At 39.4% G+C, this 288,358-nt stretch overlaps 3 protein-coding genes across 9 annotated transcripts; 1 reads left to right on the plus strand and 2 right to left on the minus strand.

The window, feature by feature from the left end:
- Positions 1-5,410: 5,410 nt before the first annotated feature.
- PLPPR4 (phospholipid phosphatase related 4) lies at positions 5,411-40,680 on the minus strand. Of its 2 annotated transcripts, XM_009563519.2 has the most exons (7): positions 40,518-40,679; positions 25,685-25,870; positions 21,229-21,358; positions 19,297-19,492; positions 13,974-14,031; positions 12,533-12,706; positions 5,412-10,177 (listed from the first exon to the last, which is right to left on the minus strand). In XM_009563519.2, exons 1-7 carry the CDS (start codon positions 40,593-40,595, stop codon positions 8,840-8,842), a joined length of 2,160 nt encoding a protein of 719 aa, XP_009561814.1. In that variant the 5' UTR covers positions 40,596-40,679; the 3' UTR covers positions 5,412-8,839. The 2 variants fall into 2 exon arrangements, with proteins under 2 accessions (XP_053929359.1, XP_009561814.1); XM_054073384.1 differs by lacking the exon at positions 12,533-12,706 and having other exon boundaries at positions 5,411-10,177; positions 40,518-40,680.
- Positions 40,681-83,630: 42,950 nt separating this feature from the next.
- PLPPR5 (phospholipid phosphatase related 5) lies at positions 83,631-193,848 on the plus strand. Of its 5 annotated transcripts, XM_054072376.1 has the most exons (8): positions 83,631-83,669; positions 84,691-84,765; positions 105,892-106,080; positions 129,580-129,712; positions 131,960-132,210; positions 140,982-141,158; positions 142,731-142,850; positions 151,346-151,967. In XM_054072376.1, exons 1-8 carry the CDS (start codon positions 83,646-83,648, stop codon positions 151,376-151,378), a joined length of 1,002 nt encoding a protein of 333 aa, XP_053928351.1. In that variant the 5' UTR covers positions 83,631-83,645; the 3' UTR covers positions 151,379-151,967. The 5 variants fall into 5 exon arrangements, with proteins under 5 accessions (XP_053928351.1, XP_053928353.1, XP_053928354.1 ...); XM_054072378.1 differs by lacking the exons at positions 83,631-83,669; positions 84,691-84,765 and adding an exon at positions 105,516-105,742; XM_054072379.1 differs by lacking the exons at positions 83,631-83,669; positions 84,691-84,765; positions 151,346-151,967 and adding an exon at positions 190,633-193,848 and having other exon boundaries at positions 105,792-106,080.
- Positions 185,184-214,459, minus strand: SNX7 (sorting nexin 7). Of its 2 annotated transcripts, XM_054072374.1 has the most exons (9): positions 214,139-214,318; positions 208,448-208,630; positions 207,256-207,366; positions 206,681-206,845; positions 205,537-205,738; positions 203,456-203,655; positions 199,963-200,049; positions 193,864-194,016; positions 185,191-185,603 (listed from the first exon to the last, which is right to left on the minus strand). In XM_054072374.1, the coding sequence occupies exons 1-9, from the start codon at positions 214,259-214,261 to the stop codon at positions 185,523-185,525; spliced, it is 1,305 nt and encodes a 434-aa protein (XP_053928349.1). In that variant the 5' UTR covers positions 214,262-214,318; the 3' UTR covers positions 185,191-185,522. The 2 variants fall into 2 exon arrangements, with proteins under 2 accessions (XP_053928350.1, XP_053928349.1); XM_054072375.1 differs by lacking the exon at positions 193,864-194,016 and having other exon boundaries at positions 185,184-185,603; positions 214,139-214,459.
- Between the last annotated feature and the right edge of the window lie 73,899 nt (positions 214,460-288,358).

Below are 288,358 nucleotides of genomic sequence, written 5' to 3' on the forward strand. Positions count from 1 at the left end.
TACATTTTACAACCGCTATCTTTCTCACTGTGTAATGACAAACACAGGAAGAACTTGTGCTTCCCAGAACATGTGCAGTATAAGGAAAAAGAAATGATATGGTAAAAGGAAGAAATGGGTAAACACAACCAATTGCATGGAGACAGCAAAGGTTTCCAGACCTTGTTATCTTTCCCTCTTGTCCTTGTTTTGTCAGCAGTTCCCATGCTGGTTAATCACTGACCGCTGTTACTACTACTCCAGGTTTGTAATTTCGTAGACTCCTATTGCTAACAATTATTTAAGCCCAAAGCCTCACACAAACTACTTATGCAGGGACAGGGAGAGCTAGAGCTGCACAGAGCCTCTGTGAATCCACGTGTTTTACACAGTCTTACTAAAGAGTGTACCTGGTTTCTTAGTCATGGTTGTCAAATAATTCCAGTCATTTCAAGGAAATGTTTCTTTTTCTTTTTTAATCTTTTAGAAATTAATTTAATCATGTATGTGTCCATGCATATGCCATACTTTGACATTATGTCATGTCAGGATTCCTTACCTGGGCCTAGCTGTAAGTGGTAGTAGCAGCTAGAAGATTCCCTATTAGGTTTCAACATATGAGGTATTTAATCTTCAGTTGAAATAACAATATACGTTTCCGCCAGATTTATCTGCTTCCAGTCAATGCAGTGGAATCCATATCCTGAAAACACTGAGGGATTCTGTTAGCTAAAATACAGAGTTGCAGAAATTTTTAACACTCACTGTGATAGTTAAAGGATCTTGTTCATTATAACTGTCCCAAGAGTCACAACATCCTTTATTTTTTTTAATGTGATGCAGATGACAGTTTGTAAAATACCAACACACATTACACAAACCTTCCATCCTTTTGTCTCACCTCCTTTATCAGCACTCATTAATCTGGTATATACCAAGCACTCTTAAGAAGTGAAAACAAGGCCAACCCAAATGGAACAGTTTTCTTCCTTAGGATTCCTTTCAGGCACTTACGAGCAGAAGACTCATAGATTTGAACTTTGTTTTCAGTAGAGAGACAATACAGTCAACAGAGATGTAGCATCATACATTCCCAGAGATCAAAAATGCTTAGCCAAAAAACAGTCCTTTTCTCAGCAAGATGAAGAGTCATTGGAATCAACTGGATGCTCAGCAAAATGTCTGAAAATGTGCGTTGTTTCCATATTTGCAAAGTACATATCTTCTTAAAAAGACATAGATTGAAAGTACTTTCAGTGCTTTTATATTTAACATGATCCAGAAGCTTCTGCTTGCATAGATTGTCCTATGGTATTGGTGCCAGAAACGTGTAATCACTGCAAATATCTGAACCTCTGGATTGACAGCTTCTTAATTCAATTGAATTTCTTGTTCAAGAAAGAGGAAAGATCTTTTCATTAATGGAGGAAACAATGCTTGCAGTTAATATAAGGTCGAAGCATGCTTTTTAATACAAAGCAGCATTACTGTGTAAGCTGTATAAGAAATGAAGTATCAGGCACTACAGCTTCTTTTCCTCATTTTTCTGAGAATGCAAAGCACTCTGGACTCTAAATTAAAGCTTCTGAACAATGTTTAATCATTTATTTTTTAGAGTTTTTCATCTCAGGTTTTCCACTAGTTAATAAGTCCTGTTAGAAAGTCTATGCAGCTATGTTGTATTCTCTCAATAATTGTTCATCATGTATCTGTTTCAGATTTTAAATTCTTATTGAATAAAACAAATTAGATGCAGTTCGTGGTATTCTGCTGTTCCATGGTTTGTCCTCAGTGTAGCAATTATGCAGGGTATCTAGCAGCTACATTTGTTTCTATGGCATCAGATCTCTTGCCATATCTCTCTATGGGCTTATCTTTATAACAACTGACCATTTATACAGTCTAACTCTGCTTAGTGGCACAAAACTGCTACTGCCCAACTCATCGTCCTTGCTAAAAATCCAGTCGGTGAGCTTGACCTGAAAGTATGCTCCTCCCATGAGTTCTCAAGGATGTCAGCTGTGCTAGTTCCATGTCCAGTGTCGAATCAGCTACTTTTCTTATTGTTGTCATTTCACAGATTAAAATATGCTCTTATCAGTTCCTTTGTTTCCTCTCCTGCCTCCTCCCAATGACAAGAGGTCTGGGGGCTTTGTAAACTAGGCACATTTTATATCTTCACTATGGAAAAAATAAGTTGTTTTACAGTGACCCAGCCTTCAATTATTATTAATTATTTAATGAATAATTGAAGGGGGATTAAGAAAGCACTGATTGTCCTGTCTGCCTACTCTGCTTGATAAACATTACGAACAAATTCACAAATGATTTTAAGTGCTGCTTTAATCTTCCATTTTGGAAAGCACCTTAAGCTTTCTCCTGACTCATTTTCTTTTCTTGGGCAAGTTATAAGATTTTTTTGCTAAGTTGTATCTAAATTCTTCTCCTTGCATCATAAAAAGGGTTAGTGAAAGGAGGACTCTTCCATAAATCTCACTAAAATGAAAGCGTTTTAAGAAACCTCCTCCAGTGGTCTGCCTTGGTTTAGCATATTAGAGTAGTCTGCAATCTTTTAGGTATACAGACCTCACAGTACTTTTGTTCTGTACTACCAAGCCGAATGTGATATATAAAGTCTTAGATGTCCTGATCATTTAAACCACGTGCTTCTCTTCCATTGTTCTGCTCATTATACGAAAGAACACTGAAAGAATACATATTGAAGACTTTGATAACATAGGTTGTACTAATTGTGGTAATATTATAGCTATCTCTAGGGAAATTCCAAATATACAAAGCATTGATTATTTTGACACCTACTGCATGATGTTATTCTCTCAGCAGTTTTCAGGCCCCAGTACAGTACAGGAAAAGACATTGAAATCAGCAAGCTTGGTTTGAAGCAGGAACAGAAGTAGGAAAAGAATCAAATTCTGTTGATCACATCGCACCCAGCTATGCTCCAGTCTCCTCTGAAGGATTTGGTGAGAGAGCAGAGCTTTCCTTATGCATCATTTAACAGCTGCAGAGACTTGACAGATCCACAAATCATTTCTATCTGAGCATCACTAGAAAAGTAGTACAGTCGGAAAAAAACTGAATGACAGTTGGCCTTTGAAAAAGGAGGGATTATTTCACAGAAAACTAGAAAAAAAAGATAAAAAAAGTTTGGGTTTTTTTCTTCCTTTTTTTTTTTTTCAGACATAAGAGGTTCTTTCTAGGTCTGAACAGACTTGCTTGAGTTCTGGATGACTTCTCATCTTAGCAATTTTTTTTCAGCCATGGAATGTGCAAGTTTCCTGTTCTGCTTTATGGAAAACCACTCAAGGAACAGATTTCTTCTATGGGAGGTATAATCAAATGATGTCTTTAAGCATATTTGGAATGCCTGAAGAGATTACTGCAGACAAAGCAGAAAAAAATTATAGAGAGCATTTGCAGCCTTGCCACAATTTGTTTCTCAATTTAAATTATCTGTTTAGCTTTCTCTTTCTAAAGCCTGGCTTGAACACTCTAGCTTTGTGCTATGTGTGCGTGTGTACGCACACGTATGCAGCTGGAGTTCCCTTACATTTTGAATGTGCAGTACGGAGACAATTGTTAGTTTTGTCTGATGCTTGATTCATTCTGTGCTATAAGATTTGTGAAGAGATTTTATTCACAATTTTATGAACTGGAATTGTAATGCCTTTAAAATGTCCCTGTCAAATTAGCTGTACACTGATCTGTCATATAAAAGGTCTTCATAAATCCATACAAAACTGATTATGGTACAATCTTGTCTTACATGGCTTCTTATATCAAGATCTCTGAAGCTCTTTTAAAATCCAGCACAAAATAGATTTATGTTTCAGTTTAACTGCTCATAACTTTGAAAAGTCCTTTGCATAATTAGATACAGTCATCAATCTGGTTCACAGTGAGCTCTCCTAATTTAGTGATACTGTTGCAGTAGCCAGAATAGTTTAGGAGAATAAGACAAGGTTTGTCAGCAGAGGTAATTTCTCATCTTAGATCAAGTTTTATAATAGCCTCTACATCAAACGTACCCTTCGGAGAGGGACTTCATTTTTAGTCTGACTTTAGATGTTTAAAATGTGCCTTTTAAAATGTTTGAATGAATTGTCTAGGCCCCTTTGTAGTCCATGGAAGGGGTCATTCTCAGAGGAGAACTCATCAGATTTGTTTTAGATGTCAGCTTTCAGCAGTCAAGCTCGAGCATGATGTGTTTTACTCTCTTGCAGTCCTTCCCAAGGTCTCTCTGACCCATACTTGGGCCATCGTTGCCTGTAGCTCTCCCAAGCTACCAGTGCATGCCCTAGAGGGTGGGACACTAATCTTGCTCTCCAGCCCTTGTGCTTCGCACAGCCTCATTCAAGGCAGTCTTCTGCTCCGGCAGATAACCTGCTGCCACATCAGCATCTGCTGCTGGTCAAAGGAGAGGCCTCTCCTGAAACTGGCTGCTCATGCAGTGGGCTCAAGACGCTCTCCAAGCCCAGATCTGCATCACATCTTGGGGTGACACTAGTCAGCCCCAGCACGGTTTCACTGGGAGCACGGCACATATCTGATGATGTTGTAGCACTCAGCAGTCCAGTGCCTGGCTGGAGCCAGCACGGCCATCAGCTGCCCTGTCCCACCACCACCCCAGCTGAGGGAGGTCACCTGCTAGAAGCACATGCTATTACAGAGTGGCAGCCTGCACAAAGGGCCAGGCATACATTGAAAAGCTTCCCAGAGTCAGTTTGCTTTGCTGCACTGTATTGCTGGGCTTCCATTAGTCCCCGTGGTCCTTTTCATGCCATTGGCAATGTCTGTGGATGCCTCAGCTAAAGACAGTGTTTTCCATCCCAGGCACTGCTGTTGCCCTGTTTCAGGGCGTTTCAAGACAGGGTTGGAGACACTGTTTGCTGTTCTTGTGTGGCTTCTAGATAAGACAGTGTTTCTGACAGCATGCTTCTATGCGTAATGTTTGCTGCTGTTGGCAGCAAAGGGTGTGTGTCACCTAATGACTCCTGCATCCTCTGCATCCTAACTTCTCTGGACGAGAACCTTTCCTCTCAGGTTTGCTCCTGACATCTGCCCTGTTCTCATTCACCATCCAAGGTGGACCTCACTGCGTCCAGCAGCTCTACCCAAGACTAGCAAGGTAGTTTAGAGGCTTAGCAATGCAGCTGGTTCTGCAGAGTGATCTACCAGACATGTCTTCATATGGCCTAAATTTCAAACTCACTTCCTTTCTTTTGTAAAATGTTTTTTTTTGGACAGAGACAAGCTTGTTTGGACTCTGTTCTTTTTAACTTCTTACAACTTTTGAGGTTTCCCACTGATGACCAATATTTTGTCTCATGAGATACCTAATATTGAATAATAATGGTGTGGAGAATGAGACTTTGCTTCACCAGACATCACTGAACATCAATGAGGAATTTTATCTTTATTTTCATGATGTTAGCACAATAAACTCACACGGTAGCATTGATCTGTACTTAACAAAATACATTTATAGCAATTTACAAATACTTTTCCATTTGAAAACATTGCATAACATTTTATTAAACACAATACTTTATATAGAGAATTCTCATTTAAAAACATATTTTATTTTTCAGTATTTTCTTTTCTCAGTAAAGCACAGCCTAACAAAGAAATTCGTGCCTGTTAGCAAGTAAGAAAATCAGAACACTAAGATGTCACCTGTCAATTTATTTGATTAATTTTAAATTAAGGTATCAGTGGAATGTAAACAAAGAGTAATTTTACAAAAGGCTCCTTATCAAATATACATGCAGAGGTCTGAGTTCCAGTGTATATATTATTACATTTTTCTGCTCTCTAACGTAATATAATTTGATAAGCCATTATTAAAAACAGTAGCCTTTGGCACTTTGAGTAAAAAAGAATATATCAATATTTATGTAAAGAACACAATTTCAATGATTACACAAGAGCTTTAAAATCTTTTGTTAAGAAATAGGAAACCTTAGGAAAAATATCACACTGCACTTGAAATAGTGCAGCAAGTTTTAGAGTAATAAAAGCAACACATATGCCAATATATATCTGACTAAAACCAAGGAATAAAGAACAAACACTCCCACCAGGAATCCTGCTGTTTCCAAAACAGCTAAATTGCCAGCGGGAACATTTTCTGATCTTTGCTTTATTGCCATTATTCTCCATTTCAATTTTCCATTATTTCCAGGTTCATCTGCTTATGTTCTTTTCCCCTGCACTTACAAACTAACAAGTGATTGCATCTTATCTCCCTGCATTGATAGGCCAACAGTGATTGTGTCTCACCCATTCCCTTAAAGCTAATCCTTCCTGCTTTATCATGTACCTAGACTAAATTAAATCCAAAGGGTTTTGTTCATGACAATCCAAGTGTCTGTAATTCCTAGGAACCTTGTACAAAATTTGATATTAAATACCAAGGACTAAAGAGTCATCCTTTTAAAAAGAAAAAAACAAACCTTGACTTGTAAATACTAAAGTCTGAGAATATATTTCTAAAAAATTACTCTCTTTCCCACCCTCCCCGCCCCAGCATCTATGATTATTTTTCCCAGCTAATGTGCCTTAAAGTGTGTCTTCGACATACTGTGCCTTTAACATACATCATATGCTGCAACCCTAGCGGTTAGCTTCTTACACTAACCTGCAAAATACTTCCTCCAAACCATCAAATGTATGATGTGGTCTTTTTCTATTACTAGCAGGAAAAGTGCGGTCATTTCCTTAAGGACAAACACTCTTCGACAGCACTGGGTGATGGGAAGGTGAGGGAAGCATTGCTTGACAGGGTTGCCTGATAGCACTCGGCAAAGCTTGGAGCACCTTTACAACTGGGAAGGTATATAAAGCTTTCCATTGACTCTGAATCTCTTCTTCTATACAGATTAGCAAACACTATCCTCTTACTTCTGAAATTACTTATGATTGGGGTGGGGTTTGCGATTTTTATTTTGGTTTTGAGTTTTTGGTTGGTTTTTTTTTTTGGTCTGTGTGTGTTGTGCTATTTATCTTCTTGGGATGGGATGGCTCTTCCTTCTGCCTCCTACTTGGCTGGGATACGGTGGGCTTTTCCTCAGCGTTCTGTGGGGTAAGATCTGCAGGCAGGTTCTGACTACGTAGTATGCATCTGATCCTTTGATACACTAAATCAGAGGAGGATTCAGAGCAAAACACTCATCTCAAGAAGCCAGAGAATAGACCTGATCTGCTACTAGTTATTCAGTGAGGGAACTGCTGAGCCACTCCATCTCCCTCCTAACAGGGGAGCTGGGAGGTGCCTGGTATTAATTCTCTTTCAGGTGGAAATAATCTAGGAGAGAAGATGGAGCTGCACTGGTGAGCACAGCCCTTGGCTTCCTTCATGGTTTAAGTTATTTAAGTCAGAGCCAAATGTAATGAGACATTTCTCCTAACACATCCAGGACATGCTATGCTTATTCCTTTCAGAGCTTATCCTTTCAACAATTTTTGGCAATGGAGATATTTAGCAGGCAAGTTTTCATTGTATTCAAAGCTCAATTTGCTAAAATAGTCCATGTTCTCTGAGGTGCGGAGACTCTCCATATTCTGAAGTGGCAGTGGTGGGAAAGAATATAATTCTTAAGAAGGCTCTGGAGGGTGTCTCAAGGGAGTGAACAGTAGTAGTGGCACAATGCAACACTCATTCAGTGGTTCTGCAATACCAAGTCATTCATTTTTTAAAGTGAAGCATAAATCCCTTCAATGATAGTGACTGAGGTGAAACTTGTGATTGTTCTTGTGGCATACTAAGCAAGGAAGGTGAGTGACTGCTTCTAAGTGTGAGCTATCAATTAGTCTCCTTGGAAGCTGATGAGGAAAGTCACCGTTTATTTAGTCCTGGCTCACCTTTCACATCTGCACATTTGGCAGTTATTGGTGCCCTGCACTACATGGTTAAAAATGAATAGAAAAATGGAAGGGTTGCTGAAGGACAGATTAAGAGTTTTAAAAATGTAAAATCTGAATTACTTGTAGTACTTTAAAAGACCCCTTAAAAAACATATTTTAAAACAATTCTACAAGTTAGCTCACTAAGAAGCAGCCTCTTCATTAGTAGCACCCGTTCTTAAACAAAAGTTGAGCAGTAGCAGCAAAACTATTCAAAATAGTTATTCCATTCTAATGGAATGTCACCCACACATTTTTTTTTGTTGCAGTAGACATCTTAAAGAACTACACAAAACCTCTGCAATCTTTGAATGTGACAAATCCACTATAACAAAGCTGTAAATATTTCCTACGCTAAATGAATGCAGCCAGCATCATCATAGTATTAGCAATATTACTTTTAAAGTAACTGCACATCAATATGTCATGTGTTTGTAGAGTCTAATGAGGATGCAATTTTCAAAACATGTAAAGTTATTATCAGCACCATCCCGTATTAAAGATTTGGTGCAAATTCTGCAAAGGTGAATATATACCACTAATACACCCTTTGCTGTGAAAAATTCTGTCAATTTTGGACACAAATATAAACAAAATAAAAACTTGGCACATTCAGGAAATAAAGTGTCTGCATTCAAGAGCATTGTTTTGATTGACATCATCACCCTCAGACAAATGTTTTGAGTCTGAAGGAGGAAGTTTGTGTGAAAATGTTTCACATTAGTTAGGTTCTGGCATTGTGCTTTCCCCCCCCCCCCCACATGCTTTCCACAGGCTCATGCACATTGCACATCAGCAGCGCTTAACAACAGTTGGGCTGCTGATCAAGAATTTGGCACATCAAAGGTAAATATCAGCTCAAAACAAAAAGAGCAGAACCTGTGTCAAGATGTGTTTACTTTGTGGTGGTACAGACCAGCTGATACGTTTCTTCTCATTCCTTGTATGCTCGTGTGGGGGATGTGCCTTTATAGAAGATGTTCCTGGTGTTCTCTGGACTGCTCCCTCTCTCAGGGATTAAAATTATGTTGCCTTTTCTTCGAAGTGTTGAGTCCCGGCTAGAAGAAATGGACAAAGTCTCTGAGCCAATCTCACTTCCCTCCACTGGTGTGACTCTTATTGTAGTGATTCCATGATGGTGATGCTCGCTGTTGTCTATGTTGCTTCTTTTTCTGTCACCTGACCCATAACTGTCTTTTAAGGAGTCACAGCTCTCAGAGTCTCTGTTGAGATCATTTAGCTCATATGTCTGACGTAGGGTGATTTTTTCAGGACCTTTCCATTTCCATGATCCACTTCCTTCACCTTCTGATGGCATCTGAATTACAGGTCTGTTGTTTTCTGGATGGGCCTCAACTCTGACTATGCTACTTGGCTCGTGGTCTGTCAAGGTTTTATACCTGATGGCTCCCGTACAGGTGACTGTGCTTCCTTCTGAACTCTTTGGACTGCCCTGAAGCACTCCTTGCTGCTTAGACATGGCTATTACTTGCATGATTCTTGGCTGGCTGTTGCTTCTACACGCAACACTCTTCTCAGCAGCTTTCAGCCATTTAGCTCTAGCTGAACTACTTTTGGGTGATGTGTTCACATTCTCCTGTGTCTCTTCAGGAATATGTACTAGCTGGGATGAGCCAGGACGTGACTGAATAGAGACCCTTGGCCCACCAGAAAGACCTGAGTTGTTACAACCTGGTACACTGCCAGGTTGAATTTTCAGATATTGGCTAGTTGGGCCATGATGATCACCATTTACACCTACTCTGGAGGGTTCTGAGCTTGATCTCATTTCTATAGCCCTTGGTGGTGACTGGCCAGATTCAGTTTCTATCACTTGCAGTGACAACTTTCTACTTTCATTCTTGTTCTTCCACTGGGAAAGCAGCTGTTTGGAACGGGCAGAATCCATGGATGCATGTATTGTTGCGTTTCGTCTTGCTGGATCTTCCAAAGATGGTGTGTTGACTCTTGGCAAAGTGTTGCTGAAAGTAACCATATTCTCCTTTCCCATTGGGCTTCGTGGTGTTATTATTTCTACATCAGCATTTGCTCTCTTGAGATTGGTCAGAGACCCTGAATCTCTGTGGTTTCTATTCAGGATGCTTTCTGTACGGTGAGAGACAATGCCGTCACTGCTGCTACTGTTTTTACCTGGCAGGATTCTGTTGGCATCTTGACTGAGGTCTGTCAAAGACCTTAGAGGTTCTCGGTGAAAATTTGGGTGAAAGACATTCTCATCACTTGGTAAGAAGTTCCCCACAGCATACAGGCCCTGATATTTGAACAGAAGCATCAACAATCAGTCATGGAAAATAGAGACATTTTAAGGTGCATATTCTTTTGCCTTTAAATAAATATTTAGTGTTAGAATTAGTCCAGAATTAACTGACAGAGTATGCTCAGTTTCCTTTCCTCACCAGCATATCTTTACTTTAGATTCTGTCCTATATCTAGTACATGTATGAAGTAGTCTCAGTACGATGACTAAAGCACATAGTTCATGGTAGTATATAGTTGCAGAAAAGCCTTCTTCAGGTTCCTTCATTTTATAAAGCAAGAGATACAGCTGAAGGATGTTTTGTTTTGAAAATAACAAAATACATGTTTGCAGTCTTCCGGAGAAAGCTATTTTACAGCTCCACCACTGTCTGCTCTGATTTACTCAATCTTGTAACAGCATGAGTTGTTCCCTGCGCTGTGATTCTGCCCTTTCTGCTACATAATAACTGTGTAATACAATATCTACATGATAGAACAATTTATCAAGTTTAAATCAATTGTTTTCCAAGCTGCGCAGAACTGTAACAAGATTTAGTTACACAACATTTTCTTATTTGGCAGACTCACTGTAAAATGCTATCATTTTAAAAAGACTCCATTGAGAGAGACTACTCCATAGAAGGGTCAAATGCCTTACTCAATCACTTAGGTTACTTGTTCTTTACACTTCTTTCAGAGTCATTTGTAGTTTCACAGTATTTCTCCTCCTCTTCATCTTATTGGTTTGTAGCTTTTCAGGGCAGATTTAGTGACTACTGAGAATCCAGGACAATGCGCTCTCTGATGTGTGTTGTCATGCAACAGTATATGGAGAAGAGCTAACAAAGAGCATATTTGTTTGTGGATTTCAAACATGGGAACAACAGCTCCATTTATGAGGTCTACCACCACTTAATCATTTGAAATAATATTCTCAACAGAGTGCCTTTCTGCTCATAGAAACTGGCTTTAGTAGCTCGTGGGGTTTCTATTATCTACTTTGCTGGTAGATTGCTCTTCCTTCTGCCACTGTGAAAGCCATTTTATCTCTGATCACATTTGTAGACCATCTACATGTAACGTAGAGTGTATTAGCACAGAAAAAAAGGAAGTTAGGATGTGAACTTATTTTAGTATTATACTGAAATTCATCATTGACTTCTTGGGCGTCAAAACCATCCCACTTGCTGGTCAGGCTCTTCTGTTCACTTGCCCGCACTATAGCAAAAATGTTGGGAGTCAGTAGAGTCCCTGATTGTTCACAGGCACCTGGGCTGATGCTGTGCTGAACAGCTGGGGCACCAACAGTCATGTTAGAGACATACTGAGAGCAGCAAGCAAGAGCAAATGCTTGATGAGCTTTCTACGGACTGATATAACCAGACCTATCCAACAATACCGCCTCACAGGACCTTTCCAAGGTGCTCCATCTGTTTCAACTCAGTACAGAGGAAAAGCATACAGAATCACAGAATCACCAGGTTGGAAAGGACCCACTCGATCATCGAGTCCAACCATTCCTAACACTCCCTAAACCATGTCCCTAAGCACTTCATCCACCCTTTCCTTAAACACCTCCAGGGAAGGCAACTCGACCACCTCCCTGGGCAGCCTCTGCCAGTGCCCAATGACTCTTTCTGTGAAGAATTTTTTTCTGATATCCAACCTGAACCTCCCCTGGCGGAGCTTCAGGCCATTCCCCCTTGTCCTGTCCTCAGTCACTTGGGAGAAGAGGCCAGCTCCCTCCTCTCCACAACCTCCTTTTAGGTAGTTGTAGAGAGTAATAAAGTCTCCCCTCAGCCTCCTCTTCTCCAGGCTAAAGCATAGAAATGACCTGTTTTGGGCACCCTATTTCACCTGCATAATTTCTCCAAGAGCTCTGAAGAATCACGAGGGTGTAATACGGCCTTTCATTTCTTTCAGGTTCAGCAATTTACTCAGCTGAGTTGCTGCATATTAATTCAAACAGGTTTTTTTCAGATCATAAAGCTAATGTTGGCAGTATAAACTCAGGATGGCAACAACTACCAATTAATCAAATATTTTCCTTGTGTTGTGCTTTTAAGTGTGGAGTAGAAAAGATGACTACCTTCCAGCATTTACAGAAGGGCATAATGTTAGAACCGTTTCTGTATAAAATGCCAGATGATTATGTACCATTTTGTGCACTGTTACGGCACTTGAAATAAATATTTGCTTTTTACTGGTTATTTCTAAAGTGACTACCCCTAACATCTTAATCCTCAACATTTTTTACTATATTTTTAATTATGGCATGTGACCATGTTGAAAGGTTTTCATAAGAAGTCTTACTACAGACTTATTGGTTTTACTTGCTAAAACTTAACTACATGAATATTATATTTACCAAATAGAGAGCAATTCCTCCTCCTATGAGAAAGCCACAGTAAACATCAACTGGATGATTCTTATACTGGGTGATACGAGTCAGACCACATATAATTCCACAGATGATAAAAGCAAAGACCAAGAGTGGTTTCAGAAGTTTTGAGGAGTCTGTTAATGTAGAATTGAAGTACATCTTGAAAAAAAGAAAGAAAAGAGGCAGTTGAAGAAACTTAAATTTACCGAAGGGGATATGAATTTCTCAGATTCAGTGTTTCTTTTACACATAGATCACTATTACACAGTAATATTGCAAATAATCAGTGTAATTATAGTTCATAGCACTGTTCAAATTTGCACACTTACTGCAGGAATTTCTGAAATCACAGAAAAGATTTCCAAAATCACAGGCAGCATTGCTTACTGGCATCAAACAGGATAAGGATTTTATGCGTAAATACTGTTCACAGTTAGAGCCTAGATGTTCTGTAAATGTGACGAAGGAGCAACTGCTTCTAAAATACAGGAGCCAGATGCCATGCCAGATGAAAGCAATAACGTGTTTTAATAAAAGCTACCACCAGATGCTGTAGAGAACCATTTCTCAACTGGGAGCCACGATGTCAGGGAGGTCAGAAAAATTAAGTTGAGGTGGCTTATCAGTATTATTCCAAATTTAGGCCTTTTCCTGGACTGAATAAATACTGTCAAGCTCCCAGTACATTCATAATGCCATTATCTAATTTTCTTAACTGGTTATTGTTTTCTTCCTCTGATTTTTATAACATGAGTGATAGAAATTTTTTCAGAAAAACAGACTTCAGATAAGTGGTCACTCATACAAACATTGTAGCCCATGCTGAAGAAAAGTCCTTGGTCAGATAAAGAAAATCAGCTGTGATCACTGCAGCATGTCCTACAATTCCCTGCTTGTTACTGGTGGTTTTTCTTCACTGGTTTTGCAGTAGCACCTTGGAGGCCTCTGGGAACGACTGAGCCAGTTCATCCATGCTGCATTTCTATGGAGGTCAAATGAAACTACATAACAGAAATGTTTGTTCCTCAATGCCCCGAATTTAAAGGCAGTGAGTCAAGTGAAGACAGCAATAGAGAAAGGGCAGAACACGTAAAGGTTAACTTGAATTGTAGGTTAAAATACCACCTTGTAAGACAGATAAGCACTGGATTTTATATGTGAATAATACAAGGCATCAAATGTACTTTAACATTACAATTTTTGTTTCTTCTTAATAAAGGATATGAAGTAGTTGAATCTTTTCTGTATTCTTAATGTAGCTGGTTTTATTTTCACTGTTAACAGTTTTATTTTGCTTTCAAACTGGCAGAACAAAAACTTCCATCCATCCATGATATGCAGGGAACCTATCACTTTAGAATGCACAGCAAATGACTTTCTGACTTTTGTCTTCTACAAATGAAAATGAGCAGAGTTGGTTACTCACCGAAATGTACACTGCCGCAAAGGCTGCCAGGGTTGCATGTTGAGAAGGGAATGACTTTCTGCCAAAGAAGGAAACTCAAATTATGCTTCTCAGTAAAAATACACTGTGCTAGTGTTCACTTGAATAAAACACTGGGTGGCACAGCAATTTTCAGCTTATGCTTCCTAAGCAATATATGATGGATCAGTAACATTTAATTTCTAAATTTCTTTTCTAAATTTCTTTTCTATAATCTGGACCAATGTTAATGAAATGCCTTTGTTTTGAAGTAAATACTTAGCATGAAATTCAAAGCGTGTACTAAAAGAACAGTAGGAATGAGCTAAAGACTGAATGCTTTATTGAGAGAAATATCTATACATTATGTCTATAAATAAATTTGCATACCTTTTCAGTGACTACCTAATTATACAACTTATTTAATGCATGAACCTTGATCTCATTATTATTCTCACTGGCTTCACTTGGACTCTTTTCAAAGTAATGACTCATACACTTTGAGAATCGGGCCCTAACTTCAGCAACTGAATCAATCCTCTTTGTGCCCCTGCCTTGTTGCTCAAATAATGGGGGAATGTCAGGGTGATATTCTCAGACAGGCAAACTATATCTTGATTTGCTATGTCTTCAGGTTTATTTTTTAAATTTCAGCATTCTTTGTAACATGACAGGAGTGAATGAAGCACAAGAGCATAGAGAGGACATTTTAAGAGTTCCCAGACCCCTTCTTTAAGCCCAGAATAAGAGGGTAAATGAAAATATGTTGAAACTGTGTGAGACAGCAGGCAAAATCAGGTCTGTTCTTGAAAAAGCTGAGGGCCTCCTGCTCCCACTGAAGACCTAAGGGACTTGAATGATGTGAACTTAATCTTGAGTCAGAAAGTACAGATATGAAAATTAAAAACTGACAGCTTAGTTTCTACTTCTCTGACCAAGAAAAAGAGGCTTTGTGTAAGTAGCAGCTACACAGAACCATCACAAGGCCCTCTTATAAAATGATACCTCTTATGAACCCATTTCAATCCTCTAAAAACAACAAAAGAAAAATTGCGGAAACATGGAGAGATTTTTACACAGCAGAGGGTAAAAATTAGGTGGTGGGGATTCAGTAATGCCTATTCTATGGCAGACATCCAGTTTATAGCTTATAGAAGCCCTAATAAACTTTCATAACCTTGGAGCTCTAGAAGTGAGTAAGATGCAGTGAAGAAGTACAGCAGTTTATATCTATACCTGCATGTCCTTAAAATGCCATAGATGTGTACTGTAATTGTAGAATCATAGAATCAATTAGGTTGGAAAAGACCTCTAAGATCACCTAGTCCAACTGTCAGCCCAACACCACCACACCTACTAAGTAAGCCATGTCACCAACTGTCACATGTATGAATGTAATGTGCTAGCTGTCTTGGTGGAGAAGGGTTTATCTACCTTGCAGCTACAGCAGCCACTTTCACCTGAGAAAGCCCAGCTTGGAATAAATACTTGACCAATCACTCAGCTTCACAGATGGTTTTGCCGCCCTAACTGGGCTCCACATTGTAGCCATTTTCCTAGCGGCACCTGAGTTAGCTAGTTTAAAACAGCAAAGACTGAAACATCGTCCTCTGCCTTTAGACAGATGCTTTTCTGCAAAGCAGCAGACTCTACCTTCTAGATTTATTTCCTATGCACTTTGCCTTGTCTGTTTTAAATAATTCACTGGCAATTAAATGTGTGCATGTTGTTCAGTGTCAGTGCTGCACTGCTGACCTGAATTTGAGCCCATGGCTCCAGCAGGTTCATGACTGGCCAAGATGATTCCTTTTTAATTTCTAAAGACAGAACTAATTAATTCTTCTTTTTTTCTCCTTTTTATTTTTTTTCCTTCCCTCCCATCCTGACAAATTTTTTCACAAATAGCATCCCTTGAGAACAAGTGCAGGGTTGAGGACAGAAGATATGAAAGAAATGGAAATGTTTATCATGGCTAATCAACTCCACTACCCTGTGCAGGTTTTAGTGGAAACAAAAATCTGCTTACAGTCTCTGTGGAGCTAATATGTCAATTTGATTCTATGAACTTTAGTACCACACAGAACTCAACCTTAATCTTATGGCATTTTTATACTTTATATGATGTGTCACTATGCTATGGTCAATTTCGTCTTTATTCTATTTTCTATTCATACGCTTTCAGTGCAAGCACAGCATGTTACAGATTAAATGCACTCTGTGTACTCTCCAGCAGTGACACTGCTTTTGTTCCTCTATTTGTATCTTTTAATTGAAAATGAAAATAATTCAAGCTAAAACTATGTAGCCTTTTGCATGGCTCTGTATGGAAAAGGTGATCAAAGGTCTCAAAGAAAACATGTCCTGAATTCAGAGGACAGTGTATCACTCTAAATGCCCATGCATGAGGATGCGCAGAGGGGGAACAATGAAGAGAAAGAGTCATACTGGGAGAGTCAAAGTGAGTCAGAATATCAGAAACGATAGAGGATAAAGAACTCAGTGGAGATCTGAATAGAAAATGACTGAAAAGGCTCTTTGAAGATAAACAGAGGGGAAAAAAGGACAAAGGAAACCATTGGATATTTGGGGATCTTGCAGAAAATTATTTCATATAAGCTGGATAATTATGTGTTCTTCTTCATGCTTTTCATGGCATAGTCTAGCGGAAAATTTCTGGAACCAAAGTTTCTGGGAAGTACAAGTGATAAATGAAGGCCATTAGCAATCTCATAAGAACAAGTCCCTTACAAGCTGAAATTACTGAAGTCAAATTAACCTTCTGGGCAGGAGAAGTAATAGCATAACTCCTATAGTAGATGACTGAAGTAAGTACTGAACTGGTAGCAAGTGCTGATCATTTTGGTAAAGTTGAGACATGCATAAGGAAGCAAAAATTTAATAAGGAGAAAAAGCAATAAGTTGAATTAAGGAGAAACTGAGGATAGTGCCAGAATCATAGAATAACAAGATTGTTTACACAGGAAAAGACCTTGAAGATCATTGAGTCCAACTGTAAACCTAACACTGCCAAGTCCACCACTAAACCACGTTCCTAAGAGCCACATCTACATATCTTTTAAATATCTCCAGGGATGGTGGCTCCACTGCTTCCCTGGGCAGCTGTTTCAATGCTGGCCAACCCTTTTGGTGAAGAAATGTTTCCTAATATCTGGTTTAAACTTCCCCTGGCACAACCTGAGGCCATTTTCTCTTGTCCTACCACTTGTTACTTGGGAGAAGAGACAGAAACACACATTGCTACAAGCTCCTTTCAGATACTATTGATCAACAAAAGTATCCTCTATGATGGGAAAAAAATTGAGATAAAAACACATCTTGTCATCTTCCTAAAGAAACAGAAACAAAAAACCTGATTGTTTAGTCTTAACATGTTACAACTTATTTCACTGTTTTTTGGAAGTGATGATATTTAAACTTAGGAGTGATCAGTGTTTTTGAAATGGCTACAGGCAGTCAATTCAGACCAGTAGGCATCGTATTTGAGATGATAATGAAATGAATGATAATTAATTATGAAAGTTGTTTGCCCACTCACAGGTAAAGCTACACTGATTTCCCTGGGACACCACTGCTTGCAAGCATCAGGTTTCGACGGCAGTGTCCCAGTGACAGCAACCAGTTGTGGGGAAAAAAGACAGTGTGAAGGCCAATATAGCAATTCTGGTTATGCCTTTCACCAAAATTATTTTCACCAAATTATTTGGGCCAAATAGAGCCACAGTCCTTCATTCCAGCTCTGGATCATGCAATTATTGAAAAGATACAGCAAATTATCAATGCTAATTATGAGTCTTAGCCTAAAACGCATGTTTAAGAACAGACACATCAAATAATTAAGGATCTTTAAACATTAACGAAACTGCTTTGTCCCAGTGAAAGGAGACAGATGAAGAGATTTGCTGGAAGATACTTAAAAAGTGAATGATTTCATGATTCCCAAGTGTGCTGACCACTGAAATAAATGGAAAAGCAAACAAACGAGGGGAGATACATTAACTGCCTAAGTATATAGACAAAACATTTTAATAATACCCACATGACAAAAACGTAATGCCATGAGGCATAAAATTAAAACAGAAGCTAGCACCTAGGGCTGCATACAGAACAAGAAAGGAGCGCAAAGCTTTAGTGAAGTGGGTGTGAAAGAACAACTTCATGTCTCAGGTACACAGAAATTATGCAGCTCAGTCAGTGACTGAAATTGTAGTCATTTCAAGTATTCTATAATTTTGATGTAACTTTTTTGAAAAGCAGGAGATTTGGAAAAGCACCAAAATTTTGAAGGAGTACAAAACATTCAATCATTCAGTGACTAACAGGCAAGAAAAGTTAATCCCATGTTTGGAAGATATGGATGACTACTATTGTATTCAGTGAAGAGCTTCATGATTTCAGTAGTGTGGTGCATGTATTTAGAACACTTCATACTAATCAAGTCCTTGTTAACTAACAAGTAGCAGATATATTGGAACTGTACAACTACTGACCTACACCTTCAGATTCCTTGTTGAAATCTAGACCGGTCATCAGTAACTGAATTATCAGTATTTTATCACATTGAGCTTGTTTAAAATAAGATCTATAGTTTGGGTTATATATCGACTGATATGCATATCCAAACCCACCAATTATAAAAAATATTAGTATATCCCCTGGCTATCTAAATAGGGAGGCTAAAGACTATATGATCAAGGAGGATAAACCACCAGTAAGAAATACCTTGAAAGAACAGGCATGTGTTTCAGAACACACAGATCTGTACTGTTGTGGTTTTTCCTTAATAAAGAATTTTTTTTCAATGCTGTCAATATAAAAAAACTGAATCAGCTAGAGGAACAGAAGATAAATAAACTCCCCCAACAAATCCAAAACCAAGCCTCACAAACTAAGACTGAAATTCCAGGACAGAAATATGTGGTATACAGAGGTCTCAGATAAAACACTTGGGTGACTTCTTCCCCTGCCTGTTATGGGGAACTTACCCAAATCCCACTGGGAAAAGCAGTGGAAGCTATTCATATTAATAATTGTGTGGGAAATTGCCTCCTTCGAAGGAAGGAAAATAACTAGCTACCAAAGACTGTGCTTCAGAATCTGACAAAGCCTTCCAAAGCCCACTGTTGGCCTGATAACTTTATAGAGAAAACCGATCACTAAAAAGACACTTATGCTCTAAACTTTGTTAAAAAAAAACCTGCCAAAACTCATTCAGACTTTAATTAGAAAATGAATTTTGAAACTGGGACAGAAAAAAAATAAATAAAACAAATAATTAAAAATGTACGCAATGAAGAACAAAACCAACCTTCCAGCATTGATAATACTGAGATCAGCTCCTGAGCAAATATCTTCCACAACATATGAATTCTCTGAGCAGGACACATTTAATGACGTATAGTTAGGCTTGCAAACAGTCAGGAAATATGGTGCCTGATATCCTGTTGATAGCTGTATAATGTCAGTAACAAGAGCAGTAGAACAAAGACCAAACACATGAACACCTAGGAAAGAAATCAATAGAGCTTGTTAACTTTATTATGTAAGTTATACAAATTCATCATGACAAAATACATTCAACAGAATTCTGGTAGCTTGTGTCATCGGACTTGAAAGAATTTAGACTGAAGATGTATTTTTCTTATGAAAGTTTATTGCAAAGTTGAACTCTTTAATATATATATATAAAAAGATTATTTATGTTTGTTCTTTCCCCATTGAAACTTAACATTTCATTTTGATGGCCTGATGTCCTTCAATTTCTTTTTATAAAAGTGAATTACACTGGAGTTGCTTCAATTTGGAAAGCAGTTTTCTGAATTGAATAAAGGATGGCCATACTATTTAAGGAAAGCATATGTTCTCATCTAGTCTAGTGGACTTGTCCACTATGATACTGGTTTTAAATAACATGGACCGCTGCCCATTAGATCACTGCTCTGAGGACCTGTCCTCTTTTTACCACTAGGGACTCATCAGCTGGCAATAACCTTTGCTACCTTCACACCTTTGGTATTTCTTGAGTACCAAGCTCTTGCCGCAAGTCCGAACTTTTAAGTCTTTTTGGTAATTGATAGATTATTTCTCTCTGGTTAATAATGTCAAATTCATAAGGCAGTTAAATAAATGCTAATGTTTTACTGCACATTTTCAACTACTTCTCCCCTAAAGATTTACCACCAAATCCCTACTTGTATTCACATAAAGAAATTTATTTTTCATCTTAAAATTGAAAGAAAGCTAAACTCATTAAAATACGAAAGAAACTGTGAATTCAGGGTATGAATCAAGAACGAAATTCACGCATCTTTGAGCTTGTCCATTTTGGTGACAGAATGGGATGCCATACAGGAGAAGATGTAGAGACTATGGGTTATCTTTACAGTCCTTCTTGCTGATGTAACCTACCACGCCCTCTGTTCCTTCCTCACTGCTGCTCTTAAGAGGATGCTTTACTGGTGATAAGAGTGTGTAAACTCTCCTGTCATTACCTCCCTGCTTGCCAGAGTAAAGAAATCTAGTGCATAGTCCTCCTATCAGGTTTTCAGCCTGCTGTCCTGCAGGTTGTATTTGCCAAGGCTGCCCTCTCTAGTGAAAGATTTTTTAAACAGAAAAACCTTTCCTTTAGCCACTCACTGACAGAGGAAATTAACTGTGAGGAGGGGACCAAAGTCCAGTTGCCTTTTCAAGTTCAGTTTTCATACATAACAATTAAAACAAATTAAAATAAAATTATTCACCACATTCCTCTCTATCATTAGGGTGCCAGAATCTAGCCCTTTTTCAAGACGTAGATAAACACATCCCAGAAAAAAAAATGTCAAATCTACTGACAGCTACTGACAAGTTTTTACTGTCATGCTAAACACTGTGTCAGCTGGGTTGAACCCTTATGATGCACTAAAGACAGGCAGGGGAAACTATACACTGAAACCATTAAAAGGAAGCCAGCTCAACGTGGGCAGAGAAGGAAAAATAAATATTCCTTTAGAAACACTGACAATAGTATAGGAAAGGAAAGGGAAAACTAAGAGTGTAGATGCTGCACTACTGAGTACAAGGCTGCTCTCTATCTCCAATTGACAGCTTCTTCTTGCATTTTCTGGCAGAAGAAGATCTATGCCAGTGACATAGATAGCCCTGCACTATTCTGAAAGGCTGCTTCAGAGAAGGAAGCCTGTGTGGTGAAAAATGAATGTGCGTGGAAAGCCCCACTTCGTGACTGACAATTGAAACCCACCAACAAATCTGACAGCTCTTCTAAGAAAAGAATTGAAGTTGCATCCTCCTGCATTAATATTGGCCTCTGTTCCAATTCCATTTCTTCTTTTGGACAGGCAACAGTAGAGAATTCCTTCTCCTATCATTATCTGCAATGACAAAGGAGGCATTAAGTTAAATGTAGCAGTTACTCAGAAGACACTGTTTGAATTTAAAGGTCTGAAATATAACTATACCATAACTGATGTCATCCTCTGACACGTACTCACCTTGAAAAGCTTTTGATCAATATGTAAACATTCAGTAATGTAACTTAGCTGGAGTAAGGGTAGGCAAGAAGTTGCCACTGAAATTAAATGCAAATGGCATACATATATACAGTCTTGATCCACAGCTTTAACTTGATGCTTCTACAATAAAAAAATTAATCAGAAAAATCTCGCCTCTAAAATAATCCAGATCCACTACAATATCTTAGTGCTCCTGAGGTGGTTTTAGCATTCGGTCTTGGCCGCAAGCCTAGCAATCCCTAGCAGCTTCTAATTACGTGGCAGCCCGCTTTTCTGTATTTGTTTAATTTGGCTTGAGTTTTAACCAGATCCACAGCAGCAGAAAAAGTTCTGTCCTTATGGTCCCTCCGAACACATCAAGCAAAACAGATTACGACTGAAGCCTTAGACAAGAGTTTAGAACAGAAATAAAGAGAAGACTATAAATGAAAAATGGTGCTACTTGCTGGAAAATCCAGGTCCATTTATCCATTTGCAATCTCAGGTTTGATTGTATTCCCTATTTAATAGTGCAACAACTTGGAAATCTGTGTAGGGCTTGTACGGAGTTTAGAACAAGGGCTGGGTTGCAATATTGAAATTAATGAGGCAGTTCTCACCACTAAGAGGGGATTCAGCCTGTCTATCCACAGATGCATTGAAAACTAATATAGGCAATGTACAAAGCTTGCAATGAGATGAGAGGCTAAAGCATTCGAACTATGCTGAATCTGCTGTAATTACCAGTGGAGCATGCTAAGACCCTCCACCCTAGGAGGAAGGAGATACAATGAAGAAAGCTTAGTCTAACTCTATTTTAGCTGAAGGTTTAATAAATTGCTTTCATTTCTTTGCCAGAAAAGTTGATGTAATGAAGATTGTCTCATTACATGGAAAACTGAGTGGTAAGGGTTATTTAAGGAATTTTAATTAGATGAGAACTGTAGTCACTATTATCTGTCTCCATTTGATCAATTTACAGCTAAAACTTTTCGTGGACAAATCGGTAGTATTTCCAACTTAAAATCCAGAGAAATTCTAACAATAGCTTTAGAATAGCTTTAGAATAGCTTTTTAACCAGGCTCTAGGGAACGTCTGGCACAGGGAAAACCACCAGAGGAATGGATTAGTTTGCATGACAGAGGAGGAAACCGGGAAACAGCAATTCCTATATCAAGGAAAACTCATAGGCTGATATTTCCAAGGAAACAAACTCCCACCATAGAGGAGGCAGTAGGAGTGAAACTGCCAGCAGTGAATTTCTTTCCTTGCAAACTGATTTTCCAAATCAATGTGATCTCATTTCCTTGTGATATCTGTTAGAAAGGACACCGTTGCCTTTAAGCAGGTATTTAGTCAGTGGCTGTAAGGGTTTGAACCTACACTGATGTGATTAAATAAGTGGTCACAACGTTTTTGAATTAATAACTAGAGAGAAAATATGTCACAGAATCAGATTCAGAGTTCTTTAAAGAAATGGAAGTCAAGTTGCAATTCAGATATATCTGCGTCCCAGACATTAAATATCCATGCTGCTAATTTCATCCAAGTCCATTTGTTCCACACGGAAGTCCTCAGTGCTTTACGAATACATATAGGAAATTTCACAGATGCCACAAGTCCTAAGACATATGTCAATAATACAAGGAGTAATTTTCTGTAGCACTTCAGAGCTACAGAACAGACCTGGTTAAAAGCAGTTGCTGCTCATTAATAATGAGCAAGAAAATCCAAAGAAAATAAAACATAAAGAAACAAATCCACACAGATCCTTCTCTAATAATGACTTAGGAAAATAAATTACAAAATGCTACATTTGTTGTAAAAAAATCTACTCTAAAGTGAATAGATTTAAGATCTTCTCCAGTCTTGGGAGAAATAAAGTATGCCAACAAAAATAATGTAGAAAAAAATTAAGTCCTATTCTAATATTTATAGAAGGCTTTAAAGGCTCTAAGGAGAGATTGACACCGGAATTTGCTTGTCTTCTCCCCACTCCACTCCCCTTTTTTTTCATTTTTTCTTATCTATATTCTTTGGTAATATTTAAAATGTGGCTTAATCACACCTGTATTTTACTAAGTCTTTATGATCTGTCTCATACCACAGTAAGTACCTAAACTGCAGGAAGAGGCCAGCACATGCTATGTTACTGGAAATCCTCAATTCCTCAAATAGCTCATGCCTTCTTTTCTATATTTTATAGTGTGTAATTCATTGGAATTAATGAAATCTGAATTATAAAAGGCTGAACTTCAAAAGATAAAAATGGCACAAGTGTAATCTTTTTGCATTGAACATCATTGGTCCAATTTTTCCCAAGAAAAAGGGAAGAATTGGGCAAAAAAAAAAAACAACCCTAGTTTTCAACTTCAGAAGTGGTATTGAATAATAAAAAGCTGATGCTCTACACCATCTTCAGTGGCTTTTACTAAAGGATGTTGTGCATTTTGCACTATCAGAGCCCATTCTCCAACTAATGCAAGTGTCACATTCATGCTCATGCTAATACAAACAAACTACACCTTCCTAAGGCTTGCAGCTTTTAAGCAGCTATACTTTGAAGCTTCAGGATTTACTTTCTTTACTGATGTTACGTTTGATAGGCATGCTTAAGTGTGGGTTTGTGGTCCTCATATTGGCATGGTTTTGGTTAGTTGTCTGTACTGCTGGTAGGAGAATGATTTAAGCAAGAATAATAATGCAAAATTTCATCTAACACCAAAATAATGTAGCTGTAATCAAAGACCTTAATAAGCACTCTGTAATGAAATGGGCACCTTTCATGTCCATTGAAGGTGTTTGATATTGCCTAGGCTTGAAATAAACTCTCTAAAGCAAAAATCAGCTTCTGCCCTTCTACAGTGACCCAAATTCCTTCTATGGTTGCCTAAGGAAAGCACACTTTGTTGTTATCAGAAACACTGCCTAAACTTAAGACACTCAGCCAAACTGCAATACCAGTACGTTTTGTTTTCATCACAGTATTTGTGTTTGCTGCAAGTGCCTGCACGAGGAACACTGAGACTTACAGCTTCTGCTTCCTAAATGAGTACAATTTTTAGCCTGATAGTTGTGCGAAATCCTTCAAAAATGGTTTCTAAAGCAATCAAAATCAAACACAGTAAGAAGAGTACAGTTTGAAAAAAGACAAGCAAAATGCATCCTCAAAAGCAAAGAGAAAACAGCACTTGATTTTGCCATCGCAAATTCACTAGTGTTATAAAAGGAATGAACTGGTTGAATTTAAGGGAATTCAGTGGAGCTGACAGCAGAGGTGCATTTATAGCTGACCTTAGAAAGGTGTCTAACTGAGATGCGCATTCATTGCTGTGAGGGGAGAGAGGAGACCCTTTCAGAAGGTTGATCAGCTTTTTAGGTGCGTAGAATTGCCCACTCTAGAGGAACTTCTCCCTCCATTTGTTGTGAGAATAAAGCTCCTACCTGAGCTGCCTGAAATCAGACGCAATGAATTCCCTCTAGTGTATATATATATATATATAAAAGTAAACACTTTAGATTTCATTTTAATTTGACACAGCAATTCCAGCAGGGACAATACTCACATGTATCAGATGATTTTATATTTTATTTCTCTAAAATAGGGTCCAAACTGCTAATATTCTGACAGTACATTTCTGCTCTGTTGAAATCATCTTCTCCCTTTGGATGAATGATTAAGCCAGCCTCCCTTTGCCCACTCTTAATGACTAACTCACAATTTAGAGAAGTCCCAGAGCTATGAAATTGTAATTGATTTCATTGACATGCTTGATATACCTTCTCAATGAATAAAGCTAGTTCTAACAAAAGTGGCATGTTCAGTGCTATAAATGAAAGGCTTCCATTTCCAACAAAATTTTGGAATTTTGGTGTATCTCAAGAGTACGGAGACGTCCTGTCTGTAAATGCTCAAGTATTTGTACAGCAGAACAGTGTGATTCAAACTACTCACAGCTGCAGATGCTGTTTCATCACGTTAATGCCCACAATCATGATAGAATGAGTAGATGATGTGCTACAGAAAATGTTTTAATGTTAATAATGCTGTTAGAAAAAAATAAAAGATGAATTCAAAATCTTGAGGTAATTAGCCTGGACTACGCTCTGCAGACTAGCTAAAACCAGCAGAGCTATTTTAATTATGAACTGACTGAAAGTCTATTCAAAATCTTTAATAAGTGACAGTGGCAACTCAAACTTACTGTAATTGATGGTCCAGCAAAAACCAGACTAAGCAACATCAAGAAGGGAACAGACTCTTGTGTAGGTTCAATGTACGGCATACTCAGACTCTTGTCATAGCAATTAAATCCAGCATGAACTGGCTTGAAGACATCAGTAAGTTCAAGGAAATAGAGGCTCACAACAGAAGATGCCAATATGGGCAACTAGAAGAAAAGAAAGCAACAAATTACAGTTTAGAAATCGAATAGCAATGCTTCTGCAAAGACAACATAGACTGTTAATAAATCTCTGTGATGTTTGCCATTTACATCTGACTGCTCCTTGTCATATCCATTTTACCATCTTTAAATAATTAGTTCTCTAGAGATACGACACGATTCAGTTGATATCAAATAACCCTGTTGTCTACTAAGCTAGTCAAAACACCCAATTCGGTCTTCAATCCACACAATTCAGCCTTTCCATCTGTGAATCATAAATAGACAAACTTTGATTTTACTTTTTTAAAGAAAGTACCAGGACTGCATCCTCCCATGTGGGGCCTCAGCATTCTGCTGTTCAGCATCACTCTTTTGGTCCTTCAGCAAGTCTCTGTCCTATATATGACAGTGTTTATATCAAAGCCATTTGATATATAAGCCATGTCTGCATTAATCTTCAAAATAACAGTTAACAAAAAGCAGTATGTAGTGTTTTCCGAGACTCTAAACATGTGATAATATGGCCTTCGCATATTCATTTTGTAATTCTATCAAAAAAAGCAATTAACTTTGGCAAGACTCAGTCTGCGTAGAATAATGATGACTACAGTTCATGTTCTTTCATCTGCTAGCTATTTTACCCTTTGCAATTACTTCTAGAGCAAAGCTGGCCCCTCTGTGAACAAATTCACCCCAGCTTGCCACCAGCTTCTGAAAGCATGGATTCAACCAGTAATCCTCCATGGATGGAGGTCGATCGAGAGAAGAAATAGCAAAAAGGAATTTTGAAGCCATCATTTTTTAAGTCAGCAGAGAGGGCAGCCCTGCCCTCAGGGTGGGCATCAGGGAATTCAGAGGTGACCACAAGCATGTGGTTATTTTCAATATCTGCAGCAAATGGTCAGAAATCTTTTTTCGTTTGTTATTTCCCAGAGTCACCACTGAACAAGGCAACATTAGAGTAACTGCTTGCTCCTCCACTGAGATGCAATGACTTCCTCCTTGTGTCTCTGCTGTAATGAAGGTACTTATGGATAATATCATGTAAACTGCCTATTTGCTCACGCTTTTTTTGTTTTGGTTTGTTTTTTTTTCTATGATAAGAATTGCATTAACTTTTCCTTATTGTTAGCTACAGCTGAATAGAAAAAGCTTCCAAGTACTAAACAGATTCATTTAGACAGATAAAATCACAAAAATCTGATAAGGCTGTATCACATCTCTTGAGGAAAAAATCCTCCTCTTGTACACCCAGCACCTCACATTATAAGAAATAGGAATCATCCTAACATAATCTTGGGAATACTTAGATTATATTATTCTTGTAATCTTCAGTACACACCAATATAATTGATTGGCTAAAATCAATGTCATTCATTCTGTTCTACAAAGGAATTAAAAAGCAGAGGTAAAACTGGACATACATATATACTGGAAAAATGATAAATAAAACCTGCTATATATGGCAGAGGGACAATGGTTTCTTGCACTAAATGGTTATTTTCCTATTTTTAAACACTGGGCTTTTAAAATGCACATTTTTTGAACATAAAATGTGACTGTGGGTGGTTAAGAAAGGACGGTTCTAGCTAAACTTCACTGAAACTTTTTTTTTGTTTTTGTTGAAAAGAACAGATTGATGTGCTGAAGGACACATTGGCAGAAGGTGAGTTGTATCTTCAGAGAGTTCTAAGCAAAATCTGCAGAAGATGGAGAATGGAAAACTTTTGCCTGCCTAGTTATCTGTGTCCAAGAGGATTGCACTGTAATGTTGCATAGTATAGAGGCTGTGATTGTGTAGAAAGGGAGGGAATGGGTACTGGCATCCCTAAGTGCTACAAGCATTACAAAAATAACTCCAGGCATCCACTAAGTTTGCTTCAGTAGGTAGTGTGCTGTTTGTGTCTGTATATATAACAAACTGTAGGTATATTTGCATTCATATACTATATTACACATACATATTATATACAGCATATAATACACAAAATATATAATCCATATGTGAACACACAATATATAACTATTATATAATCTGACATATAATTTGTAGGGAAAAATTACACAGAATGCTACTAAATTGAGCCCTGCCTCCTGCCCATCATGTAAGTCTAATTCTTTAGCTGGATACATTATATAATACTACTTCTCCCTTGGTACAAAATGGACAAAATAGCCAAAGTGCTTATTCCCCTTCATTTCAGAGATTATGCCCTTTTATCTAGATATCCCCAAAGGTTCATTTGCCAGAATGTAGACACAGAGCAAGCAGACTCATGGAACACCGTGCACTTAAAGAGTTTCCTGCTCTATGTGTATTTTTTCATTTCTTCAATGCCAAGTAAAGGAAAGCCTCTCCTTGAACAACAGGCCCTGCATTACCCACAAGTCCACTTCTACTTTGATTACAGTATTCTTAGGCAGGAAACATTTTTAACTAGCAATACTGCACTACCATGTAATATATGAAGTGACATTTTGTTGTGTGACATTAAAATAAAAGATGGGATAACTTTTTTAAAAAAAAACACTGTATGTAAGCTATAGTTTTATTGTTAATTACCCAATCAAGGAATCATAAGAATCACATTTTACTGTCTAATGACTTCACTCCAGGAGTCCCATATTATCTGACTGTAATTACCCATTCAGCTAAAAAAAAAAAAGAAATAATTCTAAAGGACTGTGAATCTCCAACATAACTGCTTACAATACTAACAAATAGGATTATAGTCAATTTGATATACACAGTATGTCAGACCCCACAGGACATTTTCTTCCTTTCTTTTTTAAATATACAAACACAAAACCTATTGTAGACCTAAATGTTAGACCTAAAAGTCTAACATTTCTGAAAGAAAAAAAAAAAAAAGCAAACATTTCCAAAATCTTCTAAACAGTACAACTGGCTATTTAATATATGAATATTTATGCAGTGTTCCGCTTAAGGCAGCAGTAGTTCTGTAATTATAGACTTCAGCTCCCAACACCTTGAAAATGTCAAATATAATTAGATGGTAGAATGTGTATTGTTTTAATTACAAAATGGAATAAGAATTTTCCTGTTCCTAATTAGAATAATAAACCCCTCAACCTCAGTTCATGTATTTGACTAATAACTCTTCACACTTTTACTTTCTTGGTTGGGTAATGAAGAAATAACCCTGCTTAGCATTAATTTAGAGCTGTAAATATACATTTTGACCCAAGTGGTCAAACTCCTTTGGCTTGAGTGTTAAAGTTAGGACCATAATCAGCATAGCTGCTGAGAAGGTTTCATTCAGGTTTATTTATGTTTTTTTAAAAAGATTTTCTTCTTTTTCCTCCTTTAATTTTCTTGAACTGTAAACTAAGAGCTTTTATGAAGTCACAGGACTTTTCTATTAAAAATAAATAAAAAGATTTTTCTGTATTGAACTAGGAGTTGTCCAAGCACAAGAAAAAAATATTTCTATTCCCAAGAGCTCAATAAAGATGTAAATACCTGGCGACCTTGCAAGGAGAAAAATAAAAGGTGAAAACCTCCTGTTAGTACCTAGCGCGGAATGAATGAAAGAGCATTCAGCAGAACAATAACTTCTCCGAACTGATGGGATATGCAACAATCTTCCTTCTGGCCAAGAGCCACAAAACACGTGTCAGATTTTGCAGAGAACTGAAAGAAGAGATGGCTGTGAAAGGAGTTCAGAGGTGGATATTAGCAGTTCTTCACATTGCCCATCACTCTTCTGTGGGACGTGCTGTCATTACTCTTAGAGCCTTTCTGGGGTGCTCCTGGTTTATTCATGAGGATTAAGATTAGCAAGGACCCACAGTGCCAGCACAAGTATTTACTGGTCATATTACTTACCCCATGCATGGAAACCACACCGGTTCTTCCCAAAACTCATAAGCTGGCTACCTCTTAACCACCAGGCGCAAACTTGCTGAAGCACACCCGGTAGTTGGACATACTTCTGTGAAATTTTCCCCTTATTAGATATCCATGGGTCCAAACGCATGAAAAGAGGAACCTGTAGAACTGTAGCCCACTAAGTACAGTATTGCCATCACTACTAAAATGGATTTTGCATTGGGTTTGCAAAGACTCAGGACTGGGGTTTATCAAACATGCTTTGCATGTGTCTTTATCTTCCTGGATCTCTGCTTTTATTTGGTTGAAATGTAAGAGTAGTTTTTCTAATGACCTTAGGCTATGCCTAATTTGTTTTACTTTCACATAGCTTTGTATGGTGCAACTCTGCATGATATTTATATCTGTATCTGGTAGTAACAAGTAGCTATTCTGCCTAAAATCATCTATTTAGCTGGTGCAGCATGTCCCTCATCCTTTGTCAGGAGCAATATGATATTGATGCTGATTCTTCTTCTCTCTAGTAACCACCTTGGTTCATTTTTACATTTGCTAATGTGCTTTTACACTTTGCTCTTTCTCTTTTGTTCTGTCTTCATGTTACATCCCAAGTCATTATATGTGGCATGGCTTACATAGTTTGGATGCTTGTTGTTTGTACTCTTTCTTACCCCTAAAATCAGTTTCGCCAGCTACAATTCTGCATTTCTTTATCTGACCATTGGGTGAGTTGTTTCTAGCCCTGACGTCTCCAGTACGAGCATACGCCCCATTCCTTATCCTACATCCGTAACTCCTCTGCGTTGCACCCTTGGTAATGCAGGAATGTAGGTCTGGGACAACAGCAGAGGCCTTGCAAATGGGACAGTGCAAGGTCAATTCTCATTAGGAAAATCATATTGGAGTGGATGGAACCCTAAAGAGCACAAGGCTGTCCTTTGGATAGTTCAGCATCTGGGGCACTGACTTTTGTCTCTGGCCTTCCATCAGGCAAACATCCTGTTGTTCTGAAGGAAACACTGGTGCTCTTGAGTCAAAATGTCGGACCTTTAACTTGCTGTTCTTCAGGGTGTCTTCGGATCCACACATTTCTAATTTAAGAACTCCCTTCCCTTGGAGAATTTTCAAAACAATCAAAGCTCCACTAAAACAACATTCCCTCTGCAAGTGCTATAGGCAAGTGAGTAGCAATCAGATACTGATGTTTTTTGAAATGATGCCATGGAGACAGTGACGCTCAAACCAAAAGAAGAGCAACAAATAAGCACTCCCCCAACTCTGTTTCTCTCTTACCTTGAAAGACTATGCAATATGATAAATACATAATTCAAAACTCTCTGGGAATGAGTAGCTTCTACAATCTGCCTTTCTTTGAAACTGTATACTGGTAGTTATATATTACATTTGGCGGTGCTTAACTAAGTAAAGAGCCCATATTAATCTTCAGGAGAATAACATCTTAAAATCCATGGGCTTTGTGAGAGTGAAACCATGGAGTGTCACACACCCAAATGTCTGCACCTGTTTTGTAGGTTGCAGGTTTGTGAGAAAGATCTCTCGTGTTACTGCATATATTACATATTACTACAGGCACCATTCTTAGTGTAAACTCAGATCCAGATCCGGTAGTGGTGATTTACTGGGCTGTGTTGGTGGCTACCAGCAGACACTCTTTAAATATGAGTTACAAAAGTGATTAGCCTGGGCTATATTTCAGTCAGCCTAAGTGAAAATGAAATGCCTCTCTTGTAATTATAGTTCAATATTGAAGTCACTGCTCAGTGTGCTGGCTGGAATGACATGAGTGATTTTCCTTGAGACTGGATGCAAAAAGGCTGTGGAATTGATTAGTTTTACCCACCTGTATAAAAGATAGGCAGAAAATGGAGAAGCAGTATGCACGTAGCTATCAGAGGAAGTTAAGACATGATTAACCAGATGCAGAATAAAGATAATACGACCAGCCCTCCTGTCAAAAAGGGTTAAGAGATGCCTCATATGCTATTTGGATCTTTTACATTCTGTAAATATTTTTTAGACTTGGATGGCCAAGAAATTCATAGATCCTTAAGTCATTCTGCAACCCTTCCACAGCAAGCAAGGTCCCTGAACACAGGAGCTGCCTCCTGATGTTTCTCTTGTTTTCTGAGAACCACGTAATCTTTGTAAGCAAAGAAGTAAATAAACAGGATTTCCTCAAAGATCTAGCTAATGAATAGTATCAGTCTCTCCTCATGGAAAAAAATACCAGCCAAGTGCCTGGGAAGGATGGTGTGTTTAATAACCTTGTTGTGTTAGCACTGCAAGGCTCTGACACTGAGGAAGATTCTCTTAAAATGTATTATAAATGTAAATCTTTGTGCCAAAGAATTCATGGTCTAAATAACAAGGCACAACAGATGGATGAGACAAAAAAGAGGGCTGTGGTGCGTTGGAGGAGACAAGGTATTCCTATTCTTAGCCAACTACTAACAGCAATTGCAGCTTTCAACCACCCCGGAAGTTATCCTGTTGTACTTGGCTGTGAGATTTGCAAAAGATAGGAGGAGGGAATGGAAGGACAGGTTTCTTTTATCCTGACAGGAATAAACAGTGAAGTCACGATTATGATTGGATACCTTCCAGAAATAGCCCAAATTCTGACATTTTCTCTTGTTTTTGAGAACCAGTGGGTCCTGCTTAGCTACATTAGTGCCGTACCTTTGCCCCCAGTGGGACTGCAGTGCAAGCCTGGGATCAAGATCAAGTACAAGCTCAACTGCATTGCAAACTGGGCTGTCATGAGGTCTTTTGAGAGATACTACTAAACATCGGATGCCTGTAGAGCAGGGGACTTGCTTGACACAGAAGCCAGGTTTTTGAAGTATTTCTTATGTTCTAAACTTAGTTCTTAAACGCCTCAGGCTTATAACAGAAGGCATTTAGGCCTTTTAGAAGTCTAAAATTTTCATCTGTATAAAACCTTTTTGCTTTTCTCTCTGAATTCCAGTTTTTGCTGCTTCTTGTTCCCTTTTTTTTGGATGCAGATTTCATTTGGTCCAAACCTGCAAGGAACTGGTCCTTCCTCTAAAGGACTTTTAGCTCATCATTGTCTAAGATTTGTGGAAACTAATGACAGAGACATGATGATCTTTCTCTCAGACTTAACACAATTGGATTTAATTTCAACCCACAGCTTGATTTCAAGCCCGAGGTGTCACTGAAATCTGTTATCATTATCATTTGGGAAAACTGAGCTATCCTTATTTTCAGCATCGATTTTAGAGTTTAATTGAATTTTTCAGTGATTGCCAATTAGAGACTAACTTTAGAAACACAACAGATTTCTTCATGTAACTCCTCAAACCTCTTGATCTTTTGCCAAACCTTAATACAAAACCTCTCAGTATGTATAAGACAGAAAATAGAAGTAAAACATCACTGATAAAATTCCTATTTCAGAAATCTCAAAGTCATACTGAATGCACGATAATCCTAAAAGTGCTTATTTCTTTTTTTTCTTGACAAATGTGTGAAGCAGGAATTGCACAGGGAGAAACCAAAAGATTGTTAACAAAATTATTCTCAGACAGAAGTAATCTAAAATACTCTTCAAATATTTGAGTTTAACCAAGTATATGTGCTTAAGTAGAAAGCAAATCCTTAGGCAGAAATTTTACAGGCCAAAACCCCCACAATTAATGCATTCCTTTTCAGTGTGACTTCAAATGTAATTGATGAGTCACTATATTAATTATGACTACAGTTAATGATGATTATTGACTAATTAAACCCATGATTACTTATAATCAATGAATAACCACAAACAATGAGATTTAGGATATTGCACATATTGTTGATTAGGAAACTTTTGTGCTGCTGCTGCAAGGTCACAGGAAATCAAGACAACAACTCTTCAAGAAAAGATGGCTGTTGTCAGGTCAGAGTGTTATCAAACTTCAGCTAGAAGTTTCCTCAAAAATCTTATCTCTAAGGGACAAAGCTGCCAATCCCTACACAGTACTACAAGTTATTCTACTCTCTAAAACACACTGGTTTCCACACATATAAAAAAAAAGTATGTACAGTGGGCGCCAGCAGTTCTACACCGGCTGAGTCCTCTGCTGCTTTCCCACTTTCGAATTTCATTCCTACAAACTGAACTCCTAAATCACAAGATCATCAGTTAAGAGACAATGTTTGTAACAGTTCGGCTCCTGTGTGCATAAGGTTCCACAACAGAAACCTTGCTTTTTATTTATTTATTGGTTTTATTAATCTTGGCTGTTGAGTAACAGATTTTTAGCAATTATAGAAGAAAATAAGAGAGAAGGGTATAATTAGTTCCTGGTTTTGGAAGATGTAATTATTTGGAAAAAAGAATCTCCCCTAATTTCTAATATATTTAGGCCTTTTACTACTGAGGTATTAGGTGAGGGGGATGGTGCAGGACTGAAAAGGGAGCAGAGCCTTCTTTCACTATGAACTGCTCAAACTCTACACTCATCAAGGAAACAGCCAAACAAAGTGGAGATCTAACATGTGGCATTTGCATTTTTTTCCTCCCAGGACAGCTTTGGCAAGAGCGCGACACCTCCCTTTTTGTTTCCCTTTCCTGCTCCTCTTCTGCTAAAAGCTGGTATGATGCAGGCTGTACGACTCCTCTATAAGCACAGAAGTGAAGTGAAGGATGTAGCCTTGATGACTTGGCCAATGAATTATATAGCTGCTTTGAATAGCTATAGCAGCCTCCTCAGGCCTCAGACAAGCTCTTAATATTTTGAGGATGCTGGTCTCTAATGCACTGTTATAAACAAATCTGACATCTGTCCTCTCTGAATCAGCCACATGACAAGGTCAGCTCAATGAGCAGGATGTTATGTGTATTTCTCCTTCTTCCTCTCCCCTCACACATGGTTGACTCTTTTGAGAAGAAAAGCAATGTATTTGGAAACTATTATGCTACTTCTACAGTATGGGGATAATTTAATCTTCTACAGCTGGGGTTTTTTGTTGGTTTGTTCCCCACCTCCTCAAGGCTAATTAAAGCACAACAGAAAACCTATCTAGACAGAAATGTAACTACAGTGTGCCTCCACAACACAATGGTGTAGTTTAACTCTTAGAATAGATCCAATCAGCCTGTTTTTAAGAAGAAAGATTTAGCCCTATAGCCTACTCTCCCTTTGTTCTTATTCTGATCACTACACTGCACTGTTTTTTGTGTCTCTTGCAGTTACACCTATATGTGACTTGCAGGTTACAAAGGGCATGATTTAAACGTGGTGGGTCATGCATGGCTGAATAGCTGAAAAAAGTTCCAGATGTGACTGAGAAGTGGCACTGAGCTACCAAGTGTTGTGTACAAATAGCTGACATTTCAAACCTAGCTCTGCCAATGTATGTAAGAAACAAAAGGAAATAAAGCATCTGGTGCTGAGACACAGTGAATATCCTCTATGTGTGTGGAGAATTGGGCCTGTGTGAACGTCATGAGGTTCAATAAGGCCAAGGGCAAGGTCCTACACCTGGATCGGGGCAATCTGCTGTTTCAATACAGGATGGAGAACGACGTGATTGACACCAGCCCTGTGGAGAAAGACTTCGGGGTGCTGAATGATGAGAAGCTCAACATGAGCTGGCAATGTGCGCTCGCAGCCCAGAAAGCCAACCTTATCAAGGGCTACATCAGAAGAAGTGTGGCCAGCAGGTCAAGAGGGGCAATTCTGCCCCTCTGCTCTGCTCTTGTGAGACCTCACTTGCAGTGCTGTGTCCAGTTATGGAATCCTCAACATAGGAAGGATATTGAACTGTTGGAACAGGTCCACAAGAGGGCTACGAAGATGATCAGGGGGCTGGAGCAGAGAACAGGCTATGAGGACAGGCGGAGAGAATTGGGGTTGTTGAGCCAGGAGAGGAGAAGGCTCCGAGGAGACCTTATAGCGACGTTCCAGTACCTGAAGGGGCTACAAGAAAGCTGGGGGGGACTTTTTACAATGGCATATTGTGATAGGACAAGGGGGAATGGCTTTAAGTGGGAAGAGGGAAGATTTAGATTAGACATTAGGAAGAAATTCTTCACGATGAGGGTGGTGAAACAGTGGAATAGGTGGCTGAGGGAGGTTGTGTATGTCCCCTCTCTGGAAGTGTTCAAGGCCAAGCTGGATGGCGCCTTGAGCAGCCTGGTCTGGCAGGAGGTGTTTCTACCCATGGCAGTGGGTTGGAACTGGATGATCTTTAAGGTTCCTTCCAACCCAAACCATTCTATGATTCTATGATTTCAATGGAAGCTGATGACTACCTGCATTTTGCAGCCAGGAGTCCTACAATGATAAAAGATATTTGTGATTTCTGCTAGTAATAGTTTTCCAGTACTGAAAGAAGCATTTCCAAACAATCCTCGTGTGATTAACTCCTGGCGTGCTCTGAAAATGTAGAAAAAGAAGCTACCTGCATCTGTATGCATGCATCATACAAAAGAGTCTAAGAGACAATGTAAGGAAAAACTTAACTGTACAAGGAACATTGTCTGAAATGCACCAGATGTTACTCCATGGAAGTTAAGCAACCAACAGCTGAAGACTGTGCCACTGGAACACAATTTAGCTGGAGAATACATGCATCAAGTCACTCCAACTGACAACACACTGGCCTTTTACATTCCCACATGTGGGGCACATGATGAAGCATTAGTGCCACTGAAGTCAAAGGCAAAATTTATAGTGACTTCCATGAAATCACAATTTAAACCAGGAGTTTTTGAAGTAGGATAGTATGGGTGAAGATAATCTTTTTCCTTCGTCAAGAAGAAATGTGTCTGTCAGTCCTGCCTACGAAGCGTGACCATTCTGTCAGGCACAGAAACTACATAGCTCTGGAAGATTTCCAGACTTGTATTAAAATGAGAGGCATCCATATTTCTTCTGTAAGCATATATACTCATGATACACTCTGAATATGCTGAAAAGAAAGTCAGTTAACAAAACCAAAACTTATTCCAGGAATGCTAATTTTCAGTATCTCCCAGAGTCATGTAGACTTTCCACCATGAAAATGAATTCCCACTAGGGCAAAAGGACGATGAATTTTCTCTTTCTCAGGTATGCAAATGAAGCTCAGATAGCTCATGTAGTCTATAGAACCCTAAAACGCCACAGGCATAAACATGAATATAACAGGCCAAACTGCCTGGCAGTGCTGGTTACCATGTGCTCTAGGCGAGCATGATGCACAAGGCAATCTAAAGCTATTCAGCTCTCAGAAGCTTCAGATCAGAAGGTCTCCTAAGCAGAAATATTACCAGTGTTTTAAAATACCCTCTAAACCATTCTTATGATACATCCATAAATCATCAAGTTATTTTATTTTATGAATCACAAAACTTGAAAATACGTAACTGAAAAATGGCTTAAGATTTATTTCATAATGCCCATTTGTTTGCCTCTGATGATTTTAGGGTATGACCTATCCACATTTTTCAGAAATTTCTTCTCTTACTTTTATTTCCTTTCCATTTCTGTGTCTTCCAATGCTGCAGTCTGATTGTCCTTTAGCTTTTCCTGAGTAAATGAAGAATAGCTCTAGTAATAGCAATGATCTTAAGAGGGGCACATTTGTTTTATGTTTTAACTGTTGGTAAAACACCTTAGTTTGAATTATTCTTAAATTAGACTGAAACCAAAGTGAGGCCTAAGTATTTCTTTTTAAGTTAGCCATAAGTTGGCCTGCATACTTTCTACACAAATATATTTTATCCAACCCTGTATGTTGCTGCTGCCGAACACATCTGTTTACAGGAGTTAGTCTCATTCATAACACAGTCTTAAGGATGTTAATAGCAGAAAAGCTCAGTTTAGACCTGTATTTGTTTGCTGCTATTTCTAAATATAAGGTCCTTCTGACGCACAGAATCTGCCTTTACTTGCCTGAGTTATATTAGTTATTATAGATATTTTTTCACTCTAGCTGTATAACATATTTCATTCCCTACTGCTTTGGAATTTTTACTTGACACAATGCCCTTTGTCTGTGTCTTTCCTTTTGTCTAGTGTATGAGAGAAAAACCAACATTTTATTTTAATGTATTTTCTAAACAATCTGCTTTTCCTTTGGCCTAGACCTCCTAGGTCTTGATGCAAAGTGGATGACAGCATACCCTAATTTTCTTGCTTGAGGGTGAAAACTTAATATGCTACTTTTTTTTTTGTTGCAGTTCAAGTTGGGGAGGGACTGTCTGCTGTGAATGGTACAGGAAAAATTAAAGTGAGTGAGTGGCAGAAGGAAAGAACCATGAAAGAATTAACAGCGTGCCGAGGAGAGTGGTTGAAAGACTGTTTTCCATCATTCATTCAATCGCCATTCAAGAAATTAAAAGCTTTAAAAAACAGAGAGCCTTAATTAAATTGAGTAGGTTTGGGTTTTAGGTAGTTGGCTGTTCTTGGATTGCGTTAGGAGCTTGCCTCCTGCTCACAAAAGAAATTCATACTACATAGTAATACCAGTCAACCACAGTCGGTGATTCCTCTATCCCTTACACTTGCAAGCTTCTTGTAATTAAATTATCTTTGATTAAATGCCTCTTTATGAGGTACAACTCAATCTTTGGTTCTCTTGAGTCAATCATAATGGAAGAACCTAAGCCACCACGCCCTTTTGCTGTTGAAGTATTGGCATCTGTCTGCACTACAAAGCTCTAGAAAGGCATTCCTATTAGTCTGACTAGAATTAGCGCACGTGTGGGTAAATGCAGGGTAGGTGTACAGAAGTAAAACAAGGTAAGCATTTCTTTCTAAATAGCATACAAACTGTTGTTACCCTTTCAATCAAGTGATTTGAATACTCAACTAAAACGTGGGAAATGCTTTCAAATCTTCCTGTGGTGTAATGGGAGAGGGCTGATAACTCGCCAAAGAGCTTCCTAATCAATGCTTAAGCTCAGGTGTATTGCAGTCAGTTTTTTCTCAATGTTGAATGTGTACATGTTCATCAGTTCAAGAACAGCCATGAGTCTGCAGTTCAATAATGAGAATTTGCTCCTGAGGTAGAAGGGTTCATGCAGGCTCTAGACTGTGTTCCTGTGACTGAATAACATAGAAGTCCTCTTAAGTGAGGACTCTGACTCCTTCTAAGAGCAGCTGAGTGATGAAGACATCTTCACCTCTTTTGAGATCCAGGTGTGAAGGACTTTCTGAAGGTCTTAAAAGTCCACACCAGAGTGGAGCACTTGCCTGCTTCATGTGGGAGCTGCACACAGAGCTCAGTCTAAGTTCTTCACTGCTTGCAGAATCCTTTGCCTTATTTCTTCTAAGAGCTACAAGGACCTTCTGGGGGAACTGTAAGTATGCAATTAGCAGGTTTTGTGCTGCTGCTCCATAATTCATGCCATCTTGCTGCAGGCCAAAGCACAGCCCACCAAACAGCACAGTTTTGTTGTGCCTTGCAGGATGTCTACATCACCTCCTACATCAGAGTTATGCCAAAGCTGAGGTCCAGCAATCTCCTTTCCTGTTTGGATTCCCAAAGCAACAAAGACAGCACAGAGAGTGAGGAAGCCCCCCCTTTTTTAAGGCCTTCTCCAAGCTTGACCTCTCCCTCCTATGCCAACGGTAATGTAAGCTACATGGCATGGTTAAGCACCTTCCATCAAAGGGCTTTCCTTGAGCAGGCCTAGTGACGTAGATAGGATGTGTCTGATGCTTCCATATAACCAGACTCTGCAGAGCTTTCCAGTTGGTGCAGTTTACTTTGGGTTAGCTCCTGACCACGTCCAAGTGCTTAGGGACACAAGGGGCAGAGACATCCCACTGTTACCTAAGAACCCTTCTCAACTGGACCCCCTTTACCTCCCAGAGAACCTGCAAAGCCTTTCAAGTGCACCTGAAAAAAAATCATTTTTGCTTTATATTTGAGAAAATGTTTATATTTTAGTATTTTATAAATTATTGTATAAATTTGTATGCTTTCATTTAGCGTACCAGTTGTAGTTAACTTACACCCTATTTCACCACTGAGTTCTTCACATTATTTTCACAATCCCTCTGAGATGAGTAACACGGATGGTGCCTCAAAGCCCCTCAGTGACTTCCCTGTGAGCCGGGTCACCTGAAACATTTCCCTCAACCCATAAAACATTTTCACCTTCCTCTTACTGCTGTGCCATTAAACAGAACAATATCACATTGATTTCCTGAAGCCTAAGCTGTATCTACTCATGATCTTCTAGAAGCAGATAACCGTCAGTGCTTTCCAGGGAGCTGGGCGCCTCCGAGCGCCGCACAGAGCAGCGAGAGCCCCTGCAGCTCCACCTGCTACCGGCAGAGCAGCCATAGCAGGTTCTGCTCCTTAAGATGCGCAGAGAACCATTTCCAAACCAGACATTTTTATATGCGCTGCTAGAGGAATCATAGAATCATCGAATCACTAGGTTGGAAAAGACCTCCTAAATCACCGAGTCCAGCCATACCTACTCATAAGCCAGGGGTCATTAAGAACACACAGCTGGTTGTCATTTTACGAACATGTCTTTTCCTAAGCAGTCCCTGTTGAGCGTGATTTTTGTCCCCCAAAGCGATGTGGCAGCCAGCTCTTCTTGAAACACGCCTTCTCCGAGAGGTCCCCGTGCCCATCCAGCATCCAGCCGAGCGACGCTTTCCTTTTCCGAGTAATTCTCGGGAATAATCCCCTCCCGAAAAGACCGCAGACAAGAGGTTCATTTACGCGTCCTCCCGTACCGGGATGCTCATCTCGGCAAGGCGAGCCGGCACGTAGGGATCTCCCATCCCACCGACCGACGCCGCGGGGATGCGGCCCCTCACTTACCTCCACGAAGTAGAAACAAGGCAGGAGGGTGACGCTGTCCTTTGTCACTTTCCCCTTGTGCCGCTCGGCGCCGGACATGCTTCTGCCGGGGCTGCGGGCGGCGGCCCCGCGCTCCCTCCCCTGCCGCTCGCCGCGCCGCGGCCCCTGCGCGAGTGCGGGACTGACGTCAGGGGCGGCGCGGAGGGGGCGGCCTTCACGCCTTCGGGGCGGGGCTGCGCGGGGTCTGAGCAGCCGGGGGCTCGGGGGGTAGACCCGGGGTGCGGGGGAGCCTGGCGCTCTGCGGAGTCAGCGCAGACGGGAGTGCAGGGGGAGCTCAGGGCTCTGCTGCCTTAGAGAAGCCGGGGTGCAGGGGAGCCCGGGGCTCCTCTGCGCTAGAGGAGCAGGGGTGCGGGGGGAACCCGTGGCTCCGCGGTGTCCGAGCTGCCGGGGATGCGGAGGAGCCCAGGGGTCCGGGAGGAGCCCGGGGCTCCGCTGCCTTAGAGGAGCTGGGGTGCAGGGGGAGCCCGGGTCTCCACCACCTTAGAGGAGCTGGAGTGCAGGGGGAGCCCGGGACTCTGCTGCCTTAGAGGAGCTGGGGTGCAGGGGGAGCCCGGGGCTCCGCGGTGTCCGAGCAGCTGGGGGTGTGGGGGAGCCCCGGGCGCTGCGCTCAGAGCGAGGGGAGCTTTGGCTGCAGTGAGCGGTTTGCGAGTGTGCAGGGACAGGCCTGAGATGCCACAACAGGGTCCCTGCAGGAGTGAGGGTCTGCGGGGCAGTGTGTGGGGAGATCAGGGTTTCTATCGTGTCCCTGGGAAATCCATCTCTGAAGCAGAGCAGTAGAATGGCCCTGGGAATCCCATTCCTATCTGGCCCGTGTTCTCTTGCAGGTATCCTCTTCTTGAGTCAGATTGCTGCTGGCAGCTCACCCCAACCTCAGCCCAATCAGCGGCTGAGGGAACTGGGGTTGTTTGGCCTGGAGAAGAGGAGGCTGAGGGGAGACCTTATCGCTCCCTACAACTCCATGAAAGGAGGTTGTGGAGAGGAGGGTTCTGGCCTCTTCTCCCAAGTGACAGGGGACAGGACAAGGGGAATGGCCTAACACTGCATGAGGAGAGGTTCAGACTGGATATGAGGAAAAAATTTTTCACAGAAAGGGTCATCGGGCACTGGCAGAGGCTGCCCAGGGAGGGGGTGGAGTCACCAACCCTGGAGGTATTTAAAAGACAGGTAGAGGAGCTGCTCAGGGACATGGTTTAGTGGCAGATAGAAATGGTTGGACACGATGATCCAAGAGGTCTTTTCCAACCTGGTGATTCTATGATTCTATGACTGTGACTGAATAAAACCAAACTCTTCCACCCCATGCACGGTACTGAGGCATGCGGTTTCTCCAATCTTTCACAGATCTGGTGCAGTTCCTGCTACATTCTTAAAAAAACCCAGAATTAACCTGAAAAATTGTTTCCATGGTGAGGTGTGTTATTTTGAGTCCTTATTTATGGATCGAAGTCTGAAGCCTTCTCTCAGGCAAGCTCCTGTTGATGTCAATGTGAGGTATCTTGGATAAGGCCTGCAGGAGTTCTCTGTGTGGTATAGCACTTTAATTCTTTTGTAGCACATTAATAATGTCTGCAAAGGTTTTCTTGTAAACTTATTCTTGCATTGTGTTGTTTAGCTTGAATGTTCAAGGAGAGAACTGTGACTCAAGCAGTCATGGTTTATTTCCTGTTCCTCCTTTTTTTGGAGGGAACATGGGAAATAACCTGCTGTTCTTCTTTAGATGGTCACTGGTACTTTGGCAGCTGTAGTGAGTATGCTATGGCAATTGAAGATTCTCACTAGCCCATTTTCCAGCTATGCTTTCACACACAGAGGTATCTTCTGCCAGCCCATGCTCTGCACTGAGCAGACAAGCAAAGACGTTTCATCAGAGGGTAAAAGCAGAAAGATACTCTGTCTCTGCAGGCAAATCTGTAGTTTGACTTCAAATCGCTGAAAAATACTTCTCAGAGCTGCAGCAGGCTGCAAGTGTTGCCATACCAACACAGTCTTGTCCTAATCCTGTTAGGAAATATTTCCAGAGTTCCTGCTGATTCAGGAACTTAGTAGTACCCATGTGAAAGGGATGTTGGGGGAGTCCCGGCTGTAGAAGTGTCAAGGAGAGTTTCTGGGAGTAGATGAGCTGTGAGCTGAGTAGGTTTGTGCCTGACTGTCAGCACCAAATTCCAGGAAGTTATTTTCGGTGATGTTGCAGTATGTGGTAGTGGTTCCTTCCGATCAGTGATCTAGCCTTTAAGTAAAAAAATTACCTTGTAGTTAGCCTTGCTGCTGGATTATTCCAAGTAAAATGGTGAGAGTTGAGGAGCTGCAGCAAGACTTTGCTACTGCCAAATATGTAACTATTACTATAATTGGGGGAATGGTTAATGAGCAATGGCCACTTAAGAGTTACATTTATTCTGTCACCCCATTGTTCTGAAATCATGAGCCTGTCTTGAAAAGCCATTAGCAGACACCATTAAAAAATTACTTGAGTGTTTTGTTTGCCTCCGTTTTACACTTCAACTCTGGAAGATCACAGAAGTTAGGGTGCTTCTCTGGTCAAACCAAGAAACCCACATTCTGATGTGACTTCAGCAACTAGCAAAGCTCCTGCTATCATTTGTATTTTGGTATTGTACTGCCTAAAGGCCAATTAAAAGTGCAGCTGCGATAGGTACAGTAGAACATAGAGCACTTACCAGTCCCTATGCTACAAATTCTCATTAGAAATATGAGTCTGGTGGGAAGGATGCAATGCAAGCTTTGTAATTGCTGTAAGAATGGATAGAGTTGTGTTATTTCTCTGATTTTGTTTCTCACTATTTTGTGAATGTACCCGTAGAGGGAGTTAGGAGAGGAGTTACACATGATTTAGGCGAAGTGAAGCAATTATTTTTTGTCATCGACAAACCTTGACAAGAACTTCTGCCCCTTATCTAGTCAAGCAGAGGGAGGGAAAATGAACAGCAATGCTCCAGACAGTGGCAAACCTGCCTCGCACCAGTCTAAAGGTGATACTGATAGGCAAGTATGGACATGGTTATGGCACATTTCCTACCCTTCTCTCTGGCTTTCACTTATTTTCTGTTGAAACTCAGCTATAGCAACCACATTCTCAAGAGTAAGGAACCAGGGTACAGCTAAGGCGCCACTTCATCATTTCACTCTTGCTGTGCTGGCAGTAATGCGTTCCCAGCTTCTGCCTTGCCTGCCTGAGCTCCAGAGTACAGCACTGGGTGAACTCTGTGCAGAGGCTCTGTATCTCACTTCATCTTGCAGTATCCGGAGGGGGCTGCAGCAATTTGGGCATTGTGTCCTGAACTAGCACTAGGAAGTAAAAATTTTTCTTCTCTTTCCTCTCAACTTCTCAAGACTGATACTTAGGTTCCTGTGTGTCCTCTTTCAAGCATATGAATATTGATGGAAAAAGGGAAAAATCCCTTGCTGGGTGTAATGATATGGCTTTTGAACTAAAGATTCATCTATATGTTAAGACTAGGAAACACATAAGTCCCCCCAGTGATGTTGCATTCAGCTCTTTTGACATTTAGTTATTAAAAATTATGGAATTGATTCTTCTGTTTACATAAAAGCCCACTGGATTGCTCTAGAAGTTTGAGCTGCCTTCAAATGGGTATAACATACAGTTCTAATTATATATTTATATATTATAATCTATATATTTATAATTTATACACTCATTATATATCCTTATTAAATTCCCTTAACATTGATAGAACAGTGCGAAATGGCTTTGTTTGTAAATTAGTCTTTCATCTAGGTGGTCTCTTAAAGGAAAATATGTTGTTGGTAAAAAATTCAGAAAACACCTTCTGCCCCTTTCAATCAAGATTTTCTTAGAAGAATGTGTGGTGATGCACGGCTTATGAATACCTATTATCCGTGTGCAGGATAGTCATATGTACAGGATCTGTACTAACACTGACAGTTTTTTTACCCACTTTTAAGCAATCTCTGTAACAGGAAATGGTCATGGAAACATGGTAACGTAAAGCAGAAAACTGTTTATGCTTTGCTTCAGCAAAACCAATTTTGTTCATGGAACAATTTAAAGAAGTTGGGGAACTAAAAGATAAAATTCATAGATCTGGAGCATAGGCCTCTTCTGACTCATCTGGAATAGGATTTTAAGAAGAGAGATATAGTCTTCCTTCAACAAAAAGAAAACTCGTCCATCAGTGAGTGCCACTGGTGATTCCAGGCTGTTTTTTAAGAGTTCAGCTTGACACAAAACCTTGTCCCACTCTAAAGAAATATTATCAGTGGAGCTTCTTTGGGTAAAGAATGCACCTTTCATTCCACGTGTCAGGAAAACAACAGCTGGTACAGTTATTAGAAACATTATTCAACATTATTTCCCAGCAGAGGTGAGTGTTGGCAAAGCATAAAATGGGACTACAGGTCATCATCTTCTATCCAGGTGTTTTCTTCCCCCTGCAGCAAATGTTTTTATTCCTAGGCCTCGGTATGTGCTGGACACAGGCAATGGTGTGGTTTCACTGCTTCCATGGGAACAGAAAGCACAGGGCGTAAGCAAGCACCTATGCTACGTCACTGAAACTTCTTGCAAAGCAGGATGAAATAATTTGGGAAAGAATTAGAATTAGCTGAGAGCTGGTGGGTCTGTGGCTGTACAGATCCACTAGTCAGACAATGGCACTGGAGGGGTTGTAGCAAGCAGGAGTTTGGCCAGAGGCTGCTGCAGCAGCTACAGTTGCAGTTACTGTTGCATAGTAACCTAAGAAAACTTACTTTCCCCTGGTTGCCACACAATTTCTTGGCACAAGGTTGATTTCTGGGACTATGTGCATGGATCAGGGTTAATTCTTTCATTTTACATAGATTTTTTTGTTTTGTTTTGTTTTGCCCACTGAGCATGGAATAGATGATGCGAACTCAGCATATTAAAAAAGTAATCCTCTTCTGGGGAAAGAGTGGCATATGGGAACTGGGCTCTGCTGTGTGGAACTGACAGATGACTTTTATTCTGCTTTGCTTGCCTTATCACAATGCAGCAGTGTGTGTGTGTGTGTATTCTCCCCCTACCCCCCTCCAGTCCCTCAGGAAAATGTCTGTTTGGGGGAATTTGCTGTGTGTATTGAATTCACGTATTATTCCATCAGTAAATCTACCCTGAACAAGTGAGAGGACATTGATTGTTTTATAGTCATCCATTTAAAAGATTTGTGATCATAAGACACATAAGGTTTTACAAATGTTTCATGAACAGGCTTTCTAATCTTTGGTGCATCTACTTTAATACAGGCTCTTACTTGGAGAAAAGAAAATGGTGTATCACAGGGCAAAGTCCATGTCAAGGAATAAGGCAATATCTTTTCAAGCAGTCCAAGAAGATACCCTGTATATAAACCTGGTGGATGTGATGAAAAGGAAATACGATAGAATATAGCAAAATTGGATAGCTGAATGGTATCAAGAGCATCTCCTTAATTATTAACATTTACATTAGCTTTTCACATGTGCAAGACTGGTTTTTTACTTACTTTTCCATGTTAGGGCAAAATTTTCCTCTGTGAACCATCTGTAGCTCCCCTGTGAGCAGCACGTAGTGCTTTTGGTTAGATGGCATGTGACAGCAGTGGGAGATTCACAGTGGAACAAGTTCAATATGTACAAAAGAGATCCACAGTGCAGATGGGAGAGTTAAATTCTCTGTTGAAGTTGTAATTGCACCAAGCAATTATTTTCTCCACCGTGTTTAATAATCTCTTGTGGCTGTAAAGCTCTGTCTCCTAATGGCTTTTCTTTGGCTACTAGATATAGGTCACAGCTTTAAATTCGCAGATGATTCTGAATGATTCCTTGCTTTGCTGCTGCCTTTTACACTGCAGTGTTTAGTCTAGAAAATCAATTTCTCATGTTTTGCATGAATCAGCTAGGTTCATTCTTCTGAATCTAAGGCTTTAAATGCCTATGAACACATCTACATAGTATTTTGCAAGCATATGCATCTGTGCTTTCTGGCCATAGGTGAGTTTGGGGTTGTGAGCTATATAGCTGTGGAAGCATACTGCCAGTATCTGCAGTGTCTGAACTTAGTTTTGCCATTTCCAAGACTCTAATGTTATGCCTTTCTGACCTAAATAACCTCCTTCTCAAAAATATTTTTTTCTGAAAGTAGTATGCATAAACAATATAATTCAATAAATTTTAATGAAAAGTGTATGCTTCAAATTCTGTGAACAAGACAAAACTCTGTGCATGGTTTTGAGAAGGAGGTTTAGCAAGTGAATGGTAAAAACACAAGATGATGACTTATTCATAGGAGGTGATAGGAGAAGTGTCTAAAATACTAAACCATATATTTTTTAGAGTGTTCTTAAATGCTCCAAATTCACAAAAGCAAAAAATATCTTATTTTTTAAGTCCAACATTAACTTCCCTATGAAAACATTAATTATTTTGGATGTCTGTAATTATAGTGCTGCTGGTTATCAAGGGCACAAAATAGATGGCCTGAAGACTGACAAAAGCTCTTGTTCCCTATCATTAAATGCTCATTTCACTGTTAGTTATTAAACAGTGTACATATACACAGAAATATATTTTTATTTACTGATGAGGTCTTAGAGCTTACATGCAATGTGGCAATTGAATGAAAGCATGCCAGTTAAAAATTACTGCAGTTCCACAATAGCACTCAATATATATCAGCATTAACTATTTATACTGTGTAGTAGCAAGGAATTCTACCACTGAACTGAAATAAAGGTGACAACCATGAAATGCGTCTTATTATTTGCACAATATTTTCCTTGAAAAAAATCCACACCATCAGGCAGCAGAGAAAAAACATAATCAAGAAATGTTATACAGAAATAGCACAGCACAAGAATCAGTCTGTCACCTTATTAAGACTAATAAATTTTTCAGTGGAAAAACTGATCTGTGAAGAAGTTGAATAGAAATGGCTTGATTGTAAAAATTGATTGAATATGCATGGAGAGAATGTTCTTCTTGAAATTAACACTTGGGGAAAAACATAAGCTACTGTACAATCATTTTGTATCGTAATTATGTGATGTGAGGCTGAAGAGCTGTCAGATGGCATTCAGCCCCATTACTATCCTGCTTGGAAAGCTGTTATCGAATTCAATCATTGTAAAATAAAATCAGAAAAGTTTGTTAACAGTGGCTGTGCAGATACAGTCAACAGGTGTTCAACTCAGGAAGGAAACAGTAACTGGGTACTTGATTCTTGATGTAGATAAAGATGTAACTGTACAGTCTGCATTATCATTAGTGAAAATAGTTGAGGATTTAGTACTTGATGTTAAAAAATTATGCCTAGCAGAAGTGCCTGCACAGCAGAGGTGTGCCAAATAGGCATGCTTCTTAGACATGACCTGGTGCTCTGGATAGTTTATAGGACAGGACGCAAGATCATAGAATTATTAAGGTTGGAAATGAATATTTAGCTCTCCAGATAGTTAAAGCTATAGTGGTCAGTCTTACAATTACATGAGAAGTTGCAAATTGCGGTCCTTCTCTTTTCATATGCTGGAATCTTCTGTACATACATTTTACTATCTGTCTGCAGATGTCCAATAGCTGCAGTGCTTTCTAGGAGTGGGGATTTACCACGTACACATGGACATCAGTAATTGCCCATCTGCAGTGGATGTAGTCTTATGGACCATAGTTGTGCACACAGTTAACTGCGTGCGCTCCAACTTCTATACATTCCCAATGAATAAAGACCTATGCAGCCAGTTAAATATTATCTTTATTGTGTACCAAATACTTTGTTTCTATGTGACAAGTTCATTTTTTTGTAGAAACTTGTGGGCTTCTGTCTGACAGAAGTCTATTGCTGAAGTTCAAAGTGCAGATCCTGGGCAGAGGTGTTACATCCATCCATCTGTTTTTTCAAACAGTGCAAGCCCATGTTTTCCACAGCTTTGATTTTCCTATTTTCCTAATACAGATACTCTTGCCTCTGAAACTGAAGGGAATGTTTTTTTAAAGATGTTGTTATGTGTGACTGTGTTATCATTGATTGCTGATATTTTGGTTCCTGAAATAATTGTACCTTTTCCTTCTTTTTATGTATTATTCAAATTATCTATCATTCTGTTATTTCAAATATTTCGGGGAAAAGCAACAAATGAGGCTTTACATAAAAAGGGAGCTCCATATAGTTAGCAAATTATCACTGGGCAGTTAGGAACGAGTTTCCATTAGTGTTCGAATAACACGTTAATACTATGTGTATGTAGAGGACAGAAAGTGGGGTGCTTGATAGGCATTCAAAATTATGCACATCAAATGCAGTGGTTCTCAACCAATTCACTGTATGACATTGTTATAGTCAAACAGGTTCTAGAGGAACTTATCTGGCTTCATGAGTTTGGCTTTGGGATTTCCTTAAAGTGAGTGAAAATGTCCTTTTGTTGATCTGAACGTTCCCCAGGGTGGGCAGGCCAATATCAAACTTTGCTCTGTTCCCATGTAGAAATTTGCACTTGTAGAATTATGCTTCTGCAGAAAAGCACATGAGTTCATAACGCACATATACAGTTTGGTTATTCTTACCTAAAATGTGGCTTCGGTGGAAATACTACATTGCTTATAATAATCATACTAAAGTCAACTGGAAGTGAAAGGCTTTTGTGACAAGTACACCGGGCTTCTTTTCAGTCTGGGTAAGCAGACAACTCTGGTATTTTATGTTCAGTATTGGGGTTATTATGATTATTCATCTAAAATACTGACTTAGCTTATCCTAGTAGGTCACCACCTCCTAATTTAACATATTTATCTTTAAAGTATCCCTATTTTGTAACTGAGGAAATGAAATATGAAGGACAAAGATCTTAACAAGACAGTAGCTTTGTTGAAATAGGTCTTTGATTAGATATACCTGGTACACTTAGGTTAGTAAGAGCTCAGTATGGATTCAGTGATATTGACAGAAAAATTCTCTTTATGACTTTTCACTTGGAGAACAGGAATACATTATCCTAGTTATGAGACTTACTTTGTTACAGTATAAAATAAAACTAAGGCTCCTGAAGTAAAAAAGTGACACTTTCCTCAACGTAGTTACACAATCACATTTTATAAGCTGTGCTGTGGCAATTTGCCTGAAGTGAAGCTGAGAGCTGAATTAGTATGTTCTGAGTCTTGCCAGTGCCTTAAATCACTGAACCAAATATCCATTTCTTCCTATGCCAAAATCTAAGGGCAAAGAATAATAAAACAAAGACTGAATGAATTAGCTTAATAACAGAAAGAAAATTATCTTAAGTAATGGTGACAGTAATAATCAGGAGATATCCATCATGTAAGGGGGTGATTGCCTTAGTACAATTCTTCACTTCCCCTGACTGGAATATCTTAAATGCATTCAAACCATTATGACTTTTTACTGAGTGTTGGGTATTGTCACTATTAGTTGTACCTTGCAGAAAAAATGGATATGCTTGTTTGTAACTTCAGTGATGTGAGCCATATTCTGCTTAGAGGCGTGCCTGTACAGTATGTGCCCTGAGAGTTAAATGGGTGGCATTTTCTGTCATTGTACTCATTCAATAACTTGGTTTTTTTTAAAAAAAAAATGTCCAATTACTGATATTTCCTTTAAGTAAATGGACTGCTTTAACGAACAGATATTTCTACATGTTTGGGAGCATATGCATATTAGGATATATAATTTCCAAGTTGTCAACTCTACATCTAAATGCAGTCCGTCTTCTAGTACATACCTACAAAAATCTGCAGATTTTTCAGATGGCATTTGGGAGTAGGCAGTTATTGCTGATAGTCCCAGATGCAGTTCCCAGATATCTGTCCAGTAACAGCTTGTTATGTTTGCAGAACATGTAGAAAATATAACATTATTCTGCAATAGGACAAGCATAAGTAGGGGCTGCATCTCTGCTTGGGCTGTGTGCAGCTCACTGCATAGTGTGGCAGTGAGTTCTTGTTCTGTGTAGCTGCTCCAGTAAACACCAATAGTAGGATAAAATGAAATGAGGAAGAGCAGGGAATTAGACATATCTGGTGACTTGTTGAATGCTTTTAGTTTCATGTTCTTCCATTTAACTCCTGTCTTTCCCTAAGTCGTTGACACACGTTGACACTGAAGTTGACACAGACTAGAAAGGAAACAGCTACATATAAAATCTGGGGAGATTAGGGCTCAAAGCGTTACCTAAGATAAACTGAAGTAGCTTAAGCGTACCTCAACTTTGTTGCCTGGAGCAATGCCCTGTGGAAGCATTCAGGAATGCTCCAGTAACCATACTTCTGCAGGCCTCTGCCTCATGAGCTGGGGGAGATTTCTCCTGCTGGCCTTCTGTCTCTGCAGTGAGTCCCCTCATCCTACGTGCACGTCTTCATAGGGAGATCTGACATCTTTATGGCTTCTGTGTAAACAGAGAAAGCCCCAAATGAGCGACAAAGGCTTTGCTCAAATAACTTGAGAGGAGTTAGTCTTTGATTTTGTAGAGGTATATTCTGAATATAACACCTGCATTCGTTATATGGGGCCAGCATCATTTCATGGAGTTGTAAACTTGGCCTAAGTGGAAGGGTTGGGGCAGATTCTGTTGATGTTATGATCTATTCTTTCTGTAATAAGATTCTGTTGATGTTATGATCTATTCTTTCTGTAATAACAGTAAACAGTTTGATTTTTATGGAAAGCAAATACTATATGACTGCAGACATAATTCCAGATACATACTGCCAGAAGATTTGCTGTACTATGTATTCGCATGAAAAAAAAAACATAAACAGAGGCCAAAGTCATCACCTTTCACATCCCATATCTGAGCTGTAAGAGAATGAAATATACCTGATGCATAATTAATGCATTATAAGGCATCTACTGCCTCACTTGCCTTCTTGCAGTGTGGTACATGCATAGTTTTAAATAATTATGTGAAATAGGTAATACAAACCTACATTTGTTTGTTTAGTGTTTCTGCAGCAAAAATGTTGCACGTTGGCTTCTGCCTGTAGCCGGACTGGATACATGGTTTTTCTGGCAGGATATTTCTCTTGTTTAATTGAGAGAAGGAGCTGTGAAGACAAAGATGAAAGCAGGTTTCTTACTCTGAACTTAGAAATCTAGTTTTTTCTAGGCCAACTCAAGTCTTTCAATAGTTTTAAATAATTCAGCTTCAATAAATTTAATAGTGCTGTAAAAAATCCATTTGTGCTTTAATAATTCAGTAACATAAAGTGTGATGTTTTCCACATTTTTCCAAGATCCTGATCTGTGTGTATTATATCCCTTTTAATTAGTGTTTTATTCATGAATTCTTCAATGACTTAGTCATTGAGATTGGATTGAAATTTATACCTTGTTTGTTTCATGGCTGAAGTTTAGCAGCTTAGATATTTTGATACCCCAGTAACTGAATAAATCAACTTTTCCAAGTTCTCGGTCGTCTAACAATTACAAAATAGCTCAATGCTAAATTAAATCACTTTGACTTACTTTTTCTTCACCTATTAGAATAGGTCAAAATGTCTTTACAACCTCAAAATCTCAGAGAAAAAGGCTTTTTCTTGGTTTCTTAATTCCAAATTAATCCAAGTATACAATACTGTAATTTTCTTCATCTTTCCCAAGAGTTCATTTTTGCTGATTGAGGGATTTATTTGTGTGGGATTTAAAAGGCTTAATAATAGAACATCAATATCAGCATTTATTTGGTAAATTACAGAATGTAATTTTCATGTGCTTGCCTTCCTGCCTTGGCAGAATGATTTCCATATAGAAATTTAAATGATAAATAAGGAACTGTGACCAATGACAAATTACGAGGAAAATTATATGAAGGAGATGATATTTTTGTTACTGTTTAATACTTACTGTTCTTTGAGTGAGCTTAACTGTCTCTTTAATGGCAATAATTTATTTCTAATATTTGCCTGCATCTAATACACCACTTTGGCAACAGAAAAGTTTACCATTTTGATGTAAAATTCTACCTTTGTTTAATAATAATTAAGGAGTAGTGTGAGAATGTTTCCTTTCATTCACATTGGAATTATGTTCAGATAGTCTGACCTGCTGTTATGACCTAATGGTTATAAATTTCACTGTAGTAGGAGAAGCAGGGCAAGCAGTCAGCAAAACTTTCTTATTTACGTGCATGCCACTTGATGAATATGCAGATGAACCACATCACCACCTTAGACACCAAATGGAAATAGTTTATAACTTTTAGATATGATCAGTTTATTTACGGTGCAAAAACAAAATTAAAAGCAATTACTATACCTATAATCTTAATTAAGCAGGTTAAAATGCTACATTTATAATCTCTGTGATGTCAAGATTATGACCACTGTTAAGAGGATAGAAAATATTAACATCTACCAAGGACTTAAAGTGTGTTCATTAATCTATTAATGAATTGGTGGCTAAACCAGTGAATATTGATTTGTCTTGGAATATAGATGTAAGGTTGAAGATTGGAGGAAGGATGTGATGCTGCAGAAGGAGATATTACTGCTCATAATGTGGGCTACACGTTTCTGTATGTTCTTGCTACACATTTTTGTGTGTTCTCCATTTATTTTATGCTCTCCGGATGCTTATGCATTTCCCTGCGATGGGCAGGGACATCTTCCACTAGATCAGGCTGCCCAAAGGCCCATCCAACTTGGCCTTCAACACTTCCAGGGATGGGGTATCCATAACTCTCCTGGGCAACCTGTGCCAGTGCCTCAACGTCCTCATTGTGAAGAATTTCCTCCTTATGTCTAGTCTAAATCTGCCTCTCTCCAATTTATAGCCATTCCCCCTTGCCCTGTCACTACATACCTTTGCAAAAAGTCTCTCCCCAGCTTTCTCGTATGCCTCCTTCAGGTACTGGAAGGTTGCTATAAGGTCTCCTTAGCACCCTTGTTCTCCAGGCTGAACTACCCCCACTCTCTCAGGCTGTTCTCATAGCAGAGGTGCTCCAGCCCTCTGATCATCTTCCTGACCCTCTTCTGAACCCATTCCAACAGTTCCATATCCTCCTTATGTTGAGGATTCCATAACTGGAACTCAATACTCCAAGTAGGGTCTCACTAGAGAGGCAGAATCACCTCCCTCAACCTGAATTTCACACTCACAGTTCTTTCACTCGGTTTTCTACATCAATTTTCTTTCTTTTCTTCTATCTTCATTTCTTGTTCACTCTCTTCTACATAGTTTCTTACTTTTCTTACCTCTTTTCCCATCCTGCCTTTCTTATCCTTTTCTCTCATCCAGCTCTTTCAGTCTTCCATTTTAACCTCCTCACCCTCTTTTGTTTATCTTTGCCACGTCTGCTTGCAAACTCCCTATCCCTTTCTCCACACTGCTCTACTTCTTTGCTTTTCCCTGTCATGCTTTTCCCTGGGTGTTGCCAGCCAACAAGCCTTGCTTAGGGCAATTAGTTAATTGAGGCAGTAAGCAGAAACCAGGTGACTAAGCCCTGAAGTGAGGAGAAATATGACACCCTTCTCTTTACTTGTGTCTGCGCCCTGGGCTTACCTAATCCCTCTAAATATACCAAGGTCATTGCTGCCAGTGCGTCACCGTCCCAATTCTGTCGGCAGAAGTGACATCGAGGAGCTGTCCAAGGTATGTCTGGCAGTTCCGTCTGTTCTGTCCTGTCCTGTCCACTCCCATCCTGTCCTGTCCTGTCCTCTCCCATCCTGTCCCATCCCATCCTGTCCTGTCCTGTCCTGTACTGTCCTGTCTCATCCTGTCCTGTCCTTCTGTCTCTTTCCCCTTCAGTATTTTAGCACTGAGCTTTTCAGGAAAGTGGCTGCAGGCATAGCCAGGAAGCCTCTCTTTCTTCTCTTAGTAACTTCACTGCAGTCTATGAGGAAGTACGTTGATCTGTGCCTGGCTAAGAGAATCCAGGATAGCAATCTCCAGGTGCTAGAGTTAGTAAGAACACAGTGGAAAACAATCTCTCTTGTTCTAAAGTTTGGCAGAAAGAACATGTAGTTTCTACATGGAGATGGAATTACAGGCAGATCACCAGTGTCCTGCTCTGCTAATCACTTGTCTAGCTGAAGTTCTCAGAGGTGCAGATTTGTTGGAGTTTTTTTCAATATCCAGCTCATACCATCCAATTTGATTGCTTTCAATTGTTTGGGAAAATGCATTTAAAACTGTGCATTGCTATTAATATTATGAACTGATACCTAGGTACACTTTTCTGAACTGTTGACTCAACCTTTAATCTACAATATCTGTAATGGATATCTGGTGTATCAAAGATGCAGTGACAGACATTGGCAGGTACAAAGGGTCAACCTTTACCTGTCTTTTTTCCAAACAATACTGTTTTCATGAGCATTCTCTGCTAAGTAATTTCTTATCTAGAATGTTTTCATCATCTGTTTTAGGAAGTAACATCACCTCACAGAGTATTAGAAATAGTCTGCTTTTTAGTTTGCTTAATTTGAACGTCTGAGAATTCTTTGTATGTTGGTAATTTGTTTCTCTGGTGACTCAGTTTTCACACTTATTTATGTGACTCTTTCCAAGAGTGACTGAAGAGGGACTATTCCTGAAACACAAAAAAATAGGATTATAAAATCACCCTTCAGAAAGTATGAGGGTGGCATTGGCACGGTGCATAAGACTTTTGGGTTTTTTTTTCATTAACTTTGTTCCATATTTTTTTTGGATCTCTTATAAGCTCAAGGGAAAAGAATTAATTAATTATGGAGAAAAATATGTTATCCTACATTGTGACTTATCATTATTTATTTCCTTTTAGGTGGCCAGGATTGTTCCAATGACCCAACTTTCCCAGTCTTTGGGAAAAAAAAACCAACCCATATGCAAATTGCTTTGGTAGGAAAAATTCTTCATACCTAAAATGATATTATTATTATTATCACTCTAATACATATTTAGCTAAGACAACAATATTGAAAAGCTTCAAAAGTGCTGAAGTCTAGTCTTTTAAATGTAGTAGATAGAAGAGGGATGTGCTTAAGCTTATGCTTTTGTAAAATGAAGATGATGTCCTTTTCAGTCTCAGGAGGGGATACAATGCTTATGTAAACCATAATTAAATTCAGTACCATGAGATCATTAGAAGAAAGTCTCTTCTTGTTATTTTAATCTTTAAAGATACTCAGTTGGGTACAATTTCTAACAATGTTGATTGGAGTTAGAATTTTTCAGGAACTTCTAATGATGCTGGAGACCTAGAATGAACACTATGATCCTTGCCTCTCTGTATATGTGTATTACAAATTGAATCCTCTTCCCAGAGAAGCTATGGGGATCCTCTACTGTCTCTAGAATTTTTAGAATCAGGCGTGATAACAAAAGGTTGGCTCTACTCCATCTAACCTCTTCCAATCATGCTGTCAGAAAATCGCAATGCAGCAGTTGTAAGTTACTTCTCCATCTCCAGAAGAATACTCATATAAAGTTCCTCTAGGAGACAGTGAACCTGAGCTTGTGCCTTCAAATGGGTATTTTCCATGGCTAGTATTCTTTTTAATGCAATGACACTTGAACAACAAAAAGGGATGAATTTTTATGTAGAAATTTCACAGAAAGCAAGAAATATGGGTTGTTATTATTAGTACTGTCCTATGAATTATATCTCACAGGTTTTCCTTTTAACACATAAGACTATTATATAAATGTAATAATTTATCATCTTTTACTATACTTGAATTCTTAAGTACTTTTTTCCTCAATCTTTTCTGGGTCTCCAAGGAGTATTTTAAAGTGTAAAACAGGAAAGAAAAGAAATAAGGGATGGCAAAGCATTTCTGAGATTTTTTCAAATGCAGAAGCTATTTTTTCTATTTGTTTCCATCATGGAAATATGGTGAAACAATAGTGCTAGCAGTGTAATGATGAAATATCATGGGAGTCAGTTCTGAGTAAGATCAGCTTTTGTATTTTGGAAAACTGTATTGAATATGGGAAAATGGAAGCTGGTTCTTATGCAGTTTTTTAAAAAAAAATAAAATCACTTGTGATTTATAAAAAGTATGTCTAAAAACATACCTCTGGCATGTGCAGGTGGGTGTAAAAGAAGCACAGATATTTTAAAAGAAGTCTGCCAGGTTAAGTGTAGTATTCCTCTGTGGGTTTTGCAATGAGGTACAGAGCAGAGAGGTGTAGATTACATCTAATATAATTTGATATGCATTAATTTTGCATTAAATGCAAAAATTAAAATTAAGTATTCATAGCTGTTCCTCACCTCTGCCCTCTCCCACCTCCTTCAAAGAACCTGCTCTACCTTCTGGAAGCAAAACACTACTATAAATGCCACTTTTATCTGGAATAGATTTTACAGTGATCAGCATAGCAGGACAACATAATTCCCTTCAATAGTTTCCTGTAAGAAGTGTTGAAAACCAGCAGCAATCGTTTGTCTTCACTTCCAGCCTTGACAGCTTAACCTTGGATGGGAGAATCACGCTGAGTCCTTTCCTTCACTGAATCCTCACCTGCAACTAAAGTGCTGCAGATCATATTAGTTACTCACTTGTACCTGGTAACATCATACTGAGCTGACCCCTGGGCTGTGCTGTTTTCCTTCTGCTGGTTTGTGCGGGAGTTATTGATGAGAGTTAGCTCCAAGTAACTTGCTTAGTACAAGGTCCCTGCTGGCTATATGTGGAAACTCTCATTGTGCTCAGCTGTGACCTCCGCTGACTCCGGCTTGGCTTGACTCCTTGCTGGTCCTACTCAACTGGGTTACAACTACCATGGCTAAATGGCTCCAGGAAAGCAAAGATGAAGCTTATGTACCTGTGTGTTCTGGCCTTGCTCCTTTGAGCAGATGCATAAAAATTGTCTTTATTGAGATTGCAGAGGTTTTGCTGAGATGCCAGAGGGAAACCTTCCCATCTTCAGTCAATGACCCTGGCCCCAAATTTTTAGGTGATTATTCTATGTTTAGGACTTGGGGACACTAATGGTATTTAGCAAAACAGCCACAATTCCTTTGAAAATGTGTTATTTAGTAAGTGATTGTGCCAATCCAAACAAAAAAATAAGGGTGCTTAGTTCCTTCATGTTTTCTTAGGACTTAAAAAGAAATAAAGGAAATAGTTTTGTGACCATGGTAACAGAAGTTACCCAATGTTTCAATAGAGCTGATCTGCCATGTAAAAACTGACTATTTTAACATGATCACTTCTCAGATTAGTATTACACTTAAGAGGGGAAAGTCCAGGCCTAATTGAAGTTAATTACCTGAATCAAACTATAATTTGAATATTTCATGAGGACCTGCACTCCTTTGCCTCTCCAAGAAAATAGCTTTCTGAAATGAATCTATGTTCTTTTTTTTTTTTTAAGCTGAAAAAGGATACAAGGGAGGGAAAAAGTTGAATCTTGCACCCATAAAACTCACATTTATTTGCTATACATAAGGGCAGTTTTGCATAGAGTCGCCTGAGATTTTTTAAGATATCTTCTAAGTGTTCTTTCTGAAATCTTTATTCATTTTTCAAAGTATCAAACATTGTTATTATAATATTGATATTTCCTGTCTTGCCTTACATTGTTTCAGTACCATACAATGTCAGATCATTACTATAAAGCATATCTTCATGAGCAGAATGAGAAAGAAAAACTCAGGAGTGGCCCAGCCAGGAGAAAATTATTCTATCTCTCTGCAGAAATGGAGGGAAATGTCATCATGGAAAATGTATGTATTTTGTCCTCCCATTTTCTCTCAGTCAAGTCTGATTATGAGGGGAAACTAAAAAAATTATGGACAACTGGAAATTGCTAGAATATGTTGCTATGGAATTCTTTGAGTATTATTAAATGAATTAGTTATGCCATCAGGGGGAGAACAGCTGTGTTCTGAGCCAGAGAATAGCCCTATTTTAATTTTAAGCCAGTGAAACTAGCATATGAGAAAGTCAATGGATCTAATGAACCTTTCAAAATACCTTCCTGGTAGGAACTACTCAGAACATAATCAACCTGTGTGCAAAACCCCAATATTGCTTCCAGGTGTTTCAGAGTAGCTCCTTTCATTTTCAGTAGGATTTTGGAACATAATTTAGTGGTTTGTTTTTTTGTCTCTCCGAACTATGTAGGACAGAAAGAAAAGGTTATCAATTCAGCAAATCCGTAGAGCTCCACTGAGTAAAGGAACTGACTTAGTATAGCTGTAATAGAGGAAGTCCATTTGGAACACTTTGCGGGAACAAAATGTGTATTTTAGACATTTCTATACTGTATATTTTAGATCAAGTTGTCTCATATTAATTTTAAAATCTAAAGTAGACCCAGGGCCCTGTAAGGCTATATTTGTCTTAATTCCCTGTGTGTTTGTCCCAAACTTGAGATCAGGGAAATCTAGGACAGTCAGTCTGAAGATGCATCACCAAAAGGAATATGTACTTTGAAATATGTATAGTTGTCTTGACCCTCCTCTGCCAGGGTTTTCCTCCTCATACTTGGAAAGGAAAGGCTATCTTGGAGCCTATGGCAAAAAGAATATTGTAGTTCTTAGAAATATGTGCTGTGGTGAAAATGCACAAGTCATGGAGAATAGCTGCATTTTATCATTTATATAAAGTCCGTTAATGCTGGAAAGAAAAATTGTCATTACGGAGTGGTTTATGGCTAACTGATAATTTTTTATGCTATCAGCCCAGCAATGCAGTGATCTGTGTTTAACGAAAATAATTGTATAAGGTAAAAAGGACTCATAGTAAAACTGCATTAATCGTATTCACGGAAGAAGAGGGGGTAATTTTGCTGCCTCCCCAGCAAGCTGGGTAGTGTATAAGTTGCATTTTTCTTTGTTGCCTTATGGGGTCTGTGATCTGTCTGTTCTATCATTCTTTGTACGACAATATTTGCCCTTAGAGTTGTATTCTTCCACATCACATCAAGGCCACATACATCTAGGCCAGATGTCCGGGCACGGATTAATTCTGCCCAAGTTTAGGTTTTGCATAAACTCAACTGATAGAGTGAGCATGTTTTGTGAGAGAAACACATCTCCAGAAGATTATTTGGGGTTTCGGAGAACCAGATACACTCCCTGGTGTTCTGCTGACTTTTGGTATAGTTGGAAGCTCCTAACTGAGGTTCTTCATCTATAAATAACTAAATTTGGAGGATTTCAGGCCTTACTATATATGATATTTTACCACCCAGGCTATGCCAGGGAAAATCCAACTCTTAGAGTGTCAGGATTAATTCGAAAAGAATGCATCTTGCATAGCTAGCATTAAACTAGGACCTTCTAGGAGTTGCAGCCTTTAGAATCTATCTTCAGTTAGTGTCATGCCAAATTATGTTTGTGGTGGAAGTACACATATATGAAATTTCATTGGAAATATGTAATCACAACCTCATCTTTCACAAAGCAGGATCCTCCTTGTTATAGCAGTTCATGTTTATACAAGGGTGTATCTGCCCTCCAATTGCAAAAGCACACTGGGCAGGACTGATTTCATGGCTCAGCTGTCTTTGCTCCCCTATGGTAACTGGTAAGTTCAGCTCAATGCAGAGACAACCTTCTTCCTTTCTCCGAAATGGAGGATTTTGTTCCCCATAGACTTCACTGAGATAAAAGATATGGAAAACCTGCAGGGGCTAGACTTCCTGTCCTTTCTCAGTAAAAGCTGATTATTTTAACTGCACTGTAACATTAAACTCTCAGATACTAAATCCTGCATTCTATGATGCGAGGTTTCAAGCAGAGCTACCTTTGCTCTGAAATATCTAATAAATTCTTTCACAGTAATACGATAATGGACCCCTTGAAAATTACTAACTTGGTCCTAATAGTTTTCTATTATTTAAAAAGAAGAAAAATTTTACTCCCATTATCACTGAAACAAAGCAAACCAAGGAGGAAAATCTGCATGATGTGACACTGTGTGTTTTTTTAGCACCTCTTGTTCTTGGCTCTAAAATGAACTTTAAAATGCACATTTTCTGTTTCAAATTGCTAGTGGTGTAATCAAATTAGATGTTTTTACTGAGATTATGTACTCTTTTTACAGTACTAAGGTACTTCAGCATACAAAATTCCTGAATGTACTACCTTGTAAAAAACTGTTATGACTATATTCTCTTAAAATCTCATTAGTGCATGCATAAATCACTGCATACCCTTTTCCTGGCCTACTCCAGATCTCCCTTTGTTCTTAATAAAAGTCAGTCAGAGAAGGATAGGGGTGTACATTTTAAGAACGGTGTGTTTCAAATGTTCCTGGTTTAATTTAAATGTATTTCTTGAAATAGCTGGAACTTTCAGGCAAAAGAGTGAAGAATCCCGACTTATACTAGGTTAGAAATATACAAGAATTGTAGCATCCCCTTAACTTCACCCCTACTGCAATGCTGCCTTTTCCCCTTTCTCGATTTTCTTCTTTCTGATCTTACCATAGTGAAATAAATAAACAATTGTCTTGTACCTGTAGTCTAAAAGGAAAAAGATGATAATAATGCCAGGCATTGCATGGATACATACATGAGTGGCTGTCATGAGAAAGTCTGCTATTGATGGCCTGTTATGAATTGCAGTTTGCCTAAGTTATGGTTGTGAGATCAGGGCATCTTCTGTCCATGTGTTCATGCTTTACAGCACCAACAATACAGTGGTGCATCATCTTACATGAGGCATTAGAGCAGTTCTCTTCATTTTCAATGTTTTTACCTAATGAACAAATGAGTTTACCACGTGTCACTGAAGATCACGTGGAGTAAAATCTCGATGTTTTGGACAACATCTTTACCAGAGAAAAATTTCATGTCTAGGGCACTTGTAATAAACCGAGAGTTTCTCAGTGTGATTTCAGCCTCGCTAGAACTTCTGTTGAGTGAGGAGTTGTTTTTCTACCATAAATACTGAAGAACAAACATCTTATTGATAATGTAAGATATCCCATGCACAAAATTCCCTACATTTGGATGAAGCTGACAGCTTTTATTTATCAAGTGGACAATCTTGTAGAGAAATGGCATAAAAAATCTTACAGAAATGAAACGCAAAATTCTTGTGAAATTCAGTAGGAATACCATTGCTGTCCTATGGTAAATACTACAAAACAGTACAAAATGTGTAAATTTATATTAAATTCAATTAGATTTTCTCATTGGGTATCAACATATCATCAGAATCCCTGGTATCTTCTTTAGGGCTATAGCTACAGACAGCTTTCAGTTCACATAATGTCTGATGTCTGCATCCGTATGTGCTGTAACTCAGTTGTGTGTACTGTGTGTGAAGGTTGCCCGTTGCACATGGATACTGCACTGGGTAGCTCTAGGCCCATTTTTTTCAACCAAGCACACCCCTTTGTACTTTTGCCCTGTTTCACATGTGTTGAGTGATGTGCACATTCGTGCACTCACAATTCTTCTGCTTCTTGGAGACCTGTGAATAAAAATATTAGTGTATGGGGGGAAGGAAAGGACAGACTGTACAATTGTACATTTGTCCTATATTGTACCATTTTCCTCAACTGTATAATTAAGGACCAAAAAAGTAATCAATAGATGTACCACAAACTGAGTAAATATGCAGTGCTAAGCACAAAGAAACCCTGCTCTTTTGTCCTTTATTAGACATCTACATATGCTTGCAATAAAAAGAAGTAATAATTGTATAACCCTCTAGACGATGTATATTGCAAAGCACTACATAAAGGATGAGGTACAGACACTGAACGGTCTTGTGAAGGGTATTTAATTTAGAATAAGAGCTGGTCTACTTGCAGTGGGCCACTTCAGGAGTAATCCCAGCACATGCTCAAAATCAGGCCAGTCAGATTGCTTCTGTGTTTTTCTGGTAGGCTCAATTAAATAGCTATTTCAAATGTTTGCATACTGTAGTGGTGTAATATTATCAACACCTGGAAAGAGAGTACTGCTCTTCTGTACTAGGGCTCAGTTTTTTTCTATATTTGACTCCTTCAATGTTTCTTCTATTGCCTAGAGAGCAGTCAATAAAGGAGAAGATGGGAACAGAGACTGACATCAGAGCATGGTTTTAAGAACATCTTTAATGAGAGAGAGAATGAGTAGTTCACTCTGTTCACTTGAGCAGCACAAGTTACAGTAGGTCACTAATACAGAGTGCATGGGCACATGAACCCAGGCATGCCTCCTGCTCTGCTGTCTGCTTTTTTCTGTGTCGTGGATGTTTCACAGAAACTAAAAGAACACAAGCCATTTTATTTCAGCCCCTGCAGCTCCTCAGTGAAAGAACATCATAGCTTTTTTTCCTGCTAGGAACAGTGAAGATCTACAGACAACGGTGTGAATGGAAAACATCAAGCTCTCTTCTTCTCCTTTCAAGTCAGCAAATATCTTAACTGTAATTTTAAGACAGAGGTTTGTATTTCCTGTAATTGGACAAACTGCAATTTCCCCTATGTGCGTGGGTTGCCTGCAGCACCCCTGGCACAGGCAGCAGTGAGCAGGTGCCTGTGTGCAGGGCTGGAGCCCTCTGCCGAGTGCTGAGCTCTTGCAAACAGAATGGAGACACTGGTCTCTTCTCTGTATTCATCTGAGCATTTTTTGTCATTTCGAGCTCTGCTCCTTTTCTCTTCGTTTATTTTCATGATGTGAGAATGTGTTGTTAGTATTTTTACCCAGCTCCTTATCTGTCTGTCTGTGGCATCCATGTTCAGGGTGAGCGGGCAGAGGGCAGAGGCCAGGGACTGCCCCAGCTCTGCGGGTTGGGCTGTGGCAAAGAGCGGTGGGCTCAGGACGGGGCCACGGGGGGTGAGTGCAGGTGGTGGCATCAGCAGCTGGGGCACAGCAAGAGTGACAAGGGTCATAAACACATCTAGCCCTAGTGTCCCAACAAGAATTCTGTTATAGGGGACAGAAATACGTTGGGTTTTGAGAGTAATTGATCTGTAAAAATCAACCTGCAGTGATTGCTTTGCTTCTTCCTTAGATACAAAGAACTCTTAGTCATGTGTGCATAATCCCGTTTCAGATGGCACCTGCAATCCCTGTCTGGATTTTCCACAGCATCAACACCGTGCATTTTGAAATTTAGAAGTGAATATGTGTCAAACCTGCTCAGTAAAAAATAATCCCAAACATCTGAGCTTCCCCCCCCTCAGTGAGTCCATGTAATCTGGAAGCAGTCACATGCTGTTAGAGCTTTTCATTGTCATCCCATTAGTTCTCTGGCTCCTTGCAGCAGCCGTAGGCAGCCAACCACTCTCAGCAGCCTTTCTGTGTGCTCGGAGCCCCCCTGTGGGAAAGTGTGTGCTGCCAGCTGCCCCGGCGACTGCTGCGCTCTGCCCTGGCTCTTCCTTTAATTGCCTTTAAAAATAATTTTGACACTATATTTTTCCTCCATAGAAACATTTAATTTCAGTAAAAGCATGTAAGGTAGTTTGTTTACAGAAATACCTAATGCATAGGGAAACTTCTTAAAGACTCTTGTTATTTTACCCCTGTTATTGTTAGTTTTACAGGCGTAGACAGTAACTAATGTTGCTAAAAAGGATAGTAATACTTTTTAATATTTTTTATTACCTAAGATTATCTATCCTTTGGAAGAAATGAACCAAAGAGGTTGATATATGCAGTGAAATGCTCTTTAATGCATTGAGGAATTGAATTATTGTGAGAACTTACCTAGATGAAATGATGATTAGTATTTAGGAAGACTAATTGTAGTTAAAGATTTCACTCCTGAGCGTAGGCTTATATGCAACCTTGCTGTGTCTTCGGAAATTTTTAGAGCATAAGACATAAAACAGACTTCACCTTTTTCAAAATCTGATACATGCGTATTTGTATGGCTTACAAAATGCTTTTTGTATGCAGTGAGTGATGGATTGGTATGTAAATAAAGAGACAAAGCATCACACAGCTGTAGCAAAACGGGATACGGCTCCCCTGGAAAAATGGAATCTGATTTCTAGGGGCATTCATCTAACAGGATGAATCTGTGCAGAGCTTGCAGGATGTAAACAGTAATGCTTTTGCTGATGTCAAGGGCTTAATGAGTGGAGAATAAAGTGTACTGGAAGGCAATATATGGTATTTAAAAATAAAATAGTCTGTTTGCATATTTTTTCCAATAAGGTGTTCTTCTACTGTACAATTCCAAACTCACAAATGATTTGTGGATATTGACAGAAGATATTTTCTGCAGTAGAGCTGTTCAATTCAATTTATGATGGATATAATGCTTTTCCATATTCAACTTTGTGTACATTTGCTCGCTGCAGCACCAAGAATGTTTAAGCTTTGGGGCATAAAATGATCAGCTACTCAGAATGGAAAAAATTCATCCTTGTATCAAACTGTGCATTACTAGAGTTGAATGTTTTCTGGACCAGTAGCGGTTATTAGGAAAAGGTATAACACTAGATGGATCTTTGATCTTTTCCTGTATAGTGCTTCTAATGTTCCTAAATTGCTACAGACAGCTAAATTAGAAAGAAACGTGGCAAATGTTGGTCCACACAAAATTTACTTCCTTTACACAACATGTTCCATGGAAGGCAGTTGGCTAAATCTCCAGAGCTGTAGAATCTGGTGCAGAACATAATTTTTTATAAAAATAGAAAATATTAAATAGGTGTTTAGTAATATTTATCAGAAAAAAAATGATAAAGCATATTTCATTCTCCAGCCACCAAAACAGCCTTGCACAAAACCTTTTCCTCTGAAAACAGAAAAGAAATAGCAGTTCCATTAAATTCACCACTGACTGGTGTGTTTCTGCTGAGGTTCCTGATTTGTATTCTTATGGTAACAGAGAGCTGTATTGCCCTTCTACCTAATTTAGTCCCTCGCTCCAAGCTAGACACCCAGACTGGGACCTAATAAGACAGATTAAAGAAGAGCCTAAACTGGTTACTGAAGTATTTTTTTCTTACTGAAATAAATAAAGTAGCCAACAATAGGCCAAGTGGATATATTCCTTGTGGTCAAGATGGAGAACAATTAGTTTCCTAGAAATAATGAGTTGTACATCCAACACCAGATGCACAGGTACTATAGTACTAGAATGAACAGATTCTAACACTTTCCAGATTGTGACAGCAGGAAGGGGAGGATTTTGTTTGTCTTGGATGAATGTTAAAATGACTACTTTCCTAACATTTATTACTGAAATTTTCATTAGAAACTGAACTAAAAGGTCATAGCAGAAGTGATTTCCACTAAATAGATGTGTCACGTATCACTTAAATTTTTCTCTAAGCTGCATACACATACAGTACCATTCTTGTCAAACAAAATGCGTATCTGCCCACTATTTACCCATCCTCCTACCCCACTCAAAGATACTATACTGATTTTTACCAGATTCATCCAGTATAATCTTGCTTGGAATGTTCTTCCTATAGGATGGCGCCAAGCTAGGAAAAGGCATGCATATTTGTTTGAAATACGTCTCTGAGCAGCCTATTAGCCATGGCACAATATCATAAGCTTGATGGCTGTACTCCTGGTGGAAAATTAGCCTGTGGCTTTTGGCCTCTGGCATGGAAAGACATAACAGTTTGTATGCCCACAGCTGAGACCTCTGAGAAACAGAGGTACCTTTGTCATGGTCTGCATATAGAAAGAAATAAAAGATATCTGGGAATATTAAAAGGTGAGGGTATAGGTAACAGCAATAGGTGGAATTACAAAAGACACAGGTACTATCTTTTCCAATTTACAGGTATGTAGCTGTAGAAAAAAGATCTTGAAACTTTTCTGAAGTCTTTCTTGATCCTCATCCATTATCCTTGATTTCCTGGGGAAGGATTTTCAATCAAGAAACTAAAGGGTTCTAAGAATATGTGAAATGCATGTAGATGGGGTAGTAAAACAGGTATTGTTCCTTACAGTAATGCCTACTTGAAAAGTATGGCTGTAAAATTTTATAGGATTTGTTTTCAACTCCCTTCTGCTCAGCTTCTCCCACAAGATAAGTCTACACTCCATGGTATAATATGTTGGGAAGGAAAAAACCTTGACAATTTATTTTATTTTCTAGTGGTTACCATGTAATCTTTTTTTTTTTTTTTTTTGAGTAGAGGTGTATCCTAATATGTGTCATTGGTAGTGTTTTTTTTCTGACCGTGTTTGTATACCATTTATAAAAATCAAGCACAAATGGGTCTTCCTATAAGAATTATAACCTTCAGCTTCCTATTGTTTTTCTACTATGGATCTACTCTGAGGTTTCTTTTGCGTGTATTAGAAATATTAAGAAAAGCTTATTATTCTTGGAAATAGCCAAGTACATATTTATGTATATTTGTATAATTTGAAGCAAGTAATTATACAAAATAAAATGGGGAGACATGTTAGTAGAGATTAAATGTGGGAAGGTAGTGGCATGATAAGTGACCGGTCAGTGTAAGGTCACGCAGAGAGATGCTCTACCTGGTGGACCAGTGGTGTCAGCAGTAGTTATCCCTACATAAATAGATTTCATTTCCTTTCATCTGTCTTCTTTTAGTCCTATGGGTTGTTCAAAATAAGAAGTTAAGTGACAGCAGACCTCATGGCACTTTAAGTAGGTACACCAGAAAATTTTTGCAGAGTCTGTAGCAGGTAGGAATGGGCATAATGGACTACAGTTTTTCATAATGGTACTTATATATGTTCATAAAGGTGCACCTAAATTAATGAATTTTTGAAACACATTCCTGACATTGAGTGCTGTAATCAAACAGACCAGCTCTCTGTCTAACCTACCAGTAATGTCATCCAGTAAGAATAAGACACAGGCAAATTTTCAGTACAAAGAAGGTTAAGAGTGCTCATAAATTCATATCACACTGAGTAGTGATGGTAGGCTTTGTGCCACGGTTCTGCAGGCAGAGTAATGGCTTGGTCAATTTGGTTACACCCTCCTCTCCACTTCACAGTTTTTCTTAAACTTATACCTATGCTGTACATACAAATTCATCTCAGATTTACAGGCTTTCAAAGATCTACTTGCATATTAATTTTTATGTGCTATCCAATAAATGGATTTGGTGATTCTGTAGTGTTGCTGTTTTAAACCTGACATCATTTACAGGTTAGATGTCTGACGATTTTTAAATTATATGACAGAAAATGCAATGATTTTGTGTTCTGATTTTTGGAATGCTTTGTAAGGGCATTCAAAGAGATACAGTAACATGGCTTACATTGTTTCAAAACTCAAAAACATCCCGTGCAAATTAGTATTGCCTTTACCTGCACAGTTCTTGTCTGTTTTCTTTTCTCTCTTATATTGCCATCATCACTGAAACACCTGAAGGCCTCTCAGGAGATTAGCAGACCATGTTCTCATTTTTTTTCAGAATCTGTGACATCAGTTCCTTCTTTTTCCTTCATGTGTATGAGATAGATATTTCATAAGGAAAGCAGGGAACCTACACATGCTTGCGCTTCCCAACAGTTATCCTGGACCTCGCAGTCCTCTGGCTGGTGATTGATGAGCGTTCTTGTAGTAGTTCTTTCATCGCCTTCAACTTGACAGGAGATGAGTTCTAGTACCTTCAATGAAAATCTGTAGATGGTAGAAAAGTACATTGTGTCTCTGTCTTAATCCCCAGATTTACAGCTGACTTTCACTGCTTTCACCAATGTGTTTAACAGTTTGAGGATGAAAGCTGAGACTCAAAATGTGACTTGGTGCATTTGGTGAGACAGCAGGAAACTTTGAAGTTTTGCAGTGGAGAAGAGCAGGAGTCTGATGTACTTGCTTTAGTCCATGTTGTCTCCACAAAATTAGAGCTGTAAAGAATGAGAGCTTCATTGCATGAAAATGATATGTAGAAGTCTAAGAGGATGAGAATATCTACCCTCTGAAATAACAGAGACAGATATGCAGGTAGAGCAATATAGTCTTGCAAGAGTCAATTCTTTCTCCTGTTATCTTGCAAACAAACTTTAAAATTCACTATTTATATAAATAACAAGCAGGCATTCAGAACACCTTAAACTAGCACTTCACTAACTAGTAAGTCTGGATGACACCAGTGTTAGCCGAATCAAGGCCATTTTCTAGAAGTATAAATTGCATACCAAGAAATTTTATCACCAAGTATTTGAAACTATGCACAAAAGTATTTAATGTGATATCTCCAAAGTAAAGGCACAAACCTATTCAGAAAATAGCAGAATGTTGAGATCTGTTTTTCTGCACTTAAAGGCCAAAAGCCCAGTTAATTTAATGAGAAAAAGGAAGGATCTTTATTCTTTTATTTATATATTACTATTTTTTTTAACTTTTGAACTTGGAAAGAACTGGGAATAGCAAAAATAAACTCTTATTAGGAACCATTAAATTCTTTTCCAGAGCCTTTCAAATGTCTCAGTTCAAGTTATCCTTCAAATGTCAGTGTCAGTTTTCAGTGTCAGGTAGACACCGCCTGTTCTATTATTACTACTGCTTCCTAACTTGAAAAAAGTTTATTCATAATCCATTCTTTTCAAAGACCTGCAGCAAGATGTTAATCTGTCTTTCCGTCTACCTCTCCTACTGGTTTTATTGCAATGGCATCTGGGCCTCAGGAAGAGACACTATATTAATGCTAGTTAAAAGTAAAACCTAGGAAAAAAAAAAGGTGACTGAGACAGCAGGATCCATTTGCACCCTTTTTTACTAAGTAGTGTTTAACATTTATGCATTTCTTTTGGGGAAGTTAGCCAGAAGCCTAGTAAAAATATAAATCATATCTGTAGCTAAACTGAAGATAGATCATGGATACATCGATAGTTAAAAAATTTTTAAAAGGTCAGTTTTCAATACAATGTGCAGTAAATTCTGAACCATGTGCTTAATTGTGCAGAAGTCATTTTAGGTCACATCCCTCTTTGCACACACAGTTGCTCCTCCAGGATATGCTAAAGCTTTCAGTGGTTTGTTCAAATGAATGTAGGTCATTTCACGTTTACAAATAGTGCCATTGTCCCAGTAGGCTTTGTTAGCTAACGGAAATCTTAAAACAATTCTTCAGCTAAATATTTTAGCTTGTATGTGTGGGCAGTATGGTAATCTGAATCTAGCCTTTTGTTTTTCCCTTATTTATTGTTACTGATTTTAAATTACAGGCCACTTGCAGCAGTGACTATCTTTCCCTGTTGGCCTGGATAGCGGCTAATACATTTGGAGTACTACTAAAATTTTAATGAATGTTACTAATTATGCTTCTTCTTTACAGGCTTCAACAGTGCCACATGACACTGCAACATTCATTATTGCAACGAAACTCACATAGTACATAAGACACTTGCAAGATGCCTTCTTGGCATCAAGGTCTCAATCAGTTGAAACATGTTTGACCTAAGTGCTTGAAAGTCTGTTGACTGTGGAGGAAAAATGCAGAGTTCCTCAAGAAGAAAAAAAGAACTGTTTTAATAACATTAAGATGTTCTAATAGCAATGCTTTAACTTCTTTTTGATCTATCTTAGATTATTTGACCATAGAGGTAGGCAAAAGAACCTCTTTTTGATAGCAGGAGAACCTTTGTTCCTTGTATGTGCAGTATAAGCTTCCTCTAGGAAAGGATTGTTTTGTGTAGTAAACTGTACAGCAATCTTCTTATGAACGGAGAGTGACACACTATTGGTGAAATAAAATGTTAATGCCTTTAAATGTTAGTGTTTTTCTCACCATGCCTTTTATGGAAAAAGAAAGACATCCAGCTTAAATAGCAGGTTAGCATTTGTTTTTTCCACTGCACATGAACTTTGTTTTTCAATCACTTTTATGAATTATACATATATTCTATGATATCCCTTTAGACTGCACTGTCACTTCATGCAGTGATGTCCTGGAGGTATCCAAGGATCAGACTGTAACTTCCAGACAGCTTCCCAGCTCTAAAGTCTTCTCTTTTTAACTCTGAGAATGCACAGTTGGTCTTCTAACAGTATTAGACTAAGCCCTGTGGCTCTTTGTCTGCAAAAGCCTTATGGAATGAAGGCTCATGGATCACTGTGTCCCCAACCATGCTCAACAGCATAAAGAAATCAGGCAATCAGTAATGGATGTAAATGTTCTTATTCCCTCTTGTTCTATTGCAAAGATATATTTCAGTTTCAAACTCCAAGCACAGACATTCTGAGGTTGAATGGAGGAGGGTCATCTAGCCCATCTCCTCTTATTGGCTGTAGTCATTGAAAGATGCTTAAGGAACAAGTAGAAGAAACAGAGAGTATACCTTAATGATCCTTTCCCTGAAAAGACATCCTAGATTTAGTGATTTATAATCTGGAAGTTCATCTGGATTATCATGTTTAAACACTGATCATGTCCTCAATGAATGAGTCTAAACTCTTTTGGGAGTCTTTAACAGCTTTAACTTGCACAAGAATATAAAAATTCCTAAAGCTTTTCTGAAACAATACATTTTTCTTAGTGATTCATTTCTTAACACTATAATAGCAAGATAAAGAAAGTCCAGACTCCGCTTCTTAGGCTGAAAGCTACGGTGGAGCTAAGCTGTAATTGAAGAACAGGTAACTTATTTTCTAGAAAGTGCCTCTAAGTAAGAACACTTACATGGACATTTTCTGCAAATGATCTAATAACAAAGATCCAATGAGGCAACTGTGGTGATCACACACTTTTAGCACTACTCAGTAGGACTACTTTTGCACAACAATTTTGCCCACCTAGGTTCTGCTTCATCCACAGTAGCCCTTCATATTTCTGTACAACCTGTCACATCTTTACTGTGAAATGACCCCATTTCCTGGCCAGCAAGTTCTTTTTGATGCTTATATCCTCATCATAACTGCTATTTCAATATGTTTTCTCTCTATAAGTTCTTTTCCTTTTTGCACATACATTTCACGTGTTGCTTACTGTCATTTTTATTTAAGTACTTTATTTTAAAAAAACAAGCTAGATTTCTGAGTCTATGTCACTGCCTCGCCTGATGTTTTCTTACTGTCCCTCCTTTAAAAAGCAGCTAATAGAGACATCTTTGATCCTGTTCTTGGTGGAATTTTGCAGTGACTTTTTTCAGCATTAAATAGGACTACTGTATTCTTCCATTCTCACATGATGTCTTTTTGTAGTCTAGGACAATGCATATTCTTGCCTCTGCCACACTACATATCTTCCTTTCCTCCAGATCAGCTCTGGTGACTTGCTCTTTGACATTATGATGAAAATTCCATCATCCGTGCATACATGTTTTTTGTCTTGTAAATGTGCATCTTCCTTTATCCCTCATCTGTTAATTCTTTGTCCATTATTTTTGTCCTTTTTTGATCTAGGTCATGATCTTCTCTATAATGCAATTTATTGTTCTTATGATTCAGTCCCCGCTTATTTTCTTTGCCCCTTTGTCTCACCTTACACAGCTAGCTGTGCCTCTTTCCCTCTTGGTGTGGTCTGCCATTTCCTGCTCTTTATTTCCCTACCTTGATATGTCTTTTCTCTTACCTTGACTTCATGGTGTGAATAGCTACTTTTCTTTTTTGCATCTCTATGTTTCAGATCCTGATTTTCTTCAGGGGAATATAGTTCTTGAATATTCCATGCTGTCTTTTCTTTTCTCCTCTGTCATGTCGTCCTCAAATGCCCTTAAAAATCTTGATTCTATGTACCCATGGCAACAGTTGCTTCAGATTCTGTGACCAAAGCAAGCACTGAATTAGTCCTGCAGTACTTTTCTTGTTTACCATGTCACATAAAAATGGGAGAGATGAATTTTCTTACCTGATGACTTGTAAATCTCTACTGGAGCTGATATTTGAGCCCTATTTCTTTGAGCCCCTTTCCTCAGAGCTGAGTGAACAAACCCTAAGGAACAACTCATTTAGTAAAAGTAACTCTCCTCTCCCCCCAGTTATTATATAGCAGAATTGGATTCTTACAAAGAGTAAATATTGAATGGTTGGTTAGGATGTGCTGAGCTTTGGAATATTCTTACCAAAACCTTTAGAGAAAAAAGCCAGCCATGGGCAACATGCACCTGGGATGGCAAGGGAGGAAACAGGATAAACCAGCTTTGCTAGCAGCCATCTGTTACTCCCACAGATACTGCTGCCTTGTGCATGAGTGGCTAAAACACGAAGCTTTGCAGTAGGTTTTTTTCTGAGGGGATGGTTTTGCAAACCCTTGGCAAATGCTCCTGAGAAGCGCACCTCAGTCAATAAGAACAGCTACCAAGAAGCTCATTACAATGTAGGCTTGAATGCTACATAGATTCAGAGCACCAGCCAACATGTTAGGGAAACTACACTGGTGTTACGTATGTGACATGCGTCCCATCAACTACAAAATTAGGAGTGAAATGCACAAATGTCTTAATCATAGACATAGCTATATACAGGGCTGACTGATCTTACAAGATAAGGTGCTGGTGTGTTTTCTCATGTCAGTAATGCCAGAAAGAAGCTGCTTATCTGATTTTACAGATTGTGGAAAGGACTAGTTCTTTTAGCAGAAGACTCTCCTACAAATAAGATACATCTTGGCCATCTGTTGCCAGTGGAAGTGTTCTACTTCTGAATCACCGGCTACAAGACCATATTTAGAAAATGAATCTTTCATGGATAGATCCACAGCACAAACTGTTTGTGATGAACCTCGCATACGCATGCTGAGGTTATGTTTTCTGTTTACTTGCCCTTAAGTTATAGTATGGCTATATACTCCTGTGAACATATTGTTATTTAGTAGATAGCAAATCCTGCAGTTCCCACCCACCCTTTGAGAGGTATCACAGTTGCCTGAATCAGAAGTACATAATTTATCATTGCAAAAACCAAACACAACATAAAGGCTTTACTTCACTTTTATTTTGAATTCTGCGGATTTATTTGAGGACTCCGTAGGATTCAGCATATGAACCTAGGTGGCCAGTGCAGGCTATGCTTTGGTACTCAGGCAGGCACAGAACAGAGCCAGTTGACTCACGTGCCTTCACTTACAGGTCTGTACTTGGGTTTCCCCCGTGAAAAAAAAATCACATTTTTTCTTTCTTTTTTTTCTTTAAGATATTTATGGTGATTTTTCTTTTTTTTTAGCAAATAGAGATTAAGAAGAAGGAAAAAATATACATAAGCTAACTGGGAACTTACAATTATGCAGTAAAATTTGAAGTCATTACTGTTTTAACAAAGTGTAAAGATTATTATCATGCTTAAATTCTTTGAAGTTTAATTGTGGCTTTTTGCAGATATTATTATGCACAAATTAGGTCTTATGCAGAAGCTGAGAGTTGTCAGTGAATTTTTTCTCAGCAGAAATAATGCCAGGTTTTAGTCTTACATAAGCTGAAATGAGCTGGATTTATTGGACAGAAGGAAATAAAACAATTAAGTGGAAATTGAAGATACAGCATATAGAGATTTACATACAGCAGTCTCAGTCAAATTTGTCTAAATGAGAAATAATGGATCAACAGATTGTTGCAGTGTCATAGAGACTCTCACACAAGTGATGTGGTGCACCTTGTAGATTTTGAAAAAGAACCGTAACCGATCCCCGAGTCATATGAGGAAGGTACTTAATGCACCTGAAGATAGAGTTTGAAAAAAAGCAACAGCTTAAGTCTGGGAAGGAAACTGTTACAGCGTGTTTTGTCCAGCTTCCCAAAATTCACCATCAGGAATTCTGAGTTCAGCAGTTCGAGATGCAGCTATCATTAAACACAATTTACTTTTGATGTACACTGACTCCTGCTTATTCTTTGTGTATACTTTTGGTGACCATTAGAGAACTTGATTTTTTTCTGGCAAAAGCATATCAAAATAGCAAATTTCGTAGCTTGGCATGTGAGCTAACTTTTAATTAATACAGACTGGAATTGATCTTTGTAACAGAAACAATAATGCGTGATATTTACATCTGTTTAAAACTAATCAGCGTATCTAAAAATTTGGATATTAGGCAATAATGACAATTAAAATATCAATGTATAAAAATATCAATACTGAATAAATTTGAGGAAATCACTAGATGACCTCACTCTGTTATTATTTTGATTTAATAATGCTGTTAATGAGCCACACAGAAAGTACGGACGGATACGTTTCATTGGCAGCTGTTTCACATCTGATTACAGATATGGCTATATGACAGGTCAATGCCCATCCTTTATGGTGAGCTGACTCCACTTCTATTGTTCGTAATGCCTGTGGTTGACCTGTCCCAGAGTTGAAATAAAAAATGCATAAATATCTCCGCAGATCCTATATGGCAAACCAGGAAGTGAATAGAAAATGTAGCTGCCCATAGAGTACTTCAGGGACCCTAAATACTCAAATGAGCATTGAATGAGGCAACGAATTGTGAGACAGAAGATGCTCATCATACGCAGGCACAATCATGGATGCAATAAGCAAGCCTGACTAACCCACCACCTCCACAGCTCTACCTGCCTTGACCGTGAGGGACTCTCAGCAGCAGTAATTCTAGCACTGTGAGGCAGCAACTGAAAAAAAAGTTTTATTTGTGAATTATTTGTTTAGAACTTTTAGGACTAGAGTCTTGTTTACATTGGGTTTAAAACAGACCAAATATTGCTACCCCATTGCATGGCCTATGTCATTCATTGCTCACTGGCTGTTGGTGATACACAGAGAGCTGCATCTGATTTTGCCTTGCCTGATAAATCCATTCCTGACTGAAGAGCAACCTGCAGACTAAGACTCGCTGTTTAAAACAGGGAATTATTCCAGGCAGTTACACTACACTATTTTAGTGAGTATATCTGCAGAGATTCCCACTATCACCCGCCTGACTGTGAGAAGGCTTCTTTGTATGAAATGTCTGAGTAGCAAAGACCTCTTGTTATTATGGTAGAGGGTTATTGTCCCATCCATGTTGGATGGGATTTCAAGTCAGCATCAGGATTTTGCGTCTTTACTCTAGTGAGATTTTTTTTTAAGTACAACGATATAGGATTAAGATTTGCCTTGATTTTGCAAATGCAGTAATTTTATGAAATTCTTTTATTGGTTAATCCCATATTAATTTGCCTGCTTGCAAAACAAGTGTATTCTTCTGTCATCTTCTTAACATAAAAATTACCTTGTTATTTCTGATAATGCAGCTTGTTGGGCAAAATTTAATCCTGTCACTTCAAACATAATCCAGTGAATCCTCTTCTTGCTGATAACACTTTTTACTATTTGAACTGCTCTGGGAGCTTTTGATTTGGTGTTTGACAGACTTCCAGGTCCTTCTAATGTTAATCTTTAGATAACGAGTAATCTAAGAAAGAGGGAGATATAGTTTCTCTGGTTCCTAGCTTTTATCTTTCGTGGTAATAATATTGTGTCTCAAATGTATTTTATTTAATTTCAAGTCAGGAGAGCACAATTTAGCTTTCAGTATCATGACAAATACACACCGATCAGAAGGCCAGCAAAGAATAAAAAACAAGACAGTTGTGCAACTCATGAGGAAAATAATGCGATAGTACATATTATGCTGCCTCAGATCTGCTGATAACATTTTCCTCCACATTTTATTTACTCTTGGCTTAGATGTTGCTATCTGTTGGCGATTGCTGATGGCCTGGCAGATGTTACAGTGAACTGGTTGGCTATGTACACTTGTGAGGTGGAAGGTTATTTGGAGGAAGTGGCAAAGGGACTAACTGTCCTGGGCTTCATTACTAGGATTCACCAATTAGTGGCACTCATGAATTTCCAAGTAGCAGAAACACCCAATAATGCCTTTTCCCGCTGTCATCAGGGTGATTTGTAATTGTTCTTCTCTTATATGGCTCTCAGCTGATAGCAATCTATTCTTGTACAGTTCAGATTTCATTGGCATCACACTTTGCTGGTGCATATACATGAAAATGTTGACTTTGATCTGTATGCTCTGTGTCCAAGTTATCTTCAATAGTAATTTTTCCCCCCAGCATCTTTGCCATCGGTTTGAGTTATGTTACTTCTGTTTCTTTTTCCTGTTATGCATGTAGGAGATACGTTCTCTCTCCTGCTGGGAGAATTGGCTCTCTCATATATTTCTTTTCTTTCTCTGGAAAACACACAGTATTTTTATAGACATTTATAAAAATGTCACGTATTTGGCTAAGAAGAAACTACCTAGTAATGGTAAAAACTCTTGAAAAAGGTATAGGCATTAGTGTACAAAATTCTCCGTTTTATCACTCTGATCTGAAGATGAGTTCTTTAATATTCTGAGTTTGGTTTGACATTCAGGTTACACTAGATACCAGGCTTATCTCTATTCTGTCAGTTATTCAAAGTGGCCATTTGCTGTTCAAAGAGTTAGAGTTAGCTTCCATTGCTTTGCCTGTCCACTCTTCTAACGCTCCAAGATCAACACTAACATCAGCGTCAGGGAAAGTAGACTTCTAATTACTGCAGCACCAAAGCTTAAAATGTGAGAGAAATCATCTTGGAAGAAGAGGAAGAATAGCGTGAAGATGTGGAAAACTTAATGAACTATGTTCTTCTAAAGATTATTCTGAATACACATTTTGGTATTTCCTCCATGAATATGGTTCAGGTAATTATGAGTCAGAATAAAAGACCTGGGCAACAAAAGGAACCTTGTGATTGGTGTATACTACAGGCCAACTGATCAAGAAGAGCCTACCGATGAAGCCTTCTTCCTCCAGCTGCAGGAAGCTTCATGCTCGCAAGCTCTCATCCTACTGGGGAACTTCAACTACCCTGACGTGCTGGAAAAGTAGAACAGCAAGCTGTAGGCAATCCAAGAGACTCCTAGAGTGCATCAAAGATAATTTCTTAGCCAAGGTAATAGACATCCCTACCCAAGAGGATGCAATACTAGACCTGATGGTTACCAATGCAAGTGAGCTCATCAGAGACGTCGAGATCAGAGGCAGCCTGGGATGCAGTGATCATGCACTGGTGGAGTTCAAGGTCCTGAAGGATATGGGACAGGTGAGGAGTATAGTCAGAACCCTAAATTTCAGGAAAGTGAATTTCCGGCTCTTCAAGGAGTCAGTCAGTAGGACCCCCTGGGACATGGTCCTTAGGGACAAGGAAGCAGAACAGAGCTGGCAGATATTTAAGGATGCTTTCCATAAAGCACAAGAGCACTCAGTCCCCAGATGCAGGAAATCAGGCAGGGAAGGGAAAGCAACCTGTGTGGCTGAGTCAAGACCTGCTGGTCAAACTGAAGACCAAGACAGAACTGCACAGGCGGTGCAAGCAGGGACAGAGAACCTGGGACGTGTAAAGAGATGCTGCCCGTTCTGTAGGGATGGGGTCAGGAAGGCTGAGGTGCAGCTGGAGCTGCATTTGGAGAGGGAAATGGAGGCTAACAAGAAGGGCTTCTACAGGTACGTCAATCAGAAAAGAAAGGTTGAAGAAAACGTACCTCAGCTGATGAATGAATGAAAATGGTGACCTTGTATCAACAGATGAGGAAAAGGCTGAGATACTCAACAACTTCTTTGCCTCAGTCTTCACTAGAAACTGCTCTCCTCAGCCCTCCTGGGCCAATGGACAACAAGAAGAGGACTAAGGGGGTACAGCCCTTCCCACTGTAAGGGTGGACCAGGTTCGTGACCACCTGAGGAACCTGAACATATATAAGTCTATGGGACCTGATTAGATGCATCCCAGAGTCCTGAGGAAATTGGCTGATGTGGTGCCCAAGCCACTCTCTATGATATCTGAAAAGTTATGGTAGTCAGGAGAAGTCCCTGGTGACTGGAAGAAGGGTAACATTGCGCCCATTTTCAGAAAGGGCAGAAAAGATGACCCTAGGAACTACAGACCTGTCAGCCTCATCTCTGTGCCTGGGAAGATCATAGAACAGATCCTCCTAGAAGCTATGCTAAAGGACATGGAGAGCAGGGAGGTGATTAGAGGCAGCCAGCATGGCTTCACCAAGGGAAAGTCCTGCCTGACCAACCTAGGGGCTTTCTATGATGGGGTAACCATTTCAGTGGACATGGGAAAAGCAATGGATGTAACCTATTTGGACTTCTGTAAAGCCTTTCACATGGTCCCCCACAATATCCTTCTCTCTAAATTGGAGAGATATGGATTTGATGGGTGGACAGTTCGGTGGATAAGGACATGGTTGGATGGCTACATTCAGAGAGTAGTGGCCAACAGCTCAATGTCCAGATGGAGATTCATGACAAGTGGTGTCCCTCAGGGGTCCACACTGGGACCACTGCTGTTTAATATCTTCCTCAATGATAAAGGCAGTGAGTTCAAGTGCACCCTCAACAAGTTTGCAGATGACACCAAGCAGGCTGGTGCAGTTGTCACACCGGAAGGCCAGGATGTCATCCAGAGGGACCTGGACAAGCTGGAGAAGTGGGTGTTAGAGAACCTCATGAGGTTCAGCAAGGCCAAGTGCAAGGTCCTACACCTGGGTTGGAGCAATCCATCGTTTCAATACAGGATGGGGGATCACATGATTAAGAGCTGCCCTGTAGCGAAGGAGTTGGGGATGCTCATTGATGAGAAGCTTGACATGAACCGACAATGTGCACTCGCAGCCCAGAAGGCCAACTGTATCCTGGACTGCATCAGAAGAAGCGTGGCCAGCAGCTCAAGGGAGGTGATTCTGCCCCTCTACTCCACTCTGCTCTCATGAGACCCCACTTGGAGTATTGCGTCTAGTTCTGAATCCTCAACACAAGAAGAATATGGAACTGTTGGAACGGGTCCAGGAGAGGGCTACAGAGATGATCAGAGGGCTGGAGCACCTCCCATATGAGAACAGGCTGAGACAGTTGGGGTTGTTCAGTTTGGAGAAGAGAAGACTCGAAGGAGACCTTAGAGCAGCTTCCAGTGCCTGAAGGGGGTGTAAAAAAAAGCTGGGGAGAGACTTTTTACAATGCCATGTAGTGACAGGACTTGGGGGAACGGCTTTAAATGGGAAGGTGGAAGATTTAGGCTGGATATTAGGAAGAAATTCTTCACCATGAGAGTGGTGAGGCACTGTCACAGGTTTTCCAGGGAAGCTGTGGCTGTCCCATCCCTGGAGGTGTTCAAGGCCAGGTTGGATGGGCCTTGGGCAGCCTGGTCTGTGGGAGGTGTCCCTGCCCATGACAGGAAGGTTAAAACTGGATGATCTTTAAGATCTCTTCCAACCCAAATTATTCTATGATTCTATGATTCTATGGTTCTATGATTCTATGAATTACAGTATTTTTCTCTGACAATTTTTTTTCACCTTTAAGAAGTAAAGATATTAACTAAAGCTGATTTTTGCCAGCTTTAGATCATGCAAGAATTCTTTCTGATATAAGAACAGAGACTTCGTTATCTGTGAAAGCCTGAATAGAGTTTGAAAAAGCAGCTGACTCTGTGTGCACAAATGGGAGAAGGAGCTAACAGGAACTCAGGTGAAAATAAGAAGAGAAATCTTCAGTAACAGTATTTTCCATGAGTGGAATATCAACTAAAAGTTAGCTTTAAGTAAACATTAACTTTAAAAAGTGTTTGGTTTTTTTCCCAATGAAATTCAGCTGTGACAAGAGATATGAAATGTAAGTTGTAATTCTGAAACTCCTCAATTTGCACTGTAACTATAATGCTTGTGTAGCTGGATATCGGGGCTGTGCCTTTGTGCTCATCAAGGTGAGTCCAGTGGGTTGTGCAGGAACTCCCAGTCTGGCCACCTGCAGAGACAGGATAATGGACAATTTGAAACAATGGACAAACTTGAGAAAAAGTGGATGCTTGAATTCTTAGCCACCTTTGGCCAAGTGTTTGACTATTTGGTACAGGAACTATCTAGATGGGAATTTTGGATCGTCCTGCAGGCTTCGCAAGGCAGTTCCTGCCATGCCCAGTCCAATTTATGCATTTCAGCATGTCGATTATCAATGTGGGCATAAAATCTGGACCTTCCAGGGACTCTATAGCTGTTTTATTTTGGAAAATTGTTCAAGATCTCATGCTTTACATTCATAGAGCACATTAACCCTCTTTATGAATAGATATTGATGATAAATAGGTACAAATGATGCAAATGATAGATATAAATGTCAGCATCTCAGAGGAAACTATCTTTATTGGTTTTCTTCCTCTTTTTCTTCATTAAATGTCATCATCTTCTCCATTCTCCATTGCCTCTGTGAAGACTATATAGATTTGGCACATAAAAATGGTTTCCTATCAGGTAGATTTGTTTTCTTCATAGCAAACTGACCTTATTTTCCTGCTTTCTTGACAAATTCAACATTCCTCAGACACATTCTCTGCTTACCTTCTGGCAAGCCACTATATTTTTACCAGACTGGGGATATGAACGCTACAAATAGTTCCAGCTTTATTTGCTTTTGAGTAGATTTTTAGTTCAGAGTATATCTTTACATCTGAATTACTGGTGAATACTTTTTCCTTGGTGTAGGGGAACTTTGCCCATAAATGGAAAGCGACAAATGAAATAGAATATGCCATCTGTATTTCTAGCTGAATCCTAAGATACAAGGGAACCTTTGATGGCACAGACATCTTGTAATGATGATCCAGAAGTGACTTAGATCTGCTTGGCACTTGTATAACAAGCTATGGAAGATGGGCAGCAGCAGGCTCTCAGATTGCCTTCTCTCTGTCTTTCAGAAGTAACAATATCTGAATTCACCTTGTGGCTCTGGTAGAAATGTGGCATCAAGTAAATCACTTGAAGTCATATTCAACCTATGAACCCAATTGTTTCCTCTTCTGTTTCCAAGTAAACCTGGAAGTGCTTAAACTCTGGGCATCTTAATTTTTTTACATTGAAAGTTGTTTAGAGTTTCCCAGAGCTCATCGCTTATTTCACATGCAAAGAGGAAGTCTCCTTGTGAACCTAAGGTACCTGAGCCACTAGGCATGCATAGAACTCAACTACAGAATTGATTTCCAGGCAAAATACGGGGCAGTGATTGCTTTTTATGAAAACATTTTGCTGTTCTGGCCATGGTCTCACTGACAAACTCCTACTCCCTTTACACAGTAGCTAAAAGTTTAAAAAAATACCCTAGAAACATGAATGCAATTCTTTTGTGTTGAGGAGACGTGCTGAGGCTTTTTATAAATTGAATGGAGCTTGATCCAAATGGGATCAGAAACACTGAGAACGTGTTTGCAGCGACTGGATAAATTTGGGATGTTCAACCTACAGCTGACAAGTGTGACGTTTACCTGTGGCTCCTAACCACGCAGAGCTGCAGGACGTGCGGCTGCTCCGTCAAATGCTGTTGTCCAGAGCTCCTCCTGGAGGTATATGCTTGCAGTCTTTCTTCTGAAACCACAGCGGGCACAGATGTAAACATGGTACCACTGTGTAGCAGTGAGGCAGATTGGTGATGACATGTGGCAGGGGTAGGCTTGGCTTTCTGGAGAGTGATCCTGTGTGCTGTTGTTAGCCATACGCCCAGAGCAGCAGCTGGAGGGAGGCAGACTGCCTGATGTATACAGCGTAGTACTGCTAGGGAAACTTTCATAGGCTGCATAGTAACTAGTTACATGAAAAGATTTCATATTACTGAAACAGAATTTGTTCTTTACCAAGAGCTATTTATAGAGGTGCTTGTAGCGTTTCAGCCTTTCCCTTGCAGATGACTTCTTGATGCCGCATTCAGGCTCAGTCATCTTCCTCCAGACTCGTAACAGCAACCTCTGGAAAGGCGATTTTACATATGGTATGTTTTTAGTGTGTGTAAAGGTTATTCCAGGCTCCAACCACTGTCTGTCTCCATGTTATTGAAAAGGAAATTCTGGGACACAAGTCAAGCTCTGCAGTTCATCCCCATTTTGGTACACTGAGGGCTTTAGGCACTGGCAGACACTCATCTGCAGTCCTTAGGCAACATTAACAAGAACATGTCTCTCTTTTGATGAGAGGCTGGAGAAGAGGAATCTTAAGCCCTTTTTGTTCTTGAGGCAACATCTGAAGAGTGGCCGCATATTAGTCCTTAATGCTCAGAGCTTGTTCTCTTTTCTCTGAGATACTGTTAGCACTCAATAAATAATAAATAATAAATAACTGCTATGTTGGTGTCTCTTTAATGAGCTGGGCCTGTAGTCCCAGTGTGCAGTAGCTGTGCCTGCACATCTTTGTGTGCAATATTAATGATTATGTTATGTAACCATAGAACGGAGTGTTAAGGAGTCCCTGGGACTCTTGTCTCAGTGACGATTTGAATGGAATATGAACAACAGAGTTTAGCCTTGGATGCATACAAGCAAACTGATTAGCAGCAAAGCCACCATTTTCCATTTGCTTGATAAGTTCAGCCTTAAAGAAGTCTGAGAGAGATTTTAAGAACATGTGCCATACTGCTTGCCCATGAAGCATTTTCTTCATTCCTTTGGATAAACACAAGCTGAATGCAGATAACCACTGCTGTGCTTGATAGCACCTAAGACTGAGCTAAAAATGCCCAGAGTGACAGGGTCCCAGCTGAAAAGCTGACAGCTCCCAGGGAGACCCCAGCTGATGCATGCACAAGTCTCACTGAGCAGAGCAACAGCCCTGTTCCCGCATTTCTACTGACTGACTCTGAAGGGGAGGGAAGCGCAATATCAGACTCCCCCAGTTGCCTTCACGAGAGGAGGAGGAGAGCATCAAAGATGCTCAGTGCATTGCTGGGAGCCAGGCCAAGTGCAGATATAGCAGGGCGTGTTTTTTCTGATATTGCTTAGAAGCATCTTCTTTCCCTTCCCTTCCCTTCCCTTCCCTTCCCTTCCCTTCCCTTCCCTTCCCTTCCCTTCCCTTCCCTTCCCTTCCCTTCCCTTCCCTTCCCTTCCCTTCCCTTCCCTTCCCTTCCCTTCCCTTCCCTTCCCTTCCCTTCCCTTCCCTTCCCTTCCCTTCCCTTCCCTTCCCTTCCCTTCCCTTCCCTTCCCTTCCCTTCCCTTCCCTTCCCTTCCCTTCCCTTCCCTTCCCTTCCCTTCCCTTCCCTTCCCTTCCCTTCCCTTCCCTTCCCTTCCCTTCCCTTCCCTTCCCTTCCCGTAAACATGCACATGGACAGGCAGGGCACGGGCGGGATAAACAGTAGAGTCCGTAGCAGCCTGCTAAAGGGAAGAAAGAGAATCAAAGACGGATTGAGAGGCCATGGAAGAGAGAGAGAGAGGAGGAGATGCAAGATGTTGGAATGTGTGCAGAGTGAAAGAAGCTGAATGAGGGAAATGAGTATGAGAAAAGGATAAAGAAAAACTGGAGGGTTACACAGGGAGGCCAGAAGGAGAGAACATAAGAAAACAGGAGTGAATGGTGAGACAGAGACGAAGGACAGTAAGTGGCACATTTGAGAAAAGCAGAAAAGGGCTAAAAGACTATTTCAGCACCTTTTAGGAAGAGCGTAGAGAGAAGCTTTTAAAACTAATTTTAAAAATTAAATGATCAAAACAATATTTTTGATTTTTTTTTCTTTTTTTGTTTTGACTTGGGGTTTTAATTATTTATTTATTTATGAATAAGAGAACAGTCTAGAGGGGCTGTCCAGCATTCAGAAGTTTTCTAATTCTTCAAAATGCTAACTCCTCTGGAGATTTTAGTCAATTTACTATTCCAGTCATGGGCTGACTCCCAGGATCATTTCATCCACAGTCTTATGCTTTCTGATTGTCTTTTCCTATGGCAGAGATCAGTAGTGCAGGTTTTTCTTCCAGGAGGTTATTGCTTTTTTTGATTTGTTTCATTTTTAACAACAGATCTTACTTTTCTTTCAAAGAACTAGGAAATTTTTTTGAGACGGTGTTGTTTAGAATAAATATACTGTAGATCCTTCAAAACTAGAAATCTACTGCACTGTGATTGCAAGACAGGACTTCACAGCTCGATAGTTCCTCCTGGTCCTGTCTTCCCATCCTTCTGTAGAAGCCTGGGAGATTAAAAATTTTATTTTTGAAAGATTTTAAGCCATTTTAAGCCCCTTCAACAAAGCCCTCTAGCATATACTTTAAGAACATACTTAAATTTCTTTGAAGATCAAGCAGTTGTTTTGTTGAAGTATGTGGGGATATAATTAAAACAATTTTAATTACAAATCTTTGTGTTGATACTGTTATTTGGAACAAAAATGGCTGCAATCAATTTAACAAAATAGTAAAATCTAAATTAACTTGAAGTTCTTTCATACTGAAATAAAGGAACGCACACGAATGGTACTCCTCCCTATTGTAATTCTTACCATTCCGTATTTTGGTACAAATCTGTGTTTTAAGCAAGCCTTTTATAGTTTGCTGTGGGCACTTTATTCCAAACAATGTCAGCTTCTTACAGATGGACACAACATATATTGTTTCCTTCACAGGTGAACATGATTTCAAACAACAGGCATCAGTCTCAGAGAAGCTACATGACATCACCGTGCTTCATGTTATCTGAGGTAAGAAAACACCACAGATACATTGCTAAGTTCTTGGGTGCATTTTTTAAGAAAATGCACTCAGCAGCAACAGATTTATATTTTGCCAATATATATATGTTTATCTCAACATGGACTGCTATCTTCTAGTTGGCAATCACTTATGGCAGCTGTGAATAAAATTTTTGTCCCAGAATGCATTTTTTTCCCCTAATTCTTTCAAGAGAGGGAATGAAGGCAGGTCCCTATGTCTGTAATTTCACTTTAAGTGGATTTGCTGTTCTGAAGTGCCAGAATCCAGGACAGTGAAGTGGCTCTGAGCTTGACCCATACAGATATTGGTGCTTAAATCTTGATAATGACATTCCATCAGTCTAGAATTCTTTTTTTTCATCAGTCTTAAACCACTTTACATTTGAGAGCAAATATCATTAGTTTAATTTTAAAGATAGGGAGCAGGGGGACAGAAAGTTACATTAGTTTTTCAAGGTCATTCAATCTGTCAGGAACAGGAGAGATTTTGTAATTATGCATATTGAGTAACTTAACCACCATCTAAACCAGTTTTATTTCTTTTGCTTTTATTTTTTGAGACTGTTCTTACTGAGGCATTATGAACAACTGCTTTTCTTTACTCTAATGCTTGCAGATCACGCTAACAGCAGAACTGTACCCAGTTTTATCTGCCCTGCAGCGGAGCTGGAGCTGCAGCATGGCGTAAATCTATTTGGCTCTATTTGATCTGACTTTGAGGTGTCTCACTTCATCTCCTCCATGAACTCAGCAGAACTTAACACCTGCAGGGACTTTGGAGTGCCTGGCTGCTGTGGCTGTGTCTCTACTCTTAACCTAATAATGCTGAAGCTAGTTTATCCAGGGTTAGATCCAGAGTTGTATGGATAAGGATGCTGCACAGCCATAGTGTTGTGTGTAGCCAGGGGCACACTCATTGCACGCAAGCACATGAGGGTGACAGGTACAGTCCCTTAGTCCCTCAGGTAAGTCTTGGGTTAGCATTTAGGTGTAAGTGCACTACATCATAGTCACGCAAGGTCTGTGGTACAGAAATGTCCCATTTCCAGCTAGGTGCAAGCTCACTTCTAGAGAATTGACCAAACTGCGTTCTAAAACATATATTATTATATAACAATACATATCTTGTGGAACCCGAAAAAAAGTATTGGTGTGAAGGAGAATGTAACTTCTTCATAGGGCAGATTTTACACTGGTAACTCAGTTTAGGGTAGTTTTGTCCATTTCTATCCACAAAGTTTTTGTCCCTGTTTCTCTTAAGGCATTTCTATACCCGAAGCATTTGGATGATGGATTTCAGGCATCATTTTAACTAGCTTTTAATGCATGCTAATTATAATGAAAAATCCTGACGGTTCTTCCAGGGTCGCCAGCTGATTTGGTATGAGGGGGCCTGAGGGAGATGATAAGCTGTATTTTGAGCACAATTTTTCCTGATTTACTTGTGCACACTGGTATCATTGGATTCTGTGGACTGCAGATCAAAGTAGAACATCTTCAGATAAACTTTGGTCAGGCTGAGGGAGTGTGTGGGATTTGCGTTCAATTTTCTGGTCAGACAGAGACTTCCTGAGCTGGGTGGAAGTGTCGATCTGCTGGAGGGTAGGGAGGCTCTGCAAAGGGATCTGAACAGGCTGGACCGCTGGGCTGAGACCAATGGCATGAGGTTTAACAAGGCCAGATGCCGGGTCCTGCATTTGGGGCACAACAACCCTATGCAGTGCTACAGACTGGGGGAAGAGTGGCTGGAGAGCTGCACAGAGAAGAAGGACCTGGGGTGTTGGTTGACAGCAACTGAACATGAGCCAGCAGTGTGCCCAGGTGGCCAAGAAGGCCAATGGCATCTTGGCTTGTATCAGAAATGGCATGACCAGCAGGTCCAGGGAGGTGATTCTGCCCCTGTACTTGGCACTGGTGAGACTGCACCTCGAATACTGTGTTCAGTTCTGGGCCCCTCACCACAAGAAGGATGTTGAGGCTCTGGAGGGTGTCCAGAGAAGAGCAACGAAGCTGGTGAGGGGGCTGGAGAACAAGTCTTACGAGGAGCGGCTGAGAGAGCTGGGGTTGTTTAGCCTGGAGAAGAGGAGGCTGAGGGGAGACCTTATTGCTCTCTACAACTACCTGAAGGGAGGTTGTGGAGAGGAGGGAGCTGGCCTCTTCTCCCAAATGACAGGGGACAGGACAAGAGGGAATGGCCTGAAGCTCCGCGAGGGGAGGTTCAGGCTGGATATCAGGAAAAAGTTTTTCATGGAAAGAGTCATCGGGCACTGGAACAGGCTGCCCAGGGATGTAGTTGAGTCGCCTTCCCTGGGCGTGTTTAAGGAACAGGTACATTAAGTGCTTAGGGACATGGTTTAAGGGAATGTTAGGAATGGTCGGACTCAATGACCCAGTGGGTCCTTTCCAACCTGGTTATTCTATGATTCTACTGAACACGCTGTTTGAGCCTTACTGAAGAGGCAGGTGGGCATTGTTATGCCTAGATTTTAGGTAATATGATTGGTAGCAGTTGTTCTGGGGTTTTCAGTGGTGTGTAATATTGGACTTCAGAAATTAAAGTTGAGGAGCATTAATATTCCTTTGTGGATCAAGATCCTAGACTCTCTGTGTCTCGGTACCTATCTCCCTATCTCATGCTGGTACTGGAAAATCCATGCTTTGGTTGCTCTAGGATGTATAAATCCTTCTGTGATACATTTAAAGACATCTGTTAAATGGAGAGCGGGGGGATGTCATAAATTGAGGGAGAATATAACAACATGCCAAGGAAAGGTTTTTATGGTGTAGACATTATGACTTAAGTGACCTTTTCTGAAGAATTTTTCATCCCCCATGGAGCCTTCCTTCTTTGCCTTTTAAATTACAGTTGTTTTTTTTAATCAGCACATTTTGAAAGTTGCTTCCATAGGGACAGAAAATTGTTTCATTTTCTGGTACTATTTCTGCCACATCTTTTCAGCTAGTTTTGTGACTTGGCAATTTATGTTCAATGTTTTCAAGTAAAGTTTGTGATCCACTGTGACACAAATCACTGGAGATCCACTGGCTTTTCTTGCGTGTACTATGTCACATTGAGACAGCATCAAGATGTGTGACTTCTGTATCATCAAATTTAACAGCATAAAATCCTGATGGTGTCATGATACTATTATGTAAGTTTATGGCTTGCAAGAAATTAGAAAGATGGTACAGAGCAGCTAGAGCTGTAGATAGGGATCAGGAGGTATGATTTATATTCCTTAATCACTTAGCCTTATTCAATTTCTGTCTTCCTATTTGTAAAATCACAGAAGCACGGAATGGCCAGGGTTGGAAGGGACCTCTGGAGATCATCTAGCCCAACCACTGTGTTAAAGCAGGTTCATCTAGAGCAGGCTGCCCAGGAACACGTCCAGGCAGGTCTTGAATATCTCTAGAGGAGACTCCACAGCCTCTCTGGGCAGTCTGTTGCAGTGTTCTGTCACCTTCAAAGTAAAGTAGTTTTTCCTCACATTCAGATGGAAGTTCCTGTGCTCCAGTTTGTGCCCAGTATCCCTTGTCCTGTTGCTGAACCCCACTGAAAAGAGTCTGGCCCCATCCTCTTGACATCAGCCCTTTAAATATTTATAAGCATTGATGATATCCCCTCTCAGTCTTCTCTTCTCCAGGCAAAATAGACCCAGCCTTTCCTCATATGCTCCAGTCCCCTGATCATCTTTGTGGCCCTCCACTGTACTCTCTCCAGTAGTTCCTTGTCTTTTTGAGCTGGGGAGCCCAGAACTGGACACAGCACTCCAGAAGGGGCTTCCCTATGGCAGAGTAGACGGGGAAGATAACCTCTTTTGACCTGCTGGCCACTCTTCTCAGTACACGCCAGGATCTCATTGGCCTTCTTGGCCATGAGGGCACATTGCTGGCTCATGGTTAGCTTGTTGTTCACCAGAACTCTCAGGTCCTTCTCTGCAGAGCTGCTTTCCAGCAGGTCAACCCCTAAACTGTACTGGTGCATGTGTTTGTTCCTTCCAAGGTGCAGAACTCTGCACTTGCCTTTGTTGAACTTCATTAGGTTCCTCTCCACCCAGCTGTCCAAACTGTCCAGGTCTTGCTAAGTGGCAGCAGATCCTTCTGGTGTATCAATCACCCCTCTCAGTTTTGCGTCATCAGCAAACTTGCTGAGGGTACACTCCATCCCTCTACCCAGGTCATCGGTGAATAGGTTGAACAAGACTGGACCCAGTACTGACCCCTGGAGAACACCACTAGCTACACGCTTCCAATCAGACTCCTCATCTCCCCAGTCAGTTATGTCATCACAAAAGGCTATCAGATTGGTCAAGCATACTTTCCCTTTGATCAATCCATGTTGACCATTCCCAATTAGCTTCCTTTCCTTCAGATGCTTGGACATGATATCCAGGCTGAGCTGTTCAATCACCTTTCCAGGGACGGAGGTGAGAGTGACTGGCCTGTAGTTTCCTGGGTTTTCCTTGCCCTTTTTGAAGACTGGAGTGACATTCACTCTTCTCTAGTCCTCAGGCACCACTCCTGTTCTCTATGAGCTTTCAAAGATGATGGAGAGTGGCTTAGCAATAGTGTCTGCCAGCTACCCGTGCACTCATTGGTGCAATCTCATCAGGACCCATAGATTTGTGGTCTAGTTTGCCTGAGTGAGCTCTACCCTGATCCTCCTTGACCAAGGGAAAGTATTCCTGAAAATCTGAACAATACCACACCCACATTTGATAAGATGCATAGATGAGAGACAAGAGGTATGTTGTAGCAGTACTGTACTCTATAATCAGTTCTTATCATCATTGTTCTGCAGGTACAAAAGGTGACTCAAATATTGTAACAGTGGTAATTCTTTTTTCTAAAGCAATTGTATAAGAGAATTATGCAATATTTGAGTACCTGGGTTTAGGTGTTTGTGTGGTGAAAAGCTCTGTTAGATTTCTCAGCCTTCCTTTGAAAGCCTCATTTTATGTTCCTCACTTCTCTAGCAGAAGAAATTAGTCCACTCAATACATAAAAGCCATGAAAGCACAATTGTTGCTTACACTTAGGCTGCACCTGGAGAGCAATAGAAGGTATCAGGTAAGGGTTCAAATATCTACAGCCACCAAAATGAGTCCTCTATTCTCTCAAAAGGGAACAGAAGTCGTGGAGTGCCAGTAGTGATGACTGTCAATTAGTGGTGTTTGACTGTAGAGAGCTGACGTGTCTGCAGAGTTTAGACAACTGGGCTATCTGTCAGAGAAACTACTTATTTGCAGAGGCATAGTAGTAGCTAAGTAGCTGTGTGTGCCCTTGCCAGCCTGTATTTCAAGAGTTTATTTTGCATGGGGGACAGGAAAAAACCCACATTCCTTGAAATCTGTCAGAGTTTATTGACTTGAGTATTAGACCATTTGAGCAGATGTAAATGAGATACAGGCCACGACACAAGACTGTAAGCAAGTCCTTCTTGGAGAAGCAAGCACCAGTGTCCTGGCAGCGCTTAATCCTGAGCTCCACAGCATTGGGGAAACAGGGGCTTAACCCTCATCCAGGGCTCAGCCTGGCAATCCTGGCTGTCAGGAAAGCAGGAGCGGCAGAGCATGGGGCAGCACCAACAAAACTAGCTGAAGGTCAGTAAGCGCCTTAGCCCTAGAAGGAGATGTATAGGGTGTTTGTTGGAAGTTACAGCAGGGAATAGTTACATAGGTGTTAGTCACTTTCTATTTCACTCTCTTCAGAAAAACTTGACATTGTTGCGAGTAGCCTGGAGGTGAGGAGTAAAAGAAAAGGTGGAAATCAGAGTGATTTGCACTAGGGAAATGCTAAGAGTAGTTCCTCTGTTGCAACAAGGCAGCATGAGGTTTTCTGCACTTCTTGGAGTTTGCTCCCAAGCATAGGCTCAACTCTGCTAAGCAATGACATTACACTTATTTAGTAGATCTGGTCTCTGTGCTCTTGGCCTTTCTAGTAATATTTAGTGCAATTTTTTTTTATAACTTTTTATGACTTTGGGAGATAAATTATCTAAACAGATAAGATGTACAGGAATTTTTAGTACTAAGAAACCCATCATCTCCATAGACTTCATTTTTCTTGTGATACTAAGGTCTACACCTTTCAAAATGTCAGCTTTTCTCTACAGAACAGTCTTGTAAACTGCTACTGTCAATATTTCTAAAAACCTCTGTCCTCTTTCAATTCACAAATGATAGAAAAGAGACACCTGGGTATTTTGTCATCTGTTTCAGATCCTTTCATTGGTCTAATTCAAAGACATGAGCCTGTTTCTATCTGTTGATCTTAGTGTATGGAACTAGGAGTTTGTATCTGACTATTCAAGCTGGATAAGACTTTAAAAGCTCAGACTCTGAATCTGCATGACAGAACTTGAGCTGTGCAAACATCAATTATATGCTGTTGCTGTCAAGAGCTTCTGCTAGTTGAAGGCATCATTTATGCAGTCTCTTTGGTACTTGGCTTTCTGTATCAGACATTGAATTCTTATGGTGTGTTGTTGCACCTGTTTATTTATTGTTTTCCTGCTAGAACCTTTTCCATTAAGGAAGTTAATGTAAGCATCAGATTTTGAGATTGATCTCCTCAAAGCCATGCAGTTCAAGAAGTTAGTTTCTCCAACAGTACCAGCTCATGCAGCTGTTATGACAGTCCATACATTTAGATACCAATGGCCAATTATTGTTCAAGAGTATTGTTCAGCTTTCCGTTGTCCTGATCAGCTTTCCGTTGTCCTGATCTTCCCTACCTTGTCCATTCTCACACAAAATCTAGTTTATTTCTACTCTCTCAGAGATGTTTGAATTCATTTGTTGTTTAGTGAAATATCTTTTGCTAACACATATGCTGAAAAATGCTGTCCAGGTAACAGCTGTAAGGTAATCTTAGCTATAATATCTCGCTTTAATGGAGATACTTTAGACCTGGCAATTAGCTGTCAAAAATGCTGGACTCAGTCTTAACTACCCTAAATCTAACTGTACTAATCTTTGTAACTACTTAGTATCACCAGGTGCAAACTTTTGTCAACCTTGCACACTTTTGCAATTTTAGGCTTAGGCATTCTGCTACTAAAAACATGAATTGATGCTAGTTAAACAATCTATTTTATGTGGTTTTTTCTGATTTTCTTTTTTCCATTTATGCATATAAATATACGCACTGGAATCTCTATAGGAGGCATAATTCTTTCACCTGGTAACTTCTAGATATTACTGAGTTTACCTTTTTTTGGAATGCAGAAATTAGACTGTTACTAACTCTGGCAGCAGGCAGATCCTTGAACATATGTACCTATGAGAATATTGACTTCTATGTACTTCAGATACTTCAGAGTTACATTCACAAACTACCTATCTAAATTTTGTGAAAAATTTACCATAAGATGCAAGGGACTTCTGACTTCTTAGCATACAGCTCCGAACTGTACTTAACTATGCTGATAGACTGTCCTTTTTTAGTTTTTGTTGAGGATATGTTTTGTAGAAATACAGCAGTTGCTTTTCTTTTATGCTTCTCAGGAGATCCCAGCTGACATTTATCTCTGCCTTGGTTATGCACTCTGCAGAGCTCTTGATGCAATTTATTCTCCATTGAATCATAAGATTTCTGGTAGATGAGAACCAAGATGACTGAGACAATTTACAGCTGATTCAACAGTATGAGGTCAGTCTCGGTTTCTCCTTTACCCTTTGGGTTCTGAGGATTTATTTTCTTCCTAAGGAGGACATTATTTATAATCTCTCTCTTGTGCAGTTTTCTTAGCCTACCATTTTCTTCTCTTTTTTTTTTCTATTCCCAGTATCTAATTAGGTTTCTAACAGTCTTAAATCTGAGCAGTAAGGCATTTAGCATAGGATGCAAAATCTAGTTGCATATGAATGAATGATTGTACTAGAGTTGTATGAATTTGTGGTGATACTGGACAGTCAACAAGGAAGTAAGTAAAAGGTATGTCACATTTCACATCGAAATACCCAGCCTTCAAAATCACAACTCATCAAGCAATCTTTATTTTAAATTATAACTCTCAAAATATATTTCTTCTTTAAATCTAGAATTTTTAAGATTTTTTAAATGTGTCTTAAATATATTGCACTGAACTGAAACACCAGACATGCACTGGAATTTTTTGTTAGATGAGCAGGGTTAGAGTGTGGTTTCTGCTTCTACCAAGTATATTTGTTGGTGTTAATTTATTTGTGCATTTATTCCTATTCCAAGACTTTTAAACCCCTTTAGGTATGGAGCAACTTTTTTCGTCAATGAAAGCACATGAACAAGAAAGTGCAATATTAAAGCATCATGCAGATTTGTTTCGAATAATACTGTTATGTGTTGTTGATCTCTTCTCCATGATTTAGCTCGTAAGGTTCTGCAAAGCCACTTGAATGAAAAATGTAGGTTCTGAAAGGAATTACAGAAAGTATAAAGATTATGATAGCAGTGCTACCATAATAATGACAACAAACCCAACAATAATTTAACAATATATTCAGCGGTCTTTTTAATTAAGTTGCAAGAAAATGAAAACTCTTCTAAAGCAATACAGTGATTTGAATGCCATAGATAAATGCAAAATACCAGGATAGGATCAATACACAGGGTGTTGATGGAATTGAAGTTACAGAGATTTAATAGGAAAAAAATTAATCAATAAATTGTGGCTGAAAACCCTGCTCTGTAGCTTCCAGTGACTTTGGCTGTCCTTGTCTTGCTTCTTGGTGAAAAGATGTTCCTTCAAAAAAACAAGGAGCCCTTTGACTCATTTTAAGTTAGGGAAAATATATTTTTGCACTCCTGCATATTTCTCGGAGCATAGGAATTGGTGGAGATGACTGTTTTTTTCTAAGCTTGCATCCCACCAACTACCCCAACTATGACTTCAGATACAAATACAATCCTAAGAAGTGGTACAAAGAAGTTGCTTTAGGAAAATACACACGCTTTTAAATAGGAAGTTAATTGCTTAGGCAATCTTGGCCACTAAATTTGTCCAGGATGCTACAGAGTTCATTTTACACAGCAATTGTCATGACTGACTGTCCTCTAATCCCATTCCAAAAACAAGAAAAAAAATAATTGATCCTTTTAAAATCTTGCTGAATTTGATATATTGATCATTTTGCAAAGAGCATGGAGAGCAATACTTCTCTAGAGACTGTTTGAGTTTCCTGTTCCTATGGATTCTTCTCTTCCTTTGTGAAAACAGAAGAGTTTACCTGCTCAGAGTCTGAACCTTGTGGATGTTATTGCCATTTATTGATTAGCCTACATTTATTGCACTGTTCATTTAAATAGCTTTTGGATAGAAATTACCAACATGGAAGTAATTCTTTCACAGCTCTTTTCAGTTGCTGATTTCTGTAATTCATTTTAGTAATGCTTTACAATGAAAAATACATGTGCCATAAAACATATCCGTTTCATTATTGCTAGACAGGAATAGTCTAGGAATAGTTAGAAACAGTACCCATGGGGGCTCTGGCTAAACATGTAGTATTTTACTTTCAAAAGGATCAACATGTTTTATTTGACAATACCTTGAAAAATTAAACTTCCAACCATGTCTAACAGGATGACAAATATTCAAAGAAAAGAGGATTTCAACACTAATCGTTCACTGAGAGCAATGCAACTGAGAAAGAACTGATGCTGATGAAAGCACTAATTGTGCCAATGAAACTTATTAATGTCTTCCACTGACAAGGAAAACACTGGAAAGTGGACGCATCTTTAAAATGGATAAAGCATAGTAATTCAATACATGTTTTTTATTTGCAATGTAATCTTCCCAAGCAATTTCTGAGCTTAGCTCTCATAAACCCATAACATCCCACTAAGAAATTTCAGTGCAGCAAATATTGTTTAAGGACTTGCATATCAGAGAACCAGATGCAAGTAAACGTCCTACATGTGAGGCTGCATCAGTCACTCCAGGCAACGCAGAAATAAGCCACCTTCCCCTCTGTCCATCTTCACCTGCTGGTACTGAACACGATTGTAGTAGACAATAACATAAAGCATGTACTGTTTCGCCTGCTTTTCATAATGCGTATTTTACTTGCAAGTAATGGATCAAAACACAAGAAAGCAGGAAGTGAAGATGTCAAGGACAGCAGGATCCAAGGGAGCTGTATTCTGAGGGAAACTAATCCAGGAATGTTTTTTTTTTTTTTCTGGAATTGTACTGAAGTCTGAAGGGGTTTCTAGAATTTTTGCTTTTCACTCTGATGCGAAGACTTTTCCAGCCCTGACCCTGAGAAATACAGAGAGAAAAAAATTCCTGATATCCAGGGGTTTATCTCTTCTGCTGGCTAGCCTTGTGAGTTCTGTATCTATCGGATATAAACAAGGAGTTGAACTTGCCTTTCTCTGTGGGATATTTTTAGTACGCTTAGTTAAATTTTTAGGCAGTGTAAGTCTTTCTTTCTAAGGACGGGTATAGCATAACTATCCCAATTAGTTTATAAGTTTATTACTCTGTATTTCTTTAAAACACCCACACTGGTGATATTTTTCTTGAAAACTGAGATGAAAAGATTATGTAGAAGTATCTATTCATTACATAAAACTAGTAAGATACAGCTACTGGTGCACTATTAAATTGCTGTATATGAACAGCAATGAAAATTTCTCCTTTCTGTCTTTGAGGATATTATACAACAAAAGCTGGTCTGCATCCCCATTTGCATTACGCTTGTTTCTGGAGTTGCTAGTTGCAACTATTGTAAGACAGTTGAGATATTACATAGAGAGTACATGATTAAAACCTGTGTGGATGATATGCATTTTTTAGAGTCATATATAGTATGCTATACATGTTTTTCCTAAATGTATTGTTGACTTTGCCTGTGCAACTAATGCAAATGTCAGCAGGGACAAATCTGATATTGTTCCCATTTCTGTGGCATGACATCCTTTTATTTTTTTTTTTTTTGTTAACTGAATTTTTAAATGTTCCTAATGGAATTAAACATTGGACATTAGGATGCCTAATAAGCTAAATAATTTGCTTAACTCCAATTTGGATACTGTCCGAGTTACTGTAGAAAGAGTATTCAGCATGTTGGATATTGATATTGCTCTATGAAGGACAGGTTAATGCCGTAAAAATTGTGTGTCCTAAGATGGTTGTATCTTTTTAGCAACTGCCCACTACATTTCCCAAAGGTTAATTTTTGTGCAAGCTTAGTAAGAATCTGATTCTGCAGCCCTTATGTTGTGTACCCAGATATCCTACTGATTGCAGTTTCTCTAAATCAACATTTTTCTGGGGAGAAAAGATCAAACACTAATAATATTTTAATGTGTCTATGTTTCTGAGGTAGTTGTACTTCATATTTGCAGCTTTACCACACAGCGGGCACTTCAAAGTAAATGAGCCTTACATCCTTCTAGGAATGGTAGTTTCTGGTAATGTGAAGAGTATCAAAACTGCTTGATGCTTTAAGGCCGTAAGAATAAAGTCTCTAGGAGGTCATAACAGAAGAGAGATATTGATCTTAGTTCTGGCAGGTATCAATTAATCCTCTTCTGAAATGAATCCTAAAGATATTTTATATTCCTTGATTCTATCACAATGATAATGTCCTTATTCCTCTGCCACCTGCCAGCCCTACAAAGAGCCAGGCTGCCTGCGCCTATCCCAGCTCTCTTCATATTGTCCTGCTGTCACCCCAGTGTACTGGCTGCCTGTGTGAGCTGTCGAGCTGTTACCTTTTAATCCTTTTGCTTTGGCAGGAGCCTACAGAATCCCCCACTTACTGCATTTTCCCACAAGAAACCTGTAATTTCAGCTTCTGATGTTCTTGCCAACTTAGTAAATATACCCTTGCACAAATCCCTCACTCCCCACTTTTTCTTTCTTAATCATTTTTTCCCACATGAACACTTGCCACTTCTTTCTTTCAGTATAGTCAGTTGTCTGGAGTTAAGCTGGTTGACTGGATGCATAAGGCATCAAATGAGTAAGGATTTCTAAAAGCAGTGATGAAAGTAGAGTTGTATATTAACCAAACAAGCATATATTTTGTTACACAATAATTTGACAGTGTCCCCTATCATTTCAGTAATATTGATATTCTAATCTGATAAATTTCTTACCCTTTGGCCTAACAATTTGTTAAGCCAAATTTGTTAATATTTTCAAATAAAAAGCACTCTCACAGAAGTTAATTTAGCAAGATTTTGAAAGCTTTGGTTATTAATAATTCATGGTACCAATGATAGCAAGCTACCACAAATGATTTTCAAAAACTGATTTATTTATGATTGTGCTGTTACTCCGGTACTGTTACCTTTCCAGCTGCTCCTTGTAGTCCAGGATTCACTTCTCCTGCACAGCAGCAAAGGCTGTTACCATGTCTCTCAAAAGTGACTTTCCAACTGTTTATCTCCTTCCTTGCTGCCTTTCTGAGATTCCTGCTAATGCTTGACAGTATACTTTTTGTCTGAAAAGTAATTATGATGGGAAATTATGAGAAATGGTGACCAAGTCAAAGGGGTGGCCTTTCAGATTATTTTTTAAGGACCAATCCTGTGCCAGGTCTTTTGTAGCACCTTAATGGAGCGTGTAGGTGTACGTGTAGGTGTAGGTGTAGGTGTAGGTGTAGGTGTAGGTACAGGTACAGGTACAGGTACAGGTACAGGTATAGGACAGTCCCTTTAGGAAGGGGAAATCAAAGGATGTCTTTGTTGCTACCATGTAGGTAAGCAGATGGGCAGTTTCACTTTGTACCAATTCACCAATTTAGAGGAAACACAATTTTATTTTTAGATCTGAATTACAATAATCAAGTGAGTTAAAACAATTGCAGTAAATCAGCATTAGAATGGATTGTAATCATTAAGACTAAAGGTTGCAAATCTATGAGTTAGAGTAAATCAGAAGTAATTCACAGAATCACAATAAAATTTATGTTTGAGGGGCTCTCGGCTGTCCTGTAATCCACCTGTGTTCAAAGCAAGGCTGACTTCAATTTTAGGTCAGGTTCCTCAGACCCTTGTCAGTGAAATTTTGAATATCCTCAAGGATGGAGATACCTTGATAGGAGGAAAGTATCTGAATAGTGATGGATGGAAATGTATAATTCCTGCATTAATTGTTTTGTAGCAATCCTGTCATTCAGAGAAATGCGCTTACTAACAGCAGTATGAGCAGGATTGTCTTTTTCGCTTTTCTCTGGCCTTTGCCTTGTAGCCAAAGGGGTAGTGTGGAAGTGGCATTCTGCAGAAGGTGGAGGCTTCTCAAAAATGCAGAGGCATCTGTCCTGCAGCGGGCATGAACAACGTGGCTTTGTGAAACAAACCAATGTCAGAAATTCCTATGAGGTGTGTCCTCCCTGGCCTGACGACAGTATCATTCAAAGCAGTATCCCAGGGCTGTATGAATGCTTTGTATCTTTGTACTTTGTCTGTTTTGTCAGTAGACTTTAATGTTTTCCTCTCTTGAGTTTTCTGTCTTCACTGCATGCTTGTGAACAAGCTACAAGAGAAAGGGCATTTTTCAGAGAAAGAATGTTTGTGAAAACACGAGTGTAATGTGAATGTCTTGGTGTTGAATGGAAAATTGTGATACTTGTATTTCTTGTAGCTCTGTGGATCATGAATGCTGAGAGCTACAGCAGGGAACAGATGACCTGAGTTCTGGGGGCTATTATGAATTGGATTTTAAATATTTTTAATATATTAAAAGTAATCTTAAGTAATCTAAGAAAAGCATCAATTCTTTTTCTCACTTTCTTGAACAGTTACTTACTAGTAATGAATAGTGTCTGTAATTCTATGGGCTTCTTTTTTTTACCTTTTTATCCATTGAACTACTGGCTAAAGGTATCCCGGACTTGCTCTTTCCATGCTTTTCATCTTAATTTTATGAAGTAATGGATAATATTCAACTTGGGAATGGGATTTCAGGTGTAACGCTAATGAGAAATGTCTGGTATAATTTGTAAGAACATAAGTAGTTCTACCGCACAACCGTGTGTGAGCTTATCCAGCAGAAACTGTTAGCGGTTGTATTGGACTCCTGCCAGGATAAGCTGCATATATTAAATGATAACCAGAGCTGGAAGTATGCAGTGGTTATGGTGCATAATTTATGATATTAGCATATTTGTCTTTGCCTTTTCAGAGAATGTTAGTAAGTCGGTTAAATTAATCTTATGTACAGACTTGTGCTTGAAAGTATCTTTAGAGTCTTGTAAAACTTACCTGCTCATGACACAATTGCTAAGGGCCAAGACTGGTTATGGGAAGAGAGAACTCTGCAAGTTTTTCTATGCAGCTGTCCCTGAATTGCAAAATCCTCAGTCTTGGAAGGAAAACCATACAGTTCTATGAAGAGTCCTGTGCCAACCCGACAGTTTAATTTCTTTTGCACACTTTGAGATGGTTTTACCTCTCCTCTCCACAGTACCTCAGAATATTTTATTACCCAGTCATGGAATTAGCAAAAGATAATGATGGTAAGTGTGCAGAGCTAAAAATTAGTCACACTTCTGTTTAAGTGTGGAATTAAAAAATGAGAGGGTGGATTCATACAGGTAGAGACCAGGCTATAAAACATCAATGCTGCAAGCAGACAGGTGTGATTTTTTCACAAAAGTTTTCCTGCAAATGAATAAGGTCTCTTTCAGTTAAAACAGGAGGTTATCTCATCTCTGATAACTTCAGAGATGTTACTCACAGATCTTTCAAACAGTGTGCTTACGGCATGTATAAAACAACTGTGCACTGCCAGGTTCCAGTTCCTACAGGCAGTGAAGCTTTGGGTGAGACCGTAAGTAACTGCAGAAAGGTGGCTGAATGGGCTGGCCGTTTTCTTCTTTCATGCTTGTGTTTTCAGATTGATGAAAGTTTTATACTGACAATGCAGAATCTTGAGGAGTGGGCCAACATTTATTTGCATCTGCTTAAAGGCTGTACAGAATATTTAGCTGATGAGTTATATTAATTAGTCTCACTATTTTTAATAAAAATGGCGCAAAAGAGAAGGCAAATTACAGCACAGAAAACTGCCATATTCAAATTAGTGAAATTAATTCAGTAATGTATAAAGGGAGTTTTGGGGTTGGTCTGTAAAACCTTCAGGCACTGTACAAATGTCTGAACTAATTTTGGATTATGCACAAACTCTGGCTGTACAGAGCAGGTCTATGGGCTTATTTTTTTTTTCCACTTGACTACTGCACGATGAACAGGCTAGTGCTCTGCTTATGTCAGTTGCCGTTCAGTAATCTGCTGCATCGATATTCCAAGGTAACACTAATTACCTTGGAAAGTGATTTTCTTTCAAGAAAAGAAATTATAAGGATGATGATAATATTCTGGGTGAACGAGATGAGGATGTTTATTCCAAAATCCTGATGTTACTCATATGTTTTTTATTGAACCATTTATGCCAAAAATTGACAAGTTTATAGTCAGTTTGTAGAACATTACGTTTACCGAAAGTGCGTCTACCAATGAAGATAACTTCATAGCTGTGGTTATGATTTTCTGAGTGGTAGGCTTCTTCCTAGGTCTATCTTAGGTCAGATTAAATAATCATTATTTGTATTTCAAACATTGCTGTTTCATTTCACATTGACAAAACTGTGTTCTGTACTTTTTTACTTTGACAGTATAGTGCAGGCTTTAGCTCTCAAGATGTACAGTCCTTAGGTATATGGTGTCCCTCTGACATCCCAAATCCCTCTGACAAATCCAAAAGAACTTGTGTGCAATAATAGTTCTCCTTAATTTGAAGACAGCAAGCAGTTTTAAGACGATTAATTATCTTATTGATGTAAACACTGACTAGGCAACTAATGTGCTGTGACTGCTACTCATTATATCAAAATCAATCATTTCATTGTTGCCTTCTCCTCATCATCATTTGATTCCTTTCCATCTGTTCACTCTTATATATGTGCACAGCATTGTATGAAGTGCCCAAGCTTACTGGGGCAAAACGTTGTCCTCTACGGGAACAGGATCTAGCTCTACATACTAATGCAATACAAATGCAATGTTAATGCTTTGGCAGCTACTAATTTGACTTTTTTTTCTCCCTATGTGTCTCTTAAAAAGTAAAATTCCTGTTTCGGAGCTAGTTTAGCTATGTGCAATTGAAAGTTAAGAGTAAAATTGATCACATCTCACTAGAACATTTAAAGGAAGGGTGCTAGCGTAAGCACCAAAACTTGTTTCATTATTGTTGCAAGTGCTGTCATCGGAAGCTGGTATTTCTTAGCATGGAATGAATGACGCTTTCAGAGGATGGTTCATACTGCACTGATGTAGTAAAGCTTAGACAATTTCTGCAATTGTCATTCTCTGTGAACTACATACTAAGACCACATGAAAAGCTTAGATTTGATGTGTAATTGAATCGTACTGCAAGTGTTCTCGGCGAGCCCCTATTTCTGATTCTATGCTGTGGTCTGACTGCTAGAAAATTATTTTCTCTTGCATTATGAGGGTCCTACAACCATAAATTTTAGCAGTAAATGCCCCAGGCTTTAGTACTCTAAATCACTGCTGGATGGAGCATATCATTAAACATTTCAATTAAACAATTAATATGCCCTTTTCATTATCTCTTAACAATATCTGTCATTAAATGCAGAGGAAGAGACCACAGTATTTCGGTAAAGTAAAGCTTGCATCAAATAACTAAGTATTATACAATGTTCTTCTAAAGTTTGTATGCACGTAAATCCCTCTTCTGCTGTTTGCCAAATTAAGGGGCTTTTCCTAATTTTCTTCCTGAGTAAAGCTAGGAAGTTTCTAAAGATTTTAGTTCATTCTGTCTCTTTCCTGCTGCTGAGCCAATGACACCAAAGCAATATTCTTTTCAGAAAGTTCTGGTTTAGTGTAGTGGCGCGGAGCTCTAACAGGGAAACAGCCTCAGGGTTGTCAGCTGCTGTGACTCTGATAAAGCATGAAAGAGGGAAACAGAAAGGTGGGTTGCTTTATTTCTTTACTGCCTTTGCCATAGCAATGTTTTATAACTAGAAAATACTATAAAAAGTGGTGATGTAAGCACATGAAAGTGAATTGCATTTGGAATAGGAAATACTTTCCTGTAATGAAGGACATGATTTCAAAACAGTGCAGCTCAAGTTTCTCTTCTTCTGCTCTGCTCTACATTGTATCTCTTGAGCTGGTATTTTACTTGAAATTAGGAAGCAAATGAAAAGAACAAGATAAGTCTAACAGGACTATCGGGGGAACTCCTGCTCTTAGATCAGTGGCACTATTCCCAAGATAGTTAGTTTCAAAAACAGTCCATCTGTCATCTGAGTTTCAACTGTCAATTTTACCAATAGCCTTCTGTAACAAAAATTGTTGGTTCTGGGTTTTTTCCTGCCATTCCACTGTCATTGCATATCAATGATATAAATCGGCAGGGAACACTGTGATTGCAGAACACATTTAGCTGGCTGCATTAGTCACTGGGGATTGAGTTCTTGTGCTTCTATTTGTTTGATTTAATGCATTTGCATATTCAACTGTGCAGCCAATAAACATCATGTCCATTGTAATAAAAAGTGTAGCTCTGGTTTTGCTTCATCAGCTAATTGCATATTCATGAAGGCAAGCCGCTGGTGTGCAGGCCATGCCTATAAAATACATCTGCAAGAAAGGGAATTTGTTTAGGACTATTAAAATTAAGCAATATTTGGAATTATTGTCTTTTTGCTTTTGTATGTCTATGAATCTTTTGAAGCTTGGATGTGTCTTTCAAAGGGAAAAAAACTTACATTTTTATATACTTTCATCTTTAAAGTTTTTGCTTTAAAGTTTTTTCATCTGCTCTGTAGTTGAGCCCCTTGCCATTGAAAAACATGACCTGACTACTTCTATCACCTAATGATCTTTAAAAAATGGATTCGCAGAAAGGGAATAATTAATTTTTTTAATTCCTCAGTGAATCATCAAGCTGACAATCAATAAATTTGCCTATACAGCATCATTTTGCAAAAATGAAAACCAGATGCTGATATTTTCACGTCTTAGTTTTTTTTGTCAGTGACCTGAGTTGACTTAGATCACTCTGAGTTGACTAACAATGAAGCTGACGTTAAAACTCTTTGACTTAAGCCCTGTATTCTCTGGTTTGTAACTCTAGTAAATGGCAAGTCATCCTGTAGTACTTAAAGCGTGGACTCTAGATTGGCCAAAAAATACTAGTGAATATTCTATCAAATATATCTATTCCAGCCTGTTGCACACCATGTTTTTAAATGACTGGAAGCCACGTAGTAGAGCTTAAATAGTGTCACTGTTGTAGAGTAAAAGAAAGGCATTGTTGTAGAGTAAAAGAAAGACAAACTCTCTTAATTGTAATGCCTCTTAATAATTTCTCTAAAATCTTATGTGTAATTTAATGACAGCCAATATATACTTCTTAGCATCTGTGTATCAGAAGAAAAGACCAAGCTCTCAGGATACAGATGTATTCTTCTACCACCAGAAATGTTATGCAGTTTAGACTTAACAAGAAAAAGCCAAGGGCATTTCCTACTATTGTTTACGTCTACCTCGTGGTGGGATGCAGAGAAAGAGGAGTCAGATTCTTCACTCCAGGTTCCCAGAGACAGGAGAAGAGGCAGCAGGCCCAGGACAGAACACAGAAAATTCTGGCTTTATATCTTATGTTTTAAATGTCAGTGGTTGGAAACTGGCACAGGTTGTTGAGAGCAGTTGTGGGATCTCCATCCTTAGAGATACTTGGCATTTGACTGGACTGAGCAATGTGATCTAATGAGACCTGTCTTGAGCAGGTGGTTGGACTATGTGGCCTATGGAGAGTCTTTCCAAAATCTACAATCCAAAGTCCTTCAGAGATTTTGATAGAAGCTTCAGAAAAGTTCTGTAAAACCAGGACTTTTAATGTGCTCTGACTCCTATATGCAATAACTCCATTGGTATATCTATAAATAGGAGTTGTGTTGCAGTAGCAAAATGCAGGAACATTTTATTAGCCAGGTACTGGAAAAAGGTTGACCTCCTCCAGTGCCAATTTTTGAAATAAAAAAAAAAAATAAAATATGTGACATCAATGTTTCTCTGGGGCATGCACTCAAACAGAGCTGAAGAGCTGAGTCAGGCTAGTGCTCATTGTAGTCCTGCTATTGACTTTGGTCTTTAGATCGAGGTCTTCTACTCTAACAATCGGGCTATTTGTGTGCAGTTCCCGGGATTAAAGTAAGATTTTTATGTGTATGGTAATCGATGTTGGGCTGTGTCAAAGAAACGGGGAAAATAAACTCTGTGCTAGGCAGAATTCACCACAAGATGTCTCATGTCTCACTACACATTTTCCACAGAGGTAGGGTGCTATCCAGCTAAGCCTGGTGAGCACGATGCAAATGGCATGGCTTAGACTCTTCTCAGGAGGATGTTAGGAACACATAAAAATAGACTGGATGTGGAATCCAGGCATGAAGAGTGTGTGCTTCAAGGGATGATTAAAAATATATGCACAGAGACTAACGTCAGAGAATATGAAGAAAATTCTGCAGAAATGGGAGGGAAACAAGCAGTTAAAGCCAAAGTACAACACTAGGAGAATGATTACACACTATAAAACAGGGTGACCAGATCTCATTTGTTATTTCTAACAGCATGTAACAAGTAAGCCCAGTGGAATCTCTGAGGCTAAGGAGCCCCTCTAAAGACTGTTTCTCAGCCATATAACATTTTGGGGCACAGAGGGAGTACCTATAAATTAGTTTTTATCTGTTGGCTTTGGGAATCCAGACCAGAGCCCACACATGGATGAATCTGTCCAAGCACTGGGCACAGCCTGCTCGTCTCAGTGAATGTGTATGTGCTATAAATGTAGCTTTAGGTGGAACGCTTCTGTGTTCGACCTGGGTCAGGGCAATCTGCGGTTTCAATACAGGATGGGGGGTTATATGACTGAGAGCAGCCCTGCAGAGAAGGACTTGGGGGTGCTGGTCAATGAGAAGGTCGACGTGAGCCGGCAATGTGCACTCACAGCCCAGAAGGCCAACCGTGTCCTGGGCTGCTTCAGAAGAAGCGTGGCCAGCAGGGCGAGGGAGGTGATTCTGCCCCTCTGTTCCTCTCTTATGAAACCTCATCTGGAATACTGTGTCCAGTTCTGGAATCCTCAAGATAAGAAGGATATGTAGCTGTTGGAACAGGTCCAGAGGAGGCTGCAAGGATGATCAGAGGGCTGGAGCACCTCCCTTATGAGGACAGGCTGAGAGAGTTGGGGTTGTTAAGGCTGGTGAAGGCTCCAAGGAGACCTTATAGTGACCTTCCAGTACCTGATGGGGGTACAAGTAAGCTGAGGAGGGACTGTTTACAAAGGCCTGTAGTGATAGGACTAGGGGTGATGGCTATAAACTGCAGAGGGGCAGATTTAGACTAGATGTGAGGGGGAATTTCTTCACCATGAGAGTGCTGAGGCACTGGCATGGGTTGCCCTGGGAAGCTGTAGCTGCCCCATCCCTGGAGGTGTTCAAGGCCAGGTTGGATGGGCCTTAGGGCAGCCTGGTCTGTGGGAGGTGTCCATGCTTGTGGCAGGGGAGTTGGAACTGGACGGGCTTTCAGGTCCCTTCCAACCCAAACTATTCTATGATTCTATGATTCCATGATCCTATCAGTGACGTCTCCCTGCACCGGATCCGGCTCTCCTCTTGCTCTGGGATGTCACTTTTGGCGAGGACAGCATCATGCCCAGCCACCCATTTTCTTCTCAGCTGTTGACCGAAAGCTTTAACCGCCGGTTCCCCCGCCATCTCCCCCTGCACAGCCCAGCGCATCTCGCCCCCCAAGCCCGGCAACCGGCAGCGTGTGCCGCTGCGGAGGGCCAGACCCGCGGGCTACCCCGCTCCCCCGCCGCCCCGGGAGCCTCGGGCCGGGCCGGGGCCGCCGCTCCCCGGGCGGGGCGGAGCGGACCCGCCCCCGCCGCGCGCTCCGCCCGCTGCCCGAGCCGGCGCCCGCGCTGGAGCCGGTGCGGAGTGGCGGGCCGGGCCCCCCCTTCCCCCCCCCTCCCCCCTTCCCGCCCGCGGTGGATGCCGCCGGGGAGCGGGGCTGCCGCGGCCGCCGCAGCCCGCCTGCATGCGAGTGCCCTCGCCGCTCACCAGCATGCTTTACTTCCAGATGGTGATCATGGCAGGGACCGTGATGCTGGCTTACTATTTCGAGTACACGGACACCTTCGCGGTCAACGTGCAAGGCTTCTTCTGCTACGAGGGCGCGTACCGAAAGCCCTACCCGGGCCCGGAGGAGCGCAGCGCCGTGCCCCCGGTGCTGCTCTACTCGCTCACCGCGGGCGTGCCCGTGCTGGTGGTAAGCGGCGGCCGGGATGCTGGACGGGGAGCGCCGGGATGCGAGACGGGGTGCTCCCGGGATGGGGAGCGTCGGGATGCGGGACGGGATGCCCTACGGGGCTGGGGGAGCCCCGGGATGCGCCGCCAGGATGCTCCGTGAGGCCGGGGAGCGCCGCGATGCCCGCGGGGCTGGAGGCGGCGGGGATGCGCCCCGGGGAGCGCCGGGATGCCCGCGGGGCTGGAGGCGGCGGGGATGCGCCCCGGGATGCGCCGCGGGATACGCCGCGGGAGCCCGGCGGAGCGGAGCCGCCGCCCCCGGGCTGTCCCCGGCGGGCGGGGATGCCGCCGTGCCCCGCGGGCAGCGCTGCCGGCCCCGGCCCCACGCCTCTGAAGTTTATTTATAGCAGCTCTTTATGTAACTGCCGGTGCCCGTGTCGGCAGCCCCGCTCCGCTCCCGCTGGGCGGATAATCGGTGCTGTTGGGGGACGTGTGTCGGCGGCAGGCGCTGGGCTGCCCGCTTGTTTGTAAGCACTTACTTATATTTCACGGAAGTAATTAGAAAGCCCCTGTCAGGTCATCGTTTTTGGAAGTAAACCCATCTGAGCAAGGAACAGGGAGCAGTTCTGCATGATGGAGTTCTTTCCATTACTGATGGGTTTGCAAACTGAACCTGGGTCTAATTGACTGTGGTCTGCTGTCTGTCACGTTTAAACAAGTGTAGCTAAAATGAGACTTGTTTCATTGATCTTTGGGCTTTTATTTGTTGTCTCTTGTTTGTTTGTTTGTTTGTTTTAAAACAGCGAAGAGGGAAAAGCAGTGACATCTTCCCTTCAAGTTATTGACTGTAGGGTTTGTGCTGTCAGATGACGAGGGTATTAGCGTCATTTAATAATTCCTGACCGTGCTGTGGAGCAAAGACCAAGAGGGAGTGAAATGGGAGTATTTAACCACAGGGCATGGATTACATACAGACTCGCCAGGTGCATGCACAGTTACACATGCAGAAATTCCTTGTAAAGAGTTTATTTCAATTAGCTGTAAGCATTAGAATTAAAAAAATACAGTGAGAGGAGGACTCTTAAGATAATAATTATTAATTTCAGAGATTAATTCCTTTTTAGGGAAACATAAAAAATATGAGAAGAGAAAGCTTCATCAAAGTGATACTGTGGTAATCCCGACACAATTCTCTGTGCCATGAGGTCTCTGATCGTGTTGAACATAAAACCTCATGGTCAGGGTCAGCCTTAGTATTTGAGACTTTGTTCTTTTTTTCTTTGGGATTGAACTACATCATTTGGTAAAATGTGTTACGTAGCCTGTTGGTTTCATTTTCCTCATTATTTTAACATTAATTAGCTGACCTATTTTATTTCCTTGTTTGTTTGCTCTTTTAACCCCCCAATGCTGCTGAGATTTTAAAGGCTTTTTTTTTTCCTTGACGATGTTTTTCTGTTGTTTTCATGTGATGTTTGATTTGCTTTTAATTCTGTTTATTTTGTTGGGCTCAGGAAATCATAAAGATTAAGTCGGATATTCACAATGACCATCTCTTTTTCCTAATATGTGTCAGCAAAATGGATTGGTAGTTTCCATTCACTTCCTGGGTGCTATATGATTACGTCAGAGAAATCACCATGACATTTTGGGTTGGCAGTCTTGTCATTAGCCTTGATAAAAAGCTAATAATGGAATGTAATGATATTTAACTGTGCTTCCTCTCCCAGTAACCAGTTTCTTGAGCAAATGACATGTATTGGAAAGTCAGGGCATGGAAGACCACATTGCAGTGCCTGTGCTGTACTATTTTTTTTTAAATTTTATTTTATTAAATGGAGGATTCAGCCTTTGGGAATCTCATGACTTCAACAGCATTTTATCTAATCATTAACATTATTAAATAAAGGAAACATTTTCAGGCTTCAGAGAGAATTCTCTTCTGAGTCTCCTTGACCAGTCCTCCTGGATTTAGTGTTTAGATGGGATCGCTCTTGCTCAGTTGTGCAGGATATGGACGTTGCCTTTGCTTGTTCTTTTCATCAAAAGAAGTGGTGAATATAATATTTCTTCACAACAGCTTTTAGCAGTAGTTGAACTTCCTTCCCGAGATTTCAGAGATGAATTAGATTCTCTTCTATTTCATTTGTTTCTTGTCTGTGACAGTTCAAACGTAGATGTTCTGTGTAATTTTGGTTTTTTTCTATAAATGTAATACAAAAAATAATCATGCAACAAAGCCATATTTCTGCCTGTAAAGATACAAATGAGGACCAGTGAAGGAAATAGATTTCTATGAATGAAATTGTACTTTTTTTTTTTCCAAAATCACTGTTGCCATGGAAGTAGTTAATTAAATACTATGATGTGTGAGAGTTTTAAAAAAATCTTCCCCTCCCCTCCCCCCACCTCCCCTTTTTCCTTTTTGTTCTTTTAATGTGTGGGGTAAATGCTGTTTCTGGAATTTTGAGATAGAACAACAAAGAGTGTTTACCTTGATGCTCAGGATAATTGGTATTTTTGAGGGGTTGGAGCTTATTGAATTGGAATCGTGGAGTGTTTAAAGGTAATTCAGGTTCACTTAATGTGACTCAATCAATGACTCCATTGCATTGAGTTTTAGTGAAGTTGCTCTAAAATCATAGAATAAATGAGGTTTTCCAGGGAGTTCCTTCTTTCCATGTGCCTGCTATTAAAAAACTGAAAAAGTAAAGTATCAGTCCTAAAGCTGCTGTCCCACAGCTGCTCATCCAAAACTCCCATATCAGAGCTGTAGCAGCAGACCTGAGTGTCAAGCCATGTGGTAGAGCTGAGTGTCTGGTCAGCAATGTGCATGTGCTGACATGCAAGTAATGCATCTGGATCCTTTGACAGGGGTGTGCGTACCTGTGAGCACTACGTTGATCTGGGAAGCTTCCCGGTTAGTCTTTAGAATCACGCTGCATCAAAAGAAGTGTGGCAAGGAGGTTGAATGAAGTGATTCTGCCCCTCTGTTTCTCTCTTGTGAGACCTCATATGGAATACTGTGTCCAGTTCTGGAATCCTCAATGTAAGAAGAATATGGAGCTGTTTGAATGGGTCCAGAGAAGGGCTACAAAGATGATCGGAGGCCTGGAGCACCTCCCATACAAGGACAGGCTGAGAGAGTTGGGCTTGTTCAACCTGGAGAAGAGAAGGCTCAGAGATCTTATAGTGACCTTCCAGTACCTGAAGGGGCTACAGGAAAGCTGGAGAGGGGCTAGTTGTAAAGGCTTGTGGTGATGGGACAAGGGGGAGTGGGTATAAAAGAGATGGGCAGATTTAGACTAGATATTAGGAAGAATTTCTTCCCCATGAGAGTGGTGAGACACTGGCACAGGTTGCCCAGGGAAGTTGTGGCTGCCCCATCCCTGGAGGTGTTTAGTGCCAGGTTGGATGGGCCTTGGGCAGCCTGGTCTAGTGGGATGTCCCTGCCCATGGCAGGGGAGTTGGAACTAGATGACCTTTAAGGTCCCTTCCAACCCTAACTATTCTATGATTCTAGTCTATGAAAATACAGCTCTAGTGCAGCATTGCTGCCACATTTCCATTCCTGATTCCTTTTGCTTCTTCATCCGATCTGCCCCCATGCCATCCTAGGACAGATGCAGCTGGCAGTCTGGTCTCAGGTCCTCAGGAGTCTGATCTGGGAAATGGAGTCCTGGGGCAGAAGTGGAGACTGCTTGTGCTCCTGTAATGCTTGACTTGCAGATGCCCTGGCATGGGAAAGGTAAACTGGCTGAAGACAGGGAACGATTGTACTCGCCAGGTGAGACTTACTGGGTTTGTGTAGCCACAGTCTTCTGTCAAGTATTTACAAAGTATTAAACAACTATTTAGTCAGCCCTGAAACAGTCAGGCAGTTGGACCAGGTGATCATTAGGTCCCTTCCAACTGAACTATAGTATTCTACAACATCTCTTTGGTCATGTAGGAGCTAGTAGGAAGTCAAATTGTTGTGCTGTTCACTTCAACAGTAGTTAGCTTGTTGTCCACTAATAGACATATCTGCTTGAAGTCCCTGCAACTTCAGAGAAGTTGTGGATGCTTCCTCCCTGGACATTGTTCAAGGCCAGGTTGGATGTGGATTTGGGCAACCAGATGTAGTGGCAAGTGTCCCTGTCCATGGCATGGGGGGTTGAAATTAGATGGTATTTAAGGTCCCTTCCAGCCCAAACCATTCTATGGTTCATAGGTATAGCAGCAATTGTAGGAAACCTGTAGAGGAATCCAGCAGCCATTCCACAGGATGAGAAGAGCTTCTTCCTTTCCCTTTTTCCAGTTGGTTTCCCAGTTTTTTTACAGGTTCCATGAAATTAAGCAGCATGCATTAGAGCATTGATTTTCTGTGTCCTATGGATTACCTCTAAAGGATGTATGCAGTGTGCCTTATTTGTTAAATCTGTAGTTTCCAGTGAAGAATTTTGAGGGTCTGAATATTCGTGTTTGATTGTTTTGTTTTTATAAAAAGGCTGAATACAACTGCAGCTTAACATAAAATATGTGTTCCATTCTGATATTAATCTTTATTTGGGGAAGGTCTCCTAAGTCATACCTTTAGGTACAGGTAAAGCAGTGCCTTGAGTGAGTAAATGTGTTTGCATAATGAGCACTAGGCAGACTAACAGTAAAACGTTCTACAAAATGTAGATGAGGTTGAAATTGCAATCTGGAGATTCTGTGATAGAAGAATGAGGCTCTCTCGGGGGCAGTGCCCCTGTGGGCTTCCTCCCTTGCATTTGTCTTTGTGGCTCGGGGTTGAAAGAGTACTGTTTGTTCTGCACTCCTGTCCTTTTACTGTCTGTAGCACTGATATCCAGAGATCTCTGGTATGCTGAGGAATTCTCAATATACCCTTTTTTTTTTTCCAAATTTATCTTGAAGTCAAATGTGAAGGTGACAAATAGACTCTTGATTTGAGTCTCTTCAAATATGCAGTAAGCATAGAAGTGCTAGTTGAAAGCTCAATGCTATTTAAGCCATTTCCCAAAGTGCCAGTTCTTGCTCAGTGGGCTGGTTGCCTTTTTAGACTTGTTATGACAGATGTAGCTTCGGAAATATACATCAGTCTAATCCTTTAGCTTCTGGTAGAAATGATTTGTAGAACTGTAAGGCTACTTTCTCATGTTTTCAGTATCTGTGGAGTGATCAGTTCTGCATTAGATCTTAATAATTTTGACCTCTCTAAAATACTACTAACTGCACTCAAGGATTCTTCTAACGAGTCCATACAATAATATGGGTTATTTAAAATGTCAAAACTGTTTCAGCAATGATTGGTGTAAAACTCCATATATTGGACCTAAGACGTATACTGGCTGTCGTATAAAACCCAGGAGGATAACAACACACTTCTATTAAGATTTGTAAACAGTTCTATTATGCAAATAATATTTGGTTTTATTTCCAACTAACAAGCAGGTGATTACAGCACTTATTCATAAAATATACACTGTTCTATTTGCTTAGATGAGTTCCTAGCATATTCATATTTTCTCTGTAAACCAATTAAAGACTAATTTGTTTTAGGATAATCCTCTTAATGTCATCATTGAAAAAATATCTGCCATTCAGATATGAAGGATTATATTCTATTTTTTTTTTAGTAGAATGGATGAATCTTTAAATAGGCACATCCCAAACAAGGAATGGATGGGGCATTCTGCTTTCAGCCTAGCTTTAATCAGTAACTTTTGCCTTTCTGGTCATTTCAGGAAGGAATTTTGAACCCTGGCAAAAAAAAAGACTGTAAAGTGAGAGATACAGTGTCATTGTTTGTGTATTGAATTTATTGTACCCTGATGCTTTAAGAAAAGCCATGATCATTCGATGAATAACGAGCAAGAGAAGCTACATTTTGAAGAATCAGCACAGATTTCACAGGCTCTGTCTTTTTCAGTGTCTCTGCTGTTCTCTCATAGTTCCAGGTCTGAGCAGCTCAAGAGTAGTTGAAGGATATGCAAAGACCTGAAGGAGATGCACCACTTGTTTCCAGCACAGAGATCTAGCTGATGTGATTGAGCATGCTCCTATCTCACTCTTCCTTTTTGAACCTGCTAGTCCCTATTTTCCTTCTGGCACCTGTGATTGTGTGCGCTGTGGCATCAGGGAGTGATCAGATTTTATCAGACTGAGTTTTCAAAATGCTTTTGTCAGAGTAGCTTTCAGCTAACCTGAAGTTTACTGAAGCTACGCGTATTCTACTCTGATACGACTTAGTGCTGTACATGAAAAAGGGTGCTGGTTTGTGATCTATTTTTGGGACATCAAAATAGTCTCTTACCTGTTTGTTATAACCTGAGGAAAAACACAGTTCAATTTAAGTTCTGAAAGAGAATTATTTCTGGAAATGTTCTCAGTGAATTTGCGGTGCCAGGAATCTGTACATTTGCCTCATACCCGAGAACTCTAGATGCATTTCATTCCTGACCTCAGTCAGAAAAAAGCTCTATCTTCACAAATGTTTCTTCCATCTGGTTTAGGCTGATTATTTTTCGACTTCATGGCTGGTACCCAGTCACTTGAGCTTCTATAGACACTTTGATACTATTGGAAAAAAATAAAGCGCAGGGACAGAATGAAACAGATTTTTCTCCTGCTTTGCTACTAGAAGTGGCCTCCCTGCATCCTGAAGGAGACTAAGATGTTTTGACACTTCTGCCAGAAAGAAATCAAGGAAACTTGATAAATAATGTAAGGATGCACAGTTGCCAGCAGCACTGTGTTACAGGGCAAAAAAATTCTAAGAATATGTAGTGAGGTATTCAAGTGTTCATTTTTATGCACATCTTCTAGAACAAGTTAGAGGAATTGCCCAGCAAAGTGTTTGGTCTGTCCTGATGCTCTTATTTTGGGGAGCAGTAAGCTTTTTTCCTAGTTAGGTAGCTGCAATATTTGAGCATCTCCCATTGCAGTTTTTTGAAATTACAATGGTAATGCAACAGAAGATTAGAATTGTATATCCAGACTTGTATGAATTGGGTTGACTAAACTTTGCCTCTGAAATCAAATGGAATGGTTTTACTTATGTGAGACACTCTAGCTTCTTGATATGTGACCTATTTCAATAATCCTGGAATATCTTTGATTAGCTAAAACTTATTTATGTGTCCTTTTGTTGGCGTGTTTGACAGCTGCTGAGACTATGTGAAGAAGGAATTGTCAGAATACTTTTACTTTGTGATCATGTTATTCTCGAAGGGCCCACTTGGCCTTTGTCTTCACAGTTCTGTTTCAACCTGTGTGCACAGCTGAAATTCTTTTCCTTGATAGTTTTCCTCTTTCATTCTCACATGAGGAGGGAAGAGAAAAAAGACATAAAACTAGCTGCTGTTTTTTGGCTTTTTTTATGCGCAAGTGCAGGGCACTTCAGAAAGCAACTCTTTTTGGAATGGGGGAATGCCAGCATGGCATGTTGAAGTTAAGGGACAATTTATGTTATGCTCTTCCTTTGTGAGGGGAGGCATTGCAACTTTACTTAAGAAGGAAAAATAAATCACACTGTTAAGATCTGCAGTAACTTCGTGTACCAGATGTCAGTATTGGTCTGTTGGGACACATAGCAAGACAAATACATGGTTTGATAGTCTGATGCTGTTTTTATCCCAGCATAAAACCACTAAACCAACAGAGCTGTAACCAGGAGAAACAGCAAAGGATTCAGAACTGTTGTGGGTTTCTTTGGGAAGTGTTCTTTATCTGTTTGTCTTCCTCTTGTGCTGTGATGGCTTATATGAGCAGTGCCTGCAGAGGTTATGTTTGTACTTCTGGTTGAATGTATAATTTCTGCTGTGCTTGCTATACAAGCTATTTACAAACACTCACAATATCGAGGCCATATGCTTCATCCCTTGATGGGCTTTCTGGAAATAAAGTGGCAAGCAGATGTGAACAAAGTGGACAGGGTTCTGTTTGCAACAGCTGAATGCCTACTTGTCCATTAAGCGATGCACTTATGTTTAAGTGAGAAATTGTTAATCCAGCTAATCCTTCATGATTAGGGAATTTGTATGCATTGTTTGTAATCTAAAATATAGGCTTAAAGTAATAATCAGTTTTGCAAACAAATAGTTCTTGCTCTTAGTACATCATACAAGATTGAGGAGATGGATGTGCATGTGATACATAGGAAATGACAGCCAAAGTAAAGTTGTAAATAGCTTTAGCTGTGTTTTTCAGCTGTAACAGCAGTGTGATGTTTAAGAAGCTTTACAATGCCCTTGCAGGATCTCTCGGATACATCCAAGTAAGTGATGTCCTGGCTTTAACCACAAATGTTTCTTATTTAGCTGAGGTGTGGTACCTCATATGTGGTTGCAATTAGAAAGCCTAGCTGAGGTGGATGTATCGCTTCTCCAGCACTAAGAAAACATTTACATGTAACATGCTGTTTTAATGAGGAATATCTATTGTAAACATACTATTCCTTAATATTCACACATAATACAGTGAACGTGGTATTGGAGAGGGACTAGGAAAGCAAAAATTATAGCACTTGCTATCAGTGATCAGCAACTTGGCTTTGCAAAGATCACTTCTGTTCACCTGCACATGGGAATATATTTATTTTCAGTGTAAAGTCCTAAGAAATCTGCTGTAGAAAAACTACCGTGTATTAACTTTTATTTTTCTATCTACTCTTGAACTAATAAATTGCTCAATACCGCTTCAAAATTGTCTCTTAATCCTGAATGCCATTTCCTAGGGTATGAGATACCATAGAGAAAAACCCCTCTGATTATACTGAGTGAAAACTCAGTTGGCTGTGGATTCCACTTCTGCTTACCATTCTGGACAACACACACTGTTACCTGTAATTTTGCTTGTATTGTATAAATGTATCTTAATAATCCATTGTATAATTATCATACATTATGTATTTGTATGAAAATTTCATTAGCCTTCTATAGTTACTAATGTACCACCAATTTTAAATGTGATATAGCTATGTTTTAAGGGCCCTCTTCTTTGCAAACAATATTTTTCCTTCTCTGTAGATATTACTTCTTGTCTTTCACTCATGCGGTATTCAGGAGTATGTATGAAAGCATTCATTCCTAAACCAGAGGGTTTTTTTTCTAAATAATAATAATTTTTTAAAAGCTATCAAGAACAGAAGTCAGCTCAACAGTATCCTGCTGTTCTCATTCTTTTTCCTTTCTCTACATAACACTTTGAAACACCCATTGTTTTATGTAGGTTTCATGCTGTCTGTAAAAGGCGTGAGTCATCCTTTTTTTTGTCATTCAAACTCTAAATAATATTATGAGGACTTTCTTCCGTCAGTTTGTGGTTTGCCTCTTTGTAAATCAAGTATTAAATATTAGAATCAGTAAGTGGAACTCAGCTTCCTGGTATAGTTATTTTGGGTAGTAACAGGGATTTCTGTGACCTGTCCATCGTAATTTAGGGCTCAGACATGACTGAATTAATTCCGCTTAATGATTTGTTAATCACGGGTCAGCTGAGCTGCAGTGACCAACCATGTGAAACTTGCAGCCTGTGGGAGCACGAGGTGAAGCACCTGCTTTAATTAAGACTTAGGCCAGTACATGTTACCTTTTTGGATTTTCCAGATTGTGTGCACAGACTGTCCATAACACGGCTCTGCTGATGAACAGTCACACTGCTCCTGGCTGATGTCTGAAGTCCGAGCCCCCATTTGCAGAAGCACATGGTTCTGTGCATAAGTTCGTCTCTGCAGAACAGTGTGTGAATATGCTCAAGTTTCAGCGCGTACTTAATCGTAGTTTGATCATACATACATAGCTTGAACTTGGTATCCCGAGCCACTCCACTGACCAGTTTCTATCTCTTCTGTTCCTGTGGGTGATGTCCTTGGACCTGTTGGGATGTGTCTGGGCTCTGTCAGGAGGCCAGGCTTGAGGCTGCTGCCATTGTGCTTTCAGACTGCACAGACCCAAGAAGCCTGAGGGAAGAATGAGGGGCTTGTGCTGTGTTGTACTGTAGGCCACAAGCATGCTTGTATGGATGGTGGTGAGGACAGTCCATCTATTACAGTGGTCCTCTTTGCCCTCTTTGCCCAGTGCTCACGCTTGACTGAAGTCAGCACTTTAGTCAGTCACGGGAACTCTATCCAGAGCATTTAGCAACAGCACATGAGATTTGTAGGCAGACTGACCTTGGGGTATGTAGGAGTTCATGAACATCTGCAACTGGGAGAATGAATGTACAGAGCTGAGTTGTGAGCTCTATCAGGCTTTGCCTTAGCATAGGGCTCTGGCCACCCAAGCAGGATGTACATTTAGCCTTTACTGCTTAGCTGTCCTCTAGTTAACTGTGAAACTAGGCTTCACTGTAAAGCACCAGGAGATTTGTGCATGAAAATAATTATACAAGAGCTAGGTATGTACTAATTGTTAATTAATTATCTTGGTCGTACTGGGATTCACACCCTCTTGTGCTACTTGAAATACCAAGGCTTTCATGAGATGGAATAGTGTATGTGAATGAGTGTGGTGCTGGTAGAATTTTTTTATGCAACCACATTAATTTTAAGCATCGGCATTGCAGTATTAGTATTGCTTTTGTTTGTGAGTTGATTGTGATTTGTTGTGTGATAAGAAGTAGAGGAAAATGATAAAGCAGAGACTGTTTCTTTAAAAAACTCCATATGTTTACAAATGGGTGTATGTACAGTGTGCTGCCGGAAAATAGTCATATTTACATGGTTGGTTTGTACCCATAGTTTAGTTCACATTGATTTTCACCTTGAATGTCAATGGCAAAAAAATAATGCCTGAAATAATTGGTTCACCACATGAGAATACCTGAAAAGGTTATCGTATCACCAAACATGTGAAAGCACTTTTCAACACAGCATACTTGGACTTCTCTTTGTAAAAATAATTTAAGTTACCGAAATAATGACAGATTACATCCAGCACTAATTAACAACACAATATATCTTCATACATTTACATAACAATTATGTATTTATCTGATAAGCCTTTGTTATCTTCACAGAGAAGACCAAATGCCAGCTCTAATACAGTCTGCCTTTTGAAGATAGCCAGTGTCAAAGCTTCACAAGATCGAAATTTTTTAAATAGGCTCATTCATCCTTAAAGCACTTGTTCTCCCCACTTGAGCTTTTTTGAAGATATTTGATAAAACCAGCAACATGTTTACTATTATTTTACAGTTCTGTGTAAAGGAGGTGGTCCTTGTTAAGGTAAACCATTAGTCCCTGTTTCACCAGCGGAAAGAATTACAGTCACATATTGAAGAAGAGTAGCTGGCCTTACTTTGGCCTATTGACTTTGCAATTAGTTTTCAGAATACCATTGCATGCCCAAGAGAGCCGTTTTTATGCTCTGCTGTCTTCACAGCAAAGTATACAATCTCCCCTCTGTCTTGTAGGCATTTCCTGTACTAGGAATTTTTTTGCTGAAATTTCCCACTCCTACTGCTCCTTTTTCAGCTCATTGGATGCTGTGCTAATGAGGGTACTTCGGACTTCCTCTTAATTCAAGCACTGCATTGTGTAAACTCCTAAACAGGGTCAGACAACATAGTGTTGCCAGCTGCACATCTGCAGCCATCTGGATTTGTGGCAGGAGCAGTAAAATAGACATTATGTAGTAGAGTTGAAAGAGTGACAGGAGGGGTGTGAATCATATTTGCAAAAAACCGTAAAGTAAATGCCCCATATTTGATCAACAGGATATACAGGGTCAGTATTGAACTGATCTTTCTACATTTGTACATATCAAATAAAGACAAATAGGATATGCTACTGCTATGTAATGTTCTGTGAAAAGGCTTGCTGGCTAAATTCATTGTTAAGAAATGAGGTAAGTAATTACTGAAGCTTCTGATGCTCATGAAAGGTTCTTTGCTCCCACTTCTGTGCCTTTATTAAGATTCTGTTTCTAATAAACATCACTTCAGTGTATTAATTTATTATAATAACATTCTTAAGGAGAAAAAATTGCACACTGAAATTACAGCTTTCCAGTCTGAGAAAAGACGTGCAGGTGAATGGTCAGAGATTGTTTTGTGTGTGGGCTGACTAGTTGTTTGTGGAATATCTGGAAGAGGGACATCTGATCTCCTGTTATTTCTGATCTTTTCTTACTGTCCAGCATCTCTAGTGACCATTTTGGTAGTAACATCATGGGTCTACCTCAAATCAGTGAAGCTTCAGAAGTTATTGGTCGAGCTATGGTTTTAATTCCCTGTAGCTGTGTTACTGAAGTGTGAATACAAGTTGAAGTTTCTGCTTCTCCTTTGAAAGCTTTTATTTGGTCATTTTTTTCCTGGCTTTCACAGGCACTAGAAATGGGAATTAAAACTGTCAGGGTTTTTTACTCGGCAGTTCTACTGCTGGTTTTATGCTGAATGTACGTGTTGCACACAAGTAACCCCAATGCGAGGCAGCTCCAAATAAAGTCATAGCTCTAGAGTGGATGCTTACCATGCAGTGGCTCTTAAAGTGCTTTTAACTCTTTTTTTTTTTTTTTTAATGGCACCTAAAGCCTTTGCAGTAGTGCTCACAATGTGAAGACTGAGAAGTATTACATAAGAGGAATGACTTTAAGGTAATATGTTTAGGAGTGGACATTACAACTTTGGACTTCTATTTCTGATTTATCTGACCTGTTAAATGTCTTTCCCAAATATTTAGTACTATTTCCCTGTAGAGTTGATGTGGCTTCCTAGTTTTGTGTTATTTTCTTCTTGGGATGGCATTCATAGCTTTGGATAAAGCTTTGCTCTTAGTCTAGAGTGCCATAGGTTCTCAAGACTAATCCAGCTCCTGTTGAATCTAGTGGAGAATCTCTGATTTCATTTGGAAAAAATAGTTTGTATTTGGTGGGTTGGCAATGTATTCTGCAGCCTAAGAATTGTGAAGGTAGAGATGCTTATACTGAGGCCATTATAATATGAGTGGAGCTAGTTATGTGCTTTCAAAGAAGGCCATTTTATTGTGAAGATGATTTTTAATGAAGAAATGTAGATTTTTTTAAGTGAGCTGCCTACTTAAATTTATCTTTGTGAATCAAATACTAATTGACAGTAACAAATGTAAGTGAAAAACATTTATGTGTGTATGTTTTGCAAACACACATATTTTGTGTCTTGCTACAAAAATCCAGAAAACAATTTTCTGTGGAATCTTGCAGGTATTAATCATACGTGCAGCCTGCTTTTCTCATAGTTGTATTAAAATACAGAGTAGTTACACTGCCACATTGTTTGGTCCTTCAATTTCAGTTGATGATGGTATTTCAGTGAAAGTAGCTTTCCTTGAACTGATCCCAGGAATAATGTAATGTGAAATGTGGCTGGCCTTGAGTAGAAGGGAGATAGAAGGCAATGTGAAAATCAGGAAATTCACATATTCTCCTTCCTCTGAGCCTCTGAGAACAGTTGGCTCCAGTCATATGCTGACTGTAAAACCACTACTTTGTGACCAGAATCTTTAAGAGGTGCCTTTTATGTGATCAGTTTTTATTCAAACAGGGATGAAAGACTGTTTATGTTGAATTTTGCAATTGAATCTTCATCCTGGGTAGAAAACTGCAGTTGCGTAGATCACCTAAGGTTTACAGCGTAAAGTAACATAGCAGTGGGAAATGATCGTTGAATCGAGTATCATAAGCATTGGTATTGTGCTTATCAAGGGATAATGTTTTCAACACGTGCAGAAGGGCTGAGAAACCAATATCCCCCAACAGACAGAACAAAGTACTGTTTTCTTGGACAGGCGAGAAACAAAGGAGTTTACCAAGGCCAGGCCATAAGGAACCACAGATTTTTTTCACATGTATCACTTGAAGTCCAATAGAAGACTTCCTTGATACAGCTGTGTGCAGAGCTGAACGTGCTGTATGGAATTCATCTTCCAATGGGGAAGATATATTATAGGGCTTTGAACATTTTGGTTTTCTTTTGCAAATATTGTGCTGTTTCAAAGGTTGAAGCTAAGCACCTGAAAAAAGAGAAATTTTGATGTAAAGTTCCCTTTCAGAGTTCCCAATGAAATAACTATGTGACAACAACCTTTTCCACGTATCTCTTGGAGATCAGGAGACTCAGGTTAGTTGATCTCTGGTCATATTACAATTCATCTGCCTAACAAGGTGCGTTTGTGGAGTGAAGTGTGGAGCTTAGAAACGGCATAATGGCGTTCTTGATTTTGTAAAAACAAAATGACAACAACTTCAAACCTGTATGAATTCCCTATTATTAGAACTTTGTCAGAAATATTCCAGCCTGAAGCAACTTTTACCTTCTGAAATATGAACTGATGCTTTTAGAAGGCAGATTTGAATTCTTTTCTCTTTCCCTTCATCATTTTCCAATCAAAATTACTACCTTTTTTAGATGTTGTTTTACCAAAAATAGGGGGCTTTTAGGAAAAATCACCATGAAGGGCCAAACTCTATGAAATAAAGGAGCTCTTAGAAAAATAAACTATCATAAAAGCCCCAAACTCTCAAATACTCAGGAGCCTCTAGCAAAAATCATCATAAAGGCCTGGATTCTCAGATACTCGGGAGACTTTAGCAAAAATCATCATAAAGGCCCAGGTTCTGTGAAGTCAAGTTTTACTCAAGTTATTACAGTGAGAAAGAAGACAAACAAATAACAGTGATCAATCACAAGTTAACAGTAACAGCCTGTAAAAGCAATGTGTTTAGTCGTTACTGTAAGAGAGTAAGTACAGTGATTAAGAGAAATAGGTCACCAATTGCTTTAATATCATCCAGATCCACAATCACTGGTGGTGGTGGTGGGGCTTTCTTTTTCTCCAGCGAGGATGTGGAGAAAGGCAATTGGGAAACTACGCAGTTCATCCACCCATGGCTGAGGTTTCCCCACCCTTTGCTGTGAGGGGCTTAGCCGTTATACCATTGAACAAAAAAAAGTTACATCACCCCAAGAATGGGAGTCTGCCTCCAGCTGCTTATTGCCCTTTCTCCTAGAATGTGGCCAGGGTCCCAGGAGAGGTGGAAGCAGCTGGATAGTTCCTATCTTTAAGCTAAGGAGCTGTAGAAACACAACTTTCCCGTCCAGCTCCTCTCTCTTTCACACAGCACAGTTCTAGTGATAATGAAACACTTTTTCACACTCTTAATGTATTAGAAATAGCATAGTACAGCTCTGTTGATGATAGTGATGTGGAAAGCTACAGACTGAACAATACACATAGCAATGGAATACAAATCATCCGTGGGTCATACATATAATTTTAGGCCCGTCGATCATGCCCTGTTATTTCAGATGTTGAGAGTTTTCTCCAGATTAATATTTTTCCTAGCTTTTAGGGGTTATTTTTTAAAGTTGGGAAGGCTTGGTGCCTGGGCAAGAGTTTTCACTGACATCTGTTCTCTACTGCCTCCTGGAATGTGTTCACCAAGAATACTTGTCTCAGTAGTGTGAAACTGTGCCAGCAGTTAGATGATTTCGGAGCCAGATGCTAGACACTTACTTGGCCCCCAGACTGCCATGTTAGCATTACCGAATTTGTTTTCCTAGTGTCCTGGCTATTTCTAATCCCCTGGAGAACTGCAGTGCAGGGCAGCTGGATAATCTTCATCTCACAGCGATGTAAAAGGTTTAGTAGATATGAGTAGGGGATGTAATGCCAAGCACAGTGGGTAAAACAGGCTGAATGCAAAGGAAACGTTCCTGTCAAGACTTGTTCACCCCTTTGCTTCTGTTGCAGAGCATCAAATACGGGGCCCATGGCAGGGGGATTGGAACAACATGATCTTTAAGGTCCCTTCCGACCCAAACTATTCTATGATTCTATTCTAAATGCAACACTTGCTGCCACGTACCAAGACTTGTGCTCTTGCATGCTGTGGTGATGGCACAAGGGCCTTTTCTTAGTTACTGTCAGAATAGCAAGGTCCTCATAACTGTTTCTTAAAATCACCTTTTACGTAACCAAACTCTAGAACTGTGTGCTTCCAGCCCTGGTGAGAGTGCTGCTGTGCAGAGGCTTTGCGTGTTGAGTAGCGCAGGTGTGCTCTAAAGGAGACACCATTTACATGCACAACCAATCACTCAGTTAGGGGGGAAAAAAAGAAAAATAAGGAGGGGATGGGGGAAGGAAACTTTTAGAGATACTGTACTTAAAAATATTTCATTTTTCCTGTCATATGGTAAAGTTATGAATTAAGATAATACAGTGAATGATGAAGTTGTCTACATCTCCCGGGTTTGCTTGAAACTCCCTGTTTTTAAATGCTTGGTGATTACAGTGCCTCTTGCTTTCAAATAGCAATGAAGTCTTCATGAAGTGGGCAACCTTTACCATTGTTACATACTGACTATTTGTACAATGTATTAGAAAGAGCAGTAAAGAACATTTATCCCTCTGAGAAATAATGCTGGTGTTAAGTAGCGTATAGCCATACTCTGCACTACAGAGAAATAAGTGAAGCAGATTATATACCTAATAGTCAAATATTGTCTTATATTACCTTGCTTTTGTTATTTTGTTGTTGCTTGGCTGTGACCAAGTATATACCAAGAACTCCATTAAAATGTTGATATTTTTCTCTAAAAATTGAGAATATATATTTTTAGAACAGAATTTACTGGGGAAAAAAAAAGGCTGAGTATTTTTTTTTCCACATCTTTCTCTGGAAAGTAAATTTTCTTTTCACATCTTTTCTCTAGAGCCTCAGAAGCTGCTATGCAGTATAGGCCTATATGTCCATGCTGTGAACACAAGGGGGAATATTTTGTTTTTAATCAATAGCAGACAGATTTATCTAGAATTTATTTTTTCATTTTCCTTGAAAGTACTGGTCATTTTTTACTATAGAAAATGTACTTCTGTAAAAATCAGCTGATGCATTTGCTGTCAGTTTAAGCAAGCAGGAAGCAATGACTATGAGAAAAAGACCAAGAAAATGGCCTCAAGGGAAAGCTCTGTATAATGAATTTGAAATTGCTGCTGTTGGAAATACTGTGGCTGCTTTTCCTGCCAGGGCTTTCACCTCACACAGAAATTTATCTATGGAGTTTATCTACAGCATCACTAAAGTCTGAGGTTTATGCTACTAGATTTTTCAAACTCTAGATAGAGACCACTGTGCTCTGTGGTATATTGATGGCATTTTTAGAGGGGAAATAGGGCAGAAATAGAACATGGTCTTGCTAAGAGTTAAGATAATGAGATAAAACCAGGATCAACAGAGTCTTTGGAAGCCATATTTTCAAAAGGAATCTACTCCACACTTTTGAAGTGGGAGTAAAGTAAATGAATGGGGAAGCCATGCAATTTAAATGATAACAATTAGCCTTGAGATACAGAGATCATCCCCAAGACTTTTAGCTTCAGTTCCTAGCTTCCCTTTCTGCCTGTTAAGAAAATATGAGGAAGCTCATTCTAGAGAGAAAAGCAGAGCTGTGGACTGCCTGGGATGCTCATTCCCCAAAGGGACAATCGCTCGCTACGTTATTTCTTGCAGATGGTCTCACAGAAATGTTGGTTAAGGTTCTAGTCATGCCTAAATTAGACTAATACCATGAATGAAAAGAAGTCAGAAGAGAAATTACAGTGCACAGTACTGTCAACTGTTCTTAAGTTAAGAAGTTTGGAACATGGATGAATATTTAGTAGCCTTCTTAATGCAGTAGCTGCTTTTCAGTGTTACTCATCCATCTGAGCGGTTGCTGTAGCTACAATTTAACCCTGAGAATTGGCAGAGAGGGAATCGTGTATTCTACCACGTTCTCTGGCCCATATGAAACATTTCATGAACATTTGTATACCCTAAAGTAGGTGTTAGCTGGATAGATTTATGAATGTCTACACAGAAATTTCTTTCCTAATCCCAAATAGAGATTATCAACCTCAAATGTTAGGATTTATCTTGTTTAAATACATTAATATAACCTCAGATATCTTGTCATCCAAGTGAATGTTTAATTCTTATTCTAATCCTGTGTCTTTGTAGGAAGTTATGTCATATATGAGAAGGCAGTCTGTAAAATAAACCTCATTAGTATTTGAGGAGTGGAGATTTAAGGTCATTTATTTACACAGGTGCTGGCTGTTGTAAACCGTAGGTGACACTAGGAGAAGTTTGTTTATGGACTCAGTTTACTGGAAAATCAACAAGGTCAGAGCTGTTCTAGCCCTAATACTTGGAATGAGTCAGGTTTGACATTTCAAGTTAAAAAAGAGCTCAGAATTTAGAATCAAGTTAAGAATATGCTGGATGGATGATTTTAGGAAGGACAAATTAGATTTCTAAATTCACATGCAGTGCTAAAACTAGGAACAGCTTGCCTGGATTCAGAAAAATGACTAATACGGGAAGAAAAAGATCTTATTTAGAGGAAGGAATCAGTGTAGGGAATGTGTGTTAAATATTGTAAGTATCCTGTGCAGAAAAGATGGGAAGGGGTGGGAGGGGAGGCTGGGGGGCTGGCAGTAAATATGTCTTTAGTACAAGAACACCATGAAAATCAATCAGCTAACAAATTAATTGGGAACTAAGAATTGAAACAAGAAGTAGTATTAATTTTAGATCTCACCGCTGGCAAACTCTGTTCCTGGCTGTTGGATGGGTTGTCGCATTGCAGACAGGATGCAATTGCCATGGAGATTGTTACAAGAACTTTTCCTGTAATTTAGATTTTGCTTGGTTAGTGTTTCTTTTCCATGCTTCCAGGAAAAAAAAAATACTATTTATGAACTATGTGTTTAATATTAAATATCTTTACATAGGGTGATTTTTTTTATTATTCTTGTTACAGTCTGTATCATGAAGCAGAACTAAGGGCCTTCCCTGTGGTTACATAGTGAAGCTGTAGTAGAACAAGGACCTGACTGCTGCCTGTCAGAGCTTAGGCTGATGCCCATAAGGCAATCATTTGTGTCTTGCTCCTCCTTGTAATGGTTGTGTGTGCTGCATTTTTAGCTAAGGACTATGAAAATTATTTTTATATGTATATATTCTTTAGAATACTGAAAAGCCTGTATTTCACTTCAGGTGAAAATTGTTCTTTTCCCTATACTTTACATGCTGTAGCTGTGTGTCAAAGGTGTTCTCAGCCTTAGGGAAGGATGGCCTCTGCTTTTAACAGCTGTTAAATATCTGTGAGCTAATAATAGTGTTATGAATCATTCTTAAGACATCTGAATGGTGTAACCCTGTTAGAATCATAGAATGGTTTGGGTTAGAAGGGACCTTAAAGATCATCCAGTCCCAACCCCCCTGCCATGGGCAGGGACACCTCCCACAGATCAGGCTGCCCAAGGCCTCATCCAATCTGGCCTTGAACACCTCCAGGGATGGGGCAGCCACAGCTTCCTTGGGCAACCTGTGCCAGTGCCTCAACACCTCCATCATGAAGAATTTCTTCCCAATGTCTAATCTAAATCTTCCTCCTTCCAACTTAAAGCCATTGCCCCTTGTCCTATCATTAGATGCCTTTGTAAAAATTTCCTCCCCAGCTTTCTTGTAGCCTCTTTCAGGTTCTGGAAAGTGTTATAAGGTCTTGCTGGAGCCTTCTCTCAGCCTGCTCTCATAGCAGAGCTTTTCCACTCATCTGATCATCTTTGTAGCCCTCCTCTGGACCTGTTCCAAGCATTCCATATCCTTCTTATATTGGGGATTCCAGAACTGGTCACAATAATCCAGGAGGGCTCTCACGAGAGCAGAGGGGCAGAATCACCTTCCTTGAGCTGCTGGCCACACTTCTCTTGATGCAGCACAGGATATGGTTGGCATCTGGGCTGCGTGGGCACATTGGCAGCTCATATCAAGCTTCTCATCCATGAGTGCCTCCAAGTCTTCCTCCGCAGGGATGCTCTCAACCACATCATCGCCCATCCTGTATTGAAACTGTGGATTGCACCGATCTGGGTGTAGGACCTTGTCCTTGGCCTTATTGAACCTCATGAGTTTCACACAGGCCCACTTCTCCAGCTTGTCCAGGTTCCTCTGGATGACATCCCATCCTTCTGGTGTGACAATTGCACCACTCACCTTGGTGTTATCCACAAACTTGCTGAGGGTACTCTGCCTTTATCGTTGAGGAAGATAGTAAACAGCACTGGTCCCAGTACGGACCCCTGAGGGACACCACTTGTCATGAATCTCCATCTGGACATCGAGTCTTTGACCACTACTCTTTGAGTGAGACCATCCGATCAATTCCTTGTCCACCCATCAAATCCATATCTCTCCAGTTTAGAGAGAAGGATGTTGATAGAAGAAGGTAACAGATACTTCTAATATCCTTGCTTTTTTTCATTGTGAATTATATTTCTATCCCTAGAATAGGGTAGGTGTGTCTAAAAGTTTATGTTGTCAGAGCTTTCAGATTCTCCACTGCAGTTCTCTACTGTCAATTTTGGAATGTTCCAAAAATTTTTTGCCCCAAGACTTAGCCAAAAAGTACACAACTAATTCTGTTACATTAAATGTGATTTGTTGACTGGTTGCCTCTTGCTTATGGGGTGGAAGGGGTAATGGCAATCCTCCTGTGCCAAAGGGAATACAGAAATTTTTCCTTCTTTGAATATACCAGGTATGCAAATCATGGTAAAGAGCAAGAGAGAGATCACCTTCCTGTTCCGCTGCCCTGGAGAGCTGAGTATTGCTGGTGTGCCAGAGAGAAGAAGGGGAAGGAATTGTGCTGGGAAACAGAATCTCTCATGGGACTTAGAGAGATTGAAAAAGATTTTCCTTCCATTTGTGAAACATCAGTAGGCTGATTACTAAGATGAGCAGTGCTTGTGCTGAAGCATGGAGGAAGGAGAACAGCTTTAGCTAAGCTGTCAGTACAGAAAAATACAGAACCTTTATTTATTGCCAAATTCCAGAAGGATTCTATCAAAGTAAAGCCGCAGAAGCATGGAGATGAATGCCTGTTGTGCCCAGTGGCATATCCCAGTCTGAATACTTGCGAGGGTAGAGCAGTAGCCTAGTGTAGCAAAAGTTTTGTCTTTAGCCGAGTTCTGCATCATTCTGACCCTTTCACCTACATACTCACATTAAGATTATTTTTCAACTAAGAACTTCAATGCTCCCCCGCTGTTCTTGAAGGAGACTGTATTCTTCAAGCCAGTCACCACCAAAGAAGGAAAAATTTAACAAGGGAAAATTGTTGCCAGCAGCAAGGACCTTGATGCAGCTGATGAAGACAGATTGCTGGAAGTGAAGATCTTCTTTCCTGTAACTGAATGAGCAATTTTCCCATTTGCTAAATCCAGCTTCTCTACCAACCAAAAGGAAGAACTTGTATTCCTGGATCAGCAGAATCTGCTCAGAGCTGGAGAGTTGAACTTGCTGGCCCACTTTCTCTTTGTGTTCTTGCAAGACGTTGAGTGTTGTATATCAAAGGTGCTTCCCTTGTGCTGGATTCTACTTTTTTCCTCAAGTCTGGAAATCTGCAATAATTTTACTGGAATTTACAGAGTTTGAAAAAAAAAAAAAAACAACCCCCGAAAAATCCAAAAAAAACCCAGTTAAATGCAGAATCTGAGTATGTTTAGGTTGCTTAGTCCTTGGCATTTCATTATTCCAGAGGAAAAAGGGTAGTTACTGTGACTCACTGTAAAAATCTTGGTGTTTCAGTTCCCACCTTTATGAATCATATTAAAACTGTGGGTTTGTTTGTTTTTTCTCATGAGAGCTCTAGGGGTCATTGGGCTCAATTCTCTTTATCATTGTCATAATTTTGATGACCATGAATTCAAGGTTGAGTTACATTTCATATGTGTAACAGTCATTTATTAGTTATAGATGAAGTAATTGACCTCAGTATGCTGAAAATTTGGTTGCATCAAAATAAAGAGAGGATGCTTGTTAGTTCAGGTATTGAAATTTCTGTTTTATCTAAAAATTTCACTAGGATCTGAAGCCAGTCTAAAATAGTAGATGATGACTCTACGACAAACGGAATTTTGCTTTTCACACGCTTGCCACCACTGTTATTTTTGTAATTTGTGCCACATTATTTATAAGAAGTGCTTTCCTCCTCTATGTGTCACCATTTAGCTCAAAGCCATCTGTGTAGATCTACATGTAACTAAGATCATTAATTGCATTCATCCGGTTGACAGCTGTGCTTGTGAACCACCACCTGTGTTTTTTTCATAGAATCATAGAATGGTTTGAGTTGGAAGGGACCGTAAAGATCATCTGATTCCAACCCCCCTGCCATGGGCAGGGACACCTCCCACTAGATGAGGCTGCCCAAGACCCTATCCAACTTGGCCTTGAACACTTCCAGGGATGGGGCATCCACAGCTTCCTGGAAAACCTGTTCAAGTGCCTCAACACGCTAATTGTGAAGAATTTTCTCCTTATGCCTAATCTTTTCTTGTTGTTGTAACCAGTGCTGTGTGTAGAACAGTTCTGACCTATTGTGATATGTGAAAAGGTTCATAGCTTCCTGTTAGGTCAAAGGTTTAGAAAAACCTAGACAATGAATCACATTTGATGGCATTATTTCTTGTATTTGTGTAGTTTGCTGACTTCAGTTTGCAGTTCTTCATTCCTGTTTATCAAAGTGCAGTGTACCTTTCAAGAGGCTTTACTGCTTTTCATGTAGGAGAGTGGAAAAAGGCTTATCTTTAAGTCCCAGGACTACAGTGGTCAATATTGGACTTTTCTGCATTGCTCTTTTTTGATCATACCTGTGCTACCTGCCCTAGAGCTTCAGTATAGTGGGTTTAAATAGATACACCCTTAAGGCTTGGCATTGGCTATTATGTCTCAATACCGTAGATGTCATGAGTAAATTAAAGGTCATATCTTTGAGGAGATATTTTACATCCAAAATCTATATTTTTTGTGGGTCTTTGTGATTTTTTTTTAATTATTTTTTCACCAAACGTAATGTGAATGATCTATCGACATGAGAACTTTATTCATTTTGGTGTGCTGAATGTGAAACAAGCCATGCTTAATGCTCAGATATCAGTGGTGACATTTTGTTCAAGCATGAGGAACAGAGCTAAAGCTGGACTTAATAAAATTACATGGCAAAGATGAATCAAACTCTGTTAAGTACCTCTTAGCAAATGAATCCTCTGATGTGAACAGAACCTCTGTTGTGATTTTTATTTATTTTTTTTTGTAATTTTTTTTTTCCCCTCCTCTACCGTGATCTGAAATTTTGAGCTAACCCTGTGAAGTGCTGAGTGCCAAGGAAAGCTGCTTTAGACCACATCTTGTGCGTTATACGATCTGTTGTTCTTGAACTCATAGCTTCCTTTCTCTTTCCCTTCGTCCTGAAAACTAGGTTATGTTATGTCAATTCCAAGTCCTGGTTATAGAAATTTATTCTCTTTTAATGCAGATGAAGTAAAGCAAGCCATAAGACATATTTCCATCATAAGAAGATTGACATATAGAACTTGGTTCACTCGTTGTCTTTTATACTTGGTTTGGTCTTATTTCATTAAGGTGAGATAGCCACCACTGTAAATATTAGTGTATTTTACTTGCTGTAATCTGATGTGCCATTTCTCTCCCCTTTTTTCTCCTTCCCTAAGATTATCGTTGGAGAAACTGCAGTGTTTTGTCTACAGTTAGCTACAAAGGATTTTGAAAACCAAGAAAAAACAATATTAACTGGAGACTGTTGTTATATAAATCCACTGGTGCGCAGGACCATCAGATTCCTTGGTACGAGCAAAATTAATGCTTTCATTTTCTGAACGGTGAGAGTGATTAATTATGACTTAATCTTGGCTTGGGAAAAGCAGTCAGATAACTATACAACAGTACCTGTGTAGTATTAACTCGACTGCAGTGAGTTCTCTCCTTTTGGGTAGCAAGTGAAGCTTCTTGGAAGTCTGGATAAAAAAGAGTAGTTGCAGGAACAGCAGTAAAAATAGGAAAAATTGGGACCACAAGTGGGAAAAACAAGCAGCAAACCTGAATTACGGTGAAGTGGAGAGATATCCTTGTGCCATATCTATAGCTAATAGTTTTCTTTGGGTTATGGACACATATAGCAGCCAAAGTTGAAGACATTGTGATATGACTGTGTGTTTGAAGCCAAGATGAGTTTGGGTACTTAGCCTGGAGAATGTATGATAGTTTCTAGTAGAAAACTGTACAAAATACATGTTCCACTGAAGTCTCATTTAACTCCCCCTTTGACTTTAGTAGACATGAGATGTCATTTTTTCTGCTTAGTTCATTGTACGTGTGTTTGGAGGGAGAAGTACCACCATTCAAAATGTCTATTGAATATTCATAGATGCTACTTTTTAATATGTGCAGGGATGCCGTAGTGGGCTCAGTCGTGTTGGTTTTTTTCTCACTCATGGTTGTATCTAAGAGAAACATCTGGAGGAATGAAGCCTCGGGCCAGATAATCCTCCTGTGTGCCCCAGTTGCAGGGGGAAGGGAGGAGACGTGCAGCTGTGCCTGTATTTGTAGTGTTTGTGTGACAGCCATGCCTGCCTTCTGAGCCCAGTTGCTCACTGTCACACTGGAGTGGTAAAGGTCATTAAGAATGAGACTGGCTTGCATAGGTCCAGAGGAGGTGGGGAGTGATGATGAAAAGCTCCTCCTTGTCCAATTGCTCTGCATGTAATCAGTGTTTGTGTTTCCTTGGTGGGCCCTCCTTGCTCAAAGTAAAAATAAACTGGGAGGGAGGGAAGAGATGAACAATGATCTCCACACTGTTCTACCAGATGAGGCATTCCCTACCCTTTATGCTCACACAAAGCGATGTAGCCACCCTTACTGGGGCAATTCTCACCCTCAGGGTTTGCTGAAAGAGCTCTTCTGTGCAGCGACTCAGTCAGGCACAATCCACTGCTCACCAGTGTCTAGCTCTTCAGAGTAAATTAACATCAGTGGGGCATTGCTGACCTGGCAGGATCATCGTTGGTCCTTTAGCTTTGCTGAGGAAAAAAACTGACCTTGAGAAATGCACATGTTTCTTTGGGATTGTCTGCTGTGGTATGCATCCGTTAATGTTTTCATGGTGCCCCATGAAGCTGGAATTGCCAGAACTCAGACTATGTTCACAGTAAATTGAAATATAGGAAAGGTAAGGTGATTTGCCTGTGGAAATACGGGAGGAAATCTGTAGCTCAGGTGGAATTTGAACATACACCTGCTGGCTTTGCCTCCCAGACAGGGTGTTATGTTTGCATTTCCTTCCAGAGCTCACTTTCTGCTTCCAAAAGGATAGAAAGGGTCCTTGGAATAGTGGAAAACTGTTTTCTTTTAAGTAATCAAATACATGCATTTCCATTCTGGTGAACGGAATGCTTTATACTTTGCTGATATACCTGCTAAAAAAAACTCCTTAGCATAAGTAGATCTTCAAATATGTAGATCTTCAGCTCACTGTTAATATCGTGATTAATATGCCATGCATAGAGATGCACCCAGTAGAAGGCAGATGAAGGCAACTCAGGCGTTGCAATATTGAATTATTAAGTATTTCAATTTCCTTACAGATGCAAGGGGAAAGGAGTGGTTTGTCCAGTGTGTGTTACAATGACTTTTCAAGTTACTTCTCCATCAGGGCCTGAATTCCTTGGTTCTCAAGCAGATTTACAGGGTGAAGAATTTGCCTTTGTCACTTCTGTTTAGTGAACATGGGCAAAAGTTAGGTACCAGTATAGCTAACTACCCTGAACAGTGGAGATTCATGACTAGGGGCTTAGGAAATCAGGCTTGTACTCCTCTGGAGGATGGAGAGAGATCAGATGTGCAAGTATGTTGCTGCTGTGGTTGTATAGGAAAGTACTATCTCCAACATGAGCCAGCATCTCTAGGGTACAATACACTTGAGGATTTTTCTTGTTCTTAAATGGAAGGAGCTAATGTGTTACTATGCTAAATACTATCATATGTTGCACTGGAGTGAAATTGTCAGGAAATTTAACTCTTTGTTTCCCTTTTTAGGAATTTACGCATTTGGACTGTTCGCTACGGACATCTTTGTAAATGCTGGACAAGTAGTAACAGGGAATCTTGCACCACATTTTCTTGCACTTTGTAAGCCCAACTATACAGCACTTGGATGTAAACAGTATACGCAGTTCATCAGTAGTGTACATGCCTGTACTGGAAATCCAGACCTTATCATGAAAGCCAGAAAGACATTCCCATCCAAAGAAGCAGCACTAAGTGTATATGCAGCTATGTATCTGGCTGTAAGTATATTGTACCATTTAATGACACTGTATTTTTGACAGCAAATAGCTCACACTGTGAGGGGAGGTGGGAGGAATGGGGAGAACACAAAACAACTGCTTGTTGATTTTATATATAAAAACCTGTGACTGTGAGGCCTTTGAGAGTTTGATTCATTGGACATAATTCTGATAATAACAGATGTAGTGATTCTCTGAGGCTTGAAAGCTAAGGCAATGCTGAGAGCAGGCAAGTTGTCCAACAAGGGTTATAGATTTAAGATAACCAGGTTCTTGGTTTACTTTTTCCTGGTTTCCAGAGAATGTGTGAGGAGTCTATGTTGGGTGGTAATGAACAAGGGTATGGCTTGCCTGTGACTGGTAGTGGTTCCTTTCCATATTTTAACCCAGTATAGATTAGTAGAATTGCATATGGCCATATTCTTTGGTGGAGTGAAGCGTATGTGTCTGTCTGCAGGTTTCCCAAGATCTGTGCATGTCTCTAGGTACCAGAATTGGTATTTATAGGTACCTCAGTGCTCATGCAAAGTCAGTTTGGCTCTTAATTTGCAATGAAGTGGGCTACAAGCCAACCCAGCCCTTCTTCCGTCTCTCCTCTCTGATACTGGGAGTGATGAGAAGGGCTGAGATAAAAGCTAATGTTTGCTGCATGGCATCCGAGCTGTTCTAGGGTCTATTGAGGAGTGCGGGGAAGCAGGTGAGAGGCAGAGCCACTAATGAATCTCACTCAAGTAACTTTGTGCAGTATTCCCTGGCTTACTTTGGAGCCTAGTCTTAGGCAGAAGCACATCATCTTAGTAAAGTTGCCCTCGGCACATGCCAATGGGAATCTCTTACCTGACCTGTGCTGATAATCACAGGCCTTTGTAGCCCTTTGGATGGTCCTGGGACTGCCCTCATAGTGTCAGTGGGAAACTGAACCAGCGTGTGTGTCTCTGTGTGTACCTCTGTGGTCATTGCAGGAGTCATCCCTTAAATTCCTTTAGTATTTGGACAGTGGTCTGCCTGGACCTGTGTGTATGAATGTATGTCTGCATATGCACACGTGTGTGAGTGTGTGTTGCTTTTGAGCATATATTTAATAAGCTGACTTTTAATTCCTGACTGATCTGGAAACTGGTACTTGCCAATGTGGCAAAGATCCCAACCCCATCCACAGGCAGTGTGCCAGCTCCGTGCTTCTGAGTATGGTTTTAGAACCAGTTGCCTAAAATCTGCAGTACTGACAGTAACATTTTGTGAAAGTTCCTTGTGAGCAATTTCTGTTTAAGAGATGTGGATCATCAGTTAGTGCAGGCAAGTGTAATCTGCAAATAAGAGATGAGCAATAAAATTCTGTTCTAACGTAAGGCAAGTGTAAGATTCCTGATAGTGTTGTCTTTATTTGGGGAGATGTCTAAGGCGTTGCTTCACTGAAACATACCTCTAAATTTGGCACAAGCTGTTTTAGAAAATATTCAGCATTCTTTGTTTTAATTGCTCCTATTTTTCTCATCCATCTGTAAAGCTGGATTTCCACTGTTGCCATGAGTCACAGTAACCAAAGGAAACTAGCTGTTCAGCTACTGGAAAGCAGGAAGGAAAATATTATTAATACATTTTAGAAGCAAAAAGTAGACATTAGTAAGGTGAAATACCTAGTATCAGTGACTTTTGACATGAGCCAGGGTACTTTTTGCAGACTTTCTCATCTGTGGTCAATATACAGTTAGCAACATAAAAAATTTAAACTGCTGTGATCTGTTTCATGACTTTTTGATCTTCCAGTAACTGCAGAAATTATTATATCCTATGTCATTACTGTGTCACTGCACAGGGCATGACACTGTCATTATTTAACTAGAGTGCTCTAGACTGTCCTCAGGATTTCTGAATTAACTGGTGTCCTGCCAGTTTAGGGCCTTGATGCAACCTTGGCAAGTTTTTTGTTTTGTGGAGTTTTTTTTAAGCCTGTTGCATAGTTGCAGCTAAAGAGATTGTTTATTACACACCATGGAAAGAAATGCAACGTTCCAGTACTTGGGGTCACGTCCTTAGACTGTCATGATGTTTATCAGGATAGTTGGCTTTGAATAACAACTTTCTCATCACTGTTCACTGGAATAGAAGACTTAAACAGTAGCCTAGTCTTTGTATGAGCCATGGTACAACAGTTATTGAGGGCATGGACATAAAGACCTTCATATATTACTCAGCTAGTATTTCATGATCATATAATCTCTGATACAAAATGTGCTCTCTTTTTGGTTAACAGAAATATTTGGGAGAAAGGGAGGGATTGTTACAGAATCCTCCTTGGACACTTCAGGCAGCTGTGCACAAAATGAAACCAGCTTAAAGACATAAACAGGCGACAAGCTGATCCAGAGTCCTTGCTCTCTGAGGGGGTGAAGCTAAACAATGTCAGACTTGTGTGATTTCACCCATTTAAAAACAAAGCCTATTTATCTAATAATTCCCCTATCTTGTTGTGCTTAAGTGCAGCCATGTCCTTACCACCTAGCATCTATGCATATTGTCTAGTTAACAATAGCTTCTTTTTTCATAGAAGTTCTTAAGTCTTCCTTTTTTCCCCCTCCCTTCTTTTGAGAGTGGGTGGTTGCTATGGTAACTCTGAATTTCCCTCCTGCTGAAAGTACAGTCCTTTTCAAACAATTGCATTGCTAATATTTAGACCTCTCTGTGGTGTTTGCCTCCATTGCTTTCTTTTAGTACGCGTCAAAAAAGACTTAGCAATGGTAATACTGACTGGCAGCACTATAGTTGGGCATTTTCTATACTCTGCTCCAAACAGACAGTTCAAGGATGCATTAATTACCTGTCTTCTTCAGACTTTGGGATTTGTTTTTCCTGGTGTACCAAGGTCTTCAAAATGAACTACTATAAATCTATTCCAGTCTCCAACCAAGCTGACTGCTACTTGCATTTCTTCTTGGGTGTCTGCTCCACTCCTTTTGGATCTTTTTACTTGTTTGGTTTTGCTTGAGATGAGTTAATAAATTGGACATCTTTCACTTCTTATCAGCATTGCAATTCACCCTTTCTCAGCTGGACCAATATCTGATAGCATAGGTATTAAGGCAAACACTGCAAGTTTATTAAATAGAATATAATTGTACAAGCCACATGATATGTGTAAGCTGACACAGCCTGGACAATTAGAAGCAGCCAAGTATGCACATACTTGTTTTTTTCCACAACTGAGACACAGAAATGAGAAATCATGAGTCTCTTTTTAGTAGGATTTTGAAGTGATATATGAAGATGTAGTCAATCTATTCACAAGGATTTAAGTATGAGACTTGTGACTAACAACGATTGTCCTTTGGTGCTCCAAACCTATGGGATTGATCATTGCTAGTTGGAGCTTAAGACAAATTTTAATTAGTTATATAAAATTTTACTTTTTCATTGTTCTATTCTTATTGCGTTGAACAAGAGTAGTTGACAGCCAACCTGTTGTTTGGACTTGGTGTGTTCCCAACTTGCTTTGAACTTGTGATGACAGAGAAGCAGGTTTAGTGTCTTGATAATTGACATGGCCCTTAGGTTTATAGGCTGCTTTTGTTGCTTTGTACTGTGAACCCCTGGCCTCCAGTACAGTCTCAGGCAGGTTGGCAGGTAGACCTCACAATTTTTTCTTGTCTGCAGATCTTTTGTTGGGCCCAGGTCCATCTTTTCTGCAAGATTTTTGCTCCTGGCATTCCGCTAGATCGTCTTCACTGCTTATTGTGTCTATAAAGTCACTGGGAAAGACAGCAATGCAATCGGAGCCATGGTGCTGGCAACATGGGTACATTCTGTTCACTGTTGGTCCTTGATGCATTCTTTAGGTGCAGATGTTGTCTTACTTGTCCTTTGTCTTGAAGTGCCTGTTTCACTCCTGCTTTATGGGCAGCTAGAGGAGGCATGAGCAACCTTTCTTTGATAGGCTTTAGGGAGTTTTCAGGAGGAAAAGGAGTAGCAGAGCCAACTTATTGAATTTGCTTTGTTCATTTTTGTTAGGAAATTGAAGAATTAAAGGATTCTTATGGCTGTTTTTCAGGGGCAGTGTTAGGAAAGTGGAGTTTCTTTTCAATATCTGGATACAAGTAAAAGTATCCCTTAATACTGATTGTACAGCATATATCATGGTCTTCATATATCAGGCCTGTTAGTTATTTTCAGACTGAATAGTAAAATAACATTATAATTTGATCCAGATATTCATCTAAAGACCTCTAGGTATTTCTTGTCAGTGAGTTCATCATAGCAACTCAGTTTCTCAAGTTAATGATCTCTGTAGACTAAATCAGCTTTAATTTAGTTGTATCTTACAATCCTGGTACACTGAAGGGTACTCTTTGCTTCTCCAGTTGTTTACAGTTATGACTGTGGGGAGCTCATATTGGGAAACTTAATAGTAAGCATTTGTAGAGCTTTCTCTTCCTTTTGCCAACTCAGACCTCTGACTCTGGAAACCATTTTTTGTCTAGAGTCCTCAGTAAGTACTGCAAAACTTATGGAGAAAGCTGAAGGAGGCTTCAAAAGCACACAAAAATGATGATTTGAGAATGACTGTGGCTTGCTCTAGTAATAAACAGACCCAGCAATGATTAATCAAGAAAGCTGAAGAGCTTTTAGATTGTCAAACAGAATTATATAATAACTTAACATTGAACGTGGTTATACACTACTATCCATTATAGCCCACTACTTTTCCAGCTTTCTGATCTCTGAGTATCTCTTTTCTTGTAGGTATGATGAATATTGAAAGTTGTACATTCCTCAGATGGAACATCAATAACATTACTTATATTACTTGTGTAGTTAAAGATTCATTCTTTAATGACAGCACATTAAAAAAGCAAAACAAAACATGAGATAACTTATGTTTGGACTGCTGCCTGAGATAGGTGCCTGTACAGTGATTCCTTCCTCTCTCTGCTTGTCACTTCATGAGTCATTATTCTCTGCCCACTAACAGACTGGTCTGTCTCTTTGTCAGTCCCCCAGACCATCTGCTTTAAGGAAGACTGAAACACCAAGCACACAGGGGATCTTCTTCACTGCATCCCTGGGCCCCAGGCTGTTGAAATCCGCTAAGAAACTTAACCTCCCTCCTGGCTGGTGCACCCAGCCCCACTACTAGTTCCGCTCTAACGAAAATGAGACTCTGGGAACTGTTACGTGTGTGTCTGTGTGCATAGAAGTTTGTGTGGGTGAGCCTAAAGATACTTGAAAGACGACTAGGAGGAGCTTGCAGTGTAGCCCAGGAGGCCACTTTGTCCTGTACTTGACATACAATTCCTGTCTTTTCTTACATGTTTTGGAATAATTTTGTTTGCACTGGATTTAGGACATAGTTCACATGAGTCAGACTTGCAGCATAACGCTTCTGAAAGCTTTCCCAGTACAAGCTGAGTGCCAACACTATGATTATTCCTTATATTATAGCCTGAGACTGTCGTGTCAGAAACCTCACAGCTTGCTTTGTCTTTGGTGGTTATGGTGGTGACTTTGACCCTTTCAAATAGATATTTTCAAAACAACTTCTATTTCAGTTTTTATTTCAGTTTTTGAAGTTCTCTAAAGACTTAGCTTCCAGCATCTTGAACACAGAAGGTGAAATATTTGTGTTTTCCTGAACATCAAGAAAATATTGGTATATAGAATGACTGGATAACATTCACCTCCTTGTATGACTCTGTGCCAGCGACTACTTACTATTATCACCTTTATATCTTTTGCTACTAAATCTTATTTCAGGAAAAAGGAAAAGCAATAGCAGAAGTTCTTCAAAAGAAGATTCACCACTGATCTGATATCGCAGGAAAATGTGCAGTCTACAAAATTAATTCTACCTACTGTATCAATTCTTGACCTTATGTACAAAATCTTACTGCTATTGGTCTTGACTGATTTCAAAGATCTCTTTAATTAGATTCCTCCTTTCCCAATTTCTATTCTTAAAAAGAACTGATATGCATTTCTTCAGTAAATATCTTTAGCCATGTAAAAATATCTATTGTCATTCATTCTCACTAAAGTTTTAAATCGCCAAGCTATTTTCCTTTGTTGATACAGCATTTAATATTTATGAAAAGTAAGAAAAGAAAAATCATGTCATCTTTTCAAGTTGTTTATTCTTTGTCAGTTACTAACTCTGCTGGTTTATAGCTTTTCTTCCAGAATCAAGAAGAAAACAGCTGCTTGATTGTATTTTATTCTTAATGCATATCAGATCTTTGACCAAGCTAACCGTGTTAATACATTACACTAGAGCTGCAAGAGGTCATGTTTAAAAAATGGACATCTATAAATCCTGCCTTGGAAGAGTCTACATTTGCTATATAGAGTTCTTCAAATATACGGACCTTTTACTACACTGCTTCAAGACAAGTTTACCCTGTTTCTATTGATTCTTTAATATATGATTTTAATATGATACTATTCTTAACATCAGTGGTGTCTGTTCTTTATAGAATCAATAGAAATAGTACCTATGCTGGCAGAGCCCTGAGATTATTGTGAATAATGGACTGGTTATTGACTGCACAAATAGGAAAGTATTCGGTAGATGGAAATAGAGGTCATTATTACTGTTGTGGGGCACAGCATAAGTCTACTTGTTTCTGCTCACTCAGTGCTTTGTCTGAGTAAGGATTTGAAGGACGTGCTTAATTGTAAAAAGAATGAGAACTTTCTGCAGAATGTTATTCAGGTTAGGTATGTATTAAAAATGCTCAAGGTTGACTGAAGTACTGCAGGATCAGAATTTGTATTATAATGTGCTTTGACTTCATAAAAATTGACATCATCTTTTTGGGGGATGAATGAGTGCTACACATAACTGAAGTACATCACTGAGACCTATTTTAAGCAAGCTACGCTCTTCTATGAGTTGATTTTTCCTTCCTAGTAGTTGTTTTGATTTAACAAGCCACAATGCAGCATAAATGCAGGATAGCTTCTTGACAACTTCCCTGTGTCAACTTCACCCAAGCTGTATTTAGAATATTTTTCCTGGCACCAGATGTTCTAACATGTAGTATGAACGTGGGTAAGGGTGGTAGTATCCAGAAGTACAATGAGACTCACTGAAATAGAGGGTTACTGAGTAACTCAGCATTCTCAGCTTGAATAAAACAAGTGGGGCTAAAATGCTGGACAATATAGTTGCAGTTATCTTACAAGCATTCTACAAGATAAGAGTAAGTAACTCGCTGAAGAGAGCCTGCAAAAATTTAAGGAGCTTAGATAAGAGGATAGTCAGCATATGAAGAAATGCTGTTTCTGAACTGCTCTAGGAAGGAAAGGAGAAATGTGGTTTGGAGGTGCACTTCAAAACTTTTTTGTTTATTTTCATACCTTTGCTCTGTCTGCATTACTTGAAAGCTTTCTACTACTTTGCTGTTAATCACGTAAGATATATGAAGATGCATATTGCAGTACTCTGCTGTGACTTTTAAGTTTAAGCTTTGATTCATCCTGTAAACCATCGATCTTTCTCTAGTGTTTCAAACAATATTACCTTCAGATGTTGCTCTTTTCAGACAGACGCTGACCACTACTTCTTTCATTTAATTTATTGTAAGTGTAACCGTGCCTCCTAAACTACTTCTTGACTGAGTTATTGCAGCACTTCATGACTGATTTCTCAGTAAGTTCAGCTGAAGTTTCAAACTGTACCAAAACCACCAAAGGACTGCCCATTTGTTGGCCAAAAAGATCTTTAATGCATATTCACTGATTTCCTCCTGCAGTCCAAAGCAATGGCATTACACACTTAGAATCTGTGTTGAAACTCTGTAGAAAATATTTGCATTCTTCAATCTAAAAGTTTAAACTCTGTCTAAACATGAAGGTTTTAGGGATTTCAGTGGTTTAATTGTAGAAACTGCACCTGCAGAATGTAACTTTTTTTTCTTGAAAGTCTTGTCAGCTGTAATATAATTTTTCAGGTGAGAACTTCCAAGCAACCTTAATGCCAAGGTTGAAGAGACTGGAATTCAAAGATTTGATATTCATTTCTTCCGGTGACCCATCAGAGCTTGCAAGGTGCTGGCTGAAACCTAGTCACTAGTGCACCCTTAGGGCAGAAGAGCTGCTTGGTCATCAGGCAGTACTTTTAATTTGGTAGTATTGCACAGTGAGAGTTAGACTACAGGCAGGACAGATTAATTTCTTGGAGTTTGATGCATGGAAGTTTCTGCGTTTAGATAGGTTTCTGTGCTTAGGGAGATTGGTACTAAACATCCTCTGTGACCAGCTGTGAAGTACACAGGGTGTATTGGTTCAGGCATGGTTGAAACTAGTGCACATTATTTATAAAAGTAGATGCTGGTATTTGGTTCAATTTTCATGGCTTTTTGTCAAATCTCTATTTGATTACGAAGGCATTTGCTAATAAAAACAAGGCCTTGATGTAGCCCCTTTCAGGGTAAAGGTGTTTTTCTATTATTGTCAACAATGCACAGTGAAAAATCAGTCTCTTCTCTGTATAAATAAGTACATAGACCGGGAGTAATAAGACACAATTGTTTAATTTGCCTGTTCTTTTGGGGGCTGTTCAGTTTCACATAAAATGTGATTTTGCTGTGTTGTCTAATTCTTTTTCTATATCCCTAGGAGAAGGTTGTGATGACTTTATCTAACACTCTTCTTTCTTGTTTCTTTATCAAAATAAAGGCCAAATACACAGTCTGTTAGAATAAAAATGTAGAGATTTTATTCACCAATTAATAGGAGATATCCATCAGTCTTATACTTTCTTCCTTTCTAATTTTCAGATGTATATTACCAACACAGTAAAAGCCAGAGGAACAAGGCTTGTCAAACCTGTTCTGTGTTTGGGCTTAATGTGCTTGGCTTTCCTTACTGGAATCAACAGAGTAGCAGAGTACCGAAATCACTGGTCAGATGTAATAGCAGGATTTGTAATTGGAATATCTATAGCAGTATTTTTGGTAAGTGTATATCTGTCTCACTTCTGTTTAAAAAAGATCAGTGTATAGTTTAAAAAAATATTGGTAGCCTTGACTTTTCAGACATACAGATGACAAAACAGGTGTTTGTTATTTTTTTGTTTTTATTGTTTCCTTATTTATATTCACACATACTCAGAAATGTGAAGTCATTCTACTTTGACTTCTCTATAAATCAGACTGCAACATTTCAGCCAACAGTTTTTGCATTAAGCCCCATTGAAAGGAAGTGTGTATCCTTCAGAATAACATCTAGTCGTGATTTAATTTATAAAGTATTAAAATCAGTACAGTGGTACCTACACCCATAAGAGAAAAAGCTTTTCTTTTCGTGCTTTAAAATAACCCTATTTAATTTCTTTCATGTTAATTCAGGTTTACACTGAAATTCCATGTTATTCTGTATCAAAAAATCCTTGTTTAATGCTTTTCTTTTCTGGAACTTTCCAAAACCAAATTGTTAGTCACAGTTCACAGTGACTGGTGTCTGTGTCAGAAAGCTGCTGCAAATCTGTTAATCACCATCCCTGGTAACTTCACTGCAAGACAATGACATAGAACAGTCACTGCTGTTTACTGCCTGGGAGGTTATCTGCCTGGCAGCTTGTAATAGTACTAAATTCACTTTAGAATTGTTTTCCCCCATGAAAACACCTTTGAGCTTCATTCCTGGATCTCAAGGTCTTGATCTCTAGACCTTGCTTGGCTAAGAACTCCCATGGGTTGGCTGAGGTGGGTGTTTTCATTCTTCTGAGAAATGTGAGGACAGCTGTAGGTCTCCTTTAAAGCACCTGCTTGCCAAACGCCTTCCACACAAGGTGTCTGGCATTTTATTTGTGCCCCTAAAGTCACAGAAGAGAACAGAACAGAACAGAAAAGAAATCTGTCCTATAATTTTTTTCTTGTATTTTGTGTTAAATATTGCACAACCTCCTTTGAGCAGTATGACATCAAATTTAGTTGTGTTTTGAAGAAAATACTATAGGCAAGCTTTGCTGCTCCACTGAGTGTCTGAATTAGTAGAAACAGCAACAAACTGGTATGTATCACATTCCCAAATCCCTATGTGAGAGTCAATTACTGCCCTGAGCTGTCTTAGAATGTAGTCCAAAGTTGGGGATGATCCTTGCCTTCTTATTCTCCCTTTTTCACCCTCCATTTGAAAAGGTCTTTGCTGGTCAAAATGTAGATGGTGGTACAGGCCCTTCATAGGAATTTAAGGTTATTGCAATATTCTGCTGCACATGAACATCTATTTATAATGTTGCTAATAGTTGGTATAATATTATTCAGCTTTGGTAATGGATTTGCTTTTAGATAAGAGGGTTTTTTTTGTTCTGAGATGATGCATGTAGCAGTAAATTGGTTGAAAAGCTTTTGTCCTGAAATATTAATTAAGAATTTTCTGTAAAACATGAACTTCACATTTCTGTGCTACTACTGTAAGCTGTGACTAAAGCTGGTGTCAATTCTGCCTAATTATGGATGTCAGAATCAAAGCTCAAAAAAAGAGTTGTTTCTTAGCTATTCTGTTTATCTTCTAATCCTTTCTAGGTTGTTTGTGTGGTAAATAACTTCAGAGGACGTCAGCCAGAACATGAACATTCTCATATGGATAATCTGGCCCAGATGCCCATGATCAGCATACCCCGAGTAGAAAGCCCTTTAGAAAAGGTAATGTCTGACTTCAAAAAAACACACTTAAATAAAATATAACTTTCCTGGAAGGATGATGGTTAACTATTCTGGCAAGAGTGCCAAGGTAATCAGATTTAAAGTAAGGAGTGTGGCAGCGAGGGAGAAAGGACTGAAGAATTAATTCAGAGACACTCCTTGGGAGATTCTTATGTCACCTTCAAGAGCAGTTGCTACATATCAGTCCAGTTTACTGCTGTAGCCACTGCTCACTCCATGGAGTCAGGCTGAGGAGATCTGAGGCCCTCTTTCCTAAGGTAAATTTGATTAATGATTTGATAAAGTCCACAGAGCTTTTGAAGAGTTTAGAAAGATAAAATCTAACCCCTGAGACCAAGGGATTATGCAATTTACCCTATTTCTTTGGGAAGATGTTCTTAGGAATATATCCTCAGGCTAGTGTAGAATGTGGAATGCAGTCCCTTCTGGATCAGTTGTGGGGCTTTTATCATCAGGTGCCTTCTAGCCCCAGGACAGGGCACCCACTTGGAAATGATGAGGAGTGAACACTGGCAGAGTGAACAACTTAATGAATGTGATAATAACAGAGAGTAGCATGAGTCTGCACAGTAACTGCACAAAAGCTGTGATCTTTTGCCAAAGCAAATGGGATTTTGAACTAGGACATGGACTAGACCAGTAGTCTTCTGGGTGTGCCAAGACTTCTTCTATGAGTAAATATTGGGATGTGTTCAAAATTTATTTTGATTTCCTGTAATCAAAATCTCTGTTTTTTAAAGATGATCTTGTACTATGTGTTAGGTGAGATTACATCCGAACAATTTTATGAGCAAACAAGCGGTGATATTGGGTCTCTTCTCCCAAGTGATAGGACAAGAGGAAATGGCTTCAAGTTGTGCTAGGGGAGGTTTTAATTAGATATTAAGAAATATTACTTCACCAAAAGGATTGTCAAACACTGGAACAGGCTGCCCAGGAAAGTGGTTGGGTCACTGTCCCTGGAAGTATTTAAAAGATGTGTAGATGTGGTGCTTAGGGACATGGTTTAGTGGTGGACTTTGGCAGTGTTAGGTTAAGAGTTGGACTTTGTGATCTCAAAGGTCTTTTCCAACCTAAATGATTCTGTGAAACAGCATAATCAAACAAAGAAAACATCTTAGGCATTTTTTCCCGAGAGACAGTTTTAATTTCTAGTGCAAAGTATGAAAACAATTCCACTTTTTCTAATGACTTTATCTGTCATTATTTGTTAAAACCTTTTGTGTTATGGCTGTGTTTGAGGGAAGTAAACAATTCTGCACTGGGTAAGGCAGCAAAAGGATATTTCTACAGCATTCTTTTAAATCCAAATTACTACTGATTGGTTTTTGTATTAAACATAGGAAGAAATGTTTTTAACCAGTGTCTGTTAGTCACTTGGAAGTGGTAGGGGTTGTTCTGTAATAAGAATTCATGCTAGCCTCAGGTTTATTATTCCTTTCCTTGAAGGGAAAGAAGATTTCATTTCAGAATGGTCTGACACAGCTTTTTGAACCAAATGTGTCTAAGCTACTTCTGCTGATATCTTGTCATAAGGAGGTCAGAGTCTCATTTGCTTGAACAAGCATTTAGATGATGAATGTGTATCTCCAAAATAATCCATTCAGTAAACTTTATGTAAAATGTCAAAACAAAACAAGATGTCAGTCAGCCTAGGACATATCACTTTAATAAGAGCATATCTTATTTGTGTGCTAGGCTCTCCTGCAACAGAAGCCATTTCTGTGGTTCAAAAGCCATCGTAGGTAATAAAAGTACAGTCTCTGGCTCTTGAATTTCTTAATTCTTTTATGGGGGTAATGACCTCGTATTAACTTAGTGTTTCTACTTGATTTGACACCCTCTCACTCATGATGAACAGTGAGAGGCTTGGCCTAAGCCAGATTGAGACATGGTGTGGAAAGCTATGCAAGAGTGTGGCAGGAGTAATGTTTGCTCTGCTTGAGGATGAGATTGCTACCATTTGTGAGCTGCTCCATCTCTTTAGATAATTAAATTAAATTAATTAAAAGCAGTGTGTTACACTTGGTGAGATCTCAGTTAATGGGTTCATCTTAGTCTATGGTGCAAAATCTTTCTCCTTCCAGACAGAGAGGATGAGATGGGACGATGGTGACATGGAGACTTTGCTATTTTGGGGGAGTACTTTCTTCTGCTTCCACCCTCAGAAAGTTTAAATTTGAATTAGCAAATAATTGGTGAAATAGTTAGTTGCATGTGAGTGCTTTAGGTGTTGAATTTTTGTGGATTTTTCTTTTTTTTTTAATGTTTAGTCTAAAGTTCTAGATAGAAGCCAGACCCTGTTAACTAAAAGGCACTAAGAATAATGCTTACGTGGAAGCAACTCAATCAACTACCATCACTACAAGAATTATTAAATTAATCTTTGCTTTTTAACTTCCTTCTTATTTTACATCCTTTATTCTCCTCGTGAGAGAGATGGGTGCTAAGTAATTTGTGTGCTGCTTGCCACTTGCCTAATTTAGCCCTGTGCAAGTTACTTTTCACCGTCTTTCAGTTAGGGCTGTTCCAGTTCCTTCTTCTGAATTCACATATATTTACATTTGGCTTAATTAAAATCTGTTTTTTCTTATTCTAAGATTTGCAAGCTCCTGTGCCAATATTAAAGACAGCTTACTGTCAGAAATTAGCTACTGGGAGTAGCACAGATCCTGACTGACTGAAGTTATCATGGCCTAAGGCAGTGCTAGCTTTGTTATCGGTATTTAAAAATAGTAACTATATGGATATAATGGGTGAGCAATTCAAAGATGCTGTCTTGAAGAATGATTTTATTAGAAATGCCAACAAGATGACCCTCACTCATTGCAATTTTGTCATAAATTCACCTGTAAATGAAAAAGCACGTGGTGCATTACAACAACCTCGAAGCACATTATTTTTGTGGTTCCAGAACTGCTACTTGCTATTCCTGTGCTTTTTGCTGCTGGAGGACAAATGCTCTTGGCATGCTTGACATGTTCTCTGTGCTGCCACTGTCTGAGTTCTGGTGGAGGTCAAGAGCTGCATTTGAAGTGCACTTAAATAGGAATATGAGTCCTTGTAATATTCTAAATTGAGCTACTGCTGGTTAATGACAAGGGTAGATCACTGTTTGCATGACATTTCTGTTTAATTGTGGTGCATGCAGATGATTAAGCTGTTATGCACGGGTACCCACTTCTCATGCACTCAAATAAGTCATAGTTGCAGAGTGTCTCCTTGAAGAATCCTTGCCAGAGCTGGCTCAGCAATGCGGACTTATTGCTTTCACCTTAACTACATTCATCCTCAGAATTAATGAATAGAATGAAAGCCAAGACACCTCATCACTCACCCATCTGCTCCTTTTTCTCTCCTGTCTCTGACCTTCTTCATCTCTCACAAGACAATTCATGTTTGAGTTAGCTGGCACTCTCCTACAGAGAGGAATGAGCTCTTCCTACTGCAGTCAAAGTTAGAGTCCTGTTCTTTTGCAAGAGTCACTAGTAAATAAGTATGTTCTGGGTGGTACCTAGAACAATTTAAAGTTCAGCTTTATCTAGTGCAATCACAAACTATTTTTTCTTTTTTTTCCATTTCAGGGTAGAGTGACGTTATTTCGTGCTAAAGTCACTTTTAAATTGGCCAGGGCTTACAAAAGGTTCATACATGTCTTGTAGTGGCTGCTGGCTCTCCTGGCCCTTTTTTTTTAAAAAAAAATCTAACACAAAGGGATCATGGAGCATTTTAGGACTAATTGAGGCAGTAGTGTTGGATTAGGAGAGGGACTGGTTCATCTCTTGTGGGATGAGATGGGTACTGTGTCTGATTGTCAGTGCTTTTTGTAGCTGTTCAGTGTTACTTATTTGCACAGTGGACTCTCTGGGGTGCTCTTTTTGACAGCTAAGCTGTGTTTATCCCCAAAATCTCTGCTTGGCATGTAATGATTCTGCCTGCAATGCCCAAACCATTCCCCCAACACAGTCACAGTTTTGTGTTACAATGGGGTTTCTTATACTCCATCCATGGGATTGACTTTCTGTGAAGCAGGAACAGATAGTTTTGGGTTGACAGGTCAATCAGTCTGTCTGTCTTTCTCTGAGACACAGCAATTTATAAGTTTTAAAGGTGACGAGTATTTGGAATTCCTCTCACAATACGTGACGTTTTGTGGTCTATCATACCAATTGCTAATGACTGTCAGGGTTAATTGTCTCAAAAATCTTCTTGAGTTTGACACTATAATTCTTGTCCTGTTGTGTATATTCCAAAGGTAATGGTGGTGATAGGACTTTTTAACAACAGCATATGGATTGGATTGACAATAGTGTTTTAAGACTTCTAATCTTTACAACTTGAGCTTTCCCCTTCTTAACGTGTTTTCCCTGCTTTTAAGATATGATTTTTTTTCTGTTTATTTCATGTTGATTATTTATGAGAAAACAACTTCTTCACAGTGTCACAAAAGGGTATTTTTAATTTTAATTCGCAGTGCTACTGCTCTTTCCTTGGTCTTAGGCATTTTGGTACTAAGGAGCCTTGCTGAGAGAGTCTGATCGGGTCTCTCTAAGGAGACTGAGACCCTATCACTGAGCTTACATGCTAAAAACAAAACACAATGACGTTTTAGCTCATCATGCTATGGGCAGATGGGGAAGAGGGTTTGTGTCTGGTTCTGTTCCTTAAAAATATTATAATGGAGAAGTATCAAAATACTGTTGTGCTTGATGTCCGGAAGTGCACATAGATATCCAAACAGACAGTAGTTTATTACACCTATGTGTATCTCCAGAATGGCCTGGCTGGAGTCCCTGTGCTTACATTAGCTTATAGACAGGTTTTCAGATCTCTGTGTCTTAATGGTTGTCTTGTGATAATACAGTGTGTTAAGGAGATAGAATACAACATTGTTTTGTTTGGAGAAACACATACTCAGGAGAGGCAGCTCATAAAGGACCATAAGCAAATTTGTTTCTTTGTCAAGCATTTGAATGGGCGTTCATGTCTGACTCTTCTGCTTAAATTTACTTCTGGGGGATTGTACAAGAATTGTTTCTGTTTTAATACAAACTGTGATCACCACACCTAACGTTTGAATAGAATAATATTTAAACATAGGGAATGGAACAATATATTCAGTGTGTTTTCCTCAAATATATGTATCGTAGGTGTTACAGAATCAAGGTATTAGTAACAATCAGGAAGATCCTTTGCAACAAAACTCCTTTAAAGCGCGTATCATTAGGGTCTTCTCCTGGATATCAGGAATGGACCATTTTAAACATCTTCATATAAGGCAATAAACATATGTGCATAGGAACACACATGAGTGTTTGTGTGTGGAATTGTAGCAAAGGCAGATGCAGTGTGGCAGCAGCATTCTGTGCAGGTCTGCAACATTCTAAGTGGGGAATTTCACTTCAACACAGTCTTTTCTCTGAAAATTTGTTTTTTTCCAGTAGAAGCGTAAAATATGCTTTGCTGACCAGATGAATTATTTGATAACATTTTTATTGTTATATGATAAATTATCATTTGCCTGAACTACTATATTAGTATTTTTCTACTTCTTTTAACGAATTCCACTATGTGAAGGACTACAAAGAATTTTTCGAATTTGTGTTTTCAAAAATGGAAAAAACCTCTTTTAGGATGATGACTGATTCTGAATGTTTCTAACTGTATACATGAGAGCAGAACAAAACAAAAAAAAACAATTAAAAATATTTAATATGTATAATGGAAACTGTAATTTGTCATGGATTTTTTCAATGCTTTAGCATTATAGAATCACTCATAAAGATAAATGAATTAAAATCTTAACAGAAGATATGCAGATATGGATCATTTCCCCCCAGAAACCTGCACTCAAGGCTTAGCTGTTAGCTTTTCCTTTTTGTTAGTCGTGTGAGAGCGCAGTTATGAAGCATGCTTGGATCATGTGGTGCTACCACCAATTTGGAATGAATAATGGAAAAGCTGGCATGCCTCTTTCTGAAACTGTTGAGCAGGCCCTCATCGTATTCTAATTCTTTCGAGTCTGTAGGGAAATTATTTCCCATGGAGCTGGAGAAGTCTGAGGTCTTGTGCATGGTTGTTTGTCTGCTGCATCTGTGTGAATCTGTTTGCTGACAATAGTTAGTGTCTCACACTGAAATTTGTCACAGTAAATCTAAGCAGAAGTAAAAGCATAGTAAGAGAGTTGAAATGCAGTTATTCAAGATGGATGCTGTTTGGTTGGGAATTTTCCTGTAAGGAGCCTCAGCATGGCTTGTTTGTAGTTTTGTCTAGGACAATAACATATGAAAAAGCTTGAATACCCAGACAATTGCAAGAATCTGTAGCAATGATTCTTGCCAACGGCAGGTGATTAATTTTGACCTAGTTATGCATCACTCTGATGAGTCCATTGGAAATTAATTGACAAGTCTTCACTAGAGTCCAAATCAATAGCTCTGCAACTGGTATCTTAGTGGTTCTCTGTGAGAGTTTATTGAGGAGGGGGGCTTTTCTTCTGTGTTATTACATCCCATGCTCTGCGTGCCCTTCCAAGGATGGGGACTTGCTCATTTTGGAAGTATAGCTGGCAGGAGCGTGAACTGCGTTCTCCTTTCCTAAGTAATAGTTAGCCAGTCCTGAATTAATGCCACATGAAAGAGCATTTGGTTCTCTGCATCACAGACAAATGTGTGTCGCTTCGAGAAAAGGATAGCATATAACAAGACTTGAAAGAATTGATTAGAATAAATAGCGAGGATTTTTTTTCCTCTAATTCCTCAGTTTTAAACCATCTTATTATCAACAAAGTGATTAATTTTAGACTGATGCTAGTTTAAGATGACAGGATAATTTTCAGGCCTGAATAAGGAAAAATAAAATAAGTACTGTGAAGAAAATGTCAGAATAGCCTCACAGCAACTCAAGAGTCATTGAGATTGCTCAGTGTATTGCCTTTCCTTTATTAAAGCAGAAGATGACCAGTCAACTAACATGCTTTGAAATATCAATGTTTAGTTTTCTAATTAGGAAATCTAGTTTTGCTTTTTTTCTGCAGATTCAAAATCTGGAAACAATGATATTTGCTAATATTTGTTACAGAAAACATTTTTATGGAAAGTTGCACATTGGTTTTTTTTTTAAATGCTTCTTTAAAAATCTGTTGGCTATAATTTAATCATTGTATTGCTTAAAATATTTTCATTCTGCTTTGGAGAAGAATGTACATAGATGCTTACTATTTGGTGGTGTTCTCTTATGAAAGGTGTTATAAGATATAGCAAGAACATTGCCAGAGCTAAAATGTTTATTATAGGGGAGGGGGAAGAGAGCTTCTCTTCCGGGACACTGTACACTTATGGCACAGTGAGAGAGGGAGCGAAGCTGCTGATATTTGGAGAGGAGGGGAATAAGGGGAAACTCTCCTTTCCTCCCACTCGGAGTCCTTCTCTTAAGCAAAAAAAAAGAGACCTATTCCAGTCTCCATAAGTGTTCTACATCCTCCCTCATCTTCAGCTTATACCTCTTTTCTTCTGACTTTGGTCTGCCCCAGGAGGGGAGGTGATGAGAGTAATCCTAGAATCTGCAGTGCTTTGCATGGCATTGTTTCCCTCTGTGTATTTTTGTGCTGGGAAACAAAACACATGGCTTAGCATCGAGATTCCCTTTATTAATTTTACACATTGCGTGTTTCATCAAAAATAGTGGCAGCCAAGGGTGCTGTGTGCCTAAAGGGAATGTACAGTTCCTCTGGATCCTGCACGTCACTGAGCAGTTGAGTCTACACCTACCGACTGTGTGCTGAGACACTTGCTTGGGTTAGAGCATGAAAAAGTAGCAAAGCTCTTTGGGATGCTGCAGTTTTACAATGTAGGGTCACACGTAGTATTTTCACATTCTGACACAAATCTTCATGTTTGTAAGAGTCATCCCACTGAAGGAAAGAGGAGAATAACATTGCAAAGAGATCACTGTAGTTATTTGGAAAACAAAATTTTGAAGAATTTTCTCAGCTGCTGAATAGAAGTTTGTTGTAGCATTTTGTGTCATTGAGCTCTTTAAAAAAATGCAACATTAAAATTGTATTAACACAGTAATAGGATATTATAATAGCTTAGAAACTGTAATTTTAATCTTTAGGAATTTTGCTTTAAATTATAAATAAGGTAGCAATAAAAGTATAGCTAACTCAATTATTCACATTGTTACTTAATTTTAAAAACCCGTCTAAAACTGGACTATTGCAGACCCATTGCACTTAATTACTTAGCTCAGAGTACTTACATATCCAGTCTTTCGCTGGTTAGCAGAAAATTGCCGTGGGAGCGAGGGAGAACAGTGCAGAGAAAATCGCTTCTATTTACATCATCCTGCAATATTTTCCAAACTTAAGGCTGCCACTAAAGCACAAGAGGCAGAAATTTTCTCAATGGCGACTGATGTCTGTCTGTGTGGTTTCTGGATTTTTATCTGTTTGTTTTTCCTTTAACTCGTAGAACCACATCACGGCCTTTGCAGAAGTCACATGATGTTGATGCTGATATATATTCACTCCATTGGACTTCATCTCTTTTCACAGCCCACACACGATAATTGCAGTGTATCAAAAATAAGAAATTTTTAGAAGTTCTATTGCTGACTTGATTTTTACATCATTAAAATAGCAACATTTTGAAGAATTCTTAAATATTAGAACGTCATTTTACCTTCTAGCAAAAATATTAACTGTTTACTTTTTGATGGAATGGGACAACCTGAGCACTAATTACTTTTCTCTGATGATACCCTCTATTTGGCTTCTCATTGATTTTAATAGTTCATGTAGCTATTCCAACAGTACTTCATATTTTGATTTGACTTTGCTTTTTAAAATCTACATTTTTAATTCAGCATGAACTTGTTTCCATTTGAAGCGATTTCAGTGTATAAAAACTAGACAAATATTATGTTCTGTATGAAAATGCCGTTTGCACATTGTACTACGCTGTATTCCCTGTAAGATATAATTCAAACAGTATGTTATATGTAAGACTGGTGCTTTTGCTTTTCAAGAGAAAAAAAAAGCCAATTTTTACTGTAATAAGTATTGTATCATAATTAAAAGTTTATTTATTTGGATATTTTCCTGACATAATTGTAGTTGAATTGTTGTTTTGTAGTTCTTGAATGTCTTGGATGATATATGTGTATCTAGGTTAAAGGAAATGAAAATAATGTAGAAAGTTTGATCATTGATATATTCTTTGTTACTAATGATGTCCCCTGAAAGGTTAAGGGCTCCATTCTTAGCTCAGCTTATCTGATGGGAAACCGCGATGTTCGTAAATCATTTAAACAAATTATTCAAGGAACTCTGCATCTTCTCATGTTTGTTGTATGCCCTGATGATGTGCTGGGAGAATGGATGCTAAGATAAGAAGAGAGTCACTGGCTTAGTGAGAACAGCGCATAGGAGTTTCTACTCTCCATTTTCACATTGGAGCACTCATAGGAAAAACAAAATGATTCCATTAATTTTCTTCAGCTTATGTGACCAGGACAGGCTTACTGTCTTATAGGAGACTTACCTCTTTACAAATCTTTTTATCTCTGTTGGTGTTTTAAGGTTGTATTCTTGGGAAAAAAAATTCCTGTGTGATGTTCTCAAACTGATTTTGCTTCAGCATCTAGCATTGTTATTGTATCTCTATTATCACTATGAATAATCAAATTGACCCTCCCCTTCAAAAGACAGCCTTGCTGACTCTTCATAGTGAAATTATCCTATAAAAATTGAGCACCAAATGGATCTGAATATTGTAGATGCTGAAGATGCTCTTAACATCTGCCAGAAAGTTTTACTCTGGCAGCAGCGAGCACTGCAGACACATTGACAATAGTAATTTTCAGTGTGGGCTGTTGAATATTCTAGGCCTTAAATTTTCAATAATTCAATGTATTTCCTGTTCATTAATCATCGTTAGAAAGTGTTTGAAGCATAAGACTGTAGAATCAGTTGTCTATTTTCTATGATGACTTTTAATGCATTCCTATGTAGTCAACCAGGTGACACCTGCCTTTTACTGTTTGCACTACATACAACCACCTAAATAGTACTCGGTAAACAGGGCAAGGTCAAGTCCCCTTTGAGTGAAATAGAGCGTATCTCACAAAGTCAGTGTGCTCAGCTGAGAATTAGAGAATAAAAAAATACATCAGTGGGGAGAAAAGTCCTAGAATAGAGCCCTTAGCTACATTACTTATGTGATTGAAAATCCACCTTTATTAGACTATCACGTGTGTTTACAAAATGTAGTAGGTCCAAAGTTGGTATCACCATGTTAGGCACAATTACGCTAGGGTCCAAGATACTAATAATTTCTCTGTGTGCAGATTTAAATGAAATCTTCACTCATTTTTGCATGGTAGCAAACCTGCGTCTTTTTATATCTGATTTATAAGATTACCAAGAGATTCTTTTATGTTAAAAGAGATGACTCTTTTTCAGTGTACTGTATATCATCAGCTTGTAACTGGTCTCCTTCTCTCTCAGGATATTTCCCAGTCAAATATTTGGGTTAAATTTATCATATTATCTCTGTGAACCAGCAGTGAGAAAACAAAAAGAGAGACACTCTGCTCTATAATGTATTTTTAAATAAAATAATTTTTCATTCATATGTAGTGTATTTTTTTAAGATATCTGCTCTGTTTTGATTGATAGTGTATGTATAATGAAATGGTGATTTTCAGTCAAGTGCATTTGGTGATATATTTTTACAATCAGCCATGAATCCCCAAGTTAACTAACTTCCCTTAGAGGTCGTTCTGGTGAAACTGGAAAGCAGGAGAGAAAGAGCTATATTGCAGAAGAGTTCACAGCTGGTTGGTGAAGAATTCTCCCCAGAACGTGGAGCAGCCAAGCTCCTACCCTACTTTGATTTTCAGAAGTGGCAAGAATTTACCTCTCCCAGACCTGTAATTTTCCACTGCTCTGGAGCTTGGGCCTTCACTCCTCCATTCTGGACCTGAAAAAGATTTCAGTAGGAGCAGTTTGACAAAAGTAAGTTGGCATTTTCTGACTAAGATGACTTTTTGGTGATTACTTTTAAAAAAATTTTACTGAGGAACCTATGATCCCTCATTCACGGAATATTCTGGTGCAGAGTGGTTCCTAATAAAAACACTGTGGTTGAACCATTGCAGTGGTTTTGAATGCAGCTGGTTTGATAAGCCTTGTGGACCTTTTCCGTGTGTACTTCAGTGAAACAGCTCCACTCTATTTATAAATGAGATGTTTAAGAAGCATCTCTAATGCTATATGCTGCTGTGCTCCTAAAAATGGAATTCATAAGGCATATGGGGACACCAGCTGGGCTTGTATCCATACCATTTTAGATTGCCTTATTCGTATTCTGCTGTTTGTTCGTAATCATGAACTACATAAGACATACGGCGATAGCATCTGGGCTCACATCTCTTCAGCTATTAAAAATGTTCATTTTAACAATACGTATTGAAAGAGGATAACGTTGGTACTTTTTAGCTGAAATTTTCTTTGCTGTTGCCTTCTAATTTTGTTGCTGTCCAAGTTCACAGTGAATGCAACAGTCCATTTGCACATTATGTTGAGCTTTTTATACTCTTCTGAAGCCTAATTTTGGCATTTCTGAGGCTTGCTGTGCACAAAGCAAAGTGTGCTACATTTTAGGAACTGATAACCTTGGGTCTGTTTTGGTCCCTGGCCATCTGCATAGCCTCGGCCTTTGGGACATTCAGGAGCATTTGTAGGTGGAAGGGTGAGTGGACCTCCAGGCCTCTCAGCTCTGTAGCACCTTCCTCCAAGCTCACCAGACTTTCCATTACACCAGCATTTTTCATCTCTCCTCAAGTACCTTTGAGAATCTGGACAGATTAGGCAAGATATCACACCCTCACCCCAAAGTGTACTACAAGCGTGACTGCAGCTGGAACCAGCGGCTGGCCATTTCTCACTTGGACAAGTGGAAAGCCATGTGAGTGGGAACCTATCATGGCTTCAGCTCTTGGCCACCTTCTCCACTTTCTAGACCTTTTGGCTTTCAGGGACTCTCACAAAGGAAAATAAAGAAAGGCTTCACAGTCTCTCTACCCACTTAAACCTCCACTGTGTGCCTAGGGTTGCCCCAGCTTTACTCTTGCTATTGGCCACTGAAGACTTTCCGCTAAAACAATGTTGAATTTTTGTCATCCTCTTCTCTGTGAGGGTGGCTAAAAAATCTCTTTAGAGTTCCCAGGCTTGACCTAATATTCTGGGAAGAGGAAATGGTGAACATCCCAGAACTACTCCTGTCAGGGTGGGAATTGAAAGCCACGGTGTGACTGTGTGATAAGCCTGGTTCTTTTCTCAGTGCTTGCTGAGTTGCCACTCCAAGGTACAACTCTGTATAGAAACATAAAATCAGAAAATGGTTTGAGTTGGAAGGGACCTTAAAGATCATTGAATTCCAAACCCCCTGCCATAGGCAGAGACACGTCCCACTAGATCAGGCTGCTCAAGGCCCCATCCAACCTTGTGCCTGTAAGTGGTTAAGAATTGGCACAATGGTAATCTCCAACTGTGGAATTACTGAATCTGTCCTTTAAGTTGGGGGCTTCAGGAGAAGCCTCAGTGAAGAATTTTAGATCCCAAACCCCAAATTCTTCCCACCAGAGTTCTTATCTGACAACACTCAGATCTAAATAAAAGAAAAAGAAAACAAACCGTTTTTTTCTGACAAATCCCTCCCTATAACTGTATTATAACTATATTATACTGTTCTGGTTTGAGCAGCTACAGGAAACTTATAGCCTTGCTCATAATTTTTAATGTGGTTCTAAATGTGAAATCTTTGAGTTGTGAATTTCTAAGATTATTCTGAAGTTGGCAAATAACCCTAAAAAAAAGAGAGTGTTAGTAAATGAGTAAAAGAAAAAGTAAAGAGCTACAAAATGAGAAGGGGATGAATTTGAGAAGCAGGGAAAATGCCTTCTTGCACTCTTCAGAAAATGTGCCAATTTGAGGTCAATCTGCTATGTTTTTCTAAGCTAAAATTTCAGTACTTTAGTGAATGGCATTTCTGCATTTTTTAAATACTGCAGTAGAAGATGACTGCTACTCTTAGTCTGCGGTTTCTGCTAATAAATCACTGCTGTTTCATCCTCTTTGGCTATTGTTGCTTAAGGAAGCAGCTACTGTTCCTTCCTTAGCAACCTCTATTTATACAGTAGCAACTGACAACTTAAGGATGTTCTGTTCAAATGTTCTAAAAATAAGTCTGATGCGATGAAAGTGAAGTGCTTATTTAGGAAAACAGAAGAAAAGCCCCTTTGGCTCTTGTTGAAGGGTCTTGAAGCTAATCCTAGTAGGAAACATCAGGAATAACGTAAGACCCTTACCTTTGGCAATACTTTGCATTGTTTTCGAGATAAGTTTGTGGATCCTTTTTTGAGATTAATACCTGGTTTGTTTGTTTGTTTTGTTTTCCTTTTCTGAAGAATTAGAGAAATTATTATAAAGATGTAGTGTTGGAACGTATAGTCTTCCAGAAAGAGACAGAGAATGTTGTTGGTTTTGTGTAATATCTATTCTACGGTGTCACAAACAGAGTGAACACCAGTGCAGAAGAGGAGGAACAGAAAGACTAAACAAACTATATATTGTCAATGGAGGGTTAGAGCTTTCCCACACTGAATCTTTTTAGGAAAGAAAGCAAGTGATTAGGGACTTGATGCCAGGTAATTATGTGACAGAATTCTGTCCTGGGTCTCCTGTGGGAATATTGCCTGCTTTTAATGTATACATTCTTATCAACTGCCATTTTGCTTAAAAGAACAGGTAATCACAAGATGTTTGATCTTCAGTTCTTTGTCAGATTAAGAAAAGTAGGTAGTCTCATGGCATTGGACACTATACTGCTGCTTTTTCTTTGCTGCCTAATGAACTGCATTCCCCACATATTTAAGGTAAAGACTGTATTCTGCATTTTTGAATGAATAAAATGGGATTTTTCTTCAGGAATCTGGGAATCTGTGTTTAGAAGTTAAGAAAATCTCTCTCATGCCTGTAATTTCTTCTGAAAATTGGGATTGTAAACTCAATTCTACCTTGCATATACTGCTATAAACCTGAAATTAAAAGCTTCTCATCGTTGAGGGGAAGGGTCACTTCTGCAGGCTTAATGGAAGAGCCAGCTTCTATAATTCTTGAGCACTGCAGTGGGAGATACCACAAGGTTTTGGTCACCTTCAAGGCTCTCTATGACCTGCCTGATCTCAAGTGTGTGATTTGATTTCCAAATACGCCACTCAACTCCACTATAGTTGTGGTTACAGTCGCAAGGCAGATTGCTGAGAAACATACATGTCAACACAAAAGAGAACTGTACTAAAACTTTCCTTTTCATCTTCACTGGCATTTAGTATAATGCTGCTTTTGTTATATGGCTCTGTACTCTGGCTTCACTTTTTCACTCTGCTTCTGGCATTTGTCTTTCTCATTAGATGTTACATATTGCTGTGTCACATTGTGTAAAAAACAGCCTGTGTAGCTGGACTTAGGCCTTTGCCTATATAATGGATTTTTGAGGTGCAGAATACAGAATTGGAAAAATGTAGTGAGGTCCCAATTATTTGATAATAAACATGAGTGAGAAAATCTAAGCTAAAGGCTTAAACCTGAATACAAGTGGAATTTCAAAGGATGTTATGCGTGATGACTTTATAGGCAGTGGATAAGAATTTCCTGTACAGCTGGTAAAGGAAACAGATCATAGAAGATTAATTTGTGACACTGGAGATCCTGCAGATAGTGATCTGACCGTCATGTTTATAGACACAAATATACCTGAATTTGTGATGAGTCACAAACTAATGGGAAAGCAAAGATGTGCGAGGCTGTGTGTATCATGCCTTCTTCAATACGGCAGAAAAGAAAATCGCTCAAGAAAGGACTAGACATTGCTCTTGTTTATTCTGGTTTGTGTAACTCTGAGTGGGAGTCAGGGGACTTGTTCCAGATTTAAATAAGAGACATAGCAGGGGGTGGGAAGAGTGGTTTTGTGTCTTTTTATCATTTACAAATCTGACCATATGTTTGTTAATTCTTTCAAATACATGTGGTATTTGGGAGCAGCGCTCGAAATATGATAAATGATCCTTTCCTAAGGAGGCTTCTTGTGTGGAGCTACTCAAAGAAAATCATGAACGAAAATGGACAGGAGACAACAGGAAAATCCCAATCATCATTTTCCTTCCGCCACCCTGTGTCCTCCTGTTTTGAGAGATCCACTTTCAGAGAGTCTTACCCACCATGACCAGGCTTCAAGTTGGACCTCAAATGTAGGCTACCCAATGCAGATCCAGTACCTCCTCTCCTGCACTTCTTTCCTCTGCTCTCGCCTCCATTCCAGTCTTTACTCACAGACTGTTAGCAAAGCTTCAAACACAGCTTTTGCATTAGCTGTGATTTGGCCACACGAGAGCTGCAGCTTCCCCTGTCACTGCTGTTTTGCAGCTAAAGCTGAGATACACAGCCATGCTCCCTCCTACCAGGGTAAAAGGATGCCAATGTCTTTGGCAGGACACCACAGTGTGGGAAACTGGGCCATGGTCATAGCTACTGATAAGTATTTGCACATTTCTATTGTTAAGTTTGTATTGTTCTTCCTGACAGACCCAGTGGTGATGGGAGGCCACAAGCTTGCACAGATCAGTGGTTAGCCGTGGCACAGGGAAAGGCTCTTTCACCTGCCAGATGGAAAGTGGAATTGTCTCGTGAATTTATCAGTTGTGTATCCCAGAAGCTTTAAGACGTCCTGACATAACTGTTTTCCAGGGCAGTGTGTTATCCAAATAGTCTTTCAGTCCATCTTCTTTTATACCTTCAGGATGAGAAAGATGTGATTTCCATTCATTCTCTGTAACAGATGCTGTCTTTTATTTCATATGCCAGTTTCTTATTCTTGATTACTTTTTGAACTTATTCACTCTACCATATTGGTCTTTTATTGCTCTTATTTCCAGATGGTATGAAGAGTTTTGCAGCATACATCAATCTAGCTTTAAAAATTTTCCATTTCCCTTCAATGCCATTCCTCTCTGAGGAGTTTTGCATTTCAGCGATGTTTTCAGTGTGTTGTATTCCTTATTGTTTGATGTTGGCTTGCAGTCTAGCATTTGGCTTAGAATATATTATAAGTAATTAGAGAGCTTTGCCTTGCACTTTCCAACATCTAGGCTACCATCTCCCTGAGGAAGTGGTGGAAATAAAGCTTTCTGCCATTTTGTGCATTATTGGACGTGAGTGCTAGTTTCAGTGCAGAGATACAGGCAAGGAGAAATGTGAGACTTTTGAAAGGCAGGGAGAGACCTCCTGGTCCAGACAGTAGTGTCCTCACGGCTCTCCTGGCACAGTCACTCAAGAGATTGAGGAAGCTCTGTCACAGGCAGGCGTGGTTGTTTCAGAGCCCTGTACTTGTGTTCAGTGCTGTTGTCACAAAACCAGCTGTATTTTGCTACTTTGCCCATAACTTTTGTTTCTGTATCAGCAAGGGCCAAGTGGATTAAGTAATCCTAGAAATGCACAGGCTTTCTGACTTTTTTCTTTTCATTTTCTGTTGTCTGCATCTTCATGCAAGCATGCAATATGCTGATATGTCAGTGCATGTATTGCCTCCTCTGTTTTCACATCTGTCCTTCGAGTATGACGGATGATGTTTTTACCAAGGAAGCAACACAATATTTACTCTTTCCTCATCTTACTTCCTCCTTCTGGTGACGCCCCCACTACTGGTAATCACTTTGACTTTGGTTCTATTTTAGCAACGACCAATATGCAATAGAAGTGGCACTGTTTATGACTGTATTTGCCTTCTTACTACATATCTGGCTACAAGTGTGATGTGATTTATACCTGTTAGACTGTAGATTCTTCGCACTATGAACTGTCTATAACTGGGTCTGCAAGGCACCTCACCAAATGGAGCTTTCATCCCAAATGGGACCTTTAAGTGTCATCCATAGTCTTCTACAGATACTTTTATCTGTGTAAGAGATATTTGGGATCTCACTGGTGAGAGAGACTTGGAACAGCGGACATAGCACTGATATGCTCCAGCCAGCCTGTGAACCTGAAAGAATGGGCCAGGATAGATAAGCGTCTTTTATTCTGCCAAACTGCGCTAATATTGACCTAAATTTGAGATTACTGTGAAAGGGGGAGGGCATGAAAACAAAAAAACAAAACAAAAAAAAAAAAAAGGAGAGAGAAAGAAATTTAGCTAAAGATTTTAAGAGCTATTTAGATAGTAAGATTTTGAAGAGAAGTTGCTTACTGAAGTAATTAAGCATAACAGATGAAAAATTACAAAAATGTCTCCACAGAAAATGAAGCTTTCGAAATATTTTATTGAAGAAACCATGTGAACAAAAGACATGTAAATATATTTCTGCCTTTTAGCTGAGACTAAGCCTTTTGCTGTGCCATCCTTTGCAGGAAATTGCAGTTTATGATCAGTGTGCAAAAGTATAAATTGACTGTATTTACAGACTATATTTATGTAATAGGGATTTGTTTTCTGACCTGCTGTTCCCTGAATAGAGCTCATCATGATCACTATGTGCAATCAAGTGGAGTTTTGCTGAATATGGGTGTGCAGCCAGAACTTCTGCTATCAGCTGGAGAAAAAGCAGCTGAGGAACTGGTGATGATGGCTACTGCCTCCCGTTATTCACCGATTCCCTTATCACACACCCATGCTCCTACAAAGAGAGATTATAACCAAATCACTCAATTTACAATAGTAGTAGTAGAAACTGCTACTGTTGTAGCATTACAGTTTGCGATTAGAGCAGTTGAGAGGCTTCTAGATAAACAAAAAGACAGTTTGGAGGCGATTTGACTCTAGGTATCAGAGCCCAAAGTTTCTCTTTGGTCATTTATTTCTGGAAAGGTCTAGGAGAAGGATTTGTCAGGCACAGGCTGAGGAAGGTATTTCTACAGCTGTGAAATTGTTAACTCAGCAATTTGAGTAACGATTTAGGGCTCTGTTTATCAGATAAGGTACTCTGCCTGACAGGACTCTCTAGTTAAATGAAGGTGCTATAGGAGAATTCACACTTGACATCTATGAAAGCAATTGGTCATTGTGGTGTCTCAAAGCAAATTCATGGTAAGGGACCATTTTTCATCCTAGTATAGTCACCTGCTCCCTGCTACACTTGCCCAGCACATGGATATTTCTGAAGCACTTAGTAAACTCCAGAGAAGGGAAAGTTACATTTGAATGAACTGAGGGAGCTTTAATTTTTTTTCTTCTCTGTAACAGTTGTGTTGTGCATCTTTTAGTACCTCCCCTCAGACTTAGCCTAATGAACCAAAGTTTAGGGAGTCGAAGTGCAAGATCCTGCCAGCAGAAGACCTTCACTTGAGCTGGCAGAAAAGTAAACCCATAAGAATTAGGGGGAGACAGGAAAAATTACAGGTGACATATTGAATTTTCTTGAAACATTAAAAAAATAATGATTTCCTTCTTTCTGCTGGTTTACTAGGTGATCTTATGGCAAAGACTAAACATAGAGGAAACACTTAAAGCTATATTTCCTCAAAACAAAAGTATCATTTAATAGTTGTTTTACTTTCCTGTGTTTTTATTTCTTTCACCTGGCGTAATCTTGAAACAATTGAAAATAAACCTCAAATATGTTCTTGCTTGTAAGATGCCTAAAAATATATATAAAAATGGCAGGTGATTTTGGCTTCCTGGATGTTGACCACTGTGGTCACTCAAGTAATTAGAAACATGTTGCAGTTTGACTAGTTTTTCAACCAAAACAGCCAGTGTCATTCCTACGCATTTGTTTTGATAGAAAAGAGCCTGGTCCCTTGGCTGGTCTTCCCTGACTCTAATTAAAAACTGCTCATTACCCTTGGAAATCCACTCCTCAAAAAACTTCCTCTTTTCAGCAGCAGAGAATCAGCTGTTAGAAATGAATATTGCTCTTGTTTCCATTTCTTTGGTCTCCTGGTCTTCGTGTCTCAACTAGTATCAAAGCAGCAGGATGTATCAGAGAACAGCAAAAAATAAGATCTGAGCACATCTTTCTCCTCCTCTATTCTTCGAAACTGGTATTCTAAAGGTCATCCCTTGGTGCAGACATAAATGTGTATCTATGTCTTGTTCCCTTTTCTAAATGGAGTTTAGTCTGAGTTGTAGTCCAAGTTCTTAGCCATTTTGATGAGATGATCTGTAGTACATTTTGTATTCTGGGTGGCCTCCAAGTATATTCTGCCTGGCTTAATTTACTCAGTGCAGCCAACGGATTGATACAATTTGCATTCCCTGTTCTTCAATTTGGTATAGTGTCGCTGTGCACCACTAAAACAGCCAACCCTAGGTAGTCACTGGGCAAAAATAGTAGTGGCTAATGGCTGTCCTGGGACCAGACGCTCAGTATCCAGGGATGCAGTGCTGGATGGTGGTCTGGCCTCACTGGTTTAGGGGATGTTGTTACCAAGGTCCTTGGAACTTTCACAAGAATGATTGATAGATGCATAAACTATGTACAGACTGTTTTTTGAGCATGTAATTCGTCTGAAGTTTACACTGCTTGGAAACACTTTCATGAACCGTGAAGGAGAAGCACAAGGAGAAATATTATAGGGAAAGCTTCATCTGTGGGCGAGGAGAGCCATAAATTAATTTTAAAGGGCAGCTAGTAGTTTACCAGTTTTCATATTTGCATATTCTTTAGTGCCCTTCAGGGTTTGGTTGAAGTCTGTGGCAGAGATTGGTGGCTAAGATTTCTCACACCTTGGTATCTGTCTTACTATAGAAAATAGAATTAACTCAAGGAAAATGAAATAAATGCATGAAGCACACATTATTGTAAAGTGTGAAAGCCCAAGGGAAAGAGATAGGGAGTACAGACTTGGGAATGTGAGGAGTATGTTTTAAGTAGGATATTCATCTGGAAAGCACTCAGACATAAGAATGAGTAGCCTGTGCTTTGAAAGCCATTCTTCATAGAAAAATCACATTCTAATTTGTATTTCACATGGATTCATTCTTTATCATTTTGCAAACTCAAAGAAGTTCTCTAAATGATTGTTAGAAGTTATGTTACTTCTAAAAGTCTGTATTTTTATTTGATATCTATTGTCATACTGATGGATCTTTTTAGTTACTGTAATCTTGTATTTAGACCTGAGCAGATGCTAGCAGAGCTTGCTTACTAGACCTACAGCTGACTTGAGCTTTTCCAAAGGGTTGGAAATTTTAGGAATTCTACCTTTCTGTGCCCTTGGTCCAAAGTTTTCAAATGCATTTTAACTTCCAAATGTTAGTATTTTTTCAAAGGTATTAGCTGCCCACATCTACATGAATGTGTGTATGTCTGGATGAAGCAGTCTAATATTGGACTGAACACTTGGATTTGGGCCTAATGTCCTGGCAGTTAAAAGCTTATGTTGGAATGACCCCATAAGGATCAGCTTGGAAGCCGTAGTTTTTTGACTCTGTGCAAAGAAATATGATTGCATGGGATGCTGAGCTGTGGAAATATATTACTGTGGGACAGAAACAGCAAAGGGCTTCCAGACATGTTGAGGAGCTCAACTTGGGATTTTGGATTTGTATCAAGCTCTTGGTGAGGCACAGCCAGCAGGGACTGAAAGCAATGAGTGCCTCAACGCTGACTTAGCAGGGGCAGAGGCGGCCCAAGCAATCCACGCAGAACAGATTAGCCTGGCAAGATTCCCAAGAATGAAAAGCATAAAAGCAGACATTATATCTCATTCCAGCAGGATGGTGGAAAATGCAGGCCACGAGTTCACCCTTCTAGCATGCTCCTGGAGCACAGACATGGCGAGAAGGGTTCTCCCTCCCCCATGGGATGGCCTTGCTTCTTCCTGCCGGGGCATTTGTGCTGGCGGCAGCACTGGCACTGCCCAGCCAGGCCCACTTTGGCCATAAAATAGTCTCTGCAGGAGACAATTTCTTTGGGCCAAGAAAAGGTGCCCATATACCATAGCCAAAGGATTTTATTAAGAGTTGCTAGATACTCAATGTCAAATGCTTTAGCTTGCAGTGGGAGGTCAGTGGATTAAGCTCTGGGTGCCTTTGAAAAGCACAGTCTGTGCTATTAATTTGAGAATTTTAAGTGGGAGATTCAAGGATTCTAAAAAGCCTTTTCTTTAAATCATAGTTGCTGGATTTTTGGAGTCTATTAAGCCCAGTACTGGAATATTGCTTCTGAAACAGGAAAATCTTCATTTCACCTGTAGTGTGTATTGAGAGATTCCACACGCTTCCAAGGCAGCAGGAAAGGGCTATGCAAAGTTCAAGCTGGGAAACCTAGTTCTGCAGCAAAACAGCCATCAAACACTTAGCCTGTGTTACTTAGTAATATTTCTGCTCCTACTTATCTTTGAATAAACCAAAAAGTAAACAGCACAAAGCTTAATTTGCCAATATTGATACAGAAAATGCTGGCAAATAAAACTCTGTAAGACTCATTTTGGTGTTTTAGAAAGCAAGCATCCTTTATCAGACTGGGCAGCATGAGGGACTGATCTCCGTTAATCACGTGCAATGAGACAAAGGCTCGTTGCAGAATATATTTCCCACTTACATGCCTGTGTATAATTTTCCCCAGAAATCTTATGCATGTTCTATTACTTTTCAAGGTCTAATTTTAATGTTATGAAACTTTTATACAGTCAAAACTCTTGCTAATTTGGAGCTGGCTCCAGCTCTCTGCTTGACCTTGGCTTTAAGATAGATGAAAAGTCCAAACAGAGAAGAGTCATCTGATCAGCACATATACTTCACACAGTACATTATCTTTTTCAAAGGAAGGGCAGTGTCTGAAAAACACTGTTTTAGGGAAAACATGGTATTAAAGAGAGAAAACATGCTCTCAAAGGGACATTCTGTCTAACTTTCAAAAACCACAACTGCTTAGATGAAACTTAACTGTACTTAGCTTAAAACAAAATATTCCATTTTTGTATCAATTCCTCTTATGCTGACTCAAAACTTCCGGTTTAGATGACCATCTTTTGGAAGGAGGGGAGAAGAGAGAAGAAGAAGTTGAGAGCTGAATTGTTCTTTGGCAGGTAGGCTGAGTGCTGGAGGTTTTGGTTTTTAGTATAGGTTATCTGTAGAAACCTGGGCAAGTCACTGGGAAGTGAAAGCCTGTGAGCAGAGTTCTAAGAAGAGTTACTGGGGGTGGATGGCTCCACAGAGGACAGAGAGCCCTTTGTGATTTAGTTACACCTTGCAGCATGGATGATCGTTCATGTTTTCCCAGTGGCAATATTTTTTCTTAGTGGTGAAACAGAGCAATGGCTCCTGTGTGTAGTGATGGTGATTTTCTGCCTGACTGGTTACTCTCATGGTGTTGCTGAAAAGGTACTATTTAACCTGCTCCAGAGCACAAACTGGATTTTGACTCCCCTACCAGTTTGCCATGTGTCCTGAGTGGTTGTCACATGCCATTATGTCTCAGTCATGGAAAATGGTTTTCCACAATTTTTAAAATCCATACTTAAATGTAATTTGGTTACATGAGATCCCTAGCATTAGTTCTTGAGAACCATGTTTTGGTTCAGGGCAAATTTATTGAGTTACAAACCATGGAAAAAAAAAAATAAATTAAAGTGTGATCAGGCATTAACTGTGAAAGCACTGCTGTAGTAAATTCATCTTTGTGCCTGCAAGCAGTCTTCTAATGGAAAAAATATTTGTGTTTATGACATATTATGGCATTTCCATCATTCCATTGCTGAATAATACTCCCATGTTAGAGAAAAGTCGGTGTGCTTGCACTTAAGCATGAGAATGTTTCTCTAATATTTGAGAGTTCATTTAAAAATGATATTTTACAGCCCTTACCACCATTCATTCATAGAGCTTAGCAGGCTTCTATTGAAAATACTTTTTAATGTATTTGTGATAATTTATGCATCTTTCTCCTAACAATTGAACTTTTTATTTAATTTAGAGAAGCCTACAATGATTAAACTATAAATAAACAAAACATGCAAAAGCTGAGCATCTTCTGTAATGCAGTTGTTGTAATGCAATTCCTTCTGAGATCGGGATAGATCATATATATATCTTATTTTTGTAACTTTTTTTAGGTAACAAATTAACCTGCATAAACTTTATTAAAATAATTCAACTACAGAGTTATTCTGGTTATTCTTTTCTGGTTTCCATGCAACCTACCTACTGTGCTGTAATATAGTATCAATAATACACTATATTTTTCTTTTATTTGGTAATGAGTACACATTTAAAATAATGGAAGAACAGTTGTCTAGCACTCATCGATGATTCAGTGCAGTGCTCCAAAGTGTACTTGCAATTCAGTTCTCTTAATATCATCTGCAGCTGTTATAATGGTACATTGTACATTTGCAGACTGAGATCACTTGGAAATAAAAACAAGATTTAAAATACTTCCAAGTAGTAAATAAGAAAATAATTATGTTCTTTGTGCTCTTTACTGCAGGTGCTTTTTCCTATTACAGGTTTATTCCAAACACCTCAGGACCTACCTAGCAGTTTATAGATGATAATAATAACCAATTAAACTACATAGTTTTCCTCCACATATCACCTCCATGAAACAGACTGGTGGGTGAGGAACACAACAGAGCATGTAGAGGTTTTGGTTTTATTGATTCACTGTCAATAAATTCTCTTGGGTACCAAACTGCTGTCAACTGAATAATATTTTTTCTATTTTCCTTTTCCCCTTCAGGAGTTAGAAAACAAAACTCAGTTTTTAAGGAGGCCAGGAATAGAAAGAACTTTATGTGCGAGAAATGAGGTGGGGAAATTATCCTAATTCAATCATTCACCTTGTAAACTTTTTTACAGCTCCTTTCAGTGTGTTACCGAGTATTTATTTTAATGGTATTTAATGGTATTTGTTACACTTGCGAGTACCATGCACTGTACATAGCCACTTTTAACTACGTCCACAGTGTACCCTCTGTACCCATGGGTGTTACAACACACTTCTCTCTTCTTCTACAAAGGTCATTTGGGGCTTCTGATATCTAATTTTTCCATGCTGGCAATTTCCCCCTGCCTCCCCTTCCCTCCTGTGGTGTTCGGAAGCAGCTGCGTGCCGTGACTTGACCTGTCACCCGTCCAGCTGTCTCCTTGCACTGCTGTGCCATTCAAAGGACATCCTCCAACTGCTCCTTGGGGCTTGGAGCAGTCCTGGCACCAGCACTTTTGAAGGAGGGGTTATTGTTTCAGCAGGAATTGTGCCCTCTGCGTTGTTCATTAGACATTTTATTGGGAAGAGCTGTATTGCAGAAGTCACATTCTGTTTGGAAGAAGGACAGTTCTGATGGAATTGCAAGTTGAGGTTCACCGTTTCCAATTTTTAACTCGGAACTGGGGTCTTTATAGCTGCCACTCCTTTTTGCGTGCATTTCAGGACAAACATCTTTGCTCTTTGAGCCTTCTCACAAGGGGCTTAATTTGATATTTAGCACACTGCGAGGGGCTGTATTTTTTATTTACTGCATTTCCTTTAGTCGGCTTATACAATACTGTTGAAATATATTTTTTTCCTCACGAGCAGCATCATCTTCTATATCCCTGATTCCTGGTAGATGAGCGATCAGATTTTTCAGGCATTCTATCCCATGGTTCTGCGCAGTGTACTGGGTGATGCTGGAACTTGGCTTAAGTTCCAAGAAAGCACAGGGCTGGTGAAGCAGGGAAAACGCTAGTGTTAAAGCCAGGCTTTTAGCAGCACCGTGCTCAGTTTCACTGCTGTAGTAGGACTGGTTTGCCTGTCTTTGAATGTGTGTGCCCTGATCAACAAATAGTGCTATAGAAAAAAGAAGTCATCCACATTAGGGTGTCTGGATTTTGCTTGAAGGGAAGAGAAGCAAAATGTTTCATTGAGAAAAGGAAATATATCTTTATCAAAGAAAGGGAAAAGTATTGAGAGAATAAAATAGCACGCATTGAGTAGTAATAATTTTGCAAAGTAGTAATTTTCTTCAAAGGAAGCCTGAATCTAATTTAGTGTGGCAACAAGTAAAGGGGACTGTGGTGAAAGTGAGTGAGTGAGGAAAGGAGGAGCTCCAGCTCCTCAGGAGATGTTAGCATGTGTACAAAGGATTTTTCCCATGAGACGAACTTATAACTGATGACCTTTTAAACGAGCTGCAGGTATCTATTACCATAGGATTTTTCTGAAGATAAGAGCTTAGTAGGATTCAGAAAAACAAATTAGTTGTATAGATAATTAAAATGTTCATGGTTATTTTAGTTAGGAGTTCAAGCTATTTGCAATATAATTAAACCATTAGGCCATGGAAGCAATCCTAGTCCTGAAGAGAGGACTTCTATAGGACTGTTATTTTATATTTGCTCTTAACCACCCTCTTGTGATAAATCTGATACCCACCAGAGACTGAATACTGGACTAAATGGATCTCCAGTCTAGTGTATACAAATCCTCTCTCAGCTTTTTTGTATCTGTGGATTGCCTACAAATGACGTAATAAAAACATTTAGCATTATCAGTTGTAACTGTTCAGATAAGAAGTGAGCAAATCAGTAATGTGGCATGGTCTCCGCTTTCTGCCTGGCTAACTACGCAAACACTTAAAGGCAGACCCTCGCTTTGAGTTGCCAAAGTGCTTTTGATTAGTAATAAAATACAAGGTGAACTCTCACTGTAACAAGGCAATAATGATGCATGTTTGACAAACATGATTTGTGTAGCTAGCAAATAGTGTGTAGATCATAAACTGCTAAGGAAAGTGGCATAAATTATAGCAGGGCATACTGTAAAGTGTAGATGTTGCAGTTATTCCTACCGTGTTTGTGTACCCTTCCCCCTGACTTTTGTGACTAGACAAGACAGGGTTGTTCTACATGTAGCAAGCAACAAGGCATGTAAATGCTACTTGGTTTCAATTTAGGAAATAATTAAAATATTCATTTAATAAGTAACAATGGCAAAGTATTAATTTAAGTATGACAGGTCAGGAACAAACCTGTAAAGAAGTGAGATGTGGGCATCATCTGATCTTTCTACAGTATCACATTCAACATTAGTTTGATCCATTAGTCCTTTGTGTATTTTAGCAAAACCAATTTTTTATCTCTAACCACTGGGATAAGCAGGTGTGGGAGTGGGCTGTAGGCGTGACATAGACTTCTTTTAATTTGAACTTTTTTTTTTTGTTTAGCATTGCTCTTTCTTAAGATTGATTTTCTTTGCAAGACAGGATTCCTCCCAATATTAAAAATTATGGAAAACTTCAATAGCAGTGTCAACAGTATTGAATATTAAAGAAATTACAATACAGAGAAAAGACATTATTTCTTGCAGTGCTAAACACAGAGAGGCAATAGAGATTCCGTAGATTACAAGAGTGTTAATCACCAAAAAAAGAAATATATCAAGACTGTGGTGCAGCTGGTGAAAGTGTAGTTTCTAGCAGTTGCCAGAAATCAGTTACAATTTTAATATTCTTTGCAATGGTTTAATTTAAATTGGATAACATTTACACTTTCTCCAAAAGGGAGACTGCTCTGGAAAGAGACCGGATCAATTTTTTTATTGATTTGCAATTTACTTAGGAGATTTGACTGCACCAGGATCTGATGTTTTTCCAATAATTCATAAATGAAAAGTAATAAGCTGCAGTAAATCTGATTAACCCTGAACTTAATTTTAGGAGGATCAGTAGTATTCAATAAAATAAATACATTGTTATCTTTTCCACTGTTTTTTTTCATTTGTAAAGACACAGCTATCTGAATACACTGTGTGTGAACTGATCAGGTCTGACTCTCTTAACATTTTAGGCTTATTGTATAACAAATAGTTTGCCACAAGCCCCAAGAGGATGAAGGTTTGGGGCAACCTCCTTAATTCCTGTGGGTTATCATTTTGATGTGGTTAATTACACGTACAGTTGCAAACTTAAGGAATTCTGTTCCTTTTGGCAAAGATTCATCAACTCATGAAATTGTACAAAACGCCTTGGATTTTCATACATGAGATTTCCTTAGTTACTTACTGCATTTCAAAAAACCTTCCTCACTTGTATTTCCCTTTGTAACTGTCTTTGCTATAGGAAAAGTAGTGAGTTCAAAAGCAGTCATTTAATTTTTGATAGCATCAGAGCTGTAATATTTTTGTTTCCTTGTGATCAGATCTGTCTCTTTCGCTTAGGCTTTAGACAAAGTATATTCCCATAACAAATGCCACAGAATTTTTAATGTTAAGTTGTTGCTCTGATTAAGAGACAGGCAGCCACCAAATTAGAAATGCTGATCCTCAGGTGCCAAGCTGGAACTTTGATTAGTCACTAGCAATAAATATAAAAGTCATATCAAAATATCTTCATCGCTCTTTGATAAATATTATGTGTCGTCCCGATCTCCTTTGCAGTGATCTCTCCTGTTCTCTGCAAAAATGACCAGCAGCCAAATGTGGCACAGTGGCAGCAAGCAATTAAGAGCGGTCTGTTAAATATTATGCCAATTATGTAAGAATGAAGGACATACAATAACACCTATGTCAAGTGTGTTGCATAGACAGCAGTAGCTGCAGCTCAACTGGGCAAATTTGTTTAATGTTCTGTTGTCTCTCAGTGTATGCTGTTTCATAATGGATAATCTAGTGGATGTGGCTTCTCCAGAGTCTCCAGATTCAGCTGCGGAATCTCTCTCAATGGATTGCACAGTCCAATAACAGCAAATTTTTCATGTGCTTTTGCAAGTGATCTCATTGGTACCACACCCACAGATGGTGCCTGGGGGCAAGCCAGGTTGAAGCTGCAGCTCCCGGCTGGAGCATAAGGTGTTCCCCCATGGAAAGCAGATCCATAGGAAGAGGCTTTAAAGTGCCAAACTACCATCCACCCCCTGCCCTCTGAGAGACATGCCTGAGTCTAGAACGGGGCTGCACAGACGCAGAGAGTCTTACAGAGCTCTGCAGGGTCAATCACACCTGAGCAGCGCTAGGCAGGAGGTCACCAAGGTGTGACTGTGCCAAGATGTCTTTTTAAGTGGCCTATTGCCCCCCTTTGAGTTGGAGCACTGTAGCATGGGAAGCTGTGACCCGGAGGACAGTGGCACTGGATGGCTCTGCTGGCAAGGAGAGATGATCAGCTGCGTAAGTTTTAATGCTGTAATAATCTCTATATGTATAAATAAGTTGTTGATCATAGCAATTATATAAAGATTGATTATTTTCATAGTGTTTTTCAGCTATTTTATATGTTGTATAAATGAGTTTTAACAGCGAGAACCATGTGAAAAAATCAGTAGTGTGCTGAACAAAATGTAATTCCATAAGGGATCTGTTTTACAGTTTAATTTGAATCCTTAACTGCTTCATTTGCTTTCTGGTTAGCAGGAAATCCATCATGTATGCAAACAGCAAGTACTGTAAATTTCAAGACAAGAGGGAAAAAAAGAAAGGAATTCTCATTATCCACATAAATAATGAAGTTGAACCCCTGATTTAAATTCAAAGCTCAATTCAGCCTTAACTATAGAGCTGCAGCTGGCACCTCGTAACATAACACTTAAGTGGCCTGTGGAATTTATCCACAATGTCTGCAAATGAAATTATAAACTTTCTTTACTTCACTTCTGCTTCAGTGCTTGCCCATGGCTTTAGATCTTCTGCAGCCTTCACAATGGCCTTGTGTTTCCCTGGCTGTGCAGAAAGTTTGATAGCAAACCTGCAAGGATCCCATGTATTCAGCTCTCTGCAGCTGTGCAAACAGCACAATGCATTTTCAATATTCTACTTTAAACATGCACATGGATAATTGAACTTCAAAGCAACAGCTCTGCTAATTCTTTTATGAAGATGCAAATTACTAGTGTGACTTCTCACCGGATTGGAAGTTTAATAGAACAATCAGTCTGATCTAAATCCGCCCCAAAGGCATGAGCACAGTTGGGGGTATTTCTCTGAGTCTAATCCATACTTTACTCACTGGCAGGGTGCAAAACTAATAGTAGCCTGGAGTTAGCAAAGTTATCACATTCAAATCCCAATACTCGAATTACCTCCCCTTATAATCTACATTATTTCAGGAACAAGGGCCCCGATTCTGGTATTACTCACAGGGATCAAGCACAAAGATAAATGTTTAACCAAGGGAAAAAAAATTCTATGTCTTCTCAAATGTTTAGCATGGAAAGATGGAGTATTTGTTAAATTCCATGTCCCCTCTTTCAGCAAAACCATGCTCAATGGCTGTTAAAATATGTGATTTATTTGGCTCCAGTATACATGTTTCCTGGTATGTATTTTTCAAATAAGCCTTAACTTGATAAATGCTTGGCATTTTCTCCTCTGACCATTACCATTAACAGCCAACTGAAATGAAAGGCTGAAAAATACATTAGGTGCCTCAAGGGCAGCCAAAGCAATGTACCATTGTGGTTTCCAGTTCACAGAAACAGGTAAGAAAGTTTAACCTCTATTAATTAATTAAATAATTAATTAATTATATCTAGAAAATTAAGGCCTAAGAGGAATAAATGGTTTCAGACGTGCCTTCACACTTTTGCCTGTCTCCACACACGCACCTGAAATGAGCTGAAATAACAGTTTGGTTTTATTTTTTAAAGAAATATATTATGAACACTTGAAAATAAGTGCAAATTTCAACTTTTAAATGCAATTTGATTTACCATGGAAGGCCACATACAAACTTATAGCCTATATTTCTGAGTGACTTGCAGAGAGAACTGTCTAGCTGTTCTCCTGTCCTAAACATGGCTGAGGATTTTTATACGTTTTGACTAATTGCTAGCTTCTCAAAGGGGATACAAACAGAGCTGCAAAGGATGATGTTTGGAATGAGAATTCATTTTTGTGGGGTGGACTTGGCTGGGACACTAACAGGTTGTCCTGTATAATACCACTGACCCCCTTGAAAGCCAGTCAGATTTTACCAAGGAGAAGAAACCTCTCCTCCCTGTGCAATGCCAGTTCTGTTCTTCAGAGCCAGAGTGCCACCGAGCTGGCACAGAGAATCGGGGCTGGACATGGAGTATGTAGCATTTGCTTATTTATTCATTAACTCTTTTTTTCTTTTCTCCTCTCTAGTCTTTGATCAGAGTCTCTCCCTACATTTTTTATTCTACCTCTTTGTGCTCCATGTCCCAATCTACTGAGTTATCTCCTCTGGGCCTTTTTTCCTGTTCATCTTTTCACAGAATTTTTTGAAGCAGAAAATACATCAAAGATGCTTCAAGTTTGAGCTGAACTTTAAAACCCATAGTCTTTGAGGGACTTCAGGGCTGAGGTGGATTCATTTCCCTCTTCAGTGAGGAGAACAGGGTGGGCCCAGCATGCCTGGCTGGTCAGGATGCCCTGGCAGACACGGCAGGTACCGTCCCCAACATGGACCAGAAAAAAAGTCTGGTGGGACCTACTCATCCAAGTGGAAAAAAGAACCACAACCTGCTACCTAACCACTGCCACCATTCTTCTTCCTCTCTGATGGAAACACAAGTACTTTAAAGATAATCTGAAATTTCCCAAAGCCTCGTGAACAAGAGAAATGCTGTTGAGAAAATGCCTGCAGTAACAGAGATGCTTTTGTAGCATCTTTTTAGCAAGCAGCACAAAGGTAACCAGTGGTGGCCTTCAAAAGCTGCATGGAAATGATGCATTTTCCCTGCTAGGGGAATACCAACAAAAACAATGATGTGAGCTACAGAGAGGGAATTTGGGAGATGGATGTTCCCTGTGTTCTCCGTGGGAGCTGGCACAAGAGCAGGAGCATGGCTGAGTGTCGCACTGCAAACACATGTACTCTCACCCCCTTCCAGGGGTCTATCATGTCACTTAATTACACTCTTAATAGAAAGGAAAAGCTAAAAGCCAGTGCAGCCATGTGCAAGCGCCCCTGAAAGACGTGGCCTGCTGGCTCTTCTTTAAATCTGGCATTTAAAATTGCTCAGACAGATGGAACAAAAGTATGTAATAAAATGTGACATTTTATTTTCTCATCTATATTTGTTAAGTGAATTCTTCTGATCGTTCCCAGTGTCAGCGGCATTGAATGCGAATCAGATTCTGACAATTTGCGGTTTATGAAAAACAACTCCAGGGGTCATGCAGAAAAAGAATAACTAATCATTAATTACAGGATACACATTAATCCATGGAATCTGGCTACTGGTGACAGCTCGGCCTGACAGAAAAAAATTACACAATTCCAAAAAGTCACAGCTCTGTAGTCCATCATTTACAGACTGCTTCTCAGTACCAGTTGTCTACTTTATGGTCTTCCTTATATATATTTCTGTGTATCAAGGGTTTATTAGAAATTCGGAATGAAAAAAATGTATTTGTTTTTCTCAGTCTTCCAAGTTAGTCCCACTTGTTTGCTTTGGTCTGTAACAGAGCACCTTCTCTCTGTCCTCTGCAAAGCAGAGCTCCATTTGACACATGCTGTCTCTCCATGTTTGACTCCCTGTTGCCCTGGACACACTCCCAGGGCCTTTGCAGAGCACAGGTACAGCATTCTCAGACCGCAGAAGATAGCCACACTGATTTAACTTACAATTTTTTGTTCAAGAGAAGCTAACCCTGAGGGCCAGCACTCCCTGCTTAGCATTGCTAACGAAAGGAGGAGATGGAAAATTGGCGAGCCAGTCCTTTGAAAGATTGCCCGCACCCCTCCCTTTCCAATTTGGTCAGGGACTTCAGCAGCAATTATATCACTTAATGTTCATTTAGCACTACATTGGGAATATTACACAGTAAATGATTTAACTTTTAATTAGCAATGAAATTAAAAGCAGCCTCCTCACTGCAAGAGAAATGTCATTGAGAACTAACTTTATATCTGACTTTGTTTTGCAAACAGCTTTACTGCATTTTATAGGAAACACTTTTCTGGAGCCTAACCCTGGGTTTGTGGTGACTACTTGCTCCTACTACCAACATCGCATCCTTTGGGCATGACAAAAATACACGTGCAGAGTTAAAAACTAGTTCAGCTATAGCAGCAAGTAGAAGTCCCAGCTTCAGAGCAGAAACTGCTGTGTTAGGTGCTTTATCAACAAAACTGAAACACACCCTAGCCTTGAAAGCTGACCTAAGAAGCTGCAGTATTTGCACAGAGGCTCACACAAATGCCTGGAAAAAAATAACCACGCTACTACTAAAACTTGTTGTCACTATGTATTCATGGCAGCAGTTTTCCCACCAAAGCAGCCAAATTAGCCGAGAAAGTAGTGCCACCTGTTAGTAAGGTGGCAGAAACAAGCTGGAAGGTGGGGATACATAGCATGGCTTTGTCCAAGTATCTGCCCTTGAGGATCTCCTTAAGAGAAGGGTTTATAGCCTGGGATGCTTGCTTGGAAATTGTTGTTCACCCAATGAGAGCAGATGGTGTCTGCAACCCCAACTGCTTGCAGATGGGGAATGGGACACAGGACCTGCTGATCTCACCAAATGTCAGACTCCTGAAAGCCCAGCCCCTTTCTCTCCAAAGTGTGGCATCCCTCATCTACATGTGAACACGGTACCTGTACCCTTGCTGCCAATGGTGGCTGAAAAATACATGGCTGAATGTAAGTGAAGCCTTTTGTTTGTATCCCTCCGCTCGAGGATGGATGCTGAACTTTTGCTGCTGCCGGCATTGATGCTGCAAGAGAAACTTTCTAGCATTGTCATCGCTGACTATGTAAATCATATGTACAGCATCTCACTTTCAAGGAATTTGTCACTTGGGGTAACCGATGCTGTTTGATAGTGCTAAGGGAGTGACTGAACGAAGAGAGTAAGCTCCCCACAGACAGCACTGTCGCTGCTGAATGAGTTTATTTTGACCATTGATTCTCATATTCTTCCTTTCCAAGCAGTCTGAAAATAAGCACTTATTTGGTGGGTATTTTTTCCTATATCAGAACTTTTGAGTGAACACCGAGTAGTAGTTTCAGGAAACCGGTTTCAAGTGTGGGCATTTTCAGCAGGTGCACCAAACGCTGTATCAGAAGAAGAGCTTCTGTGAGGGTTGGATGAAAGTGTTGAATCATTGCCACCTGGGTTTTTCCTTGCACCTCTGAACAATATGCAGGCCAGGAATTATTTACAAAAATTATTCAGCAACACATTTCAAATAATGAATATTTCAAGTAAATCATTTTGGGCCTACTTGAATAGGAAAAGAGGCAAAATAGCTGATAAATTATTCATGCAGCTTTAGCACTAATGTAATAAATATTACATGCTGTCAGAGGGAAATGAAGGATTTTGAAATGAAGAAAGAAATTAACTATGAAAGAAAAGCACCTGAAAATTGGAGAAGGTGAATACACAGATTCGAACCATGTGAATAATAATGAAAAGACTAATGGGAGAAAATAAAAAGGATGACAACTACAAATCACTTTGAGAGGCAAAATACTCGTCTTTTTCATTCTTTCTCTACAGAGAATATACAAACTTTTCATACGTCTTCAGCTTTGTTTAAAAACAAAACAAAGAAAACAAAAGAAGACCGCCCTAGGGTTAGCCAGGTGGGAATATACCTAGATCTGGCTAAAGGAAATTACACGATTTACAAGAGGAACATAACATTTTGGGAAAAAATACCATTTTGAATATCAAAAAATGTGTTACTTTTATTTTGAAAAGCCTCTTTTCTCACCAGCTTAATACTGAATTAGGACAATAGGACTGTATATTTTTCAAGGGCAGAATTCATAAGGCTTCTGTTGTGCTTTGGGTAGGCGTGTTCAGCAGCATTAGCTGCCCTGCTATTAAGTATGTCTGAGTGGTCACTCAAATCTGTTCTGACATATGGCATCAAGTAGCAAAGGCATTAATTCCTTGTTTCCTGTTTTGTTCAGGTGCAGTGTGCACAGATTCTCACTAGTCTTATCAGTTGACCCCTCATTTTAACATTTGAAAAATTAATTATTTTTCACTCTCATTTTTGTGTGACAGTTAACATTTTTTCCCTTCCAAATCCATTTCTACTTAACCTTCTTTTTCAATAGTAAGTAGAAAATTAGAGAAAAGAGCAAACAAGTTTAAAAAAAACCCAACATATTCCAAACAGACCTTGAAAAGAAAAAATTTTTCTAAAAATGGAAATGGAGATGCATTACACAGTTTTTCACCATTGACAATGGACTTGGGTTTCTGTGAACCTCAGGAATATAACATAACATAACATAACATAACATAACATAACATAACATAACATAACATAACATAACATAACATTAAAATGAAATGTTTTAAATTCGTCATTTCCGTAAATATCTCATTTACAAAATCTGTCATGGGCACACCAGTCTCCTCCTCATTGGACATTTACCAGCCTTGGCATATCAATCCATCTTTTGCACATCTGCTCAGAAAATGTAATTAGTTATACCCATATGCTGCAGAAGTACATGATAAAACTTAAGAAACAGAAAAGGCCAAGAGACTTGACAACCTTTCTCCTTCTTAGTATGCGTATTTTGTCGAAGACTTAGAAAATTAAGAAGCTCTTCTTGCCCTCTGCCACAGGGTGGGGATATCACTGCGTCCTAAGCAACTTCCAAAGATTAGGCAAAAGTAATTTATAGTTTATTCTAATACTTTTGGTTCTATTCACTTGAGAAAAATAATTTATACTGTAAAAAGACATACTATTCCCCACATAGACATACCTTCTTTCCCTGATCATTAACATATTTATGAACTTGGCCGTGCAAAGACAGACAAGGATATTCATCTGAAGTTTTGTGACATGGGAGACCCAGATGAGAAGCCCTTGCTACACCAAATGACACTGATATGTAGGAAATATGGAAATTCTAAGCTTGTTGATAAGCTTTTTGACAGCCTTGCTCTATTTTGCTGGAAAGTGTCAAAGAAGAGAGGGACTGCAGTCCAAAACTGAGCTATGCCTCCGCGATCAAAGTTGGCTCATGGCATCTTTGTGCAGCTTTGGCTTGTGGGCAGAGCTGTTCCACGTTCACTGATGTTCAGCGTCAGTGGTCAGTGGCCATGCCTCTGCAAAAGGGCCAAGCAGAAGACTGGTGTAACTCCTTTGGACTTTATGAGCCACACGATCCTCTAAAATTTGCATTTTTCACTAAGCAACATTCATCACCTTGCATTCATATTAGGCTCTTCTTTCTTATGAAAACACAGTTCAGGCTATAGATACTGTAATAGAGCTGCTATAACGATTTATCCATTAATCCCAGCTTCTTCAAAGTTAACCCCAAAGGATGAAATATGCTTTGGATATACTGTAGTTCCATCTCCATGGCAAGGGCTTTGCAGTTTGCAGCTGTTCTCAAAATCTGCTATAATGCAACACTAGTTTAGTTTTTTTCCTGGGTGGTACATTATGAGCTTTAGTTGGTGTCACAAGATTACAATTCAGTTAGCCAGAGATTAGAGCTTTCAAGAGGACCTCACTGGCACGGTGTGGAGCAGAAGCCACTGGCCACTTGTTAGATCAAATGCTACTAAACAAATTCTGAAAATGCTGAATTCTGTGAAGTCTGTTCTCTTGTTTTCTTACTGAAATCCAAAACAATGTGCCACTGTTCACTATCTGAATTAATTCATGGTGATTTGGCATTACTGAAACACCATTTTCAGTTCATCTCTGACACACCATGTTTAGTTGTTATGCTGTTTAATGGCTGTATATTTTCCTTAAAAAAAAACCAAAACAAGACAAAACCAACTTTCAAATTATTAGCATTCTTTTAATTCAGTAGGGAGTTCAAAATCTAAGCTGCTGTGCCTCCATCCTCCCACTTTTCTTTTAGGGTTAATTTGGAAAAAAGAAAAGCTCTCCTAATTATAGAGATTTAGCTTTCTTTATAAACTGGATATTTTAAGATCTGTTTCAAAGATCACAATGTGAAACATCATTCAAAAACAGTGTGAATAGATTACATCCTTCTGAAGAACACATAGCAGAGAATATGCATTTGTAGCTGTTACACTGCCCTATAATTAAGGCTTTATTTCTTCCCTTTTAAACACACGTTGCTGCTGCTGGATAACAGCTGAGATACTTAAGATTAGACAATGGAAAATTCTCCCCCCTAAAAAATCATCCCCCAACCTTTTAGAACTAAATGGCAGAAACTACCCAATATAAGAGTAAAGTCGAGGTACTGATTACATTTTTCTGCTCCAGTTTCTTATTAATGAGTAAATTTTCCCCAAATACTATTAATAATTTGAATGTTGCTTAATTGGGAGACTTCATATTAGAAAAGCCCAACACAGTCTTTGGTATTTTATTCATTTCCAGGGATTCTGGATCACAGCATACTAATGGAGTGGTCAGCAATCACATTGGGAATATTTATGTATCCCAGAAAGAATGAACAGACCTAAAAACATGAGGCACCATATAAATACATCGGCATGGGTAGAATTATTCAGGGAGCTCACTTCTGCTCTCAACTGTCTCACATTTTTGAAAAACTGAAATTACTACTGATGTTCTTTGCACTGAGTAGCTCTCCACATAGATGAGGGAGCTAAATATCCACTACTGGCTTCACGGGCATGCGGCTGTGCCATGTTACACTGCGCTGGCCATTTTATGGAGTTATACGTGTGTTCCTACATCCTAGCTTTAAAATAGCTATACCACAAGTAATGAATTAGAACAATCTAACATCTGGATCTGTGTTATTGGAGAGGGACTCCCAAGGACAACCTTCACAGCCTTGCAGTTTGTTCTGAATAAATACTTTCAAAAATGAGAAGACAAATTAAAAAACAGATATGAAATAATATTGGTTTCCTTATAGGTCATCCATAGGATCATAGAATCATCAGGTTGGAAAAGACAATTGAGATCATCGAGCCCAACCAACAAAAGACAAATGCCTTTAAGAGCAGATGAACATATATCGCAATAATGTTCATCAGCTTTGCCAAGTTGTAGACAATGGTTTTCTGAGAAGTGAAGGTAGGATTCCCATAGCAACCCTCCCAAACCTTATACGCAACACACGTTCAGTGTATGTAGCAAGCCATATAAAGTAGGAATAGGAACATTTTGAGGCAAGGGTTAAAAACTAAGCTAAATATAATTTAAATCATGAAAGTAAATATCCTTCTAATTGCATCCAAGGTATTTTTTCCTTCCGTAATATTTTTTCATCTTCTATATTATGAAATCTATGTATAGACTGCAACGCAAGTGACAGGTGACAGTTATCTTTGTACCACTCCAAGAATCTTCTTTTGAATAATGAGACACAGTACTGTAGCTCCTTTTGCTCCTCAGCATCTCAGCTCTGGGGCAGTGCTTTGGCCAAGAGAAGGGATTGCCTTTCCCTGACATGTGCCTAGCTCCCAGCCCTCCATGTCCTGTTTTTCGCCAGTCCCTCCATCACAGGACTGTGCACCCTGTCCTAATCTGTCTGTAAAATCTGGGTAAGGGGCTCAGTGGGTGAGCAGGGTGTAGGACCTGCAAGAAACGGCTTTGCAGCTCTTATGGAAAAGGGGGGAAAAAAAAGTAAAAAAAGAAAGTATCAGGGAATTGGCATCTCCATTTTATCTGGATAGGGCATTGGGTTTTTTTACCTTGGTTAAAAGAAGTTGGCTAAGACTTGCCGATTTGACCCAGTACTGCCTTTCTGTGTCAGATATTCTGAGTAGGGCTGATGCCGGTCTCTACTGAGAGTATTTCTGCTTCAGCAAAAACTCAGAAATGAAGAAAAGGCTAATATAAAAAAAGGTTTTAGGTTCCTCCTTCACCGGAGGTGTATTTATTCAGTTGCTGTACCCATATGTGACAAAATGAGGTGCAACTGTATTTGTATATTTTAAAACTCTTTTAACAATTGCATGCCATAGTGCATGATCATTATCACAGAAGATTATAAATTAGTTGCTCCTCCTGCTTTTATGCCTTCCCTTTTATATTTCTCCATTATTTTTCTTCCCCATAATGAAATGGTAACAAAATATGTGCAATCACAGGAATCAAGCTACATGCTGGAAGTCACCAATAAATATTGAACAACTTACTTTACTATGTTAAGCTGTCACAATTAATTTGCCTATAAAGTTCATACTGTCCTGTCAGTGAATTAACACAGTCTCCAAAGAGTTATTCTCAGTTAGCTATTTTCTCTCAAACCCAGTTACGAATGTTTCTCTAACCTTGCTTTAGCCTTGCTTTAATGTCAGTGGAGTATCTGCCAGGAATTTTTTGTTTAATGCAAAAGCTATTGCTGGTGGACAACAGTAGGAGAGGAGTTACTAAATTCCTGTAATAGTTTTTCTCTTCATAAAATTATTTTCAATTTCCACATTATTACATAGACTCGTAGAATACTTTTTAGGTTGAAGGAACCCTCATAAACTTCCCTCTTTATCTTTTATTAGATAGGAACTACGGGACTGTTGTGCTGCTTGTATCAAGTTATCAAGCAGTAAAAAGATGAAAAAGCATTAGCAGTTCTGGAACTTCAGTGAACTGCTTGCTGCTCATTTAGGTCATCCCTGCCAACTTTAAGTGCTCAGCCAGCTTTGTGAGGCCCAAGCAATCTTTACAGGTGCCTGGGCCGGAGGTGTAGATGTTCCAGGCAATTCTGGCTTTGTCTTATAACTCAACAGCCAAATACTGCAATGCCTGAGTGAAAAGACAGTTATCCACTTAGAAGTAGGGAGCTTTATGATGGTGGTATATGCATGGAACTTCTTGCTCAGCTCTCATTTTATGTACTATTTTTTTACCTCCCAATGAAAGCTTAATCTATTATTTAGACAAACACAATTCCAGGCTACAAATTAAAAAATAAATACCTCATTTCTTTTCAGTTGCAAGAGAGAGTGGTGAGACGCTTTATATTGGGAGAAAAAATTAAAATCACATAATAACATTGCAGTAACATATTTTTTAAGAAGTTAATTAAAAAAGGCAGTTCAATTGTTCTTTAAGCTGACGCAGTGTTACAACAATTACGTTAAGAACAGCGAATCTTCCCCACACCACGTAATCAACGTTGCCGTCATTCCAAAGAATTTTCTTAGTTTGGCTTTGACAGTTAATGGCTTACTGCCAGCTCTTGGTTAATTATTAATGCAGACATCATAATGCTTATTCCTTAACTAACCTGCTAAGCAATACAATTATCAAAGGAATTATTTCTGCTGAAAACTCAGTGTCATGTCACAGGCTAGATCAAAAATTTTAAACATCAAAGTATGGCCTCCTTGCTTACAGGAAAACTAATATAATAGGTTTTGATCATTTTTCCAATTGTATTTTAAACAAAGACATCATTTTACAGTTCTGCATTTCTCTAATTGTGTATCCTACCTAAAATAGGATATACCTTCACTTTTCAGTTCCACAATACCTCTCAAATGCACAGGAAGTTTGTGGCTGTCCCTTTCAGGACTGGCTGAGCTGTTGCCTGTTTCCTACAGCAAGGCTGAGCCACAGCACCCAAACGGTGCATCTTGGAAAAGGAGGTTTCTTGAAGGAGTTTAAGGTTCAGTTTGTGGCAATGTTTCTTTTAATCACTCTGTATTCAATATGCTTCCTCTGTGAGACTTGATAAGCTTTTCTCTCCCCATAATGATGACAGGGCTAGAATCAAGACAAAGAGAAACAATCAACAGTTCGTAACCGCTTCACACAGTGAAATCTCCAGAGTTTTGCACTACATTTATGAATGTTTTGCTCTCCAGACGCTTTCTGCTAAGGATGTACGATTAGATCCTCTAGTTACTCAATTCAGCCCCAACAGCTACTAGGCAGGAGCTCCTCTATTTCTCAGGAAAGGTTTATTTAGCCATTTTCTTTGAGTAAACTTAAAACATATGAGAGGAGCGTATTACACCTCTGCTCTCATCCGTTCTTCACCAAGCTGCAAGTGATCGTTTGTGAAATCCTGCTGATATCGATCAGGCAAATGAAAGAATTTCAGTATATAAAGCCCAAGGTTTTTTGAAAATTCACTGCCTTGGGTGCAGTGATTTTTCTGCCCTGCCTGCAGCAGGGGCCAGCAGCTCTTTTTTAATACCTGTATTTATTTCCTTTTTCTCGGGACATGCGTCTTGCTGCAGATCACTTGGAGCTTGTCAAGCAGTGGAGTTTGCACCAGGCAACAATTTACAATCATTCAGTGCTTGGTGCCATCAATGTCTTACCCACACAAGTCGTCTATGTTTCACCTTTATTCCTGGCAGCTTGCACTGGTGACAGCTCCAGTTAGGTACCTGAAAAGGTTTTTGTTTTCTTTCTTCATGTGTGTTTTCAGGAACAAAAATGTATTGTTTACAGGCCATGTGTATGAACCACTAACACATAAAGAGGCAGCATCCTCTCAATAATTGATCTTTTCTTCTAATTGTTTCTTCTTCATGGTCAAGACACAGATCATGACTAAACCTTGCAGCCCCACAAACTGTGCAATCACAGTACTGAGGAAGCCGGTTATGGTTAGCCAGGAGCTGGTGTTTGCACACTGTACTCTGAGCAAATAGAAGCCTCTTTACTTTCTTTTAAATATATATTTTACTTGTACTTTCCAAGTACTTGTACATAAATTCAGAATGTCTTGTGGGGCACTTTAGAAGTATCTGAGCAGGAAATCACAACTACCTGCCTATGGTCCCATCTCTGGCTTTACACTGAAAGAGGGGTGATTCGGTCTAGATACAAGGAAGAAATTCATCACAATGAGGGTGGTGAGGCACTGGTACAGGTTGCCCAGGGAAGCTGTGGCTGCCCCATCCCTGGAGGTGTTCAAGGCCAGGTTGGATGGGCCTTGGGCAGCCTGGTCTGGTGGGACGTGTCCCTGCCCATGGCAGGGAGGTTGGGACTGGATAATCTTTGAGGTCCCTTCCAACCCAAACCTATCTATGATTCTGTGACAACATGTACATTTCTGGTGTGCCTGCATTTTGAACACTGGTTGCAGCAGAACTAGAAAATATAGAGAAATGCAACAACGAGCACAGATGTGAAATGCCTGTTGTTCCAACATGATACTAAACTACAGCTTTTCCTCTGGGGAAAAAGGCAGTGCATGGAAGACACACTAGAGGGTTGTAAATTCTTGAGTGGCACAGGGAACACAAATATGAAACAGTTTTTCACTCCTTCTCCTGTTTTAAAAGGCAGAGGGAATTACCTGAAATTATTGGGTAGCTGGTTTAGGAAATCCGCTGCTGCTGGACAAGATACTGCGTGGCACAGCCCTCCAGCCCTGCATTGCCTTCCACCTAACACGGACTCACCTCTCATCTGTGCGTTTTCCAGGCTGGGAGAGATACATGCTTCATGCAGTATTTAAGAAGCATCTTAACTCCTATTTTATAGCTGAAAACAAAGCTGAGCTTTCATTAATCCTTCAGGGGGGCAGCAGAACAGCAGTCTTCTTTGTATTGCTGAGAAGGCTATGCTGGTATTCCAGGTCTCACTTGCAATCTAAATTTCCTAAGATCAAAGCCACAAAATAACTCATCCATCTTGGACAGGTCTTTAACCACCCAAGAACAGCCGTGTGCTCAGGAACTGACTCTCCACAGCCATTAGGAGACTGAGAAGAGCAAGCTCACAAATTACCACCACAGAAGGAGAAGGTGATGACTGAAGCCCTGGTGTTCTGCAAGGCCGGAGGCACAGATAGGCTGTTTCCAATTCCTACACCTCATTTTTCCCATATTCAGACTTAGGCTTGCTCAGACCTTAACTACCAGGGAGAACAACCGCAGGAATTACAGGTGCAGACTGACAGACCTTTTGGGTGGAATAATTCAATGAGTGGAACACTTTAATGCATACTGTATGGGTGAATCAGCTAAGCATTTTCATTCAAAACTCTTTTTTCCCTTCTTATCCCTTTCTCTTCCCCACTGGCTATTCAAAGGGGGAGGAAGTTAAGGATTCCAGGAAGGTCAGCGACAGGAGTAAAAGGTTTGATCCCACAAATGGAAGCCCTTGTTTTGGCAGGATCAGTGCTGTGACTAACACTGTGTTGTTGTAGAAAGTTTTTTTAATGAACTATCAGATTTCCTTTTTCCTTTTAAAAATGTCAAATTTTTGATGTCTAAATAGGCATGTAAATACTGCAAACTGAATTAACAGTACTTTAAAGCAGCACTAATCTCACAGAACATGTTCAGCATCTTTTCATACCACGTTGCCATCGGATGACTAGCACAATCTATTAAAATAATCCTAAAGAGCTCCTTGAAGACTACGCTAGGTAATTTTAGAAGTACAGGAAATTAATCAACAAAGAGAATATAACAAGCATACTAAAATACCAAAATACTTCTTAAAGACAAGGATACAGAATGAAGACAAGCTTTCCTTATTAAACCTTTTATTAAAATGGAGCTATTTTTACATATTTAAAATACTTTATATCCAAATTATGCAATATTTATGAAAACAATTGTATGCAAACACTTGCATAAAAATAGGTAAAATCACAGCTAAGCAATATAAAGCGATATATAGCATGTTCCAAAATGTATTTCAGGACTAGAATACCTGAGTTTTCAATAAGCTGGTTTCCTGCATTTCACTGATTTTTAACAGTTAAATTTAATAATGTATCTGATCTGGTATAAAGCATTTCTTTGGCTGGGAGAAACTGCATGGAAAAGGCAGAGATCGAGCAGAGATATTAGTCAAGGTCTATCTTCAGAATCTTCTTCCACATGAAGATCCACTGTTTGAGATGCTAGGAAGGACTCCCATGTAGCAAGGCACTTTAAAAAAACCAGACAGATACATGTGAATATAGCAGATGGATTTCTATATAACTGGTAGCCAAGGAGAAAAAGAATTGAAAAAAAAAATACCAGAATACATAAGCATTGTCACAAGCATCTTTTGTGGGACTATGGTAAGAGCAAAATATTGTTTCCTAGGCAGCTCACTGATATGCAAAAATGTTAGCCAACATACTGAGTGAGCTGTAAAGGTCACTTTTAAATAATGACAAGCGCACAGTGTAAGCATCATAATTGTATGTGGTAGCAAGGAAGACGCTAACATTAATTATGCTTTTCTTTAATCTCTCCCCTCAGTTACAGGCAAAGATCTCTTCCAAACAGAAAGGGCATTGTCAGGCACAGTTCCCTTGTAATCCCTGTGGATTCCTATTATATACTTAATTTTCCTTCCAAGTTAAATTAAAACATTTTTCTTTCTAAACACACAGAGAATTCATTTTTCCCCTGAGTAACGGGAAAGAAATGAGACCAGAAAGGCAGGGAGTGGAGGGGTGGGGAAATTGTCATCCTTACAAGTGGCATTTCTGTCCTCTTGGAAAAAATGTATAACTGTACAAAGTAATTTTTTAATTTGAAGCATCAAGGCTGTAGGCAGTAAAATGGAAAAAAAAAAATCCCAAATGACTTTGGTTAAATTTGGCTTAAATGAGTATTGGCAGCTTGGCAACGCACTGTAAGTCAGAGATTAATGTTGAGAGTCATGGCAAGACCATCACTAGGTAACCTGTGGTGTGCTGATGCTCGTTACCCAAAGTATCAGGTTCTAATGTTTCAAATGAGTCCTTACAAAAGGGCAGGTAGGCAAACATATGCAATAGTTTTATTATTTTGATGCTATTGAAAAAAAAAAACCCAACCTTGAAATGGCAATGTTATATTAAAATTTTGACTCGTACGCTCATATCTATTTATTGCTCTTGACAATGCAGGTTATTTACTACTTATTGTACACCGCTTTTGTTCATCAAGAATCTGAAATGTTCACAATAAATAAGTCTTCTGAAATTCCTTAGGAAATATCTTCTTTTATATTAAAACCTGGACAGCATACTCCATTTATCTGAACTTTGAATTAAATCAGTACCTTGAAACCATCATTTCCCAAGCAAAAACTTTTGCCATAAACTACTCAAGCCACAGTATTTTGCCATGCCCAGCTACAATGAAATATCAAAATATCTAGCATCCATCTGTCACTGCATAGGAGACACGCAAAATACGCTAGCATTCATGCTGCTTGAACTTACAGCCACTAACTGTGTCTCACAAGACATTTCTAATGAATGACTTCAAAAGTCTGCCATTAAGTACGTAGATACAATCATATTATATTAACGAACCTAGGTCCTGGTATTTTTGCCTACCTGTATGCAAGGAGACAAGTGGGAGGTTCTGATAGTCACAAACAATGTTAAACTATAAGCACAAAGAGCAAAATGAAGGAGACACATAGTATGACTGGAGTTGAGGGAATCCATAGTGACACAAGGATGCAGAACTAAGGACACGCATAAAATGATGGGTGACAAAAATAACAATAAACAGCAAACAAAAGTCAGCAGCAATTACGTCTCTGAACACAAAAAAAAATCCCAGAAGACATGAGCCTGCAAGATAATGTGAGAGGTTAAAACAGCCAACTGACCTACAAGATCACAAAGAAAAAAGATGGGAGCTTATTTCTGCTAGAGGTTTTGGGTCGTTCTCAAGCACGTTAGCAACTGTTCCTGTTATTCGTATATAGTCCCCTAGACTGTGGAAAACATGAATCTGCTTCCCAAATCTGTCTTTTCTTATCTTGCTTGAAAAATCCCCAACTAAATGCTGCTGTACACAACATTATGCTGCTGTTCAGAGCACATCTAAGGTTTGAATTACTGTGGGAAAAAAGAGGAACAACAGGTTAAGAGTCAGATAGAAATCTGCTTTCTTCATTGACTTTTTGGAGAAGTGTTATTTTGAAATAGTAAATACAAAATCAGGGAGAAACAGCAAAAATAGTGTTAGCATGAACAGTGATCTGCAGGTGCTGCAAACTGATTTCTAATTTAAAAGGTATTTTTGAACTGTTGTATAAAGGCTTTAAGATGAGGTTTTCCCCTACTTCATGGAACACTGTGGCAGCTGAGCCTATCTGAGACACCTGAGCTGGAAGGTAGCATCTTGGTTTTAAAATGTCAGTGAGGCAGCGGCTAGCAATATGTCTTCACCATGGCACTCGGACTCAGATTTCTGTTTGCTAGAGCTCAGTCTGGATTACCATCCTAGAAAGCTGCAAGGCACATCTGTTTTCTTTGGCTTTTTCTAGGTGTGGGACAAGTAATGATGACTTTTGCTTGATGAGACTTTTGTTGGCAATGACTGGCCTTTTTTTTCTGAACGACTATGTTCAGAATGACAATTCTGAAGGCATGTTTTGTCATTCTGCAATTTCAGTAATGTGAATTAAAATAAATATATCACCACTAGCTGGAATGTAAAAATGGCTATTATCTTTGCCACACTGAGCCAAAGTGCACATATTGAAATGCAATTGCAATATGTTGCTTAACTATATAGATACAATTTACTGAAGTCTTTCCAGACAAAGATTAAAAGCATTTTTTTCAGTTACACAAGTATTCAGTTTTTAATTTATCCTTGGTTTACATAACCAAAACACATTTTCCAAAATGTAAGAGCAATGGTGGCTCATTTCACTGTCAGACATCACAGTGCTGCTACAGCTGACAAGTTTTATAATTAACCATACCAAAACAAAACTAGGTCTCTGTGCCTTAGGCTCAAGCTTTTTATATTGTGAAGCATGAACTACAGAAACGACGTTTCACTAGTGATGTATACTTCAACATTATTACAGAATTATTTTACTTCATTCCTGGGAGGTTGAAAATGGAGCTCTAAATAGGGGATCTAAATAGCAGATTTCACAAAGCAGGCAGAAAGGAAAAAAGAAGAAAACCCAAACCCAATAAATTAAATGTTCATGCACAGGATTGAAATTCATAATCCAATTACTTGTAAAAGCCCATCGGAAGACATAAAGAAGGCCTAAATACACAGAATCAAATAGCAAGACTTAAATAAGGGTATTTTACCTAGAGTATTCTGATTACTACAGCAGGTCACACATCTGTTCTTCAACATCATTGTCAGAAAGAACAGAAAAAAGTTTTTTTCTAAGTGCATACAATACAGTACAATTGCAAATCTAACTAAAAAGGAGATATAGAAATAGAATGTGTAGAGGGGATGATAACAGAAGCAGTGTATCACATGCCATGTGTGTTACTGTTACAGTTCCCTGTTTCTCACATTTGATACCTTAAAAATATCGTAATTTATGGTGGCATTTTCTGGAGTAGAATCTGTAAATGAAATCTTATGTGTCTCTGAGTGAGAGACAAAATACCTTCATAGCTTCTGGTTGCAAGGAAACAAAAACTAGAGTCCACAGAAATAGCAATATCCTTTATAAAAACCATCTTCCTTAAATTTAAAATAAATGTTTATGGTTGGAGTGAGTGAGGGTTCAAAGATGGATACTGGCTTTGAAGCCACATTCAGAGACAAACTGACTTAGCCACATGGGAACTTTTGAAAACATGGAGTTTGTTAGCTAAATTCCCAGGCATTGTTAAGGTAGGATGTGATTAACATGCATGAGCAGCTATTTTTTTGCTACACAACCAAATGACTAGTTAAATGCATCAGTACAGAGGCCTCTAGGGCAAACAACAAATCTCATCTATTTTTCCACAGCTTATACTAGATAGAGAAGAACATAAGGGCTTTGGAGTTAGAGGGAAGTTGCTATAATGGGGAATGAGTATTGTTTTGCCTAATGAAGCTTTTGGATCAATTTATGCCTGTACAACAATGTAGGTCACAGAAATGGACTAATTTATGCTTGAAATAGTTAAGAAAATCAGCAAATTACTTATGGTTTTGGACAAGAGTAAGCTGCATCAATACCAACAAGAATCTCACTATATCAAAGATAACTTTAGCTGCAAAGGTTTAACAGGATTAGTTTGACATGAGAAAAATAAAATTACAGGCTATGCTTTAAAACAAAAGCTCATCCATGCACAAGAAAAAGCATGCTCTTTCAATACCAAAATGAATAAAATATCATCCTAAATTATATTAAAAAAGAGAACCCAGATCTTCCTGCATTTAATAGAGTGCCTTAGGAGCTGTGGAATACCCAACTCTGGTAAATTTTCTGGATTTATAATGCCTAACTAGTCTTTGGATTGGGCTGCCAAATCTAGCCACTTATTCCAGTGTTTTTTCTGAGTAGAATACATTAACAAAGATCTCTGTGAGAGAAACTGAAGTGCTTCTTTTTCTTTGATGCTGTAAATATCCTCCAGACTTCAGTAAACACATGAGAAAAAGAAAAGGAAAAATTTAGTAAATGTTTAATTGCAATTGCTCTTTGAAGCCAGGGTTCAACTTCACCTGGCTTGGCTTTGCTTATTTGTACCAGGAACTCTTCAGACATTCTAGCTAAATAACAGCAAAACTGGTATCATCCAATAACTTTGTATCTTGTTCTGGTTTTAGTGATGCTGCATCTTCAGGGCTCTGCAGAATCTCTATACTCAACCTAATGAAAATACCACTGGTGACAATCAGCCTTCTCAGCTGTAAGCTCCACCCTGTGGACAGCTTGTGATTCCAGCTCTTTGGGAGATAACCTTATCTGGACTAAGGTGTGCCATTTCAGAAAATGGTATCACACCTGAGGCATGGGAAAAAGGGATAAAATAAAATGGTACGGTGTTAACACATACTTCATTCAACTTTTCTCTGTAAGATAAACAAATTCATGCTATTTACTTCAAAAATAGAAGTAAAGTTCTGATTTTTTTTTGAAATTAAAAAGTTTTCATATTGTTTTAGAAAATCATCCCTATTTTAGCAACAAGATGTTATTGGCTTTAAGCCTGTGTGGAATACAGAGAGGCTTCAGCAGGATTCAACTCTGCTCTAGAAGCAAAGAACAGAAAGTAGAGAACTCCATGAACTCTTGAGACCTGCTACAAGAATACCAAGTGACTGGTCAGTCATGGTGATTTCTTGGCTACTAAGTGACATCATATTTAAATGTATTATGGCAGAGCTTGTAGATTATCACAGGAATGCCTTCATTTTCATAGGTCTGCATAGGGCAAGCCAGTAAATTCGCAATACTGAGCTTTAACTAGTGTCTTTGTTACTGCAGCACTGAAAGACACAAAGCAACTAGTGATAACACAGCTGTAGGAACAATGGAATACTTCTTATTCTATTATAGGAAATTTAGATAGTCAATAAACTGGAAGGGTACAGAAATACCTCTACTTGTTTTCAATTAGTAAATCCAGTAAATACAATTACAAGTAACACTTCAAAATAGCACTTCATTTAGCCTGAATGTTAATGCAGCTTGAGACATACATACTCTCTTATGCTAGCCAGGTGGTGCTTGACAAGTTGACAGCAGAATCCTTAAGAAAAGGCAATTAAGGAAAAATCCAAACACACATAAGGTCTTACTCTTTCCCTATATCGTGACAAAGAGGAAATAACATTTTAGAAATTCTAGTGTACATAGACACACTGCAATGTTGTACTTGATCACACTGACTTTAGCTATACAGTTTTGAAGGACTGGATTATCCACTGCATAAGCTACCAGAAAACAGGAGATGTCTGTCTCTCGTTACTCTCTAGTGCTCAGAAATTTAAAGGATGCAGAGAATGGCCACTAATAGGAATGGCTCCTGGTTAGGTTGTGTGCCCGGGAAATGAAGTCAGTAAGACTGGGGAATAATGAGGAGCACAGTGAAACACTGCTGTGGAGAAGGGAATGGGAGACTTGAATAGGAGTTGAACTGGGTGGGGAGGGATAAGGGAGAGCTGTGGAAAGGAGGAGAAGCAGATAGTGACTGAGTTAGAAAGTAGGAGATGATTCCTCATAGGAGAAGGACAGAAGTGCTCAGCCACTGTACCCTATCCATGGCATACATGGTGCCTGAGAGCATGCAGAGCACATGCTTTGAGAAAACTTTGAGAAAAAAGAGGCAAGCAATGAGGTGAGGGATGCTACAGTAAAAGAGGCTTAATAAGCGTCAAATGGTGCATCAAAAGCATGAATGAGTAACTTAACTTTGGACACATGAGAGAATATTAATGATGTTAGTAATGACTGAACAAGTAAAAAATACTGTAACAGGCACTGTGTTTGTGCATGAGTTTAGTGAGTAATACTCAAACCAGTATCTTTAAAGTAGGATTTTTGTTTCTACTGAAAACACAAAAACCACATTCTGATTCTCGGGTTTCTGAGATTCCCTTCCTTAAGTTTCACTTCCAAATATTAAAAGCAGATGCTAGGGCTTCTTTTTCTGCTGTTTTCAGGAGTGCATTACACACCTGTAGTTTGTAGTATAAGGGCCTCTGACAGTTATCACTTCTCCACCATCAGCATTAACCACAGATCTCAAATAAACATGCATACTTTAGATAAATACTCCCAACCTAAATATTAATTTTATCAAATTTTCTTGACTATCGGGATTAAGATAATGATCTTCCAATAAAACAGGAAAAAAAGGGTAAGACCTCACTTTGCAAACAAGGAGGAGACAGTTAGAACAGTGTCTCCTATTACTGCAGCTGCTGCAGTAAGATTTTTTTTTCTAAAATCCAGATCTACTGAGGTATAAGAGCAAAAACATGTTTAATGCAGATTTCAGTATTCAAGAAAAGCACCATTAAAGAATAATGTCTCAGTATAAACCAATTTGTCCAGTATTTCACAGGCTACTTAAGAACCATGGGCAGTTCCAGAGATCCCTGAACCATTTTCTGCAGTTTGTTACTTAATGATAATAATTTCCTTACAGGACAAGCTTTGGCATTTTGACTTAAAATTCTAATTCAGCAGAAAGCATTTCTAGACAGGAAAGAGAACAAAAGAATTATTTTTGTGTTTTAATTTAGCTAATCATTCACTAGTAAAATATTCCAATATACTTAGCACCACTTTAACATACATATTGCTGATATAGGAGTCAGAGATCATCAATAACTGAAGAAAACATGAAAGGATGTCAAAAGCTTGCTGCCTGATTTCAGAAAATATTTTGATCGTAATATGTAACAACAGATTGTCAATGTCCATGCATCTTACAGACTGTATGTTAATTAATTAGACTTGATGATCAAGAGTTCTGTCTTTTCAATTATGTTTTTACAAAATTATTTGTAAAATCAGGACACCATCATTGATTAAAGCGCAATCCATAAAAACTTCAGAATTTAGGAATGGAAATTACAAATATCAACATATATCTGTGAAAAGTACTAATTAGTGATTAATAGATTGCTTAGTGTATTCCAATTTTTTTTCCAAAATAAGGAGAAATTCTTTAATATAATTCAAGACATCTGGGAAATTTTCAAAATGCACACTTCAATCAACAATGTATTCCCCATGAAGAAACTTCACAGAATGCTTAGCATACCTTGTTACATATTTTCAAGTTTTCTTCCTTAGTATACACTCTTGTGAAAGGGAATTCTTGCCAAGAATATTAGCTAGGGCATTTGAGTTGAAAATAAAAATCTAATTATAACCACTTTTCTTTCTTTGTGAAGTAGTGTGTTTCAATTATAAAAAGATTCAATTTATTAATTGTATACACTTGCAGCATTTGTATATTTTTTAAAAGTTCAATAAGCTTTTCTTATTGACTTCTCAAAACTGTGTGATCCTTCTTTATCCTAATAAAGTCTGATTATTTAATGAAAGGCTTAGAGACATAACAACTAGGACTTCCTGAATGTGCTGTGTGAAATGGAATCGTGTTGAAATGTTTTCTTCATACAAGATCATTTACACAAGTCTGAGCTTTCCAGACCGCCTCTTCATAAAGCCATAGCAAAAGGTTTCCAAACTGAAATACAGCAGCTGACATGTTCCAAACTCTTGTGGTTAGTAAAACAAGAGTGCCCTCTGTCGACGATGAACTCAGGATCAGCCACTTGAGCACAAATAAAATACATTTTGCTCAAAACGTGACAAATTAAGGTTGATTGCCTCCCTCTTCCTGCAAAAACTGATTCTGAAGGTAACACAGCTTTGAACTAAAATGCAAAAATGGAACAACCCATGGAATTCTCTGTGAAGTAATCTACAAAAAAATAGCACTGCTATGAGAAAGTGTTTTACTTTTACCTCTTCATAATAATGGAGATTATTCTCAGCCACATTAGTGAACGCTGACCTCATATCACACTGCATGTTTTGCTTCCACCTGTCCCAATCTGCTTTCAGAGCATTATTGGCACATTCGACTTTGTCTTCAAGTTTCCCAATCTCTTCTGAGAACTAAGGATGAATTGTAAACATTAAAAAATATTAGTAAAGTCACCCTTTCAAAAGTGACTGAAATCAAGTAATTGTAGTGGAGACAAACAGAACTGCACAACAAGGGCTGGTATTTAACTTAGCACAGAAAATCATTCCCTAGGGATAAATTTGATTTTTATTCTTAATGAATAACTCAGTGCAATTTCTGAAATATTAATAACAGAAATTCTAGACCAGAAGTCAAGTGTTGCTGAAGGTATTTTTGTTGAATGTGAAGTTACAGACTCTGGCAGCTCTTCACTAACACTTGACAATAATGCATCTAAAAAAGAAAACATAGAGGGCTTTACTGAAGTAGAATCAACTACACAAATTAGATTTGGCCAGAGAAACTGAGAAAACTCTGACAAAACCTTTGATAATCTCAGAAGAAAACAGAATAGAGAGAAGACAGTAGAAATCAAAAGCACAAACTTTCTGATTCCTAGCCTGTCACCCTGCAATCTTTTCTTGTGGAACTAACCCTTGTGTGACTAGGTGAAGGAGAGAGAAATACAGAAGCAGAAAAAGAAATAAAAGCAAAGGTCTTCTGCAGAGAAGAAACTCTTTCACAGTGAATGAGGATCAAAAACCTTGAGGGCTACTCTCGACATTTTCTTCCAAATACTGTAGTGGCAGGAGTAACTTTTCAGCTAATGGGAATGAGTAAGCGGACAGAAGCCCCCCTCTTTAATGACTCTTCTAGTCTTCTCGATAATTTTGTTACCTATTGTCATTTCTTAATCAGCTGTGTCAGTCCTGGCTGGCACCCAGTTACAGAACAAGGTACATCTGCAGCTACAACGCAAACTCATCTGCAGGGACGGCACAGCGACTACGTGCAACACGAGGGAGGTCAGGCAGAAACACCACCAATAAGGAATATAAAGCAAGAAAAGTTTAATCTCCTTGTATTGTTTCCATTGCAACTCCGGTCCCATACACCCCTCTTTTCTTCCCTGTACTCTACTGTCAGTCTTTTTTTCCTTCTCTCATACAGTGCCCCTGTAAAGTTGGAGAGCTCCTCATACCCTCTGCAGAGCTGGTGCTTTTATCGATAGGAACTTCAGGATTCCAGGATTAACTTTCAGGATTTTCAAGGAATGCTCAGGTTATTGGGAGAATACAAATATATCAAAATGCAGAGCAGGATGTGGAAAGTCTTGATGCAGTCTTCAGCTTGAAACATGCAAGGAGGACAGTGATCCAGCACAACAGCTGGCAGTGCTGCCGCCATCAGAAACAAACTAAGCAGCACTGCTTGAAATGGTCACAAAACCTGAGCCGAGTGTTTAATTCAGACACCATGGTCAATTCAGTTTGACATATAAGAATCCTTCAGCTCTTAAAGTAGCCAAAATCTCCTTCATTAGTAAAACTGAAAATCTAATCTGCATGGATTTTCTCCACATTCCACGATATACAGATGAATAAACATTTTCAGTTAGACTTGATTTCTACAGTGATGTTCCTTGCCACGTTTCTAGATTAATGAATGACTGGTTATTAATCAAGAACAAAAATGCAAAATATTATTTCTACTTTACTAAAAAGCCCAAGTTCAATTATTTACCCAGACCAGTAATTGAACTAGGGACAAGGGTAATTTCAGCTACCAACACTGTATTCAACATGAAAAGGTTAATCCAAAGTTTAAATGTGGGGAAAATACCTTTAAGGAATTACAGGCAGCTGGATTTGGTTATCTTGGGCATGTCACAAGTTAACTGCCTTTCATTTGAATGCCAAAAATGAAAGCACACAGAATACTAAAAACAGCGAATATTTTAGATGATTTAAAGTAGGAAAGGCAGTTGAATCCATTTTCTGCTTTTCAAGATAAAGTCCCCTGTGGGAATGAACTAGGTGCTACACACATAAAGAACTTCTCCAACTTAGTCCTGGCTGCAGCAGCTTCACTTTGTCTCATTCTACATATCTTTAAGACATTTATTTTACAGTGTACTTTTGTCTTGCCTTTTCTAGGAACTATGAACTTCTAACATGGTATAGTCACAACGTGATGTGGACAGGCAGACTCCGTTCTACCTCCCTGCTTGGATATGTGGCTTAAACATCACCCGCTAAATTCCAAAAGAAACTGTGTGTTCTGTCAAGGCAAGGGTTGGATGTAAGGTCTAAAGACAGCATTATGCCACGCTTCTTCATCTCAGCTACAGAGGTTTGAGATCTACTTTTTCATAACTGAAATGAAACATAAATACCACTCCTTTCAGCTGCCATGACAGCAGAAATCAAAGAGTTTGCTTGGTCTCAACAAAAACATCTACCTAGTGTGCTCCTCATTTACAAGGTGTAAATTGCTACAACTTGTCCTGTAAATTAAATATTAATCTGGATCCACTTTCTTACATTGATCTGACTGAGGCAGCTGGTGTGATAAATTAAATCTCACATCGGTGATCCCCAAAGAAGGGCAGCCCAGTGCTCATCAGATGATGGGACAGGAAGGTGGGAGGTAGACACTGCTAAAGCAGAGCAGATGTGAACACTGCAACCTGTAGCCAGAGACTTGGCCCAATAGCCAAATTACTAAGTAAGTGACATAGCATTTTACACTATTTCACTATGCAAAATAGCCTGAATTTCTGTCTGTTACGTGAATTCATCCTACAGCTTGGTGATACTAACCCTTTTTAGCCTAGAGTTAAAACATAAGACATATTCAGAATGGAATAGATTCAGCATTTCATCTCTTTACTACTCCATTTCAAGCCTGAACACCAGAATCCTTAAGTTAGGATTTAATGTTTCTCTGTTTCTGTCAGAGCCCATTACACCAACCTTTTGTCAGAATTACTATTAGCACTAGCATCAGTACCAGAACTGTTAAAAACTCCCAGACCACAGAGGCATGTGCTAGATTTGCTGTGTGCGCCTTCAGAATGGAGTGTGGGAGCCATGGAGCCACAAACTCCAGCATCTTTACAGACAGAGCTCTGGAAGTACGAAAGGTCTTAATGAGCATGAGGACATCGAAGTTCTCCCAAATATCTGTCAGAGCCTGCATCAAAAATCACAGTCTTTAAACCTTCCATACCCTGAACAACTGCCTTCTTTGTGGACTAAATTTTGGAGTGGGAGACAAGGTTTTGGCTTTTTAGGAACACCACAAGCAGCTTTCTAAAGGCCCAGGGGCAGAAGCACAGCTCAAGGAAATTTTTCCCAGCCAATGACCCAGACATCTCCAAAGGTTTAATTTGTGATTCCAGCCTATTTCAGCTCTACTGACCTTAAGGACGTTTTGTATTCTCCTACTGTATAACCTCCTGTTTGTTAAATCATTTAATGTTTGCTGTGACCAATGCTAAAGATCTCATACCCTTTTATCAGCTCTAATGACAGTCAGATTCCTTATCCATGGTGGAAATGTACTTCAAATGAGATTAGAGTTCATGCCACTCATTGTCAGCAGAATTTCTGGCTACTAGATTGCACTGACAAGTTCAATCTGACATCTATGAGATCATTATAAGCTACATGAGTTCTTCTTAGGAATAAAAATGTGCAAATACAGTCAAACTCAGTGTCCAACATGAATTCCAATAACAGTACCTGTGTTATGACTACCTTTTATTCTGGTTAGACATGTCAGCAAAATATTTCACATCATAAAAATTATAACATAGTAAAAAAATGAGAAAACAGTTAAAAGTTACTTGAATGGTCAAAAATAGAAGTACATTTTTCTCTGTGTCCAAACTATCATTAATAGAAAAAGCCTTCAACTTCTAATTAAGAAAAAAATCTTCAGGATACAGCTGCCACTCAATTAAAGAACATAGGATTTTATGATCAGATTAAACTAACAGACATCTGTTTTACGGCTCTCATGAGACTGCAAGGAGAATCAAGCTCTCAGAACAGGATTTTTTGAAATGAATAAGATGTAGAGGGGTTGGAAAAAGAAAGCAAAGATCTGAACACCTGGGTAATCACGTTGTCCAAACAAAACTGTAAACAAAGTTTTGGAAACACAGAACAACAAAAAAAAAGACCAGGTTGTGCAAATTGATCTCAACATTTTACTGAAAGCAAGTACAAACATCTCATTATGGAGTAAACTATTGTCAATATCAAATTGACATGGTAGGATCAATACTCTGCTAAAGGGAAAATTCTTCCTTTTTGTCTGTAACAATTCAGGAAAAGAGAGTGTATACACCTTGTCTGAGGACTCCATCAGATTATAACAGAAATACATTCTGAAAGGACCACGTCCTGCCAGGCAATGTTCCCTTCCCTACAGTGGACAGCAACAAGACTAGCTAAACGAACTGCACAAAATTGCAATTCATTGCTGAATTGCTCTGTGCAAATGCAACTCGTTTTAGCAGGCTGCCAACAAACCATACAAATGGGAAGTACTGATTAAAAGAGACGCAACGTTGAAAAGTTGAAATAACTCACTGCATACAAATAACTCACACAATGACGTATAACACTCCTTTCTGCCAGAATAAATTTGTAGAATCATAGAATATCTCAAGTTGGAAGGGACCCATAAGGATCATTCTTAACATATATTGTGCTTTTACATGCAATGCAACTAACACATGCTGCTGGCCCACAGGGCACTGATGGTGTGGGGTGCAGGGGACGTGGACAGGCTGAGAGAAGCCCTCACAAGGCAGCACGGGGACGAGAACCTGCCACTGCAACACTAACTCCAAGCCTAGGGGCCTTCTCCAACTTACCATACTCCATGCATTTTATATGAGCTTCAAACTTTAAACGTAAACTACGGACAAAGGACAGAAGAAGAAGCAGCAGAAGCAGAGAAACAAAACCAGATTAAAGAATGTAAAGGCAGTGCAGATTAAAGAACACAAAGACAGTGAAATGACTATAAGAGGTAAGTAAACAGAATTTCCATTTCAGGAAAATTCAAACCCAGAGGTAGTCAGTGACTGTCCCTCTGCAGTACACAGAGGCAAATTGTTACATAATATACCATAACCATTGCAGGTGTCAGACCATGGTAATGTATTCTAATTTATTCAGTTCAGTGACAAGAAATTAAACCAAAATACACATTTCAAGTGCCCAAAACTATCTAAACAGCTCATCTTTACCTGAAAGCTAATTACAACAACCCTAATAAAAAGTATATGAAATGTCAAGGACTTTCTCCTTTGATGTACTATAAAGTTACAGTGACTATTATTTCGTCATCTCTGTATATTACTTATACCATATAAAACTTCGCGTTAACACTGTGCTAAAAAGACATTATTTTGGCTGAAGAGTTAAACAATCAATAATTTAAAAAAATGCCAATACCCATTCCAGAAATTCCTTTTAATCAGCCTGCTGATACTCACTGATGTGTTTGGGGATACTGGCCCCCATGGGCTACCGGTTATGGTCTGACTCCACTAGAATGAAGGAAGGTGTCATACGGGAAATGTAAAAGTATCCCTCGGCCCAACCAGGTAAGAGAGAAAACTGAAAGAACAGAATCTAGAACTTTTTATTTTAAATAAGCTTAGTGAACACCCTTGCACTTTCTAACCACATCCTCTCCCTCTTTGACATCAATGGAGCAGCAGCTACAAGAGCATGGCAGCATGCTCTTTTTTTAACTCCCAGTGTGGAAGGAATTAAATAGAAATGCTAAAAATAAGCTGTGGTAGAGTCTGTGTTGACAAAACACAGTAGTCGCTCACTATTACCAGCCCTTTGCTCCAGCAGTCTGTCTACTGAAGCTCTGCATCCTTCTCATAACTGCCTTTGCCTGGCATGTATAGCTACAAAGACCAAACCTTTACAGAAGAAGTATGAGAATTATAGAGACACCATCCAGTTACAAAGCATGGCTTCAGAGGACACACTTTCTTCAGAGGATCATCTTTTGCAGTTCAAATAAGGCCTGAAAGATTTCAGCTTGCTGTACATACTTACCATATCCTTTTCAGTCTTTTTATTGGCTAAAGCATCAACTTTGGAGTCTAGCTCGCCTTGAATTTGGTCCCTCCTTTTCAAAACACCCTTAATGTAGAAAAAAAAAAAAAAGAAGTAGACTGCACCAAATTTTAGCCATCTATTCAGAAAACCAAACAACGTGGTTATTTAATAAATTAAACAAGATCACAGAATGATGCCATTTAATAATTTTGACACAATACATGTACTTTCCTCAAAACAATCTTAAAATCATGTACTGAAGACTTTTCAATACCTGTATTTTACTTGCATGTTTTCCAAGAATCCTAGTAAATCCAAAATTAGTCCTGCAAGAATCTGCCCTACACAGCATCACTGCTACTTGTGTGAGAAAAACTGCAACACCAGTTTACTTCGCATCAGTTCAACTTACTATATATTCATATTTTAAAACAGCAATATGAGTTTGCCAAGTGCCATGAACAAAAGTACCTTCTTTAAGTAAAAGTTTCAATATCAAATAGAGTAAGTGACTACAAATGGTATATCAGGCTTTACTGAAATTGTGATTTTGAACTTCAATATTTTCTAAGTGCCAAATGTGGTTTAGTAAAATTAGATAAAATTATTGCAACTATGATAGATGTTCTAACATTGATATATCTGCTTATTTTCAGCAGATATAATTATTCCCTCCTTTAAAATTTTAATAAGGCACTGGATTTTTAGCATAATGCCAAAAAATAATTAGAAAGAGGAAGGAACATAACTTATTAAACTAAAAAATAGGAACAATTTCGCAGATTAAATTTCCATTTCCAATGCTCATTTGCACTGTGACCTCGAGAAAGCCTTAAAAATTTATCTTTACCTTAGTTTCCTCATCTGTAAAAGCACACTCGGGTATGCTTATCTCACAGAAACATTGCAAAGCTTTAGTACTTTTTAAAAAAAAATCAGAGCAGGACATATAAAATTACAAATCCCAAAACCTTCTTCTACATTAGCTTGCCACAACTGGTTTTACTGCTTCTTCTGCATATACTAAGGAGATTTTCAGTATTAATCTCTAGCACAGGGCATGTTGAAACAGCACAGGGCACAAGCAGCTCTACCTTCTCTACCTGTCTTATTTGACTGAGTTCTCTTTGAAATCTTGTCACTTTAACAAACACAATAGAATAATTTAGGAGGTTAATTTTCAAATAATTTTTCACTCTTTCTTTTTGAACAGGTACTTACTAGAAATATCTGGTAAATCTAATTTTGGACAATTCCGAGTAATAGATTAGTAATGCATACTAATGTTCATGAATCTACGCTTCAATAGCTCAGAATATCTTTTGATTAAAAAATACAGAAAATGTTTAGCTGTAAGCATAGAAGCAAAACAAATATGTCTGGAACAGCTTCATATTCCAAATGCTTTCTCTGTTTTTTTACTATTTCTTTTGCCTCTTTTAAAACTGTTTTAATGACTACTTCGCAACTTTCATCACGACTACTCCTTAAATTACAAGATAAAACCAGTTATTTTATTATTAATGTGCTACAACTATAGACAAGTGCTGGCTTCTAATGGCAAACACGGGGACTGTGTTTTTAAAATGTGTATCATAATAGTTTTGCAATTTTTTTGTATAATATTTAATAGTACCCAGTGACAAAACCCTCAAATAACTGTATGTGGACCTTTAACAAATTTATTGCTGCAATTCATACCCAGAGGCACAGCAGCACTCTGCACTCTCCAGATCTGTTCTATGACTCAGTTAAGAATGAGCCAGTCCAGGTGTAAATATTTTAGCTATGAATTCATCTTTCTTCCCAGTTTAAGACTGAACTCTCAACACTGGAAAACAGAAGGATTATATTGTATTGACCACATCTCCGTCTGCACATTTGTGCATGGTCTTGACAGCACTGCATAAAGGTCCCTGTGATGAGGGGTTAAATGCACCCCTGAAAGCAGGTTTTACTAGCATGTGACCTATTGGATTTTCAGTGTGAGTAGTCCCCTCTCCAAACTGCAAGAGGGAAATCAGTTGTAGGAAAAATAAATATCCACGATGAATTGAAAGGAAAGGAACAGTTGTTGAACAGGAATGAGCTAGTGGAAGAAGATTTTACTTCTCGACAGGACCTCATGGCAGCCTAATCCTGCACTGTAAGTGTCTCATAAAGAACACTGCAAGCAGAAAAACAAAAAACTATGGCCAACAGCTACTTGTAATGTGTACACAAAGAGCCAGGCTGTTACTCTAGGATCTGTCCCCAGAAACCTCTTTGTGCTCTGGACAAAAGAGAACACCCCAGGAAGGGTAAGCCTGGCTGCAAACTAGAAAGCAATGAGCAGGCAGCATCTCTTCAATAACATGAGGGCTGGGATGGCTCACTGGTAACAGATATAGAAATTACGAAAAATAAGGAACATGAAAAATGGAGAGAGTAGGAAGACCTGCAATTTGCTAAGACAGCAATCTTTTCAGACTTTTACTCAACACAATACCTACCTCCATATACCTGCACCGACATGCAAATAATGAAGCCTGTGAGATACAGGACATTTTGTATGTCCCCTCTTTCAGTGGAGATGGTTTTAAACACAGCAGTCATTGCAGCAGCAATTCCTAACCTCTTGCTAGCTAAGCCTTACTGGGAAACTGGCAATGGTACCAGCAAAGGATGAGTTAACTTGCTCAGGCCTGTAACACACTCTCAGTGCCTACTCAGAAACCCCTGCAGTAGGAGCTGGGTTCCCAGCAGGAAGGCAAGAACAGACCCGGCAGCTTGCATTGCTCAAAACCTAGACAAAGAAGGGTTTGTACAAATTTTCTGCAGAATGGAAATTATGACATGCTGAATTGAGCTACTTAATTATGTTGATTATCCATCAGCACTTCTGAAGTTGATTTTCACATTCTCTCTAACTGTAAGAAAAATAAATACATAAAGGGAATTGAAAGCATCAGCTTATGGCATAGACTAACGTGCTTATATAATGGCACAGAGACTGGAAGTTCCCTGCTATTCTAGAAAAAGAAAATGCAGTTTAGGAACATCTCCTAGAAAGTGAAAAACCTCTCTGTTGCTTTTCCCCCACACCATCTGTTACTCAATGAGTTCATATTTCAGCAGTGTCAGAGGAGGTCTTTCTCAGCTGCTGCTCCCCAAACCTTTCTGTCTTCCTGCCTCTGCTACAGTGTGGAGCTCTCTGAAGATGGCAAAGCCAAGCACTCTTCAGCCCAGCCTCCAAGGGCTGCCTGCCACACAAAACTATCAAGCTCTTCTAATCTGGAAGGGGTGTCTCTTGCCTGATCTACAAGGGAAACAGGACCAACCAGATTCCCTGCTAATGGACACTTATCCTGTGCAGTGCACGTTTAATAAGAACAGTAAATAGAGGGACTGCAAAATCATTTTCATCACTTGCAAATTCTTTTCCAGACTGTGTCACTGGACACAGCCAAACTTTATATACAGCCATAAGCAATCCTTAAGGAAACCTTACCATCAGAATTTCACTGTAGAGTACATATTCATGTAAAATTGGCAGCAGATTTTCTGAGAGCCCTGCCATCCACTTCTCTGTAGCCTTGCAACACTTGTCGATGCAGCTGGCAACACCTTTTAGGGAGTCAGCTATATCTTCTTCCGATGCTGACCAGAGTGTGTAGATGGGACCGTATTCCTTCATTTCATTAAAATACTCTTAAAAGGAACAGATACACATATTAGTCTTCTATTCATTAATAGATGTCTAAGTGATACTAATTGCAACCTCGTATTTAGTGTGAACAAAGCAAGAAACAGGCTAGTGTTTAAACCTGCTCACAAGACAAAGATATATAAACTGCAGTTCACTGTTTTTAAATAGATTTATCAATTAATGTATTGTAATTAAGCAGTTTGTAGAAACCTATCGGCCAAAAATGCCTCAGTCATTTTAAAAGGACGCATACACTCTTAGACCTGATGTGTTGTATTCATCTCAATGATCTGAAACATTTCATGCTGACTTCAAATAGAGGGACATGAGGTACAACAGCCCTGGGCAGCAATCTGCTGCACTTGCTTCTACTGCTGTGAATTCCTCTGCCTACAATGATGCTCTGAATCCTGTCTCAGTTATTAAAACTAGCACTTGGGATGTCCCAAAAGCTTCAGAAGACACACGGAAGTTCACTCTAGTTCTGCAGGCATTATGTCCTTTACTAGCATTTATTAATCTAAATATAAAGACATCCTACAAATTATTTCTTTTATGTCTCTAGGCCAAGTGACAGCCTGTAAGCAGAAAGAACGCCTGGAATTCACTGTGCCATTTGGTAGGGCTAAACTTGGGCAACATTGGATATGACCTGGAGGTTGCCTGTCCACAGAAAGGTACTGTGAACACGTTGATCATGTATCAAACCCACCATTTCACAACAACTGAATTTATAATGAAGGAATGTCCAAGGAAAGATGCAAAGCACCTGTGTGGCATGAAGGTTATAATGTTTTCTTTGAAATCATCTGGACAAAAAAAATCCTTTATGGAAGATGCAATTAAGAATCTCAAGCTAAGTTACTGCAAGCAGGATTGTTTTCTGAATCACAGCTATCAGCAGTTCACATCCGTGACAGTGCAGCCCCACACACAAATGTTCTGCCAAGTGCTGTTTGGAAAATCCAAAAAAAAATATAATTTACAGTATCTGGGAGCATGTCAAAATACATGAGGTTTTCCAAGAAATATTTTGGCATTGATGCCTTGAAACTGTGGATCTCAGCCAGCTATTTCCACTGAAATCAATGATACCAAAAGGAACTCTTTTTTGATCAACATACATTTTCCTTTTATAAGACCCCTCCAATTTAGTGAGGGCACGCCGAAATCTTATACAGGACAATAAAGCACAAGGGCTTAAAGAAAGCAGTGCAGCTCTTCAAATTATATTATACAGAAAATAAAATCCCTCAAGTGCTAACCAGTGGAAATTCTACTGAAGAGGCCTAGTCTGAGGCCAGAGTCAGTCTCAGAAATTTTGCAGTCAAAATAGGTGTGCAAACTGCTGTTACTTAGGGAAAAAAATTAGACTAAGTCATCCTTTTTAGGGAAACACTAACAGACACAGTTCCCCATGACAGAAATTATAGCCAAAAAACCCAAAAACCTAATTGGTCAATACAGAAAAAAGTGGAGAATGAAACAAAAAAAAGAGATGTTTAGAGATCTGGATTCTAGATAGCATTTGCCTGTACAAGACAGTACAGAAAACTGTGACTATTTACATTCCACTGAAAGAACAAAAGCAAAAGGTCACATAACTTTCCTAAAAGCACAAGTAAAAAGACAGTTGCTAGGTTTTTGTCTTTCTAAATTCTTTATCAAGTAGTTCAATGACATGTTAAAACTCTTCCTATTAAGGAGTTACTCAGATTAACTAGGAGGTCTGTCAAAACAATGACCATTATGAAAAGCACAGTATAAAGACAGATCTCCCTTTTCCCATGCTTGTGGGAAAGTCTATTTAATCTGGCATAATCAAAATTAATTCAACTTTTCCAATATATTAATTTCTTAAATCAATCTTGTTTTCTACTTACCCCTCTCTTCTTTGTAAATTCTATGTGCTATTTTGTCTAGTACATTTATTTTCTGACTAAATGTTTCCATGTAATGGTTCATTTCTGTAAACATTTCAGGACGATTTTTAACTCCTCCTCTTACTGAGGATGTTACAGCTCTGACGGTCTGTCCCATCCTGCTCAGCAAACCAGGACCCTGCTTCTTGTGTGAGGAGAGTTCCTAAAGAGAGAACAAGCTGTGTTTACTTCCAAATACTTCTTTAAATTCTCTGAAAATAATCCATACTTTAAAGCTTTCTTTTAAAACAAAACTACATACATAAGCATGTATTTTTAGTGTATAAGTCTTGTTTTAAAATTATTAGACCAGCGTTAGAACCGTACCCATCATGTGCATTTATTAGCTAAGCCTTTCTGGGAAAACAAAAGCATGCCATGTATCACGCTCCCACAAGAATGTTTAAAGATGGCAGAGAACCTTTGCCCTTTCATTCCTTAGGGTGAGTCACCTAGTTTTCAATTTAGCCTTCAGAACAGGGAAGCAGAAGTAATGATTGCTGAAATAAGTGATTGAGAAAAGCAAACAATGTTACTACTGGAAGAAGTAATCATCTATTTTTTTTTTGTAACTTTTTATATGTTGCTAGAATAACCTTCCCTGAAGTTCAGAGGCAGACTTGTTTGACTAAATAATTCCAATTTTCAACTGGACATGTCTTGCAAAAATACAAAGGCTACTTTTTTTTTTTTGTAAGACTAGTACAACTTTTAAAAAAAAAGCAGATGAGAAAGACAGTGCCAACCAAAACAATAATTAATTTAAAATGCTATTTTTTATATATTGGAAGCATACAAGTATACCATAAAGCATGCAGAGCTGAAATATTGTGAATTTGATGCAAAAATCCAAAACACAGCAACAAAAACTGCTTTGGAAAGTACACCAATATTTATGGCCACACATGTTACTACCAAAAGCAGGGAAAAGACAAGGTTATGTCGGGGGATGCATATCCCATAAATGCCCTGCTGCCTTCTGACACTTCTGTAATAAGTTGCGGGAGGACTCTATTGAATACAGAACTTAGAAACACTTCAGATATAGTCTGCTAACACAAAGTATGGTATCACATAACTATAAATGAAAATAAAGTCATTTTACCCAGGCCTGTGCAGTAAGAAAGATTTTGAAGTCTTCATTAAAAGTTAAAGTTGGATGATCAGCAATGCGGTTCAAAAATTTATGTAAAGCTTTTCTTCGAGTCTCAATGAATTCATCACTAAATCGTTCTACCATTCCCTTCATTATGAATTTTTCAGGCAATGGCTAAGGGAAAAAAAAGAAAAAAAATTATCCTATAATTTGCATAACATTAAGGGTATTATAATAGTTCTTCTACTCACTAAAACCCATAGGTATACCTTGTAGAATCCACCATGCAAACCCCAAATTGTTACAAAGTTATCACATTCAACAGTGGTATAACATGGTTCTTGTAGCACACAGTGCAGAAGAATACAAATACAACTAAGAAAGGACTGTATATGGCACAATTACAACCCTAAGAAATACCTTTATGGGATATTTACTTATCACATATGTATAAAGCCAATGAAAGAAGGTTGGTTTAACATTTGTGAGAAATCAGAAACTGAAGAAAGACCTCGAACATCTCAGGATAAAAGTGGAGCCATCTCATAAGTAAAGAAAAATAACTCAAGTTTTAGTGAACGAACAGGAATAATCAGTGTCGGATGTGCTTCTTCAAGTTTGCTCTTCAACCACAGGAAATCCTGATATCGTCTTCGAACTTCATATTCACTGGAGTCAAATTCACCACGGGATGTCTGAAAGCCAGAGACAGAAAAAAAAAAATGCCCAGGTTAGCATAGCAGTAAAGCCCAACAAAATAGTTTTAGATTTTGGAGAAAACTGAGTACCTGAAGGGAATGCATATATGATTCTATTTTGCTCATGTTATTTGCTTGTGGTTTTTTAAAGTACAATGATCAAGTCATTGAAGAGATAAAACATCCAATTGTAACAAGAAATCAAAGTTCTATTGTAAAAATGAAAATAAAAGAAAGCACTAAACTGCACACAGAGTGACTTGTAATAATTAGCCTACCAAAATCTTTTTTTTAAAAAAAATAATCTAGTTTTTAGCATTCTGGAAAAAAATTAAATAGCTGCATGCATCCTTGGGACCTGAGTCAACAATCCAACTCATCCATTGCTGACCTGAGTCAACAATCCCCGCATCCAAAATGTGAAAACTTCAGCATATCATAGCAACACTTCCTGAACTGCTTAACAGAATCTGCGTTCCATCATCAATTCTGGTTTTGTAGCCCTTTGTTAGAACTTGCCAACAAACCTTTAATGCCTAGAAATAATGCTTATTTTTTTATGCCTAGAAAAAATGTTGCAAAATTGTCAGACCATGAGATTTATTTTCACTGCTCTGTCTTCTAGAATCAAGCCACAAAGAGCCCATGTTTTCACTAATGCGTGCTGTTTAGCATTCATTGTTGCGCAGAGATTTATAATATGATGCAAGTAAATTCTAAAACCCTCAAAACATTCTTTTGTAATCTAAATGTTTTTGAGGGTTGAATAAAAATTTTTCAAGGTATGTGGGAGGAATGCTATTCCTTTATCATCAGCAACCAGCACTTCAAATTAAGTACGATAAGAAAGGATAGAATAGATAAAAAAGCAAAAGCAATCCACCTTACAGCCCTTCTACACTTGCCTGAAGAAAAAATGTTCTCTCGTCTAGAAAAACATGGACAACAATTATTGCTAGCAACCTAATGATGATAGCTCACTTTCTACTCTTTAAATATTTCATGAGGAATTGATATCTCCTCTTATTTAAGGATGAATTATCAATGTAAGCCATTATAGCCATGACCAGATGCTTACCTTTGTGACAACTCTGTATGTAATAAATGTTTCAATGGCCGTAATGTGGCTTTCAGGATCATCGACTGTAATGAAGAGATCTCCTAGTTCTGGTTCATCTTCAAATTTATACTGGTTTATCATTGATGAGGGGGATATTGGCATTGAAGGACTGAATGAGTTTACCTCAGCCAGTGACGCATCCTACAGAACAGACATGGGAACATCCATATCAATGCATGTTTATATATACAAACACACACATGCAAACACATAGTTCTCCGATGTTAAAATGACGAGGTTTTAAATAATCTGGTAAAAGACATAAAACATAGGGCAGATTAAAGAATTACATAGTACATGGCAAATCTATTTTCCTTGTCAATATTTGCTTCAGCGAGGATGTAAGAAATAAGAATGAGATTTATTCTAAAACTGATGTAAGAGCCATGTGCTACCATTTGACCAGAATGCTATGCATAGCTAGAAAGAGATCTTGCCTATGAACACTCAAATTAGTTACAAATCCAAGCACCCAGTAATCATGTAGGATACCTACCAGCTTTATTAAAATCATTAGAAGCCAATTACTCAGGACTTATGAAGTCTGAATTATCTCTAATAACCTGAACAAGGTGGATAAAAAAGTATGATTTTAAAAGAAAACAAGATAAAATCCAAATCAGACGTTTTATTGGAATTGGATATTTCAGTCTGAATATATTTTAAAATAAAGTTTGAAATGGAAAACTTTACTGAGAAACACTTTTTAAAAAAGAAAAACAGTAAGTAAGGATGTAGTAAGGATTGTTGATTAATTTCTAAAAAAAAGTCAAACCATTGTTTTGCTGAAGTGGAAAACCACTTTTTGATACTATCAACCACTTCCACCACAGGACTCTAAGAATATGCCCCCATAGCAGCTGCTGTGGTTCAGTGTGTTCAAAGGTGACCACTCAAAAGCTGAGAAATGAAGCCGAAAATGGAAACAAGCAAGAAATGTCATTTTCCTTCTTAGATGCAACTCTGGATGGAATCTACTAATCTAAAATCTTGAAGGACACAGTGACTAGGAAAATAAATTCACTAACACCATAAAAGAGCATAATCCTTTACTAAATCGCTGAAAATAATACATTTGAGCAATTCAAATCAATCACTATGTTTTAAATATGAAACACTTAATACACTTTTTCTAATATATCAAATACAATGAAGTATTTTTTAATAAACTTTTGAATTAATCTGTTTTCTGCAAGTTTTCTAGATGTGTAATTAGGCTACGCTAACTACCGAGTGGCAAAAAGTATTCTGTATTGGTGCTTCACTAACCATGAGGTGTAAGAAGAAAGGGGATGTTACTAAAGAGAAAACTGCTGGAATGGCAGAGTGGAAATGTCAAAACTACAGCCACAGCATCATCCCAAGGCCAGTCTCGTGGGAGTAAAGGGCACATCACTGCAGTGCCGCTGGGCTTAGCAAGAGTTGCTTTATTTTTCCTTTGAATTCAGCTGGATCAAAACTTTCTCTGGAACACATTCTCCTCTCATTCTTTTACTGCCTTAAACTTTATTGCCTGCTGCCATCCCTTTCCTTTGGATTTATCAATGTACTCCCACAAATACAGAGTAGAAATTTATATCACGAGTTCAGCACAGGAAGCACTGATGCACCAGTTCTCCTCCCATCAAATAGATACAGTTCTTTGAACAGGAAGACAAAAGTAGGACGGAAGACCAAAGGCAATTCTTTAAATATTACATAGCTGCTTACTTGTACACTTGTAAGTCAATTTATTTTTACTCAGTATGTTCCTACGCATGATTTCTATACTAGTATCCAGCCAGCACCGTCCTGAGCAGTGGAGGATAAATACAGAAGCTGTTTTCTCTGTGTGCAAGCACTAGCTGACCGTACTCTACATGAAGAATGAACACCACTGGTTCAGAGCAGCCCATGAGATTCAAAGCGCTGAGGCAACGGGAAACTTCCAGGGAAAAATGCATGTGAGCACGTAAAGGACTTGAATGGCCATGTACCTTGAGGAATAACGACTCTGCAAGGCCTAAATTGGATCAAAGCAAATGCATTTCATATTTTCTCATTTTCCATGGGTCATTAATGCCTTAATGTTTGATTCCTCCTTCTAGGTTGCTACTAAAAATTGCTGTATGCAGGCAGGTTTCATGAGGTATGTTTTATATGAAAGAGCTTATGGATATGCGGTTTGTGAAACAAAACAAAAAATGAGCAATAAAAATCCATAGAATAAGCTGGTCTTCAGTTCTCTTGCAATACAGCTCTAATATTCATGTGCACATGAATGAAGGTGAGTTTTAAACAAGCGTCTGTGTCTCTTTCTTTATCCTCAACATACTTAAGGTTTACTTCCAGTACTTCCTGAAGCTTGGGTGACCTAAGTCTGATGTTATCACAGGAACACGGTTAAAAAAGATGATAATTTTCTACTTTTCTACAGCTGTAATTTTGTGGTTGGAACTGTGTTTTTGTGCGCACACAGATGAGGACAGAAGGAGTTTTGTGGCACAGGAAAAACAGAAACTTCTTCTAGCTCTTGGGTTGCATAACGTTTTTTAAAAAGCTTTTTTCCTATTCATCCATGCAAAGAGAATCGAAGTCCTGCCCCAGAAAATGACATGCTTTCCCACACCTGCTCCAGCCCCACCCACATGTAGTACTCTTCTCCCTTCCGAGCCCTTTTGCTTCTGACAGAGCAGTTGGCAGAGGTGTGTGCACCCATCAGCAAGTAGGTTCACGCATTTTGATTTACTGGCCATGAGACCAAAAGGATAGAAAATCAACGAGCTCCTGGCAGCAGAAGGGCCTTGTTCTGGGTCTCCTTCCTCTAATATTTGCAGTCACCCTATCTCACGCTCACATTTGGCTGCAATGGGTCAACATAAATAAATACATCCAAGGGATAAATAAGGGAGGGAAAACACTCACACAGCAGGAGCAGCCTGAAAGTAGGATGAACACACAGCTGAGCCTGCAGCTCTCTGCAGAGGACATGAAACCTAGAGGTTTGCCTAAACACCATTCCTTCCCAGGGCACAGATCCTTGATTCAGACCTCCATGCCTCATCCATCCCCTCTCTCCTCCCTCCCAGCAAGAATCCAGAGCTTGCAATCTTCTGAAGCAATGGATGCAAAGCAAGTCTTAAGATAAAAGATGTGGTGGCAGAGTACGTCTTGTAAGAGAACAGCTTAGTTGTTGGTGCATTCTTCGAAGAAGCAAAGAGATTTAGGAAGGCAGAATAGAACCTTGGCTGAAAAATTCACTTATAAATCAGTCCCCAAATCCTTGATCAACTTGTTTTGGAAGAAAAATTAAAATTACACAATTCTGAAGTGGCACATATATATTTTCCAGAAATAACATTAATTTTTCTGCAATTATGAAATGAGGTCAAAGTGTAAAACAGAGTTTAAAAGAAGAGCTGCTAAAGATTTGTAGTATTAACAGGAATGCTGACAGCTTTGTCAATGCTAGGCCACCATATGTGTTAGCGAAGATCAACTCAATGTGTATTGTGATACATGTGGTACTCTATACTTTGAAACTAATGGAAAAAAGCAGGTTGAAAACGTTGTATATGTGTGACTCATAACTCAGCCCCCAGATGTTGCCTCTGCTAAAAAGACTTCAGAACTTTTCCACGGTAACGGAAACTAGGATAAAGTGAAATGCACATCGCATCATGAAATGCTTTATGAGAGTTGCCGAAGAAGATGCTAGTCTGTAATATTTGAGACATGTCACAGAATACCGGGTCAATGGTTTATGACACCATGAGGTTAAATGTCTATGAATTTTCATAAAATAAAAGCCCTGTGTTTACATCTTGAGTAATAACTTAGGGTATTGAGGTTGACAATTTTTAAGAATCTCATTTTTCACTGTTTTGGTAGCTGGTGTATTTCATTGACTAAACTGAGAAAAATGAAGTCGATGTCAGGGTCAGGGAACAAGCACTGCAGTGCTGCTGCTGCAAATGCTACCTCACTGCCTTAAAGACGGCAGTGTGAGAAAACCCATCGAGATGCAATTTAAAACTAGGTGGTCCCGGAACAGTACATTTTGGAAAAATTGGTTTTACAAAACCTAGTCTGAAGATACATTTAGCTTGTCAGTTTCCCTTGAATACACAAAACATGTACAAATGAGGTGTAATCCCTAAGCAACCTCACAGATTTTCACTAGCTCAAAAGATCAGCCCTCAAACTGCATATCTGAAACTAAACTACGAATTTCTGGTCTATATATAACCACTAAATGTAGGTGGCCAAGCTTTGGATAGAACTCTGCATTTTCACTTAGTCTGACAAATTTTTATCTTTGTAGGAATAAGTTATCATGTGGCATGCATGAATAGTAGTTAAGATTCAAGGTAAGTAAGAAATATTGGGCATCAATCCAGGTAGCAAAAATTAAAAGATACAGATAATTGCCATATAGCACCAGTATCTCATATCAACTACACTTGTTTTAATGTTTTATTCCCAAGAAGCATCACTCCTGACAAGCAAGCAGTGTAACTGCTGATACACTCTATTGATAGGCAAATATGTGCATGCAGAACTACTTAAGCTCACCTAGTTAAAGCAAAAGTATTCAAAGTAAGAAACAAACAACTAAAATTATATTTTAGCACTGCTTTTGCATGCAAGTTCAGTGAATTACTCATCTCTTCATGTCAAAGACTGGCTCTTTTCTACAATATATGATTTAGCTAAACCCTAGCTATGCTTCAGAAAAACACAGCTTGGTGGAATTTTGCCTGACCTCTTGCACGCTACAGACCATTAAATCACCCAACAGTCTCTTCTGGCCTTAAAATCCATGAATCTCAAAAATTTTACTACAGCGAAAGTTACAAGAATGAAGCTCTTATTCCAATGGTTTTATTCATACATACCAGAACATATATTTCATTTACAGAAATATAAAAAATTACGCATTTAATTAACATGACAATCAGTCCTACAAGAAATACATTTATTGTCACATTTTCAAATAGTAAACATCTGCTCTTTCTCTCCAGCGTCACACACCAGCAGGTCAGAACTCTCAGAAGGTGAATGGAGCCTTAGCCCCCTATGTTTTATTTTTTCCACCTTAGCTATCTGCATGTCCCTATATTTTAGACACTGTCATGACACGGCCAATAGATCCACAGAACGTTCTCTTAATAGCTGAGAAGGCAAGAGGGAAGTCTCATCTTAACCAAATCTGTACAAAATAAGAAACACGTGGCAGCCCTTCTGCACTTCTCTGTTAATTGCAGTGAGCAGGGCTGGCAGGGCACTGCCGGAGCTGGGACCCTAAAGCATCCTCAGTGACACTCCCTGTATTCCCTTCACGGAGACACAGGCGTGACATCGAGCCTCCTGCGTGAAGGCACCTGGCTTCACTTTCGAAAACTGAAACTCGAAGATATTTATTTATATTTAAATACAGTGGCGATTACTAAATAGGACCGTTTGATTTACACATACAGACACGGCAGGCGACACATCCAAGGGTCGCAGCGGCTCGGGTCGCTCGGCACACTGAAGATAAACGCGGTTAGGAGCGGCGCGGCTCGCCCCGAGCAGCGAACCCCACTTTCGGTGCCGGGGGAAAGTGACGGTGGGGCGGGGCGGGGCAGGGCGCGGGGGAGTCGCCCGGCCGGGCAGGCGCTGCCCTACCTTGCTGAACACCTCCAGGTCATCCTCGTCGTCGTCCAGCGCCAGCACCTCGGGGGGCTCGGCCCCGCCGCCGGGGCAGGGCGCGGGGAGCGGCGTCCCCAGGACCCGGCCCTCCACCTCCATCCTCGGCCGCGAGCGCGGGCGGCCGCCCCGCCGGAGCCGCTCCCCGCGCCGCCGCGATTGGCCTCGCTGCCGCCCGCCCCCGGCCCGGCCCGCCCCGGGGCCGCCCCGAGCAGGGGGGGAGCGGGGTTGGGACGGGCGGGAGCAGCGCTCAGGGCGCCTGCGGGCGCTCCCGCGGGGGCTCCCGCCCTGTCCCGCGCGTGTGCGGCTCGGCCTCCCCAGTGCAGTGGCTGAGCTCCCCCCACCCCAATCTGAGTGCGGGCAGCGCCCCCCCTTTCCTCCCCACTGCGGGGTGCCCCCTAGGGCGGGTAGCTTCCCCTCCCTCTCTTCCTCCCCCCTCCGGAGGATTCCTCCCCGCAGTGCGGGCAGCTCCTCCCTGCCAGTGCGGGATCCCCTCTAGTGCGGGCCCGCCCCTCCCCTGTGCGAGATCCCCCCCGTGCCCTATACGGGCAGCTCCCCTCCCAGTGTGAGATCCCCCCGTGCCCTATACGGACAGCTCCCCCCTCAGTGCGACATTCCCCCGTCCTTTAAACGGGCAGCCCCACCCCCCGGTCGGGCCGCTCCACCACAGCGCGCCGCTGGCCTCGCTGCCCGCAGGGTGGCTGGGGTTTGGGCTGGGTGGGGACGGAGGGCGGGACCGTAGGAGCTGCTGCCGGCCGGGCGGCCCGAAGCCGGGCGTGCCGGGCCTCGGGTGCAGAGCTGCGCTGCCTGTTCCCTCGGGCTGGCAGGGACGCGGGCCCGGCCCCGCCTGCTTCCTCCGGCTCCGTCTCTTCCTTCCAGGCTGCGAACCCCGCAGCGCTGCCCGGAGCGCAGCTCGGTGCTCGCTTTTCGTGCCCCTCGGGCTGCCCTGCCCCGTGCAGGGGCGGGCTCGCTGGCTCACCCTGCTGTGATGGGTCTGCTCTGCGTTCTGATCTTGAGGCCAGAGGTTACTTAGGGATCAGAAATTTACTTGTGAGAACAAATTGACACCACGTGAAGTCTGAACAGGAGCAGGGAGGAGGACACAAAATACTTAAAACTAGTAAAGCTGCAGAAAGTAAAAACATCTTCTAGTACTTAGAAAGGGTCTACAGGAAAGCTGGGAAGGGGCTCTTTATCGGGGAGCGCAGGGATAGGGTGAGAGAGATCGGTCTTAAGCTGAAAGAGGGGGAGATATAGATTAAACATTAGAATCATAGAAGTGTTCAGGTTGGAAGAGACCCTAAAGATTAAACTTTAGGAAGGAATTCTTCACAATGAGGGTGGTGAGGTGGCGGCACAGGTTGCCCTGAGAAAGTCGAGGATGCCCCATCCCTGGAGGTGTTCAAAGCCAGGGTGGATGAGGCTTTGGGCAGGCTGATCCAGTTGAAGGTGTCCCTGCCCATGGCAGCGGGGCTGGAACTGTATGATCTTTAAGGTCCCTTCCAATGCAAACCGTTTTATGATTCTATGTGGTACATGAGCACGCTGGTTAAAGGAGGGAGGGCTGGTCTCACCTGTCATGGGGTTCAGTGCTGCCTCATTGACCTGTTCCTGTCTGAACGCAGGAGCACCTCTGCAGTGTTGGGCATGTCACTGAGGCCTATATTTGCAGGGGGCAGAATGAAGTACATATTTACAGGACCTGTCTGAAATGTCTCAGCTCAATGGGAACTTTGTTGTTCAGGATTCAAGGCTGGGTACTTAAAAAGGCGAATACAACATAATTCTTGTGTAACTCAGTTCCTTCACTGTCAAATCAGAAAAGGCAAACCCCATAATCAAATGCAAGTATTTTGAGAAGCATTCACTCATTAAATGCTCCTGGCAGTTGATCAAGAAAGTCTTTTGGTATTTCATGCTTTTCATGAAGTCTTGAGCCACAACTTGAGAGATAAACACTAAACGTTCACCGAACCATGTGGAGAGGAAAAGAATGTGTCTGTCTAACTAGAGAATGTACGCTGAGAGATTTTCATGTTTGCTTTAAAACCAAAACTAAAATTCAGGAGAACTGTGGGTTGGGAGTGGCAGCGCTTCCCACAGAAGCAGCTGCACACCTTTTGGCTGGCAGAGAAGCGATTGCTGTAGTCCGTTGCTCTCTTCTGTAGGTCAGCCACCAGAGGGAGATGGGATGCATCTGGGTACTCGAACACTTGCTGGTAGCAGAGTGTGTTTCAGTAAGTTAAAATAGGCCCTTTCTGTAATTTTAAAATGGCCCTGGTATGAGATCCTCATGCTTCTTTTCCTCCCGACCCTGTGTAGGCTCTCCCTGCCCTGCTGCTGTTTGCTGTGCCCCAGCTCTGTGCTTCTGAGGAGCCTTCGGTTTCCCAGCTATGCCCTCAGCCAGGTGCTGCTCACCTCTGGCTCTGCAAGGTGCAGGCTGGGGTTCCTTGTGCTTCCCATCCAGTGGCAAATTACAGCTTTTCCCACCTCTGTGCCTTTTACAGTTCCTTAACAGTGACCCTGCTGCTCCTGTATCCTCTGGTTACCCTTGAGTACCAAAAACTGATGAAAAGTGAATGTCAGAATTCTCTGCTCTTTCTACTCCATCCTTGTATATCAATGATAAGAGAAGTGTAGCTAGTTTGTTTTCTGACTTTACACAGGCGAAGAATGAGTTCTGTTTGCTCAGGTTTTGCCTTTATTTCACTTTTTCTAAGTGCTACACGTTGTGCCAGAGGCCTACAGGTTTTCAAAATAGAGTAAGTACCTACAACCCATATAACACCTGAGTTTTTAATACGTATGTTTAAATTCAGATGTTGTACTTTTGGGGCCATAACAAAATAAAAGGAAAGTCATTGAAGATCAGAATTCCAGACAGCACACATCAGAGATGATAAATAAAAGACAGTCAGTCAAAGAAAGTATAAAGCTGATGTACTGTAGGCTTGAATACCAAGGCTGTCATCTGGATCATGCTAATTTTTCAAGGTTTTATCATTCTCTTGAGTCCTTTATTTCTGTTTGAGAGAAATCTCACAAGATGCTTTAATTGGATTTTTTCTTATTATATCTTTTTATTAGCCCATTAATCAAGCTTAACAAGACATATTTTTAGATTCCTTGCTGGCGGTGCTTATCTTTCTGTGCTTCATATTTGAAGTACCAATCTGTGAGGCAAAGGCATTTGTTGTCCTTTGCTCTGGGAAAATACGCTTTACATTTAACAGTTATTTGGAGTCTTACTCATCTCAAGGACCCATGCTAAAACAAAATAGGAGGCAGTTCTGCCATCACTTACACCTGCCTTCCCCACCCTCTACCCCAGTTGTCCCTAATCTCTATTGATAGGGGCTCAGAGAGGAACTGTAACTTCAGGGCACCTTCCCCCCTATGCTGAGTCACAGTGGGACTGCCAGTACCTCCCCCTCGCCCCCCCAGTATTTAGCTAATGAGCTTTTTACAGATTCAAGAATTTGTTGCTCATTTTCTGCTGTAGGACTAAAGATGACTGAACAGTTGAATAATTGTGCTATTCAGAGGTATTGCAGGTAGCTAAATACAAAGCTATGCTTACAAGAGGGGATTTATAGGTTTCGCTTGTGCTGTTATTTCAAAAGTGCATTGCTGCAGGTCTTGATTATTCTTCATTTTGATGTGTATATGTGCACACATGTGCCAGGTCCTGGGATTTACACGTTTAACCACGGATATCCTTCCCCGAACCTCTGGAGTTAGATCTTGGCAATAGTTAAGGGTGATTCGGCCCCTCTACTCTGCTCTGGTGAGACCACACCTGGAATACTGCATCCAGATTTGGATTCCTCAGCACAGGAAAGACACGGACCTGCTGGAGAGGGTCCAGAGGAGGTCCACTAAAATGATCAAAGGCCTGCAACACCTCCCCTGTGAAGAGAGGCTGAGAGAGTTTAGGTTGTTCAGCTTCGAGAACAACTCTGAGGAGACCTTATTGTGGCCTTTCAATACCTAATGGGGGCTTATAAGAAAGATGGAGAAAAACTTTTAAGCAGGGCCTGTAACAATAGGACAAGGAGCAGTGGGTTTAAATTAAGAGAGAAGTTAGGACTAGATATTAGGATGAAATTTTTTTCACTGAGGGTGACGAAACACTGGAACAGGTTCCTCATAGAGGTGGTAGATGCCCTATCCCTGGAAACATTCAAGGTCAGGTTGGATGGGGCTCTGAGCAACCTGATCATTTTGAAGATGTCTGTGCTCACTGCATTGGGTTTGGCTAGATGACCTTCATGGTCCTTTCAAATGCAAACCATTCTATGAATCTATCAGATGTTGTTATGCCGTGAATATTATTGCCCCACTTATTTAAAGAAATAGCTATAGCACTGAGACAATTCTCACCACATTTTGCTGAATAAATGTTAACATTTTGTAAAATGTAATGTTTTCTAAATACCTGTGCAATCTTCATTAAATACTCAGCCTTTCCAGGCCATCCTTCTCATGAACAGAGAGTGGAGTATTTGCATATGCCAGGGCTGAGCTGCAATTGCCTCCAACTTTTATTTATTCACTTAAGCCCAAAACGCCATTTTGTATTACAAAACCGTCAACATTATTTCTACTTGCATTTTACCTTTTTCTTTGGTAAGAGTCTTGATCCTAGCTAGTAATCCCTTCCAGAGTTGCTTTTTCTTGAACAAATTAAATTTACAAACACCGAAGCAGAACCAAGCTATTCCTTCTCTCTCATGTGCAGACTGCATGTGATCCCTTTAGGCCACAATACCACTTTGAATACTTAATGTTGACTTGTTGAGTTTCACCAACTGCACAGTGATATGGACAGAATTAAATCTTGTTTTATTTCACCAGCTCCCTAGCCAGGCAGTGGCAGGATATGGAGAGTGTGTAGTGTTTTATTCTGTTCCACCACTGCAGTGCAAATAATAAGCATATTAGTGAATCTGCTGACATTCGGCACCTTGACACAAATGGGAATGTTTTTCTAGGTCTAAAATGCATTGATAAGTAGCAGTCTTGTCAGGGTTGTATAGTGTATAAGCAGAAGTCATTATATTTACACACAGAAGATATTTTGATGGTGAATTAAGGGTTGACCTTCATATCATACTATTTATTACCCTGAGCTTTATAGTAAGCTCCATATAATGGCTCAAAATAAGGTTAACTATTTGTGTTCCATGCCTGAACTGGCAAAGGAGTTGCAGTATTAAAACTCTCGGATAAGTTGTGAGCTGCTTAGCTTTCAGCTGCCCATTGTGTTTTGATTGAAAGGGAACTGTTAAGCTCTTCTGTTATTTTTGCTGTTATTTTTTAGTTTAAGTTTAGAAGGTGCTTTAATTGGGATAGTAAAATTATTTCTCTGTCAGACAGTGGATGTCCTCCAAGCTTATTTTTTCAGAGACTATCAGACTGTCTTTGCTTTCTGACTGCCTAAAGGAAATTACAATGTACTGTACTCATAATCACGTTATCTCTTTTATAGCTGCAGATCATTTTTATGACATTGTAGATGTACAAAGCCCTGATCAATATCTAGAGACTTGCTATCCTTTTAAGTTATGTGACTCTGCCAAATTTTAGACATGAAAATATTCCTGGTGAAGCGTTATTTGGTTTCATAATTTTTACAATATCTAAAAACAGTTGCTAGGCTTCATTAGATATGAAAGCATTTTTTTTTTTGGTAATACTTTGTACTGTTGTCAGCTAAGAGTCCATTTGTTCTAATCCAGCATTGTCTCTTCTGCTGAAGGAATGGTTTCATGTTTCCAAATAATTGCTGCTGTTCTTTCTTTGTGATTTAGCAATCTGTACTTCATGGCATGAAATATTGGAGTATCTCTTAGTCCAAAAGTATGCAATGAATATATTAATATTTAACACACTTTTAAAGGTTTACTGAATTAATTTGGTATTTGAATTTGAGTTCTTTATGCCTAATTTGGGAACTGTGAACTTTAGGTAAAAGGGAATGGGATTAACTCCAGACCTTGGTTAATTTGTTTAATAATTTGTCAATAATTTGTGTGGTCCTGTTTGTTAAAGGACTGAAAAGAAATGACAGTGACTGATGTGAATGTTAGTAACTTACAGATGTCTGTTTGTAACCCATTTAAATAGAAGGGTTCTGTATTTCAGCTGTTGCAGTGTAGTGTATAGGCTCTGAAAATACTGTGCAAAGCTGTGGTCATTGTTTGACCTCTTAGGCACAAAGATTGCCATTATTTCAAGAATTATTAGCCTTTACAGAATTGCTTTATAAGGATTTAGCAGTCTCATTGTTCGCAAATGCTTCCAGTGACCTTAAGAAAATTTACCAAAGGGAGCTGGCAGGTGGGTGAGCTTACTTAAACCAATTCAGGAGGCACAATGTGTTTGAATTAACACTCCATATTAATGATGTTTTAATAGAATTTTTTTTCAGACGGAAGCTTTGTGTGCCTCTTGTCCTAGTTTATCACTACCAGGATGAATATTAAGGAAGTTTTTATATTCAAGGCTTTTTTAATCTTCAAATTCACACACATTATTGACTTAAAATTGGGATCTACATGGGACCTAATTAACATTTTAATACTTATTGATAGGAAAAAATGATGTGCATATAGTAATTCATAAACTGCATGGAAAACTCATTCTACAGCTACACTGCCACAGAATCTCTCATTTTTATCTTGTGTCACTGAGCTCTTCTCTTTCATAAAGCTCTGTATGACACTAATTGTAAAGGACAGTGCTTCAAGGTCACTCTTGCTAAAAACAGCCTTTTTTTGTTCTGCAGAGATCAGTAAATGTAAAAAAGAAAACCCCATCATCATCACAATGCAGAAATAAAAGTATGGGCATGGATAGCAGATTACGACCCAAAAGAAAGAATGTGAATAACGTGGCTGCGAGAGGAATTTTAAGTGAAGTATGTGAAACTGCCAAAATGAGAATTGCAGCTGAAGGAAGCAAGCCAGCAATCTAACTACAATCAATATCCAGGTTAAGTAAACAATTACAGTCTGCTGGAATTGGAAGGAAATCCACACAGCCTGGTGGGATAACTGCAGTGTCTTCAAGTGTAAATTCTGAATTTACTTCCTGGATAGCTTTCCTGCCATTTACAGAGTGTAACTGAGGTTTTTTTCTCAACCTATCAGGCAAAATCTGCTCTTGGTTTATGAAGAGCTGTTGTTAAGTCCTTGCAAACAAATTGTGCATGTCAATTAATAGTGGAGGTTGTTTAAAAAATCTGGAAACTAGTGAGGTTCAGAAGTGACCAAAAGAGCAATATATGTTATCAGACAATACTACTAGACAGAGAAGCAGGCTTATGAATAAGTAAAAAAAAGAAAGGAGTAATATAAGGGTACTTTGTGAGCACTGAGCTTGCCCAGCATGGAAGAGGTCAATCATATAATGGAAAAAACTATGTTTAAAATATTTTAGGATATTTTCCTTATCAAATGTTAATATATGGAAAAGACCTTGTGTGAAAACTTGGCAGTTCATCCAACAGAAGATACTACTTCTCCTATAATATTTGCTAAATAGCTCGAAATAGTTTCAACCCCATTAATAGAGATGGCTAATGCCAAAAAAGAGCTGAGATAGATTTGTAGATGAAAGAATATTTATAGATTTTGGCTTGGTCTCTTACTCCTTACTTAGGCAAAACTTGGGGAAGTTCAGAATTTTCCTGAGACCATATGTAGATATGAAACTGATATTACAGTAGACGGCTGATCTGCTGTTATCGCCTTATTTTATATTTAACTCCTGCCAAAAAATAGCTTTGTGCTTAAAAATATCAGTTGCTCCTAGTGGACAGTAAAGTGCCAGAGAGTATTTGTTTCCCTGTGCTTAGAACAGATGAAATGCAATGAACCAGCTACTGCCTGTTTTTTCATCCCTGCATGTCTTGCTTAGGATTAGCTAAGGCATGTAACCTATCTGGTGGGAGTGCTATTTAGTGAAAGTGTATGTGAGGTATGGTACAAGTACACAGGAGAGTAGGCTTCCTTAATTTTACAGCCCCAAGAATAATTTTGTTTTTCATTTTATTTCTTCTGAACATGTCTCTGTGGATTTGCACTGTGAAAAACTTTGGAGACTCTTTGTCTTCAAAATTGGGAAGTGTTTTTTTTCTCCAAAGATTGAGAAGAATCATTGCCAAATCCTAGAAAATAATAGCTGGGGAAACAAATTAAATTTCAAGATTTCATGCCAAGGCACAGAGCGGCTTGGAAGAGTGTGATCAGACTATGGTTGCAAGAGGTCTACATCAGACAGGGAAAGAAATATTACAAGAGATGTAATTTATAGTAGCAGCACAAGCAGTGATATGCTTCCTGCAGTTTTCTCTTATTTAGTAACTGTTAGCAGTTTTGGTTTGGGTTGTGGGAAAATGAGAAAGACCAGTTTTGCCTGTATATTAGAGGAGAAACAATGGGATTAACTAGATCTCTATTTTATTCAACTAATTTTACGCTCAGGGATGATGTGATAGCAGAGTGCTTGAGACTTTGACCCAGTAGTTTTGCAAGAGAACTTGTGTTTAAAATCAGGTTTGTAGATGGGCTGTGGCACTGAAGTACTGTATTCTGGTGAGTTACAGTGATCTCTGTAGTTAGACAGCACTGGAAATTGTTTTCCACTGAGAGAAAGAGAAAAGTTAGTAGGCAAGATGAAACTGCAGGGAAGAGTAGGTGTACCTTCCCAGCTTTATAGGAATTAAATCGCTGTCATATTAGATGAAAGCTTGAATACATGAAATTTCTCCTCCTTATTCATCTTTCTGATAAGTGATTGCTAAAAGGATGCTATATATTTAAGAAAATTGAAGGAATATAGAAGAATTTGAGGTGTGTAGCACAATATTTACACATAACCTACTCCATACTGTGAAAAAGTTTGGAAATTGGAGAGGTCAGTTCCATCTAATCTAAGTATATAACTGTGTTTTCCTTATCTTTGAAGCAAAGCTGCATGCTATTTTTGGCTTTACTGAACTTCTGAAGTCTTAACAGAATAATATTGGTTTTTTCTATTTCATATCACTTAAGACAGCAAATAACTGTCTACTAGATTGCATTTTTCAGCCTGTGGCCATGTAGGCTGTAGTAGTTGATTTAATGTCCTGTAAGAATTCCTCTTTAAATTGACTTAATGTTTATAATACCAAATTATTCACATTTCTAAATTGCCTATGAAACTAATGAAACAGGCTAGAATTTTAGCTTGGTGACCTTTCTTGTTCTTATGTTATATTACAGAAGGAAAACAGACATTTATTTGACACAGCAACAAACAGAACAGCTGGTGGAAAGGGTTCATTTTCCATGTACAACATCTCTGAAAACACCTTTGGCTTTACCTAAGAGCAAACTCCAGTTTAAGCATTCTAGCATCTCTTAGAGTGCCTCTTAGCCAGGTAAGCTTTTTTAATGCTGGACTCAATAGCTGAGTGTAGGGGAAAGGGTTGCAGTGGTAAACTCATCTGTTTTGAATTAGCTGGGAATTACTTCAACTCTTTAGCAGGCTGGAACAGCTTAGGAATGCCTTCACATGAATTTGAATCTCTGTGTTTCAGAAAGATGTTCAAGCTGCCAGGAGGAATGGTATAAGATGCAGGAGACTTTGATTTGATTCCCACTCTGCCAAAAATATCTAATATAATTCCTGATAAGCTGTATGGTTTCTGTCTGAAACCCTATGCTGATAAGGCAGCTCTGGTATCTTGGATATAATGCTGGAGCACAAGAAGGCCATGCTTGCCTTCAGCTATCCTTTCTGCTTGATAACAGTTATTGGGTAGATTGGAGTAAATCTCCTTTGACATCTATATGCCTTTTTAGTGGTTTGGGAGCATTTCCCAAGAAGTTTCATGATTCCCATGTTCTAGCAGAACCAATGCAAATTACTCATTAGGCAACAAATAAATTGGCCTAAGGCTTCCATGAAAATGTGCTGCTGATGCATGGGTGCCTTTATGCCTTTTAACTTTATCCTTAATTTTACATGCACACCTTGAATACAAGTACATGCGTGATAGGAGTGATGAAAGGAGGTGAAAGGAAACAATAAAAGCAAACATGATAGCCATGAACTTTGATGAAAAAAGGTTCGAATAATATTCTGGCTGTGCAACATATTTTAAAGTATGATCTAGTTAATAAAGCATTTTTTCTCATTATTATTTTTATAGTACAAAAAAGCAAATAATGTACAGATCAGTATGGAAGCTGGAGGAATGAGTATGACCTGAAATGCTAATGGCTTGAAAACGAAATTACTCCTATTTACAAATGAATCAGTCAGGTTTTAGGCAACCAAAAGGCACAGTGGAATGGATACAAATTATCTCACTATGATTACATGTAGTGCTGCATACTGAGGAAGCTGAAACTAAGGAAAGAGCTTTGGTAATCCTTCTCTGAGATTGGCATAATTGGTAAAGTCAGTCTGAAACTACAAAAATGTGGAGTAAGGCTGAGAGATTTTTGGACTTCCCAACCTGTCTCCTGGAAGCTGAAAATGTGAGTTCACACGTCTTCCAATGAAGATGGAGTTAGCAGTGAGCAGAAGCATGGGCAGCAAGAAGAGAAAATAATGATACGGATGACAGTCAGATACGGATGACCAGGCCAGTCTGGTCCATCTTCTGCGGTGTCAGGGATGGGTTCCTTGTTGGGGCTCATTCTGTAAGCCCTGCTGTAGTGGATGCACCCCTGAAGCAGACCGCTGCCTGCCTCTCCTCTGGGGCTGTGCAGGGCTGCCCATTTCTACAGCTGGGAGGAAATCGTTGAACATCTGGCAAAGGAAGCGCAGCCAACCCTGCTGGACAGAAGAGCAAGAGGCCAGAGCTGTTCTTCAGGATTATAGTCAGATGCTGTAATCGGCAGAAGGGTTTTTGTCAATCTGGGTAAAAACTGATGGTTGGAAAAGAGAAATAAAAATGTTTGCATGCAGATATAATAAGCTGGACCAGCAAATGTGGGATGTTAGAAGGATTACAAGAATATAGTGGAAAACCAGTTGAGGAACAGGATGTGTTAATCAAAAAAAGATAAAATTGCACATTAATTTATGCGGTAGAATAAAGAAAGGAGTAGCAATATTGGGGCTATGCCATTTGAATGAAAAGCACTTCAAAATTAGGGAATGATAGAAAAATTCTATTAATTTTGTGAGGATGAAGGATATTGTAGGGTTAGATTTGGCTACTAAAAGAGATCTTTTTGAAGCATTTTGTTTTAACATTTTGTGCGTGGTTAAAGCTTTAAAGTACTACCAGGAGTTGTGACCATGTGGGTGGGCAGCCCCACATATGGGAGTATTCAAATTCTTCAGCTTGGAGAACAAATGCTAATAATACTGGTTATTTCTGCTGGTAATAGCTGACAGTTTTTTTTTTCACTTCATCGATAAGAGACCAACTTAAAATTAAATGACAAGATTAAAATAAATATGTCTGTAGCTGAGGATTTCAAAGCTCGATACTCTATGTGTGTGAGTGATTATGTCAATCTACCTAAGATGCTCAGAAACTTAACTGTGGAGTAACTCTGGAACCTTCTTAATCGAAGGTTTGAAAATTATCTGAGATTAATATCCACGACAAAGAAGGAAACATTGTAGAGAGAATCTAACTGGATGAATAGCCACATAATTAAAAGTAAATGAACAGAACAAGAAAAGAATGCAGAAAGGACTAACAGGCAAAGAAATCTAGGGAAAACAGGTAAGAAAGCATAGGAATAAGGTGAATTGAAGGTCAAGCAGAGCTAGACCTTGCACTAGATATTAGACATGATAAAATTACCCAGCCTTAAGCAAGCCGTTTCAGAAACAAACCGGTAGGAAGAAAATGGGGTTACTGTTCAGAGAGTAAAATATGACCCTAAAAATAAGAAAATCCTTTGTTCTGTCTTAATTAGAAATGAAGATCATGATGACTTTGGCAGAAAAATTGTGGTTGCCTAGCAGGAATGTGTCCACAGGCTTTAAAATAAAAATAACTGTGATACAAGCAGAACTCAAACAGCCTGATGTAGTGAAGGATGGAGATCAACAGAGTTTCCTGATCAAGAAGGGGGACGGAGAGGCTCATGAACTCTTGTGTCTGATACTATAAGACAGCAAACACACAGTGCTTAGGGAGAAGGAAAAACGAACCAGATGGTTATAGGTGCATTAGTCCAACCTTGAAGCATTAGAAGAAATTTTTAAGGGAATCCTTCCTCTACCTGCAAATGCTTGGCTGATACTAGCTGTGGTTATAAGCGTTAGACCATCACAAAATTGCTCGTGTCAGCATCATGCTGCGGACAGTGCACACACATATTCATCAGGGATCAGGTATTTTTAGGAATCTTACTCCCCAGCCTACTACCCCTGCAGGCTGAAACACTTCTGAACAAATGACTCCTTTAGGCCATATTGGACATTTTTTTTATAAGTGTCTGAGCATGGATCAGTCCAGCATTTATCCTTAATTCCATGCCTGTGACTTAATTTTGATACGTAATGGGCAGATCAAGATTTGTGCAAACTTGGATGCAAGTTTTAGTCTGCAACTTTCTCATACAAAGTACCAAAATTTAATACAAGAGCAGAACATAGATTGTGAAGTTTCTGAGACTCTCCTCCAACTGACTTATGGATACAGCTAACTCTGTGAAATTATATTCTGTTCTTGAGGATGAGAGAGGGAGATTGTAAAGAATGCACTTGAGTCGACAAAAATTTTCCCATAACAATCAAATCCATTAGATACACTTAAAATTTTGTCCTGGAAGATAAGTGTTTCAGACATATCACTGGCCCTAAGCATAAATTAACTTGTAAACTGCAATCTGAGTAGAAAAATTAAATTTATTTCTAAGTTCTGTTTAAACAATGATGTTGTCAATGAGGTGAAAAAACACAACAGAACTTTCCTAATAAGTTCCGTAATAAAGGAATTTCCTTCTCGACCACCAACAGCCCCCCAAAAAGGCATTCTAAGTACCATACTTACTGTACTATGTTTACAGGGACTGCAAGAAAAATATGCTTAAACCAAATATCAGAGAGCAAGTCACTTGCTCTTGCCCATCCTTTGGGACTTTCTGTTGGACTGGGGTTTGAGCAGGTCTTCCTAGAACTGAGATGAGGAGATTGTGGGCATTTTTACAACACAGGTTGTTCTAGTATCAGAATTGGTGCTTAGAGTGCTTACACTGTTAAAGCTGGAAGAGAACTGTGCAATGAAGAATAAGTTTAAGCAATGCTGATAAATTAAAAATAAAACATGGCTTTAGAAGTTGCTCAGAGGATTTTGTTTAATCTTTAAGTTTTCCCAAAATTAATTATCAAATTATTGGTAATGCCTGGCATCCTGTGTATGAATGTAGCTAGGATACACTCATCAAAAGAGCATATATCATTATAGGGGTGATTGTGTCATCTCTAGTAGAATTATTCCGCACCATTGGTATTTTTTGGCAGACTGACATGTTTTTACTTGACATTGCTGTAACCCCTGGGAAAGAAAGTGAGTCCTACCTTTCTGTGAATAATTCATTAGTGAGCCATCACATTGAAGTATTCCAAAGAAGTATTCCCTTCTTTGGGGGGGAGAAGGACACCAAAGCTTCTTAAATATTTTTTACTTTTAATTTTTAATGTTACCCTGCAGTCTTACTACTTCCTAGGCATTCTTCCATAGCAAGCTTCACTCCCAGGAAAGAACTAACTCTCAACTCCGATCTTTTGATCTAAATTAATCCATGTTGTTTTTCCAAAGGGTTCTGGAGCAGAGTAGTGGAAAGCTGTTGACACAACGTAGTCTCTCTGAGAGTGCTGGATTGTCTGGAACTGGACAAAAATGGTTAAATGAAACTCTGAAATCCAGACAAGAAGCATGGCTGGCTCTTGATTAAAAGGTACTAAAATATATTTTCTAATGACTGGGTATACTGATGTTGTTGATAGTGGGCATGAAGACCATATATTAAACACCTGGCAGAACCAGGGGAATGTGGTCTTTCATATTTGATTAGAGAATGGAGGGCTCAGCATTCATAAGCATGTTTAAAGCAGTGGTGAAAATGTTTACACAGAGTTGGCTTGTCTTATTTTTGAAGTGTAAAAAGCCTAGATTTTCAATTTATCTGGATAAATGTTCCTGTTACTAGTAACAAATTTAAGGTGTATTAGCTAAAACAGAAGACTCTGGCATATTTTTCTTATTTTAGATAAGCCTTTCTTAGGTGTCCTGTGTGAAGGCTCTGCTACTGACAGGTTTTTTTCTAAAATTGTATCAATAGCCGGTGTTCCCTTTATTCTTTACTTTTTCACTTCTAATATGTATTTTTTTGTGTCTGCTAGGAAAGCTTGGCTATCAGTTTAAAGCATGTTCTTGATAACAGGCAGGCAAGGGCTGGATGAGCTGTTCCTTTATTCTGATGTGTAATATCTTGGGTATTCGAAGGGCTCTTTAGTGATCCCTTCCTCTAAGAAGCTCAAATAATTCCTGGTATTTTATTAATCTGTCAGAGCAGGGGTTGCTTCTGAATTTATCTTGGTATTTCTGTCTGAAATAGCTGTGCAGCCTATGCTTCAAATTGGCAGCATTAAATCAACATAGTTTTCTTCCTCATTCTTCATCAATTTGTCATATAGATAAGCCTACTACCTGCACTAGCAATCTTCCATTATCCACTGTTCTTGCTTGTTTCTTCCATATACCTCCATCAACACCCACAAAGTCTTTTTAGTCTCAGGTATATTCTGTCTTTTTCTCTTTAGGTTTTTTAACTCCACTGCTTAAGACAATCTCTGCAGATAGCTAATGACTCAAAAAATCTAGCATGACTTGTTTTCCCATGATATAGCTAGGTGGTTTGAACTTTGATCTCCTAAGATCACATAAAGGAAATAAAAAAAATATAAGTCAGATAAAATTATAAGTCAGATATATCCTGATCCCACACAGGATAAAAATGCTTCATGATGATTTTTGTTATTTATGAGAACTCTGGCATCCTAATTTATTTTCTAATTACTGAAAGTGTACACACTGAAAATGTACACACTCGAAGATAAATGAATACACCATACCCTCCATTATGCACTATGCAGAGGGTGTTATGCACTATGCAGATTTTTACCCCGTGAAATTTAACCAGCATTGAGTCTTCTGTCTTTTTCACATATTTGCTTTTCCTTAGATGTGCTTCTGTGATGTGAATGTCTAACCTCCATAACTAAGATATTCTTATTTGCATTGTAAAAGAGTAAAGTGTTTCCAATGCTACTGTTATAATGTATAATACTGAATCTAAAAGATCATGCCTCATTTTTCTACGTGCTGTATTGGCAGCAGAGTCTATAGTCTGTCCTGATATTTCACTGTATAAATTAGACAGCTAAGGAAGACAGAAGAAAAAGAGCAGATATAGATTAAGTAACCTGTTCCAGATCACAACACACAACTTTGACAGCATAAGAAGTAGATTCCTAGCCCAACCTACTAAATTTGGAGTTATCAGAAATGTAATTCTGATTTTTAGGAAAAAGTGGGGGGTTTGGAATTGGCTTGAATTTTATTTTTGTTGTTTTTGTGCTTCTCTGCAAAAATAGTTATAACTATTTACAGTGGCTGTTGCAAGCAAGCCTCATTGAGATGATTTTCAGGATCTACTGTTTCCAATTGTCATTTCAGTAATGTTTTTCTAAAATGGAAAAAATGAAAACGCTATTTTTGCATAGGAAGAAAGACATTTCAAAGACTTGCTGCTTTTTCTCCATTAAAGCACAACCACAAGTTGAAAAGGGGCATATGTTTTTCAGTGTGTAACCTCCATGTGTGGGCATATTCAATACTAAACTTTTTTACAAGGAATAGATTTATTTGCAAAGGAAAAGATAAAAAAATCATAAAAATAACTGAAGAAAAATTAATTCAGAAGTAGAACAAATGTGAGACTCCTCTGGAAATGTCTGTAATTGTGCAAGGTGTTTGCAAATAAATACTTTAAAAGAGGTGTTTCCTCTTTCAAATCAGACAGAAGCTGCTGATTCCCTCTTCTTCCCTGTTGCTGCTGCGGGTGCCCCAGGCTTTTTCCTCTAGTGCAGCTGTGCTCCACTGAAATAAATGGCACTTCCTGGGGACTACATCTTTAGTTACTGGTACAAGAGTCATCATAATGTGCAATGAGATATTTCAGTAATGCTTTCAAATGGCTATTAAAACATAACACTGCATAATAAAATCACAACTGCATGGTTGCAGAGAGAGCTACCTGTGACACAGCTACTATTACATGTTATTCCTTTCAAAGAAGAGCTGTGAGAAAAAGTGTAGGGCAGCAAGGTAAGGCAGAAAAAAACCCAGACACTCAGTGGTGTAGTCACATGGTTGTCTGTCTTTTCTTCTCAGCTCCATCTGAATTTTCTGTTCTGATTTACAGTCTCCAAAGTACTGAGTTTTCATGGCTCAACTCATTTATTGCCTCATGTCACAGGGAATAATAATTTATGCCTAATATTGTGAAATCTAGAAAAGTGGATTAAAAGTGTGCCTATGTCTCCAAGGAGATCCCAGTTTTTTCCCATACAAAGTAAACATCTTACTTGGGAGAGTGGAAGATGTGCACTAACATAAATGCTTTGCCTTTCCTGTAAGAAAGGTCTCTTAATTAAGAACTTGTATGTTAAGGCAGGGGTGAAGCCAAATGATGATGGCTGTGTCCTAAAGGTTGCAGCCTGTTCTACTGAATCGAAATCAATAGGATAAAGAAAGGAGTTAAACAGTACTGAAGAACTGAAGGAAGAAGTTCCCTTCTCTTTCCTGGTATTCACCAGTAAATACTGTAAATGCATTGTGTTTAAGTTAGTTTTAATGCAGCACATATTGCTGGCTTCTCAGGACCTCATCTGGGACATGCAGGATGTATCTGCCAAGGGCTTTGCAACTGTCGAGGCTGTTGATCTCAGAAGTGGTTAAGGACCCCTCGCTTAATTCTAGGTCATTGTGTGTCTCAGATAGGACACCAGTTTATCAAGGCATCCAGATTCCCAGTAAAGAGCAATGCACACCTCTTGGGGCGAGTAGCAGCTAGCGGTATCTAGCCCCGAGCTTTTTTTTTTTTTTTAATTCTTTTTCATATTCTTTTGCTTTTGGTTCGGGCCAAAATCTTATTCTGCCCTTAAATAACATTTGCAGCTTGTCACAATTTTCATTTGAGGAGCTAAGCTTGTCTTCCTGGACTTATGAAGCTGTAATATGAACAGGGAAACAGTAGCACTTCAAACACCAGCATATATTTCAAGCAGACCCCTTATGCTCATAATGTGTTAGAATTGAGTATCTTTCCAGTGACAGCCATGACCTTCTTGTTTAACGTTGTGCTTCTGGAAAATCATTTCCTAGCCAATACTGTTTAGCCATTTGTCCCTTATAGAGAAAGGAGACACAGATCTTGTGTTTGAGTTACTCCCTCTCCAGCCAGAAACACCGCCTGTTATGTTCTTCAATGTATATATTACAGGGTATGTATACCAAGACCACATATTTGCATTGCTTTGTTTATATGGTTCATGACATTCGCCTAAGGATGGATAATCAAATCTTTCTGAAAATCTCTTATTTTTGCAATAGAATTTCAGTCTCATCTTGCATTCTATACTATTTTGTCATCAGAACTGTTAAAATTTATAGTAAGTGCTTTGGCGCTTTGGCACTTTGTTTGTCAGCCAGTTTATTTGGGAGCGATTATGGTTGTCTTGTAGATATTTCCAGCATGTTTTTTAAAAAACAAAGCTTTTGTCTCTACACTATTTAAGAAAGTCAGTAAATGAAACCTGAGCTGTACACTGCTTTGATAGAAAACATATTCTGGTTTTGTTTTCTGCTTAGGGAGGGATCAGGTTTCAGGTCCAATGGTCATGTATTCTCCTTCCATATTTTGTTTCTGCTAGGTTGTTCTACAAGCCTCCAGAGTAGTGGTACAGGAAAAAACCCTCCTGAACACATCCCAACCGTGTTTATGTGTATACGTTGTATAAGTATGTAGATTTGCCCAGTTAGAATATTTGTAATTTAAAGGATTTTAATTTCCTTATATTTTGGATAAGATTTTGGAGTGTCAGAAGAGAAATGTCTGTGTTTTCCTTCAGCTCTTTGTGTTACTGTAAAGAAATTATCCTCAAAAAGATATCTGGGAAAAATAGTCTCCTTTAGTAGCTTAAAGGAATCACTTAATTTCATCCATTTCTTTATATATATGTATGTGAATAGAAAGACTGAAGATTAACATGTTTGGGAAAGTTGAGGGCCACTAGAAAGGAGACAGTGTACAGTTATTCAAATTCAGCATAATTGAGATTAGAGATGCAAACAACTGTAACATTGATAGCTGTATCTAATTTTCTTTTGATTATTTGTGTCATTTCAAAAATATGTAATTTTAAAGATGCAGCTTTCTACGGAGCTGTCAAAATCTTAAAGTTCACATTTCTGAAATAATCAAATTACACCTTCTTGTACTTAACTAGAGGCACCAAAGTGCTTTTCACATGCAGTATTGCGCTTAGCACAAAAACAAATGCTAATGTGACTATCGGTACAGGACCAAACTTTATCTGAGATCTGGGGTGTTGCCATGGCAATTCCAATTGTTGGAAAAAAATTCCCTTTTGTGCTTCATTCTGACATTATATTGCAAAATGATGATTACGAAGAAGCGTGTAACCCAAAAAGGGGAAAAAATATCTCTTTTTAAAGATGTAAAACATACTTTCCCATTAATTTTTGTGAAACAGCGTGTGCCCAGATTGTTACGAGCTGTATTTTTTGCAGATTCAGATACATTTTTATTTCTCAAACTGCCATAGTAATACTGAATGTTATTCCTCCCAAATGTGATAATCAACATAATAAGGAACTCCGAGACAGATATCCTATTTCCTATGCAAAATATCAATTTCTAGTATATTATACTGCAGACATGGACCTCTTGCTTCTAGCAACCTTGCCTACGTTAGTTGAAGCATATCTAAAATACAAAACTTGCCTATGTTATTTATATATGTCAACTATATAATCTATGTATAATATAATCTGAATAGCTAATAATATCCAATAGATCAGTCATTTCTGTTTCTAGTTATAAAACTGTTTTTCTACCAATACATCTCACTTTGAGAAAATTGATATGGCTATTACCTATTCCTTGCTAAATCAATATACAAAAAGCTTTAAATATAAAAAAAAAACCCAAACCAAAACACAAAACACTAAATACTTCCAAAAGAGAAAAAATTGAAGGGGTAGAGTTAAAACGTGGTTTGCACTGCAAATCACATTGAAGTTTACTGTGCATTCTTTTATGTAGGAAATGCATAAAATGAGAAACATTTCCAGAAAATAACTAATTCTTGCAGTGCTGCATTGCTGCTTTATAAATAAATCATTGTCCTTTCTCTATTGATCACTGGAACAATCCAGTCGAAGAATGCTGACTTAGTGCAGACCTTCTCAGGATGCTGGATTGAGAGAAAAAGCTCGGTAAATGAGATCCAGCAGCAGGGAACAGGGAAAACCCTATGCTGGTTAGAGACCAGATTTGGTGCATAAAATCCAGCCCTTGATTTGTTTCTTACCTCCACAAAAGCTTGACAAAGAAGCTGATTTCTACAAGATTCTCTCTCTTTCTTTTTCTCTTTCTCTCTTTCTCTCTTTCTCTCTTTCTCTCTTTCTCTCTTCCTTTCTTCCTTTCTTCCTTTCTTCCTTCCATAACATCAGTGATCAGGATAAATATTAAATATGAGGCAATACTAGCTGTAATTACTGGATGCTGAAGATCTGTGGATAATGTATTGTGAATTTTTTGTAGAACATACTGAAGAAGACCTTCTGAATTTAATGTAGTCTTTTAATGATCCAAATTATACTCCTTTTTCAAGAAATAAGGGCTCAAGTCTTCACGGAATACGTTTGAATTAATAGACTCTTGGAAATACTACTGCATTCCTGTGAATTGAGGTTGAATCTGAATTTTTTTTGGTTATCTCAAAGATCACAGCTTGACAATTTGACAATTTTGTGAAGTCTGATTTGTCAAGATTGCTGGTGTCAGACTTCAGGGTTTCTCTGGGAAGAGGAGTAGCCTGTTACAGTGAGGAGCTGAGAAATACTACCTGGGTGTGCATGTTTGATAGTTGTGATCAGTATTGGATCTCAGAAGCATATGCCTTCTGAAACATGGCTTTCACTAAAGCCCGCAATAGGTGTCCTATCAAGACTGTATACTCACAGTGTCGTTATCCAGAACTTCCAGCTAGTTTTAAAATATAAAGTTCTTCTTTATCATAAAATAAGATTTACTGGTAGATACAGGGCTCAGCTGATGACAGGCTATTCAGGGCCGTGGTGATGCATTACTTTTAGGGCATGTTGTCATCACTTCGTTGGGTTTTCTTCTGTTTCTCATTAATTACAAATACTTCCAGGATGCAGGTCTGTAAAATGTAATTTATTCCACTGTTTTGTCTCTAGTGTCACAATCAGAGGCAGCACATGCTCGCTGTATTCTTACTCAGTGCACAGTTAGCTGGCTGATAGGAAGCAAAGTATTAGTAAGCTTTCTGGAATAGAAGCATACGGTGTTGAGCAATGAAGCTCAACGAGAGGGACTGCGGACTTGAATGCATGAATTGATCTCAAATTCCTTCAGTGATGCAGGGATGGGTTCTGTTCCCTGTTTGCTGTGGGCAAGGTGAGGCTGGGGCGCAGCCAGGGCGGCAGCGCATACCTGCTGGAATTGGCTGCCAGCTGAATGCCCACAGTTGAAAGCAAAGCTTCCCCCGGCTTGAACTATAGGGACTGTTCATAAAGGCTTGTGGTGATAGGACGAGGGGGAACGGGTATAAACAGGGGAGGGGCAGACTAGATATTAGGAAGAATTTCTTCACCATGAGAGTGATTAGACGCTGAAACAGGTTGCCAGGGGAAGTTGTGGCTGCCCCATCCCTGGAGGTGTTCAAGGCCAGGCTGGATGGGGCCTTGGGCAGCCTGATCTAGTGGGATCTCCATGCCCGTGGCAGGGGGATTGGAACTGGATGATCTTTAAGGCCCCTTCCAACCCAAAATATTCTATGAATCTATGATTCTAAACTATAAATCTGAACCAAAAGGACTACGGGGAACAAATCCAGAGGCTGAGAAACAGCCTAAACCTGTCGTTGTTGCTAACGTGGCAGAGAGCAGCTGGCACAGCCCTAATTTCCATTGCACTGGCCGCTGACAGGCTTTCCCTTCCCTCTCCCGGTGTTCAAATATCAGCCTGCTCATGCCTTCTGGTAGTATGCTGGAAGACCTGTGGCTAACATGAACATAATAAATCATGAAGTATCTTGTTGTGTGAAATAACGTGATCTATCCAACCAAACGACAAAGACGGTGTTATTCTTTCTCTTTTTGACCATCCCCACTCCCAGCCTCAGCCAAGCCCGGCCGGGCACCACTAGGTGACACTGTTGTATAAGGACATGGTCAACGCGGCGGCTAAGACAATAACTAATTTACTTAGAGAACGTGTATGTGTATAATTAGGAGTCATCAATGTCTTTCTTTTAAAATAAAATAAGTTTACCATATCTAATTAGATATTTCTTATAAGATGGATTTCATTCTAATTGGGTAAAACTATGCTACTGGTTTAAAATAAAGCGAGGGATGGATTTGTATTCACTTACACAGTTTCCGTATTTTTTTTTTAGTCCTTGCAATAAATGGATCTGATTACACCTTTTAAATCGATGTTCTCTCAAACTGGTATGACATAAATGATTGTTCTGTCATTGTGATTTTAGTGCCATTGTTTTCAGTGCGTGAGGTTTGTTAGTGATATCTCTCTTAATCTCATTCTGTCCTTCCCCATCCTCCTGATTGCGATCTTGAATCTGCATGTTCTTTCCATCCAAACTGAAGCAATCTATTTAAAGAGCCAACAACTGCCAGCATGCACGACTGTAGCTTGACCATGACACTGCAGACTTTCCAGCATCAGTGAGATCAGTAATCCCTAGCTAATGAACAAAAGCTTCAAGATGTCCGTGGTGTGCGGGGTTTCTTTCAAAGCTCAGATTTCCTGTAATTGAGTGTTGCCAATAGAAAATCTTTTTTTTTCAGATGTCAGACTAAATTCAGCGTAGGTAAAATAGAAATTTGATGCTTTTCTATAAGGAAAATTAATGCCTTTAAGCTTCTGTGTGCATTCAGAAGGTACTGGCTAGTCAGTGCCACACCTGACATATACAAGGCTTTTATCCCTTCCCAAAGAAATTTTATTCGTGCCTGAATTTGCTTCACCAAGTGAGTTCTGGATATTCCCACCGAAACACTGTGTCACACGCCAATGCAAGGACTACGCTCAGTTTACTTTTCTTTCAGAACTGTGAGCATCTTGATACAGGTGGCCTTCCTCAGATCAGCTCTGGTGACACCAGACTGGGACACCCACGACTTTCACTTTGTGAGGATTCCCGTGGGTCCATTCCTGCGGCTGACATGTGAGCCACTCCAAACTGTTTCCCAATTATGACTTTTTTTGTTAAATCTCGATGGCATCTTTTAAAGTTAAATTGTCTTCTGAAAAAAAAAAAAAACCCTACTCCTTCAACAAAATAATCACTAAGTCATTTTGTAATAAATTTCAAAACCTGGATAACAACTACATTGTAGCTCAAGAATAGTTTGTTTAACTATCCCAGCAGTGCACAGCTTTCTCTGCTATCCCTATATCTCTTGTACAAAATTATGGGCTATTATACAAAAGTTGTATCTCTGTCTTATTTATTGAAGTGTTGGTTCACTAAATAAAGGATCTCAACAATGATTTGAGCTGGCTGAAAACCTGCTTGAAAATTATATATTACAGCAAAAGGTTTTCAACAAGCTCTTATATTTGAAGCTAAAGTACTTCAATTCCCAGTGACCAAATTCATTAAAATATAAATTAGCCTAAAGAAACAGATGAATTACAATGGTATATTTGCATATCATATATTTGGTGTGAATATAACAGTTTCTTCATGTAGACTAATAGCTACTGCAATCTTCACAACCCCACAGTTGGGTAAATGACTGTGGGGCGAATGAAGAAGCAGAGAGGACAAAGATGAAAATTATTTGTAATGAATGGAACAAATACTGCAGAATTTTGCAGTCTGAATTAAAACCTATGTTAAACAAGTTTCTTCAACAAAGGCATATCTTAGCTAGTCAATTAGCATAGGAGATGTATGCATGTCTCTATGTTCTATGAATAGAAAGAGATTTAAGGAAATGTCATGTTTTGATTGTATTTTCAGAATTGTAGATAATAAGTAATTATTACAACAAGGGTGAACATAATCTAAGAAAAAAACGTAAAGAACGATCAGGCTGGATAGAATTAGAATGCCTTATCTCAGGGGAGTTAAGCGATCCACCTGCAGTAAAGACCTTTGCTTCCACAGAAGGCAGCAGCAGAAATTTCTCATAAAGTTTGACCTGTTGTTCTATAAGTAATATAGCAGGGACTCCAATAGAGGCTATCTTGTCAATTCCTTTTAATAAATGAAGCTGAACTGATACAGCAGCTTGTGTAGTTTCTCTGATCTGTACCAATTCTCTGCTCTATGTCTTCATGTGTATTTCCATGAATTGCTGATGCAGTTGGCGAGTGAGTTTTCTGTGACTTCAAAGCCAAGCCTTTCACTTTGCCTCGTATAAAACATGCCCAGAAGCTGGGTGCTGAAGAAAATAAGAAGGGGGGAAAAATATTGATTTTAGATATTAGGATAATATAAGAAAAATGGTTCAAAAAAAAAAAAAAAAAAGCCACCAAACCCTTCTCTTCTTCATTTTGGATTTTTTAGGTTTCTCATTTTGTTGCCCGTAGTTTCCAGAATATTATTTTCTAGACAAGTAACTAACTCCATATAAATAGAAACAATAACTGCAATAATGCATTTGTAACTTCTAAAAAGTACTGTGATATTGGAGAATATATTCTCAAGATACTATTCTCCATCACTTCGACTTTCCTGGGGAAAGGATGGAAAATGGGTTGGTTACTCTTCAAGGATGGTGGGCATCAGGTTTATCGGTGGCTTTTTGAAAAGGCTTATTGTTGACATCATAGTGGTTAAACCTAATTAGCTCCAATGTAATTATCTTTGTTAGTTTTTGTGATGTAACTCAATGCATGTCATTGTGTATCATTTTGACAAAGTAATGTTAGGAAGACAGTCAAAAGAGCCAAACAGTCCCAGGTTTGTGCCCTTTTTAGACTAAGGCATTTTGAATTCTATAGGTCAATAGAACTTTATAGTTCTAAATCACCTAGAATACCTTTGAAAATATGACCTTTAATACAGTCCCATCTTTCCAAACAGCTTCAGGGGTCATCCCAGACTTTTCAGATAAATTTGGAGTCTAAGAGAATAAGGAGCTGCTGAGAAAGAATAAATCATATGTTGTGAAGAAAAGAAAGTTCCAGGACTAAAACCTTTCAAAACAATGTGCTGTATTATCATATTCCACAAGTTCTTCAGTCACATGAGAACTTGAATCTTATAAATAATCTAACTGGTGAAATGTGACTATTGCTACTGTTTAGGAAAATGTTTTGATAACTCATTGACCCGCAACTGTTTAAATTTATTGCCTAGAATATCTTCCTTCTTTTTCTTGATGTTGTAACATTATTCATAAGTGAAAGAATTCTTAATATTTAGCTTTGTAGCATTTGAAACCATCCTGAAATAGACCATTTTATGAGAGTTTTATAAACTTCATTTAAATGGAATCCAAGGATATGAGGAAAAAAAGTATCACAGATGCATAATTTTTAAGGGATTGGGAGGAAGAGACACCATTATGTGTAAGAATGTTTAGTATCAAAGCTTATAAATAGTTTTAGCTGACAGCAGAACAATAACTTCAAAAGATCACAAATTATTCTCAAATTTTAATAAAAAAGGAAGCTAGATTTATTCCATTCTGAAGATAAGAAAGGATGGCTTAATTCTGTAGTTCTTTAAGCATTTTTCAGACATGCTTAACTTTTAATTTCAATGTTTTTAATCCTGATTTGCACTAATAAAAACTAGGTGCAAATGAGTGCTGATGAGTGTGTATTAAAGTTAAAGGAATAGTTAAAAATGTCTATGAATATTCATTTAAATTCAGAAATTAACTCCAAATTGATCATGTCTATGACTCTGTGAATTTGCTCTCTGAGCGAATACAAGCACTTGAAATTATATTCATGAATATTTGCAAAAGTAAATTTTCACTTAGACTTATCATATAGTTGTAAAAAATAATTTTTCAGTGATGTATTTAATTATAAGATTTCACATTGTGTTGCCTGGCATTTGCAATCTATTCTATGGGTCTGAATACCTAAAGAATTTCAGGAAGGTTTTGGCTATATGGAGTGCTTTGGAGAATGTTTACCCTGTGAATTGTAGCATTCATCAAGAAGCAGAAGCAAATTAGAAGATATAAAAAAAAAGAATAAACTGCAGATTTCAAATTCCTATTTGAGGAATTTCTTTGTAGTGTATTGAACATTGTAATTCAGTGTAAAGTGAATCTTAGAATTTGTGCTGTTAGGAGATTGTCATTTACAAGTTCAGTCCAAGCAGAATATTTTTAAGAATGCTGTTTATTTGGACATTTTTATAACCATTTAAGACACAATAATCATGAATGCAGTAACTGATAATTTGGGGTAAGTTAAAAAAAGTGATCTACATGCAATGACTGTCATTGGAACTCCAAAATGCGATGCATAGTTTCAATTAGAAACTAACTTCAAGTGAGAAGCCTTAGCTCTAATAAGATCATAGAATCATAGAATCATAGAATCACTGGGCTGGAAAAGACCTCTTAGATCATCAAGTCCAGCCATTCCTATCTGCCACTAAACCATGTCCCTGAGACGCTTGTGTAAAACAGTTCTGATGGTATATCAAGTTTAAGCTTAGTCTTGAGAGTGTTGCAGGAAGACCGGAAGCTGAAAAGAGTATTCTTACTAGGGAATATGATAGAAATGACATTTCAGTAGATCTTCCACAGCGGGGGAAGAAATTCCTCCCAGCAGGCGAGGCAGGAGGATGACGCATGCCCTGCTTGGCACATTTACCTTTGTATTCCCAGAAACAAGGATGGGAAGGAAGGATGCCTGGCCACTCCATGGAGCCAGCAGGATTGGTTCTTGCCTGAGCTGTGATGCACAGGGATCCTGGGAGGAGAAGATGCTGGCAGCTCACGGAGCTACCTGCAGGGCTCCCCAGGTTAGCCTGGAGGAGGTGGGCTCATCCAACTCGAGCAAGAGAAAGGTGCTGCTCAGGGTGACCAGCCTGGACGAGGTTTGGACCTGTAATCACCAGCCCAGTGTGCTGCTGATCTTGCAGGAGCTAGTAGAGGTCCTTATTGACAACTGCAGTCCTGAAACACACTTTTATATTTTAGTTTTATTTTGTGAGTTTATCCAATGTTGTGCACAAGAGTCTAATCACTTATTTTGCTGGACTAAATGTGTCCTGATTTCATCTTTTACCTTGGTCAGTGAAAGGTACATTCCCTATGGCTGACTCAGGGCATTTTCTTACTTGGGAAGCAAAGAACTGTGCATGCGAGTGCACAGGTATTCCCTTGGAGCAGGAGAGTGGTTTCCCACCTAGTTACTAGAGCCGGCTTGAGGGCAGGCACAGTCAGTGCCTCTAACAAGCAGCAGGGGAAGGGGAGATTGTTTATGATGCATAAGGTATCCTAAGAGGGTCCTACAGCTTAAAAGAAATCAGATCAGGTTTCTCAAACTGAGACAACTAAATTATTCAGCATGAACAGTCTTCTCTTGCACAGGTGCTGAGTACCTTGAATCCCATATTCAAATATTCCGCAAGCTAAAATACTATTTATTGGAAGAAATTTGTAAGTAATTTAAAGCTGGGGATTATTTCTGGAGTTTTCTAAGTGATTTGTAGACAATTTATAAACAATAAAAAATGGATGAATAAATTATTTTGTTAACATATTACTTCATCTCTGATTTTCATACTGAGGGAATCCAACCCCAGTGCCTAGAAGGCATCTATGCCAAGGATTGGCTTTCCTGTGTAAAGGTATACAATGTGATAACACAGTTGTACTGCATATTCAGTTTTGATATGTAACCTTTTAAATAAATTGGAATACTCTTTGTGCCTATATTGGCACACACAGAGAGATCATAAACAATAATTTCATAAAGGTCACTTCCTGACTAAGCACTTAGAGCTCATGGCATGAGCCATACAGGGCTATTAAAGGACTTTTATGCCTCTGTTTTTTGATGGATGTTAGTATTTTTGCAGCTTTGAAGCTGGCAGTGAGTGCCCACCCCGGCTGTGGGGTCTGGGGGGGGGGTGTGTACTTCAAGATGTGGCACGCAGCAGCGTGGCTGGCAGCATCCTTCTGGCTGCGAGGGAGTGGCAGAACATGCCAAAATGTGGAAGGCTGATGACCTTTTGTGTCAGCAGCATCTCAAAACAACCAGGTATATCACTAGTTTAGCCTCTTCAGGAACCTGGGCCATACCTGAGTGCAAGAAGTACCAGGAGCCCCTGGATCTCAGTCCTGATGCATAGCACGTTGCTCAGCTTTTCCTGGTGTTTTTGAAGGTGCTAATTAAGTTGTTGGTGTAACGTTTTACTTTGGTCTGGTGGAAAACTTGTTCTCTTGCTTTTGCTTATATCCAGCAAAATATTTTATCTGAGACAAAATTTTTAGAAGCTCGTAGTCCATCCAAGCAACATTAAACCCAGCTATATCTGCTGGTCTTCAGAAACAAAGGCGCGTTTTGTTACAGACTCCCCTCATATTATACATACTGTTCTGTTTTGCTTTCCTGTGACTGACAAGATAGCCTAAATCAATAGCCTTTTATTTTCAGACTTCTATTATTTTAAGGAAATCCACATATTTCTTGCTGACAGTTAGTGCAGGGAAAGTTATTCCCTACTCTAGCGACATCAGAGGACACCCTTAGCAAGGTAAGCCGAGTCTATCTGGCGTCATTAAAATAGCCGGGGGCCTGTGGATGTGTTCAGTGTTTGGGGGCCTCTGCCCCATGGGAGAGGTGAGTAAAAGGCTGAGATGGTGCATTTTAATTCCAAGGAGATGTTTTCTCTCTGATTCTACCTGTGAACATAAGGCCACTTTGGCTCACAGAAAGAATGGGAAGTTTTTAAGTATATCAGCAACACACAGATGTGTTGTAATTAGCAAACACCACACTGTGCCTGGAGAAAAGATGCTTGATGTTGCAGGCATGGCCTTGCTAGCAGGCAGAGGGAGGCAGCTCGTCCGCCTGCTCGCAGGGATGCTTCCACACCTTCTCTGCTGCAGCTGGAATTGCCACCATTGCAGACAGAGCTGAGGCGGCAGCCTAGGTACCATCCGGCTTCTGCTGCCAGCATCTGCACTGTTCTGGTGTTTATTCAATATCCAGGAATTTTATTTAAAATTATTTCAGTTCTCTCTCAGTGAGAAGCCCTTGAATGTATGAATCAAAGCTTTGATTTTCTCTTGTGTGGAAGACTGTGCCTAGCATCAGTCTGTGATCTCAGGGAGGCTACATGCGCTCAACAACAGAGATGTGTCGGCCTGGAAGTTTAAATTACCCAGGTGACTCTTATCCTGGAAAATCTCTTCACTACTTGTGTGGGCAAGCTGCTGAAATTCAATATTTCCCAAATTTAAAGTATCAGTGAGAGTTTTTTGCTATCCCCTTCTGCATGAGCATGGATAATCCTATTCATAGATTGTCTGCTTTATGGGATTCTTAATAACTCACCTAAATTTTAACACATATACATGACGTATTTTCTATGTTATTATAAAAGCATATATTTGTAAGGTTATTTTTAATATTACAAAATGCAAATGTGGATTTATACTTATCCCACATAACTCCACAGACTGTAACTGCATTTTCATCAAGCAGGTGCACTGTGGCTAGCAATTTTTCTCTTCTGGCAGTATTTGTCTGACCTTCCCTATGGGGCTTGATCCGTGAATCGAAAGGAATTTTTTGTAAGATACTACATAATCTTCCCAGAAAAGGGATAGGGCTTCAGTCTCGTAGAAAGGAATAAAAGATGTAATTTCCCTTTTGATGGATAAGCATAATTTGTAAATGAACCTGCTTTGTGGAATGGTGAAAAATGTTTGGAGGAGTTAAAAAAAATGGGTCGAGTATGGAGAAAATAATATAAATCTGTAAATGAGGAACATGAAATGATTTTTAGACATTAAATTAACAAATTTATTTGGCTGACATTACCTCCAATTTAATAAAAACCTCCAATTTAATAAAAACATTTTTCCCTTTTCCATGTAGACTATTTTCTATGTTCTGCTGGTCCTGAGGGAAAAACAAAGCAGATGAATCCTTTAAGGGAAGAGAAAACATCCCAAAAATAATTTTAACACATTCCAAGAGTTGTGCAACAGGCAGAGTTTCAGGGAATGACAAAGGCATGCACAGAGGGAAGCAGTGATTCCATGGTAGCAGCTGGTATCTGAAAACCCCAGTTTGCTGTTCCCCATAGTACTCTGCATGAGGACTGGGGTGGAGCCACTTGCTGATCAGGCCAGGCTCTAGCAAGAAGGATCCTGCTGTGGAGCTGCTGTTCTGAAATGCATGGCTTGCGAGACCCAAAGCAATTGGGATGGAGTACAGCAAAATCAGATCCTAACTCCGCACTGACAGGCAGGTGGAAAGCCAGTTCCTCACATGGCCACATGGACTTAGTGGGAATGGCTGCATCAAGGAAAGGAAAGGTCTCTGATGTAGTCGTTTCAGTTTTGTTCATACAATCAATGTTACTGCTAAGTTAGGTGGACATACACGGGCCCATCTGTGTTCTTCTGTCTCCTTTATCACGGCACTCTGAAGCAATTTTTTAATTTGTGGCTCTTCATTTCCCTAATTCTTTCTGAACACTCCGAAGTTGAAAAGCTGCTGATGGCTGAAGATCTGTGTTAAGGCACTAGTTCCATAAACCACAGTATGGTCATGCTGCAAGACTACAAAATCCATTGTGTTTTGGAAGGACCCAGGTCAACACTTCAGCAGGTGCAGCTTATTTGCAGAAAGGGAGTCCAGCTCCTGAGCCTCATTGAACGGCTGGGAACAGCCACAGTCAGCAGCTTGTTTTGAGGTGGGGGGTGGTTGCTGTCTCTTCCTCCCACTGTATTCTTCCTGATCTTCTAGGAGAGGAGAGTAAGAAACACTCATTTACTCTTCCTAGATCTTCCTAGATCAAGCTGTAACTGGTCCACAAGGAAACATTAGAGGTATCCTTTCTTCCTACTCAGGCACGTAATCCAAGCTGAAAAAACTAGCTGAGTCGAGCCTTTCTTGGTGACACCAGATGTTTAAAAGATAAGTGCAAATATGCCTAAAATTCAAGACTTCAACTTTACTCACTATTGTAGGGACATTTCAGACAGAGGATAGAGGACAGCAGGTGCATTGAAGAGACAGTGCATATATTAAAAGTCTATTAAATAGTCTCAATTAGTTCCACAACCAGTTAAAAAAGAAAAGTTCAATAGCTTTTCTATCATATTCTATTTTGATATTGAAGTTCAGTAGCAAACTATGTGAAATCAGCCATTCACATTAACTGTGGCCAGGGGAAAGAAATGCTAGTGTGAAGATATCAGGAGTACAGAAGCAGAGAAGTAGGTTGCCCATTCTCCTTTCTTTCATCTCTTGCACAGTTTGGCAGAGAGTTTGGGAAGGGGCTTTTCGCCTCTTCAGGGAGAGACATAAACTTGGACCACACAGTCTCAAATGCTGCCAGCTTGTCATTCAGCTCATGTGTTCAAGATGTTGCATATTAATAGCACTCCCTGATGGCTGGTGGATGGGGGTCTCTCCACCTATACACAACGAGCCTCTTGGCACAACAAAGTACAGAAGAGGCCCACACAGGAGAGAAAAAAAAAAAAAAAAAGCACTTTAGAACTGATTTGGAGAAATTCTGCACAGATGCTGATGTGCAGATGCATATTTCAGATGTTCTTTTTCCTGATTAGCATGCAGCAAGCTCACCTGTTTTGCTGCTTGGAGGAGTCACAGCAGAAATGGAGAAACACCTGTGTGAGTTCAGTTCTTTCTCCCTATGAACATGATTTCCCCAGCACCTTTTTTCAATTTTCCTGCGTAGCCACTGAACACTTTTCAATCTCCCACCCGGACATGCCTAAGCCAGCAAACACAGGGTAGTAGTTCAGAATGGAGACAAAACATGGACAGTGCAGGGAGCTGCACCTTGAGTAGGGGAGAAGGAAACAGGTGGGGGTGCTGGTTGCATCAACTCTTGCTGTACATGTGCATTGGAGATGCTCAGGCAGGCTGGGTTCTGGCACAGCTGAGACAGAATATACTCTCAGGACCTGGGTGAAAAGCTGGCATTCCTTGCAGATTTGGCAATCTGCAAATGATCCAAAACTCAATACCTATGTAGTATTACCTGAAGCCTGGTCATGGGATCAAAAAAAAAAAGAACCAGCCTACTTCCCCCCCCGCCCCTGCAGTGTGCTGGTTCCCATAAGTATCTGGTCTTCATTCTCATTGAGTTCTACGGGCAGATCCTACATACGCATAAGCCAGGGGAATAAATTTCTCTTGTCCTCTGCTCTATTGTAGCTTACTCCAATAGCAGAAAGCACAGCTTAGTTCTAAAACGTGTTTTGTAAAAATGAGCCTCAAGAGAAGGTGTGGAGAGGATTGCTTATACATATGTGGGTATCTGATGCAATCCACGGTGAGAGCCACGTTTTCTTGGATATTTCAGCATATACTGAGAATGACACGTGAGCAGTCCAAGCTATTTTCAGAAATGACAGCTTTTCTTTTCATTCCAACAATTGCTTCTTCAACACACTGGAGTATGCAAAGTGCTTAAATAAACTTTTAATTAGGAGTAGGAGTAACAGTGAAACTAAGAGCAGGCTTTAGCCAAGATAAGAGCTGACCTCAGCTCATACTTGTTATGCCAGTTTTTGTTAACTTTTTGAAAGAAATCATGCACTTTGGCATTTGCTGGTTTCTGGCAAAGCTGAAATCAGGAGTCCTGAAACAGCCTGAGGAAGATTGGTTTTATGATGCTCTTGACCCAGGAAAGACCCCGCAGAAATCTGCTCTGATGAGAGTCACGGGCTAAAGCAGTTTGTATACATTTTGATCTGAGCTCTCACTTACTTCTCTAAACCAAAATATTCAAAATGTTTGAGGTTTATAAAAAGCCTAAAATCTTCTCAGATCCTTACAACAGAGAACAGATTACAAGCAGAAGTCTCCAGATAAATCTGAGATGGATTTTGCTGCAGTGCCTCTTTAATACTCTGATTGAAGTCTGCTGACTGACACCAAGAATGCAAATATGCTGTGGAAGGGGTCTCTATTTTTTTTTATGCTGTCTAAATCAATTAGGTGTTTGAGGCGTGGCAGTGTATTTCCTAAGAATTTCATTTCTTTCTGTTACATTCCTAACAAAAGTAACAAATCCCTTTGGAGTTTGCAATGGAAGATTTGTCCCACAGAGCTAATGCTGTGTGCACTACATGTAGAAAGGTGTGTTAAAAGAAAGATGAGAAATTATAGATCAAATAATGATGTGGAAGCCACTCTCACAAACAATGAAAATCATTCTGGATGAACTCCAAATATCATTACTATTGTTTAATTTCAACTCCAGTCCTGCATCTGCTTAAGGTAGTATCAAAGATAATAATCTCACCAGACAGATACAAAATGCAAAACTGAAATTACGTTGCTCAATTATTTTGTTTACTAGTGGTGTTAAACTACTGGTTTTGTCTGAATCACATGGGAGAGCTGTAATTTTTACCTTTAAACTCCTCTGAAATGCAGCAGTTTAGCATCAATACCTATTTCTTTCCAGATTATGTTATATGGATGAATTTGATAGGAGTCACCATGGTGAGGAAAGGATAATGGAATTTCAGGTAAGAGTTCTTCATCATGAATTCATTCCTTACACCATGTTAACACTCATATGTGGAATTAGGACCTTTGTAACAGAATGCAACAATTTCCTAGAAATCGCAAAACACCAGTTATAGCATTGGACTGAAATCGGCTGCCAAATCCTCCGTCCTTGATGAAAGAAGGATAGGTGAAATCATGCCAGCACATTTTAACTCCTTCCTAAAAATTCACTTGGGTCCATTGTGTACTTCAGTGATACAGTAGTAGATTGACTGCAGTGCTATGGATATGACATGAAATGCAAAATAAACTTAGAATGAATAGGTTATGAACAGCATTGACTATGAACTCAGCTTGGATCATATTTATTTAAATAATTACATCAGATCATTAATTTTGAGAATCTCCTGATTGAGAGAAGTGAAAAAGGAAAGAATCTCAGCTTCTATATTGTATATATTTAGCTTGATAAAAGAAAGCAAGCCTGTCTGGAAGAAGCATGCGACTGAGTTTCCTTAGCTGCGATTTTATAAAACACAATTAAATGTCAGTATTTTACAAAGAACTCTTAAATCCTCAGACTGAGTCTTGTCTGTTTTTACTGGTAACAGAGTACCAAACTGTAAGCAGAACTGAGCAGGATCTGACTTTCCATCACAGACAGTTAATAATTAAATCAAACATTATATTCAACAATAGAACATATGCATCAGCTTCTTTCAAATTGCATTTCCTTCCTGTTAGACCCATTAGTGTAAACCAGACTGCCTTTAGAAAACCCCTTATTGCTGCTGTCTTTCAGCACAGTTCCTGAAATGGATAATGTGGTGCATATTATGGGCAATTACACAGAACTCCCTAGTGACAGGATTTTAGAGTTTCAGAATAAAACAGCTGGAACTACAGGGCTGTAAACTAATCTGAAAAGAGACAATAGTAAGACATTTAATGCACATTGTTAGAACATGGACAAAGACTAGATGTGAAATACTAAATATCACCATACCTACTGTATCACATGGCATCTTCTCTGCAAAATCCTGTTTAACTCTTGAAAGACAAGACAGTTAAAAGCCAAAGATTCTGTCATGAACAAATGCACACACAGCTGTACAGCCCAAGCTAACTGGAAGCATTAATGAAAGAATTCTTGATCCAGAGCTCTGCTTTTCTCTTAATGTCAGTGGAATTTGAACCAAATCCAGAATGTTATTAAAACACGATAATTTATTAATGAATGCATAATGAATATATACCTAGATATGCTAAGAAACTATGTCTCCATCCCTCTTTTACTGTTGCAATCCACTCTGAAAATTTACGTTTGGGATGCAAGAATTGCATTTCTTCCTGAATATATCAAGACTACCGCTACAACATGTAGTGCTTGATCCTACATCAATTCAAACTGACTGCAAAGCTTCCACTAATTTTAGTAATACAGCAGCGGATTTTTAGAATAGCACATGCATCATTTGGAAGCACAATGACCATGATTACATGTATAATCACAGTAATTGTGCACACAATTACTGGTTGGGTATCTAACTGCCTTTCAAAAATCAGTTGCTCTGCTTGCATGTGTACTCACAGCAGTCACTTGTGCAACTATAATGCAGCCTAGAGCATCCCTACCTCTGTGCTCACCACTGAAATAATACAGAAGAGGGCTGTGTCTGTGGCAGAGGAACGTGGGATAGAGAAGCACATGTTTATGTTGCAGCAGTGTGAACAATAAATAAGAAGGGAAGAGAAATGATTGCAGTGTCTCTTTGGGAAAGTAAAAATGTGAAATTCCTTCAACTAATTTTTCAAAAGGACAGAGACTGATTTTCACCAGCTCCTTTCTTATGAGCCTCCTTATCAGCAGGGCCCAGCAGGCATCAGCAAGTTAGCGTTTTGCAATGCTGTGGCAAAATGATCAAATAATTTAGAAAATAAAAGCACCATACTGAAAATAAAATAAAAACAAAGTAAAATTTTGCAGCTTAAAAAATTCTGAAAATAATTCAAACTTTCGGTGTAGAGTGCTGTGAATTTCTTACATTGCAGAACCTGAAAACTAGCTGTTGTGGCTAGCTCTAGTTTAAAAGGTTACTTCTCTTGCTCAGAAGATTGATTTTTATAGTCATAGTGGTATATAAAAGCACATCCTCTTTAGACAGTGATAAGACTTCTGGATCCATCTTTTTGGCCAGCAAAATGGTAGCTGGAGAAAATTTGACACAAACTATTTTATTCAGCCGTCCCTTACAGTCATGGCTTCCCTCTTCCCCTGGGGAGCAAGGAGTCTGCTTTCCTTTTCCAGTAACAGCTTTATGACCCCACATGAGGGGTGAACAAGGAGCTGCCTGGTATTTCCTCTCCCAAGGACTTTGTGTGAGGAAAGGCTGGGCCGTAAGTCAACATGAGGAAAAGTAGAAGATGTAAAACAAAAGCCAGGGAATACCCTCTTCCTGGGGGAGAAATAGATCCCCTTTTAGAGGGTAAAAACATCTGGGGCTGTGTTAGGTAGGGATTGCCCCTCGCCCTGTGGTGCTGAGTGATGGCACTGGCACCGAGGGCCATGGGGCACGGGAACATGGTCCCAGGCAGCTTGTAAGCATGGGCACCCCAGCATCAATGCCTGCAGCAGCCCTGAGTCTAACATGAAATCAAACCATCCTTCCATATGGAAGAAAGCTAAAAATGGCTCTATGAACTTTTCCCTAGGCTGCGAGTCGCTGGGGGAGGGCGGCTAGGCTGGGCAGCCTTTAGCAGCCTACACCTCGTGTTTACCAGGGTGGGAAACCTTGTAGAATTTGCTAGGGTGGATGTAATGATTACAAATTACACATGCTGCCTAAATAAGTTCTGTATATGAAATACCATAATGTTTGGCAGTGTCTGGGTCTCCACTTGTTGAAATTTTGAAGCTCAACCCCATAGCTGGCATTTTATTCCATGGGACCCCCTGTCAAGGTTCAGAGGTTTGGCTGTGGACTCTGGTACACTGAGGAGACAACAAATGGGCACTCTCTGTTAGAGAGGAACAGTGTTCAGATGCTTTGAAAAATATTTGCTCTGCTGCTAGAAAGTTTCAGAACTTTTCCTCCAAGAGCTCTTAGCTCTGTTGCTGCGCAAGAGGCAGGGAAGCACCGCCCAGTGTACACAGCTGTGTTTCTTAGAGCCCATCTTCAGCTTGGCTTGAACATGTTTGCAAAATAGCTTCGTGTAAATTAATCCAGGTGCTGTGTCCTAGTGCCTCTGCATGAAAACCTGCTAAAACGTTATTTTAAAACTTTATTGTAATACTTGACTCCTGCTTGATTCTATACAACCATTCTGCTGATAATTGTATCAAATTTTGCTCTTAATTTCATTAGAGCAAACATGAAGTAACTTCACTGAAGTGCATTCAGAGTGAATTTCAGCTCTGTACACTACTTTGGGTCTGCAGTCTTGTACATAGGAGCTGTGCATGTGGACTGAACTCAGTACAGAGCATTAAATGCAGTTTCTTTTGTAGTTAACATTAGACAGCTGTATGAAGCTAAGAAATTCCTGCAAGCCCTGTGCAAAACATTTCGTTTTACTGATCTGAAGTGTTATTCAAGAGAAGAAAAGATAGAGAACTGCTGGGAAATGAAGAATATGAAGCTCTAAGACTGTATGATGCGGAACAGTTTGCTCGGAAGTGTGCATTTAGTCTCTGATACGTTTGGCAATGTGCTGCCTCACCTGCTGTCTCTGCAAATGTGGCCTCACGTTCACTGTTATTGCAACATGCATCAAGCAAAATGAAAACAGAAATTTGGGAAAGGATATAATTAACCTACTTGTGAACATTAACCTTAAATATCATGCTAATTATCTCACTAATTTAATCACTGCAGGTCTCAAACTTGTTTGTTAAGTATTTAATTCTGCAAATTGTTTTTGACACAGAGGTGTGGGTAGCTTTCTGTGAATACAAGTTACTTTCTAAAACTCTTTGCAAAACCATTGAATGTTCGACCTTCAGTGGACAAACCCCACTGACAACAAGACTTTTAATGGCAAGCACAGAAAACATGCCCTGAGGCTAAGAGACATAGTGCCCTATTATTTTAAACTCTAATGAATATGTCGTGCACAGAGTAGATTGGGTAAATTTCTGCCTGCACATCTTCAGGTTTGATTCCATGGGATTCTTGGCTGGAAAGCTCTGTTTTTCCTTGTTTCTTTGGTTGCAGTGCAGCTGTACAGTTGTTTCTTCTTTATGCACCTCTAGATTACTTGAGTCACTCAGCAAATGATGTCCTTGATCTTCAGCCCTTCTTATCAAGTGATTATTTTGTGCTAAAAGTAACTTAAAGTGTGTTTAGATGCTCCAGTTACAATGCCGCCCAAAGTGGCTCTAATTATTCCTGAGAGAAAGCTTTTGAATTTGTAAGTGTTGAGAAGATGAAAGCTTTGTGTTTGTTCCTGCATCCTTGATTGGAAGGAGGCCACGCTTGCTTTGCACCATGCAAACACCCACAAGGCTCAGCTGCCCTCAGTGAAGTATGGGCATGGGTGTGCCTCCAGCTGCTGTGGCTGGGAAAGCAAACAGCCAGGCTGGGGGTGAAAGAGAAATCCCAGATGAAGGGGATAGACAAGCCATGACAAGCCCTGGAGGCTGGGGGCACCCCAATCCTCTGTCCCACAGGAAGCTGGGGGCTCACTGCTCTGCAGTGCCTCCCTTTCCTCCATCCCTCCCTAGGGGCTTTGGCCAGGCCTGTGTTTCAGGCTGTACCCACATGGCAGCATGTCTTCAATGCCATTCTCTTCATTTTTGTTATACGTGTCTCCTTAATTGAGGAAGAAGTTGAAAGATGGAAGTTCATATTGGGTTTTTGCACTGTAATTCTTGCTATCAGAGGAAGGTGCAAGGTATGCTAAATCCGAGTGATGGCTCACAGCAGACATCTGACAGGAGCTATTTGATTAGTTAGGTGTCCATATCAATATGTACTTGGGACTATATTATTACCTTATCATATATTATTCAGAATTTCATCCTGATTGTCTGCATTTATTTATTATGCACTTACACACACAGTTCATACTGTTTAATTCATTCTTGGCAATAGGAAACAAATTTCTGTGAATTTAGCTGAATTAGCTGTGTTTGTTCTTGTTAGTCGTCGGAAGTCTGGTTCTTTCTATGCATTATCTCAATTTCTGGGCACTTTTTCCCTTCATTTACTCCAAAAAATGACTTCAATACTAATGAATACTGAAAGACAGCCAAGACAGGATGAACTTTTAGACAATTTATGCAAACACAACAGATGAGAATAGGTTTACTATAAACATGTCAGGCACAAAAGACTTGACTGCTTTTTAAATACAGTGGTACTGGAAGAGATTTATAGATATTTTCAACTGTTCATTAAAGAGAAAAATATTTTGAAACTATAGGCACTATCCTTTTATCCATTTTTGCCTTCCAGGCTGAGTTGCAAACCTTTGATGTTTTCTTCACCAAAAAATAAAAGTAGTTATGAATTTATTTCTCCCAAGCACTTTCATTTTTGTGTCAATTTACAGTTTTTATTACATTCCTGGCAGTCCAAATTATGGTGTTTGGAGAGCAGCTTCAGCCCACAGCTCTAAGTTTTCTGAAAATAGGGATGAAGTTCACTTAATGATGCTTTCTGGCCACTGCCTTTTTTTCTTCTCCTTTAGTAAAAAAGGATAATAAAATCTATGAATACCTTAACCGCCTGCTAGAGCAACCAACCAGTTAAAGGTTATTCTAATCTAAATAACTGGAAGCCACTTGAATTGAGAAAGCTAACATGCAATATCTAGTACCTGCCAGATCAGATTAATAAAACGGAAAGTCTGAGACATAAAAATCATGTATAAATGTAGTCCCTATAGTTGACTGAGACGTCATTTCTTACAGCCAGCCACACATATTCTTTAGTGTATATTTTCAGAGCGTTCTGTGCACTTTTAAATCAATAGTAAGCCTCACTTTCAACTTCAGTGCAAGTGAGGTTGTTGTCAGTCAACGATTTTGCAAGATTGGATTGAGCTATTGGAATAGTTTCATGGAATTATTGGATTCTTTCTTTCTAAAATAGTATTAAACCCATACAAGTAGTATGGAATTTCGATGTAAAAATGTGTGGTCTTGCATTGCTTCTTAAAAACATAGTATCTTACCAAATCTCCTTTGAAGTCAAAATGGCACACAAAAATGATAGCAGGAAGGACTGTGCAGTGCTTGAAGATCTAATCCTACACACAGTGCTGACTATGCTCTTGCTTTTTGAGAAGATGAAAAAAAGAAGGAGATAGAGGAGATTTGGGTGGAAAATAACACAGTTTTCATTGCAACCTTAGAAAGATATTGGCAATTCTGTAGCAGAATGATTTGAGCATTCTGAGACCCTTCAAAATAAGGCAGAAATCTTAACAAAGGCTTCATTTTGGAGAAATCACAAAAAACCCCCAAATAACTGAATGTAATATTTTAACAATTTTTACTGGACTTGCATTTCCAGCCTTTCAAAATTAATTTAAGAGCCACAAACCAACACACATTTATAAATAACATAATGCGGTTGGAGATAATGCAAATGTCTTTATAAATAACACAGTATAGCTTAAATCATTATTTATAATGCCCCTATTTTTTGTTCCTATATGAACAGGTCCATGCTGGTCTGCATTAATTAAATTTAAGAGGATTTCTAAGGCCAGATCATCATTACTTCTGTGGCCTTGATTTAAATCTACAGTAAAACATTTCTCCATTTAGTTTGGTGCTTTTGTGTCATATTTCATACACTAGTTGTCTCTTAATTAAATCCATGATGGCCCACCAACACAGACTATTAAAATAACTATACTTTGCACTTGACATATTTATGAGACAGATTCATAAGAGTATAGACTGATACTTGAACTACTCACAGAGAAATGCTAATAAGATTACAATGAAGGTAAGATTAGAACATTCGTCTCCTTTTCTCCTCTCTCTTCTTTTTAGAAATTTATTTTTATAACTGTAATTCCCTACTTCTATTTCAGGCTCTTTGATGTTGTTGTATATACCAACAGTTCTTTCTGTGTGGATTTATTGTGGTAATGAAGAGTGGGAAACTGCTAATTTATATCACACCAGTAAAGTGCATAAGTATTGTGATCCTTGAAGTATGAATGTTTGCAGATGTCTTTAAAACCTTCGCATGGGATTGGCATGTTCAAGATAATGCATCTGAAGGAATTAGTCTGCCTTTGGAATTGAGTGATGTGAAATACGGATTATCATGAAATACCATGTTGTTTTACCTTTATCACCTCACTCCTTGAGCAGTCCTTTTGGTGTAGGGCTGGCTGGGTCTGCTCCTGCATGAGGGAGAAGGCAGTGGTGTTGCGCCCATGATTATTTGCTGCACGTTCTTGTGCCAGGCAGGACGTGGCCTTGCCCAGCTCCTAGCTGTAGCACAACGTTTTGGCATGCCACAGGCTGCACAGTTTGCTGTCTGTGGTTTGACTGTCACTGCAATATTTGAACTTGTGTGGATGTGCGGCCTCTGCGGTTAAGAAAAACAGAAAAGGAAGCAAATCCACAAGTCTCATTACTTGAAAGTTTGTTTGACATTAGCGCTAAAATTTGATCATTTGCAGGTATGGATATTTTGACATGGCCTCCTTAGCATCATTTGTTGACAGAATTGTGATATAATTAGTTTGATTTTTTTTTAATACTTTGGATGTGGAGAGCTCAAGGAACTCCATATTTGAAAGAAATGTTGCTAGAAGTGAAAAAAACTCCTAGGTGAACGATGTAAAAGGAGCAAGGATTTCTGGCTGTTCTCAGGACCAAGACATTCATCTATTAGGGACTTTTCCCCTCTCTCCCTTTTTTCCCACTCACGTCTTTTCATGGAAGTGTTCCTGTACATTGAGGAATCAGGAGTCCAGGCGTGGGTACAAATGTACAAAGCTCTAGATGTGTGCAATTTGAAGGGTATTTATGTCATAAAATATGTAATATAGAAACACAAATCTACATGATATTCAGCTTCTTTTTATGATAATATATTGTTGTGTTTCATACTGGTGTTCTTTATGAAAGCAACGAAAGTATCACATGTTGGGATTTCATTTTGGAATAAATAGAATATTAGAAAGTAAGAATAATAAAGATATATTAAATATTTCATCATCTACAGAAATAAACCAGATACAGTTCAGGGAGCTTCACTAAACACATTAAGTCTAATAAAATTGCCTACACGTACTCCTGACACTAGTAGTAATTAAAATAACTTGTTTCAAAAAACTGGTCCTATACATGAATACTTATTGGCAATTATTTCTAAGTTCTTCAAACCAAGGATAATGTAATTTGATTCACACGCAATGTTCTTGTAAACGTGGTTCATACTGGGTTTTATATGCAGCTTAGGACTGTTAATTGCCATTTTGAGCCTCACAGTAAAGTAGAGTTCAGTATGTTGCTTTTTCTGAAATATTGAGAAATATTTGAGAAATGCTTGTCTTAGTCTAATCAACTATGACTAATTTATTTCTGAGTCCTACTTTTCATTATAAGTGGATCTGACTTTTCTCAGAGCTTCTAAAATTTAACCAACTTTTTACATTCATTTAATTAAGGAAATCTGTAATGAACTGTGAAGTGTATTTACCCACATGCTTTTTTGTTGTGTAAAATTGGTATATGTTCATTGTGAATGTGATTGTGTTTGTTTACGTTCATGGGTAGCTTCTACTAAACATTTTTTCCTGTATGTATAGGTCAATATGAAAAGTGTATAAAATGTTTTCTGAACTGCCACTCTCCTGGTGGACCCATTACCCAAATTCCTGAAGCTACAGCTTCCATCCCACAGCTGTATCTTTCAGGCAATTCTCATTTCTGCAAGGGTTACATGTATGTAAACATCTTTCTGTGCTACAGAGTGAAGGAAGATGTAATAGAGGTGTGACAGACAAGAGTATGGCTAAGAGACTGACTTTTCTAGTTACAGTTAACCTGAAAAAGGTCGTAACAGTAGAAGAAGGGGCAAACTTCGGATTCTGACTGTAAGTCCAGTCTGTGTTCCCCAGCCCAAAGTAATTTGTTCTCATATCTCTGAGAAACCAACATCATTGGAAGGATGTGTCTGAAGTGTCAAGAGGAAGGAACCAGACTCTTTTCAGTGGTGCCCAGTGACAGGGCAAGGAGCAATGGGCGCAAACTGGAGCACAGGAAGTTCCGACTCACCATGAGTCTTCTTCCTCCAGCTACAGGAGGCTTCACTCTTCAAGCTCTCATCCTGCTCATGGACTTCAACCACCCAGGCGTATGCTGGAAAAGTAGCACGACAAGCTGTAGGCGATCCAGGAGACTCCTGGAGTGCATGGAGGATAATTTCTTAGTCCAGCTGATAGAGACTCCCATCCGAGGAGATGCAATACTGGACGTTATGGTCACCAATACAAGCAAACTCATCAGTGACATTAGGATCGGAGGCAGCCTGGGCTGCAGTGCTCATGCACTGGTAGAGTTCAAGGTTCTGAGGGATATGGGACAGGTGAGGAGTATAGTCAGGACATTAAATTTCAGGAAAGCAGACTTCCAGCTCTTCAAGGAATTACTCTGTAGGACCCCCTGGGACACAGTCCTCCACAACAAGGGAGCAGAACAGAGCTGGAAAATATTTAAGGAAGCTTTCCGTAAAGCGCAAGAGTGCTCAGTCCCCGTATCTAGAAAATCAGGCAGGAAAGGGAAGAGACCGGCATGGCTGAGTTGAGGCCTGCTGGTTAAAATGTAAAAGAAGAGGGAACTGCACAGGCAGTGCAAGCAGGGACAGGTAACCTGGGGCGTGTATAGAGATGCTGCCCAGTTGTGTAGAGAGGGGGTCAGGAAGGCCAAGCTGCAGCTGGAGCTGAACTTGGCAAGGGAAGTAAAGACTAACAAGAAAGGCTTCTATAGGTACTTCAATCAAAAGAGGAAGGTCAAAGAGAATGTACCCCCACTGATGATAGAAAATGGGGATTATGTATCAACAGACGAGGAGAAGGCTGATGTACTTAACTTTTTTGCTTCGGTCTTCACCAATAACCACTCTCCTCACCCCTCCTGGGTCATGGGACAGCAAGATGGTGATCAGGGAGGTAAACCCCCTCCCACAGTAGAGGAACATCAGGTTCATGACCACCTGAGGAACCTGAATAAGTCTATGGGACCTGATGAAATGCATCTCAGAGTCCTGAGGGAATTGACTGATGTGGAGCCAAGCCGCTCTCCATGATATTTGAAAAGTCATGGCAGTCAGGAGAGGTCTTTGGTGACTGGAAGAAGGGTAACATTGCACACATTTTTAAAAAGGGTAGGAAATACAACCCTAAGAACTACTGACCTGTCAGCCTCCCTTCTGTGCCTGGGAAGATCATGGAACAGATCCTCCTGGAAGCTGTGCTAAAGCGTATGGAAGACAGGGAGGTGATTAATGGCAGCCAACATGGCTTCAGCAGGGGCAAATCCTGTATGACCAACTTAGTAGCTTTCTATGATGGGGTAACCGCAACAGTGGACTTGGGTAAACCGATGGATGTGATCTATCTAGACTTCTGTAAAGCCTTTGACACGGTCCCCCACAACGTCCTTCTCTCTAAATTGGAGAGATATGGATTTGATGGGTGGACAGTTCAGTGGATAAGAAACCGGATGGTCGTATTCAGAGAGTAGTGGTCAATAGCTCGAAGTCCAGATGGAGATCCATGACGAGTGGTGTCCCTCAGGGGTCCGTAATGGGACCGGTGCTGTTTAATATCTTTATCAATGATACTGACAGCAAGGTTGAGTGCACCCTCAGCAAGTTTGTAGATGACACCAAACTGAGTGGTGTAGTTGCCACACTGGAAGGATGGGATGTCATCCAGAGGGACCTGGACAGGCTGGAGAATTGGGCCTTGAGAACCTCATGAGGTTCAACAAGGCCAAGTGTAAGGTCCTACACCTGGGTCAGGGCAATCTCTGTTTTCAGTACACGATGGGGGATGACGTGCTTGAGAGCAGCCCTACAGAGAAGGAGTTGGGGGTGCTGGTTGATGAGAAGCTTGACATGAGCCACAATGTGCACTTGCAGCCCAGAAGGCCAATCATGTCCTGGGCTGCATCAAAAGAAGCATGGCCAGCAGGGTGAGGGAAGTGATTCTGCCCCTCTACTCCTCTCTTCTGAGACCTCATCTGGAATACTGTGTCCGGTTCTGGAATACTCAATGTAAGAAGGATGTGAACAGGTCCAAATAAGGCTACAAGAATAATCGTAGGGCTAGAGTACCTCCCATATGAGGACAGGCTGAGAGAGTTGGGGTTGTTAAGGCTCCAAGGAGACCTTATAGTGACCTTCCAGTACCCGAAGGGGGTACAAGAAAGCTGAGGAGGGACTGTTTACAAAGGCCTGTAGTGATAGGACTAGGGGTGATGGCTATAAACTGCAGAGGGACAGATTTAGACTAGATGTGAGGGGTAATTTCTTCACCATGAGAGTGGTGAGGCACTGGCATGTGTTGCCCTGGGAAGCTGTGGCTGCCCCATCCCTGGAGGTGTTCAAGGCCAGGTTGGATGGGGCCTTGGGCAGCCTGATCTGTGGGAGGTGTCCCTGCCCACGGCAGGGGGGTTGGAACTGGATGATCTTTAGGGTCCCTTCCAACCCAAACTATTCTATGATTCTATGATTCTATTAAGAAAAACTTCTTTACTGGGAGGGAGACAGGACACTGGAGTAGATTGTGCAGAAAGGCTGTGAGATCGCCTTCTCTAGAGACATTGAAAGCCAACCTGGACATGTTCCTGTGCAGCTTGCTCTCGGTGAACCTGCTTTATCAGAGGGGTTGCACTGGATGATCTCCAGAGGTCCCTTCCGATGCCTACCATTCTGTGATTCTGCGAAGTAGATGGTAAAATAAAGGGCTCCTACATCATATATGCATTAATTTTAAAAGAACCTATATATATTTTTTAATAAATGTTTAGAAGTCCATCATTCCTCCCATCAATATATGACACGAGGAACATTTTTTATTGAAAATAAAGAGAAATGCTCTGGGGATTGACACATTATTTTTTTCTCCTTATGCTCAGACAAACTCTGCAGCCTCAGAAAAGAAGTTCCTGGTCTAAAATACTGTCCAGTGCTTATGGGATGTAATATGAAAACCATCAAAACTGTCTTTGGCAGGATATTTCTTTCCATTAGTTGATTAAAATGGTTTATTGTTGCCTACAGCACCATTGCTTTATATGTATTTTTTACAAAGCGCAGATGTGCCCATGACTTGCACTGTTTCTTTTTGTGTGGTTTCTGATAAATACAGAAGTGAAAACACTACTTGGGCACGTCTCCTCAGGAAAGTTTCAGGGAGGGAAAGCAGGGAAAGGTGAGAGGCTCAGTGAGGGAGCTGGGATACCAGCTTGTGGGGAATGGCAGGGGAGGGTGGCGTGGCAGCACCACTCGGTCACGGGGTTGTGCAACAGCACTGCAGACAGAAAGAGGAAAAGCGCGCGAACCTGCAAACAGCAAGTGCCCAGAGTAGAAGAAAAGCCCCCAAATCTGGAACTATCTGCCTGCTGTGGTGCTGTATAAATTCTTGCTCTGACAATAACAAGTGGATTTGGGCATTTTTTCAGACTGACAACTCTAAAGTTTCAGTTAGAATATGGAAGGGGAAAGTAGTTGATCCTAAAATGCTAGACAAGATTGTATCAGGATGAAATCTTACCTATCCTTCTTACCTATAAAAAAAGAAAACTTAAAAAATCCAAGTCTTCAAGATGAATCTGGTGTTTCTTTGTTTTCTTTTTGCACCCATATTTGTTGAAGGAGATGCTATTTCCAAATGTAGGGGTCATTTCAAGCAGTAGTTTTGATAAAAGTGCCTTTCCATCCCCCCAGCACAGATCTTCTAAGGCGTGTTGACATTCAATGATAATAGGGTCTTTCTTCACAGAATCACGAATTATTTGGCATGTGACCTTATGTCAATAAATATTTATTTGATAATCATAGGTTAATTAACTTCCATTGTTTCTGTTTTAATTCCATACATGCTTATACTATACAATTAGAGAAAAACACAGGAAGCATGAGTAAATGTTGCTTATACAAAATGTTTCTATTACCCTTTACTTTTAAAACCATTAATAGATTATTAGGAGATATAAACATAGGAGACTATGGATCATATTTGCATATTAATGAAATCCATGAATTATACATTATTTGCTATGGAGAGTACTAGAAACAGTATCCCTCCTTTCTAATAGCTAGAAAAGCTGGTAGTTTCCCGGAGCACACATCACATCCCCTATGCAATACCTTCTGATAGCAAGAAAGAAATCCAGTTCTTCAAAGCAATCTCTCACTAAATGAAAGAGATTTCTTTGTGTTGCTGTGCAACACACAAGTGTGACAGTTCATTTTAAACAAAATAGTTTTAATAATGTCATTACTAATATCTGTTTGGTCATCTCTCTGAAAAATGGTGTTTTAATAGGAATGTTTCATTTTAATAAATGGCAGAAGAGGCAGGCTGCCCTGAGTCAGCAGGAAGCGGCTATACACCAGAGAACAGGCTGATTGTGTTAGATTCATCCAGAACATTGAACAGCATACAGACAGTCCAAGAAAAAGCAACTGGCTTTATTCAAATGATTAGTCTTACTGCTATGCTGTAGCACAGATTCACACATTCTTCTATTATTCCTTGACCTCATGCCAAAAACTCCCACTTGAAGTAATAATTAGAATTAGTGTTTCCAGTGCATGCTTCCATTTTCCTAACAAACAGTAATGAAATGTGGCTTTTACAAAATATGCAGTTAATTAAACTTTTTTTTGAACATTGTTTGATTAATACAGTTCCCCTGTGTTAGCCTCTCATTATGCCCAACTACCTCTACCTGATATTGGTGAATTGGAAGAAAAGCACTATCAATAGGATGATTGAAATTTCAGAAATTTGCATTTTAAAATTGCTTGTTTTTTTTTTTTTTCTTTCTTGTTTACCTCTGTCTTGGAATAAAGTGGAAAGATGGCTATTATTTGTAATCCTGTTTTTTAAGTCGAGGACAGTATGTGTATTACATAACTACTCTACAAATACCCTCAGCACGAATACAAAGAACGCATATATCAAGTGCTACAAGGTAATAAGTGGATTTCTAGGCAAGCTTTTTGAAAAGCTGGCTCAGAACTGTATTGCTTAATAACACTATGCAAATAGAAATTCGGATTTCATTTTTTTAATATTATTTCATGCTTTTTTACTGTCTGCCTTAATTATTCTAGTGCTGAACAAGTATAGTCTTTTGATTGATGAGAGTTCCACCCCTTTACCCACAGATATGAAGCTCCACAGTTTAGTACCATAAATCACTGTGATTGTATAACTTAACTATTGTATGATCAGAGATCACATACAGTCTTAGCCTGAATATGCATTCATCCTTCGTTATGAATGTTTTAGGGCTGAATTTATTCTGGCTCTTTGGAGAAATATCAGTTTCTTCACACAAGAAAGCAATGCATTTTAAATAAGCAATTCTTTCAACAACTGGAAATAATCACAAAAGTCTTCTATTTGCAATCTTCATTAATGTGAGTTATTTCATCACTTTAGGAGAAATCCTTTCAGACAAAAACAACAATTAAACCCCTCCACCCTCCAGGCTCTGACAGCTAAGAATCTATAGATCAGCCATTTTAGTAATTAACCACAATACTTCTGATTTGTGAATTTCCAGATGATGAGGCAGGAAGCAAGTTACACCTTGGAGAAATTGCCCTCAGGAGAGAGGAAAAACTATTGCGAGGTTGACAGCACAACCTTGTACCAGCACAATTTCCCTTCCCTAGTGGTTCAAGGAGTTCCAAGCACCCTCCTGTAAATCATCAGCTCACATCTATTTATTATCTTCCAGCCCAGTGCACAACACTATCTGTTACACACGGATACCAGCAATATTACAAGGTGGGCTCAAGGGATAAGAGGCAGCAAACCCTGCACACCTCCTACGCCTGAGTCACACCCGGTATATATTCAGGTTGTGTTCATAAAGTACATACTATTGCTAGAAGGGAAACAACGTGAACTGTTATGTTTCAGAGTCAGGGTCTCCAAAATGCTTGGCCTTATCTCCTGGTATTTTTGCACTGTTATACAAAGACACTATTTTTCTGCATAGCAGTGGATAAAATGTCTGTGAAAATATTGCTATTCATTTACTGATTGTTGTTCTATTTGGGATAGGCACCAGCCACACTTTATGATGCTTGTCCTGGAATATCAATAAATAAATCATAAAAGCCAATGCTTCAAATATTGAAAAATTCACACTTCAAACTGTGTTTTGAACTATACTGAGAGCAATGTCTCTGATTGTCCTTTTACTTTATATGAACAGAAGAAATTCAAAGTAGGAGGAACTCTCCTGGGATTTGGCATAGGGGAGTGCCACAAACCATCAGCCTTCCTGTCTCTGCTGTGCCAGAGGAGCCTCTCCTGGGACATAGCATGAGGAACAGACAGTGTGTCTGGGGAGTTAATGTGGCTTCAGATGAAATTATCTCCTGCAGAATTCATCTCGCCTGATGGTTGTGTGCATGCAAAGGAGCCAGGCAGTGGTGAGAAACCCATCTGCAGCAGGGCAGGTGAGGGTTCAGAGAAAAGTAAAAGCACCTCCCTATGACTCTCTTACATTAAGTGAAGTTCCTTGCACTATAGCCTTATGGTGTTAATGAAAATGGGACATCATAACTCTTTTTTCCCTTCTGCCTTGGGCCCAAATTTTTGGTAAGGACAAACTCATTGAAGTCCCTACCCTGTTGCCCACTTCCAATGCTCATTTGTAGCAGATGTCTAAATTATATGTTGTAAAAGACAGCTTTAAAAGGAGAAATGAGGGCAAATGCCCTTCTGAAAGGTACATTCTGGTTCAAGCACGGGTTTCTGGGCTGATGCCCAAGACGCAGTATGAATTTGTGGTCCGTGTTGTGCGGGGGACCTCTTGGCAATACTAATAGTTCTTTTTCTTTTATTTTAGAAGCACTGAAATTAGCTGAAAGGTAAAACTAAGAATGGTGTTTTGTAGTTTAATTGTGAATGCAAGCTAGACTAGCACTGAAAGTCACTCAGGTACATGTACTCAATGGCCAGAAGAAAAAGCACTGCAGGTATTTGGTGCTTTATCTGATTAGAAAACTGCCTGGCACAGATGTGATTTCTGCTCCATATATCAAACTATGGCAGCTTTTGCTGCTTCGTTATGAAAGCATCTGAAGTAAAATAGGTTTTGGAACATAAAAAATGACAAATTTGGAAAAATATCTATATGCCAGATGGGTGTAGGAAGAATACTTGTGACAAATATATTATTAAAGGAATATGCATAAGGAAAGAAACTGTGCCCAGCTCTTCCAAGGATGGACAGGCAGGAAGGCAGCGTCTGACTGTGTCTAATGTATTCTCATGTAGTACAGACTTAATTAGTTATGTTGCATTGCTGACATAAAATCTAGGCACAACACACAATAACAGTAAGCTGCACCGGGGCTTCAGAAGGACCTAATGATTGCTTTGCCCTCTCTGCTTTTGTTTGCTTTCCTCGGGGGCTGCAGGTCAGAGTGACGACATCTCTGCTGAGGAAAGGCTAATACAAACAGATGAGGCTTTTGCTGCACAGAACGGGAGGCACGGCATGAGCTCATCCTCATCTCCTGCGTTACCACACTGTGTCAGCCTCCTCCAAAGATGCTGCTCAGAGGGGTTTTATTGTAGACCATGAGTGCTCCGGCACAGCTTCTTCTCATGCCTTGTGGAGAAACGGGAGCATTTCAGTAGTTGCTGACTTACTCCAATGATGCTTTTGAAGCTCAGATCAGTGCCTTGGAGATAGGTCCTGGACTGACTGAGGATGCAGCTCAGTGGACAGCTCCAGGCAGTCGGCTTTTCAGTGTAGGAAGGGGTGCTGTCTGTAGCTTGTGCACTGTGATTCCCCATCTCAGATCACGTGGGGCTGTGTGGGACAACACAACAGTGCACAAGGTTGGGGGTACCCGGTGCAGAGAAAAGAGGCTGAGCTAAGGTGCCAGGAGGGTGCTGGACAGGCAGCAGGGCTAGGGGTAGGCAGGAGCTGTGGCTGTGGGTCAGGATTGGCACAGGGATACCTTAGAAACTCCATGTCCACAGTGTGGGGCTAGATGGTGGGGTCAGGTACCCTCCTGTAGACATTCCAGGCATGGCCACTGCCTCTTCCTTGGAAGCATGCAAGTCAGTGTTTTTACTTAAGAGCAAAAACACCAAGAGGACATTCATACTCTGGCCAGTCCTTTGTTTGGAGGGCAGACCAGACCCCATATAGTCTTAATGCCAGCTGGAGGAGCTGTATGCAGGTATTATGCACAGTTGAAAGGGATCTCACCCTCTGGTTCTTCCCAAAGATGAAATACCCACCTAGTTTGGATTCAGGGTGCAAATGATCTAGCCATGATTAATGTGTTCAGAACTGTAAAAGAAATGGAGGCAGGGAGGATGGTATGGCAATATTATCATTTGGCTTCACATAATTTGATTTCAGTGATGCCCCATCCACTATCTGATTGCTCTTTTCCTATTTAAACCCAGGCAAACCAGGAGTCTTTTGCTCACAGGCTTCTAGTACTATTTTATTTGGCAGTTATGGAATAAAAGAATTTTAGTATTGCCTTAGAGTTTCTACTGACATCTATCACAACCAATCCAGCTCATATGTGGGTGAACTGTGTTTTGATCCAATTATAAAATTCTGTTGGAGTCTTGTTACATTCTTATCCCATGTGCATGTTGAAAAATTCAAGAGCGAAAGAAAATTCTACAAAATGCTTCTCATTTACTATAGGCTTGGAGACACAAAACTGCATCACAGTCATTTGTGGAGGCTAATAGCAAACTAGAAAAACATGTTCTTCTGTAAAAAAGCCCACCTTGTTAATCAAGCAGCAAGATTTAGAGGGGGAATAGTACAATCTGTGTTGTAGATATTCTTGTAGATAGAGACATACCTTTGTTAATTGTAGTAACGAGAACTTTGTTGGTGTTCATCACTGCAGGTACCGCAACTGAGAGTCTGCCAATTTGAGGACATTTCTGAGGATGCATAAAAATGACAAATTTGAAGAGAACCCAGACACAAAATTGCCAAGGCAACACAATTAATATCCCAATGGCTTATAATGACTATAATATTTTAAATGGAGATACTTTACTCACTCTTAGTATCACTATAGCAAAAATGCATTATTGAATTAACTACCCATGTGCTATTTGATTACCATGATGCAGAAGTTGATCTAGGATGTTTCTGGCTCTGCACTTCCACTGTCTTCAGGCTATGAAACATAATAAAAAGAAGAAGATGTCTCCCTTTCTCATCTATAGAAATCCACACAGAGGCGTAACTTTACAGAGTTCTGCTCCCAGGAGAGGAAATACACTTGCTCCAAAGCTTTGTGTTCATCCTGGTGGAGTCTCCCACACATTTCCAATCAGAATCCCCATCCTAAACCTACATGATGAGGGAGATGCCAGGACCAAGCCAGTAGCCTTGGGAAAGTACAAGTGGCCCTGCAGCCAAACCACAATGACTTCAGAGCCAAGCCTGGAGCTTAGGCTTCAGCTTGGAGCAGTTCAGTCAGGTGGAAAAGCTAACAACTCTTTCAGTTTCCCAAATATTACTTACAATTCATCCCCTTCAGGTCTGCGGTGATCTAACCTGCTGCAAAAAATGTCGCACCGCTTGCCCCCCAAGAGTAGCTGCCGTGCGGCAGCCTCAGGACTGATGTCTGTGCCTTGCCTCGCAGAGGTGAGCACTCCATGCGAGCCCCTGGAGACACCGTGTTGCAAGGCAGCAGCACGGCAGCAAGCAGCATCCCCCCGGTCAGCAGGGCGTGGGTCGCTCCCAGGATGCTGGCTGTGGGTGCCCTGTGCTGCTGGGCAGGCTCAGCGCCTCTGCACCTGGACAGTGAAACGCACACGGAGAAGCTGGAAGGACCACCAAGGCTGAGTGACCCAGCTGCTTGTAAGGGCAAGGAGAAAGCAGTGTCTATGTGTGATCAGAAAAGGTGTTAGATCATTTCCAAGGCTGTCTGCTCTTGGTTACATCATTTCTTTTGCCTGTCTGTAATTTCAGTAGCTTAACAGTTAGTCCTGTTTTCCTTATTTCTGAGGGTACAGCCAGGTTGTTGGTCTCCAGCTCTGGAACGCTGTCTGTGTTTCTGAGTCCTGTGGGAGGCTGACAAACGTGGCACCTCTCCCATGGCTTGCTCCGGTCACTCTAAGCCCCATCATTAAGCTTTGCCCCAGAAATCTGTTTAGTCACAGAAGCAGATTGCTTCCATGAAGCGCAGAAATGTAATTTGCCAGTACTTACAGTACAATATTAAATACTCGCATGTAGCTCTTTCACCTTTTCAGTTCTTCATAGCAAAAAATACTTGGTGTGAAATCCTGCCTCTGCAAGGGTCAATGATAAAATCTGCATCAGTGACAGAGCAGCTTCTGCCCTTGCTATGGTGAGTGGTTTTATTGGTTTTGCATTTAAAGCTGTTCCAATACATCAGTGCTTTCATTGCTACTCCAGAGCACTCGTGCGCTTGCAAAGCTGGTAAAAAGCTCATCTCCATGCTTCTCTTGCCCCAGAATCATCCCATGCAGACAGACAGCTAGGGTTTAGTGACAGACTTTGCTGGGGTTTGCTCTCCCATGGAAATGGATGGCTATTTCAGCTTTGAGGCAGAACACACTCAAAGCGCAGCCATAAGCCACCACGCCTCACCCCAGGCTTCAGCCTACTGTAGTTAATCATTAAATAATTCCCCCGGTGATGTTATCCAGTGCTGATAAATTACAGATTTCATTTTTTTGCCTGGAGCAGCTTTAAATTGTGTTAATTTCATTGAAGATTGACACTGGCTTTTATTTCCTTTTGCTGCTGTTTTGTCCTGCAAAGGAGACACACACTACAGATTTCAGATCGCTCACATAATTGGTACAATAGATTTTTTTCTCATATTTTGAGAAAATTGCAATCAGAGCCTTTGAAATACCAAGAACTTTTAGATCAATAAAATACTAACAATAGCGTATTCGAAGATGAATATTACCACAAATTCAATAGCTTTTAAAACAACCTTATTGTTAATCATGTTTGTTTTACATGTGATCTCAGAATGATGTCTAATTTTATACAGCAGTGAATTTATTCCACCTACAACACACGTTTTTGACACAGGGTTTTCTCAAAAACTGAAGATAAAATACATTATACATCTTTCTGATGAGCCAAACTATCATCGTTCTGATTCTCTCATTTGGAAATGAAAGAAATATCACCAGGTAGTCCTATTCTGCTCATGCTGAAGAAAAGGTAGTTTTAAGTTATTGGAATCTTGATCAGACCTTTCATGGCAAATTCCACCTGTTTTGGAACAATGAACATAACAGTTCGATGTGTATCAGATAAAGCATATGGAAAAATTCAGAGCTGTAATTTACAACTACAAAACTGATATTAAATATTTTCTGTACCAGCAACAATGTGATGCAGTACAATAGTCTGTTGTGGTAAATAAGAGAAGGTTTTGATAGTGCACTGTTGCAGCTCCCTGAGCAAAATGCTGAGTTTGAATAGTAATTACTGAATACAGTTGGTATTTTTAATAGAAGCCTCTCTCAGTAATTTCACCAGGGTACCTGAGGTTTGTTTTGTTGCTTCTTGGTGTTTTTTTCTTTTTAGGCATGTGATATAATACAGTCCAAACCCCTACTTTGCTGTAAATGTGTACAGAAATGAAATGGAATGAAACAATAAATCAGGTGTCAGGTGCCCTGAGGCACTGATAGGTGTTAATGATCCTGATGAACCCTACCTGGGGCTTCCCATCCAGGCCATGAGTCAGGAGCACTATTTAAGTTCAGCCCTAGACCATTCTTCTCTTTTTGAGCTGTGTTGTAGGGATGTTGGTTTTCAGCTTCCATGTCCATGCACCTTGCTGATCCAGACTCTGGCCTGCGTGGGGACCTACTGGTTTCATGCTGTCACTATGGACCTGTCTGGCAAACTCTGCGGTATATTTGATCCTGAGCTGTGGATTGACCAGTGTCTCAGACCTGTGTCATCACCATGAACTTGCCCTACACTGAGGGAGTATGGTTGAAGCTGCCTGCTCCCCTTGTCAGCTGCTGGGAGATTGGCCCTAATTATCAGCTTCTGCCTCCCTGTCCTGCTGGAAGAAGACATGGATCAGTAAAGGTAAACAAATCTGTTAATAGAACTTACTTGGCCTGGAGGAACTTGCCCTGTCCCACATCTTTATCCTCTATTTTACACCAAAAGGCTGAACTTTCTCTGGAGAATGAAAAAGCATCTGCCTTTAAAATCCAAGGGTAATTGCAGTGTCCAAATAAGTTCAGTTGAACAGGAGCGAGTTTTCCATATCAAGTTTTTGAGACTTTTTGAGCCCCAGAAACATGGAGACAGGAGCCATAGATTGTCTAGGGAAGCAGTTATATGAAACTTGAGCTGCTGCAGAGCTGCTGTTGAGCTCGTACTCTCCATCGGCCCTTTATGAAGCAAAGGGTTTTCTCTAGTAATCACTGCTTGCTGGACCTTGTCTCTACCTACTCCGCATGACAAAAAAAAAAAAAAAGGCAAGTTATTATTCAGTAATTTCATAATTCAAAACATGAGCCTCTTGGTGCTCATACTTTCTGTGCAAGTCATGGTAAAAGAGATGGTGTGGTGGTTGAGAGCTGAAAAGAAGTTGGATGGTTTCTCTGTTTGCTCTCTTCAGGACAGTGTATTAGACAATGAGTTGATACAAATGCCATGGAGTGTTTCAGAGAACTACAGTGATTTGTAGCAGAATTGGGTTAAAATTCCCCTAAATATGTTTTCTCAGTAAATATCCAATTCTTGAGAAACCTGTAGTGCTATTTCAGACATAAAGCAGAACAACTCAAATGCTTAGGCGGTTTAAAGAAAAGGAAGGAAAAAAACACCTTATGTTGAGTTTCCCTACCATCTAGAAAAAATATGGACAACAGTGTCATCTAACTCTTTTTCCTGTGCTCTGAAGTGTATATCCTTTTGTTCAACTTCATTCTGGGCTTGATCCAAGCTCCAGCAGAAGACAGAGGAAGAGTCTGGTTTCAAGGATCACATTCAGACAATTGAACAATTGTTCTGGAAGACTTTCCAAATTTCCTCCAAAAAGTTTTGATTCCTCAGGGACTGAAAAAAATTAATTTTTGCCAGATTCTGATAGGGCAAGTTTGAGGCAGAGGTAAGTGTCCATCTAGGGTATCTACAAATTATTTTAGGTACATCTGTCTGAATGTGGTGTTATTGTGAAGGCCATAGAAATACATGGGCTTCATCCCACAAAGCTGTAGCCTGAAGCACCTTCCAAAGCAGATCCTTTACATATGGGGGTAATTGGCATAATCTCTAAATGTTTTTTGTTTCCAACTGCTCTACATAGATTAGCCTAGCAGATTAAAGAAAAAAAGCTGTGAGTCCCTCCAAGCATTTGGGATAATATATTCTCATTCTAAAAGTGTTGTTGAATATATTGGGTAACGGAAAGAAAGGCATGAAAACAAGACTTTGGAAGCAAGGCAAAAAGTCACAATGTTTGTTTCATGATATATCTGGGATCTTACCACCTGGGTAGTCCTAAGAAGCAGACCTTCCAAATAAAAATAGCAGGATAATAAAACAATAATAGTAAAAAACAGTGGTGAGGTACTTCAAAAATCTACATTTTACAGAGGTGTAATCATGATATAAAAATACAAAACCACTGTGACTCAAAAGAGGGAGAGTGTGGGTGTTTGCAGGGGATGAGTCAAAAGAGAAGAAATTTCAACCCCAGAAAGCAAATGCAAAAGACGAAGCGCTGTAAGTAGAGCCTGTAAAAAGGCAGACCAAATTTATGCATTTGTTCTGCATCCAGAGTTCACCTCAATGCAATGCAGAAGTCATTGATTAACTGACATTAGATTGAAATGGGGCAATTAGACAGACTAAAATGTCTACAGCATAAATTATACAAGAAAAGTGTCTGAAGAGAGCCTCCCCTTTGTCTTTAAGACTTGCCAGCTGTTCCTTTCCTGCCTTGTGATTTTTACCTTTCCAGATAAGCACATTCCTGTTCTCTAAATCAATCTGACGGAACAGAGTTAACTGTACATCACAGGGTACAGCTGTATGTCCAGATACATTTTTAATAAGTCAGTCAGTCCAGTGGCAAAAAAGCAGTGAATCATGTTAGCAGATGAAGAAGCTGGAGGGCAGATGATGCTGTGGAACCCCCTGCAGCAGACATTGTCTCACAGTTCCTTGGTCCCGATTTCTTGGAGCAGTTTCTCATGTGCTTAAATTGAAGCATGTGCTTTGGTCTCTATTGTAGTCAGTGGAATCAGGTGCTCAGCCTTTCACAGTATTGAAAAATAATTACAGGAGTTAGAAATCTTGCTGTTTCCCAGTGTAAATAAGAAGGGTAAATCGCTGATTCCTTGAAAAAAGAAAGCCTGGGCAGTTCTGTGGCTATGTTGTCTCACTGCTTTTTGCTTGTAACACTACTAGGTTTGTTTTAATGCTTTTTCACATCAGGAACAATGAAAACTAGGTTTTTCTTAGAAACAAATTGCTTTGACTCCTCTTGTGGCTGTGGCTAGCATAGTGTCATCTGGAAATACCTTAGTAGTGAATTGAGCTTGTTTGTAACGCAAACCTACTCTTTGCCATGGTCTTAGGGTTTCATGTGGCTCCATGCCAGTAGCGTGTGTTTGCTGCCTAGTCAGCTATGGAGTATTTATGGGGCCACCTTAAGTTGGACTTTCCTACCAAAGCACAGAGTTGTTGCAGATGCATTCAAGCTGCCCTTTGCTGCTGCAGATTTTAGAGCCTATGTCCATTTACCAAGTTCAGACCTGAGTGAACATGGATAGTCACAGCTACAGTAGCATGAAAAGACCAGGTACAAAACCTAGGACTGTGTGGTAATTTTTCATATTGGTGTTGAACAGGCCTTAGGAGTGGGGATTTTGTTCAGGCTTATCTTGTGATGGTGTATGGTAATATAGCTACTGACCCCTGCAGGCTGCTTCAAAAAGCTTTCAGTCATCTCTCCTTGTGTTGTATGCAAGATGTGACTTGAATGGACTTGAACTGGTGGTAGCTGCTGGATGTCATCTGCAGTTTTGCATTTAACATTCAACATATTTTTCGTATAATTCTAGTGGAATTTTCATCCATTCTTCAGTATTTTCTATAAAGTAAGGCTTATTTCTGCGTAGTTCTAGTATGGCATCGGCTGCGAGCTCTTTGAATCTGATGGTATCTCCCCTCCTACCTGCAGCAGTCAGTACCTGACTCTAATTTTATTGACAGGACCCCCTTAAGCAGCATCCACAGAGACTGGGGGTTTATCCCATTTGTCAGTTTGATGTGCGGCACTGGTAAGCTCAGCCAAACAAGAGGAAAACAGGTGAACACTTAGCTAAATGTTGTTTACGTTATTTTTATGCTGGACTTTATCTGACTTAGACACTCAGTTTATTTCTTATAGATGTGTCTTTCAGCCTTTAATAATGCCGATTTATGATTTTGAAAATATTTTACGTAAACTGAGAGCATTTAATGTTTCTTAATCGGGTTGGAGGGTTGTACATATCTCGTGTCCAATCTGAAGGAAAAGTGAAATGCTTCAATTTTTTATGTATGGACTGAAAATGTAAATGCTGACTCTAATTGTAATATGTAAAACACAAGAGAAATGTAAACCAATACAGTCTCATAATATATGTGTTTGTTTGGCAATTGCTTGGTGGTAAGGAGTGTTTGTACAGCACCAAAGTTAAAATATCTGAATATCCCACAGACAGCATGATAATTTTGTACAGTGAACTCTTTTATAACTTGTTTGAAATGAACCTGTCAGACATCATTAATGGTCTGTGAAACCCTGTCCCGGGCTGTTGCCAAGTCTTTCCCACAGAACAGTTACATGGTGATAAGCTCTGCTGTGTTCACAGTAAATCAGATAGTTTCATAATGAAATTACATGATAAGCTTTGCTGTATTGCACAGTAAATCATTGTGTTGAACAATTAGACAATAAGCCTCCTTATTTTTTTCTTTATGGGAGCATCTCTCAGTAGTGGATAAAAGCCAATATCAATATTTTTCTCCCTGCTCTACCACCTAGCTCAAATACAGTTTATGGATACTTTTTAGGGCTGGGGGGAAAGACCGCTGTTAGCCCTGTATGCCTGCATATGCAACATGGTATAGTTAATAAAGCACTGGGGGACAGTGCACAAGAAGCCAAGAGAAGTCTAAAGGCATCACTAGGGCTGACTCAGTGATGGGAAGGGTATCCTTGGTTTTCAGTGAAGCTGTGTCTTCATGCTCAGCTGTGTTTACACTAGCTGAGTGTTGGCCTTTGATCTTTTAGAAGATATGAACTAGACCTCCCTGTTTATGCAGTGATTCATATATGTTTTTCACTGTCTTGCTTTTCATTGTCCCATTCAATTTTTATTAGTCAACGTTGCTATAAGCAGCATCTTCCCTTTTAAACTCTATTGATTCTTGTGGTTTACAGGACCATTTTTCTCTTTACCAGTACCTCTTCTGTGATTTAACCTGCTGCCCCTATTTGACAGTGCCCAACTCATTATTCTTTACTCCACCCCAAATCTTCAGGCCTTCATCTTCAGCCGTTTTCCAGACACATCCATGTTGATGTTCCCTTACCTTCCAATGCCACCGAATTGAGACTCAGCTTCTTGCCTTTCCCCCCAGGCTAATGCCCTGTGCCTCTTCCTGCGTGTCTCCAGGGGTCAGACTTGTCTTGTCATGCCTTAATTTCATCTCCTTCTCCTTCCCCATGTCTCACCACTTCCTAGAGACTTGCATAGCCTATTGCCAAGTGCCTCAAACATGCAGTTTGCATTCTCTTTCCTTGGCAGAGCCTCTTAAACTCCAATTATTATAAACTTTGTGTGCCACTTAAAAAACGCATATCTTCTAATCTTGACAAGATGAAGTAATAATAAAAAAGGTTTCTGCTGCCATTTTGCTTGGGTCCCTTCAGGTGTATAAATTAGAGTGAGGTGGTAGATGTCTGCTTTTCAAAGCGCAGGAAGTTGTCTGTATTAATGCTGCCTCCATAAAGCATCATGTACTGAAAAGAGCTATCATGTACACCAGAGCTGTAGGAGCCAAATTCCCATCTACAGCACATCAGAAAAGCTGCAGTTACATCAAGTGATGTAGCTTGGGTCTGTGGTGGCAGAAGAACTGGCCTTGAGTAGAGACTGCGTAATGTAAGCAAGGTGACAGCTAATGAGGCCATTTTACCTTTCGTGGAAACTCACTGCACATACAGAAAAAGTGAGAGGATCTCACAGAAGAGAAATGAGAAATCTAGGCACAGTGCTTTGTGTTTTCAGAACAGTTCATATTTGATTTATTGATGGATATATTTTTAGAAAAAAAAAAAATTCTTTAGCTCAGAGCTGCTGCTGTCTTCTAAATCCTAGCATGAGGCATTATTCCGTATGTATACATGAGATTTCCTGGTTCTAGTTGGTCTTGAGTAGTGGAAAAGTCAGAAAGGAACTTATGTTTGCCAGCTAAGCTTTGTTACAGTTCCTCAGATAAAGTCTGTAATTTCTTTTGTCTGTTCAAAGATATATTATTGCCTTCTATATAAGTTCAGTTGTGCTAGTGTTGAGATAAGGGAGGAGGAAGGAGAGGTGAGATGTGGAATATTTTCTAGCCTGCATGCAAGGTAGGTTGCTTAGAGTATGTGGTGTTAGTTTAAAAGCTTTCAAGAGGATGCTGCAGGGCTCTGATGTAGTAAGATACTTGCAAAATCAACACTTGCTGCCCTTATGTATAAATGTCACAAAGATGGGATGTCTATGCTTTCTGCAGGAGCAGGCTGTGTAGCCTCCAAGAGAAGTGTAGGCTGGGAAGGAACCACTTTCTGCAGGGACCCATTGCACTTAGTTAGGCTTAGGGTTGTCCCTAACCCTGTGTAGGCAGTGTATTCTGGCCCTTTTCCTGCTATGCCTCTGTTATGTGGCCAAAACACTGATGAAATCCTATCTTCTGGCAAGTGATTATACTGATGCGTGCTGTAGCATGAGCAGCCTCCAAACACGGCATAGCACATACATGTTCCCACTATGTAGGGAGAGTGCCTTTGTCTGGATGCAGCAAACCCACAGTTTAGGGCTGATTGATGCATGTGCAAAACATGATCTGGGGAACCCAGAAGGCTCTTGGAAAGCTGAAATGGAATGAGACTGTCAGAAGAGTTATACAGCCTGTATGTGAATCCTCATGTTGCAAGCAACTTGTATGTATTGAAAGTAGTTTATTAAAGCAAACGTTTAGGAGTTAAGAGGCAAATTTACAAACAGGTTTCATACTTGGGAGCTGGGCCTTTGAAGCTGTTGTTCCTGTCTTATAAAAATCAGGAGACATGCTGAAATTGCAAACTGCCTTGTCATCCTTGGAATCAAATCTTCAAATGAAGAGGAAATCTTTTCTTTTTCCTAGAAAAGAAGCACTCACAAAGACTTTTCAAATACCGTTTATTTGTGGCAGTAACTTTTTTCAAGGAAATGAGCAAAAGATAGAATGACATACTGCTTCTGACTGTACATTACTTAATATGCTATAAGAAAATACACACTGGCAACGTTTTTACCAAAAAAAAAAAGCCTCATTCATTAAAGAATGACTTATAAAAAAGCCTTGACTTTTGTATAGCTGAGTATTTAATTAGGCATATTTTGTACTTCTCTAACAACTCCTAAGTAGCAAATAGTCCTGAGTAATATCTGGGAAAGAAAATTGCTTTAAATGGTTCATTTAGGTGAATTTAGTAATCTTATTTTGTACATAAATCAAAGCTTTTCTTAGCTCAGCTTTTCCACTTGCAAAAATACATGTGTTTAGTTGAGTGTGATCCTGCATAGGAACATTCTCTCTAAGACACTTTAACAGAACCAAAAATACTTGCTTCCCAAATTAATGTTAACTACTCCAGGGACACTGTACCTAGACACTACCATGAGCAGGTAGAATTAAATTGTTTGGCATTAATGGTGAATGCATCTGATTTCATCAGCTTTCATATAAGCTGTTGAAGAGGAGCTGCATGTGTCAGAAGAACTGAGTGAACGCTAACTCCAAGATAGCACCAGAAGTGAAGTTCTGAGTATTTTAGCTAGTTGTTTTTCCCAAAATTCATCTTGTCACTTTGATACTCCTTACGTGCTACTTCTAGCATAGATTCCTTTGATGCAGAACAAAAGCACTAAGTAAATGGAAAAGCCAAGCCCAGAAAGCTTCACATCAGCAAGCTTTCCAGTGAAATCATAATGTATTTTCAAGCAATGATTTCTTACTTCCTTCTCTCATCACAATTATTTACTCTTCATTTACACTGATGGTTGAACTAAACCAGTGTACAAGTGCTTTTCTTTGTTGAATGTCCTTTAATTTGACAGCCTTATGGCCTCAGTGCCCTTCTTTGCCAAATATTGCTTTTTCATAGACACAAGTTAATTCCTGTCGTATTGTGCGACAGGATTGAGCACAGCGAAAGCCCACAGCTTGCAAACTGCCTCATTTCTTTCCAGCCCCTGAGGAATTCTGAATGTGTCAGTAAGTGCAGATAAAATCATCACCATGTTTCTTCTGTTTCCTTACTTCTGATCTTTTTCCTTAAATGTATCCTAAAATATGGGATATTATCTTTAATTTTTATCTTCCCCACTCTTTGCCCTATCAAATTTTGTCACATCTTCCCCATTTCTCACCTCCCCTGCAGGAATGCAATAGCCATATATCTTCACTTAGTTTCCTTGCTGCAATTTGTCTGCATGGCTGGAAGGAAAGTACACTGTCACTCATGAGGCTTTACACCTGCCAAAGCTAATGAGCTAAGTTTGACCCTCATTCTGGCTGGTTGTTTAGAACTTCACACTGCTAGCAGATTTCTTACGTCCCAAAGGAGCATCTGAGGTGTTACTACAAATAATTCTATTAACAAAGAGATTTATTTAATATGCCTTTTTCAATATAATATAGACATGACAGAATATATTGTTTTATTCTTTATCTAAATTTTTTAAGTATTGAATATAGTCATGAAAGTTTCAATAGCAGAAATAATAGAATAACGCTACTTTTGGTAGTGATGCTTCAAAATTTAATCTGATCAATGGAGGAAGTGCAGCAATAAGTTTTTAGCAGAGGAGCTTCTACCCAGCCTGACCCTGGAGTCCTATCCTCTTTTGGTCTATGTCGTTGTGGTGTCCCTGCTTGCAGTAACTTTACCCCTGAGTGATGATGACTAAGGGTGAGATTTGAATTGGGTTGTAAATATTTTTTTTGATAACACAAAATGGTGATAAATAGGAAAAGGAGATGGGTAGTTACCCTGGAGATATTAAGTGATTAGTGCTGGGTGTACACAATATTTGTGGCTTGATAAGAAAAGCACTCAGGATACTAGATACATATTTCCCAAAGATCTTTGGTGGGAAAGAGGATGAGGAGAGACTGGCGATGTGCCCTTAGGACCTTCTCCTGGTTCATTTGGATCAGCAGCAGCAGGGAGGAGCACTGCCAGTGGCATCTTGTAGAGGCGTTGGTGTCCCCAGCTAGTGGTCAGGGTGGTACTTAAGGTGTGTATGTAGGAGGGTGTTTACCTCTGAAAAGAGCATATTGTTTTACAAGGAATTTGCAGATTAAGACCTAGACAGTCTTTCAAAAAGTCCACAAACCCTTCAAGCCAGTATGTTGTATTTATCTCTTAAGAAACCCAGTCATTAAGCTCAAATTAAAAATAAGCTGTCAGTTTCTATTAATAATTAATGCTGGAATGTTAGCACTTTGAAAGACTGTTTCAAGTGCCACACATTCCATTTAATGCTGGACAGTTTTATATTTACAGTAATTCCACCTTTCATCCTTAATGTCAACCTTTAAATCTTTAATGCTTTAATCACACTTCTTATTTTGATATCCCAAGCGAGCTGTTCTAACCTGTCCCCGCTCCCTTTTGATAAGATGCACGTTTTATACTGGGAGGTTAGTCAGCAGCACTTGTTAATTATTAAGGAAAACAAAATGCTACTGCTGGAAAATTGTTTGTTCCCAGCAGTATGTGTTATCTTTAATCTGTACTGACAAGAAGCAAGAGGAATCATAAAATAATCAGAGGAGCCAGGAGAGAGAATTGTTTGTGAAGAACATTACCCAGCAGAAATATAGACAGGCTTGATTTGATTCCATAAATGAACCTAATTACCTAGTAAAGTATTTTTCTATGGAAGTAACATGTCTGTAAAACATGTAGTTAAAAGAAGGCACTGAATTCAAAAGCAGATGATTTTTGCTTTCGAGTTGTGCTCCCTATAGTGTATTCCTGGACAGCACTAACTGACTGAAAGCTTCTGCCTTGTGTGTAGACAACAAAAATAATCACCCAACCTGCAGCATATGTCTGTGAGCCAAGTTCTTTATTGTAGCTTCCTCATAGAAGAAGAATAGGGGAGAACTCTGCAGAGAATCAGACCACTTAAATGTGTTGCAGAGCTTTCTTTTTTTTTGAATTCTTGATTTGTTTGTGTCTCTGCACAAATCCTAGAATATAACAAAATTAATTCTTGGAATTTTCTTAACTGCTAAGCAATTAATGAATAACGCAGGGACACTAGAAAAAGCATTTAAATGGCTTGCAAAGAAGAGATATTTTTGATCTTGTAGTTATAAAACATTACTCCGATTTGTTTGGGTTTTCCTTGCTCTTTCAGATTAACTCCTTGAAGAAAGATGTATATATAGTTAATGGTGTTTGTAACCAGGTTTACATAGCATTTGTGTTGCAGGGAGATATAAAACTATTACCTACTGTTTAGTTATTGGGAGCGATAGAATGAGATTCTGCCTTGTGTCTGGCAGATTCATATGCTCTGGTGTATTGCTGTCAATTTATGCTATGGGTTTGTTATTCAGGTGCACGCTTTCTCAGATTCTTAAGACCAATCCTACTATTCCTCTATTTCCACTGGTGCTGCTGTGTGGAGAAGACATTTTCCTGTGTACGGAGATTGGTGCTTCCCTGCAACAGACACCTCCGCTTGCCCTTTCTTCTGCAGACACTGAAGAGGATCTTGGTGCTGGATAGGGACCTGCTGTGGCCTCTGGGCCAGCCCCAGTATTGACAAGCCACATAATGTTGTCCTTGAGTGGCACCACGTCCTCTTAATCATGAGTGTCTATAAATGGGAAGATATCCAGCCTGAATTTGAATATTTAGCCATTCTTCTTTAATAATGAGTGTTATTTCTTCTATTCCCCCTGCATCCTGAAACATGTACTCATTTTCTTTCATCTTTTATGTAGGTAAGTTTCACACTTGAAAAGTTCTCCTTCGGCTTTATATTGATAGCCAAGAGTTCAAGTGCACTGTGCAACTTGCAGCAAATAATATCTTACTGCGTGAATATCCATTTGAAATTAAGGGGCTGTTAAACTGAGACACTCCAAAAAAATCTCTATCCTGTTTGGCCTGGCCATTCCCACCCACGCAAGCAAAATGCTATGCTGATCAGATTTTGCTCCCATCTCACCCAAGTGCTAGTGAAAACATGCTGTGCAAAGCATCAAGACTGTGTCACAATAAATCCTAGCAGCATTTCCACCTCAGATGCATGTATTTTGGTGAGACTAAACGGGAGTAAAAGAAGGCGGAATTTTCTCAGCCTCTGAACTTTCACTTGTATTATCAGCTCTCAGCAATATTATCTGCTTCTTTTATCAGGCTCCCATCGACTGGGCTTTTTTCTCATTACATGAAGAGTGGATGAAGTCCTATTAAGTTGTCTGTGACTAGAAAAAGAATTACTGCACTGATACTTTCAGTCCTCACTGGCTTGTAAAAAAGGCATTTAGAGTTTACCAAACCTCCACCTCGCACATCAAAAAAAGAAATGGAAAAATTCCTGCTGCTACATTATCATGCAAGCATCCATTTCTGTCCTTCCATACTGTGGAGACATGCACAACATGCAGGAAACTGTAAAAAAATATTTGTAAGATGCCCGACAGGACAAAACAGATGGACATATGTACATTGTTCATTACAAACATGGTTAGGGTCTACATATGCATAATAGATGTATTGTTAAAGCACAGTGGGTTCTTGGAAGTTTACAAGTTTCTTATGAATTGATTTATTCATGAAATGCTTTGTTTCTATGACAACTTTATTGGTTTGCCTGTGGAATAAATACATATAGGCATGGCAGGAATTCCACAGTACAAAACAAATTACATGCTACCACCTGAATGGCTTGATGCCTTTAGGGAATGTACGGAAATAGGCCACAAGAAGGGCAGAAATCACCATCACTGGTTGTGCCAATATGAGAAGGCTTGCTTAATAAAGACAAACTCTTAAAGGTCCTACATGGCTTCCAACTCTGCAATGAAAGCAAAAAAATGGAAATCAAGAAAGGAATCTGGTAGGAAAACATAAAAGGGACCCAGACCCCAATTGCAGAAATACTAGAGTGCTTGAGAAAAAGCCATAGATCAAACACCAGCACTCTCTCCCACAAATAATAGAGCTTGCAAGAAGCTACTAATATTCATAACAGGTCTAGAGCTACAAAAGAAACTGGAAAGCTATTGTTTGGTGAGAAATTAGTGTGGAAGTATAGAGCATTAGTTGATAAAAGGATATGGAGGCTCGCTGGGACAACACAAAATGGGATTAGAGAACAAAGTCAATAAATGGATCAAATGACAAAAGGACAAATTCTAAAATACAGGAGAAATAATTAAGACAAGGGCTGGGAAGATGACAACTGTTATGGAGGTCTGAGACCTGAACGGGAATGGAACACTTTTAAAAGTATTGAAAATGCAAGTTTTACATAGCAGGGCTCTGTGACATGGTGCTTTCCAAAACAATAACCTAAAATATGGTGAAGCAACAGTGCTTTGGCTGCTTCTCTTCTGTGTGATACAAGGCTTTTTGAGAAATGACAAGCAAGAACCAGGGAAGTCTGTGAAACAGGTTCTCCTGCTCAGTCTTCCGCAGCCTGTTTTTCAAAGCCATAAACATCAGAAACAGAGAGCACACTTCCATTACAAAACAAAGTTTGCTGGCAATGTTTCTAAATATAAACAAAGCTGTGTAGTATTCTAGATTATTTTTAGAAAATTGGTATGAGAATTTCAAAGGGAGGAAAAATCACCGATTATTCTTTGCCTAGCCTGGAAGCTAGCATGTGAATGCCTTAAATTGGAGGAAACCAAGGCAAATGAAAGTCTTTGCTTAGTAGTAACAGGCTGCCCCACCAGTTCTTCCGCCTCTGTGAAGGGCCTTTGTTGTGGTGGAGGTAGCTGTACCTCCATGCTCACTAGGCTCAGTCCAGGTTTGTGCTTTGTAATCTACCTACTGGGATGTTGTTCATTAAAGCACCAATGATTTTACCTCTTATCATCATGGAGCAGGCGGAGCCTGGAGTTGGGACGGGCAGATTTTGCGGCACTATGGGTTTAAGTCTGCATTGCCACCCTTGCACTACAGTGAAGCCAGACTGCAAAGTTAATAGGGTTCAGTCACTGTGATTTGGCTCAATGATGAGTTCCATCCTTGGTCAAATAGCTTTTCCTCATTTGTTAACTAGGTAAACTCAATCACCTGACTGAAAGTTGACCATACTAACACTGACAGGAACTGCATGAGAACCAGGGTCCTGAGTCCAGAAAGTGCAGCAAGAAAAGCAAAGGTAGAAATGTGAAGTTACACACGGCTTTGTGCTGGGCAGGCGCACAGAATGCATACTTCACTGCCACTCTAAGTGCCTGAGCAATTTGACTAATTTGACATGGAAGCACTAATAAAATAAAAAGCTCCTCCAATTAGTGCATACTCTATTATTTCTGACTTTTCTTCTGACCCAGTCCCTTCCATACTCCTAATTGCCTGTGCAGCATTGACATCGCCTTCCGTGCACTTTTATGAGCTGCGATCTCCTGCAAGAGGAGAGAATTATCTGTATAAGCTTCTATGATTGATCTGAAAAGACTTTGTTACTTCAGCTGATCAAAATGCGTATTACAAAGTGTGCAATATTTGTGGAAGCAGATTTTAGAGAGAAGGAGAGGTTGCATCTTTGGACAGGGGCATTACCCTCAGCTGAGCATCCTTTTCTGCCACACTGGCTTCAAAGCTGTTCATTGTGCTAGAGTAGCAATAGAACATCAAAATTCTAGAAGTTACTAGGCTGAGTATAAGCCTTAGGAGACAAAGAAGTGTCAACATTGGTCAAGTACCTTGTGACTGCATCAGACCTTTGGAGTCTGAAAAGCTGCTGAGGCAAAGTTTGGTGTGCTGAAATGAAAGAAAATAGTTCTGTTTGTTTTCTTTTGAGTTCCATTTCTAGATCTAGAGTCTTCTGCCTATGGAAAGAGCAGTCGCCCCTTCAGGATTCAATATGGATATAAAACGCAGTGGAGGAGCTCTTTTCTTCCTCAAGGTTATTCTTTCTGCATTGTTATTTAATTTCTTTCTTCCTGGTTTGACCCTTATGTTGTACAAATAATGTATTTCCAATCCAGCTTTTGTTTTAAGGAAGCACCCTATTCCACTGTCTAGCCCATATATCTCTAGTCTAACATAAACTAAGGCAGGAAGACAAAAGTAGGGGTAAATTTCCCCTAATGGGCTAGTGGAGGCTACTCTCGGCACTTCTGAAATATCTACTGGCTTTTGAAGAACACTGTTCCCAAGAAATCAGCAAGGAAGGACTGATGGTGAAAGACAGCCAAGCAAGGATGTTGCTTTGGACCAGATATTTGGCTGCCAGAACAACCCTGGGAGCCAAGGTACCTTGGCAGAAGCCATCCGGTGCGGGCACTGTGAAGATGGGCAGCCTGGCAGTGCCTATATCACCTGGTTGTTTTGTTGTAATTCTTTGCACATCTCATTTCCAGGGTTTGGGAGATTTCTGGAATGTGCATCACAAGGAGTAATGGATCGCCACTATCCAAGTACAGTTATGGTTCACACATGGTGCAGTCAAAAAAATTCCTGTCTTTGTATCTAATACATCTTTTTCAGTAAAGAGTGAATTTTGATAGACCTACTTGGTAGTGGATTTACACACAATATTCAGAAGTCCCCCTTCTTGACCTTTCATAAATGCTTTTAGGGCCCTTTCAAATGTTGTCTGATCTACATAGGCAAATGTCATAGTTTATCCCATAACTAACCACGATATTTAATTATTTAGTCATGGTTATAAAGCAAGTCTAAGAAAAGGAAAACTGTTCTGAACTTTCTTGACACTGTATTCACCAAATACTTTTTATCTGACACACCATCATTTACTCCTCAGCCCTGAGAGAAGAGCAGGAGAGATGAACTATCAATATATTAGAAGTAAAATCATGGACAAGAAAAGTAAATTCTGACATTTTGAAACTAATGGTGTAGTTCATCTGATGCCCTGCATGCGTAACACTCAATGAAAAGTCTAGAAGGAAGAGCTTAGTGCACCTTTTAAACTTTCTGCATTTCAGTCACAGTTTGTGATGTCATATTTGTACATATATATGATATAATTGTATTATATGATCTGCTATAAGATCATACAGGCAGTACTTTACACATTCAATTGCTTAATAAAAGTGCCTCTATTCACAGGCTGTCTGAGTTTGGGCTTGTGTGTGCATATACATGCATACAGGAGGGTTATGAGCAGATACCCATTTTCATTAAGCAAGTGACATTTTCATGCTGGTGCAGCATCTATCTATCTTCTTTCTGGCAAAGCTGTGTGCCTTTCAGTCAGCATCTGACTAAAGATCAATGAGAGAAAGCTTTTTGAAGGCGCTTTCAGGTCCTGCGGCAAGGGAGATGATCAGAAAGCTGCCATAAGCTTCAGACCCACTTGACAAATGAGGAACTATTTTGGCGTTCTGTAAACTGCTGTCACATCAGTTAGAAACACTAATTAGAACTACTTTGCTATTGAAAGTGTCCAGTGCATTAAATACCACTTCTGCTTATTGCAATTAGCTTATCCATTGACTTACACTTCATACCACAAGACTATCAAAGATGGAAATGCATAAGGATCGTTTAATAATTTATGAGGAAAATTAGAATTGAATGGCAAACAGCTTTTGCCTGCTACCCTTCAACCTTTCATTCCTTGCAGAACACCAAGCTCACATGTGAAATGTGCTCATCCTCATTTTTGTCTAGCTTGAAGAGTCTACAACCCAAGATGCACAAGTCAGATTGTCATCTTTTTCTCAGAGTGATGTGGAAATGAAGTGATGTGGGTAGCTTCTGAGAAGCAATTGGACATTGTGGTACCATGCAGTGTGCAAAGCAAGAGAATTTTATGCTCTCCCCGCGCTGTTCTCCGGAATGGTTATTATCAATAAAGCAGCAAGACTTTGTTAAATAATCTATGCTATGTGGAGTTCAGAAGAGGTGGTGGTGATTTTTAATGCCATTTCCTTTCTTCACAGTGCAAATTTGCACATGACAGAATATAGTAGAAAAAGTGGAGATGTTTGTAAAAAACTGAGACAACTTCATATTTTTGTTTTTAAGTTTAATCATGGGTCTGTAATATTTCAGCATGCCTCAGGAATAAGAAAAAGGAACTAAAACGTTTATTATGCCTTAAAAGACGGAGAAATGGCCCAGCCATTAAGGATGCTATTACTCTACATTGTACACAGACATTTTTAGCTGAGAGGTAAGACGTAAGATCATTCTAAATAGCTGACTCGCTGTCTAGTACACAATCTGAAGTCAGGAGCCTTTGTCAACCTGTTTTTCTTACCTTGTTCTAGGCACTCATACTTTCTACTTCGATTCCCACTGATAATGATGTCAATCCTTAGTCCAGTTATGAGGATATTAGGGAAGATCAAAATTTGTAATCCATTGTTTTAAATGTAAGATAGCAACCTTACCACTACTCATACTTCTCAAGACCTGGAATGATTTTATCTTTAAGTGATTTTTTTGTCTTAATTTTTTTTTTTGTTCTTTGAGACCAGCTTGAAGATTGCTCATGTTCTGTTCCTTAAATTAGTAAAACAGAACTGCAATGCACATTTTTTTTCTATGCATTTTTTTAAAGAAGCAAACAGAAAATCTGAAGCAGCAATGGCGCAGTTTCCTCTAAAAGCTCCTGATGCGAATCACTTCAATAATCCAATTCCAAATATAGAAAACTCTTCCTGTTTTCAAATTCCTTTGTATGCCCATACAGTGATCAATGCAGAACATTCCTTGTCTGCCTAAAGATTTACTTCTCACCAGACTGCTCCATAAAGAAACATTTGTGAAAAAGTAATTGCTGTTTCATTTTCAAAATACAAAATACAAAAGAAAGACAAAATACCACTAACAAAGGCATACATATACATACACTCATTTAAATGCAAGTATATATTACAATAAGAAATGATTTGGTTCTTTGAATATATTTACATGCTCAGGTTTTGGTTTTAGGTAAGAAAAGTCTCTGGAAGAGCAGGATGGAATCACAAAGTCTCAAACCATGCTACAGGTCTCCTCAGCCTACTAACACCAGAGATTACACCATGTTCTTATTTATGCCCTTCAGTTTTGATGTCTGTGACTGCTGTAATATGCAGAGCTATTTGAGGCCTGTTTTGGTGTGGAGCAGATCAGCTCTTTGGTCTCTGGGACAAGCTGCGTGTGTATCTTCAGGAATGTGACTGAGGTGATGTTTTCCAGAAATTCACTGCCATGTTGAGAATTTCTGGCTATTACGGAGCTATGGACCTGCTACAGGAGCTATGGAAAATTTTTGAGGTTCAGCTGTGACTCCTCTACTGCCACCAGTGAAGTTGATATTGATACCAGTGGAACAGAGGGCCAATAACTGGGTGGGAAGAGTGGAGGCAGTACAAAGATCCCAGCCTGGGCCTTTGCGTTCATTCATTTCTATTTGTCTGCTGCCTTCTTTTAAGACTCATAACCTTAGACCAGAGGAGAAAAAGAGGATTATTTTTAAGCTTGATGAAATTTAATTTGTAATTGCTGTTTCCACAGCAGCCAATTGAGAGGTAAGAGCATAGATTTACCAAACAGCTCCTAATCTCTAGGATTTACAGATGCTGAAAATGAGCAGGAAATCAGGGCTGCAGTAACCTGGCTGGGCTGCAGGTGCAACAAGTTTGCAGATATTCACACTAAAACCACAACATTCCTAGCAAATTTTACATAGCTTTTACAACTTTGAAAATCCTCCTGGTCTGATGTTCATGCCGGATTTCACCAAGAATTAGTCAGACCCTGCATCATATTTAATGTCAGTTTTGGTATCTGTCTGCTTGAGATGAGGTGTCACAATATATTCCATTGCTGGCAAGTTTCAACATGGAAGCAGTAGCTTATGCATTGACCCATGAGGTTTCATGTTCCTGTAAAATCATCCATTTAGGAAAAAAAAAAAAGTGCAGTATTAGTTCAACTTGCTATTTTACATGAAACTGCTGAGACAATCCCTGCTAAAAAACCCAAACCTAGCACTTCAGATGTCCAGTGCAAGGTGACATGCATTACAGTGTTGCTCTTCTCTCTGCCAATACTTTAACAGTCAGTACTGGCTCAGGTTTTTCTTCCATTTAAAGCCCCTTCACTGTGTCAGGCCAAAATTCTTCAGTTCTTCAAAGGGATATGGTTTTCCTATACCCTAAAATAAGTAGAAAATGTGCTGTCATGTATGTGGTACCTATTGAAAACCTGCCCCCTCGAGAAGATTGTTGTAGGAAAGAATTCACCCCTGTTCAGCCTTTTGCTCCCAAACTGTTGATTTGGACCCACTCTGCATAAGCATAAGATTTTATGTAGAACAGTACTAGTAATATTGTTGAAATTCACATGTGTTTTTCAGAGTAATCCTGGGGCAAATATACTGAAGGAAAAAGAGCTCATTACTGTTATTCTCTTCACTCACTACTTTTCTGCCTTTGTGTGAACCACAAATATATAAATGAAGTATTGGCAATATCTGTCGTGCCATCCCAAAGACAACCTGAAAAAGTTAAACTGGTTTTACATAATTTCTTTTCCATGATACCAGAGGGTTTTTTTAATTGCTTTAGAGGGCTTTGGTACACTTTTTGTGGGAGGAGGGGTATAGAAGACTTCTAGCCCACCAGGTAGAGTTTGGCCTTTGCTGTAGAAAAAAATATTTACCTGCCAGATCTCTCAATTACAATTTCCTTCCTTACCTGCTACTGATTTTAACATGATCCTCACCTGAGAGGCTATAGAACTTCCTCAACTGACTTCTGTGCTGTGCGGTAAAGTATGGCCATGTCCTAGAGTTGCTGTAGGGTGGGGGGGAGGCTTTGGCCATGCAGATTTGTACCTGAGAGAGGGTATCTGGGTGAGCTTTGCTCCTTCCTACTGTTGGGGGGGCAGTATGTGTTGGGGGTGGTGTTCACTGCAAGTTCCTCCCAGGTCTTGCTCTGGTGTGCTGCTGGGATTTCCACCCCTCCTTGTGCTTCACCAGCCTGTGGGATTCAGCTGCTCTTGGTGCTGAGGGGTTGTAACTATGCAGTAAGGTTATTTTTTTCTAGTCTGATACAAAATATTTCAGTTATTATAGGAATTGTGCCTCATTTAACCAACATGTGTATTAAAACTCCCAACAGAAGCATGCATGGCAAGGACAGCCAGGCTGAATGCATTTGGCTCACCAGGCAAAGGCTGTTCCTGAATTAGGATTGGACTGAGGTAAGTTCATTTTGTAACCTGAATTAGTGGGGCAGCCAAATTCTTTGTATCAGCTTCCCTTGCCTGAGAAATGTTCTTGTGAGCTCTGGCTAGATCTATTCCCTTAAAACTTCTGTAGATTAAAAAATTCTACTGAATGTTTTAAAATGATATTGGAAAATAAATATGGGGTATATAAAAATACTCAATAAGGAGCTGAGCAGTAGAAAACTATAAGAAAAATTGCTATTGTGTAAAGATATATAGTTGTAACAACAGACTGATATCCAATAATTTACTGCTACTAAGATCTAAAAAACAGATGACTGCAAAGTGTTTGCTAAACCATTCTTTTTCATCTGACATGTGGTTGGATTATGTGAACTGACTCACCATTTAAATGGGGCTACTGAGATTGGTGTGTTATTGATTCAGACAATCCTTGACCTCAGGGATAACGCTTGCTGTAACAGGGGAAACTGGCTTTTAGGCTAGAATTCTCCATCTCTCTCTGCATCTGTTATTTGACAATACTGAAAACAAAAAGATTAGAGAAGCAAAGCATGAGTTAATATCAGCAAAGTCAAGCAGCTTTCCCTGAGCTGCTTGTTCTGATGAAATAGTGCCAGTGTTCTCCAGAAGAAAAATCCAGACCTGTTGACACTTAAGTCCTTTGAATTCAAATTTTCACTAAGCTGCTCTGTGTGTATATGTGTATGTGTATATGAACATACACATGTCCTAAAACCATCTTTTAGGGTTGGATTGGGATTGGGTTGGTTTTTTTTGCGTTGTTAGTCACAACTTCGCTGAGGTGAAGTTCCAGATACAAAATGCTTGAGGTCTCCGACTCACATTTTTCTTCAGGGCAGACACAGGATTTCCATGAAATAACATCAGGTTTGTGGCTCTACAGTAAACTGAATGTACAACAGCACCTGAGATAGCCTCACCCGGCTTTAAGCTCCCCACAGCTGAGCAAGGAGCAGCTAGGTATCACGGGCACTAGTGCTGCACACCTTACCAGCCTCTGAATGGTCCTTGCTGATGGTTGTGACACCTTTGTGCTATGTCTGAAATAGCCCAGCTACTGTAGATGTGGGCTTGCCTACCCACGTCCAGTCATATCCTAATTTGACAAGTAGACCTACCGAGCGTGAAGCCTGCATTCATCTTTGAAAGGACTGCACTTAAACCTAAAATAGGACTTCCGTTTCCTTTGGTTCCCTCTAGTTAGTAGAAAGGTGTAAGATCTTCTACAA

Source organism: Cuculus canorus, chromosome 8, assembly GCF_017976375.1.
Source record: "Cuculus canorus isolate bCucCan1 chromosome 8, bCucCan1.pri, whole genome shotgun sequence".
Lineage (NCBI taxonomy): Eukaryota > Metazoa > Chordata > Aves > Cuculiformes > Cuculidae > Cuculus > Cuculus canorus.

Coding starts and splice junctions, on each gene's coding strand:
- PLPPR4 (XM_009563519.2), bottom strand. CDS start 40,595: ATGTCCGGCGCCGAGCGGCACAAGGGGAAAGTGACAAAGGACAGCGTC. Junction 12,707..13,973: donor TTGCGGCAGTGTACATTTCG/GTGAGTAACCAA, acceptor CTTTTTTTCAAG/ATGTACTTCAATTCTACATT. Junction 10,178..12,532: donor GAGGAATTGCTCTCTATTTG/GTAAATATAATA, acceptor TTCAAATATCAG/GGCCTGTATGCTGTGGGGAA.
- PLPPR5 (XM_054072379.1), top strand. CDS start 105,850: ATGCGAGTGCCCTCGCCGCTCACCAGCATGCTTTACTTCCAGATGGTG. Junction 129,713..131,959: donor CAGGACCATCAGATTCCTTG/GTACGAGCAAAA, acceptor TTCCCTTTTTAG/GAATTTACGCATTTGGACTG. Junction 141,159..142,730: donor TATCTATAGCAGTATTTTTG/GTAAGTGTATAT, acceptor AATCCTTTCTAG/GTTGTTTGTGTGGTAAATAA.
- SNX7 (XM_054072374.1), bottom strand. CDS start 214,261: ATGGAGGTGGAGGGCCGGGTCCTGGGGACGCCGCTCCCCGCGCCCTGC. Junction 206,846..207,255: donor ATCCGACACTGATTATTCCT/GTTCGTTCACTA, acceptor TTTTTCCCTTAG/CCATTGCCTGAAAAATTCAT. Junction 185,604..193,863: donor ATCTCCATTATTATGAAGAG/GTAAAAGTAAAA, acceptor GTTTTTTTAAAG/TGCCTTGCTACATGGGAGTC.